Source organism: Balearica regulorum, chromosome 1, assembly GCF_011004875.1.
Source record: "Balearica regulorum gibbericeps isolate bBalReg1 chromosome 1, bBalReg1.pri, whole genome shotgun sequence".
Taxonomy (NCBI): domain Eukaryota; kingdom Metazoa; phylum Chordata; class Aves; order Gruiformes; family Gruidae; genus Balearica; species Balearica regulorum.
This window is the reverse complement of record NC_046184.1, coordinates 59694654-59983011: the sequence shown is the minus strand read 5'-3', so window position 1 is coordinate 59983011 and position 288358 is coordinate 59694654. Positions and strand designations below refer to the sequence as shown.

At 43.4% G+C, this 288358-nt stretch overlaps 5 protein-coding genes and 1 long non-coding RNA gene across 9 annotated transcripts; 3 read left to right on the top strand and 3 right to left on the bottom strand.

Moving 5' to 3' along the window:
* Positions 1 to 11026: 11026 nt before the first annotated feature.
* Positions 11027 to 22598, bottom strand: RTCB (RNA 2',3'-cyclic phosphate and 5'-OH ligase). The gene is made up of 12 exons (XM_075753901.1): positions 22357 to 22598; positions 22157 to 22235; positions 21384 to 21451; positions 19553 to 19652; positions 18152 to 18308; positions 17381 to 17537; positions 15976 to 16135; positions 15481 to 15656; positions 14692 to 14880; positions 13976 to 14086; positions 13164 to 13283; positions 11027 to 12094 (listed from the first exon to the last, which is right to left on the bottom strand). Exons 1-12 carry the CDS (start codon positions 22447 to 22449, stop codon positions 11987 to 11989), a joined length of 1518 nt encoding a protein of 505 aa, XP_075610016.1. The 5' UTR covers positions 22450 to 22598; the 3' UTR covers positions 11027 to 11986.
* Positions 22599 to 23698: 1100 nt separating this feature from the next.
* Positions 23699 to 49462, bottom strand: BPIFC (BPI fold containing family C). Its single transcript, XM_075742882.1, has 16 exons — positions 49322 to 49462; positions 39206 to 39332; positions 38727 to 38838; positions 38472 to 38600; positions 36857 to 37012; positions 36002 to 36065; positions 35145 to 35205; positions 34141 to 34232; positions 32058 to 32231; positions 31329 to 31382; positions 29863 to 30033; positions 29246 to 29313; positions 27889 to 27931; positions 26972 to 27035; positions 26096 to 26172; positions 23699 to 24515 (listed from the first exon to the last, which is right to left on the bottom strand). Exons 2-16 carry the CDS (start codon positions 39309 to 39311, stop codon positions 24474 to 24476), a joined length of 1413 nt encoding a protein of 470 aa, XP_075598997.1. The 5' UTR covers positions 39312 to 39332; positions 49322 to 49462; the 3' UTR covers positions 23699 to 24473.
* Positions 49463 to 73048: 23586 nt separating this feature from the next.
* On the top strand, positions 73049 to 86344 carry FBXO7 (F-box protein 7). Of its 2 annotated transcripts, XM_075753841.1 has the most exons (10): positions 73049 to 73330; positions 74851 to 75151; positions 77110 to 77337; positions 79159 to 79300; positions 80483 to 80566; positions 81676 to 81768; positions 82711 to 82887; positions 83590 to 83627; positions 83975 to 84397; positions 86205 to 86344. In XM_075753841.1, exons 1-9 carry the CDS (start codon positions 73209 to 73211, stop codon positions 84377 to 84379), a joined length of 1590 nt encoding a protein of 529 aa, XP_075609956.1. In that variant the 5' UTR covers positions 73049 to 73208; the 3' UTR covers positions 84380 to 84397; positions 86205 to 86344. The 2 variants fall into 2 exon arrangements, with proteins under 2 accessions (XP_075609956.1, XP_075609946.1); XM_075753831.1 differs by lacking the exon at positions 86205 to 86344 and having other exon boundaries at positions 83975 to 85795.
* SYN3 (synapsin III) lies at positions 84713 to 287967 on the bottom strand. Of its 2 annotated transcripts, XM_075753811.1 has the most exons (15): positions 287721 to 287967; positions 284149 to 284223; positions 266402 to 266899; positions 253450 to 253507; positions 241309 to 241400; positions 227782 to 227938; positions 221102 to 221191; positions 122678 to 122740; positions 112400 to 112542; positions 107451 to 107525; positions 103967 to 104069; positions 98231 to 98365; positions 93458 to 93542; positions 91678 to 91975; positions 84713 to 90200 (listed from the first exon to the last, which is right to left on the bottom strand). In XM_075753811.1, the coding sequence occupies exons 3-15, from the start codon at positions 266716 to 266718 to the stop codon at positions 90068 to 90070; spliced, it is 1749 nt and encodes a 582-aa protein (XP_075609926.1). In that variant the 5' UTR covers positions 266719 to 266899; positions 284149 to 284223; positions 287721 to 287967; the 3' UTR covers positions 84713 to 90067. The 2 variants fall into 2 exon arrangements, with proteins under 2 accessions (XP_075609926.1, XP_075609933.1); XM_075753818.1 differs by lacking the exon at positions 284149 to 284223 and having other exon boundaries at positions 287721 to 287835.
* On the top strand, positions 140923 to 162067 carry LOC142602014 (uncharacterized). Of its 2 annotated transcripts, XR_012835625.1 has the most exons (3): positions 140923 to 141610; positions 142401 to 142532; positions 160781 to 162067. It is a non-coding gene; the product is annotated as an uncharacterized LOC142602014 (long non-coding RNA). The 2 variants fall into 2 exon arrangements; XR_012835624.1 differs by lacking the exon at positions 160781 to 162067 and having other exon boundaries at positions 142401 to 143982.
* TIMP3 (TIMP metallopeptidase inhibitor 3) lies at positions 178911 to 215353 on the top strand. The gene is made up of 5 exons (XM_075753854.1): positions 178911 to 179375; positions 205688 to 205770; positions 212004 to 212115; positions 212798 to 212919; positions 213558 to 215353. The coding sequence occupies exons 1-5, from the start codon at positions 179252 to 179254 to the stop codon at positions 213753 to 213755; spliced, it is 639 nt and encodes a 212-aa protein (XP_075609969.1). The 5' UTR covers positions 178911 to 179251; the 3' UTR covers positions 213756 to 215353.
* Positions 287968 to 288358: the final 391 nt, after the last annotated feature.

Sequence of the window (288358 nt, the reverse complement as noted above, 5' to 3'; positions counted from 1 at the left end):
GGACGGATCAAAGCCGAGCGCCTACAGCCCATCAGCGTAACATGCTGTACAAATGCAAGGCATTTGCCTCTGTTTATGTGTGGTGTGCTCTGTAGCTTTGCATTTTGCAGCACTATGAAAGCTTCAAAAGTTCCATTTATGTTAACAAGCCCATAAAGCATAAGGTTATTAAATGTTGTTTATAGTACCCTGTCTGAGAAGCTCTTTCAGTTACCAGCTGGTTTGATTTTTGCTAAAAGAGAGTTTCATAAGGGCGCCAAGTTGTATCTGCATGTGCTATGGGAGCTTGTGTTGAAAGGGCAAGAAAAACAGCGGTGATGCCATCATCATGCAATGGCTGAATTACTCTGTAGTTGTGATGGTCAGTGTTTTCAGAGATGGATGAAATATGTTGGCTTTGTGACTGAAAAAAAATGTTGCATTTAAATGTTTTAAAATTTATTTTTGGTAAAACTTTTTTAGCATTGGTTATTTTCTGGAAACTTTACTGGAATTTTACTGAGGTCGTTGTCTTAAAGAGCACATTTCATAATTCACATCTTTGGTGAAAAAAGTCACAGTTTAGGTCATTTCATCACCTAGTAATTGCCACAAAAACTAATAAAGTTATTGTGTATGTGGAGTGATGGGCATCAGAAGCTGTGGCTGGGCAGGAGATGGTCATGCAGAGTGAGGATCAGGTGAGAGCAACACAGCCAGCGTGGCATCGTGCAGAACAGGCATTTGCAGAGAGCAGCTGGACAGGAATGGTTGGCAAAAAAGAGTTTCAACTGAGTTAAAGGAGATGCCTACTGGGCATGTTGGGAAAGGATCCCCAGGTTTCATCCATGTGGGCCTACTAGGAAGGTGACACTAAGAGCACATTCACAGTGTCAGGGCTTTTTTTCCCCAAGAAGGAAGTCTAAAGTGAGATCTCTGACCCGACTTTCTGTGGCTGAAACACAGGGTAAGAAGAACACCTCTGAGAAAGTCACTGGTGAGTTTTCTTCACCGTTCTTAATTGCAAGAGATGAAATAAGAGTTGAGTAATCAAGTCCAGCATGCAAGTGTGGGCACAGACATGTGTAGGCCAAATGCCGCAGAGCACCTACTACAGCAGGTGCCAAGGTTTGGGGACTGGGCGCTTGGAGCGTGGGGCAGGGCAGAGGGGCATCTGCTATAAGTGCCCAGTACAATGTGTCACTCCAGCGTGACAATGGCAGCAGCAACCTGTGGCCAGGAATCATACGGATGATGTATTTATTTTATACCTGAAATAAGTTTTACAAATAAGGTAATATTTATTCTGTAAATAATTCTGAAGGCCATTTTCAGTTCGAAAGGATACAGTTGAAAATACTGTAAAAATATATTTGTATTGAACCATGCCTGCAAAATGCAGGCAGCTTTGATTTTATATTTTCCTGAAAGCATTCCCTTCTTTTCAGCTAGCCCTAACTTTTAATCCTGAGAACAAAGTCCACAAGCTCATGCTCAAATATTGACAGTGACGTGATCGCAACAATTAGGAAAGCGACTCGGCAGATCTGAAGGTTTAAGGCATTCACACCATGAGAAGTGTGAATGGAAATCCATTGGACTTAGAATTTATTTGGAGAGGTTTAAGGAAAGGCAGTTAGTAAGGCAAACTAAAATAGCTCAAAAGCTTTGGAGAGTCAGTGAGATCCCTTGAAGATCAGATGCTACTTTTTCTCAGACTCCTTGGGTTAGAGCTCTTTGGAGAATAGGTTTTATAGAGAAATTTCCAGTACCTCTTTGTTTCAGCCAGGTTATATATATATAAATACTACAACAGAGAAGCTCCAAAAAAATGCATATATAAGACAGGCTATTGGACATTCTACCTGGCATATATGGATGTGAGACAACACCTACAAGGTTAAATCATATCCCTCCTTTCCTTCTTTTTTGTTTTTCCTATCCTAGATTCAGTGGGACAAACTCATGAAAGATCTGGCAGCTCCCTCTGAGACCTGAACCCTATCCAAGTGATAATTATACCTGTTTGAAATCCGGGAGCTGAGAAGTAGCCTCCAGCCACTCAACAAAGGCTGCTCCAGTGCTCCGAGGAAGCAGAGCCGACACTTCCCTTCTCCTTGTCTGCCTCCTGCTGAAACGCATTTGCAGAGTTTCCTGAAGCCTCTAAGGCTTTTCCAGAAATCTGGTGGAACCAGACCTGGTATCTCATGAAGTATCATCACATGCAAAGAGAAAGAAACACCCCCACGGGCATAGTTAATGCAGACAAACTTTAATGACTTTTTTTTTCCCCCTCCAGTTGCAAATGTATAATTAATCTCAGTTCAAATTTACATGTTTGATCTGCTTCTTTTAGGCTTCAGATGTCTTTGAAGGAAGGGGAAGACCTTGTGATTTGATCTGGAGTGCCTAGGACACGCTCAGTGTTTATGCGGGCAGATCCCCTGTGCCCAGTGCTGGTCAGATGTGGAGGGCTCCTGGCTTGCAGATGGGTGGGAGGGCAGGGGCTGAGGTGCTTCCCAAGCCGGGCCTCATGACCTCCTTCACTGCAAGCCCCCATTTCTCCAGGGCTGCCATGAGCGGTGAGGGCACCTGCAACCCCATGGTGGAAACCTGCAGACAAGAGGAGCTAATCCTCCCGCAAACAGGCCCTGGGAGTCCTCACTCCTGCAGTGTAAAAGAACAGAAAGACATAGAGATGAAAAACATATCCACTTCAAACAGGGAAATTTCCATTTGAAGTGTCGTCTTCGAGTCAAATCCTCCCCAGCAGCAGCACTTTTTTCCCCTCAGTAGTGTGTATCAATTTCTTCTGACAACAGTTTCATGGCTTCGGGATAAACAAGCCCAACTCCATTGGTATTATATTTTACAACTACAGACAGACCACGGAGATTAAAATTCTTTGGATGAGTCACCAAAGATGGGGCGGGGGGAGACGGGTCTGCTGGCGTTGTGAAAGGCGAGTTGAACACAAAACAAACTGAATCCAGCCTTTCATCCCCGGCAGTGCCATGGAGGCCAGGCCTTCCCCCGTGCTGGGAGGGAGGCGGCCGCAGGCGACAAGGGCAGAGCTAAGGGGACACCATGTGAGGGGCCTTGCCTGCTGCCAAGATGGTGGAGGTCGCTTCTTGCCCTCACACAGTGGCTGACTCGGGGATAGGGAGGCCTCAGGGCTCTTAACTCCTGACGGCGCAATATTCATTTCTCGTTTCCCTGGCAAACAGGAGTAGCTGAAAAATAAAATAATTTCCAGTTGATCCACAAAGGTTTTGCTTTTGTTTTGTTTTCCCACTGGAATCAAAGGCCACGCTTAAATTTTTCTCCCCCCGAAGTGCAGTGTTTTGGTTTGATCTCTGGATTTTTTGAAGTCCTTCACAAAGTAAAGTGAAACAAAACCTCATGCGCTGAGATGCATTGATGAAATGTTTCCCGCTGAAAATGCCAGTCAAACACTGTGCCTTTCGCCATTCCACCCTCCTTTCCCACCTTCCCGACTAAACCCCCTGATGAATTTGACGTGAAGTCTAGATGAGTCAAATATGCTTTATTGGGGGAAAAAAAAAAATCTGCTGGAGGAAAACCACCTCGTGGCATCCCCTCTTGCCCTGAAAAACTACCTTCACTGTGAGGGCATCCAGAGGAAGCTGGTTTGGGCCATTGGTGGAAACCGCTCTGCTTCAGGCTGCCTTGTGCACAGCTTAAATCCCTTTTTTGCAGAGAGAGCTGGAGCCAGCCAGGAGCTGCCACGGGTTTATTTTCTCTTAAAGTGTATGGTTTTTTTATTGCATCAGATTATAGTTTTAAACCTCAGCATCCAACCCAGCCACCACTCCACACTGGATAAGGTAACCCACCTTGCAGGTCAGGGAGATGGGGTGGTTCTGACCTCACACTGGGACATTCAGAAGTCCTCCAAGAGCCTTTGCTGGCTGTCTGCAGAGCTGAAGATGTCTGAAAACTTCATTAACTTGCCTCACACCCAGAACATGTCCAGAGTCTAGATAAAGGAGGACTCAAATCCTCCAGGATTGCGCCAGCCCCTCTTCCTGAATCTCCTGCTCCAAGAGACGCTAATGTCTGCTGAGACAGGCTTGTAGAAGTATAGTGGGAAGATCCCTAGAAGACTTCTCTGCCTCTACAGTTGGCATTAATATTAGGACTAAGTCAGCTATGAGCTCCCATTTTTCCCTCTTGCCTCATGGTTGGTTCTCTGGGGAGCAGCACAGCCTGGATGCTCAGCAGGGCACTTCCTTGAGCGACAGTGACTTTCCCCAGTAGCTTGGTCAGCTCCTGGGCATTGCATGGGGTGTGCTGCTGGTTGCAGAGGACAATTCTGGTCTCCCAGGCTGCCCTCCCGGTACTTCTTGTCCATGTCTCACCCCTCTGCTACCTTCAGCCTGCTCTCATGTTGTCATCTCCTCTTGCAAAGAGAAATTAAGGCTGCACCTAGACAGAGTCACTCAGTGGGGTTTTGTAAGCTGGGAATGAGAGGTTGTGTCTTCATCCTCCTTGTGATGGAGACAGTGGGACTCAAACATTCCCATGAGCAGCCTGACGCTCTCTCAGCTCATCCCTTAGCACATGAAGGCATGCAGGTGGCAAAAGCGAGGTGGCACATGTAGCACTTCATGAACAAGTTGAGGTCCTATATTCTCAAAGCACAGTGGAATTTAGGTACCTCATTGGCAGTGAACTCATGGTGAGGATCTAGCTCAGAGGCTCTGCTTTGTAGCCAGAGGACTACAAAAAACTTTTCTAAAAGTCTTGCAGTGGCTACTTGAAACTGAACAACTTACAAGCTCTTCTGCTTTCAGTTTAGATCGTGGCAAGAATGAACCCATCCCTCCAGCAGTGCCAGAAGCTGCAGAAGAAGACAGACACGCAGGGCTGCCGCACGCCTGCAGGGCTGGCACTGAGCATGGGATAACCAGGCTGGGGTCTGCAGAGAGGTACTGCTATGCTCAGCCGCACTCACAGGTGCTGAAGGAGATGATACCTGAATCAGAGCTCGGTATTTAAATAGGAAAGACCCATAAAAAGTGAGAGTAAAGGAACTGATTTTTTATCCCTGTTTGCAGATAGGACATCAGGACATAGGAAGAGGAAATTACTTGGTTTAGGCTGGACAAGTCCGTGGTGGATCAGAGCACTGAAAGCTGCTCTCCAGAGACATACCTGAATGCCTCAGCCTTACGCTGAACTTTTCTCTCCAGGAACCAGTCTGTGGCGGAGGATTCACTTCTGCCAGAGGAAGTGGGAGAAAAGGAGACAGCAATGGTGCTCTTGGCTGCTATTGACAATCATCAAATAGTTTCAATTCCTGCCCGAGAGACAATGAAACAAATGAATATTTGTCTCACAAACAAGGCTTCATGTTTCTCACTCAAGATAAAACTTCTGCCTCATCCACTGACCATTAATGGAAGAGCTCACAGGGTCTGGCAGGAAGAGCAGCCAGAAGTCTGCGTGTCTCCTGAACCAACAGGATTTTTGGAGGTCTTGCCTGGGTCATCTGCAGCCCTGGAACTGAGGTGGGGAGGGATGGGGGGACTGGGAGGGACAAGCCCTCTCCAGAGCAGCGCGCAGCTCCTGGCGTGCCACGTGCCTGTGCGAGAGGATCTGTCTCCCTCCCTGCTCACCCCTCCCTGCAGGTGCTGCAGCTCCCCTAGCCTCGAGACACCTTCCCTGGGGGCGTTCTGTGCTATGGAGATGCTCACCAGCTTTGCGGGCTCTTAGGGGAGGAGAGCACCCAGCGCTGCCTGCATAGCCCTGCCTGAACCCAAAGGCACTTTCCTGCCCGCACAGCCCCATGTCTTGGGCTTGGCAAAGAGGTTTCCACAGGTGGAGGGGTTTCCCTTCCACCCCAGGGCTCTGTCCCCCCACCACAGAGGGGCTTCGACCCTGCAGACACACACAGGCTTTTATCAGGAAGGAGGCAGACAAAGTCCTTTCTGGGTTAAACTCAAAATACGCAGATACTCAAACTACTCAAAATGGAGAAGAAAATACTCAGAATACTCAAAAAAAAAAAAAAAATTCAAAATGGAGAAGAAAGTGCTCATCACAGTCCTTTCTGTATCTGCCTGGTAAAAAAACCACTCCTATGAGCGGTGAATGGAGAAAATCTCTTCAGCAGCAGCGATAGTATAAATACCCTCCAGGGAAAAAATAATTTACGGTGATCCTTTTTTCTTCCTCATCCAAGAAGTGGTTAAGGATTTGGCAGGGAAACAGTGGAGGAACTGATCAGCCTACCTATGATTTTAAAGCTTGATAACTTGTCTGTGAATGACACAAATTTATAGCCCACCATTAATAAGCGTTAGTCAAAAATAAAACAACCAGCTTGCTTTTTTTAAGATTAAAAGCACAAACAGGTTACAACTCTTAAAAGCCAAAAGCTGGGTAACCAGGTGATTTATTGGCAAGGCATTCCTTCAGTTGGGAAACCCAGCTTTTCCTTCTGCCTGAAACTGCAAAAAGGGTAATTAAAAGTTATTGAATTTTATTATTTTTTGGCAGTACAACCTGGACCCTGCTACCTGAGGACTGAAACAGAAACAGAGAGTGGCGCTGGTCCCCTGAGACCCAACTGCTGTAACCCAAGAGGCTCTGGTTGCTTTGCCACAGGGGATGCTGCTGCCCACAGGGCTCAGGGAGGTTTTGGTGGCTGTTCTGTCTTCCCTCTGCCCTGGGGGGCAAAGAGCAACAATTTGGGGCAGAAGCATGGTTGGGTGCTCGCACTGACATAGAAGAGCTAAGGCCAAGCTTTACGGAATCCCTCATATGGTGCAGGCTAGGCAGGGCTCAGAGATCCAGATCCTCCTTCATTATTCCAAGTACTGTATTTGCTTGCTTTTCATCTCCCACCTTTCCCCCATAAACTTTGTCATAAAACCCTAATGTCTTGTCCTCGAGTGTGTATGTTCCCAACTGTCAGCAGGCTGTTGTTCTCCCTGGATGGCTCTTCCCTATGAGCATGCCCAGGTTTGATAATCTACTGCTTAATTGACTCAGGTAATGAACTGCTGCTGTAAGGCATCAGGGCTTGGACCTTATCGCACACCCCCCCCAGCATCTCATCATCCTCTGTGTTAGCTGCATCCCTCCCTCCCCCTGGGCATGCACAGGAGTCACCTCCCCATCTATTTCTCCTTCCCTTCCCGACACATGGCAGGGGAACAGGTTCCCTGGGTTTGTACTTCACAGGGAAGAGCAGAAAGCCCGACCTACCTGACTTCCCACCCCACCGGCTTGCTGGTGCTGAGAACAGAGAGGGGAAAAGCCCGGGCACCCACTTTGCCTCCCGGACACAAGACACAATTTGCACAGGGGAAAAATGGGTTTGATGCCTCAGTTTCCCCTGGCAGTGAGAGAGAAGAGAAAGGAGGAAAATGCTTCCCCACTTCCAAGCGCCTGCTTGGCAAAACTGAGGCTAAGCGAAAAGCAGAGTGCTGGCTGTAGTTCGGCTAGGGTGGGGGAATGGTGGGGAATAACAATCCAGGCTGCCCCTGGCACCTCTTTTTAGGATCAGGCTCCATCACAAGGCTGACTCAAACACCTCAGTATGTGAGGGCAGCCCAGCCCCTGTGTGTCTTTTGCAAAGCTAGTAAATGTTAGATTAAGTGCTGGCAGATGACTCCATTTCCCTTTCCTGGTCCTAATCTCTGCAATTAAGACTAGTGATTATTTTGTTTTCTGAACTTTATATACAACGTGACCTGAAGCAGTCTCCTGGGTTTTGGGAATGAGGGTGCAGTAAGATGAGGATGTGCTCAGCACCACAAAAGCCAGCAGCAGCAGCAGCTCGGGCTGGAGGTTGCTTGGTTGGTGCCTAAGAAGGCTGAGGTGCACATCTGCCTGGGGAGATTAGAGGCTCTTCTGTGTCCTCTGCTCTCCCACCTCACACACCGCTCAGCACTCCCCCTGCTGCAGGGAATGACCTGCACCCTCCTGTCACATATTGCAGTTAAAAACCAAAAAAACCCACCAGAAACTGCATAATTATTTGTGTTTTGTGGGTGCCAGGAGGTTACCATGTTCCTCTCCCTCCCACAGAGCAGGGGACAAAGCACCTGTGCCAGGTATTGGCCTGGCTGGGGAGGTGCAGAGCTCCCACTTTGCTGCTGCTTGCCTCCCACTGCCACCTCTGCAGGCAGAAAACCAGAAGCGCTGGTGACCAAAACCCCTCACGCAAGGCCAGGGCTCAAGAGAGCAAAGCAAATGCCAGGTACGGGCAGGACTGGCTGCTTAATTGAAGCCTTCCTTCTGCAAGGAAGGGAGCGTGTTGGCACATGCTGTGGGAGGGATATTGCTTTGTCTGATCACTTTGAAGACTGGGGGGTGGAGGGAGAAGAGAAGAGGCCAGTTAAGTGTGTTTATGTTTGAGAGGAACAAAGGAGAGCGGAGGAGAGGCCGGGGGGTGCCTGCGCCAGAGATGTGTCAGAGATCACTTGTTCCTCCTGGGCCAGAACACCAGCCTGGGACCACCAGCGGAGGAGGAAACGGTGTGTGTGCGGAGCTGTGTTTAAAGCTGGGAGAGGAAAGATAGAGCAGAGAAAAACAAAAAACCTCCCAAGAGACTTAGGATGGTGATAAACATGACACAGGTTAGACACGGGGCTCCCAGCTAGCAGGGTGTGCAATACAGCACAAATATACCACAGCAGAAAACGCTGCAAGCGCGTACCTTGCTGGGTCCTGGTTTCCCTTGGGGGAGGCTGAGTTAGGGAAGTTAGGGACCTGGAGTACACAAAGTTTAACCAAGTCAAAGAGGAGGAGGCCATCAGCTGCACTCCAGCTCTGCCATCTGTTATGGCAAATGAAGCATAGGTGCCCCCGTCTGCCACACTGCCGGTAGGAACTGCCTTCCCGGGGCTCTCACAGCCCAGGGGCTGGGTGCTGCCCCTTCTGCCCTGCACTACACCCCAGCAGACAGCACCCCGCAGCTCAGGGGACGCACTTAGAGGACTATCTGAGTCACCTACCAGTAACAAAAAACCAAAGTGTTTTTCTGTTTGCTATTTAGTGCTACGCTAACCGTGATGGGAACAGCACCTGCACAAGCCTGAGCGCACCGCCAACACTCAGTTCCTGGCAAGAGAGGAAGAGCTCGCCGTCGCTGCGCAGCACATCCCTGCACAGTACGTCCCTGCAGCAAGCCCTGCGAGCACAGAGAGAAGGAAGGCGCCACTGAAGTCACCACCAGAGATGGTAGCTTTGACTTCCCAGAAGCAGTAGCTCTGTTTTGGCAGGTCTAATCTGTAAGTTAAACCATCTTGTTCTTAATCAGAGAGTGAGATTAATGCAGTGAGCTATTTCTCACTAAAAAGAAGCTCATATCCAAGGACTGGGTTTATTGCACCGGCTGAAGGCAGACTCAATGCAGACACCCCGTGCAAGCCCCAAGGCCAGCAAACCTTCTGCTGTAGGTCATCATACAGATGACTGAATCGACTACAGTTAGGCAGGAAACAGATGAGTCCCTGCTGTCAGACAGAGATATGCAACAGCTCCAGGGGTGTGGTGCAGACCTGGATCTCCTACCTGTGGTTTCCCACCAAAAAAAAAGAAGAAAAGACCCTAACAATCACTCACCAAAGCTTTTTCAGTCTTTAGGGGAAGGGAGGGAAGTACATCATACATTAATAGATATTTCTGAGTTCTCAGTAACCTTCCATGGAAGCAGAGAGATGGTTCAATAAACACATTGGCTCTTTGGTGTTGCCAAAATGCTTCTGCAGATCCACCTGTATGATTTTAATATTGTATGCCTTCCCTACCTGTCAGTTTTTTAAATTTATTTTTTAAAATGTGGATTAAAAAAAGCTAGTGGACAGCCCTATTTGGAGAAAAGAGACAGACTTGAATTAGAAAAACATCCAGGTTTAAACAAAAACTGGGAGACATACTACATTTTTACTCTTACTTTTTTAGGTGGTTAGGAAACCAGCACTCCATACAGCACAACATATAACCAAAACTAGCCCTAGTTTTGCAACAGGAAACCAAAACTGACAGCACTTCTTGCATTCTTGAATGTTAATACATAAACGCCGATGATCAAAAGAGTTAAGGCATACATGTGAGAGCACCTCCATGGTACACAATTTCTGCTTGTTGTAAAAAACTGAAATTTGTCTCAAAGGCAATGGTAGGTAAAAGTTGAAAGGAGAACTGTGTTTGAGAAATGCTTATTTATTTCTAAAGATGAATGTTTTAAGGGTTCCATTGCATTCCATATCGGAGAGTCTGAAATATTTATAGACAGAAACCTCTGCATAGAACATGCACTTCGGCAGAAGATTTGAGACCAACCATTTGTCTTTCAGTCACTGGAGGCTAATTCACATTTCTAAGTGAAATGATTTTTGTTTGAAATTCAGCAAGTGTGTCTCGGACCTCAGAGATGGATATCTGGAACAATTCCACAGGAGAAAGCAGGGGAAAACAAGAAACTGTCTGTAAAGTCAGAGCCACAAGGACTCACAGCAGTGACTATTACTGCATGTGCTGCTTCTGAACCCGCAGCAAGCACAGTATTTGAACTTTAGAGAAACCAATAAGCACAAAGTGACTAAAACAGTAAAATGCCATTATGCCTCCTGAGATCAACATTTTTCAGCCAAGATCCTAAACTTAAAGAGATGTTTCATCAAAAGGCACTCAAGTCCATCAATCACAATCTGCTCCTTTTACAGGAGTCCCTGGCAGGCTCCACTCCTGCTTTGAAGTTTTATTTTCCTCCAGCTGCCCTCTTGTGTCTCCATACAGGCTTACAGGCAAGCTGTGCGTGAGGTGGACCCAGCAGGCTCTGAGAAAGACAAATCGTAGTTACCATACTCTTGTCATAACCAAGTTGAGAAAACAGCACTGCATTGCCCTTCTCTTGGAGCCTGCAAGAAATTCTGCCAGCTGCACATTTCTTTACAAGATCCATCAACTGAAGTCACAAAATGTGATGGCTTTCAAGCTCATGTATGTACTTGAAAGTGCACAACAGACATTCTAGCCACAGAATAAACATGACACAGACACACTGCAGTGTCCATCTTCCCAGTTTATTTGTGATCCCCAAAATGATCCAGTGGGGATAGTCACCTTCCCCTCCAGTCTTGGTTAATGTAAAAGAAACAGCAGAAGTCACATTGTACTGGGTCTGACCCTGCAGTTGGGCTCCCTTAAATCAGAGCTGCAGGACACAGCGAGCAGTATTATCCAATCCAACTCTGACATGCTCAGGACTTTGCAAAATCTTGGATTAGCACATCTATAAGTTGTTAAGTCACAACTCTTACTGGGCAAACGAAATCTCTCAAAGCAACATACTCAGTCCCACTAGCATTTCCAGAAGATCATGGAAAACCTATGTGTACTGAGCCAAGTACACCAGGTGCTGCGTTAAATGGGAGAGGGTGGGGGAAGAGGGGAGGACTGTGCCTCAAGCTTAGCTAGTTCCTCTCAACCCAAGAGGGAAACCACTCCCAACTCCAGATTTCTTACCCAATTGCCACAAAACATGCAACAATATAGACTATGCATAAAGGTATCTGCAAAGAGAGCAGTCTCTCCCTGCCCGGAAGTGCTATACCCTATCAGAGTACTTCTATATGCAGAAAGAGCTCCAGGCACTCAGGAGTGTGGAGACAGCAGGTCTAGTTCATACGCCATCTTTGCTGACGGAGGTGGTCTTGCAGCACAGCAATTAGTGACAACTCAGGCAAGTCTGAAGTCCTGCCTGTGGAATCATCAGGCAAATTGGGAGAGACTGCATATAAAAACCAAGACTTACTTATTTCTTTGCCCGTTCCTCACAAGAAAAGAACACCGGGGGGGGAAGGGAGGCATTAATTATGCCTAGGCGTGGTTAAAAATAGGGGTATCCTCAACTGTTGTGTTTCCAGAACAGGGATGTGATATCTGAACATCCTACAGAGTCCAAGCGGTGTGGGAAGATGATGGTTCTAGTCAGTTTTGTGTAAGGCTTGGAGACATTGGTGAGTTCCTAGCCTTTTATAACAGCAATAGGTCTCAGTTTAATGGCTTTCTTGCTGATGCCAGCTGCATGGCAGGTGTTAACCACATCTGTCACATTCTTGTAAGACTCTGGTGCCTGGAGGGGGAAGAGAGAAAAAAAAAAAAGACAAAACTATAAACAACCCAAAGTCACAGGAAGTTAGATGTAGGCTTTTGATATCCCCTCTTCTCTTCACAAAAATACAATCGTATGAATCGAGGGAGTAGAAGTAGGTGAACATATTGACAATCTGGCCACCTTACATATCTAAGAAATCCATGAGACGCTCACCTTTCCAAATAAGTTCTCACCATATTTCAGATGAAATACTAGCTATTTTGGTTTGGTTTTCCCTATATTCTCAGATAATCCAGTCCCCCAGCACGTGAGAATGTCAAGCCGCATTATCTGGCAGGAAGTCATTCCAACTTCCTCCTTACAGACAGCCTTTAAGATTTGTCTTCACTGCCACTTAGTGACAGGAATCAGGGTCAAAATCTAGAGCTTCCCCCTCCAGCATTCTGACAAGGAAGCTGCTCTTAAATAGAGATTTTAATGTGATCACTATGTTTGTACAACACCAACACCCATAAGAGTCTACTTCCAAATAATTAACATGCTTCTATGAGTGAGGCTGTGAACAGAAAAAAACATTCTATCATGTTAATGCAGATGAACTGGAAGTCGTAATGCTCAACGTTTTCTAGCCAGAGTTCTCTTCTTCTTGAGCAAATATAGGAACTCATCTTAAAAGAGGTGGATCTCTCATACACTGCTAATAATCTACATGACAGCTGCAGTGTATAGTAAGTTTAAAGCTGGGAGAACATAATTCAAGAAGAGAAACCATAAAAAATAACTACTTCTGTGATGCTTACGCAGACTTCTCAGGGTTGATAGTATTCATCCCTGTTGCCAGGCTGAAGAGGAAAAAAAACATACCACCCAAAACAGTCATCCCCTTTCAGCAGGGTTTTAGGGAAAGGAAAGACTTCACATTAATTACCAAAAAAATTGGATAGCTCTATCAGAAATCACACAAGCTGTATGTTTACAGTACTAGCGGTCACTTAGTACTGCAAAAAAAAATCAAGTCAGGGAGGGTCATTCAGCCAAAGTGCAGGACTCCCTTTTCCCCTCTCAGATAATGAAATATTAAACTCACTTCTTCCATGACCAGTTTGGGAGAAGCAACACGGATGGCAATGCCCATGTCAGCCAGCTTGTCCAATACATCCTGGAAGTCCAAGTTACGTCGAGATTTGGCTCGAGACAGTGCACGACCCTAGACAGCAGTTTTGTTAGTTTTATTTTTTGGTAGCAGTATGGAAAAACAGAATTCTTTCTTATTAAAGAAAAACATTACATTATAAGTAAACACAGAATGGCTGAGAGCAGAGACCACACTAAGCCACAAAACAAGAAATTAATTTAGGTGGGCTCCTGCAAAAATCACACATCTGGTATGATGGTTAGGAAAGTTCCACGTGTATAACATACTAGTCTGCAAGTGTCTTTTTACCCAAACCACTTGTCAGACAGTCTTCAGGAGTCGGAGTTTTGGTAGAAGATATTTATCTTCCTCAGTCATCCTGTCTCACATGATAAATAATGGCAGGAAATAACTTCGAACTCCTGAGGAGTTTTATATGGACAGCCTTAGCACAGTTAATCTTTCTTGTTAGCTCAGAGATATCTGAATTTGGTAAAAGGAGCTCATTCTCACATCTTCATCCTAACACTTGCCCTGTAAAAGCAGCACCCCCTAAATTTTCTGCAGGAGCAGTGAAAACTTTTCAGTAAGGGACAAAGAGGACTTCCAGCCTGCAGTCCTCCTGGGCTGGGACTACTGTGGCAAGGCTACTCTCTACTTGTATGACCAACAGATGAATCACACACTGGATGAGCCCTGAACAACCTTGTTCTCTGGATGACAGTCCCATTCCAATCCCTTCCTGAAATAACTGTTTAACTTACAGCTCCGTGGCAAGTAGTTCCAAAGGTCTCAGTCATGCCTTGCTCTGTGCCAGTAAGAACGTAGCTACAGGTACCCATAGTCCCACCGATCAAAACGGGCTGTCCAGTCAGCTGTGGATGCAAAGTATTAATTCACAAGGAAAAGTCTAAAACACTCATTCTTAATAAAAGTCTGAGAGGAACCATTATCTCCAGAAAAAGAGGTCACGTTCACATTCCTTCAGAGCATCCCTGCTTGCCTGGTGGAATCACAGAACCATAGAATGGGTTGGAAGGGACCTCAAAGATCATCTAGTTCCAACCCCCCTGCCATGGGAAGGGACACCCTCCACTAGATCAGGTTGGCCAAAGCCCCATCCAACCTGGCCTTGAATACTTCCAGGGAGAGGGCATCCACTGGAGAACTAAGTGCACTGAAAGATGCAGACCAGCAGATCAAAAGACTTGTGTCCAACAGACAGACAAGGCAAATCACTGAAGCCTGTCCTAGGTATGAAACACTTGATCTTCCAACCATCATGGGTGTGGAGCAGAAGAGGGAGCTCAGTGTCCCAAAGATGTAACACACAGACAAGCTGAATATTGCCATCCCACTAGGGTTCCAGTGCTCTTACCTCAAAAAAGAAACTCACAGCATTTAGATCTCTGATCACCCTAAAATTGTCTGATTCATCCAGAATTGTCTTCTGATTTCCTTCTCCCACAGCTAAACTTACTTGATAATCGACAGCAATAAGAGGATGATGAGGAGGGAAGGCCCTGGTTGATCCCTTTCTGTGCACCAGCAGAGTCCGCTCCTTTCCGTCCACTACATGTTGCTCCACTTTGGCAATGTTGTGAGACACATCATAGATAACATGCATATCAAGGTCATCTGGGGTTGTGTTGAAGACTTTGGCAAAGGCCTAAAAAGACAGCAAATCAGAATGTTAAATATAAGAAGGTAACGCTGTGTATGTGTGGGAGATTTAAAATCTTTTTAGTAATTAAAAGGAACAAATTTGCTTGAAAGTGTTTCCTACTGGTAAGTCAGTGACGTAAATGCTTGGCATGGCAGGTAAGAAACTTCAGTCAAATTCACGCACAATGGAATTGAATAAAACAGCTCTGGGTGTGACAGAATTGGACTGTCTAGATTGTTTATCTGCCCATTGGCAGCTTTAATGCTGGAATTCAGTCAGACATCAGCTAGGCAAATTCTTGCAACTCTGAAAAGATGGCTTCAGCAGTGTAAAAACAATTTTCCTGTATACACTTCTTCCAGTTCAATGCATTTTCAAAAATATTGCCTAAGTGGCTTCTCCAAGTACAATCCAGTGATGTTGTGAGGTTTTAGATGGATTGCCATGACTGCAGCTTTGCATAAGTCTCTCCAGAAAACAGTTTAAGAAGCACCAAAAAAGAAAGTTATGCTAAATACTGCAGCTACTCTGTGTTCCATATGTCTGGGATAAAGCTGGAGATGCGTACCAAAATATTTGCATCAGAGACAACTCTGCTCCTACCTGTCTTGTTAGAAAAGTCATAGAAGAGCGGTTGACCCACGCATAGTTTCCAGCAGCTGCCATTCCCTTCAAGTAATCCTGTCCCTCTGCGGAGGCAATCCTGGCACAAGCCAGCTGGCGATCATTCACTATGATTTTGTCCCTTTTCATAGCTTTTTCCATAGCCACCAATGCATCTGGGAAATAAAAACAGTAAGGCTAAGTGACTTCTTAATTTTGTTTCACTCTGTGATATTAACATGGGAGTCTATAATTTATATTATGAACTCATCTGTCCAGTGGTCAAACCTATGGCTTCTTCTCAAATGCAAAAGCAAATCTGTGGCAGAACGTTATCAATTGTTTGCAAACAGACAACCCCTGCCAAGGCAACTCAGAACAGACTCAGCAATTGTGCTGCAAGAAATGCTCATTGGTGCTGGAGTTTACTGTCAATAACAAGACCATACTGAGGAGTTTGCTTCACTCCAGGTACCTATGTCAGCCAGATCATACCTGTGGCAACCTGGTGGCCCAGGCCTCTGCTGCCACTGTGGATCATCACGCACACCTGCCCTTTGTGGTCAATGCCCATCTTCCTGGCAGCATATTCGTTGTAAATGTCATCCACAACCTGGATCTCGGCGTAATGATTTCCGGCTCCCAGGGTCCCCAGCTGCCAATCACAACACACTGATCAGACAGTGCTAGTAAACCAGCCTCTGGGAGCACAGGGGAGAGCTATGGGAATATGGGCAACAGAGAGAATTGCTGCAGCACGGTTTTGGTTTTAGAAAAGCTTTTCCAGAGGAAAAAAACCCCACAAAACCATATAAACTGAAAGGAAGTAGAACACAGTAGCATCATCGCTGTCCTCTTTGTTCAGATTTATAATTATTTTTACTGTTGGAACAAGACTGCAATTAAACAAAAGGACGAGGATCTACAGACTCTGCTGCCACTTTTTTCCAACTTACTTTGGCCTAGTTGAAACATGGGAAGAGTACAGACTATTGAGAATTCATCTTCCATTTGTAAAGGCAAAGCAGACATAGAATCATAGAATGGGTTGGGTTGGAAGGGACCTTAAAGATCATCTAGTTCCAACCCCCCTGCCATGGGCAGGGACACCCTCCATTAGACCACGTTGCCCAAAGCCCCATCCAACCTGGCCTTAAACGCTTCCAGGGAAGGGAAAAGATATACAGTCTTATACTTGGTTATAACTCCACAAGGAAGTTACAACATCCTGTTAATAAGTACTTAGAACCTTTCAGTAGACTAAAGCAAGATATTCCATTTCCAAGCCCAAATTGTTTCAATTCCAAAACAGATGATCACTTATTTGCAAGGCAAATGCGAAAATTGAGGACGTAAGATTATTATGAGGTTAAAATGCTATAATCTTGCAGCACCACAATTCATAGAAGTCAGATAAAAGAGAGCTTGACAAATGGTAGCACTAGTATAGCCATCTCACAAGTGTTCCACCCAGAGCAATGAGACACTATGTATAGAAATTAAGTCCAATCCTTGAAAGTTATGAGCTAGTTTATTTACTATGACATCCTTCCTTGCCCTGCTATTAATTTGATAAGCAAACAAGGAGAAAAGCTGCAGAATAACTTGCCTGTCTCTTAAAAACAAAACCACATCTGGATGGGGAAATGCCACCAAACATGAAATCTAGTACCAGGTGTTAATTGATGAAAAACTGATGGCCCCAGGGACCTTGGGTATGCCCAGTATCTTTCCCTCTGTTACAGAAATTATTCAGAAATGGCCCCACCATTTCACCTTTCCCCCTGCCCAGAAATGCTAGGCAGAGTTTCAAGAAAAGACACAAAATTAGAGAACTACCCACTAATTGTTACATTCGAACCCTAGGAGCACTCTCAGCCCTCCCGACACATAACATTACCTGAGGCAGGCCCCTCTTCTTTGCTCTTGAGGAAACCTTGTTGGGGTCAGCCTGCAGCATTCTTCCATATTCCTCACAGTGCTCCTTGTCCTCTGCCCAGGCATAGCCTTCCCGGAGAGACCAGTCCACACCCATCTCTAGTGCCTCTTCCAAATCCCTGCAATTATCGAACACCTACATAAGGTGATTATCCTTGGAAATACTTGTAACTCCACTGGATATGGCCGTGAGCAACCTGATATAACTTTGTTGTTAGACCTACCTTCAGAGTTAGCCCTCCTTCATGCAAGGAGTTCGACGAGATGACCTCAAGAGATCCAATCCAACCTACATTATTCTACGATTTTATGATCAGCCCCCAACTCCCCTAGCAAGGAGTCCAACTTCTTAATACTTCATGAAAATCAAGCTCTACAAATGTATGAACTTTAGATAGGTCAGTACTTTTTCCTCTTTGTTGTGTGGGGAATATCCTATTTTCTCTCTCATCCCTTTCAAAAAAATACCCTTATGTTCATGGAGGTTTTCTATCAGAAGAAATAAGAACCTTTCAAGAACTTTTAGTTATTTCAGGGTTTTAAATGGGGGAAGAAACAGCTGACTTTGTGCATTTATGATTATGCCAGTCCTCCTGGTGAAGCACATATGCAGAAAGAATGGAAAGAGGTTTAGAATTACTTTTTCTCTCTTAAAGTCTCTCAGTGATGAATCTTTCATCCAAATAAACACCAGAGATGTCCCCTCTAGTGATGTCTGCACAAAGTCTCTTACTTGGCACTCATGGGGATGACACCTTTGGAGCCGACACCAACAGGAATGTGGTCAAACATAGCCTGGGCGAGCTGCTCCTTCACAGGCTGCACATCACTTTCATCCAAATTTGTACGTAGTAAGCGGACACCACAGTTAATGTCAAATCCGACACCACCTAGAAGTGTAGAAAAAGCCATGGAGTTAATAAAGAGAGTGCTGAGCTGATGGTGAGCACTTTCTGAATATTCATCTTAAATCAGTGTCCCTGCTGACAGGGAGTACAGACTGAATGCTGTCATCTTACACCTTCTTTCTGACTCAATACTGGGAAAAAAGCAGAACTGCATTAAGTTTCATTTTAATAGATTTACATGAAGTCTCAGATTTCAAGACAGCCAAAAATGCAGTCTTGCAGAGAAAAACTTGAAAATTCTTAAAAAAACCTGCCAAATAAACAGGTTTTCAGTCTTGAACATATGCTCTACAGACATAGCTGTACAATTGCCTAGAGAGCTCTGTGTTTACAAAGTCGCTCCAGCCAAACTGTCCAAAATATACTGTCCACAGAAAGTAGAGAGGATGTTCCTGTTCTTCTGCCTAAGGTCAGAAGAAAAGTGACAGATCTTAGCATGGCTCCCTGATCTAAGATGTACTCAAAAGCAAGTCCCTGAAACCAGGTCCTTTTTGAATCCACACTGGAATAAATAATAACTGGCTATAGCACCTGATAAATACTTATAAGGAATATTAAACTTCAGTGCTCAATGTTTCACTTAACTCTTAATATTTCATAAAAATAAATGCTGCAGGGCAAGGCCTCGTGTGAAAGCCCTTTACTAGTGAAGGTTCTGGTATTAACTAGTGTCAGAGGGGGGATACCAGACCAAGACATCTTGAGTCAATCAGTAACACTGGAACTGCCTACAGAAAACCTGAAACATGAATAACAGGTACAACCACAAAAGCATCTCCACACTTGAGTAAGTAAAGACCCAGGTGTTTATTAAAAAGACAGAAATAATTTAAGGTCACATTTTTAGTAAAGTATAGGAAGAGTCTCAAAAGGTGTTTTCAAACATTGCTCAAAGAAAAGAGTCAATTCTTTATCAGCCTGGCAAAACCCACGTTCAAAGTCTTGTGCTCTCCCTTCAAAACTGAAGGATATCACAAGCCCAAGTCAAAAACACAAGGGCAATTCTCTCTGTACTGTTTAGATGTTTTCAGTGTAACCACCTGCTCCATAAAGAATAATGATTCTGAGTGCAAGATTTAAGCACCTTTTAACTCCCTATAATTCACATATTTTTTGCTTTGGTTCTGCATATAAAGTACTGTAAAGACCTGCCATTTCAAAAAGTGTTTTTATGCCACTACAAACATTTCTCCGGGCAGGTTAAGTCAGTCACAAAGTACCCTTACCTGGTGACACCACTGCTTCAGGATCATTCATATCAAAGGCAGCCATGTTGCCAATGGCAAACCCATAGCCAGAATGGACATCTGGAAGGCCTATTGATCTCTTGAAGAGAAAAAAGGAAATTTTAAAGTTTTATGAAACTCTGTGCTGCACAGAGTCGCCTTGGTTATGCTTTGCCTTGTGGCAGCAGTAGTCACATTTACAAACAAATATACCAAAAAAAGAATGGATGTTCAGATGAAAATGGAGTACACATATCAATTCAGGTAAACTCCTACAGCCACTGGAGTGACAAAGAAAGCACAGAACAGCTGATCTCACTCTGAAGCAAATGCCCAGTGGTTACTCAGCTGAGTAGCCCCCTTGGCTCCATTGACCACATCTCAAGAAAACTTAAGAGGAGCTTAAACAGCTAAATGTAGGAATTGTGATGTCAAACTCAATTCTAATCTAGCTTTTACTTGGACTCAAGTCCTTGCATTCAAAACTTGGGCAGGCAATAGCTTATGAGCAGGGTAAAGCAGAGACATAAGAATGAAGATGAGTTCATCTTTACCAAGTTCCATCTAGGAACATCTGCAATACTTAAATACTGTAAATGTAACAAGGGAAGAGTTCAGTGCTACAGAATGGAATCATAAAACAGCACGAATTTTCTCTTCTTAGCTGTGTCATCAAACACTGACCAAAGACTGCACCCTGTAGGCAGGAAAAAGGCATCTTTTTAGGATGATAACTTGATAGGATAGGAGCTGTCTCATTTTAATTTATAAAATAATATCTTCTATTGAAAATTTTTATATTACTACTATTTAAAGAAAGTAAGCCTGTGCTTTTACACAGCTCCACAAATTCAAGGTATATTTAGTCTGGCAAGTTTATATTAGGACACCACCATAATCTACTTAACCAAAAAAGCAAGCCCCAAACACCCAGAAAACTGTCAGAAATCAGACAGTGTGTGTTAAACTGTTATCACACATTAAAAACAACAGTACTTTTCAGTGGGATTGTGTGCTGCTTCTGCCTCCACCTGCCAACACCAAGAAATCTCTTGGTTTGGGAAAAAAAAAAAAAAGTAGTGAAGATTTGAATAGATAGATGATTATAACATCACTCCTATGAACTACCAGCCAAAATTGCGATTTTAACAGGCTGCTACTATTCTACCTTACTCCCTTTTTGATTGATCACTAAGGCATTTTAACAGCATGACGGGCTGCCTTTTACTGCAGCCAGAAATTCAAAACTCTTGCCAAGTCACCATGACAAACAATTAAAAAAGACAATTCCATTACTTGTTACTTATTAATATATGCAATATTAAACATGAAAAAGATCATTTCCACATTGTACTCAGAGCTTCTTGAAAAGTGATTTAGTCTAGCATTTCCCTCCTGCATCATCATATCTGATGCTTCGCTTCCAAAAATGCAAAGGGCAAGAGAAAGAAGCGTTGAATGCACGGGAAGGCTCACTACCAGCATTAGAGCAGCAACAATAATACAGACAACAATATCGCCTCTGGCTCTCTCCTCACTTCTCCATGCATTCCAGGTCAGCAGAGGCAACTCAATAAACAACAGAGAGACAATATGAGCAGTGGGGGAAAGGTGGCTCAAGCAAACACAAACAGCATAAAACAATGCTAAAAAAGCCTCATGTCAAACGCAGTCAATGAAGTAAGTGGATACTTCCCTTTCTGACAACTTAGTTTTACAGCCTACAACTTTGATCCATACCCCTTCTCACAAGGAAGTTCCCATTATGGATGGCAATAATCACTGGCAAACAGGAAGAGAAAAAGAGCTATTCTTTATAGGAGTTACTCACATGAACAATGCCAGGTAATGCAGCCACATTCCCAATCTGTTTCATAGCAGGCAAAAAGCCACCTGCACCTGAAAAAGAGAAAAAAAAAATTAACCAAGCTGATAATTTACCAGTAATCACAATAAAGCACTTTCTAAAGAGGTTGCTCTAAACACTGGCAACTCGGAAGTCAGTCACCAACAAGTATTCTAATCTGGTATAAAGCGCCTAGCATTATGCACAATCTGCAGTTTCATTAAATGAGGTATTATGCTAAAGTCCTCCTTCTGCTGTGTTAGTACCAATGCAGACCGATCTACGCTAACAACAGAAGAGTGTTGCCACCAGCCCTGCTGTCAGATCTGGATCCAGCCCTGTGGTCCAGCCCCACACTGAACAGACAAGCCTGGGCTACAGCCCCCACCAAAGTAAACTCTGAGAGCAGGCATCCAGGGAATGCTCCGGAGCGCAGAGGGCAGCGGCAAGGCTGTGCCCACCCATCAGATCTGGGCACAGGACATGTTACAGCTGCAGGAGACACCGCTGTGCTGCACACCAGGCCGCAGCGGGTGGCAAGGCGAGAAAACTCGTTTGCTGCCTCTCCAGACCCGCCAGCCGGGACACGCACCGGGCCTGCCCCCACTGTCCCTGCTACACCCAGATCCCTTCAGGGCCCACGGACACCGTGGTGTGTACCCAGGGGCTCAGTGAGGGCTTCGAGATCACGGCAAGGAGCGTGCGAGGACACCCCCGGGTCAGAGGGCCCCCACCCCGCTCCTCCCCACCGCACGCACCTCCGCCGCGGCAGGCGTTGCGCAGCTCCTCAAACATCAGCTTCTCCAGCGGGTCGTTCACGTAGAAAACGCCCTCCACCTGCGGGAAGAGCTGTCAGGGAGGGCGGCCAGCACCGGGCCCCAGGGTGGGCCGTCCCTCAGCCCCCGGGCACCCAAGGGCTCCTGGTTGAGCCCAGCCCCCCTCCCTCCCCCCCACGCACGTGCATGTTCGGCACGAAGCCCTTCTTGATCCGCCAGCAGTTCTTGTCGATCTTGTCCAGGTACTGCAGCTCATCGTTGTAGCTGCGGCTCATGGCGGCGGCGCTCCCGGTCGGCGGCTCCGCCTCAGCGCGGCCACCAACACCCGGCCAACGGCAGGAACAGACGGCGGTCGCCGAGGGTCACGCCGATTCAGCCGCGGCAGGCAGCCGACAGGAGCCGCCGAGGGTCAAACTTCGTCCGCGAAGCGGGGAGCTGGCGACTGCCGGCGCCCCCTGGCGTCCCGCCGCGGGGTGGCCTTTACCCGGGAGAGGCGCTGCGGCAGCCCCTGGCTGCTGGCGGCCTGGCTGCGGCCGACGCGTGAGCGGAGGCTGCTCGCTTCCTTCAGCTCCGAGGCTGCTCAGAGGCCCTCGCTTCCCACTCGGCTTGCTTACGCCCTGTCGCACCCTCACCCCTACGTCAGGCCGCGCAGGCCACGGTGCCATGAGGCCTGGACATGCTCCAGCCTGGCGGAGATGCGGGGTCGCGCTCCCTGGCTGGCCCGCGGTTAAGCCCTGTGCCAGGGCTGTTTCCCACAGCAGTGGAGTGGCTGAGGCAGCCTGGGCGAGACGCCCGGTACCCATGGGGCGAAGGTGTGAAGGGGAGCACAGGCCTGGGCCGTGCTGGGGTGAAGGAACCCAGGTTTGTGCGTGGCCACCTCCTCCCTCACACCACATACAGCTTTTGGGCTGGCTTTGCAGAAGAAACAAGGGGTTTTTCGCATGCCTGTGGCTAACAAAAGCTGTGTGATTGTGTGCCATCCCCATGGGGCAGGGCAGTTTCAGCCTGCAGTGTGTTGAGGTACCACTCCGCTGCAGGTGGATGGGTAGAGTTTGCTCAGCTGCACCAGTCAGGCAAAAGCTGCCTGCGCCCTGTCATCAATTGCGTCACTCAGCACGAGGAAAACAGTTTTCCTCAAAACCAGGCTTTTTGAGGTTCAGTCTGGGCTTGAAAAGGGCTCCTGTTGAGGAGTGAGAAGCATGGGGATGGCTGGGGTCTGGGCATCACACCAGGTGGTTGGGGCTTTGCACGGGGGTGGTTTGGGGCTCACGGAAGCAGAACAGAGCTGGCTGTAGCATCCCAAACTTTGTTTCTCCTCTGTTGGTGCAAGTTTGGGAGGCCTGAATCAGCTTCCCATCCAGGTTAGGCCAAAGAGCAAGCACTTAAGCATTGCAGGGCAGGCATGTCCCTCTGCAGAACTGTTTTCAGATTTGCACGCTTAATAATGTATCGAAAAAGAAAGGAGAGAAAGAAAGAAGGCAAGACAACATACCAAAATGAAGTAAGAAGTAAAAGATCTGTAACTATTTCAATCCAGAGAAACATTGACAAAGATGCTGGAGGATTAGACTTGCAAGACACAACAGAAACATTCAATAGTTAAATATATCTAACCTGGCTAAGCAATGCTAAACAGGGGACATGACAGACGCAAGGATTTGAAGAATCACAGGGATAGAGGGACTATCAAAGGCACTAGCAGTGCCACTTTATCTCTCTTCCTGAACAGCTTCTGCATCTTTGTTAAGATTTATGTTAAGAATTTAGTTACGACACTGCTAAGATTTTAGTTCCTACTGTAATTGGGACAGTTCCCAGTCTGATGTGGTTCTGGAGAGGGCTGACTTCATACTTAATGTGTCATGTTCAGAAGGAAGTTATTTAAGATCATGACACCAGAAACAGATTAGCAGGCATGTCTGCCCTACGACCATTTTGACAATGTACTTTTCCTTCTTTTGAGAGACTGCAGTACCTTTCTGGAAGAGTATAGACAAAACTGTATTTCAAGAGAGGCATTAATCTTAAAACCATTTTTGCATCATTTAAACTCCAGAATAAATAATGCCAAGCATGTGTCACACGTTCTCCTCTGGGTCTGCTTGTTCCCACCATTGTACAGCTTAACCATTCCATCAGCTCGCTTTGCCTCCCTGCATCGCCTCTTGCCCCCGACCAGGATGACATCGCCCTTGTCAGAGCTCAAGTTACACATTTCAGCAGAACTGGACAGTGTTTAACCTTCAGAGTCACATTATTGATTTGAAGTTCATGCTCAACAAGTGGTCCCTCTTGTCCTTTAGTGTTTGTAGTGGACATCAGTAGAAATCAACAGGTATCCCTGTGGGGAGAAGAACAGTTACTGAAGTGCTATGAATTACAAAATGAAGTTTTATTTTTTTGTTTGTTTGGTACTGTTGTATTTTGCTTTTTTTTTTTTAATTTCATCACAATCCTGGTGTTAAAGGTCATAACATCTACTGAAAACAGCTGAGCCTTGGAAGTAACAAGTTTTATTAAACTCTATCCTTTGAACTTTACAAAAGAGCTCCATCTTTCCCTGTGTGCTATCCCTTTGCACCATGCTAGCAACATAAGGGACATCTAAAGATCATATGGCCTACACAGGAAAGTTCATCTGAGCCTCGAGGCAACTAGGCAATCATCACAAGGTGGGATTATTTTTTACCTAATTTGAGCCACTTAAGAATTAGCCATCTAATCTAAACTTAATCCTTAAGGCTTCCCCCATTGTCAGTGCATACAGAGCAAGGAACTTGCAGAGAGCAGCCCATCACAGTCTAATACGCTTCTTTGTGGGAAGACTCGTCTTTCTTCCCAGTGACCATGGTCAACAGACTGGGACTGGAATTGGAGACTGTAAAACTAGCTTTTAAATTGGAATCCCATTCATCTTGATAGGGTATAGCAATTCTCCTGTGTCCTCTCATTCCTATTTACCGAGGAGGAGACTGATAAGAGAAAGTGAGGTGGGGAATGAGCCCCACAGAACCAGTAAAATCCTTCATTCGTAATTAGCCTGTAAGGTTGTTGGCAACTAGTGCCACTGAAAGCAGTCTCCAAGCAATTATATTTTCTAGGAGCTGCAGAGCTGGCACTGCCAGGTATGTGGAATGCAAAGAAAGACTAAAAAACCCTTTGTGTTTCTTTCCTGAGTGGTGCTTTATGCCTTAACCACAAACAAGGATTTGAGACTGTCTCTGCAGAGCTGAAAATCACTGAGAAGTTGGTAAACAAGTGGAGAAATGTAACTGGCTGACCCATTTTCTGGGAGTTTATCTGTCAGCAATGCCCTTGTACTCATTGATTGTCGAGCAACATTCTGTATATTCAAACTAAGGTCTAAGAGCGTGTTGCAAGAGGTGAGAGGTGTGATTTGGAGAAGAGTAACCAGAAGGCAAAGAATATTTTCTGTGAGCTCACTAACTACTTTTGACTAATAGCCTCAGCCATTATCACCAGTTATTAACAAAGTCCAGTCATCCTAGGTGCACAAAATTGTATTCACCCCCCTCTCATATTTCAACTATTCCTGTTAAATTCAGCAGGACTGCATGGATAGCGATAGCTCTAATTTGATTTGACTGGCCAAATTTGAATGATATGTTAAAGGTAAACTTGTTTTCACACACTCAATTGCAACTTGAAAGGCTGAGCAAGCTGTGCATCTGATCATTCTGTGGTTATGTATTTAATGCAGCTTTTCCTCTGAAAGGAAGATAAATTTATTTCTAACAGGATTTTACCATTATTACAGATCTCATTTTAAACCCAGAGCTTTTTACTGCTTAACTAGCTCAAATCCAGCAAGTTTCTTGTACAGACAGAAGGTGAATAAATGCCTAGCCAAAAAAACCCCAAAAGAGCAATAACCTTTTCATGAGAGTGTCAAAATCTCACCTGTACAATTGTAATGTGAGGTCTCATCAAGGTAACATTGGCCAAATTGGGAAGAGGGAATCCTTTTGACAATTTAGCTTAAAAAAAAAAAAAAAAAGACAAACACAATGATTTAGTTATGCATTAGAAAGATAATAAATACCTGCCCTTCACCAACCCTGTTTGTCCAGAGATTTCTAGGTCATTCACAACAATTAGCCTCTTAGCCTTCACAAGCAACCCTGGGAGGTAGATATGATGCCCATTTACCAATGGGGAAAAGAATTACAGGTGCTTTTCTCTTGGCAGTGTTACAGCCAAACCAAGGTATTTCATGTGCAACACATTACATACTCAGTGATTTGTCCCTGGGGGATTGTTAATACAGTGACCTGGGGGATTGTTAATACAGCTCTAGCATCATTAGAACCTGTTCCCATTTGTCCCCATTAATTAAGGTAGGTGAAGCGCATCCCAGTCCAGAGGGTTGGCACAAAGCTGCGTCTCCCTCCAGGGCCTTAAATTTTTATGAGATTTTTGAGAGGCGAAAGCCCTGTGCTGGTCTAATAAAGCAGAATACATTTCACACACAGTGGCCTCAGGCAGGTGTACAGACTAGAGAGACATGCTTCTCACTGATGCGTCAGGGCCACCTTGAATGAGGCAAAGGCAGATGAATTACGAGTTTCCAAGCCCTTTTTGCCCTTTTTTGCAGAACAGCGCCAGTGAGAGGACACACTTACACCCCTACAAATCAATCTCCCCCTACCACTGCTTACTAGCTGGTGGCCATTTTCCACTCAACTTAGTGGGAACTGGAAACTTAAGCAGAAAGTCAGTAGAAGTTCCTAGAATCACCCACTCTGCTGGAAGATTTTAGCTTAGAAACAGCCTTACCATTAGCTGATGGAATGACTTCAGTCTGTAAAATGTAAGACAGGATGTTCTCCAGAAGCGAGATCTGCCACAGACAAGAAAACTGAGTTAGCCATCACTTCCTGATGGTGGTAGAACTGTCATGCCCTAATCCTGGATGGAATTACTGGGCTCATGTTCAACTTTCAGCTCTCATTTGGCACAAAAGAGTCATAAGCTCAGGTGAACTTTGGATATTAAGTCTTTTGGAATGGTGCAAAGGAAGTCAGATGCAAAATGCAAATGGCTTTCATCATGCTTGGACAACATTTTCATTTGAAACAGTCTATTTCCTTTATTTGTGGGATCATTTATCACCAATAGCAAAGCAGGACTGCAACTGTTTTAATCTTTTCTCCTCAGCTGCTCAGAACTGATGGATTGTACTCAGAATTAAATGACTCTCTGTGGAGGCAAGGTTTTCCCCTGTAAGCCTACAACTGCACTATTTCAGGCATCTGAGACTAGTATTTTGGCTCCCATCCCCTGCTGTAATTCTGAGCATCTGTGATGAGCGCCACTGCCCCACATGAGTGCTTCTGCCTCAGTCGTGCGTGTGATCACTTAGGCAGCACGCTGTTCCATCTGCTGCCGCAGTTCAGATTACCACTGTGCGTTTCACCATTGTGATTTGAGAGAGATCTCTGCTTACTGATGAAATATGATTCACCAGTGAGGGAAGCTACAGAATATCTCATTTTCAGACTACTAACTTGCCCCAAAGAATATACTTTTAAGTCCACGCAGAGAGGCGGCTGCCAGAAGACAGGAAAAGAGCCATGCAGGAATGAAACCAAATGATTTAGAAATACAAATAAAATTTAGCCACTTTCTCTTTAGCCTTGATATCACTAATATTTCTGGTTTGCACTTCCTATATGCTCAAACTATCCACTTACCTCGAAAAAGCCAACATTGGAGTGGGCTAGGGAGAACTGGAGCCTGAGGGAAAAAAGTGAAACAAGATGACTCACTAGAAAGGATAAACACACACTATTCAAGTCATATGCAGTCACTGCTGCAGAGCTCCAGGCCTTAAGAAACATCTGTATAGAGACTTTGGAAGCAATGTATTTTACACAATGCATACTGCCTCATAGAGGAAGAGGTGGTTTTCTTAGGGCGTTGCTGAGCATGCATGCAAAAAGAGTATGTTAGAAGGGCTGTAGCTAGCAACGTGAGTGCGCTTCTCCCTCTGTGCTGTATTTTGGAAATCCGACTGATTGACTTTACTAGGGTTAGTATCAAGGACTTGCAGGCTTTCTGATATTTTGCAAGGATTTTGGTACCTCTACATAATGCTTTGATGTGAGCCTTACCTGAGTGGGAAGAAAAATTCTGTTTGTCATACGGTACTGCTGCTGCTGTTGTGTTACTAATGTCTGTTTTCAACTTCAAATACTTACTCAGTACATATTCAAGTATCCAAACATGTCAAAACATGATTTCTGAGCTTCCACAGAACCAGCATCCCAGCTCTCAGCACACTCTAGGTTTTTCTCTCTGAATGTTGCTACAAAAAAATGCTAACAGCACTGTCCTCCTTAAATTCCTAACATCTGTGTGCCCTGACAAACTCTGCATATTCTTAACCCTATGACTGTCTTCCCAAGGGACTTTTGTGAAATCAGGGTCCCAGTTCCCAGCTGTGAGGTCCTGGTATACAGAGCTTCTCTCTATAAAATGTGACATGCTAGATGTCTAAATGCCCAAGCCTCTGGTCTTCAGCTTTCTGACCCTTGCAAGTTGCAGTGCCTTAGCTGGGGAATCTCTGCTAGAAGAATATCAGCATAGGAGTACTGCGGGGGTCCAGATTCTTTAGTGTATCCTGGACCGCTCTGTACTTTCCTAGTGGCACGGGTGGGCTAGAAAGCAGTTGCATCTTGCCAGCTGGAAAGGCGTGAAGGAAGCTCTCCGATGATTCATGGTCATCATAACTGCCCTGCACACTTCATTTATCTAGCTCACGGGGACAGTAGATGTCAGGAGCAAAGAATCCCAATGAGACTGCTGCCCTGCAGCAATCCACAGCTGGTGGGCAGTCCCCTGGGACTGTGGCAGTTGTCACAGAGAAACTTCCTGACTTCTCTAAACTGTACAATGACAGCCACATAGTGAATTAGAGAATCTAATGCAGATGAATTCACCAGGGAAATACACTCATTAAATTATGGTTATCTGATCATGTGCCTAAACTGCTAATGTTGGGATTGCTAACAAACAGCTGGAAATCCTTTCCATCCCAGGTTGAATTACCTGTTCAAACATAGTGAGCCCATCAATTTCTGGTCAAATATATTCAGAGCAATGCTGGTGTTGGCTGCCTGTGGAAGAAAGAATCCATGGGTTACCAGACACAAAAAACCCAGGACCCTTGCTGTGAATTAGTCACAAATACAGAAATACCATCTTCCCAGTTACATCCGAAAGCTGTTTCATACAGATGCAACTTGCTCCCTAACCCATGGCCCATGCAAGGCTGCACACAGTCAATGTCTGCTGATCTGAATGGCACTGACAAGAGCTGAAATGTGGGTAACGAGATTTCACTAATCAAAGACATTTTCAGTTAAATGAACAAGTTGCCAAGAGGCATGACTCAGGTCTGCAGAACTGTCATTCCAGAGAACAAAACTTTGGTTAATCAGAGTCGCTGTATGTTTGGATTTTTGTCCATCTATAGGAAAATGTTCTTCACCATGGAAATGTCCTATAGGTTAAGTGAGGCCACATAGACACCACTTGTGACTAAGTGGAATTTGCATGTTTAAGTACTAGAAATCTGGCACTTTTTTTCTTGTACAGTTTTAACGGAAGGAATGAACAAACATATTTAACCCTGAGTTAAACATCACCTTGTTTGTTGTACTTACTACATTCATTGTGAACAACGACTGGGTGGTTGAGTCTGGTAGAACAGCGAACACCTCCATGGAGCCTTGAATCTCTACTGTGAAGGAATCCTGCTCTAAGCTGATGATAGGTATTTCAGTAGCCATTAGCTTCAACATCACTGGGTAGGGTGTAACTGAGTATTTGGCTACCTGTAAGGTTCCAAGACAAAAAAAAAAAAAGACAGAAAACCACTTGTCTTGTGGAACAGATCAGAATACTGCATTTTCTCATTCTTGAAGCAATCATTGCGAAGTAGTTCCTTAAGATGAGGTTAAGGATAGTTGCTAACATAAGATTCTTTCAAGCAAGCAGGATGTAGAAGTTTTCTGTGATGATAAATTAACTGTCTTGGCCACAACAGCAATGCAGTGGAAAGTTCCTTCCATTCTAGAAATACGATTTCTTCTATACCACTTTGAGAGAAGTTAAATACTCATTTCTGGACATAGGAAAGGAATAGAACATGAATGTGACCTTTAAGTCACACAATGAAGGAGTCGTTCACTTTGAGATTCACTCATCTCATGAGACAGGTTCCTGCTCTGGACTGTCCTCAGAGGAGCCTCACTCTGTCCACTGCCTGAAGAGCGAGTAGGCTCACGAAGTTCATTCCTTAGAACAGAGGGGGTGGAGTATTAGCATCAATGCTCATGGCATTTTACAGAGAAGACCATATGATGACTGCCCTTGGAGCATTCTTAGATTTCTGAGGAAGGAACTTAATGTCATTTGGGAAGCAAACAAGGATGTGAAGTTCTTTGAACTTCGACTCCAATTTCATCCAACCTCAGTATTCATTGCCTAGGGTCTCTTATGCTCATTTTTTGTTTCTCATTCTGTCTGAGAAGGCTGGTGGAAGCCATGCATGCTCATATTCTCTGTCCTGTTTTAGTAATCTTCACCTAAAAGAAATGGAAATCCTGTGCATCTGCCTTGTCTGTTCCATAGATGTAATGTTTCCTGCCCATCTGTTAGCTCACTTTCCTGCACATGGCCACTACAGTCCCTTCCCAGGTCTTTACTGGATTCCTTTCTGCTAGTCAGTCACAGGTTAGCAGTGAAGCAAAGACAATTATGCAGGTTTGGGTAGGAGAAAGGTGTTATTTCTGAGGCCCCTTCAAAGCAGGAGTTGTGACTGGAAGCTTTTTCCTGCTTAGGGCTGGTTTTAGGTGGGAACAGCTGTGGCTTGGGCATAGTGCTCAGAGAAAAGATTGACATGCGAGATTAGGGGCCAAGTTTGGTAACAGTGCAAGTCATTCAATTCATTGTGGGGGTAGCAGGTGATAAGGCCCATCTGCTCTGGTGTTATAAGGCATACATGTGCCCACTTCTCCAGCACAGGAGCCCTGCTGGCACTACAAGCCTTTGGGATGCACCAGTAGTGAGGTGTCTGACACCCACACCGGCTGGTTTCCTAAGAGTTTGTAGAAGTAATGATACTCACCTCAGGGATGATGCTGCCAAATATCTCTGTGCTTATATTAAAATAGCTACAAGTCTGGAGAAAAAAAAATAATAGGAGAAAACAAATGAGTTTACCAGACTTGACCTTCATGGTCAGCTTTTCTTTAAATGCATTATTACTGTCATTTCAATGAATCTTTGATTTTGTACCTCTCAAATATTCTTAAGGGACTGAGTATACTTAAAGCTGATTCCCAATAATATAAGCCAAAATACTTCCTGGGAAAGTGAATGCTTAATATTATTATAGTTTGGGCTGCAATCTATAGGTTTGGGGACTTAAACCTCCTTGGAGACAGGCTAGCCAAGTCTGCCAGCTTCCAAGCCACAGGTACTGTCCTTTCACATATGCTTTGCTTCCATGGTGCCTGTAGTCCTTTCAGTCTGTGAAGACCCTTCAGAAAACAGCCACTGAGGCTGCTGAATTCCCCAGAATAGATCCTTTGTCCATGTCAGAAAAGTCTATGCCTTAGGTTTACAAAACCCTACCTTGCTCAGTGGAACTTGGCACCCCTGGCTGTGGCCTGAGGCATCTATATATAGAGCATAAATAAAAGAGCATAACGATACCCTAGTATTTATGACCTACTGTCCCAGGACTTTGCAGGCCAATTCGCAGCTTTATACGGCTAGATATTAACAGGCAGGTCAAAGCCCCATCTTGGATGACCCGAGCCACTCTGACCCCATTCCTCTGTGTCCTACTCACCTCCTCTGCAATGGTGATGTCAAAGGCCCTTGCGGTGTAGTAAGCAAATGAGGAGGTCTGAAAGAAATACTCAGAGAAGGCAAGGTAGAGCATGGAGTCGCTTTGGTCTGGGATAATGAAGGGAGCTGCCACATAGGGAGGGCCAGTATGGTTTCCAGCTGGATAGACTATCCCCTGAAAGGTATTGGCAGAGATAAAAAAAAAAAAAACAAAACCCAGAGTCAAAAGATGACTGCAGCATGACTGCAGACAATTAATCCCACTTTCCTTTACCTTACTCAGGCTATTCATTTGGTGTATAAATGAGTACATAGCTTTGTAGTACACTCAAAGCCTTGGTGCTTTCAAGCAGGTGGTGAAGACAAGTTCCAGAGATTAGACACCTTCACAGATGGCACCTGAGATCTATCTTTCGAGATGGTCATCACCTACTGAAGACAGTCTACCACCTCAGAAAAAAAAAGCCTCTAAATTAAGGGTCTACATATTGCATGAAGAGTATGACTAAGGGCCCTTATTGAAAAGCCTTACTTTCTCCTTTCTCCATCTCCAGGAATTTAAATCTGAAAACTGCTGCCTAGAGCTATTCAATGGTCTCGATTACAAAATGGATCTCTAAAACTAGAGGTCTTTCTAGGTCAAAACCAGCACCTTATTCTACCCAGAAGCAAGTTGGTAACTTATGCAGACAAAAAAATGCCTATGAGAGAAAAGAAAGTTATGGCAGACAATCCTAAAAACACCTGTGTAGTCTTTTGCCCTACCCATGATATTAGCCAAGACTTGTAGATCTAATACTTCCAAATACATCCAGATTAAGCAAAAAGGTAAAACTGATTTAAAGTGAGGAAGCTACTCAGAGGTTAAGATTTTTGAAATCCCTTTTATTAGTTTCCCCTTTATGTTTCATCTCAAATGTATTCTGTCTGTCTTTATTTTCTCAACTCCTCCCCTCTATCTCTAAATTTCGTGTTGCCTTTTAAGGACTATCAAAACGCTTACAAAGTGCTGAGTCACTTTGCCGATGACCTCCCCATTCAATCCTCATTTGCTGGATTTAACAGTCACTTGCCTTTTTTCCTGCCCTGTTGCATCTTCTGTGGGAGAGTAGCTCTTGTAAACAGCCAAGACATTACCTCTTTAGTCTCCCTCAAGTCCCTGCTTAAAATCTAGTTGCCACAATACCCAGAAGAGCTTGACAGCAGCTGCAGAGCTGGTGTGCTGAGACCAGTGTCTACCATACTGACTGATACTGGCTTATTGTTACTTTGTGTTCCCGCCTTATTTCCTTGTTGTCTCTTTATACTTAATTTGTAAGATCTTTGTGACAAGACTGTCTTGCATTCTCCCTTTGTAGAGCACCTAGCGCAGGGCATCTTAAACTTAATTAAGGATCTTAGATAATATGATGATGATGATGATAACTACCCTCAACCAAATCACCTTACACAGAATGACAATCAAGTCATTTTAGAATTAGGAATTTTAGTTTCAATACATAAGGAGATTTTTTTTCCTTTATTTGAAAGAAACTTTCAGGCCTTCAAACTCAGCAGCACTCCTCAGGCTCCTATGCTTTTTCAAGGGTCATCTGTCTTCCCATACAAGGTGCCCGAGGCTTAATTCTTGCGCCTACAGTCTTGCTCTTTCTTTCCCTCTCTCATCTGAGAGCAGATGCATCTACTTAGTGCAATGTGTGGAAATCTTCCCCTGACTGACTGAACAAAGAAGTCCCAGATATTAATCCACAGCAAGAGAAGGATGAAGTTGAATACCTTCCTCTTTCTCTCCTTTCCCTTTCTCTTTTTAATTCTAACTAGCTTAGTCAACTTTTACTGCTCTCTATTTCCTGTAACCAACTCAACAGCAATTGAAAAAAAAGATGTGGCTTTTAAATAATTCATTTTACAACAGGATTATTAAAAACCTATTACAATAACAAATGCAATAGTGCTTTGAAATGTCTGTCTTCTCAGATACTGAGTCCTAATGTTTAGAAGAGCAATCATGTTCATCTTAGAAAGTGGGTCATACAATAATAAAAACCACAGCAATCTTGGCAAATAGCAATACAGGCAATTACCTTTAAGTCCAGGTCAATGAATGGTTGGAATACTGCTGGCAAGCTGTTTAAGGAGTAGTCTACTTCGGCCAAATCATCAATTGGCATTAGGACTGTAAGGGTGATAGATAAAGCAAAATACCCAATATTACAAAAAGCACAGAAAGAATTTTATGCACACTTAAAACTAAGTCAGTACCTGAAGGAGAATGACACAAGTTGTTCCAAAGGGTAGGGAAAAACACAACCAGGAACCTTCTAACATGCATTCTGACCTAAGGCTTGATGTTTCTACTGGCACCTTCTTTAAAGCACCTTTTTTAGTTTGCCCGATGTTTTCTCATTGAGGAAAGTACATTTGGTCTAACAAAAAAAGGAAATGGCCATACCAGTGCTTCGGGGCATAAGGAGGTGTTGGGATTTCTTGTCAAGCAGTTCTGAGAGCATCCAAAGTGCATCTAACTTGCACATACTTCCCCAGAAAAGGTGGGTGCCTGATCTGCTTAGGCACTTGTGTTTTGCACATGGTATCTCCCAACACTTTAGGTGCCTTAAAGTCTTGCAAATCTAACCCAAAATAGTTAAAATGAAAAGCTTTTTTACAAAGGAGCTATTTAATTTTGCCTTTGGCAAGTCTGAAAAATTGGCAAGACTGAAGTTTCCAGGCAGGCTAGGGGAACAGGCTTCAGCTTGTAAAGTGCTGTGTGTTCAGGAGGACTCAGAGCATGGGAGGGAAGGGAAAAATGCCTTCGCATCAGTGCTGTGTGGTGTTGAAGTGGCATTTCTGGCACCAGGGGTGCACGTTGCCACATTCACAAGTTGAGAATTGTGCCCAAGTCCTTGGCTTCTCAGAAATATCCTTTGCTTGTCCAAGTACCACTCCCTTTATTTAACTGTGGTCAGGTAAGCAAGGGGTCTGATATCTCTCCTGGAGGCTTTGCTGACCAGCTGCTATTAAGGAAACTGCAGAATTTCACTGAACAAGAGAAAGAAAGCAAAAGGAAAAGATATTAATAGTGACTTACCATTCAGTGATTGGAGGTCTTCATCTATCAACTGGATCCCAGATCTGATGTTGGGACATGACTGTATAAAAGCACACTCAAGTTATGGCCTGATTAGCGTGGACCTGTACGTACCTCTTACCTGTGTGCTAGCAAATCTGTCTGCTGATGTGACACACATTGCAGCATTTGTTTGTCAAAACACCTAAACTAGCTTTTCTTCAGCCGTCTGATTCTCCAAGGTTTCTACCTGGTGCAATGTAAGCGTGTCCCATGTCAGAGTTGCCTTTAGGCAACAAAGTGAGAAGTTGCCAAAGGCATCCTGATGGGGGTGACAAAACCACAGCCTTGATAGTGCAAGGATACAGAGATCTCACGATGGTCTCACGGGAGAGATCCCTGTCCTGGGGCACAATCACTGCCAACCACCTCAAGCTCTGTCTCCTCTCAGAGGCCCTGGGCAGGTTGTCATCAGAACTACTTATTTCTTTGATAGGATGAAATGTAAATATGTCATACTATTAGGTGATGTACTACAACTTCTCTATGCATCACCCGATACATCGTTTTGTCTGCTGAGTATAAAAATTACCCCAAACCGAGGATGCCCGTAGGTACATAGGCAGAGACTTATTTTGCATTGGAATGGGAAAACAACTCCGTTTTCCATCCCTACTGCTGTCTTGGTTGAACTTAGCTGTGGACTAGTCAGCATCTTGGCCATGAACGTGGCACTTTATCTGGAAGCATTTCTGGCTGGCAAAATGGTGACTGTGCTGATCAGACCAGAATAGGACTGTATTATTTTCCTAGCTCCTCCTTTGCCAAGTGCATGGCGCTGACTTAAACACCTCCCCTACACAATTTGAAAGGCTTACGTTAGTGACCAAGCTCCTGTGAATGGGTTTCTTCAGATACTTGATAAAGAAGTTATGCAGGAAGCTAGAGGAAAAGAAGAGAGCAATTCATGGGTCAAGTACTATGGTCATTAACAAGAAAACAGGTATCTCCACAGAACATGAATTTAATGGCCTCTGAGCATGATATTCTAGTACACAAGGGAGCTTTCTGAAATGTAACAACTATCAGAAAGCCACCATTTCAAAGGAGATCATTTCACCACTAGGCATCTCAGCAATTAGCTTGGGTAGATTCATCTTTATGAATATTACCACCACCATGTATCTACAAACACATAACAAATAAGTAGTCTCTGCACTAGGAACTTCCAAAACAAGTAAAACCAAGCAAACAAACAAAAACCCAAACCTAAAACCAGGTGACACGAGTTGTATTCAGACAGTGAGAGAAGTACAAGAAAACAATGAAATAACGTTGCAGGGGGTTGTAACCAGAGGCAACAGACAGCAATCAGGGTCTGTTCAGTTTTGATAGCGCTGTGACAAGGCATACTTAAAGCATAGTACAAGCACGTAACTTCTACCCAGAGTTGAAGAGCAGAGCAGTATTTGGAAAGAAGTGGGTGCTGAAGAAGCACAAGGGATTGTTTGATCTGACCAGAACTGCTGTATTAATCCTCTACTCAAGGGACAGTGTGCACAAATACAAGGACAATGGTCAAATTTGGCCATTTTAACACTGGATTAGGGCCCTGATTCTCACTTGTGGTGCCTATAGATGCCAAAATAGGTGCCCTATTTTGTGAAGTTGTCTTTGTCCCATTTGTTGACAGTTATTTTCTCCCAGACTATAAGCAGATCTCTTCCACTTACCCACTTTTTCCATTCAACTTGATGTCTATATCTCCAGAAGTTGTCCGGCAGCTGGTAAGTGATATTGATGTATGACCCATATTATCCAGGGGTATTGAAAAGATTGCAGTAACAAACACCTTTGAAATGTACACTGCGCTTCTTCCGCTGTCTTTGCTGCATAAAGTAAAAATAAATAACTGAAAATACTATTTTTAATGAATGTTCAAGACTCAGTTAATTCTTAAATGGACTCTTTTCTGTTCACTGAAGATGAAGCTGTTTATTTGAATACTTTTTATTGCATTGCTTATAATGAAAATAGATTCTAATATGTCTGCAAAGAATCACGTATTCCACACAGATTTTTAGCTAGGAGTTTTAGAAAATGATGGATTTGGGAAAGTAGATAATTCACTATTGTAAAGTATTTTGTTCCAATTACCAGACCTGCACCCACAGCAGAGGGAACTGGGAAATGCCTGATATAAGATAGGGCAAGAGAGCTGTATTGAGATCTAATCTATTGGTGTCTGAGGAGGGTCCATACAAACCCACATGAGGGCCTGGGGTGCCCCAGAGGGCTCCGTGCCCTCTTCCCCACCGCTCCCAGGGGTTTGGCAGCCCAAATACAAGCTCCAGTATGGTGAAGCTGTGTTATTTTGGATCAGGTTGTTGATAGCTTGGTTGTGAGAAAGAGCTGTGAAAAGCCTTGTTGGTCTCTACCCTTGGTTTATGAGCTGCGTCGGAGCTCAGGTAAAGACCTGTTCGAGCCATGTTGTCGGTACGCCTATGTGCGACCTTGTACTTAGTTAATCTTGATGATGCTTTGCTGGCTTAACTTCCTGGCTTTGCCTCAGACCTGCCTCTTCACTATGGACTTACCTGGCAGTCTGGACTGGTGGCTGGTCCTGGTCACTGCCACCAACCTGCTCTGCTTGTCTGTCTTGAGTACATGCCAGTAAGGACTCTGCCCCTGCTGCCATGCCATCACCCTCAGCTCCCGGGTACCCTCTCCTTGCAAGCAGCCAGCCCTGCTGTCTCTGTCAGCAGAAGCCCAGAAGTGCAGATCAGAGACTGCTGTAATTCAGTCAGTTTAGCAACGTAGGTAATGTGAGTTGTGGGGAAGAGGAGGAGGGATTCCTTTCCTCTGAAACAGCCTGGGACTACGAAGGTGTGGAGGCTGCTCTAAGGATATTGCCATTTGCTTGCCCATTTTCCATCAGCTTTTGAACTTTATCTCTTGAAAGCATAGCACAGGGTTTCTAACGTTGTAGCTGCACTGGGAGGGTTTATTACACTGGACTGTGATTCACCGTACTACCATTTTTCTAAATGTGTCATTAGCTGCCAGGCTGGACAACGACAGCATTCAGCTAGAGCATCAATCCTTCCTTTACTATTCGCAGAGCTGCTTCTCAGCTATGGGCTTTTTATCAGTGCTCCTGGCTGGGGGGCTGGGGGCTGCCACCCATCAGAAGCCCTGCTGAGAAAGACCAGTAACTCCTGGATTACTGCTACTAGCTGTTAAAGAGCACCTTTGCCATGAAGAGGTCACAAGAAAAACTAAGCTTTGCATTTTTATCTTTATATTCTCCACCAAGAAAAGTCCCGGGACACATGAGGCTGTACGTACAATATCCAGGTCCTTATGTTCCAGTTCATATCAACGGTTAGAGAAGCATTTTCAATCACCAGTTTGATCCCAGTCCCAGGTATGAGGGAAATGGAAGCATTGGGGAATTCAACAGCGGTGACATGTATTCTAGAGCACGAGGGAGATAAGGGGGAGAAAAGAAAAGGAAAAGTTTGTATTTCACAAGTCTGGGTGAACACAAAACAAGATTCAAATTTCAGTCAAACACAAATTTCCCCCAGAAAAAATACTTACTTTGACATGTTGTATTTGATATTACCAAGCCCAAATTTCTCATAGCCACTCAAATCAGGGAAATGCTCCTTCTCCATATTCTGCTTCAGGATTTCCAGCCCAACTTCCTTGGCTACAGGAAAACAGTGATCAGTTCAGTTGCCTTTGATACTGCCTGGGAGTTTATAATTATGTGCTTCTGGCTTAGAGTCAGAAAGAAGAGGGTATCTCATTTGACACCCAGCAGTGCTATTTCAGATCGCACTCCTAGTCATGGCAACAGTTGAACTTACTGATTCAATATCTGTAATCAAATTATATGATATACAATGATGTACAATGCTGTCAAGCAGCTTACTCTATCTGCTATATTGTGCTCTTAAACTTTTCTTTATTGCCTGTGATCAGGTAATTTCTTCCTACTGCCTTCACTTCCCTGTGTCTGTCATACCTGGATTTAATGCAGTAACACCACCAGATCCTGAACACATCACACATACCATATTCCAACCCCTTCTGGGTGATCCTCACTTTGAGACCAGGGTTGGCATTGAGTTGTGCACTGAGTAAACTTAAGAGGAGGAGACAACAGCAAATCTTCACCATCTTTGTTGGTTTTTACAGGACCTGTTAATAAATATTTATAATGATTATAATGATGTTAATAATATTTATAATGATAGTAGAAGTTCATGCTATGTCACGTGGTGGCTGTACTTTCTTTCCCTCCCTGGAGTGAGCTGTTCTGACACCAGTTTTCCCTCCAGAATGGATAAAGTGGAATGCCCAGCAACCGTGGAAGAGAGGACCTGTTCTGCACAGACTGTTAGAGAAACAGAGCTCCTTGGGTACGGGAAAAAAGTCAGCCTATTCACTGTCACAGCGAGAGGAGAAAGCTCTTGGGATTCATCCTCCTGGACAAACCCTGTTGAAAGGGAAGTGGCACTGAATGTTTAGGCTGGAATTTTTTTTTCCCTCTAGTTAGTGAAATAAGTAGCTTATTTTTCCCAAAATGTATGGAGCTCTCTATGCCTCCTGGTGATTCAACAGACATCACTGAGTCTTAGCACTTTGGAAAACCCGATCAGCTCATTTCGTTATAGACATAGGTACCCCCACTTTAGGAACCACTTATTAAGACCTTAGCTACAACTTTGAGAAGCCCTTTATGTTCCCTCCCAGCAGTCAACAAAAGAAAATAATTTTGTGCCAGCAGATGAAGTTTTCATATCCCTAGTCTGCATGTTAATAAATACATTAAGTTTTATCCAGAAACTACTTGCAAACTTCATGGTCAAATGGATGTTTATTTTTGCTTTGTTCATTCCCATTAAACCCCTTTTTGCCCATAATCCCCACACATAGGGATTTCAGTGTTCAAAGTATATTACACGAACAAACTAACAAAGACAACATAAGTGCCTTTACTAATAATTTACGTGTTATTGCTAGTCTCTTGTTTCCCTTAACTTGTTTGGCCTCATCATCAATGGACTCTGCTCTTTTATCATCTCCTCTCAGAAAATTTTAAGGGGATATTCATAGCCTGAGACAGTGACGTAATGTCCAGGACAAAAAAAAAAAAAAAAAATCATTTCTCATTCACAGAAGGTTGCCCTTCCCTGATAATACTTGGGTGGGACTGGTTTTATTTAATTAGAGCCATTTAAAAGTTAGGTCTCTCATCTAAGAGAGTCATCTTTACAGTGGAGAGGGATATATCCCACCTATCTTAAACCAAATTGCCCTGTGGGGAGCGCTCATCTTCCTCCTGTAACTACAGAATTCAATGTCTACCTCTGAGATGGGTCAAGGTAGGTAAGTTGAACCTATACCAGTTATATATATATTATGTGCCAGTGGTGACCAATCACTGTATGGTTGTGTACGTATGCCCAGAAAACAAGCAGAAGCCCACAAGAAAGAAAAGGCATGGGTGACTCCGCTGACCGGCTCTGCAGTGGATGATCACTTGGCTCTCCCTGCCTTCTCATGCATGTCACACGACAGTCCTCGGTGGCTCTACAGGATTTACCACAGAGGTAGTGAATGAGTGAAGCAAATTCCCATCCCAGGGGCTTCTGTGACTGGATTTAAATTGAGATGGAGCTATGCTGTGTGAACCACGGGCTGCATGTAGTGTGAATGTCGGAAGCGGTTGCTGCCAGCAAGGTCTCCCAGGGAGAATGGGAGAAGCCACCTTCATGGAGAATTTTAAAAACAAGCTGGATAAAATCAGAGATTCCCCCCCCCCCCCCCCCCCCCCCCGAGCTGGAAACAGTCCTCTGTGGAGTTATCTGTCATCTGAGGTTGACAGTGTGAATGGCAAACAGGTCACATTATAATGGTTTTCCTTATTGCCAGCTACTACACTGCATTATGGACAGCTGAAAATACATGAGAGTGTCTTTTCTACCATTATGTTTATGTAAAAAAATTCTTCAGTTACCACAAGGCTGTTGCAGAGCTGGGATGAAAGCATCTAGAAACAGACACTTGCCCCTCTCCTAATAGCTGAAAAATTGTTTTGATGTTGCTGCATCTTTCAGTAGCTGTTTCATTATCAGAGATAATAATACAACTCAAACCTCTAAAATATTTTCAGTCATGACCACAATTTAAGCAAATTGCAAAATTATGAGATCACATTGACTTAATTTTTTTGTAACAGTCTCAAGTAATCCCACAGAACACCCTTGCCTTTTAAAAAGACTAATATTTTCTTTTTAAACTGACAGAAATCGAGAGGTGAAAGAAACACACTTCACGCGTAGAACAAAAACAAAGTACTGGAAGGAAATGTGTCTTTGACATAGGCATAGTTCGCATAACTTAAAACCTCAAAATTTAGCCAGATTTAGCTACATCTATCTCTTCCCAACAAAGACACTCCACGACAAAGAATAATCTCAACGTGTTTGTTACCATACCTCTCCTCCAAAGGCCGAAGAGAAGACCCTTGCTGTACCAGACCACAGGGCTGAGGATGCTGCAGGGGAAACCCCTTTTAAAGGAAAGAGCCGTGAGCTGGAAGTGAGTCAATTGCTGCCACCTTCAGCGGTATCACGCAGGGAGTGGCCTCTCCAGTAATCGAGTCCCAAACTATTTTGGATGTCACAGGTTAAATCTATCACTGTAATTTCATTTAGAGACTAAGCAGAGGGCAGTGTATGCTGTTGGGTGGGGGTGCTCAGGCACGGGGATGCTGAGCTCGGGGTGGCATGCTGGCTTTGTGGCGTGCCGTTTCGGCACTGACTTTTCAGATGGGCCTGAGAGGAAAACGCAGTGGAGACTCTATTCCACTAGTTCCACAGGACTGATACTCATAGCCAGGTCTGCATTGTGAAAGACAGAAATGAATGTGCCATTGCTAGGAAGAACAGATGGAAAACAACTGTCTAGGACCATATGTTCTAAAATTGCTCAGGATACAGCAAACCTTAAATTATATAGTATTTATATTATAATATAGATATACCATAGTGTATATATGGTGAAGATATATAGTATCAAGTCCTTGCAGTCAATATTTTCTATTTCTTCTGCTTGCTTATCCAGTTAACCAGTACTTTAGCTAACCAGTACTACTTGGCTTGTCAAAGAGGTGATTTAATCAATTAGCTTGCCTGTAAACCAAACAAATTACCTCAGGCATGGCGCACTTTGCTGAACAGTCTGAGTCACTTCATTGTGCAAGTCATGAATAAAAAAGGGTAGAGACATTTGTCAGTCAGTCAACAAATGCTCCTACTTTACACAGATTTAACATTCACCACAGGGAGTCATATGCGTAATAATTTCATTATTTATATCTCTGGCAACTGAGGATGAATACAAATCACCATCAGTTACATAAACCTCTCCTTTAAATTTTTTGCACAAGTTCTGCAGTTCCTTCAAAGCAAAAAGCTCCACTGTTTCCGTCCATACAGATCTCCCAAGATTTACAAACAACTGAATTGTCTGAAAAATATCTCAGCTTATCCTCATCATATCCTTTTACCGTTTTATGGTTCTTCTAATGGAGTACCACCCAGTTTAGATAAAACTTTCATCAGAAGTTAACAAAGACAGACTAAGGCTTCCAGAACAGTTTCATCATTTCTTTCTACAAATATAGCAGTACAAGCCAAATAGCTGCTTGCAGACACATTCAGATAGCACATTCAAATATGCTATAAATAGTTTCTACACCCAAACTTTCCACCTTTCAAGGTGGTACAAAGAGCCTCTAAAAGGAATGATTTATTTCAGTTTTCTCTGTTGAGCCACCAAGCATTTGCTTCAATCTATATGCTAAAGGGGATATAGATTGCGATCCTTTTTACCCAATATACAAGAAAACCAATGAGTTTATCAGTCTGGCAATCAATGGAGACTTGTTGCTGCATCTCTGCAGATCACTTTGGCATTGCTGATTCCAGTTGTTGCCTCTGGCTCAGTGCTCTAGGGGTCCCCTTTCCCCACCTCCCCAATTCTGTGCCTCCCCAGTCCTCCCCTTTCTCCATGTGCTCTAGCCTGCGGCACACTGATGGACACGCACCATTTCCACTGTTCTGTCAATCGGGAAGCAATGCCAGATCAAAAATGGTATACTGACCAGTAGGTAAGTATAGAATGATACAGAGGAACTGTTCATGTATACAGCATCCTTTTTAGTCCTAGGAGAAACAAGTGCTTTGTTTGTGAACAAGAGCCAGAGGATGAGAGCTTAAGGGGCAGTGTTGTGCTAAGCCCTGGCTCTGGTTTGACAAGGCCCATAGCACTGGTCAGTCAGTCCTGGAGCACGTGTCCCATCAGAATAAAGACAGGAGCATCAGGGCTTTAGTTCTCTTTTCCCCCATCTCATAAATTCTCCCCCAAACAGGCAGAAGAAAGTGTCTGAAGTGTTATCAATGCAGGACACCAAACTATTTAAAACTCTCCATTTCTTTTGAGTTCTTCTACCATTCTTTTTCTAGTCACGCTTCACCTACCCCAGAATATAATGAATTGGAAGCCCTGCTGTGATTTACTGCTGTTTGGTTTCAGGATGCTTTTTTTTTTTAGTAAAAAACTGTAACAGCCAGCTAGATAAACTGATTCAGCTAAAAATCAAACACAAGCCACATTTCTGTCCCAAGTTGGAACTGAACTTTCTGTAGTGTGACCTATGTAGACTAGTTTTCCTTTCCATACACTTTTAATATCTCCTGGTTGAATGTCTCCGGTGACACTGACATAAGACAAAAGAAAGCTTTCAGCTCCATTTTACAAATATGATACAGAATTATTTGGAGACTGATAGCCTCGAAGAGCTGCAGCTACTGACAAACAAGGAAGAACTGCTGGATGATATAAAGGCCAAGGGCAGCCCTGGCTGCAGTGAGCATGAGACTGTGGAGGAGCGAGCAAGACAAAGAACAGAATTACAGCCATAGACTTCAGATGAGCAGATTTCAGGGACCTGCCTGGTAGAATCTGTCGGAAATTGCCCTGGAGAGCAGAGGCCCAGAAGAGCTGGCTAATCTTCAAGGGCAGCTGCCTCAGAGCATAAGAACAGTCTATTACAATGTTCAGACAGTTGAGCAACTGTGGCAGAAGGCCAGCATGGATGAACATGGAGCTCCTGAGTGAACTCAAACACAAAAAGGAAGCATACAGAAGATGGAAACTGAGACCAGCTACTTGGAAGGAACACAAAGATATTGCTTGCACATGTAGGAACAAAGTCAGGAAAGCCAAAGTTCAGTTGGAGCTGCAATTAGTTTGGGATGTGAAAGGCAACAGGAAAAGTTTCTGTAAATACATTGATAGCAAAAGGAAAGCTAAGGAGAATGTGGGTTTATTGCTCAGTAGTCCAGGGGACTAGTGACAAGAGACACCAGAAAAGGCAGATTTTTACTAGCAAGACTTGTCCTTTGGCCTCCCAGGTCACTGAGCTCCTAGCAGAGTCTGTGGGAGTGAGGTAGCAGCCACAGCAGAAGACGACAGAGTTCAGGATGGACATACACAAATCCATGGGACCAGACAGGATGCATCTGGAGGTGCTGAAGGTTCTGCCTGGCTGATCTCATTGTGAAGCTGCTGTCTATCACCTTCAAAAAGCCATGGCACTTGAGAGAGGTTCCTCATGACTGGAAAAAGGCAGACATCACACCTGTCTTCAAGAAGGTCAAGGAGGATGATCCAGAGAAGTCAGTCTTGCCTCAGTCCCTGGGAAGGTTATGGAGCAAGATATCTTAGAAGCCATTTCTAAAGCACATGAAGGATAAGCCAGTATGGGTTTTCCAGGGGAAGACCATTCCTGACCAACCTTATTGCTTTCTGTGATGAGCTGACTGGTACTGTGGACAAGGGAAGGGCACTGGATGTTCTATACCTTAATTTCAGCAAGGCCTTTGACAGTCTCCCTTAGTCTCATACCAAGTTAGTGACGTATGGACTGGAGAAGGTATGTGGAAAATTGGCTGGACTTCCAGAATCAAAGAACTGTGATCTGCGAAGTCCAGCTGTTGACCAGTAACTAGTGGAGGTCCCACAGGAATCAGTACTGTGACCAATACTGCTTAATGCCACCTGGATGATGAGACAGGGTGCACTGCTGGCAAGTTTGTGAATGACACTGGGGGGAGCAGTCAACATGCTGGAGGGCAGGGCTTCTATTCAGAGAAACCTGGACAAGCTGGAGAAATGAGCTGACAGGCATCACATAAAGTTAACAAGAGCAAGTGTGAAGTCTTGCATCTGGGAGGGAATAATTCCCTGCAGCAGTATGGACTGGTGGCTGTTTAGAAAGCAGCTCTGCAGAAAAGGATCTGGGAGTCCTAATGGACAACAAATTGAACCTAAGTCTGCAGGTCCAGGTAAGTGATCCTTCCTCTCAATTTGAGGAATTTCGAGTACTGTGTCCAGTTTGGGCTCCCCGGTACAAGAAGGATATTGACATCCTGGATCAAGTCCAGCAGGTGCTACCAAGGGGGCTGGAGAAGATTACCTACAAGCAGAGTCTGAGAAATGAGGCCTGTTCAGCTTGGAGAACAGAGGGCTTGAAAGATCTTCTTGTTATCTACAACTTTTTGATCAGAGAATACAGAGAAAATGGAGCCAGACTCTTCTTGGAATTGTGTGGTGATGGGACAAAAGGCAACAGAACAAGTTGGAACATGCAAAATACTGATTAGATACTAGGAATTTTTTTTTTTACTCTGAAGGTAGTTAAATAGTGCAACAGGTTGCCTGGAGAGGTTGTGGAATCTCCATCCTTGGAGAGGTTCAGGACTTGACTGGACACAGTCCTTAGCAACATGACCTCATTAGTCCTGTTCTGAGACAGAGTCTGGACTAGATGATATGATTCTATAATTCTATAAAAATTCACTGGATTTTATAAATTTGTTCCCACTCTTTGTATCCAATTACAAAGGGACAAACTGTGAAATTCTTACAAAGAATAAGGTCTCACTCCATACATAAAGTTTTGCTAACACTACTGGAGATAAATTGAATAATGCAAGAACTGGTTCCTAAAATTAATAAAATGTGGTGTCTGTAACTAGTGAAAAGAACCAATTACTCCTCATCAGGCTGCAACAAGTTTTCTATAGCATCAATAACAGCTACACCCACTTACTAGAAACAAACAGATTTGTGAAAAGTGATTAAGACGTTTTACTGAAACATTAAAAACAGTGACCAAAAGCCATGCTACTAATGCTATAGCATCTACTCCCTACAAGCCAACAGAAGGATGACATCATTTTTCTCTTATTATTGTTTAAAAGTGAAGGGATATTAGGAGTGACTGTGAAGGTCCTCATCTCCCCCTTCCTCATGTTTGTAGTGAACATCAGTGGAAAGCACCAGATGGCCCTGAGGAAAAAAGAACATGTAAAATTACCTTAAATTTCAGTGGACATATTCAGGGTCAGTACTCTGGGGCTAGATCCCACAGCAAGCCCCACAGCAGGCCAGGAGACAAGGGCTGCTTCTCGCCTCCTGACCATTCATTGACTGTAGGATAGGAATGGGCTCTGATGTAAGTTAACACAACCCTCCAGAAGGCTGGGTAACACCACAGAGACACTCGGGTTGCCTCTGAGCTTTCCTCCTCTAGAGAACAGAGTAGTGAGGACTCACGTGCTCGTTGCTCCTAAGCCCTGCTGGGGATAGCAGAGCTGTCGAGCTGTCCCTGCAGTGGCCCTGTCCTGGCATTCCCCAAAGGGCTAGTGGACCCTTTATAACCTACAAGTGCTCGAATCACTGGGGCGGGGGGTTTAGGGCTCATTTTTTGATCCAGAGTTTGGATTTTATATCCAGTGTATAGTTAGTGCTTTACTATTAGCAACATTTAGAACTACCCCAGACAGGAACACGCACAAATGCACAGGCCTGAAAAAGAAGCAATATTTTTTAACAAGAAATTTGGCTTCTCACCTGATTAATTTTTATTACAGGTCCAGTCAAGGTAGTGTGGGCCAAGTTAAGAAGAGGAAATCCTTTTCCTAGTTTTTCTTAGGAAAGGACAAATATAAATACATTTGTATGTAATAATAAAATGCACTTCAGAAGCATCTTTCAGTAGGAACTCAATTTGGTTTGCAATTTCCCTTTAATCAGCTGTCCTTGTGCCTCTCATGGGAGCTATTACTCATATTTGCTAAAAAGCAAAACACAAACCTCTCCACTGTCTGACACTGGGATCTGACTGCCTTTGCTCCTCTCCAGGTATCTGCCCCACAAGATCTGGTTTCTGCTGTTTCCAACTCTTATTCTCCATGTTCCTTTCATTTTCTTTTCTACCTGATCCTCTAATCCTGTTGGTCCTTCTTATTCTCATGTATCTCTACTTCCCCGGATCAAGCCCCAGCTCAATTCCTATTTGCTTTTCCAAACATTTGACTTTTGCATCCCCTCTGCCTTCATTCTCTTTCCTTTCTCCTCATTAATAGCTCCCATCCTCAGCAGTCTCCTCACCTCTGTTTACCCCACAGGTACCTTCTGTACTCTTCCACCTGCTTCTTTCCACATTCACCTCTTTCTTCATCATCCCTCACTCTCTGCATCTCACTGAGCTGATTTTGTACTTTGTCCTGCCTGCGGCAGCAGGTGAAGCGCTAAGGCAGAGGGAGGTGATAAAGTTAGAGATGCTACCCCGAAACCCCAGGATGCAAGCGTGCTTCTGCGCTTCCCCAGTCTGGGCCACTCTGTGGTCACGGCTTGACTCTGTGTCAGGACAAGACTCAAGCATGTCTCAGCTCTGCTGCATCCAGTGAAAAGGAAACCCAAGCCCAGTGTTTGGAAGGGAGCCCAGACTTGCTCTGTCCCAGCCCCTGATCCGGGTGACTGAGGGACCAGGACTGAAGTCCAGCACAGAGTAGACCTGTCTAGGTGTGGCCAAACAGACAGAAAAACTTCCATAACACAGTCTTTAAAGCTGAGCACTCCCCCTTATGGTTTCAGTCTTGCTTTCCCACCAACTGTGCTCGGCAACTGGCCACAATCCTTACCATTGATTATTGGGATCACTGCAGTTTGCAAAGCATGAGACAGAAAATTCTCCACCAGTGGTATCTGCTGTGGGGGGGGAAAACACATTTGGTGATTATTGCCTGATGCCTATGGGATTGCAGCTTGATGGGGAAGGTGGAGGGTTAGAACTGGAGCCACATGCAAAAAGATCAGAACAGAGCTTGCAGAGAAAAATCTCAGGTAAAAAAAAAATCTTTTTTGTTTTAAGTTGCAGCTGAACAATATAAAATATACATGGCAAGGAGGTGTCCATTTTTCTCGCAATAAATTAAACTGAAGTCTTTTTTTTTTTTTCCCCTGTATGTTAAGTATTTGGGTTGAACCTTAACTTTAGGAATGAAATCTGTTCAACCCCATTTCCGCTGCCAGGACTCAGTTCTCAGAAGTGAACTGCTGTCTGGGTGGCAAGAACTGCCCTGTCCTGGTGCTCTGTCTTATGCCACTGTGATTAGTGTCCTCCTCCCTTCACTTAAAGATGTAGGTTGGGCTGAGCTGCTGCAGAGTCGCACTGACCATTTCTCAGTCTACAGTGAATGATCTAAACAGTGGTGTGGTGTTTCCTTTATTCCCTATTTTTGACTCCCCTTTTTATAATATTCGGTTGAAGTGATTCAAGATAATTCCTGAAACTGAACTTAAGCCTGACTTTGTATTCACTCCAACTGCTATGCCTACTCAATCCAGCTGTGAATTCAGGCTGGCTGTCAGAAACAGCTAGAAGAGGTGCTAGCCCCATGCCTGCCTTTGTGCTGCTGGATATAGAAGTGAGCAGAATCAACTATGACAGCTTGTTTGTCATGCAGACCCAGGCAGACATTTATCTTTTTTTCGATTAATGTTGCATGGTAATAACTCCATAACATTTGGAGCCTCTGATGAGAAAACAAAGAAACAAAGAAACAAACAAAAAACCCACTCCAAGACATATTTCCTCTTACTGGAAAGAAAAAGACAAGCAGAGAATATACTATTTCCAAGAAGAAAGAGCAGTGGCAAATGATATCCCCAAGACAGAGCAAGAATTGTCCAGCAACAACTTCAGATGAATTTCTTTTATCTCTGAAGGGCTCAGCTACCTTTCCTCGGCACTGAAACCATCAACTTACCTCAGAGATGCCAAGAGTGGAGTGCAGCAGGGAGAACTGGAGCCTGAGGAAAAGAGGTAGAAGAAGAGGATTCACTAGAAAGGATGAAGGCACAACTTATGCACACTGCTTAAGATTCATTTGTGGAATTTCAGACTGATTTCATGCCGATTCACACATTTAGTTTTGCCAAAGACTGATTCCCACAACTTTTAATCAAAACTGGCACAATTACAAATAAGTTCTAGAATCACAGTTTCTGGAAGCGAGCCCAGACTTGCTATTACTAATATCCTGCAGTCATGTGCAGTCCTGGGCTGTGACTATGACACTTGTGAAGTAAAATCTTTCTGGAATTGCGATTTCCTGCAGTGGCTGAACTACACATTCCTTAAATGTTCATTATGATTTAAATAAACTCATATCCATTCCTAACCATTACAATTTCCTAACTTTTTCCACTGATGCCTGTAATGCATCCTCAGATCACTGTAAATATAATCTGGGGAAAACCAACATTTTGAAGAACAGAACACATTCCTGTGTCAAAAGCTCTAAGTGAGTGGCACCATTACTTCTTAAACTTATACTGACAGCCTCTGATCACTCTAAGTCCTCTTTTCCTATTAACAAGGTCTAGTGACCAAAACTAAGAAAAGGCTGCTCATTTTAATTTATAAAATTAATAATTATTACATCAATGAAAATGTAAGAAGTTTAAAAATATCATATATTCTGGTATTCTGCCCCAACTCTGAGTATAGAACTAACAAGAAGAAACACTGATATGGGCTACTTGCTTCTACCCACCTGGTGCATTTAGGGAGAAAGGGGCTGTGAACACAGCCCACCTTGAAGTGGGAATGAAATTTGTTGTAAGACAGCTGAGAATATCCGTAACTGTAAGTAACCGCAAAACCAGCAAGATCTAAGCAAAATCTAAAAGGCTGAGCTTTGCTTCAAACTAGTCTCATTTGTTTGATGGCATGGTGGTCTGCTGTGGCAGTATGTGCTACGTGGTCTCACTTTTCCCTTCCCCTCATGTGAAGGTGTACAGATTGCTAGTTACAGCGGTCCAGTGCAGTGTTTGCACTCTGGCAGTTCTGTTTATGATGCTCAGACATGGCATGGCAGCAACATTTAGAGTGTTTTGAATAAACTACTGAACTTCATTATCCAACATCAGCACAGACTGAAACAGATGCTTTTAAGATAACCAATATATTGAACATTGTCATCTGGAAAGGTATTTAACCTACAGAAAGGGGTAGTATTGTGTTGCACAAGAGACATGGTTGTTCCACAATATTATTATATTTCATCTGCAAGATTTTGACCAACCAGTCAAAAGTATCTTAAAGCCCTTGTGAGAAAGAAGGTAATTAATTTTCTTTTTCTCATGGTGAAAAAACCACTGTCAGGCTGACAAAATGAAGTTCTGTTGTGTCCTGATGTTGGGATCATTACTGTTGCTTTCTGAATTTTCCTTGGTTACCTCCTCAGAAGTAATGAGATAATCAACTTCTGTTTGGTTATTGTCAAATTGGCTCTGGTACTGGCTGTCTGCAGGGAAAAAAACAAAACAATCTTCTGTGACTGTATACACAGATGAATATTGTCTTAGATACAGGCACAAATGCAATCACTTTTGTGATTGGAAACACAATGTCTAAACTTTTTATTTGGTCAATACATATAGATAGTGAAATAATTTGTGAATTTGCTGCTTTCTGCCAGCAACTGAGATTGTGTGAGCAAAGTGATAACATTGCCTTGATTGTCTCCTTATCATTAGGATCATTTAAGTCCCTGTGTGACTGACATAATTGGTTCACTTTCAACCTAAGGAAAAGATGTCTTGGGACACACTGAACTATTTTATAACAAACAAGTTAGGAAGACTGGGCATCAGACAATTACATTTTTATATATTACAATCTATCCTTGAATTATCACTCAACCTCCCACATGGAAAAAAGGGCTTTCATAAGCAACTCTCTGCACCTGCCTATTAAATTCTACAGTACGTGGCGCATCCTTCCTCCCTGTGAAGTGCAACAGAACAGTATGCATATTTGTGGCAGATCAGTATAGGCTATTTTATGCTCATATCTATGATTTTCAAAGGATCTAGAAGATTACTGTGTGGTTTCTTCAGCCCTAGCACTGAATGTTATCTTCTAGCTCATGTTACTTACTAGATTCCCTGTAAAGATGTTCTGGGTGGTTGAATTTGGCAGAACAACAAATACTTCTACACAGCCAGTTATCTGTAGGATGCATCTGTCTGCATTTAAACTGACCACAGGTGGTGATGTAACCATCAGCTTCAGCAGCACTGGGCATGCTGTTACGTGACACAGAGCAATCTGTGGAATTTCAAAGAGGAAAAAAAACGTTGAATGAAGAGTTAAGTTTTTCTTAAGCTACAGTTTCTGTGGCTGCATCATAATCAGGTGCTACATACCTTGTTAATTAATCTATATTAAAAATAATTCATTTTAATTACACCAACTGAAATGATGAAATTAGCATTGCATATACTCTGAGTTTCAGAGACAGTAAAACAAACGATGAAGTTTTAGACCCACCGATACTGAACGTATATAGAAAAATAATTTAAAGGTTGTTCCTGAAAAATGTATTTCAAGAGGAGGGGATTAGCACAGCATGTTAAAGAAATGTTGGAAGTGAGGGATTCCAGTAAAAAAAAAAAATAAAGAATGACCCTGACAATATAAAGAATTAGGAAAAGAGGCAGCCTTCCAAAAGAGCCAATCTCTATTCCAAAAACAGAGACACTCCTAGAGCACAAAACTTTAGTTTGCAATGCCACAGGTTCCAAATTTCATAATTTTATAGTAAACGTTGCCATATTAGGGATTTGTAAAGCATGTCATAGTATCTTAATTTCTTGCATCACATTTATAAACTTAGCTACTCATGACTATTACCTCCTATTGTATATAATCTTCAGTAGTCATAAATCAGGTATCTTTGCACAGAGAAGTCAGGCAACCAATAGCAGAGATACCATTATCCTGAACAGGAATAAAAGGAGACTGATCTCACAGATGTCTGCCACTTAGTCTTTATAGTTTCAGAGACTGAGAGCAAATGCAGCACTTAGATGGGTAGAAAATAAATAAAGAGTAGTGTGATACAGTTAGGAAGAGCATAGAGTTATGATGGGGTAGACATGTATGTTTGAATCTTGCACTAATCATAAACCAGCTCAGTTAGTTACCTTGTCTCCTCCAAACTTTTGCAAATGAGCTAATACACAAATAATATCCATAAGAAACATTAGCTACTGCTCTTTCTTAAAAGGTCTGTACAAGTAAAAGTACCCACCTCAGAAACAAAATCTTTGAATAAGGTGGTATTTAGGTTAAAAGCAGTAGCAAGCTGTAAACAAATGAAATAAATGAGATCATTATATCAGCTTGAAAATGAGGTTCTCCTTGGGAGAAAAAAACCATATCCTGTTTACTTTAGTTTTAGATGATCCATGTTTTGATTTAGTATTTCCTTGTCCCACAATGATTCCTAGGGAATCTGCAGTGCTCTGTGGTACAGAAAAGAGAGAGATTTCTCATGGACATATTTCAGGAGCACGTCCAGTGAACAACCATTATTCTTTGAAAGAACAGACGTGGCATCCTGCTTACTCCCTGCCTTTGGGACTTCCTTAGGTGAAATATACTGAATCTATCAGAGGCAGGACTCAAAATCTCAGTTGGCCTTTTGCTGCTGACCACTGTGATGATGTTTGTCAGTGCCATTTGTGACACCAGTTTTTATGAAGAGCCTCTCAGCACTGTCCCAGTTAGCAAAATTTCTTGGAAACTCTGACCACTAATGCCAGTGTGGAAATAGCATTTCTGAGAGAAGTCTCACATGTTCTTCACCCACAGCTGAAAGCTTAGTTTCCTTGTACCTGTTTCTTGCCTCATTTTGTGGCTCTGTTAAACCTGAGTGTTTATTCTAGCTCTCAACACAGCAAATACATTTGTTGTGGGCCTCTATGCAGCAGACTGTGGCTTCAGTACACTTTTACCTGTCTTGCCCTTTCCTTTCCTATGTGGAATCCATGCAGAGAAAACCTTGTTTTGGTTCTTTCTGCCACTCCTTGCACACCAAGGCTGTGATGTTCATCTGTCATTCCTTGCCTGGAGCTGCCAAGAAGTTCAGACTCAGGTCTGAGAGACACTTTAACTATTTTACATGATGATATACAGAATGAATGTCATTAATCCCTCCTACAAGTGCTAGAAGTGTGACCCAAATCCATGTGAAATGGCAAACATAATGTGTTAGTGTCCTTTGCTGACTATCCATACTGCTGATATTTGTAATTCTATTACATGGAAATTATACTCACCTCTTTGGAGATGGTGATGTTAAAGGCCCCTGCTCTGTAGTAAGCCAGTGAAGCAGACTTAACAAAATAACTGGAGACTCCCAGGTATATCATGGAACCACCCTGGTTTGGGAGTGCAAATGGAGCTGGCACAAAGGGAGGGTCTGTGTGATTTCCTACTGGATAGACTGTGCCCTGCAAAGAGTCATTATCAAGCATTTCTAGTTGTAAACATTTGTATCTGTTACAATGCATTAGCAGTGGTTGAAGAGAAAGACTCTTTCCTAATCTGAAGAAAAGCTTGACATTAAAGAAAACCTGAAGTAAGCAAATAAGTTTGTGATATGCCCTGAAAATCAGAATATTCAGGCTCTTTTGGCAAAATACAGGAATCACAGAGAAGAACTGGCCTCCATCCTTTCAAAGTTTGAATTTGAGCATTCAAGTGAGTATTCTGAACTGCAGCTATGAGACACCAAAAAAAAATAATCATCTGGACCACAGTTTTCTTTCTCCTGTGGCAAAGACACATTTATCAATTTAATTCTAAGGGTGACATTTCAAGAAAATCTTCAGGCACACCTCAAAAGCACTGCAGGTTGCTTGGGACAGGGACACAAAGGAGCCTTTTATACCACCTAACTCTTAGCCCTGGTCCAGCTGCCAGTCCTCCAAGACCTAGTTTGGGTGCTGCACAGGTGTGGGACCTTGGTTCAGTTATACTAAGAAAATAATTCTTAAAATGTGAGAAGGCATGCGAGCTCAGGCCATGTAAGACAAGAGCAGTCAGAACAGACAATAAGCAGTGTAATTACTGACACTGTAATGGTTAGTAGCTGAAAGATTCAACAGGAAAAATACTGACATGGAAAGGTATAAAACCCTAAGAAAGAAGTTGAGAGTTGGAAGACGGCAACTCATAACCATCAAGAATCAGCCTGTTCCAAGGAGCACTGAAGACCAGTAATTTCCTTAACTGATAAATAACTGACTTATAAAGACTCATCTGGTATCCCATCGGGTTGTCGGCATGCTAAAGCTTAGCCTGTAAGTTCTAGTTAGCTATAGTAGCTGACAAATTATTGCCTAGTACCTTTAAGCTATGTCTCTCCTGCTTGCAGAGTGTTTTCTGTGGGTGGTAAAAGTTGCTTGAACAAAATAACCAAAAGGAAGAGTTTCAACCACAGCTCTAGCACAACTTTCTTAACTGAAGTCAGGTCTGACAGCCATGGAGATGCTCTGAACTGTGAGGACTGTTGAAGCTGCTGGAAAAGCTCGGCGTTGCTGAGGTATCTCTTGCCAACAAAGGGGAAAAATAGATAAGAAAGGAACTGCTGTGTGCTGCTGAAGGACTGTCTGTGAGAAGTCTTTTTTTTGGGTGTGACCTGTACATATACAAGATGTTGAGTCATCTTGAAACAAATGCTTTGGATTGCAGTCACATCTGTAGCCATCACGGGTTACGTATCACTGGTAAGAGGCGAAGACCAAGCAGCAGTGGAAGAGCTGTGTATCTAAAGAACACTTTTATGCTGTTTATAAAGCACTTCTGAAAGGTTTCAACTCTGAAATAATTTAATTCTAAATGATACCTTTGGTTAATTAACAAATGTAGTTAATTTATTAAATAATCATATCTGGTTTCCAAAATAGCTCTTCACCAAAAATGTCCAAATGACTTAGTGCTTTTCTAATTAAATATTGGAAAGGCTGAGTAAGACTGTAGTGAAAGAAAATGCATCAACACAAAAGAAAATCAGAAAAGTCTTAAAAAGCACAGTGATATTAAAGAAAAATTACCTTCAAATCCAAGTTAATATGTGATTTGAAGACTGCTGGAGAGCTAACTAGGGAATAGTCTATTTGTGCAAAGGCATCAATCTGGCTTAACACTAGAAGAATGACGGACAAAAACAAACCAGCCATTATTACAAAAACACATCAAAAACCATTACTGTTTAGTTAAAGGCAAAAGTATTACAGAAATGATGAATCTGAAGAAGAATAATGGTTGGAAAAGGAAGAAGAAAATTTTAAAAAAACTTGTTATAAGGGAAAAAGTGAGAGTATTCTCTCTGGAAAAGTCACTGATTCCTCCTGGTTTAGGCTTTGTTCTCCTTTTGTTCACAACTGAATACACTCCTCAGAAATCTCTCCCATGCAGTGAAAGGAGTATCCACCACAGAGTTTCCCCTTTTTTGGTATGTGTTTGCGCAAGAGAACTAAACTTTCCTATATGCTTAGTGAAATACTGGTAAATACTACTAAATACTTTGGAAGATGACATTAGCGCATTTTACGCATATCAGTGTTGAAGACAAGGGATATTTGTTCACAACAATAGAGGGCACTTTATCAGACAATATGATTGAAGACCTTTTCTGAAAGGCGTTCGCATGCAACTTCAGTCTGATTGTTATTTTTGATTGGACTGTAAGGTCTGTTCATACTGTATAAAAATCAGATGGGTTTAAAGAGAAATGGTGAATTCACACAGAGATTATGAACTCCTCAATATGACAGCACAGCTTGGAGCACCCTTGAGCCCAAAGTGTTTAGGTATAAACATAAGAAATGTGCTGCATAAGAAAATGTTCTTGATGACCATGATTTTCAGTAATATTTGCCATTTTAGGAAATATTAGTAATAGGCCATTTTAGGAAAAATTAAAAGTCTACTTACTCTGCTTCTGAATAGCAGAGCAGATAATAGGAATTGCCACAATGCAAAATGAAGAGTGGGAACAAACTCTCTGACCTGAGTTATACGACTTAGGTGAATTAAATTAATTTGAATTGGCAAAAACTACAAAAAATCTTAGTCTTGGAAAAAAACAACAAAAAAAGAAAAAAAAGAAAACCTGTGGGATTTATTATAGAAGTGAAAATCTTTTATATATATATTCTTTTCAGATACAAATATCTATTGTCTTCATGTCTCTGCAAGAATGACACGGAAATTGTCACTGGTGTGGAGAGGCACGCTTAGTGTGACGCTGTCTTCAGCAGCATCTTGTTATCTCACTGAACTCAAGTTCAAAACAAGATGTGCTAATCGTATGAGATCTTACAGGGATGTTAGCTAGCTCTTTAGTGGATTTACTTTAACTTAGGTTTTCTTATGTCCACAGTACCAAGAGCATAAAGGATCAGCATAAAAATGTTCATCTCAAAAATCTAAGGAAATAACACAGGTCAGCTACAACAGACTGAAAGATTACAGGTGACCTGCTATGGCCACAGAAGAAATCTGAATATTGTATACAAGATGCATGCAAGAGATTTCTAGTGTGGACTCTGGAATAGGTTAAGGTACAGAACTGTGTCTGTATTTTTCTTCCTTCACTTTTTTTGTACCATGAACACAGGAATGGTTTGACATCTAATAAAAAAGGCTACAATTTGAGCACTGTGAAAATTACTTAACAAAAAGCTGTTATCAAGAACTCACCCGTGTGCTTTCTTAGCTGTGCATCCATCATTTGGATTTTGTGTTTGATATTTAGGCATAGCTATATGAAATGAGAGACAAGTCAGTGATGTAAGAGCTGTATTTCAACTCCTCCCTTCACTAGCTGAAACCATCTTTGCAAACTTACACTTTTATCCAATTTGGTGTGAATGGGCTTCTCAAGATAACCACCTAGAAAGCTGTAGATCCAGCTGGAGGAAAGGAAATGAACACAATGACTTTTTACCATGGATTGATCTTTGAAATATAAAATATGGCAGACTAGGGCGTCAATGTCATTTATATTAATGAAACGTGATAGCGATATTGGTAGACTGTGCAGTTGACTGTTTTTTATTAATTTGTGAGTCTCAGACAAATGCTAGCGGTTCTCAGTCTCATAAGAGCTATTTAGAAGGCAACCTACAAAGTAGTGAATGTTCATGTTAATGTGTTGATAAACAATACTCAGTTAGCCACATTTTGTCTTTGAATAAGACAAAAAAAAATTTTTAGAAAATCAAAAAGAGGAGAACTACAAGCATTGTTTCATATTATCTTTTGAAAGTTTTATTCTGAAATTGTAGGTCAGCTTGTCAAAAGGCATAATCAGTCCAGACAACCTACCTATCTGCAAACCTTCATTTGCAATCTTGTATTCATTAATATGCCCAAATGGCATTTTTTGTCATATGCAGTATGTTTAGTCACCTCATTTGTTGGGACATGCACAAAGAAGTATAGATTAACCGCACTTCACACACTCAGAAAGGAGGCTGGTTTTGAAAATAGACCTTTAAAAATCTGTTTTCATAGCCTTCAATAGTTAGTCGTATCCTGTAACTGGATCCCTAAAAGTAAAAATTTGAAAAGTGGCCCTTACACTATAAACCTTGCTACTTCCCACAGAGTAATTAGAAAATCTACTGTACATACCTAGATCCTTCATTTAACTTGACTTTTACACTGTTAATGCTCAGCTGGCAATTGTGTAGCAACATGGACAAGTGGCCTGTGCTATCCCTTGACACTTTGAAGATAACTGCAATAAACAGTCCTGAGAGGGACACAGTAATTCCTCCTTGGTCTTTGCTGCTCGGAGAAAAAAGAACGAACTCAGTCAAGGAAACATCTGCTTTAAGGGAACAATTTAAGAAACTACGTATAAATCAAGTTTCAAAGGACTTTTTGCTTCAATCATCTAGAATGAAGAATGGTTTTTCTAGGGATTAAAGTAGATTGGGGATATGCATGGTATTCAAAAACAGACTATATGCATGAGTTTCCAGGACGTGAATTTTCCAGTGTTGTGCAGGATTTGACAAGTTCACAAAAATGTGACAGTTTCACAGCAGCACAAGACATTCCAGTCCTTCATGACAGATCACCCTGAAGGCTTCTGGGACTGCAGCAGCAGAACCCAGTTAGCTAATAAATATATAACCCAGTGGTTCTTAACTTTGCCATTGTTCCACTTTCCTCTTTCCTGTAATAATTTTCAATAACCCTTTAAAATGCATACATTCCTCCATTCTTCGTCCTGCCCCAAATCCACTCATTCTGTCTCCTTTCTGTAAAAATCCCTTCTAAGACCATAACAAAAATATCCTTATACTTAAATTCCAGCAAATTTAGGTATTACAACTATGGTTAGGAGTTGTAGAAGTTGTAGGCCAACCAAGCAGGATAGAGAGAGATGAATGGATGTTAGAACAGCCTCATAAAAACCTCATTTACCATAACAGAACTGGCACCAAAAGTAACACTTTTCACACCTTCATCCTGATTATTCAGGTTTTCTTTCCCCAGGCATTACTACAGTGGCTGCACCGTACTATAGAAAACCAAACCAAACCAAACAAACAAAAAAAAAAGAGCCCAGTCCAATACGAAGCTTAAACCACAAGCCTCTCAGCTTTCCTCTTTATTTTTGAGGCTAAGCAAAAATTCTGGGGAAAGAGGTTGTAATCCCAAAAGCCTCAAACTATAGACTACCCTGACCAAACCAGTGAGTAGTACTGCCAGTGACAGAGTCCCTCCTACCACTACTACCATTTTCAATCCCACCTTTCAGAGCATTACTTACATGCATTAAGTGGCTATCTAGAGGAAGCACTGCTCTTCAGACCCTCATTTTCCAGTCCATGAACAAACCCCGTCCCACAAGCTACCAGGAAAAACATTTTTCCAAGGAGGGCTGTGCAGCATTGGGATGGGGTATTTGCAGAGGTTGTGGTATCACAATCCTTGGCTGAACACCACCGCTAGACAGCTGATCTGATTAGTCTGGTGACTGCTCTGTTTTGAGCAGGAGGCTGGACAAAATGACTTCAGGAGATCCTTCCAAACAAGATTTACACATACATCAGTGGCAGGTACCATCACAAAAGGATCTCAGCCCTCCTCTGCTCATTTTGGGCTGCTTGTGAGATGGGGAGAAGCCCAGCTACTTAGGTTCTCTGTTTCTGCTGGCTTCAATCACCTTCACCACAATCTGCTCTGCCAAATCCTGCACACCAGCTCTCTGCCTCCCTTGCTGTCTGTGAAGTCTTTGGAGTTTTATACATCTGGGGTGTCTCCAGATTATGCTCAGGTCCTTATTCTTCAGCAAGAGGGAGAAGTGGCTTTGTGTTTGGGAACAGCTGATTTGCCCTGCTGAACACAATATCCTTTTCCTCACAATACTGGTATGACAGGAGGAATGACAGACAGGTCGAGGGCACAGTGACAGCAGTTTCCAGCCACCAGTACTGAAACTGAATGCAGAACTGCATGGCCGTGCTCCTTTGAAATCAGGACATGCTGTGAAACTTGCAGCCTGGTGATCCATCTGGCTGTACTATCTGGCTTGCAAATAGAGCAACAGCCTACTGCTGTTACCAGCTACTCCATTAACCCAAACTGTAGAGATTAGCACCTTGCACACTTTTCTGATAACCCAGAAGTTTTAGCCCTCCCCCCACCCCAAGAAAATCTAGAGTATAATATTAAAATTCTATAGCAAAAATGCTGAGATAAAAAAGTGGACAAATCAGTATGCAATCATGTCTAATATTAAAGACAATCTCCTGCTGCACAGGCTCATGAAGCCGTCAGTTTTCCATGGCGACCCAAATTCTGGAGTTTCCAAAGTTCTGAATGTTTGGCGTTATGACAGTGTCCTTCCTTTAACAGGAGCGCTTTGGAAGACAATATGCACTGTACCAGCAAATAGATAATTAGCTATAGAGTCAACCTTCCAGTTATACTCTACAAAGAAAGTAACAAATGTGGCCATCATAAACTCTGCGGTTCTGAATATTCATGTAATACCATGTAATATCCAGTCTGGGCAAACTGAGCATGCTAACAGATGTCTGACCTGATATTTCCCAAAGACACAACCTATGGGGTAGAATAATTACCAAAAAAAAAAAAAAAAAAAAAGGCAAAAAGCACTAGTTGGCAGGGGATGTTTTCTTCTTAAGAAGTTTATCCAAATAGTTTGTTGTTAAATGATAAAGCGTATCTGACCTGAAAAATAATAATTACCAACTAGATTTCTGAATTTCTTTTGCAATCCTTCTCCCAGAACTGCGCCTTGCATCTGCATCGCACTGTACAATACTTACAGCAGCCACGTGTTCATTCTCCAGTCTGCACTGATCGTAGCAGAAGCATGTGCCACTGAGAGACTAATGCCAGTGCCAGGAATAAAGGAAGCAGAAGTTTCTGGGAAATCTACAGAATTAATTCTGATCCTACAGAATACAGAGAGGGAGATATTAGACCACATGTTAAAAGAGTAAAAAGGACTTCTGATCACTGAAAACCCTTCTATAAAAGGCAAAGTCTATGCTTCAGTAAAAGAATTTCTCAGAAATGACTGACCCTTGTATATTTTAGGAAAGACAGACACTTGTACCATCACACTTAGTAGCATCCTTGGAAAAAGAATCCTTGATATCTGCCCAAGGGAAAAAGGATGCCTGGCCAAACAAAAAACCTGCCCTTGGGAGAGAAACAAACTCCTTAAAGTGAAATGTGCTTGCTGGGGGAAAATAAGTCTATGTGTTAAACCCAGATGCTACGTCTATAAATAAATCCAGATTGCCTGGATGCTAGCATTTGCTGAAGAACATCAAAGTTTCTCTTTCCTCATGCTGTATCCCCTCCCTTGCCTCGCAAAGGGCTCTGGAGATGATCTATTTTTCTAAACAAATCTTGAAGATTTCCTTGCCAAAACAAATGTTTCTGATACTCAAGGATATTGTCTTGCAAATGGGCATTGTAAAGATATCAGCTGTAATCCTATCATATAGTATACATTCCTCATTGTTTCCTGATATCTGCCAGAGATCTCTGAAACAACTGCCTTTAATCTACTTTCCCTGGGGCAGAAGGCACCAGCTACTTACTTTTAGTTAAGATGACCATAATTTTCCAGTAATATCTTGGGCAGCAGTAAGGCTGCTTTTAGTAATCTTGTTTGCAGTGAGCTAAAATCAGATTATTTACTTCACTAGTTTCAAGAACTATGGTTGGGAGAATGAATTGGGGGTTTGAAGATCATATAATAATTTTGGTTGGAATGGGACCTCATGAGATTTTTCTGGTTCAACACCCTACTGAAAGCCAGACCAACTCAGGGGCCCTGTCCACTTGAGTCTTGAACACCTCCAAGGATGGAGATTTCCCAACCTCTTTGGGCCCTTGTTCTGGTGCTCCCTAGCATTTTTCCTAACTTCTAACTGGAACTTTTCTTGATGTAATTTACATGTGTTGCCCATCACCCTTTCACTGTGTACCTCCAGGAAGAATCTGGCTCCATATTCTCTATAATCACCACCCAGTAGACAGTGGAAGACCTGCAATAAGATACACACACTTCCACCCCCATAATTTCTTCTTCTCCAGCCTGTCCAAACACAGCTCTCAGATGTGCGGTGATTAGGGTCGCAAGGACGGTATAATACAATGAAGCCTGCCAGAAAGCAGGCTATTAGGAAAACAGTAGGTATAGATAAAGGATGCAGGCCCTATCCAGCAAAAAGTACACGAAGTCTCCCAGAATGGTATTTCTTGCTCTGGGTAATTTGTAAAGAAAAGGAAGGAAAATGCTACTGAGCAGCAGAGCTTGGCTTGATAGCAATATCAAAAGACCAGAATTTTGTATTTCTATTTGTAGCCTATTGGAAGATGGGATTGAATGCTGTAGAAAAACCTGCTTTTATATTTATTTTATAAACCAGTGAAGGTGCTCCTGCAGAAGCTTTCTAAAGCTCATCTCTGAGTCTGGTAGAAGGAAGTCCTTATAAAACAAATCAGTGTTTAGGCAGTGGGAGCAGAGTTAGATGAACCATTAAAATTTTACACTGAACAAAAAAATGGGTGCATAATTATTATTATGTGGTAATAATAACCTGTTTCATCTTAAAACTTTGAAATGTATTTCCTTCACTTACCTTGAAATGACATAGTTGACCTTAACAATCGAGAAACTTTCTTGCCCACTCCAGCTTGGGAAGGTCTCTTTCAATACTGCTTGCTTCAAGAGCTCCATCCCAGTCCTCCTGCCTACAAGGGGACAGAGGAAAGCACATGCCTTGCAGATTGGATTCAGGCACCCAAAGGTCCAGATACACTAAAAGCATCACTTTTAACACAGTTCTTGAAACACTGTGACTCTATGATCCTTGCCTAGACCTTCTTCCAACTCCTTATATACCCATTTACAACTTCTATTAGCCTCACATAAAAATGATTTAACCCAAGATCAAGACGAGCTGTTAGGATCATCTCATCCCTGAATTGTATCTTATATTCTTGCCAGGTTTCTGAAACTGTTATACTTCCTTCACTTCACTCACAATGTGGATAGCCTTGGGAAACACTTGGTCATGACCTTTATCTCAGATTGTCTCATACCTGTTGAATGAAAAAGCAGGTTAAGAAGTAGGAAGATGACTTCTATATGTAGTGTTGACTGATGGAAAAAGTGTGATATATGCATCTGAAGTGCTGGTATGTCAAATGCGGAGCTATCTGGATTGTTGTTTGTGTACAAGTTGTTTGAAGTTTAAAGACAATCCTTTTAAATGCTTTCTTCCCGTTTCTTTCAGAGTACATACATTTTGCCACGGTGCCTTATCCATTACAGAATGCTGCAGATCTCTGACTCATTTCCCTACCTTCTCTCCTTGCTTTAAGGAATCTCTGCTTTCTTGAATTCTTCAACGCTACTCGTGCATTGATAATACACACAGACCCTATCATCAACAAACAGAACATCTTTAAATCCCAAATTCCTCGTGTCTTCCTTCTTTTTTGCTCGTCTTTGATGAAGACACTGCTAAAACTTTAATACTCAATGATGTCCTGCTTTCAGATATTTTGAGCATGAGTTTCTTTAGGTTTTGGCCTCACTGTTGCTGAATACAAAATACCTATTTTTTTTCTCCCCCAGACTTCAGTGTATTAAAAAAGCAAAGAATTGAGATCAATGATAACACTGGAATACCTTTATATAAAACGCATCTTTTATGAAGGAGAGGTAAGTTATGATTCCCTGTAAATTCCTGCCTTCAAAGCAAAATACGGGCTCTGAGTGAAATAACTTAGAGCTCTCTTATGACTGTTAGCGAAGGCAGCCAGTGATCCCAGGTGGAATTTCTCTCAAGGTTCTTGCAGCAGGTAAGGAGCATGCAGGCAGGATCTATTGCCTCAGCCTTCAAATCTCGTATTAAGGGAAAAGACATGACAAGCACCACGCTCTTCAAATACGAGAAATACCTTTGGGAGGCGCATTGTTAAAGTCTGTTCTTACTGCTAATGCAGGGGTGTGCAAACTTTGTTCATTCAGCACTTGAAGGCCATGCTGAATGTCACAAAAACTGGGCTCACACTAAGCTGGGCTCACACTGAGAAATACCAGGTTGAATTCTCATTTCTAAAGGCATGAGAGATCCCTAGGGAGTGATTTCTCCTGTGTGTCATAAAAAGGTAAGGAGATCAGTTCTGATTTGGGTGACTGATGTTTGCCCTGCACTTGTCAACTCCTCAAAAGCCTTTAAAACAATGCTTATACAGAGAAATAAGTGGACCTGATCCATGCTTTCATCTCGAAGGCATAAACCCTGAGCTTCTATTTTTCATCTCACAAGACCATTGTTTACCTGTCAGAATGTTCAGTACATAAATGACGATTAATCCTTAGCATGACCCAGCTTTTGTTGAATGTGTGTCTTGTTAACCTTTATTATTATTATTAATTCTGTAAACAATTGAAATTCTACCGCGTGCCCTCCATACGCACAGAGGAAGTCTTAGGTAAGAGACAGTGAAAGTTAGCATAAATAGAAAGAGTGAAGAAAATATATTGTGGAAATTGCTGATATTCTGTTAAGTGGCAGAATTATGGCAGACAGTTACTAGATTTTGTTGAAAGAATGGCACATGCAGATGCCACCCCACACCAAATGGAGGAATGAGGTTAAAGATGTGCAGCTATATGGCTGTTCCAAAATGATAAGCTTTTTTTTCCCAATTATGCTTTATTATCTTCAACTAAATATTGCACTTTCAATCAGGCTTTTCACACTTTAAAAAAAGGAGCAACTTTATGACCATGTCATTCTGGTTCTAAGAAAGTAGATTGATATGAGGAATGTCGTAGAAACATGGTTGGACTGGAGGAGAATGCAATCACCAATGCAAGGATAAATTCGCACCTGGGGTGCACAAAAAGGAAGGAAATGAGTCAGAGAAGAGACAAAGGGTGTTTCTGGTGTGAGATTACGAAATGATTTTATTCTATTTCAATATTTAAGGGCTTGTTTCTACATTGCATCTTTATTAAGGAACTATATTCTGTGCACGGAGTATTTATCATAAATTAACTTCTGGCAATGTTAGACATACCATAGTCCAGCCCCTTCTGAGTAATCCTCACTTTAAGACCAGGATTAGCCTCAAGCCGCAAGGACAGCCAACACAGCAGGAAAGAATACCACGTCTTTAGCATCTTCTCACCTTTGTCACAGGGACCTGTTAACATTTATGATGCAAACATGATCATAAATGATGCATCCCATGAGCTACAAAAAATCTGTATCCATTACTTCCCTCAATGAAACTGGGACAAGAGCGGATAGTTAAGAGAGGTTTAGCCAATGATTTTACTGCACGAAGCAGTCAGTGTGGGAGCAGACACAGATTTCTAATTACTTGGATAGCACTTTCACAGGCATTAGCTGCTGGTGAGACTGAATGGTTCTGCTCCACTATGCGCTTTCCCCACACCCATGTCTTGGCTGGTTTATTTTACCATCTGTCCCACCTCCTGCAGAGTCATCATGACAAAGCAATCCCAGCCAAGGAAGAGCACATCTGTCCTCCTATAGAACAACACCCTTTTTATATACATCCCGCCTAGGAGATACTGGATTTGTGAGTCCAAAGGTTTGTCCTTGGACTTATTAGACCAACTAAATCAGTTGGTCTAATAAAATACAGTAGGTCTCCGTACAAAACTTGCCTCCCTGTTACCCACAAATCTCTGACTTAATGCAAACACTAATACATGAGATTGACCAAATCAGGGTACGTGAGAAGGCAAGGCAAGGGTAAATTCAAAGTGCACGTGAGAATCGGATGGTAATCACCCAGGAATAGGGCAGGGTGTCCTGGCATGAGCCTGCAGCACAGTGTCTTGTGTGCAAAGTGAGACTGTGAGCCACTGTGTGGTGGGACGTAACCACACGACACAGCTTTGCAAAAGCTGTGACAAATTATTTATTTCTGTTACACTATCCTAGTACAAAAGTAAGGTTTCTTTGTTCAAAATTCTTGCATTCATCCTGATTTTCACTACCGATGACAGCCACTGCTCAATTTCCTAGAAATAACAATACCGTTTCTGAAGACAATTTCAAGCCTTCCCAGACGTGCATTACGAAATCATTTATTAGAGGCCTATGGTAACTTTACTCTGGCCTTCCCACTGAGGAGAGTGGCACACCCTTTTCTAACATGTCTGATTTGATAATGCTACCTGACTATGTACAAAACCATGCTAATTAATAAGTAGCAAAAAAGTCTAGCTAGTTTCCAAGATATTCCAGCCTATAACAATCATTCCTGGATTTCTAGTAAGTACCATATTATCTTTAAAAATTCTGACAATTTATTCTATTATCTGCCAGAAAACATACAAATGCATTAAAATAAACAAATGAAAATCCAACAAAAAACCCCTTTGGTAATCTTCTGTATTGGAATTAATATGATCAGGTCAGACTCTAAACAGTTGCAAATCCAAGATCTACCCAGTACCTCATAAAATACTGCTCTTCAGTGGATTTCTGAACTGTAAGATGGGCTATTGCCCTGATATCATTTCTCTGAGGGAATCCTTACAGATACGCCAAGATACTATGCAAGAAAAAGTGGTTTCAGGGAAAAAACATTATGAAAACATAATCCACATATTGTGACAAATTTTGAAAATCTCCTCCTTAATTGGTCTTTCCAGCTCTAGGTCTTATGTGTTTGTTGGGTTTTCTTTGTTTTCTGTATTTTAAGCAACTCAAAATAAAGAATTACTTTAGGGAAGCAATACTATATAATGCAGAACAGACAGTTGCAGTTACAAATCTTAAACTTCTTCCAAAAAGTGTCCTAGCTTTTCCTGCAAACATGCCACTTTCTACCCTGATTACTAGGGTCAATTAAAAATCAATATAAACCCAGAAAGACAGATTTTTCTATGATTAACGTATAGATATTTACTAGATATTTATCTAGCAGGATTGCTGGAAGCATTGATGTAGGTAATGTAGGTCTCATTAAATTTCATTCCCATTGAAGAACAGCAATCTTAGTCACTACTGCGCTTTGTAGTTAGTATGTTCCTGTTTGGCTGCTAAATGTATGCCAGGTGGGAATCTGACAGAACAAACAACTGAACTTCCATGGCAATAAAAGACGGTATCTTTTCAGATTGCTTCTCAAACCAACAAGCTTTACTTTTGCACTCCAAGGCTGATATTTCTTGGTTCCACCAAAGCCCCAAGCCTCTGCCAGACTGATTGTACAAGGTTAGTCAGATGACTGAGACAGACAGAGCTAAGAAGATGGAAATTGTCAGCTGCCTGATAGTCTAAATTAGACCTGCCAATTGCATTGTAGATGACAATGGATGGCAGACAAATTGCTCTGATTTTTATCTTCAGTAACTGAACATGTATGGATCAATTCCTTGATGTAAATCATTCTCTTAATTCTTTTGTCTTCTTAGAGATAGTGTATTCAAGTAAGTTAAACAGACGAAAAAGATTAAAAACTCCTTTGTTTCAGTCTGTGTACCTGTCTCACCCTAATGAAGTACTCTACTTACCAGTCTGTAAATACCACATTTGGTTTCTCCTTTGTGAACAGCCTGCAAAAACTTTAATTAAAACTTGCAATAAAGATTACAGATGAAATCTGCCTAAGAACTAAGAAAGCTTCTGACACACACACACAAAAGCTATCATTGTTTTGTACAGGTTTACCTCAGCCATAGAAACACACTATCTTAAACTGACCAACCTCTGAAATAGAACAGCCTATCTCTGAAAAAGAATTTTGTCCTTGTCTTGCCTTGATCCTGCACAAAACTCTCCAGTTGCAGCCCACAGAAGAACTTCTTTCACTTCCAAAAATTCAGAAAAGAAACCTCAATAATTAACAAACCCAAGACACACAGTTCTCAAACGTAATAGCAAATGTAGTGTCTACCCAACCTGAAGTCCAGAAAGAGCACTTTAGTTTCACAAGTATCTCTGCTGTTAGCACAGAACTGGCATTGGGTTTCTCAGTTTCTCCCTTGCTCCATTGCTTCTTGTGACTCTGCAGCATGCTCAAGAACAGGTAGACTTTCTGCAGCTCGTTCAACAATGTCAAAGCAAAAAGGACTCAATAGCTTCAAGATTTTAACCCTTCCTATGCACTCACATTCCATATAGAAAACCGCCTCTGAGGGAAAATTTATATGGTTGACAGGAGATATATATTAGCAGGAATGCTTAAAGAAACCAGCAAATGATACAGACAGGAGTTTGCTAAATGACACAGAAGCAGGTCATCTCCACCTCTCCACAACCACTGGAAATACCCATGGAAAAAGAAAAACTCCAGTAAGATCCTGCTTATGGTTTCCTCCACTCAGTGTGAAAAGCAATGCTATCCACTTCCCAACTCACAAGGCAGCAGGCGATCTAGCTCAATGAAATCTTCAAACAGAATCCATAGGAGGCAATGGGCACCCCTGCCCCCACAGGTTATATTTGTGAGTAGGTCTGGGACGCCCCCCTCCCCAGTCTTTCAAAGGCTTTTCAAAGGCACTGGGTTACCACAGCTTTCTCTGAGTGTGGCTTGCCTACTGATGCCCTTCATAGAGGCTTTCAAAGCCTTGGAGCAGAGCTGCCAGAGAGCTATTAATCTGTGCCAGGCTGCAAAATAAATAATGTAGCTGCAATGCCTACAAAGACTCCGTTAACAATCGATAACTGTGTTGGGAGGCAGTTGTCTGATGAGCTGATGGAAAACAAGCACTTTCCACTGGTTGGATCCACTGAGTTCACATTGCTGACCTCTGTAACTCCCCTATCCTAGCACCTGAGCCAGGACTACTAAGTTCATTTTTACCAAAGCCCATTTAACATTAAAAAAAAAAAAAAAAAAATCAGTGTGTTTGTTCTAGCTCTGCACTGCATACTGCCCTCACAGCTACGAATTGTAAGGGTGCTCTTAAGCTGGTCCCCAAGAGACAGGGGAAGAGTAAGAAATATTGAGATCTTGAACAGGAATGCAGCAGGCATTATTTGTCTGTGATCTGCCCAGATTCAAACCTGACTCCCTCATTTGTGTAGGCCTGCTCTAAGCTTTCTTCTCTGCTTTTCTTCCAGTTGTTTGGCTCACTCATTCGTCTCTTGTACAACCCCTCAGCTAGTTTCATGGAACTGACAGCAGGATGAGGCACCCTCTCAACCTATGCAGCCTCTACTCTCGTTTCATCTAAATTGCAGTCCTGTAAGCAGTCACCATAGATTCCTACAAGGTGGACGCAGTAATCTCACTAACAAAAACCTGACCCCTTTGGTTCATCAGAAGACAGACAAAATCTTCCTCCATGGGTAGAGCCTCTTTTTACTATCCTGAGAAATGCAATTTTGGTCTGCAAATGTAAAATAAACTGTGTCTTTGATGTGCCACTTCAAAGATTTTTGCTTTGCACACAACTCTCAGCAATTCAATACTGTAAAGAAGTATATAAATCCAAGAAAACGTGGTACTGAAAAGGTCTGAATTAATCTGGCAAACCCCAGAAAACCCACTGAAAAATCCTTTGCTCCATATGACCAAGATTATTATGAGAAACAGAGATGTTAAGAGCCACGTGAGCAAACTTCAGACACTGTTCAAGGGTCATCTATAGACAGCCAACCTGAGATGGTGTAAAGCAGAGCTCCACTAAATGTATTAGCTATAGAGCACTAGCATAAAGGGCTTTAAAATACCTTTTAGGAGTAAAGTTGACCACCATCAAGCTGCAAGAAGTTAGGACGTTCTTTCCACTGGCTTTGACTTGAACCTCCTCCCCCACTGGCACACTTAAAATGGTACTTCAGACTTTCACAGATCTCCTGATGATACTCCAGCCTTCATACCCTTCTCCTTCTCATTCCACTGTCTCTCACACCTTTCACTGTGACCCCAGTCATTCAACATATCAGTATCACAGGGGTTAATATATACACATGTATATTTTTATTTATACATATTATATATACTCTTTGTAGTGGCAAATACAGAAAAAAAACCAAATTGAAAAGGCCCACTGGCTCACAGCTTTATTACTAGACTCAGTTTTCAGGAAGAAAAAAATAATTCCATGAGGTACGTAACTGAACCAGAGACCTTTACTTTTTATAGTTCTCTGCCATGGGAAGTTGACTGCAGGTCAACAGGACTACAACTATATTAAGTTTCAAATTTCTCAAGAGAAACCACTAGGGTTCTCAAGAGGGTTTTACTTCTTTGGTGGAACGGGTTCTATTGCTTGTGTTTTACACTGACCATGTCGGGGAGAAAAAACCCTGAACAAAGTACTTTGAGTTGAGAAACCACATTGTCTTTAACAACCACTCCGAGCTATCAATAAAGAGCTTTCTTTTGTCACCATATTGTATATTATTTTAATGAATTAGACTTAAAAAAAATAAAAAATCACCATTTCTGAAATGGGTGAACTATGCTGAAAGTTAAAATTCTTATGTATACAACCATTTCTCCAAGCTTGGAACAGGCTGCCCAGAGAGGTGGAGATATTCTCTGGAGATATTCAAAACCCGCCTGGACGCGATCCTGTGCAACCTGCTGTAGGTGATCCTGCTTTAGCAGGGGGGTTGGACTAGATGATCTCCAGAGGTCCCTTCCAACCCCTGCCACTCTGTGATTCTGCAAGCACACACGTTTCCTGTACTGTTTTGAAGCAGTGCCCTTCCCAACCTGAGATCAACTTCATACGTGGCCACTGGAAGTCTCCTGACTGCAGACTGAGACAAAATGAAAATGGTGGAGAAAAATATTACTCATCAAATAACAGCCCTTTTGGAAAGATGTGATGTGTGAAGGAAAAATGATGGTGGTTTTGGGTCATCTGAAATTTGCATAAACAAACTTGAAAGCTGTGAAAAATGTTTTGGCCATTCATCGCAATTGTTTCTTAAAAGATTTTCCTGTTTAATACTGCTCTGTGGAAAATGTTTCTAAAACTTACACTGTGCCATGACTCATAAAATTCAAAGGAAAATTTAGCAGAATGCCAGCAGAAATGCTAATTTATAACTGGTGTGGCTGGTTACCTAACGAGTACTACAGCCAGCTCCTGAGAAACTGAACCACCTTACGTCACACAATTACTTTAGCTTGTGCAAGCTGCTGAAATGGTGCTTCTGCTGGAAACATCACAACTGTAGCCATGAACATTTCTCATACTAGGGAAGCCTCTTCCTCTCTTTCTGAAGAGCACAGACTAAGCTGCCCTTACAGACAGGGACAAAACTGAAAGAATAGAGCAGGATGTCCATGGCCAAGGGAAAATGGTCATGATGTTGAGGCAGCAGCAGGACTCGCTTTGGATTCCACCCTCTTCAAGAGAGAGGAAAGCAGAGTTTCTGACAGGTGCGATGCTCTTGATCCCTCCTCAGGTGTTCCTTTCACTCTCATCCCCCACTGCCACAGCAGCCCACCCTTCTGGATTTATCCAGGAAGTGGCCCCATTTGATGACAACATGTCCCATTATCCAGGATGTGGCTCCATTTGATGACAACAGCATAAGCACTTCTCAAACTGGGGCAGTGGCAAAGGGCACAGCAAGCTTCTCACTCGTTTTAATGCTCACGGCTGAGGGCCCAGTATGTAATGCCAAGCTGATTGTCATGAGCATCAGCTCTTTGATTGTTCCATGAGTGGTATTCTTCCATTTCAGTAGTCTCTTTGCCTTTCCTTTTATCACTTTCAGCAATACAAGCCTCTCCTTTCCACTGAGAAATTTATTGACATATTGAATACAGAAGGCGGTTGCCCTTGAGCTTTAGATGTATTTGACAGCAAACTGTAAAGTGAAGTGAAATTTAGCAACCACGTTTGCCTGGCTTGGATGACCATGTTCAGATGGCATTAAAGGAGATTTCACCCATACGAGATTTCACCCATTTCAGTCTCCTTTTTCTGACTTGCCCCGTAAGTACCAGAAGGACACAGACAGGGCCGTTCCTATAGATGTAGGGTCAAGGAACGTGAATAGAGCCATAATAAGCAGTTGTACTTGGTGGCAGCTGTGCAAACTAGGTCTTCCAAGTTCACTTTACCTACAGTTATTTTAGTATTATATTCCTATAAAGGACTCCAATTTTCCTGCACCTCATATTTCTCCTATTATTCTCTGTGTGGAGAAATGCGAGTTAAGTAAATTGTATTGTTAGAAGGAAAAACAAGATAATCTGAGAATAAGCATTGTTCAAAAATTACCTCTGAATTCACTGTTCTCTGAAATGTAATGTAATTCATTAAGCAAGTTAAAACTTGAATTGTGCCTTTTCCATTTTCCCCCCACTGACATTACACTCCTACAAAGTGTGTATTTCTAGATGAAGCCAGGTATACTTTTTGAGAAGATCTAAAGCATGGGAAAGAACCTTTTTTTCCAAGTATGACAGATACAGGGGAACTAAAGACAGTAAAGTGAAGTTTGTGACACTTTGTATTTGGGGGGAGACTATTTGACTGCAGATGTTAAAAATATTACCTCCATGATGACAATTCAGTAGTCTACCTTAAAAAAACACGTTCATTTATAAAACTCAATGCTCTTGAGAGCGGCAAACTCTGTCAGCCGGTCCCCTAGCGCCCGTTTCCCTGAATTTTGCCAACGGAGTTTAACGCCCAGGCAGCAGTAGGCTCTCCTTGGCATTTTTGTTTTTTAGAATAACATCTAAACCGGTAATACACTGAAGAGGAGAGAAGAGAGAAAAGCCGCCCAACCAAACCACTCCGCACAGCAGGTGGCAGCGAGTGCGCTGAAATCACTCCCGCCAGTATCTCATCTAGGCACGGCGGGAATAAGCCACTTCAGGGGACGAGCCGCTGCGGAACAGCAGCACGGCACCACGAATAACGGAGCCGAACGCGACCAACGGCCGCCAGAGCCTCCCGCCAACCGACAACTCCCCGCACGCGGATGGCGCTGGTGCGACTCTTTCCGCGCACGCGCGGGGCTCAGTCCGAACGCCCAATCATCGATCGCGACCGCGCAGGTCACGGCATGGCACGCCGAGGCACCGATCGGGCACGCAGCTAGCGGCGCGCTGTGGAAACGCCTTAGGCCCCGGGGGCGGTGCCGAGCGGGGGCGGTGCCGGGCGGGCTTAGGCGGTGCCGCGCCAACCAAAACAACGACACGCCCCGGCAGCCCTTGCGCCCGCTCCCGGCCGCCACCATCACCATCGCCGCCACCCGGCGGGGCCCGCTTGGGGCGCGAAGCGGGCACAGAGACCCGCCGCCGCCGCCGCCATGAAGCTTCGCGTGCGGGTGCAGAAGCGAACGGCTCCGCTGGAGGTGCAGGGGGCGGAGCCAACGCTGGGGGAGCTGCGCGCGCAGCTGCGCCGGGCCCTGCTGCCCGCCTGGGGGTACAGGTAGCGTGCGGAGCGAACCATTGTGCGTGTGCGGGGGGTGTTGGGGTGGCGGCCGCGCACACGCGGGGCTTGGGCCGGCGGGGCCGTACCACACGGTGCGGGGGGAGGGGTGGGGCGGCCCGGCCTGTCTCCCCAGCCCCCCCGCGGCGGCTCTGGCGCCCCCTGCGGGGCGGGTGGCGGGTGCCGGCGGCCCTCCGCGGCCCTGAGGGGTTGCGGTTCCTCCTCTGGCCGAGCGTGAGGGGCGCCGAGAGGAGGGGGCAGAGCGGCCGGGGCGCTGCCGGCTCCGGGGGAAGGCCCGCGGTGTGAGGGCGAGGCGGTTGGTAGGCCCGTGTGCGGGACACACACACACACACACACCCCCCAGGGCTCCGCCCGGGGGCCGGGCAACACATCACAGGGTGGGAAGGGGGGTGTGTGAAAAGATCGCCGGCCTGGAGGTTTTACGCGGCTCGGGAGGGCACGGTGCCAGGGCTGGTGCAGGGCTTGGTAACGCCCGCTGGTGAGCGCCGTCCCGCGGATCTGCCGCAGCACCGGGGGTAGGGCCGCGGGTCCCTACCGCTTCGGCCGCGGTTTGCTTCCCGGCCCTTGGCTGCAGAAGAGGAAGGTAAAACTTCGGGAAACGCTTTGCTGCGAAATACGGATTGCAGCTCAGTCAGAGCCGACTTAAAGTTGCGTGTGGCCTTTACGTTACAAAAATTGTTGTAGGGTGTCAGTTTTATAGTTCTGCAGGCTTCTTAGAGAAACTCTGCGTTTAAATTTCATAAATCTTTTACCTATAAAGAACTCATGGCAGTCTTTGTAGGAGAGTAAAGTCTGCAAAATCAGTTTAAGAAATTCCTACAAGAAGGGGCTCATTTTCTAATGGTGGCTAACGGGTTTGTATTCACAAACCTTTAATTAGGTACGATGTACTGGTTTTTCACTGGTGAAACACACGTTTGGTAGCACTGCACTGTGCTGCATAGCAGTGTGGGCAGGACACATCTGAAGTTGCCGCTTGTCTTGCCACAGTGGGTGCGTCTTGTAGCTGATACTGCATAGCTGCTTCCGTGCTAACCAGTTACATTTCTATTTGTTGGTGGTTTTTTTTTTTGTAAGCATCTTTACTCATTACGCTTATTTGCAACTGGTGTGCTGCAAGACTATCTTGTTTTTAAATAATCTCAGCCAACAGTTTATTTAAAACTTGTTTTGCTAGGTCTGATGTCTTCTGATTTGGAGGGCACTTGTCTGGTTTCCTTCATAACTGTTTTATGAGCAATTGCTGTAAATGAAGTTACACCTACCAGGCAGCTGCAGCTACTTAAAATGTACTTGGAGATAAACGTGGGGGAAATAATTTCATACCATATTTCTTCCTCACTCTTCCTTTAGTATATAGCTAATTAATAATGGATTAAACCCCAGGGCATAGTACTGTTGTAGTATGCAGTATGCATTTCTAACTATATCTCTGTGTGCAGTTACCCAGGTGCAGCCAACCGTGTTTCCTCTTTTTTTTTTTTTCCTCTGTTTTGCAGTTCTGATACCAAGTTTTCAATAACATTGAACAGAAAAGATGCTCTCACAGAAGATCAGAAGACCTTAGCTTCATATGGGATTGTTTCTGGTGATTTGATATGCTTATTACTAGAAGAAGCAGATGGACAACCCAACCTACCTCCTCCTCCACCTTCTACTCCTCCCCCACTTGAGAATGGTCATGAGCCGTCCACCTTGATCCCCAACAAAAGTCAGGCCCACAGACTGAAAGAAGAAGGGCAGAATGAGCAATCTGACAACCAGAAAGCTCAGCTGGAAGCTCAAAAGAGTGAGGAGAGGGTAAGTACATGAGAATTGCCCTGTGCAACACAAGGTAAAAAAGAAGGTATCTTGTTATGTCAGTTGCTATATTATATCTCTACAGAATATTTGGCTCCTTATACTTGTCTGATATATAGCCAGTTATTTGGATGGAAATTTGTCTCCATTGTATAATTAGCTGTGACATAGAAGCTAGTCAGCGACCCTGAGGTGTTTCAGCTCTGACATTTTTACAGGATTGAATGTTTTTGCTGAAACATGCACTTTCCATAAGTATGTTAGGAGTGTGTTTCTTACCTGCCTCAGTGCTGCCTTCTCGAGGAAACTGATTCTAGGTACTGAACAAATGCAACAGGGACTGCCTGTCGGAAACGCCGCTCACTAGATAAGCGCACGATTCCTTTCTACTGGGTTGTAACACTTCCCTGTGGTTCAGGCGGCCTGCCATAGAGTGAGACCTGTCTGTCTTGTGTATGAAGGCTGTGTTGCTGAGATAGCTCCTGCCTCATGCTTCGTAGGTGTACATCTGAATGACCCCGTATGTTTTGTGCAGCTAATAGGCACATTTTTTCATATTACTCAGTGGTTTATTTCTCTGACAGTACATACAATAGTTACGCAGATAACAGCTCCCACCACCTGCTGGGTCCTGTAGTGAATGGATCCTCCCTAGAGGAGGCTCTGCAGGTACAGCCTAGTGCCATGGCCTATCTTGTTATACGGTCTTGTCTGGTTTAGGCCAAATCTTGAGAAGGTGGGAGGAAATTGTCTTCCAACATCCTTTCAAAGCAAGTAGTTTTTTTGTTTTGGAATGAATTTCAAATACAAAATGTCTCTTAATACAACCTTTGTATGACGTCTTTTAAAATACTGTTTTATGTTTTATGAAAATTAAGATTTAGGATACAAATAATTGTAAGTGATGAAGGAAAATGTAGTTGGACCGTTGTCCCATTGATTCTTGTCAGGAGCAATAGTCCTTACATGGTGCTGTGGGCGTGCAAGCTCCTTACGTGTGTCAGTCAGACCATAGTAAGGTGTGCAGAAGTATATGTTTCATATTTATTTAGTATTTGAAGGCAAGCTGAAAGATTCTCACATCTTCCTCCAAAATTGCGGTGGGAGATGACAGGAAGATTTCTAAGCAACTAAGTGTCATTGTAGAAGAGCTCTAGAAGTCTGAAAATCTATGTTTAACTGGGGCCATGTCAGTTGCTGTTAATGAGAGAAGGGAAGTTCCACGGGTGGAACTCGTACAAACATATGGGTGTCTTGTGCCATTGGGCATGGATGTGGGGGAGGAGTGGCTACAGCTCCTTTAAACTCCCTTTCCCCCCAGCCCCTTTACTGACCCTTCCCTTAGGTGAATCTGCTTATAGTTTTCATTCGCTACTTTTTTTTTTTAATGTGTCTGTGGGTTGTTTTATCAGTTAACATAATAATATGGTGTGATTTTGGTAGAAGAAAGGAAGCCACAAAAAAACCCACAGTGCCTGTCAAGTGTCAGCAGATATATTCCATTGATGAGGGTTTTTTTTTCCAGCTATTTGGGCCTGTTGTGTTTCTAAGCAGACCAAGTTACCATTTTTTGGTTATTTGCCATGCATGTTGGCTATATTTAAATAAATGGTGGTACTACAGTGAGTAAATTATACCTTTGTATGTTGCAGAAATTCTGATGAAAGTTTAGTATATTCTCACTTTGACTTCAAGTAGTATGTATAATCAAATGACCCTTTTAAGAAGGACTTGCATTATAAATATAAAAAATATGGAGGCTATGTGTATAATCCCAGTCTCCAGCTGGGATGCTAGAAAATGGAAATGTAACAAATGTGTAAAACTTGCATGAGAAATCAGTTGAGTAGACTTGGTGCCTGTGAGGACTGGAATAAGCAGACAAGTAATATTGAGATATATATATATAAAAAAAGTGTAATTTTCTGAATGAAGGTGTATTTTACTTTCCCTTGAAGGCAGGATCCAGCCTAGAATTTCCTTCTGAATTAGTCCCAGAAGATGTTGACCTGGAAGAAGGAACAGGTTCCTATCCCTCCGAACCCATGCTGTGCAGTGAAGCTGCTGATGGTGAAATACCACATTCCTTAGAGATGCTCTACCTTTCTGCTGAGTGTACCAGTGCCACTGATGCCTTGATCGTTCTAGTACACCTTCTCATGATGGAGACAGGCTATGTACCTCAGGTAGGCGCACAACCAATCAGGAGATTTCTTGTTCGGTATGATAAAGCTGTGGAATATCATGGGAATGTGTGATATAAGATGCATCTCAGGATCCACTTCTGGGTTTGTACATGTCTGTCAACAGCAGGAGCTGCTGAAGTATCAGCTTCTCTGATTTGCCTGACCAGGAAGCCTTAAGGCTAGAGAATAGAGCAGATTTTAGGTGTGAGAGAAGTGGCCTGTCCCCATGTTTCTTTTAGTCCTCAGCCTCACTAGGACCCAGCTGGTAACCTCCTGTTTCTGCTTTATATTGTTGAGCTTGTGTAGTTGTGCTTAGACTGTAGCACTTCCTCGAAGCGCTACCTTAAGCATCAGTATCACCTCAATGGTATCCTGTTCAAATGGTGGTTAACAAGGCCTAGGTCTGACAAAATGTTGTTTCCAATTCCGTATTCATTTCAGCTGAGTTAATTTAGGCTTTTGCTCCACTAACCTACAGAGGTATCTTAACTTGTAGTCAAGCACCTACAGCGGTACCTCTGTACAATGTATGAATTCGCCTTTTCCCTTTAGATTTTCAGATTTGCATTGTATGTTTACTCATGCATGGCTAAACATGAAAAAAAAAAAAAGATTTGGTCTCAGGGAAGGTGTTTAAATTATCATGTTTTTTACTGCAGTGGGGGATCAGTTTAGGTGTCCGGTTGACCAATACCAGTTTAATAAATTTAAGTTAATTGTGTTTCTGTAGCCTGAAATACTATCTGAAGAATACATTGGCAACTGGGAAGAAAGTTTGTTTATGTCAGTCAGTAGGCTTGGAAGTAGGGAAGATGATTGCTGTGCAGATTTAAGGGGAAAGAGAGAGTCTGCTTGTACTTGGGATTATGTTGTGTCCCCCTCTGGGATTCCATCTGTCTGGTTGAGCCCCAGCTGGCAACTAAGCACACCCACGTGGCAACACCACACAGCTGCCCGCTCATTCCTTCCTCCCCCGCCTGCCCGGTGGGATGGAGAGGAGAATTAGAAGAAAAAAAAAAAACCAACTTGTGGGTTGGGATAAGGACAGTTTCATAGGACAGCAAAGAGAGAGGAAAATAACAACAACAGTGCTAATAAAAGAGTATACAAAGCTGGTGATACGCAATGCAATTTGCTCACCAATCAGAACCTGATACTCAGCCTGTCCCCGAGCCGCAGTCCCTCCTCCCTGGCCAGCTCCGCACTTATATACTGAGCATGACATCATATGGTATGGAATATCCCTTTGGCTGGTTTGGGTCAGGTGTCCTGGCTGTGTCCCCTACCAGCTTCTTGTGAAAATTAACTCTATCCTAGCAAAAAAGCAGGACACCATATTTTCATATTGAATTGAAAAGAAACACTGTTAGTCCACTCAGATTTTTTTTTTTTTAATGGATTTTAAGCTGTGATTCTTCAAGCCCTGTCAGACCTCATAACTTCACAGAAAAGGTGCAATAACATGTTTTTCATGCAGTAAGTTAACGTACATACAGCAGTTGTCAGAATGCTGGAATAAATGACAGAATGAAGTACATGTCTTAAAGAAATAGGTGTGAGTCTGCTCACCGAACAACCTTCCCTGTCAGAAACTGGGACAGGACAGAAAATTACGAAACTTCTCCTTAGATTTGCTGTTAGTCCTGGGGAAAATAGTATATAATGATGCAATTATAGTCTGTGTCGTAACGCACATTGGGACTAAACTAAGATTTGAATTGCAAGCAGCATTCTCGAATTTCCTAACTTTTAATTCTCTTTTTTCACCTCTTAGTCTTGGTACATTGCTAAAGTATGGCAGTGTTATTTCTGTGTTTTTAGGGGACAGAAGCCAAGGCGGTGTCTATGCCAGAGAAATGGAGAGGGAATGGTGTTTATAAGCTACAGTACACACATCCCCTTTGTGAAGAAGGTTGTGCTGGTTTGACTTGTGTGCCTTTGGGAGATCTTGTTGCTATTAATGGTAAGTTAGCCAAGTTTTTATCCTGGATGGGCATTGCTAAATATGGCAGTTGTTTAGCAAGAGAAAACTTAAATGTGCTCTTGTGCACTCTATTTAGAACTGCACCTTGATTATCCAGGTTTCTGAGGTGCAAGAGATGCTGGATATTCTTGGCATTTCCTGTCTCTGTGTTAACTGTTTCCCTCCCTCTAACCATAACAGGTCAGTCCTTAGGGGATTCAGCTGGCCTTTTCATTGCAATGTTGCAAAAATCTGTTTCTTGTCTTATTTGGTAGGAACTTTGGTATACATTGCCACACATTAAAAGAGAGATTTGCTCCAGCTACAATGTTTTTGTCTTGTCTCATGTTCTTTGCAAGACTTAAAAACAACTTCCAGGCTATGTATTCTTTAGTTTTAATGTATAATCTTTCCTGTAGCACACTAACAGTTTAACTGTGTTCTCAAAAATTGTGTTTAGTTTAAGCTATTCAGTCCAGAAAATTTAGGGAAGTCTAATTTTTTTGAAGCAACTTCCATATCACTTGGTGTTTTTTTGGAATTCTTTTGTTTGTCTTTTTGTGTTTGGTTTTTTTTTTCTTCCTTTTTCATACTTTATTTACCATTTGAGCAATTCCACATTTTTGCAGAACCAATATTAAACTGGGACTTGATTCTAATGTCAAAATATCTTTGATTAAAATTTTTATGTTTATTTGTAAAACTTGTAAGTGATTATGCCAATTTGTATAAGCACATACATTTTCTTGGACCAAAAGTTTTAACCAATTCAGGTTAAGTTTAGATTTATGCCAGTGTTATAACTACCATGCAAATAGTGTTCGTATAGATTGTTGAGTCTTTCTCTCGTTAATATTTCTTTAATGACTGGGTTATAATAATGGTTTGCAGTTTACTTCTTTTAGCTGTGTTACATCTCTTTGCATGTGATTGAACTGTTGAAGGCAATGCTTGGTTTCTGTCACCAAGATCTTTGTTTATTCCCTGCTATTTTCAGTTCCATTTCATTTTTCTGAAGTTTTTATTTGTCTAGCTGCTTGCTGTAGTTGGGTATTTTACTTGAGGAAATCTGGTAAGGGAGGAAAGTAAAACTCCTCCGAGGGATAAGGCAGTAATTAAGTTATCTTTGTCATCTCTCAATGTGTTTTAAATTTTGATATTTTTTTTTTCTTATATTTGCAGCAACATTAAAAATCAACAAAGAGATAAAAGGTGTGAAGAGAATACAACTATTGCCAGCATCCTTCATTTGCTTTCAGGAGCCAGGTATGACTGAACTATGATATTCATAGTAGTAAACTGAAAAGTAAGGAAGTCACACAATGAGGAAGGCTATACTTCAGTAGAGGACCAAATAGGTAAAGAATAGCAAAAAAGAATAAAAATGTGGTTACCATTTAGGCAAGTCATAGCTTTGTGGTAAAAGGAATTCAGAGTATAGCCATTTACGCACATTTTGTTGTTGAAACAATTTGAATTTATTGGGTTAACTGTGTAAGGAAAGAACCTTGTAAAGCCTGAGTCATCCTCTGGCACATATGCCTGTTGTTTATGGGATCCTAAGCATATGTGTGAATCTCTGGGGCAGTGATGCTGGATTATACCCCGTTTCTGCCTGGCAGTTCAGGACTTCAGAGGCTGGTGGTACCTACACTCTTGTTGTGGCACTGTAACTGTTACATTCTTTTTTGTCAGAAAACATGTGCTGACCACATAGCTCTCTCCAGAATGCCAAAATTAGAGGGAAAACTAAGATGGGGGAGGGGAGAAGGGCAGATAGATGTGGATCCTTGTGAGCACAGACCTGACTAGCCTTTTGTTCTCTGAAGCATATGAATTGCTTTGTTGGCAGTTGAGGCTGGCCATGTCCTACGCTGTGTCCTGGGTAGCCCCAGCTGCTGATGTATTAGTCTAGTCAAAAGGCTTTAGAAGAGAAACTGAGCACCGAAATGTGTCCGGTATAACTGTAGAGTCTTCTGGCTCCTCTTTATTCAGAGAATGGAATGGAAGAACATTCTTGTCAAAAAAATGAATATTGCAGGCATTTACAACATAGGTGCATGTTACACGTGAGCTTTGAAATCTGACAAAAGAAACTCTGACAGCTTGAGAGTCAGTTTGTTTCTGAAGAACTCTAGTATTTCTCTTAATGGTGCTTTGTAAGGCCAAAGGAAGGCCTAGCCTGACCATGGAACTGGTCTGTAGTTTGTTGATGAATTACTTTTTGCATGACTGTTACACTCTAACTGCTCCCATCAAGATTACAAGCAGATTACAGTTCTGCTTATAAGAAAACCATAATTCTTCCACTCTTTTATATAATTTTTGCATTATAACCTCCTGAAGTTAAGCTTTTTACCTCTCTTCTTTGATAGAAAAGGTTGCAGGTGTTTACAAAGACCTTCAGAAATTATCCCGTCTCTTTAAAGACCAGCTGGTTTACTCTCTTCTGGCTGCTGCCCGACAAGGTGAGAGAAAACATTTACAATTAGAGATGATACTTCGTTTTTTGAGGATGGAAAGAAGGGGGTCTATCTAAAGCCTTGAAGAAAAAGTGTTAGAAACAGCTGTTCAGTGATGGGTATATAAAGAGTAAGCACAAAGTAATCTATACATTCTAAAGAAATTATTATATTAATCTTTGTATCTCAGAAAATATTAATATAATGATAGTTGCCTGGGTTTAATTTTTGATTGTTCTAGTCTCACTTAAGAGACTGGAGTGGGTGTTTTCCACACTTAGCGATGAGAAAATCATACCACAGTAACTTTGTGGCAGTAGTTCTGTAGTTTTAGTCCATTTCTTTGTCAAAGCAGAAAAATTTATATAGCATCATATTTGGAAGTCTAACCCCAGGAATGATCTTCTCAGGGCTTGGCAAGGATGGTAGGAAGTAACCCAAGATGGTGTTTGTGGAGCAGTAGGAAGCCAGGCTTTCTCTGTATAGGTATTGCCATAAAAGGTCTCAGCTTTGTATTCTGAAGACTATTCAATGGAATTCCCTCTAGACTTCAGTGTGTGAAGGTTTTATGTGAGGCATGTGCTCTGTATTTAATGTGTTTGGTTTTTTTTAAATTGGGCAGGTCTTTTTTCTTTACCTATTCCTTTGTTCTGTAGCCTATAGACATAGGTGTGTGGAATGTTTTTTAGGCTTAGTGGTCAACAGTGGTCAGTATAAAGTGCCATTTGCCCTATTTTGTGCACTCTGTAAGTGTACTTGGAGTTGCAAGAGATCTGTTTTATAAGAAGGCACGTCACAGTACTTTCCAAGAAAAGTGGTGTAACTCAGGCATCAAAGGGAAATGATTTAAGGGAAAGATTATAATGTCCTTTCTTTCTTTTAGGGTCTTTAGAGATAGACTAAACTCTGCACCACTTAAGTAATGCTTCTATTTTCTCCACTTTGTAGCTCTGAACTTGCCAGACGTGTTTGGGTTAGTGGTCCTTCCTCTTGAGCTCAAGCTTCGGATTTTCAGACTTCTGGATGTCCGTTCACTCATCTCTCTTTCTGCTGTTTGCCGTGATCTTTACACAGCTTCCAATGACCAGCTTCTGTGGAGGTTTATGTATCTGCGAGATTTCCGAGGTAATGTCGAGACGCATGTTTTTCTAATTACATTCTCATGTGAACAGGGGGATTAATCTGACTGATTTTGATAAGAGGCTCCGCAGGCAATCACTTTCAATTTTTGAACACTGAGTAAATGCAGTCATTTGTGATGCTAACCAGTGCAGTTGGTCAGGTGTAGTTCAGGTGGACGTGCAGTTTTCTGCCAGGAAAACTGATGACAATCTGTGGAGCCATTACTGATGGACCACATAGTTCTTCCCATTGTGTGGTGCAGACTTCCCTTGTTTTCATCTGTTTCCCTGGCTACCTTGGTGTACTAGCTATTGCAGATATTAGGCAGAGGGAAGAGATATTCCTGCTATTAATTTCTCACAAGAGATTGAAGAAATAAGGCGATCAAGGGAAGTGCTGTCAGGAGTCAAAGATGGGGACTGTTAGTGGGATTTCTCTACTTATCCTTATATCCCCACTATACTTATTACAGTAACTTTTGGAGATGATGTTTTATGTAGAATGGGTCTGCAAGTAGATTACCTATTGAATGTCCCTGGAGCTTTATATTTTTAAGATGCATTATCTTTATTAAAAATGTACTGACGAAAAGTGGGTTTTGCATCTCTTGATTGTTCTGCAGTTCTGACAAAACTGTGGACATCTGTGGCATGAATGCTACTTAAAATAGATTGCTGCTCTTACTTTTTTTGCTTCTCTTTGTAGATCCTGTTGCAAGGCCTCGTGACACAGACTGGAAAGAAGTAGGTGGCTTTTTTATGTAATCTCTCTGAGATTATTCTCCACATGCTAATTTGAGAATAAAACATAGACTTTGGGAGGCGGTAACTTCTGAGTTAAACTTTAGTTTAGAAGTGTGGTGGTCTGTGTACACATGTTGAGTTTGGTCAGATTAAGAGAAAACAGCATCAACAAATTACGTGGGTTAGAGGTCTTCCAGGGGTGCCGTGTTTGGTCTTTGGTAGGCAGCGGAGTTGCTGTTCTGGGTTTTGAGGCTGGTGAGGAGTGCTTTTCAGCGAAGTACTGCAGAACTGAATGCAGTTGCTGGAGGTGGAACACAGCTTTAAAATGCCTTTGTTTCTGTTTGCAGCTATACAAGAAAAAGTTGAAACAGAAGAAGGAGGCCCTGCGATGGAGACACATGATGTTTCTGCCCCCTACACCTCATCCAATCCCCTTTCATCCCAACCCATTCTATCCTAATCCCTTTCCTCCCAACCCATTCCCGTCAAACCCAATCTATCCCCCAATGATTATTGGTGGAGAATATGATGAGAGACCAGCACTTCCATATGTTGGAGACCCAATTAACTCACTCATTCCTGGCCCAGGAGAAGCACCGGGCCAGTTTCCTCCATTCAGACCACATTTTGACCCAATTGGTTCCTTGCCTGGAGCAAACCCAATACTTCCAGGACGAGCTGGTCCCAATGACAGGTTTCCACCTAGACCCAGCCGGGGCCGCCCCATGGACATTCGCCGTGCGTTCATTTGATTGCTGCTTTTTCCTTCAGTGAGTTTTCTAGTCCCCGAGCTTGCTTTCTAACTGCAGGAGATTGCAAATCCCAGGCACTAACATCTGCCGTCTCTTCAGATTGTGGCAAGAACGTGTGTGCATGGTAAAAGGGTTGGGTTTAGTTTATGCTCTGGTAGTACTGCACCACCTGACACTAAGGTCTATTTCATGAAGAGCTACAACTTAGGACAGTTTGTTCTGCTTCCCCCGCTTTGCTCTTAATCATCTGTGAAGTGCTACTTAGAGACCAGAAGGATACTGGCCAAATATTTGCTGCATCAGATAAAGAGCACTTTAAATACAAACCATATACTTGTCTGTCTTATTTGAAGATTTTATTGAATTGCCAGGAAAAATGATGTTGTTTAAAATCTACCTGGCTAATAATCTTTATTAACAAAAAAATCTACCATGTTCCACATAGAACAGGGTACTACCACTGTTACGGTAGATGTGCGTTCATGGAAATTTTCAAAGGTGACATTTCCTTTTCCCTTTAATGTTTCATTAGGTAAAAAGCATTTTTGTATTGTTACTTAATACACAAAGAATACAGGGAAGGGATTTTCTTTACAATGGAAATATTAGAACACAATTTTGTTTTACAAACAACTGAGTAAAGTCATGCTACAGTGCAAGTCTGAACAGAAGCAGAGCAATTTTACAAAGAACCAGCAGCAAAACTTTGTCTTTCTCCTTGACTTTAGAAATAAGGAGCTGTAGTACATGGCTGCGTTTACTGTGTGTGAACTAAAACTGGTGCAAAAATAAACATTTCCTCTTGCCTAACTTAAGGAATTAAATAGGTTAACCTGGTTGCAGTGGAAATGGGATCACAGTAGGAGAAGCAGAATGAGTTCTCCCTTTACTGCAGTAAGCTCCATTTAATTCCATTACTTCAGTATCAAAATACATCTTGCCAAGAGGAAATGTGTTGTAGCATGTTATGAGCACCTTTCAAGTCTTGTCTTACTAACTAATGAACAACTCACAAGACCACTGTTAAAGTCTCCTGATGAGATCTGCAGGCTGATGCTGGAGCTCAATTAAAGGAAGACTGGAATGACTAAACTTTGCTAGAACATTTTGTTTCTTACGTATTTTTTTAAGATGGATTGATCTTAGTGTTTCTATAAATGTACATGGTACTGATGACTGTTGTGACAGCTGATACTATTTTCTAAAATCTTTCTGAAATTCCAACAGTGGAAATGGAATGACATTTCCTGTTAAATACAAGCTAGTTAATCAGTAATACTTATGTGCTTTTTCAGGTGATATTTCAGTGATTCATCTTCTTGTTTTGTATAAAATCAGCTGACTTCAGTAGGGTCACGAAGCTTTGCCATTAACTCCAGTGGAAGTAAAATATAATACTTTATTTTGCTGTCAGAAGTTGTATGGCTTCTTTCTTCCCTTTTCTACTTCACAGCAATGGCATACCAGTGCAAATCCTGCCATAATTAAACACCTAAGAGCGTGTCTTTGTAGAGTCTGGGAACATTGGTTTCCCTTCAATACCAAGAGTAGCCTTAATTTTTAACATTCGCCTCCAGTGGTTGAATTGCCTCGTTCCAACAGAATTCTCACTGAAGTGTATAGTCTGGCCTCTTAGAGCTTGCAGTGATTCTTTCGCATCCACTGGCTATGAAAAGGAGAAGGGAAATCTACACTGTGTTGGTCTTGCACCATTTTCACTTGTGATGAGTGCTTCAGAAATGCATACATAATACTCAGATAAGGTTATGCAGCTTTAACTGATAAAATAATTTGCAACTTACTCTTTTCACTTTTTTTTTTAAAGCTATTTCTGGGAACAATGATTTCTATGTGTGTGAGATACGTTAATTTTGTGGTGCCAATGATACTTGCGTTACCCATGCCTTGATGACAGCCCTGTTGCTTGCTCTGCTGATGTGCCCCATGCTGCTCTGGAGTTGGGCCCTCTCTGCCATGAAGACAACCTCCTCATGCTCCTGCCAGCCTGGTTCCACAGGTTGGTTGTCCTGGATTTTGTCATTGGAATGTTTGGTTTTGAAGAAATGAACTCAACCTTTTACATATACACCACTAAGTGACCTGAAGAGATCCCTTCCCTTTCTTCATTGTTCCTTCACAATGTAGTAAAGGTATTGTGAGCCAAAGATAAAGGAACCTGACTTAACTTCAACTGTCAAGTTCCTAAAGAGGAGTTCCCTTTATTCATAAAACAGGATATGAAATATAAAGTGCATGTCTTGGGACAAACAGTGTAAAATTAGAAGACAAAACAGAGGAAATACTTGAAAACTAGCTGTTTGTTTTGTTTACTCACCAGCTCCTAAGTCAGGTATGTGTATCGTCGTTTGCGAACTCGTAGAAGAGACATCACAGAGGATGAAATGCCTGAAGATGGGCATTTCTTATCTGTACCCAGGACTGTGAGGGTTGCTACTAACAGTCACTTGGAAATGAGGAACTGTTGTCCTTGGCTTTTCTACTTACTGTTTTATCTTATTTGTGAAAATTAAATCAACCAGATGAAGTAACTGGGTCATATGCAGGGTGTAAGGTCTTCTGTACCTGCCTGTGATTAGTGAAAGAGAAGGAAATACCGCTGCAGTTACGAGCAGGACTGCTTTTCTTCTGAACCTTAGCTTTATACAAGACTTTGAGTTGCATGTGAACGTAAGTGACATTCCTCTTGAAATACCACACCTTTACAAGAAAGTCAAGATGTTTCTTGGTCTGTATCTAAACAGCAAAATGTAAACCAATTTTCCAGGTGGTGGATGTGAGTGGGTGTCATAGCTGCATCCCAGCTTCTCCTTGGGCTGGATCCAAACGTGCAAATCTGTTCATGTTTCCTGGCTTCCTTGTGAAGAAAGTTAAAGTATGCAGGATGAAAGGGAAGCTTTGACAGGTGCTCGTTTTTCACAGCTGTGTGGGAAAGATCCCAAGGCGTGCTGCGGGGCATGTCTGCCCTGTGACTTAAATGTAACTTCTGTTGACCAACTCTTCTGTTGCCTTCTTACTGCCCCTAACCCCAGCCATTATATACAGCTGTGGGCAAATGAGATCTGAGTCACTGCTGGGTATCAAGTCACCAGTGCTGTTCTGTTACTGTGCTCTGTTGGAAGACAGCCCTGCTGTGTTCAAATGCAGCATCAGCAAATGATCCAACCGTTGTGGTTTCAGTGATGAACTGAGGTCGATTTATGGGGCCATGCCATACTAGTCACTAGTTATTTTTTGTATAGGTTGGGCCAGTAAGACATAAAAAGATTCAGGGGATAGAGCAATTGAGGATTCTGGCAATAAACTTCTGTCTTTGTATCTCTGGTGACCATTTAGTAGGAAAAGGCATAAACCATGCTGAGGGAAGTGTTACAGAAGGAAATCCTCTCCCACCAGTGTTGTGTTACCTGCTCTCCATATAGTGGAGCCTGTTAATCTGCTATTGTTCTTGCCAGTGGGACAGTGATCACTCAAGGCCATTTGTCATTTGTTTATTGCTCCTGGAGACTGCAAAACAGCAGGGTCTGTTTTTTTTTTTTTCCTCAGACAATGACATGTATTTATGATGCTACGTTGTAAACTGCTTAGCAAACCTGGAAGGACAACACAGAACTGAGGGGGGTGGGAGGGAGAAGGTAAATCATCAGGGAGTAGGGTGATTCTATAATACTGGACTTGAGGTATAAATCATTAATCCAGATGAGTCTCTCGAGAGCCTTCCAACCTGGAAAAGCTATGCTGTTACTTGCCTGAAAGTGCACAGGTCACAAAAGCCGTCATATGCGTAAAGGCCTGCTCAGGGGTAGGTCATACAAGATCCAGATGACTGCATTGGATTTAGATGTTCATTACAGGTGCTATGCAGGAGGGAATTGCTTGTTTGGCTTTATTCCCGCCAGTGTATCCTAAGATCCAAGATGGCAAATGCTGCTGTTGCTTTTGATGCTTTGGGGATCTCGTTGTTTAAGTGACAGCAAAGAACTGTGCCATTGGCTCAAATGCTTTTAACTTACTGACCTCTCTGCCTCCCTGGACGTTCCTATGTGTCATCAAGGTCAAGTTGCTGAGGGACGCACAAGCCTAACGTCTGGCTTTGAAGCTGTATGCACGGTTTGTGACTAAAGTACTTGACAAAACTTGAGGAAAAGTCGAGGAGGTGGGATGGGGACTGGTGCCTGCATTAGTTGTGTTAAAATAGAACTAGCACGGTGTAGGGGGTCAGTTCTCAGCTGGTAAAAATAGCCATAGAGACATTGGTTTACCCAGGGTGGGTTTTTTTTCAACTGTGAATATAGCTTGTGTCACTCCTGGTTTTTGCCATGTGCCAGTTCTAGTGAATGTGCTCATAGATGGCTTCATTCTGTGTTGCCAGCTTAGAGGAAAAGCATGCTTGGCAAAGATCCATCTCTTTTTCTTTGGAAGAATAATTGCTGGGGAGTGGTCGGGAAGGACTAATGCTGATCATTCCCTGCTTGGGGCACTCCCATATGTGCCCTCTCACGGCTTGGTGTCTGCACAGACCCCAGCTCATCTTATTTGTAAGGATAGTTTTCCTGTTCTACTGCAGGTTTGTCACGTTGCATTCATTTTTGCACTCACCCTAGTGAAGTCAATGGGGGTTCAAGGAGGGAGACAGGATTTCACTCCATCTCACCATTCAGTCGGTATTATGGAACACTCAGCACACAAGTATGTGCACTTCATCAGCTCTGCTATTAATTAAGCATGTTCCTGGGGGACATACTTAGCCAGATGTGACCAAGTCACCAAAGTGCTTGGAGTTTAGCTTGGTTTTGTCTGGAATTTATGTGAACTCTGAACATGAACTCTGGTGTTTCCAGGGGCAGGGGAAGAAGTTGTTTTTTTGTGTAGAAGGCCCATTTCTCAGGTTATTTTTGAACTAAGGCTACAGGGTTAGAACATGACATTTTTCTCTCAGAACTCAGGAATCACATGTAGGGGACATAAATGCAAAGTATGGAACAGAGATGTTTTATCTGCTATGAGCAGACTGATCTGGAACAAACCAGCAGTCCATCTGGATGACCTGCTCATGTAATCTTTGGTGCTTACTGATGTCTGGTATCATATTTAACTTGAATGTAGTTTTGCTCTGAAAAGTGACTTTTTATAAAGTTGGTATCATGAAGTTCCACAGTTCACTGTGTTTCCATGCGCAAGCATGCTCGCTTTATCAGTCAATGAATACTTACTCTTGACTCTGTCTTTGCACATCTGTTTCTGAAATAAGGTGGTGTTTTTTGTTTTTTTTTTTTTTTTTAGCTCAACCTCAGCAAGGATTCAGTAATTGGAAGTTAGCAATTGTATTGACTATATACAAATAAAAATAAAATCTAGTTTGCACTGTCATAACTGTTGGCTCCACATGGGTTAGCAAGAGTAAAATTTGCTTTACAATTCAGTCATTTGAACAGATGTGATTCTGATTATGCACAAAAAACAATGAAATAGTGCCACTTCTATACAGACACTTTTCAGACTTATTATAATATTTTCTTTGTATTAAAACAATTATAGTTTTCTAAATTCCCTTTACCCAGATGTTAGTTGTAAATTGCTGGGTACCACTGAGTGTATTGCAGGATGACATCAGGTATGCTGATATGAAGAGTGAGGGCTGACAAAAGCACAGATCCAGCTGCAGGGCTGTTAATCGGAAAACAGGCTAGCAAATGACTTCCTCAGGTTACGGATGGTCTCAGCTTTTGCTTCGTCTTCATTGGCATTTCCCCGCTGAGATGATTCAGATATGCTGAAGGTGTTTGTCAGGGACTGCGATTTGCTGAAATGGAAAACAGTGTTCAGACTCAGCAGGAGAAGGTGGTAGTTCAAAGCTGGCTACTGATGCTTTGTGTTCCATCACACAGGCAAATTCAAGGATAAAAGGAGAGGTAAGCAAGGAGAAACTCCACATGCTAAGACATCCAGGAATGAAGGGAGGGGAGATGCTGGGGCACGAGCAGGTGGCTCCAATATCACAGTCCAGACTAGTAAATGTTTATGAAAACATCTGACTAAAGCCATGCAAATGCAACTGTTGTGAGGAACAGTTAGCTAAGTTCACTACTAATACCGAAGAATGGATTCATACTGAGGGTCATCTCATCGGCCACACCATGAATGGTGGTCCTGTCCTTTCAAGTGTGAGAGCATGAGGGGTTGGGCAAGTTGGTAGCCGTGTCCCATGCAATGCGTGCTGTTGCCTGCCCTCCCTGTCATGTCTGCTGTGACTGTCAGCTGCAGTATGCAGGCCTTCGGGTTGGCCACTCTGCTCCTGCTGGGTGTGTATGTGCTAGTGTGATGTTCAGATCAGGACCGTGCTTCTGAAGTAAATCTCCCAGTTTTCCCCACTTACCATGCTTTGTCACTGAGTGGTTTCTCCTGGTCAGCACAAGACCAGAGTACCTGAAATATGTGTAGTGTGGAGACTGCATCCTTAGCACCAATATTTTGATCCTTAAGTCCACTGGTCTTGGTTTGCCTTGCAAATGTAGACATCATCACTGAAAGCCTGCTCCAGAACATCGGTCCTCTGCTGTCTAGAAACTGTCTTCTCATTGCTTAGCCTATATTTTGTTCTGGTCTGTTCATACCAGTTTGCTCTTGTGTCAACTTTTTGTCAACACCAAACATGGTGCTGGCCAGATATGCTCCATGAATGGTGGCAGCAAAGGCTGCTACCAAAGAGCCACACAAATTCAGTGCTGCGCTCTGCTCCAGAAGAGTGCTTAAACTATCTGGAGTCTAATATATATGAGTACCGCCACTTCTCCCCCCCCCCCCCCCCCCCCCCCCTTTTTTTTTTTTTTGCTACCAGTTGCAAAATAATGCCTGATGAAGAACCTTGTGTGGCCCCTGCATTCAGGGAATAGTGAAGGAATGAGGAATGACTCTCGTTAGGCTTTCTGGCCAATAATGCACAGATTACAGCCTGTAAGTATACACCCTGCTGGGAAGGTAGTAGCTGTGTTGATATGACTGGGGTTGAGCACATGATTAACTATGAGCGCGTGAGCAAGAGGAAGAACATGAAGTCTTAGAGATGTCAAGTAGAAGTTGTTCTTCCTGACAGTGGTTCAATGGTGGCCTGTTATGCCCAGGCGTATGTACCTCTGCTGTCGCACACAGTTGCCCAGGCCTTTGTCCCTGGGGACTACTGCCTGACAACAACTGATAGGTTCTTCATACCCTCTCAGGGTACTTTTTTAACAGCCTCATTCTAATATCTACAGCTATTAGCAGTTTAACAGAGCACCTACTTCAGATGCGGGTGTGGGGTGGTTTGCTGCTTGGACGTTTCAGTGGGGCTTGGCTGGCTAGGAGCCCGGCCTTGAGCGGGAGGTCTAGGCTGCTGTGGAGGGAACACGCCTGCCTTGGAGGCCTGGACTGGAGAGGACCCAGTTGCTGATCGGACTTGCTGTGGAGATCCAGGTGACCTTTGCTGCTGAGGTGAAGTGGACTGGGGACTCTGGGGCTGCTGTCCTTGAGGGGAGAGCCGCTGCTGCGGAGGTGCGTTTGTCCGTGGAGGCTGAGATCCCTGGGGCTGGCGTGGTCCACCTGTAGACATAAACATGAGGAAGTGCATGTGGTGGACAACAAGCAAGGAGCCATCTATATGGAAGAATGGGTTTTGCTAGGGGAGGAGACTATTCTCAGAGTAGCTTCATGCAGAAGGATAAGGGAAAACTTCTTCTATTAGCCTAACGCTGGTGTCATGCCCACATCTCTAGAGTTGTGGTCCATTTCTCTACCTCCTTCAGCACTGAAGTCTGCCACTCTCCCCAAAGAGTCACTTCAGTGTGCTGTACTCTTTCATGGAACTAATATTTCTTATCCTTGGCAAGCACTTCCTGTGTTGGGAAGGAAGAGTCACTGGAGAACCAATGCTGCAGGAAATGAAAGCTGAATCTGCTGGTTTGGGCCAGCAGTCCCTTTGTGGGCCCAGCAGTTTGATGTGAGACTGTGCATCCTATTGCTATCTATACATCTGTTCCAGCATTATCAGCAGGTAGCTTCAGCCATATTGGTAGAAGATTCTCAAAACTGAAGAGGATGTGGAAAATAATTGGATGTGACATGAGAAATTGCTGGACATGACAGGTAACAGTGTGAGAAGCTGATGAAAACAGCTGACAGCGTTGTGAGGGCTGGCTGGATCTCACAGGTGATCAAGGGGGGGAGTTATGTGAGAAAAAACTTCACAGAGAATTTAAGAGAAGTACTGGAGACAGATGGGGAAGTGGTATCCTGCAAGACCAGCAATTCCTAGGTCAACCTATCAGTTGTAGCATATAATGCCAAGATTACATTAGATGTCTTTGGTATCAGAAACACCAGATTTTGGATACAGCAAAGCTGTGACCAATAAGAAAAAGGTAATTAGAGGTGGGTGTTAATTTGGTAGGAGATTGGGGTGGAGAAATGAAAGGACAAAGGTGGCAAAAAGGAGGGTCTAATTGGTTATGTGAATTGAGTGGTTGGTGTGGTCTAGGAACCCACAGAGCAGTCCTGTGCTTCATTACCTCAGCATAAATCAAGACAATAAATCAAATCTGTTATTTTGACCAGGCACATAAGTCAAACCTGCTTCTGCTGTCAGGAGGAGGTAGGGGTGTGCTCTTGCTGACAGGGGAACACCTGGATGGATGGATCAAGGATCCTAGCATCACCATGTTGGTGTCTGTTCCAAGCCTGACAGCACCAGCATCTTCCCATCACTTAACGCTTGTGGCCACTACACCTTCGTGCAAACACAAATACACTCTGCACCCAGAACTCTGCTGTAGTGTTAATTCAAGTGGCCTCACTTTGCTGAGCCAAGTCCTACCAGCTGTGTCAACTGGGTCTGTACCAAAGTTTCACCCCACTTTCTGAGCTGCTGTGGAATATGGTAACAGCTGCTTTAACAGCACACTGGATTTGCTGTCTGCTTGTCAGCGAATTGGAACAATGAGTGAAACCTTTATCCTGATAGCTTTCATTTAGAAGTAAAACTGATATGTCTCAGTCCAAACTGTCATGGGGCCACAAGAACTGTACCTTGGGGAGGAGGCCGTGGTTGGGACAGTTGTCCAAGCTGAGGTCCAGTCTGAGATTTCATTGATGCAGGCTGAACTTGTAGAGGCTAGAGGAAAAAAGGCATCCCAGTTAATACAGAGTCCCCAAAGAGAAGCCTTGAGGTAATATAGGAACTGCGGAGTCATGAAGGGTTCCTTAAATATACACACACGCAGCATCTGGCTGGTTAAATCTCATGAGACTAAAATGGAGAGCTGAGTAATAAAGAGCACAGAAGTTGTTTGCTCACAGGGAATAACAATGAAGTTACAACTTAGAATGTTTTTTAGGCAATCAGGAATTACCAAATGTATCAGGCCCGAGGGGATCTCTTAGTCTGATCTCCCATTTTGGACAGTTGCCAGCACCAGATGTTCCAAAGGAAGGAGGGATGAACCATGGAAACATCTATGGAGTAATTGTCTCTTTACCCTAAGGGGTTTCCTCTTGATTGTTTATAGACAAGAGCCAGCTTAAACCCTGAAACTTGAAGCTTACTATCTGCTCCACAAAATCTTTGCAACAGTTCAGATATTTTGGGTTGATATTTACACTCAGACCCTTTGAGTCTTGCTCAGCTCTCAGCCTCACTGCTTTTCCTGTTTCTTAGCTCCATTGCTTTGTTCTGAGTTTTGAGAATAGTTCTCACAACCTGCCCTTGCTAGGCCATTCATTATTTTGCAAACCTTTACTGCCCTCTCTCTCATTCACCTCCTTTCTAAAACCAAGAGACTGAATCCCTTTGGTCCTTCCATGGGAATGTTTCCAGGCCCTTAATTATTTTCATCACCCACTTCTCTTTCCCAGCTTTGTGATTCCTTCTGCAGACGCCAGAGGCAGGTCTGCTTGTGTTATTCCAGATGCAGCAGTATCTGGGTTCTCTGTATACATCACCAGCTCATTTCTCCTGCATCCTAATTTCCTGCTTTTCCCTTGTCAACACAACCATAGGCTGAGCAATGGTTTTCATTAACCTGTATGCAACGATGTCTTTCTCAAGGGGCATGGCTAGTGCCACTTGCAAGGTCTGCAGATTGTTTATGCTCTCCATCTCTCTACCCTCATCTTAGCTTACCTTTCAGTCTTCCATATGGAATTTCATTTGCTGTTGTGGTGACTTAACATATATAGCTCTGTCAGATGTTCTTCACTGCCATCCCTGGTCCTGACTAATACAAATAAGTTGGTGCCATCTGCACTTTCTTCTCTCTCGCTGTTTACTCTTTTTGACAGATATTTTAATAAACAGATTAAGCAATGCAGAACTGTTGCACAAAGGGCTGGTCCAAGGTTAACAAAAGTCTGAGTAAGCCTATTGTACAAAATTGTTTATGAAAGCAGAGGAAGCTGGAGACAGATAGGCTGGTATGTGCTGGTTTATTTACATGGAGAACACAGTGATAAAAGGGTCTTCAAGGCTCCTGAAAGGTCAGGAGAATGAACTCAGTGATTCTGGAAATGGGAAATGTTGGAAATATTGAAAAAAGTTTCAACTGACTAACATATACACGATGAGGTTGCCAGACCATCTTTTACACTTTTTTTTCTGGGACTTGCTAAATGGACAGGGAGGAAAACATGGGAATTTTCCATTCATGGCTTCTAGTCCTACATAGCTTGGGACACTAAACCTTCCCTTTGTGCTGGTGGAAATTTACTGTCCTAATGCTGTGAGACATCCTGATTAGACCAACCAAAGAAAGGAGATCAGATCTCATGTTCACCTTTACGGGCTTTGTCTACAGCCAACCCAAGCCTTCTCAGAGATGAAGGCAAAACAGGATTTTGAGGCTCGGAGATGAAGGGGTGAGGGCCAGCCCAAGGTCTTCTCCTTTTTGAAGGGAAACAGTGATGGGAAGGGATGGAGGCAGGGCAGAGAGATAAGGAGAGAACCACAGCTGTAACCATAAAACCAGGTTTCATGTTGCAGCCATGAAAAAAAGGTTGTCATTAACATCTTAACCTATCCTGGGCTCAACTAACCCAATTATCAACGTGACCAAGCCTAGCATCCTTTACGTATCCCCTCTGCTAACTGTTTGCAAGAATTAAAATTTCTCATATCTATGTCTTTATCTGAGGCCAGCTTCTGCTCCACAATGAAACTTTGCCTTTTAGCTCCTCCCTGTTTGATTTCTTTAATAGTACTTGCCTGTTACCTTGCCTAAGGCTTTTTGACAGTCTAGCTACATTATTTCATTATTTTGACTGATTGCCTGCTATCTACCACTTTATGAAAGAATTCTCAAAGCAATGATGGGAAAAGAATCAAAAGGAAATTAATGGGACATTTTTCTTAAAAAGAAAAAAGTGGTAGATGATCTTAAGCCATGTTTCTGTTGGTTTATTAGTCTTCTGTATTATTCTTTAAATTATTGTCTGAGATAATTCATAAGGTCCATGACTCTTACAACTTTTTAAAAACATATTTTGTATTTGTTGTACACCAATCCTCTAGAGCAAAACTGTTTCTAATGAAATTGCACATTTTTTCTTGGCAGCTTTGTCACTTCCTAAATTCAGTTCATTGGATGTAGCCACCTGGGTCTGGGGGCTTAATCATTTTTTAAAATAACAGTCATCACTGATTTAATCATTATTTTTGCTCTCACTTCTGTCTCTTATCAGGAAAAAATATATCTAGTTTAAAAACTTTCCCACTTTCAGCAATTAAATTTAATAGAGTCACAACATTGTCCCTGTTGTCTTCCTTTTCTCCCTTAACTTTGGCTGATCAATAGAGCCCACCAATTGTTTGGTAGGGTTCCATCTTTTGATGAACTCAAAGAATTTGTTTAATTCTTCCCTCTCTTGTCATACCGTTACTTTTTGATACCACATCTGTCCCTTGGACATCAAACCTAATAGCATATATTAACTTTCTGAATTTGTACCTGGTGTTTCTTAAGGCTAGGTCAAGGTGTTTTTTCCTATTGCACTTGGATTTTGCAGGTCCAGGAAGCAGACATTGACAGAGATAGGGAACTCTCTCTGAATTGCTGTCCCACTGTGCTGTTTGACTTGCTTCTTGATAGCTGTAGTTTCACATTATTATGACTTGTTGCTTCTTCCACCTCGGTCAATGCTGTGCACTTAGTTTCATAACTTCTCAGTTTTTCTTGATCCAGAGACTAGTATAGAGCGCTCCAAAAATATGTATAGATATTCTATTCATACCCATAGAATATTCAAGGATTCATATTTCTATGTATTCAATACTGCTATCCTCCTATTCAGAATTGATATTTTTCTTTGTTCTGTGAAGTTTTCACCTGTAGCTCTAGTTCTGCATCTCACTAGCCTCATGTAATTACTTCTCTCTGCCCATTTGGAACTAGGTGTTACAGCATTATGTTAATTGTAGCTTGTGTGCTTTCTGCAGTGCTTGTTGTACCAAGATCTTTCTCTATAGCAAAACACTTTAGTTAACATGTTTGTGATTTTAATTTTCTTGATTTTGCATACAGATATTTCTAGGTTGTATTCTTGACGAAGACCCTTTTCTTATTTAACTCTTCTATTTGACAACCTATTGCTCCAAGACAATTTATTTTGTTCTTATTTTGGTTCTATTTTAGGTCTGTTGTAATCCAATCATCTACCAGTGTATTACATAGACAACAGATGGATCTGTCCACATTCTCAGTTTCTGTTGGCTTCCCCTTTGGTCTTAGTTTATAAACTCTATATCTTGGTTATTTCATATGGCAGTTGTTGATTTTACTTTGGCCAGAGTAAATCCTATCCCTTCTGTATCGCTTTCCCTGCCTCAAAGTAATTTTAGTGTCTATTACATGTTTACCCCCTCACTGTAGCTAAAACTCGGTTTGGAGTTACCCTGACTACCCTTCATGCTGGGGACTTGGTTTAGCAGGAGCGGGCTGTCCTACGAGAAAGGCAGAAAGCCATAAAGTCTTTTCTCCCATTTTTTTGTCTCAAGTGGAAACTGTTCCAGTGCACTGCAGTCAGTATTATCCTTCAGCCTGTTTACTCTGCTCTCCTTTCTTCTGTACAAATTTGTTGTCCTTAAACCTTTGTGCTTGGCTCCCTGCTAGATCCTGGAAGAGGTGTAGCACATATACCTGGAGACACAGATTATGTTCTGGTGTGTTTAATTTACACAGAACTGCTACTGGGAAACATGGCACTAAGATTAGAAGCATTTGATACTCAAAATGAATGTACATGAGAAGCACTAAGGGCAAAAATGACAGATTCTTATATAAATTCAGCATTAGTCAAGCCTCCTCCTGATGAAGGGGGTAAAGGGCATCTCCAAAGAAGAAAGGCTGCAGTAAGGAATGGAACAACTCTTGGTGGAGATTCCCACTTTCTGTTCTGGGAAACACAGATTTTCATCAGGGATGCAAAAACTGGAATGAAACCTATCCTGAGGGACGGTGTTAGATGGAGATAAAGTCGGGCGTTACAAGAACTTCTAAATATGGCTGTCTTCAATATGAATCTATGAATTTAGCAAGCCAGAATGTCTAGATGCATGGGCTACACTACTGGTGTGACGCCACAGTTATGTGGAAGGAGAGGAAGGGAGAGAGAGGTGGTTCTTAGGGGCACCCACTGCAAAAAGTTTACAAGAGACTTCTCTGGAAGACCAGGAGTCAATCTATCCAATACATTCCCATATGAGACTGTTCAGCTCTCTGAGATGTCTGACTGCCTGACACCCACAGGGAGGAGAGAGAAAACAGAAGTTCAGGAAAACAACTTAGCCATAAGTTCTCTATTTGCTCATACCCAAGGCCTCAGCGGTGACGGCGTAGATCCAGCAGTGATGACAAGCTGAGTCATTTTGGAAACAACTAGATCAGCTATAAGCTGTCTATCCTCTTCCACGTGCTCCCCAATCAGGGGCATTGAGCTGTCCATCACCTGCCACAGGAGGGAAAACCAACAGTTAGTAAGGAGGTTTCCTGGTGGCAGATGCCTGTTTCAACTCACCTTTCACACTAACCTGATTTGTGTCTCCACATCCTTGCCAACACCTCCAGTCACCACTCCCCTCCATGCTGAAATGCGCTTGACTTTCTAGGTGTTGGCTTTCACTTAGGTTTGGGTTTTTTTTGTGGAAATGGCATGTACTTCCCCCCCACTCCCCATCTTCCTTCCCTTCACAACTTGGAAGCCAAGCCAAGCTTTCTGGTTGCTGGAGGCTTTCTAAATCAATTAAACGCAAACTTCCTTCTTCATATGTCCTGAGGAGATGCCTGTGATGGATGAGGTCTTTCTGACATTGTCCCACAGCATTTGGGGGTGACATTGCAGCAGAAAGGGCCACAGGAGAAGGGAAACAACATGTACTGAAGCCTGAGGAGATGAGAGCAACAGGGACTGGAGGAAACCAGGAAACATTTGGAATTAATCAATGCAAAGCACTGCACCCTGAGAGGGGAAACAAACACCACAGTTGTGTAATGAATAGGATGTCACCAAACCAACAGCACCCAATGCAGGAAAGTAAACTTATTCTCTGCTTGTCTTCTTGCTATTGTCATGATATGACTGCTTCCCGAGCAAGTACTACAACTGTACTGCGGAAAGCTGGGAAGCAAGACTGTGGGGAAGAAGAACTGTCAAAGGGTCTTTGAGGTAAGAAATGGTCTGACAACAACAATAATAATGAAAGCACAGCAGACCCTCAGCAGTACAGCAGCCCTAAACATAATTTTCAACAGTTCATCATAAATCAAGTGCTTTGCAAACATCGGCTAAATCCCACAGGAAGAACTGCGCTATGATGAAGTTAAGATTCAGCTGAAGTAAATATAATTGTACCAAAATATCAGGGTTGGAAGAGCTTTTTTTATTTTGCTTTTATTTTTAAACCAAACATTAAAACCCCTGGAAATGCAGAGTTAAAGGTTGCATTGCTCAAGAAAGGCACTGACGCACACTCAGATAACAATCGGAAGCGTGCTCCACCCTGACAAGGCTGCAAGAGTCCACTCTTGGAGTGAAATGGGCAGTTTTGCGCCCTTTTTTTTAAGATTTAAAGTAGGGAAAATCAGTGAGGTGGGATCATCGAGTTTGCATTCTAGTATTTTCTTGTAGAATAACTATTAATTTGGATTAATTTCTATAGGTGTCTCATACAAACACTAGAGAAGCTGCCTAGGAAGTTTTAACTGAGGTTCACCTGTAGAGCAAGTTGGTGTTTATATCCATGGCCTATTTGACCCAGGGGGTGAAAGGAGGTTAGAAAATTAGATGGCAGTGCTCAGATAAATACACAAAGTGGCTTTTCATTCCACTGTCCATTTTGCGGTTTCTCTGTTTAAAATATGATGTGGGGAAAGGAGATGTGTCCTAGCAACGTTGGGGAACGGCCAGTTCCCATCTGTGCGTCGCTGCCCAGGGGTCCTGGGGGCTCTCCAGCAGGTTCCTGCGCGGGTTTCCCTCCCCTTCTCTCCCACCTTAAAAGCATTCCCATTTCATTTGGCAATTCCAGTTCACGCGTGAGAAAAGAGGTCCCAGCTCTCCGCAACGCACGGTGCAAGGGACCTGTCTGACCACTAGATGATGCCATTACCTTGCTAACAGCCTGGCCAGCGACGCCTAGCTCCTCACTCCCTAACCCTCCCGTGAGTAACTGGGATCCAGCTCTGGGCAAAACACCCCAAATCCTTCATTTCCCCACCTTAAGAACGGCTTTTTACTATTTCTGTGGAAGCAGTGGGTGGAGAGGAAGGGGGAGATGCTGTTTGAGAAAACAAAGGCACCAGAGGGAACGAACTCCGCAGTAGGTTCCACCTGAACCAGTGAAGGTGCACCAGGGATGTGGGTATCTGCTGTCCTGCTGTGTAGTGTCTGGCAGGGGAATGTGAGCTGTGGGAGACTGCAAACACGGGAATGAACAGTCACATGCATAAGGGAAGGCCTTTGAAAATGGCAGTGATTTCTGTGGGCAAAACGACATAGCTGATTGCCACCGAACTGAAAAGGAACATGAGATGTCACCCTGTCTGTCCTCTGGGACAGGGGAATTGCTCTGGAACTGGGCAGATATGAATGCTAATGCTGAAATAAATCAAACAGCTGGAAGGAATACGTGAATCACAGACTGATTGCACTCATCTCATCCTGGGGTGATCACAGAACAGCTGGGCAAGACAAGAAGGGTCGGCACATATGGACCCGGCTTTTGTAGCTGGCCAAGGTCAGTGGCTGCTCCTGACGCAGCTGCTGTTGCCTGATAAGGTGTATGAGGGGGGAGTGGAAAGCAGCCGGGCAGAGAAGAGAATCAGGAAAACCCCATCCCGCTCCTCCCCCCGCGCCTATCTGATGCTGAGGCCTGAAGGCTGGACTTGTTATTCCATGCTCTGATGTGGAAGAGCGGGGTGTTAGGTGATTTTTAGGGAAGGAAGGAAGGAAACATGATTAGACATATCAAAGGAAATGATATAGCAGTGCTGAAGGGATGGGCAGGGCTTCTTGCAGGGCAGCAAGGAACATGTCTAGTAACACAGGTTAGCTGTATGGCAGGTAGCGCCTTGCTGATCCAGGCGGAAGAATAAATCCCATGGATCATCCTCCACTTGCTCTGTATTTGTCAGCATAGCAGAGATGTGGAAAAGGGTTAGATTACCAAAAAGAGGGAGAGGGGATTATTAAACCATACACACTGATGAGCTCTTTTGAGAATCTGGCTGTTAACAGTGGTACTGAACTTGTGCTATTTTGAGGCTCTGGCCTATCTGATCAAGTGTTGACTATTTATGCTGAATATTCCCTTAGGGTGAAAAAGTTCTTTAAAGCAGAGGAAAAAGAAATACCAGAATTTACCGTTAAATTCACAGCTGTTTTAATAGAATGAACCTTTGAAGAAATCTAATGATTTCTTCAAAGTTTTCAATATGAGTCATGAAAATGGTGCTTAAGTGTGCTAGTGCTTTGAAAGGCAGAAGTGTACTAGATTCTGCTGTTTGCCATGGGAAAAGAAAAGAAGGTGAAGTTCAAGTAACAGCAGGTACCATGGGTGCAAGATTACTCTTGTGCTGTGCTGATAACTCATCTGTCTCTATCTGATTCTGTTTGCAACAAACCACTGTGATAAACCTTAGTTTATAGAACTGGCCATCACTACTTCTGCGAATCTTTCCTGGACAACTGCTTTGCATTGTGAAAATTAATTACTGCCTGCAATTGTATTGTGCAAATTCCTTATTTGTTCAGCCCATTTAGGCACGCTTTCTTGTAAAATGTCACAGCACACTGTTCCTTCTCACCGAGAAAAATACAACTGTCACACTGTCAAATAACTTTTTTCTCCCACTATCAAAAGAAATAAGCAAAATAAAGGATCAGTTTCAAACCAAGAAAAGTACCCCAGGAAGTAGGCTGGAGGCAATTAATTACTTGTCAGCATCTCCCTCAGATCTGCATAATGTAGAAAAGGTGCCTGTTTAGCTTTGTTCTGCCCTTTGTATTGCACTACTCTACTCCTTTCCCGACAATGTCCATCAGTCTGGCATCTGAATGCCTGCTAAATGTTGGTACATCAGGCCTGCTCAATCAGGTTCTCCGCTGGGATAATTCAGCATAACCCATCTGAGGCTGATGTGTTTCTTCTGATTTGTATCATATTAGATCCACTGCTTTTTACCTTGGGAGAGAGGAGTATTAGTGTGCATTGCTCTCTCTGTGTGCAAGCTGATGACGGCTGTTAGCGTATGGATGTGCTTTTCATCCAGCCAGTCACACACAGGAGCAGATGTGAAAACCCAGAGGTATACCCAGACAGAGGCATATAATCCTTAAGCACAGAATTAGCCATGTGTGCATGTACATAGGCCTATACGCAAAAATAGATGCAGGGATTTGAAATTCACATCTCACATCTGACCATGTATGGACACAGTCCAAATGCCATTACAGTCGTCTTTAGCAAGATTGCTTTCTTGCTCTTCCTTTCTCAGCTACATGTGCATAGAGGTATAAAAGCGTGCGGCAAGGAGACAGCCTGCTCTGGGGGATGCTCCTCTAGGTGCTGATGTATTGCATACAGGAGCAGACCCATCAGCCGTGGCCCCATCACTTCAGGAAAGACGGAGGCTCGCCAGTGTTTCGTTGCTGGCAGTGCGCTTATATCACATGGCCTTTGACAGGTCACTGCTCCCCGGAGAGCAGATACATAATGCAGGAATGCACAGTCGCTGGAGGGCTCATGTGGTTCTCATCAGCATCCCAACCCTCAGCGGGTGGGACTGCTCTCCCACACATAGCTTTCCAGTGTGTCAGCACCCCTGCATGAAGCCATAGGCTGGCTCTGCTCATCTTCCTCAGCCGGCCTGGGGTGGTGGAGTTTACAGCAGGTCAGATGCTGTGCCTCCTTGAGTCACATAGTGACAGAGGCACTTGCTTACTTGCCAGATTTTCTCTCCCCCAGAGTGTTTCTCAAGTTTCCACTTTGATTTTCTGGCCAGCTTTTCCTTCTCTGCCCTGTTAGGATGACCTGAGTGTGCTATCCACCGCACTCCCACGTCTGCCTCCTGACCTGGCAAGGAACATGTCAAACTTTAGGTCTCAGAGCCACAGTCTGTCCAGCTAATGGGGCTCTGAACACACAAGTTTGTAGTCCACACTGCCCATAGTAACTCTGTGGTGCTTTGTCTTGCTGGTCCGTTATTGTAGTGAATGCTGTCCGGGTAAAAGATTTTAGCAAATACACCTGTTTTTTAATTACATTGTTCCTGCTACTTACGGACCTTTTTGCTACCCTCTCATTATTTATTCTGCTGTTTTAAATAAGGTGCAACTAGGATTTTTGTTATTGAGGTTCTCTTTAAAGTGATTGGAGAAAGATAGGTTCATTCAGATAGAAACTGAGATTTTTTTAATGGTCCCAATCACTTGCTGGACCTCTGCATGGGCAATGTGGGGAGGTTAACATGACTAATATGCTAACATCATCTAGCACTGAATTCAGGTCGGGCTGAATATGGGTGCGTTTGTCCATGATGCTGTTGAGCCCTACTAGCATCTAGGAGAGATACACTGGCTTTGCAAGTGCTCTGAGTAGAAAGGATGGTACTGGGGCACTGGCGCAGAGGTATGCCAAACTTTGGATGCTTCCAGCAGCACTTGCAGGCTGTTACGTGCTCAACAAGAAGGCAGCTTTCACGTCTGTCCCTTGCTGGTAAGTTTCCCCACTGTGGGGATTTATCAGCTGGAAAGCTGGGGTGGCCAAGCAGTCTGTGACTCTCCGTTTCCTTTCGCAGTCCACATTGAGAAACGAAGGTATTCCAACCCTGAGACCTTGGTGCATATCTGCCAGTTTAGCTGGGACTCTAAATCAGTTTCTTGCGTGTCAGTGGGCCACAGCTTGCAGGAAACAGGTGGGCACCGGGGAGCAGTGACTGCCGGACCATGCACACAGGGGTAAACGAGCACATTGGCGCACATGAACTCCGAGGGACCGTGTTTGCAGATACACATCCCAAAGGAGACTTGCATTCACGTTCCCCATGCTCTCACCTCAATGATATAGTCTTTTCCATCTTTGCTGTGGACAGCTTTGACAGCGCAGATGTCAAGACCTCCAAACATTTCCGCACAGGCATCCGCCCAGAGTCTGTACCTGCAGAAACCACAGAGGCATGGCCAAGGATTAGCTGCCATTGGGTAGTTCACCAAATACAGCCACCTGTCCCTCTGCCCATAAGAGTGCAAAGAGATTCGGGAACCCTTTTTATCATAAGGCAGACTTCATATGTTCTGCTGGGGCATTGCCTGCCTCTCTTGCACAGGAGATGGAGCAAAACCAGAAGAATCTTGCCTAAAGTTTCCCTTCATTTCAGATTGTTTCAAGCCTGCCCTCAAAGCCACCTTAAAATGTTTCTTTCCTTCCTTGGTATTTACATCAAATCTCCAGTTGGTTGTCCTTTAGCCAAGCTATAAATATTTAGCTCATTTAATCTCCCAGTAGTGTTGGCCCCTTAGCGTTTGTATTGGCTTTGCCTGAAAGCCCTCCATTATGCAGGCAGCTTTCTCCTGATAAGATGTCCTGCACACTGGGGCTGGAATAGGATCGGAAAGTGAGTGCAGAGTTTAGCAGGGAGTAGCCATCCCCTTCCTGATCTGTAACCCTGCGGCTCCTGCTTTTTACAATTTACTCTTTCAATTTCATCCTTTTACAGTCTCCTGCCTCCCTTCTATCCCCTGCGCGTTGCTCCTAGCCAGGCGCCCCTGTCACACGGACCAGGCACTGCTTTGTCAGAGGGAGACCTACAGGCTGTATCCCTTTTCTCTAGCCATCCCAGAATGGGAACGTGAGCTGGTATGAACAGGGGCCAGGCCTGGCGGGCCTCCCCTTAGTTATCCTGGTATCAGATGAGGAGAGAGAATGACAATAGGCATATTATGGGGGGACTGCATCCCCACGCTGTGGAAATAAGGAGGGAATGAGGCGGCCTGGTTTTATTTCCTGTGCAGCTGCGCTGCAGTCCTGACTATTTCAATAAAAAGAATAATCTTAGAACAGCAGATCTGTAAGCAGGACTACGACAAGATGAGGGAAGGGGAGGGAAGGCCACAGTCTCATGAAAACACTGACATTTTGCAGACCCTACAGGGACTGGGAAAAGAGCTGTTCTGGCCAAAGAACAAATTTATGTCCTTGAGGGCATCCAGAGTCCCCATAGCTCGACAATATAGTGATCAACTTGTGTGAACACAATGTCTGTGGGAAGAAGCAAGAATATGGCTTATATGACTATCGGTGTGCTCTCATCCCTAATGAGGAGACCAAGCACATTCACCTCAACCCCCCTGAGGAAGACAGCACCTGAGGAGGAGTCAGTAGCACAAGGACGAGGAGAACTATGGGCCCCGTGAGCCAGGCAGCTGGCAGAGCAAGCCCTCCTCGTGCACTGCTGTGGCCCCACACCCAGGGGCACCATTGTGGGAACCACCGCTCTTCCTGAGGGATATCTCTAGGTGTCTGGGTTCAGCAGCCAGGCTCAGGGAATTGTTGCTCATGCCAGAGACCCTGATAGCTATGTGTCTTCAACATTGCTAGCCTTGAGTGAGCACTGGGAGGCATCACGGCTGCTGGGGTGGAATAGCAGTGCTATGGGACAGAAGAGTGTATTTATGCATATGCATCAGGGGTAGCATTTGCAGAGGATTTACTGCCATTTTGCCTAGTATTACCTGAACCTGCCAATCCTTTGGGCTACTGTTCAATACAGTAGATACTTTCAGCACACTCCTGCCCTGTTGCATGCACTGATGACTCACAGATTTCGACGTGATTTGTTGCATTTATGACTGGATAAGGCTAGAGTGGTGAATTGTTATACTACATCTATAAAATGAACCTTCAATATGCAGCATGCTAGCAGGAATCTGGGTTTTAGTCCTACAACACTGCAATGAGGGAATGTCTACCCTTCATCTCTCTAGCTTCAGCTGTGTTACAACCAACCAGGATGCATAATAATGTCCAGTTCCCACAGTCCTATTAGGGTCTTGCAGAGTCACCTTCAGCATCTGATTTGGGGCTTGGCTTGGCTTCCCTGTTTCACAGAACTAAAGGTGCAGAAAGGACTGTAGATGATCACCTGCACAACTTTCGTACCCCAAAGAGGAGATGTTTCTTTGATCTGGTCTGAAAGAGTACAGAGATTCCCCATGTCCTCCAGGCAATCCATTTCTGTGCTATGCTATCCTTACTGTTAGGAAATATAGGAAATGTTCAAATGAACCTTTTCTGCTACAATTTAAGCCCATTATTTCTTACAGTATTATATTAGTAATATAAAGAGTGACTAATGCCCTATTAGCAGCCTTTTACATATTTGAAGAGCTTGTGCCCTTTAAGTTTTTTTCATCTTTAGGATGAAGCGGTGTTCAGTTTGTGGTTGACTTCTTCCAACTCTGTGACAGCTAATGAAAGAAAGTGAACCTCTGCACTACAGGCATAGATTCATTATGCATGAGTCTACACCTCTACTGGAAAAATATTGGACTGCTAACTGAAAAAGGTGGAAAACTACATAAGCAATTGTTGTATGCTTTTCTCATAGGTTCGTTATGTTTTCTCTGGGTGTTCTCTTTATTGTCCTTTGGCCTCTCTCCAGCTTCTTGCTATTTCTCTTTAAATGTGGTGCCCGGACCTGGACAGAGTCAGAATTAATCATGATCCTGACAAATTGCAGGTATAAACTGAAAAAAAAATAATCTTAGATTTACTAGGGATGAATGCCTACACATAACCTATAGATTCTATAAATCTACAAATAACCTACTTAATAGGATGGAGAACAAGTGACTTGGTAGCAGTTCTGCAGAATAGGGTTTGAGAATTACAGCAAAGCATAAGTTACCATGAGTCAACAATGTCATGCAGTTGCAACATTAGCAAATAACTCAGTGATTTGAATATATGGTAGTACCATCTGCAAATTTTAGTCTGTAAGATGCGTGAGGCAATTCCTTCTCTGTTCAGCAGCAAGAAGACCTTAGCTAAAACAGTGTCCACTTTTGGGAGACCAATGCAAAATAGTGCTTTCAGCACTTCAGCTGACAGATTTTTCCCTGTGTTGAGCAGAAGAAAAACACTTTTCTGTGTCTGCCTCTCATTAGTAATGTACTTAGAATAACTTCTTGTTACTTCTTGTTTTGTGCTGTGACCTTTCTGATTTTATCCCTACATGTTTGTGCTCATGTGCTTGACCTTAGCATGCTGGTCTTGTTTCCTGTGGCTACATTCACTAAAGATCTAATGATTTAGCAATGTTGGTCTCTAGCTGTACTTCCAGTCTGTTCTCCAAAATAGGACAGTTTGCCTTTGTGCCCTTAGTATTTTTTTAAGGAAACACTCGGTCTTTCAAACTCCTTTATCCAGCCTCCTGGGAGACCTCACTTACCAGTTCTCTCAATTAACCAAAGACTGAAATACAATTCCTCCCTTCTAACCCAAGAATAGCTAATACTGTCTTGAAACCCTCTTCCTTACCTCTCTGTCATTGCAATCTGTTCTAGCATCGCAGAACCTGTGTTTGCCTTCCAGTTGCCAGAGATGGACGTCCTCCTAGGAAAACAAACCAAAAAACATAACCCGAACATGAAAATACACTCCTGCCCCATCCTCTCTCATACTGTAGTCCTCATTCTTGACTCAGTGCTTGTACAGGAGAGGATGAGGCGAGGTTCTTCCTCATAGAAACCTTTCCAAATCCTGCCTCAACAACACTCCATACAGGATATGTTGTTCAGACTCAAGAAAAACTGAATGAGGAGTTAGACAGGGAAACCTCCAAGGAATCTTGAGCGCACATCAAGCTCTGTGAGTACTTTCTTTCTTTATACATCAGGCCTAGGAGAGCTGAAATGTCTGTAGAAGATCTCTGGGATAATCACCCTTGTGTTCTGCAATGGGTAGCATCCTCCATCCATGGAAGAGCAACTCTCCAAGCATACATCTCCCTGAGCAGCTTCACAAATGTCACTCTGACATTCTGGGTCTCCCTAATTTTGATTGCAATTGTATTGTGTCATAGAATATATCATTATACTCCCTTTTCAATGACTTTTCATTGACCTGTCTGTGGCTCACTGTTTCTGGACTTGGAGAATTTAGAATTGCAAAATTGTTGGAGTCTTGTTAGCTGCAACTGATGGTTAATTTCCAAAAAAGCTACTGTTGCTAGCAAATCCTTGGTTTCACCATCATTCATCAAAGGGTGAAAATTTTCCTTTTCTTAACCTTAGGCACAAGGCAGACCTTGGATAGCCTGCTGTGACAACACTGTGCAGATAACCCTGGCATAGTGTACAAGCTAGGACAAGTCAGCAAGCTGACAGGATACATACAGGGATCATCTCCATGTTGAAGGAGATTTAGGTAGAGATTTAGGAGGGGAGTATGAGGTGTGATCCAGGACTTCAACATGAGGTCGTGGGAAACCTCCTTGCCAGTTGTCTCACCTTTTCAACATGATGTGGAAAAGAGACTCTGAACTTGCAAAACTATGTGAAGCAGTGGTAATACTGATGTCCTGCTAGGCTGTAAACCTGGATCATTATAGCTGACTACTTAAGGTACCCCTTTACTCTGGTGAGGGACAGCCTGATGTCTTTTTTCCATTTCTCTTGTGAAGTGGTATGTATAGTTGCGTGAAATTTAATGGTCTTTGTATCCCATATTTAAAGGAGTGGGAGGGCAGCCAAAGGAACATGATTACTGTGTTCAATAACTGTATTTCCATATAGTTGACTCTTGTCCCTTGTCCCCTTCACCCAACATCCATCTTCCTGCCCTACTTTCTAAGCAAAAGAATGGATTCCTCCCCAAACTTTGATTGTTATGAACACTTTGATGGCCTGTAAGGTCAATGTTCAGCCCTCAGCCTCTCTTTTTCTTTTGACATGGGATTCTTAGGATTATGTTTTTAAGTTCTGCAATGAGAAGAACCACTCTTATATTAACATTCAGTTCAGAAAATTGCCCTGCAGTGGCAGATGGCATCCAGAATCCCATTAGTACTGATGAGAACTCCCAGAATCTGATTAGTGACAAGATGATTGGATATCAGTGTTTAGAAAATGTACCTGGCATACCAAATGTAAGCAGCTGTGTCATCCCTAAGAAGACCAAATCACAGCTACACAGTTTTACAAGGAAATTTGATGTGGGAAAGTGCCAAAAATAGGAACTCTGCTCTGACCATTGGGCTGATTGGTTTGACTTGTTTATGCCTATCCATCTCCAGCCAATATTAGGCATGATACAAAATATTTCTCTCAGCTGTATCCCTAACTTTCCTGTTAGGGAACTTTCTTGTTTTTAAATGGAAAAGCTTCATTTGAAGCCCTCTGGACCAGTCACCAAATTCCTACACCACAGCCTCTGTTAAGATCACTCCCTTCCAAGCATGTCTGAGCAGTTCAGGTGTCAAGTGTGTCACCAAATTATTCTTCTTTCTCAGGAGAAGTAGACCGAAGACAAAGATCTTTCCCTAAGGATGCCGTGCCTCAAACCACATTTCTCTCAGGGACTCAAAGTCAAAGTGGTTCCAATCATCCTAAACGTCAGAGGGGCACATCAGTTTACAGTCAGTATCTTAAAGGAAAGGACCCCAGAGTTTTAGGGATCAGCAGATCAAGCAGATTTGTGACCAAGACACCTTCAGCATTGCTTAGGATAAGTGGGTAAACTAGCAGATCATGGGCTGTTGGTGTCCTATACTCACCATCTCCCAGCTGGGCCATTCCAGTCTAAAAGTAGCTCTAGTTTACACACAGTTGAAGCTGTAGCTCCTGCAGAGCATATTGAACTGCATTTGAGGTGACAAAATCAGAAGTCACATTCATGAAACTAGTAAGCAGAGGATATTACCCTCTTACTAAGAGCTGGTGGCAAGGAATATTCCACCCCTGAAAGTCAACAACTGCTGGATTCATTCAAATTGAACAACATTTCACAAGTCTTAACTGGAAATGATCCCTCTGCCCCCAGTTGGGGTAAAGGTGGAAGTATAATTCCTGTCCCAATTTCCCCTGCCACATGAGCAGTATTCATGTTTTCTTTTCACCAGTATTACAATGTCAGTCAAATACATTTGGTGGAATTTTAGGCATGTATCACATGCTGCTTATCTGCTCTTTTGAGACTGGCCTAAGGCATGGGCTAAGTAGGTGTTTGTTAGTAGTGTAAATCTGCAGTCACTGCACTGAAGTCAATGGGAAACTGAACTCAAGCCTTGGGTCATGGGCTGGAAGGAAGTGCATTGAACATCTGGGGCGGGGAGGAATGCATGAGTCACCCTGCAGCATCCTCCCTCTGGCAGATGCTTGGTGCAAAGTAAACATATTCTGGAGAATTTCGGCACACAGTCTTTTCTCAGACAGAAGGGGGCTTTTAAAGTCTATATGTGTGGGTGAAGGTATAAAAATACTGGGTAGATTCCATGGGTCACAGATCAAAGCAATTCACTTAGTACGTATGACACTACTGCAGATGCTGTAATTGCCTTTAAGGCTTGAGATTTGCTAGCATGACTAATGATTTTGAGTCTTCTATTTGAGACACCAGTGAGAGCTCTGATATTTTGGGTGCTTTTACCTCTGTCCTTGGACATAGTAGGGACTAATGATACCTTGGAAATAAGTTTCTATTCTGTCTGATGCTGGGACAGAAGGAGCAGCCCTTGATGGGACTGGCTTTACTGCTATCCCAAGCTCACATCCATAAATGGCTCTCTCAATATAAGTCAACCTTCTGGGTTAGCAAATTGCTGGGTGAATTTTTCTGTTTCCTTTCTTTGCTAATAAACTTCATTTCTCATTAAGGTGTTTCCCGTTCATGGCTGTTTTCATGTGAAAATATTTTTCATTTAGCAAACAATTGTTTGCGCAGCTATATTCCCAAGTGGGATTAGCTCTTAGTGTGACCGTTTTCTTTCCTCAGTCATCTGGTATTATTTCTGATCCCTGTCTGGATGACTGTGTAGTGAGTGTGAATAATAAATGGAGAGAGGATATGGTCAGGCTAACTGGACCTTTGTTTCACTTAGAGGCAGGCTGGGAGCAGGCTCTGGAGCCAAGGCTGGGTAGGTTGGCAGGAGTAGGGAATTTTAATTGATATTTTAAACCTTCCTTCCTATGGCCAATTTGAGCCAGACTCCCTGAGACATTAATGTAATATTAGGCAACAGTGCTATTGTTGACCTGATCAGATTTAAAACAAATTTTGTCTCATTGAGTTCACATGAAGTAGCTGAGTGTCCCACAAGTCCATCCCATGAAGAATGTGACTCAGTCATTATCTAGTTTACTTAAATACCTCCGTGCTAGGAATCCAGCCAGGAATTTTAGGCAGCTATAGCTGAAAAATATGTGATCGTGTATATTTGATTATCTTATTTAACTATGTTTCACCAGAACTATGGCCTGGGGGTTTGTAAACATGGGCCCAAACCTCACAGTGTTGTGGGTGTTAGGTAACATGAAATTTATCTGGCGACTTGAAGAATGTACTGCTGGAGCTGTCTACTTGTCCAGAATTTTGTGGCTGGATAAGGAGCTTCTAGAGAAGCTGTGTTATTTGGCTTTTTTTGTCTACTGGCTTGCAGTAAGAAAAAACAGGTGTCTTACAGAGTCATGTGGTTACATTTTTAATTGAGCTTGACGACTACTGAAATTTGGCTGAACGCTTTTTAATATTTTTAAACATACCAGTGTTGAGGGTTGCCTTTATGCCACCCCTCTCACTACCCCACAGGGCAGGGAGGAGCTTTGGGGCACCCACAGAAATGTCTCCCCTTCTCCTCTCCCTCCTTTGTACACTTCAAGGAGCACACATGCAAAATGCCCACGGAAACCCTGCACGCTGGCCAGGCTGAGGCCATTCGTACCTGGTGCCATGTGCTCCTCGTGCCCTTGTGTGAGCGCAGTGCTGTGATCTCCAGCTGGGGAGAGGATGGGGTGTTGCTATGGGTTGAACACCGTAGGACTCCATGAGTTGCAGCTGGCTTTTACTAACATTTTGCCACTCTGCCCCAACCTTTTTTATGGTTTCCCCCAGGTGGGAAGGGCATGGGTTCAGTTCCCACTAGAGGGTACTGGAGGATTTTGCTAAACTGCTGGGAAAGATGAGCCCTTTCACAACAGGATGGACAGGTGATAGCTGATGGCAGAGCACTCTTGTAGTGAGAACTAACTGAAGCTCACATGCAGGTAGAGAGAGATTTACCTTCCAGAAACAATGAGTTGATGGTGAGTTATGGAGAAGATAATCGGTGGATGAGGGATCTGGGTTCAGAGGTTGGAGGACAACAGCAGGGCTATTCTTCAAGGAAATTAAGTCAGCTTCCTACTCCTGCCCAGAGCAGACACCGACTGAATCACATCCACAGTGCTGTCTCCCCCCCCCGACATCTCACTCTGGCATAGCCGTACACTCACATGTAAGCCTTGTAGTTGCTGCCGATTTTCTGGATTCGGATGTCGTATTTGGAGTCAATGAACGGCTCAGTGGTGGCGTAGGTTTTTGCCATGGCCACTATGCTGGCCATGTCCCGGAAGTCGTGCTGGTTCTCAACTTTGACCTTGATTTCCAAATTCCAGTGAAAAAGTGACAAGAACAAAAAGAACAGGAATACTTTGTGAGCAGAAGTCATCTCTGCCTGAATAGCACAATGCCAGTTAAAAACCACACGGAGCTGAGGACAGAGCAGGGATTGTGTGATTTAAAGAGAGAAGTTCCCCAGACCAACCCAGACCAAATCAACCCCTTTTTCCTTCCTCATGCACAAGCCCTGGTAAAGCTGGCATCACGGAGGCAGCTAGACCTTTGCCCAGATGGCTCTTGCTAATGCTCATTGTTCTTATGATGCTTCAGAAAAATATTTGATCTCTTAAGGAGCATTACTTCATTCAAACATTGGAACTATTTCCCATGTTGAGATGGATGAAAACAGTATTTTGGGTGGTCAGGAAATAGAAACCAATGCCAGAAAATCAACAAGAGAGCTGGTTGTCTGCCACCTCAAGGCTTTATTTCCCTGGCATTTCACATTACCCCCTCCGGACTTTCTTGTGAGGAGCGGTGCAGGTCTCCTGGCTGGAAGCAAGCTCTGAAGGAAAAGGATGTTTCTGGGGGAAACTGTGATTCTTGGGGAGATTTGTGTGAGCGTGATGCCATGGGCACATGTATGGGACAGCTGGTTGGGTGTTAGACTTGGGCTGCACTTGGAAATGAGAAGGCAGTGGCTTATGAACTGGAGATTTTCTGAGAAGATGGCTTTTTTTCACAGATTTGTATTCAGTTATGAGAAATGCTCTGTATCTTATGTAAAAAAAAGAAACCGAAACAAACAAAACAGGAAGAAAGAAGGACCAAAACAGTAGAAGCTCTAATGATATGATCAAATCTATAAAAGCTCATTAATTTGGGAGAGGAAAACTGAACAAGCAGGTAGCAAGAACATAGTGGACAACTTCACCTCATTCACAGTATCAACCCCAGCCTTTAGTCTATTGGCAAAAACTTGTTTCGTGCATCAGAGAAACTCGTGCAAATCTTGTTCCTTAGAGCCGGACGGATGCAGGAAGGGTGGATTAATTGGTGGAAAAAAGACCAACACTGTGTGAAAAGAGTGAGCGAGTGACTTTCTTTACGTATTACCTACACTTTGTAGTTTGCTAACACTTTGAGACCACAGTTAGGGATTGCAATCCTGCCTTGCTAAGTGTCTACTTGCTCGTGACAACCAGTTGGTCTCTGCCCCAAAAGAGTTTCCCAGTTGCGTCAGTGTGTGTGTTAAAGGAGGGTGATGCCAGACTATGTGGAGCCGGCTGAAGGAAACGCGTGCAATGGTATTTGGTGATTCTTCGCAAAGAACAAACAAGTGGCTTTACTTATCTGCCTTCAACCATGAGAGGGCAGGAGCCATCTTCACTAGAGAACAGAGGACAAGCTTGTTGCTGACCTGCTTTACTCTGTTTAGATGGTTTTGTGTAAACGCCAGCCATAACATAAGCCAAAGATGCAGCCACATCCTGGTGCAGAAAAGCTCTTGAGAACTGGACAGGTTGTGGGGAAGGTGAAAAGTGCAACTAGTTTGACCTGCGACCATTTCTAGATGCCTGAAAAAGAAGAAAAAGACCTGGTCTTTGCTTGTCCTTTTGCTGAGTGCCAAATACCCTAGTCCCCCTCCCTTCTGCTGTGGTGAGGGTGATGCTTTTCCTATTCAGGAACCACTGAGAAAAGAAGCAGAGGAAGACAACAGTTGTCTGTAGAGTGGGAGGGTAGTGGAAAAAAAAAAAAAAAGAAGTAACAAACACAAAAGGGAATTGTAACGGCAACCATTGCACGTCATCCAGGAGGAACAGCCTTGCTCTGGGCTATGTTTTTCCCCTCTATGTCTGAGCGGGAATGCGTGCGGTGTTGGCTGTTCCTGGCACAGCAGGGCAGGGTGAGGCAGTAGGAAAGCCCCAGAGGCAGCATGGGAGTGTGAGAGGGGAGCACCTCATGGAGGGAGACCCCAGCCTGGGCACGGCTTGCAAAATACCAGAGGGAACAATGCAAGCTGTGTTGGGACCAGTTATTTTTGTTGCACAGATAAGAACGGCACTGGCCTGAATGACATCAAGCAAGAGACTCCCACCCAGATGAGATGATCGCAGGAGGGACTACATGGGCAGGCAACGCACGGTGTTATGACATATTCTCCTGGACCTTTCTGGCAATGGGAAAAGACAAAAGCCATTATATAATGACCTACTTGGAACAAGGACATTTGTGGGATCTGAAACAAAGCGTTGCACTTGTGCAACAGATGTCTTCGGGCCCCAGCTGAAATGTTTGCATTCCCAGCCCAGGAACATTTGTCTCAGAGGCAGAGGAACGGGATGCTGCTTCCCTTTCCAGATTGGAGTTAGACTGTATTGTTATTGCTAGAAAGGAGCTGTATGCTCATATTGTTAAATGGGATTTTTTCCTCAAAAATACAGCATGCTATGGAAAGGAAGGCTCCTCTTCATCACGCTCTCCCTATGGGGAGAGAGTTTTCTCCAATGGGCCTGAGGATTTTTGGCTGGGTAAATAGTTAAAGAGTGGGGGGGCTCACTGAGGGCACAAGGACAGACATGAAAAACAAAGAAGATGACTCCCACAGTGCTACACCCCTGCACAGTCCTCTGGAAACAGTTCTGCCATCTTCCCTGGCCCGTGCCAGAGCCCTTTCCGCAGACTTTTCAGAGAAAGCACCTCACAGCGGTCCCCTTTTAGGAGATCATGGCCTTATTTCCCACCCGGCATCAAAATAATCAAATTTCATCAAAGCTGAAATCTGAGCCATCGTTTGTTAATTGTTAGAGATGGCCAAATTTGACAAAATAACAGCCATGTCCTGGGTTAACGCTGGTTTAGTCCAGTGTACAGTTATTACTTCATAAACAGGAAGCACTCAAGTTAGAGTCAAATTAGATTTATGTTCCTGCCTTATCTATCAAGTCCACCATTTCATTAGCTTTCTACTTTTAAATTTTGTATAATTCATTTCCTCCTGCCTTGTAACCCTTTTACATGTCAATAAAATATCCATTTTCCTAGCAGGAGAAAAAACCCTAGAGATAACCAAAGCCAGGGTGGATGTAGTGTGACGCCAGAGGGCATTATTTAAGAAGTGACTATTAAAAATCATTCTAGAGCAAACAGTTACCAATTTACCTAATGAGGGATAAATCTGTCTTCTAAAATGACAGGTTGGCCAATGCATGAAACTGAGAAAAGAAGTTGGACAGAAATCAACAGGAAGCCACTATTCTCTCTCTCTCTCTCTCTTTCTTCTTTGCACCCTTCTTAGGATAAATGCAATATCCCATTAGCTGCGTAGAGGAGTGCAAACAGTGAGTGCAAACACAGCCCCTGCCCTGGCGGCCTGTTTGTTTAGCTGTGCTGGCTGTTTGAGCAGCAATAGACTCATTCTGGAGACATCAGCTGCTGTTTGCTGTAGCGTTTTAGTGACCTGTTGTGAAGAGTTTGGGCCAGTGTGTTGACAAATGCCTTTTCTGAGTAAGAAAGCTCCCCAGGAGAGTCCCTGCTTCCCTTCTGGATCTCTTCTCTAACTCGGGCACCAGCCATGCCCTAGCACTCTCCCTGTCGCTGCAGTGGAGCAGGAAGTCTGGCTGGACCCCTGGGGATATGCTTACACAGATGTGACTATCTCTTTGCCCATGGTGGCATCTCAGAGGCTGATACTATGTGACCTACAGCTGGTGCCGTTCCCATCCTTGGCCTGCTCAAGAAGCACTGATCTTGCTGCCCTTGGCTGGAGAGTGGTCCAAGGGGACAGATCAGCAACAAACATTTCTGTCCCATGCCTGCTGTGGACCTTCATTTCAGGCCTTCCTGCAAGACAGGATTTTGGAGAGTGGGTCCTGGCATTGTTAAAAACCCACCATGGACATTTCTGGGGCAATATGAGCTGCCCCTGAGATCTGCGTGAGCACAGGTTCCTGCAGTGAGGGACCTGGGCAGAAATTTCTGCTTCCTCTGTCTCATAGTTCCTGAATCTACTGCCTCTTGTACATCCCAGATGTTCCTGAACACCAGGGTCCCAGGGCTACAGCACTCCTCTCTCATCTTTAGCCTAAGCACTACAAGGTATTGCCTCACAGTCCCGTTTTGCTTTCATTAGTTGCATGGCCACATGAAAAAATAGTCAGTCAGCCAAAGTGCCATAATTATAGTAGTCTGGTAGGGCTGCCCTAGCCTCGCCTCTCTAAGTGTCATCCAGAGTTAAATCTGCCTCACAGGGTAAACCCACACCACTTTGGAGATGGCTTGCAGAAGCAGTTTCTGTGTCTAAACTGGGGTCAGAGGCAGGTTCAGTTGGAAGGTAAGTGTCCAAGGATGAGCCAGGGCCAGGCTTGGCAATGTGGTGTTTAACTGAGCCTTGGTAGACTTATGAAAATGTCTGAGTGTTTCCTCCAGAGGAACTGACGTGGCCACACGGAGCTTGTGATTTTTAATCCATCTCAACCTGCACTTCGCCTTTCTGTAGTGACTTTTCCATTTTGAGACAGCAGGTCTTCAGGAGTGGCTCTGTACAGAGGGTTTCCTGAGTCTCTCCTTCCCTCTACCCCAAATTATACTCCCTGTCTCAGAAAATACCCGATCCAACTGACACACATTCAATTTAGGCCTAACTTTGACTTGCTTCAAAACAATAAAGACACGACAGACTCTGCATTTCCTTATTATCCTCACACTGAAGTCCTCCAGGTGTTACGCTGCCTTTAATGCAATAAACTTTATAATCCCTACTAACTTCCTAATGAAGAGCTTCTCTCAGCCCCACGTCTTGGCAGCTTTGGTTCCCAGTGCCCATGGTCAGTCACTGTTTTCTGCATCCAGCAAAAGGTTCCAGACTGATGTGCAAGAAATGGGGATGCTTTTGCTATTTTCAAGATGGGTGGTACCTCCTCGCTCATGAGTCAGTGGGAATGCAGCGATTGGGCTGCTCTGTTGTGAATGTTACATGTCAAGTCATTATTTGTCCTCTGTAAAAGAAAATATTTATTCCTTGACAAACCGAGGCAGCCCTTTCCCCTTCCTTTCCTCTTTAACACACTGGATTTTCAAAGCTCTCACTTTTGGAACATTCTATTTCTAGTCCCGAGAGAGACAAGGTGACGAGCTGTCCTTCCTGATAAAAAGCTTGCAGTATTTTTACATTACAGAGTGGCTCTGTTTAGTTTGTGCTATATTTATACCAGGGAAAAAAAAAGTAGAGAAGTCTTTCCCATCCAGTAAGAGAGAAAATAACTCTGACCACATTATTATGAACAAGTTTTTCTTCTACAATGTAATAAATTCATCTAAGCCAGGATTTGTACTGGGGAGGTGTTTTCATAATTATGGGGCAGGAGGGGACAGGAGGTGACTCTTAAACTGGCCTAATTAGAGAGGTCTAAAAATAAAGTAAGAGTAGCAAAATATATATATATATATTTATTAAATTCATATAATTATAAATAAATCCACACGAACATATATACTGGTTTTCCTCTCTTTGCAGATTTGGCAGTTGTTTCCTTCTCATGATCTGATCAGGAAGAGGTGAAGAGGCTCTTTCAGAGAACTTGCAGTGCTGGGCTCTGTTCCTGGGGCACTTTAGGGTCATGTTAGTATACAAATGGCAGATATTAACACACTCGGAGCTTTACCCTTTTCCATGGGCCCTGGCATTATGAGATCCAGAGTCAGGAAGAAGTATTGTTCCTTTCTCACTGTAGTGCTCACCCTATTCAACAGAGACCCCCTAACCATGTCTGGGGTAGGTAGGCTCAAACTGCACAATACTTAGAAATGCCTTGACCTTTAGGAGCTGCTGTGTGAAAAATAGTTCAGTTCTGTGCAGGGAAGGACATCTCCTCTCAGTGTCCATCCATGGTTTCCCTGGAAGAATACTTGAGTACTGTTGACCCCATGAGCCTGTGCAACTTAAATACAACATGAGAAAGGTCATTCTCTGCCGACTCCATTGTAGATCATTGTCTAAACAATATTTTTACCGATATTGTATTTGTGTTGATACTGTATTGGACTAGCAGCACACAGAGCACTTGTTATGATCTTCCAGTGCCAGCTAGATATAGAGTGACTCCAAATTTTGGAAGGGGGATAATGATGGTCATGGGATGCATGAGGAGCATATGTCCTGTTTTTAGATGAGAAGATTGTCTGGGGCCCCTTTGTCTCTCTGGGTGAAGGCTATTACTGGTGTCTCTGTTCAAGTCAACAGAGAGGCTGTTGTTTCTGGATTTCTCAATGGAAATTTCAAAAGATGCCTTTTATTGCAAATTTGTTTTCTTCTTCTCCACCTGCACCTGACATGCACGCATTACTTGGCAAGAGCATTTCTATCACTAATGGTATACTGCCACCCCTTTTGGTCCTGACCGTTAATACTAATTGTTCCTCTTCCAAGCTAAAGAGAAGTCAGTAGAGCCTGTTTCTTACAAGTCCTAACATGGTTATTTTTCATTTTAGCTTTGAGGATTCTCTGTTTAACTGTCTGATTAAAAAAATGTGGTAAGTGAATTTTGTGAAATTGTTGTGAGAACAAAGGATATGCAAAAATGAAAGTGTGCTGGTTTTGGCTGGGATAGAGTTAATTTTCTTCATAGTAGCTAGTATGGGACAGCTTTGGATTTGTGCTGGAAACAGTGTTGATAATTCAGGGATGTTTTCATGACTGCTGAGCAGTGCTTACACAGAGCCAAGGCCTTTTCTGCTTCTCACCCCACCCCACCAGTGGGATGGCTGGGGGTGCACAAGGAGTTGGGAGGGGACACAGCTGGGACAGCTGACCCCAACTGACCAAAGGGATATTCCATACCATATGGTGTCATGCTCAGCATATAAAGCTGGGGGAAGAAGAAGGAAGGAGATGGACATTCGGAGTGATGGCATTTGTCTTCCCAAGTCACCATTACACGTGATGGAGCCCTGCTTTCCTGGAGATGACTGAACATCTGCCTGCTGATGGGAAGTGATGAATGAATTCCTTGTTTTGCTTTGCTTGTGTGTGTGGCTTTTGCTTTACCTATTAAACTGTCTTTGTCTCAACCCACAGGTTTTCTCATTTTTACTCTTCTGATTCTCTCCCCCACCCTGCGAAAGGGGAGTGAGCGGCTGCATGGTGCTTAGTTGCTGGCTCAGGTTAAACCATGACAGAAAGTCTATTATAATTATGGTTTTTCTAGCCATTATTGCAAAATAATAAACACTCAGCACTTCTTATAGTGCCAAGAGCCTTATGATCATGAATTAGCAATAAGTATCAGGTAATTATTGTAATCCCTTTGGTCTGTAACACAGAGAAACTGAAGAAGAACTATGAAATAACACAAATCTCCCTGCAAGTCAATGGTGGAGCTCTTTGGGGAAGAGGCAATTTCTGTGTCCAGAGTTTTTCTGGCTCCTGGGCACTGCCTCAGTACAAATAAAGAATAACAGTGTCTGGACTTTCCATCTTTGCTCATTCTTCTAAGTCTTGGTGCCTCCCATTACGTGTGATTTTATCATTAATAACAAGAAAAATGTAAGTACTTCCTTGACAATTTCTGCTGGTAATGAGATTGCAATCTGAATGCTCACATCCTTTGAAGCACCCATTACAGGTACAAATACATGGCTCACTATCTTGGTATCATTTGTTGCAGTAAGTGCTGTTTTTAATATTAACACGTGTACTTTGGCTAACAGGTTGGTTATTTTATCCTTTGTTTCTTCAGTCACTGCTTTTATATAAAACATGACCCAATGCAGGTGCTTTATTAACATTTACTTTCTTACACTCATCTAAACCAAAAGCAAACCTCTCTCTTTTCATATTACATATATTTTACAGCTAAAGACCTGCTATTTTCTGCTATCATCTCTACTTCTGAAGACCAATGCAAAGAAATCCTTTAGCTCTCTATAATCTCCTTATCATCACTGATTACTGCTTTTACACTATGATGGTTAAATCCATCATTATGTCTCCTGGACACTTTCCTCTTCTGAATTACTTAACTGGAGGTTTAATTTTTTTTACCTATAGGTGCTACTTTTCTAGTGTACCCTTAGTTCTGCTTCTCTATATTTCTCCTGACATTTTCTGTGGTTTCTTTCTGTCAGCCCCACCTGGAGTCGAATCCTATTACCTTAAAAACAACATAAAACAAATTCCTGTTACTTGTCTTTTAAATCAACTGACTTGTTCTTTATTTTATTTTCACTTTCTCTCTTCTCTTTTTGCTCTACGCAATGAAATGCAGTGGGACTGCAAGAAGACTAATTTAATCAGTCTCAACTTTCCTTCAGGCTGCTTGTGGCTGGAGAAGGGCCCAAACTAAAACCGTAAGGTCAACAACCATTCCTTCCTGTACTGTCCCTATCTACTGAACAGAGCAGTGTTGAAACTCTGAAACCAAATCCACATCCAGACTTTGCTAGTAGTCCTAATTTCACAATGGACTAAAGTAAACTTGGCCTCAGACCAACTCTTTCTTCTAAGATCCTGGCTGTCAGCCTATCTTCATCTGGAACTACTTCCTACATACCCCCTTGTACCACTGCATACAATTGTCCTTGGAGTTTGAATAGAAACCCTCTTCCCCTATAACTTGTGACAGCAAAAATCAACATCATTAAAGAATAAAATGGGAGGGAAAGTGAGAGGTGGAAGATCTGGTGTCTGGAGCAGAAAACAACAGCTCAATATTCTGCTGAGAGTTTTGTCTGGAAAAACTCTTAAGGTTGGGGTACTTTTCTCTGATTCTGCCCTCATTTCTGTAGCCACCGAGAGTCCTTTCTGCACAAGAGTCACAGGAAGTCCTCCCTACATTATAGATGAAATTGCAGAGCAGTCAAAGAGATCCAGGATTGCAAGGTCTCAAGGAACTTGAAACCTTTCCTCAGGGAGAGTTTTCTTCACCTTTGTTTGTCCTGGTTGGATTTTGCTAATGAAAACCTTCCTAGGCACATGTTCAGTGGCTTGCTCCACAAGCAGCTCTGGGCTGTCCGCATGTACTCTAATTCAATGACACCTCTGCCTGTTTAACATACGCAGCACCAATATTTTAACAAACATTTCCTGCTTATTTAAATGTTTGTTCTTTGATGCTGAAAGCCAACTCCACTACTGGCACCTGAGCCCACTTCCTCTCCAGCAGCTACCATCCAGACAGGGGAACATTGCAACCCAAGCTAGAAAGATCAAGAGCTTCCATGTGCAATCCAATAAGCCAGAAAGGACTTCTGTTTCCAGAGCGCAAGCAAACAAGGTGTACCAAGTTTAGGTTTGGCATACCTATATATAATTTTCAGGCAAAGTTTGAGGCTGGGAGAAGGTCTGTCTGCTCTAGGGAAGCACTGTGACAGGGGTATCAGTTACAAAATTCATGTACTACCCATTTGGATTCAGAGATGATGCATCAGAATTTCCTACTTCTGAACAAATCAAGTTTTAGACAGATAGGGGGTGCTTTTTTTAAAAGGTATATGCAAGAAAGAGGAGCCTAAAGCGCAGCAGGAATGTGCTGGTGACGCCTCACTGAAAGGGGAGCCCAGTCACCCCCAAGAAACAGGGACTGCTATTTCACTGGGGGAATAAAGATCCCAGAGAGCCTGGGAAAAACAAACAGGTCCTTCTGGGGAGTGAACTGTTTTTCAGGATTCCTTGGCAGGCAACCAGCCACTCTGCTTTGTAAGGTCTTGTTCTTCCTTGCAAGGAGGAAAAAAATAACTGAAGGGCTGCTGTTTTATTGAATAAGGTCATCATAATGCGCTCAAAAAGACCAGTGCTGCTGCTCCTCATTGTGAGAGCTATAGGGTGTAGCTGCACATTACAGGTGCTTGAATAAACAACATTACCACTTTCAGGAGAGGAGAAAGTATATAAAAGACGAGCCTAATGACTTCAGCCCAGCCAGCTTTTCCCCCATTCTTCACAACCCCCCTTCCCGCATCCCAGACAGCCTCCAGCCCAATACTACTCCCTGTCTCCGAGTGCGTGACAGCGGAAAAAGGCCTTTTCTCGCACAGGAACAGCCAGTGCAACCCAGATAGGCTGTGGGGATGTTTAACCCTTTCGCTGGCTGGCCACATGCCATGTACGATCACAGGAATGCTGTGCCACACATATATCTGTTTCCTGAGCTATACATATTTTTTCTTTTACTTACCTTCCCCATTCCAGCATGTGCATGTCCCAGCTTGACCACAACAGGAAAATTCAGAGTTGTGAGCTGAAATACAAAAGAAGGTGGTCCTCATTAGTATTTCTTTCCAGCCGTTGTATTTGAAATAGTTTACTTTTATTTAGTAGCTATTATCCCCTTCCTGGATGCTGATGGAAGGATAAAAAGGTCAAATAAAGATTGTCCAGGTGGTAGGACAATAAGCAAATAGCTCTTCACTGGGACTCATATGATCAGAAATGAAGCCCAGGCAGAATTCCTCTGATCCGACCCACTTTTGCTGCCTGATAGTAGTAACCTCTAAAACCTTCTGATTTTTTCTCATTGCTTTTCCCACCGTGTATGTATGGATGTGTGTACATTCATATGCATGTTAAAAAAGCTGCACCTGCAAACATCCTGTCAAAACCTGCTGAAAACATCTGAATTGTGAGAAAGAGAAGGGTTGTTTGGTTTTTTCCACACAGACTGCTTTGGCGGATAAAATGAGTGTGAGCAGTCCCTCAGTGGCTCCCATCAGTAGTGCTGGAGGCAAGGAGAGAGGGAACAGGGGCCAGACCTTGGGTACAACTCATGAAGTCCATCTATTCATAAAGCCTCTTCCTCTCTTCTCTAACTTCAGAGATGGGTATAGGGAATAAAAGAGAACAAAGAAGAGTTGTAATCAGCAATAAAAACAGAAAAAAATATGTCATGTCCTCTCCTTGCCTTATGTGTTTTTTACATTGGGCAGGTTCTGCCATCTGAGCCATGCAGGTGCATCTTAGTGCACTTGTGGGATTTTACTTGGAGAACGGCAAGTATCCTCTCTGCCTTCTACTCCTTAGTTTCATGCTCATGCAAGGATTCACTTGGAGTGATCATCTGAGAGCTGGGTGGCTGGACTGGTAGGAAGTGCACATGCCAGGAGAAACCAGGATATATACACCACACCTCCGCTACGTACTGGTTGGTCCATTTCTATGCCTCTGCTTGACATCCCTGTGATCTTCAGCTTGATCTGTGTTCCTGATTCTTGTGATCTAAGTGCTATGCCTTCAAATAACCTGTTATTTGTTATTGCATATTTCATTGTCTTTAATAGGAATACTTTTAAAAGACACTTTTGCTTTACCTAAATGCCTGAAGCAATGAGTTCTATTCACTAAGCAGTTAACCTGGAGATCTGGCAATGGGAGGGAGTTGAATTTTGACAGATAAATGGCTCTTGTATTTATTTAAGTTTGAGAATAGATAAACAAATTGTTCTTGTCCTAATTACCAATTGTCTGTATGGACAGGCAGGTGCTACGCCCTAAAGATAGAATGGTGCTGCAGTCTCCATCTGTGGCAGTTTGCTATAAATAACAAAATTAGTAATGAACACTATATCTTTTGCTATTCAGCTGCTTATGTAAAGAAATGTCACAGAAGAGGGGAACAGTGAGTGCGTCATGTTCTCAAACAACCTGTCTCTTGTGAGGACCTTCTTCAGACAGAAAGCTGAAGGATCCTCTTTGGACCACAGAAGGGCACACAGCTGCAATAAATCTCAGTCCTGGCACAGGCAGGGACCAACACCCACTGTTTCAGAAGAAGAGGCAAGAGCTTGTAATAGGTGGCCATCCTGAAGCCCCATAGTTAAGCATATGTCCAAGCAATTGTGCTCTATTTCCTCTTTGCCTCTCTAATTCATCGTAAGAGCCTGAAACTTAATTTGCTGCTGGCATAAATGAATCAAATGGAGGACTGCACCTGAGGCTTACTGAAGATAGGGCTATGGATGGACCGTGCCAGGCCTTTAATGCTGGAAGATGAAAGGTAACCTAGTAGTTAGGGCACCCACCTGCTCAGGCTCTGGGACACCTGGCTTACTTCCCAGCTCTGTCATCCATGCCCCATGCACACTATTTGAGCCAAAGCCCTTGCAAGCCCTGGCCTCTGTTCCCTGTTTGTGAGCGGAGGCGGCAGCTGTTCCTACCGCACAGGAAAAGCAAGCTGCATGCTGCGAGCTGGCCCGATACCCTGGCAAGGAGGCCAAAGAAGTGTGCGGGATAGATAATGTTGTATCACCAGCTCAAAGCAGCCAGAGGCAGGAAGCGATGTCTCTGCTGCCCTGTTTGTGTACCCTACCTGTGGGTTTTGCTGAGGGAGCCTGGCTCAAGCATGGGGCCCCGGAGTGGGAAGCATCTGTTTTCCTGTGTACATGTGAAGAAAATTTGGGATCCAATAAACAACCCAAGTTTATTGCTAGGCTGGAAGAAACCACCGGCAATGACAACGTTCTGCTCAAACCTCTCCCTTTCTCTTTGCTTCTTGGAAACATGAATTCAGCTTTCTTGGTAAGGCTTGGCCTCATCCTGTGTAGGGGTGACCAGCTAGTGCCAGAGGACACTGGAGTCACAAGCGACTTGGGGTGGCCATAGTGCCTGGGGCTTCGGCTGAAACACAGATCTAGACTCTGAATATGTGGCAGCTCCAAGGAAACACTGGCGCATGGATTGCCTGCTTCTGCCACTGAGAGCCCACCAAATTTCCATGTATGTGAACCTGCCTTATGGAGGAACCAATGAGAGAGAGCAGCCCATATACTTAATCTGCATTTTATAATGGGTTTATCTAGTGACAATGGAGTGCCCTTAGTTTGTGCTGAAGTTAAGTGGAACCAAAAGCTCTCAATAATACGCAGGACTAAAGCAACCAGAGTCCACAACCACCCAATAATGGAGCTAGGAAGCCCTTGCTGAAGCGTTACGAGCGGGCCAAACTTCACCGCAGTCAAGGGAGATATTTCCAGCTTCCTCCAGAGTCTTGCTGGGACCCGAGTCCCATTTCTGTTGTTAATAAGGTGGCCAGCCAGCATACTTGGCAAGCACCCAGATGGATAGGGAAGCCAAGGGAAGGGAGAATGTATTATACACGCCACTATGAGGCAATTCACACACATATGTGGTGAGAAGTTCTGGGGGTGGCCACAGCCGCCACAAGGGCAGACCCCTGAGATGAGTATTTACACATACTTACTCATAGATTTTCTGGGAAAGAAGATGCTTATAATCAAAGGATAGCACCAGAGTTTAATAAGAAAAGCATGTTTTTACTGAAATCATGCAAAGAAATATGTCTGTGTCTTTCTATGTGTTTATGTGTTGTAAGGGCTCTTTTTTCTTGGAAAAATGAGGAAAAACACTTTGATGCTTTAAAATACATGAACTGTTGACAGGGCTGGTATAGATGATGTCTGTGGGTTTTGGGATGGGACTGTAGCACTGCAGCTAGCTCAGTGGTCAGATGCAGGGTATTAGTTCATATGCATAACTCAACCCTTTGAGTTAAAAATCCTATAAATGTACTCCCAGATGTTGTCACGCAAAAGCCTTGAGATGGCAAAGTTTACATACGTGTCTAGAACTTGGTGTATCAAGATACTTGTTTAGGGTCAAGCAGGAGTATGAATCCTGAATTGGGAACTCAGCAAAGCCCTCTTTGGTAGGAGTGAAGGGAGAGTCATAAAGTTTTTTCCAACTTACAACACTGGTGGCCCAAAGTATATCATTTTAGCCCCTCTTTTTAAGGGCTCTGTTCTGTGTGTAGTGTCACTGCAAAGATCACTTTGCAGTTAATCAGTATTTTGGCACTGGTGTGTAAAAGCGAGTGCCGGTATGCATACATTAGCCTTTATTTGAAAACATGTGGCTGTAAACTATGACACTTTCTCCCTTACCCTCTGCCCCTCCTGTCCAACAAATGAGGTTTTCAATATTTCTTGTAAATATATGAATATTTTCTGTATTTACTGCTGGTGGAGCAGTAGAATAGAGTTGGATATAAATTGATCCGAAGGGAGGAATCTTAGATGAAACCTGATCTATCCCATAAATATAATGCTTTCCACTCTTGTTTCACTGAGGCCCTCAAAAGAGATGCTGATCTTAGGTCTGTGATTTTGCGTACTGTCCTGTAGTCCATAAACAAGGCATAATGTCTCTTTTGATTTCCTTCTGCCATATTTAGTTTTGTGCATTAGTTCACATTATCCATCTCATCTCATATGATGCACTTCCAGGTAACAGCATTATTTATTCTTTCTTCTGCAAAGCCTTTCCAGTCAATGATAAAATGAATAGTCCAGGGTGCAATGACTTCATAGATAATATTAGGAAGGATTTGGGGAGATGGGAGATGAAGACATTAAAACTTTGGTCTCTTGGCACCAGTATTGTATTACCATAGTGCCCACTGTTTTCAATCAGGCCAGAAGCCCACATAGCACAAGGTACTGTAATCTTTGCTTCACCCTTCCCCCAAAAGGGATACTTGTGATTTTTTCAAGCTTTTATACTCTAAAACTGACCTTTCTGTTTATTTAGCTGCCTTTACTTGTGTGATGACAAAGTCTGTTCTGGGTGGGTACCTAATGGATTATGGGAATGTTGTTCATGCACTTGAGAGCTAAATGTTGAAAGTAATGTGTGTGGCACTTCCCTGGTGTCAATTAAGTTGGAGGCACAGTGAATATATATGATTTCCTGTAAAAGCAAGCAAGCTGATTTAAACCGACAGGAAAGTAATGATGTCATGACACGATGTCATTGTGTTTATGGAACTATCTTACTGAAAATCTGAGCTGAAGATCTGCATTGATTGTGTGCCAGCCTTGCCAGGAATGGCAAAGTCAGGGCTGTACAGTGAAATACGGAGGAGAAACAGTAGTGCTTCCTATTATTCTTTTACTCATGAGTTGACGTAATCACCAACTGCATGCAGAATGGCTCACTCTGTGGATTAATACTGCAGCCCCATGGAGGTCTGTGGTGGCCAATGGCTATGACAGACAAGTCCTTCCCCTCTGCTGTTTACCAGATCGGAAATAGTGTAAGAAACAACAAGTGATGATGGGAGAACATGTTGAACAGTAAGAGTTGCCAGCATTAACATCTGTGCTCTATTAAAGACACGTCCTATGGATTCCTTTAAAACACACTTGTGTGTATTCATTACTGTATTATAATTATAACACAATGAAGAAAAAATCATTAGCTGGGGAAAGAGCGCCTATGCTTCCAAGCCAACTGAAATAAATCCTGAGGAGGAGTAGGTATCCTCAAGGGTCTCCGGAGGAAGGAGGGGATAGGGGTTATGATAAGAAAAGTGATGAGATACTTCTGACAGGAGGAGTTCAATAACAGCTGGATCAAGACAGCATTGTACAAGGTAGGGCCTGAAACAGTACAGTGGTTGATAGATGGGATGGGAGCTGGAATACAACAGTGCTCCTTCTAGCAAAAGAAGAGACAGCATATAATTTTAAGAGGGGTTAAGTTTTACAGAGCTTTACTGAGCTGAGGTGATGAAATCAGCGCTGTGGACAAGGTGGATGATTTAGTTCACAGTAGTTTTAGCAGTCTGTAAGGAAGGCTTATAAAATCAAATGGGAATAAACTAACACACTTGATGCAAAGCACTGTAAAAGGGCAGAGACCAAAGTTTTAGCAAGCAAGCAAGTTTTGGAGGTGGCATAAAGAAGAGGCAAGAACGAGGCTGCTGAGTACAAGGTTTTGGGGGAGAAAAAACACTCAATAATTTGAAGGGGACCTCACTGCTGCAGGCCTGGATATCTGTGAGAGCAATGGGATGACCAGGAATGCCTGCAAAGCAAAGGGTTAGATTTAAGATGCTTTAGAGGGATGGAATTTTCATTTCATTTAGCACTGGAGCTGAGACCTCCAGCTTCAGGTAGGAATGAACATAGTAAGTAACTAGATGGAGATACAGCATGAATTAATTTGTGCTACTAACTGAAGTCGGCAGTGCCTTAGGGTGTGAAGATCCTTCAGAGTGGTAAAAAAATTATCCTTTGATTCTACCATTGCTTTTTAAAAGCACAACACAAAAAAAAGATTAAAAAAAAAAATAGAAAGAAAACCAGCAACATGACTTAGTCCCCACATCCTTGAGTAAACAAACCACAAACCAATGTTTCAGGGCTCCTAGCACTTGCTGCGGTTAGAACTGGTCACGGAAGCAAGTGGAAAGGGTTAAACACAAAACACAACTTTTTGTCATTAATTCCACCTCTAATGTTACTTAACTTCTCCTTTATTTGAGACAGGATGCTTTTAGGTTCCCAGTGGTCCCCCTCAGCATTTGGAGGATAAGAGTGTGAGCATTTGATATTATCCTCATTCCCTTGGAGCTTGAAGTGTGAGAATTATATGAACATATCCAGACAAGCAGATGCTCAGCAAAAAACTAATATAGTATGTGTGTGTATGCGCATGCGTGTGTTTGTATTCACACATGTATCTATCAGTCCTGGTCAATAAATCCCCATTACCATGTCTTAAAATACAAGCAAGTTTTTTCAAGGTTGTTATGAGTATGTAGAAAAGTTTAATTTCTTAATGCGTGGTGTTCACTTAGCCAGTATTTTGCAGTGTTGCCCTTAGGGAAGCCGCTTTTCTTTCCTTGCTTGCTAGGAGAGTGAATACATTCCCCAAACTCCAGATGTTGAAAAACTGTTTAAATATTATTTGCAAGATGCGGTGGAAGAGAAGACACTCTTGAGTTTCCTCTCCCCCCTGACCTGAATTGGGTACCTTTTGCTGTATTTTTCTCTAATTGGAAAATTCTGTTCCCCATGTAAACACATTGCAGAGGGAGAGATGGTGAACAGTAGTTGTTGACTGGGTGACGAACTCTCTAGGAATTTTCTTCTGATGGGTTACCTTTGGAACAACTGTAGCCCCTAAGCTGTGATAGAAGATACAGGAAGGAGACAGAGGGGAAAAAACGTGTTATGAGGTTGGAGTCTTCAAAGCCATTTCTCTTCCAAGAACACCTAAGGCTCACAAGACGCTGGCTGACAGACTCTTTCTTCACTCGGAAAGCTTGACTGTCCCTTTTTTGGGGCAAACTCTGAATTCTTGCTGATTTCAAAATGAGCAGCATGGGGTTTCTTTGGAGACACCAAAACTCCCCTGAACTTCACAGTGGAAAACAACCTTCAGCAACAGGCAGCGCAGGAATAATTAGGTCTCACCAAAGCTGATCATTCCCCTGTTACTGCTTGTCTCTAACCTCACCCTGCAGTCTGCTGCAGCTGCTTTTCTGTCTCCAAAGGGCAAAGTGAATATGGTTCTCACCCCAGCTTTTACACAAAGTGAAGCCACGTGCCCTGACTGCAAAGCTCAGGAGAATCACACACGACCGCAAGGGCTTGGTCGTGATTTCACAACCTTCTGTAGCACATTTGAGAGTGGTGCAGTTATGTCTGTATAAAATGAGAAGTGGACCCTGGGCTTATTAGTACATCCATCGAGCCTGACACAGAAACGTCTCTGATGTTTTATTGTAAGTCTCATGCTGTTGTAACTGTGCCAGTGACCCCCGTGCAGCATTGGCTGACATTGCCATGTCAGATGCTGGTAGGAAGAGGGCCACAAGCCACCAGTCATGGATGCTGCCTGGTACTGGAACAGGATACCATGGTCCAGTGGAACATTTGAAATATCCTCTGGGCTCCTGAAAGCTGGCAATGGATCACCACCTCCTTCCTTGTCATTCATCAGCACTCAGAGCTATAGAAATAGCAGCACAGAGAACCAGGCAGTCACAGCTGGACTTTTTTGAAAAATCCCTGATTTATTTTTATACTTTTTTAAAAGGACAGCTGGTAATCTTGATTAATGCTCCAGAGCATAAGGGACTTTGGACATAAAGAAGAAAGAGGAACATGGGAAGTGTCAACCTGCAGCTGACATCCTAGGGTACATCTATAATAGTAAACAGAGCAATGCTTTAGCAAGGAAAACATCCCTGAGTTACCTACACTGCTAAATTATTAGACTGATCTCTGGCATATTCTGGCTCAAGCCAAATAGCCTTCTCCCAAGCAATTCCCAAGCACAACATGGAAACCAGCATAAGCCTGCAGCCAAACCCCATAGGACACTGAAGGCCAAGAGAGCTGGGGTTGGACCATGCCAGAGTTGCCAGGCAATGGGCCTGGCACTGTATGGTTTGCTACTGTTAATGTAGCCTCAGTCTGTCTCACAGGGTCAAGCAGGAGAGTAGTTTTTATCTCACATTATGCCCTATTTTTGTATGTCTGTCAGTTGTACAGATGAATGGTCTATTACATGCGGCCATATGTCATACCGCTCCCATATGATAATTTCCATTGACTACCTTTTTCAGATCAAATTCGTAATGGGTGCATTTTTTACCCACAGCCACAGATATTTACACCACATTTCTTTTGGCCACTGACCTGAAAAGTCAGGTATTACCTCACATAAGAAATGTTTATGCTATGGGCCCAGTTTGTCCTATTTTACAGCCAGATCTTATTTTCAGCATTTTGAGCCCTTAGGCTCATGCAGGAATTCAAATACTTCACTAATGTGGCCTCACTGTGAAATACACATCCTCTGCTTTTCATGCTCTAGGACATAAATACTGGGAGTCAGCGTCTCCAAAGCCCTTTTCCATGGACCTACTTCCTCCACAAGCTGCACATGGAATTGAATTCTGGCAGCAGCTCTTCTGAACCCTGAAGCTGTTGTGGCATCTTTTGTAGGCACCTAGAGCATGTGGGGGCCAAGTATGAGCCTTGTTCTTCCTATATCCTCATTCTTGTGCTTCACAGTTTCAAGCTTCTCTCTCCAGATAAAAATCTTCCGTGTTTATCCAGACTAATTTTTGCCTCATGTCAGAGAGACTGAGGACATGAAAGGCAGCCATTGTATCCTATGATTAAATTAGCTTTATGTCTCTTGAGATTTCTTAGGAACTTTCAAATTACATGTTTTTAGTAGAAGCCAAAAACTGCAGGAAGGGCTCTATTTCACCATCTCTCCAAATTCAGCAGTTGCATGGGGAGGAAAATGAGGTCCCAAAGTGCAAACTTTATATTTGCAAAGCTGAAAGTGTCATGTTTCAATGATTCTGTGAATGAGCACTAATTAACTTTTTGTTCTTTTTAATCCAAAGGGGAAATGAAATGCTTCCAAACTATAAAAAGGAAGTTTTTCTGACATTAATTTTATTTATCCATGTTTCATTCTTGAGGATTTTCGAGACTTTGACTTTGGGTTAGGGAAATAATGTGAAACCTTCAAACCTCTCAAGAGCTGAGAAAACCTTTTCCTACCTAGGCTTTAAGGGCAGGAGCCCACAATGGCACCATATGGGTATTTGTCTCCCTCTTGTGGCTTATTCCATGAGATAAGATACGATCCTGCTCCACCTGTTCGCTAAAGCCATTAGAGCTTCCAATGAAGTGGAAGAAATATATTCAGTGGGTGTCCTGTGCGACTATCCTATACGCAAACTCTGCGACCTCAGTGCTCAGTGCTGCCATTGGGAGTCAAAACCAGTAGGGAAGTCAAGCAGGCTCCACACGGGACACGAGCAGAGTTATTTTCAGCTGGGCCTGGCTTCTGTTTACATCTTTCCCAGCTGTAATGAGAAAGGGGCTCCTGAAGTGAACGCATTCAGAGAAAGACAGAAGAAACCACTGTTTGGATCAGCCTTTTTCATCTTGCAACCACCACCTCGGTCAGCAGCATTTTTCCCCTGCTGAGCACACACATTGATGTACCGCAGGCTGCAGCAGCCAGGAATGGAAAGCAGCAGGAAGCAGAGAAATTCCTTTTGGAGTAACATATAGACCCTCTTCTTTAGCTTGGCCAAGCCTGGAGCAGCAAAGGATGCTGTGGTCTCCGTGAGCCCACTCCTTCTGTTTTGTCTAGAGAGAAAGGGTTCGCCCTTTACTGGAAAAAGAGGTGGAGACCTGAGTTGATTTCATCTGTGAGGCAATATCTCCACTTCGCTGGGATAAATGAGACAAATGTGAGTGAGCCGGTCCACGCCCAGTACAGGAAGGTATTTGTTTCTTTCCCAGGCACATTACTGAAGCTGTCATGGGATCCAGGTAGGATTTTGGAATGTGGGCAGAAACCGGGCATGGAGGTAAATGGGCATGTGCCCAAAAGAAGGGCATTGGGCTCACCAGGGGAGCTCATGCCTGGCACTCTGGCTGGAGGCAGTGCCAGGCACAGGGGGGAAGCAAGAGGAACAGAAGCACCATTCGCCTACGCTACCTCATGTCACCAAATGCACTTCTTTTCACTGCTGCACGAGCATTGTTCTCACTCACAGGTGAAGTCTGAAACTAGTCTGGAAAGACGGGTACTTGTTTCCTTATTACAACTCTACCTCTTCTCCTCCCATCAGACTTCATGACATTAAATTATTCTCCAAAACGGGTTGCTGAAGTCTTTTAGAGTGGTCCTGGCTTTATTTCTCATGGAGGTAGTGCCAGCATCTCAGAAATGCAGCAGCTGAACTTCTCTGCTGAGCTTTTGTGCTGCACAAAGAGTTACTATTAAATATATATATATAGACCAAACTTCAGGGGACTGGGAAGTCCTTTGTTTTAAACAGCAAAAAAATAATTGCATTGACAAAGAAAAATTGTTTGCTCTCCCAAAGAAGCTAAATCATACCTCAATGTGTTTAGGACTACTCAAAACTAGTAAGATAAAACTTAGTCTTAAGTGGGAGAAGCCAACTGGGCTTTTCACTTTTTCTTGGTTTTGTTTCTTAAATTCTGATATCAAAGAGAGTTTTATATACACTTATCCTTGTGGGCTTCTCAACTGATGGGTTTTTCACCCATCAGTTGTGGGTGGGTCAATGAAGTAAATGTTCCAAAATTTCCCATGTGGAGGTGGCTCAGCTAATTCCATGCTCAGAGAGTAGCAGGTGTCCAGGCTGTGTGTCTGTGCACTTTTGGACTTCAGTAGCAAGAATCTCTAATACTGGACCTTGAGGACAGAGTACTATTTCATATGTATTTTGTAGACAGTCCTAATTAGCTAAATTAGTTTGTCTGCATCATAAATGTAAAGCAGCGCACACTGGATTTGTCTCTTAATTGTGGCATTGCTGTGGTGATGGGTTACAGACTTTTTTTTAAAACTTTCTCATTAGTACTTAGCTTTAGACATTTGTGAGAAACCACAGCCTCCAAAAGCTCCCACTCCTGTCCTCTTAATTTTGACTCACAAGGTTTTAATGGATGAACAGAAAGCAAAGAAAGCCTTTGGTTCTCATACCATTCAGCAAACCTCCGGCTGGCACTGGCATTGTTTGGGAACCCTTGTGGGGATGAAAGCAAACTCTGTACAGATGTGGCCTCTTCTGAGACCGCTCTTTGAGGCCTGTTGATTCTCAGAACAAAAAGCACGTGAGGAGGGTGACTGGCAGGGGATTTCCATGGAGCGCTCAAGTGAAGTTATTTTAAACTGATCCTGCACCACACAGAGCTAGCGATAGTCCTTGGTGGGAGGGGTTCCCAAAAGCATGAAAGCTGCTGTGACCCTTTGTACACAGTGAATTTTTCCGTAACCTCAGTGGGACCGGAGCTGGCACATCCACTCCACGCTGTGGGACACTGCGTAGAGATCCTCTGGGCCAATAAGCTCATGAAGCACATCATGATGCAGGCTCACCAGTTTGGAGCTGGGAAATGTAGAGCTGGATGAATGTGGCAAAAAAGCCACATGTAGATGGCTTATGCAGGGACAGCTTGGGTGTTTCTGTTCCCAGGCCTTTCTAGGGAGGGAGAGGGGGCTTGGGATACATGGATCTGACTGCTGTGTATTTTTGGACCTTGGTCTCCACCCGTGAGAAGTTAATGGGGTGAAGCCATCTGCTTGGGTATCTCTGTGCCTGCTGTGAAGACACTCTCACGGAGCACTTATGACAAATCCTGTCCTTTCTTCCTCAACCTTCACATAGGAAGTTTATGATGCGTGATATGCAAACCCTGCCCCATGAAAGGATTAACCAGCTCTCTAAAACTGGGAGTGGTAAATGGGGTCCCTCCTGAAACAAATCCCATTATGAGTACGACCGCTGATTAAATTGAGGCTTTGGATGGTAAAACTGTAAACGGGGCAGGAAATTTGATTACATCCATCAATCCAGCTGTCTGACTTCATGTGGCTAATGCTATCCTGAGCTCATCACTATGGCAGCATGGCATCTCACATGTACAGACTGAAGTCCTGGCCGCACTGAAGGCAATGGGAGTTAGCTCATTCATTTCGATGAGGCTATGGTTTCTTTTGCAATGTCTGTAAAGAATGTTTATCTCAAATTCCTCTCCCACCCTAAGGTATTTTCACTGTTTTATTACTTGATGATGCAACTTTTAAGCAATCCTGTGAGGATGGCCTTTCGTGCCCAAAGTTGAGGCTGACCGAGAGTAGGAGGGCAGCCGAGAGGCTGTGGTCAGTCACCCAGCTTATGATATAGGGTCCCAGGATGACGTGGACCAAAGCTGCCGTGAGGCATCCCTGTGGCAGGGAGAAGCAAGCTCTTCCAGGAACTTGGAGCAGTGCTGGGAAAGCTCAGAGAGAGAGGAAGCAGCTGACCCCTTCTTCCCTCTTGTCTCTTCCCACATCTGCAAGGTCTCAGCTGAGACCATCAAGGAAAGGTTGTGACTCTTCCCTCTAGGGTGGCACATCTCCATACCACACCAGCACTGGCCTGGGACCATGGGCCTCATTTCCCCCAAAGTTTCCTGGTTGCCAAGGTAACGCTAGGAGACACAAATCATTTCTATATGTGATTTCATTCTTTTATGCCATAAGCTAATTGCTTCCTTGTACCACAATATGTTCCAGCTGCTGGTCTTTATCTCTTTCTGGGTTTCTTCCATCACTTTGGTGCATGGGTAATTTAGAAATGGTTCCCACATTTCCTCTTTCACTTCAAAAAGAACAAGAAAACAAAAACACTCACAGGCAAAAATCTGCTTGCTCCTAACTGTATTTCTCCATGTGAGAGACTTCAAGATCAAATTCACTAAAATATTACCTATCAAAAGGGTTACTCTGCATATGTTGATACAGACCAGAGCTTCTTCCTTGGTGATGGTGCACACATAGAAGCCCAGACAGAACCGGGACAAGCAGTATGCAACAAACCCAGCTTTAATCTTTAATGTGGTGAGACTACTTGTCCAAGCTTACAAAGACTGCCCTGGCTTGGGAGCAAGGGAGAATGAGGAACCTTTAGTTTGTGTGTAAAATTTGATGTGATCCTTCTAGAGTGTCCCCACCAATAGATGACAATAATTATATTGAATTCACTAAGATCCACTGGGCTGTTTCGAGAGGTGGTTAGGTGGTACACGGGACTAGATAGACAGCTAGAGATCAGATTTTCAGTTACAAGCAATCTGTGCGAGAGGTGAATTAAACTGGTCCTTCTTCTCCAAGCACAGCCTCAAAACATTTCCCAGCACCCAAGAGCAAGTTTACAATTAATATGCTTTCAAGATATAAAGTAGCATATCAGTTTTAATTATTTTCAACTGCAAATAATGTTATGAAATAAAGAGAAGAGGTATAAGGAGTTGCCCAGAGAGGTGGGTGAACTTGGCAGTGAAATTCAAAGCTGACCTTTTCAAGAGCTGTATTAATCACTGGCTAAGCTAACATCTGACTTGTAACTTCAACAGAAGACAGGCTGCTGAGTTTATGGAAAGAGTGAGGGAGAATTTTTCAGTAAATCGAGAGGAAGAAATGAAAATGGAAACAGCTGGATGGGATAGGTGTGAACTGCAAGTGAGCTGGCTAAATGAGGTGAAGCAGAGGCTATTTGCTTTAATTCAGCATGAATGTTATGGGAGGCAGATGCCCATGGACACCCTGATTCTTGGTTCCTACCGCTCCCGTTTCCTGACTGCTCTCCTTTGCTTACAGCTTATTGATGGGAACCAGAAAAGTGAAGAATTAAATACCCAGGTGCAAACTGAACCAGCTCTGAACTTCAGTGACCTCTATTTCAGGCTCATTACTCTGATCTGTCTTGGGAGTGTCAGCTAGTGGCCAGAACTTTTCTCTCAAGGGACAGCCAGCAAGAGAGGTCTACTGCATGACCATGTTATTCATGAGCAGGGTAAATTGCATTGTACAGCTTACAATGCTGTTGGGCAAATGGATCCAGCAATGAGCAGGGCAGATTTAAACTGTTAATGAAATTTTTATAATGAATGGGGTTTATACTGGCTCCAGATGACATTAAGAAAGCTTAGTGCTGCTGCTATCCTCACCAATTCCTCTCTGTGAACACGATCAGACAAGCCAGCAGAGAATGGGTACTTCGGTCCTTTGGGTCATGCTTAGGACATGGACCTTGCTGCCAGGTTGGCTATGGGAAGCGTGTCATTTAGTGGAAGTCCATTTGGGGTATGAGGCCCAAAACTGGTACGTGCATTGGCAGCAGTGCAAGGCTGGGACTCATCCTCCTCTGTGACATGACAGCCCAGGCCCAGCTAGCGAGGCAAGGGATTTGCACCCTGAGCCTGCATAGTGAACCTCAGTTACATTTGTAAAGGGTGGTACAATGTATGTCAAGTGAATAAAGGAGTTTTAAGCTGATAGAAGTGTGCCTACACTGGGGCTTTGTGCAGGTAGAAAAATTGTGGGGCTGACCTGGCTTGTAAAGTGTAAACTGCTCTGGGGCAGACACAGGCAGCAGGAAGGGAGGAAGCCCCACAGATACCTTGGCCTGTTATAATGAAGGGCTTATACTGACTGTAGATGACATTGAAAAACACTATCTGAGTGCTGTCAGGAAATAAAGTAACAGCATAATCCCATTAGGCATTAGCTCCTGCTCACCCTCTTTACGGCAAATACAGCTTGAGTTCCCAGGTTTGGAGAAATAAGGGCTCAGATCTCAGGTTCAATAGAGCTGATCGGTTTGAGAAAATGATTCGGCTAAAGCTAGCACTGACTGAAACCAGAGGGCACCTCCTCTGATAACTGCTACTCTAGTGCTGCCAGCTTAGGGCTGAGGTCTTTGATGTGCTCAGCACTGTACAAAACCATAAGGCAAACATCCAGGCAAAACACCACTGGTGAATAAACAGGAAAGCAGACATGCGCGGGCGTAGTGGGAAGATGGTCAGCACAAATGAGTATACATCAAGTTGTGATAGAAAATCATCACTCCTCCTAAGTAGTTACCAGGCTAATCAGGGCTAGATCCTGCTAGTCTGGTGGAGCCTATTCTGAGACTGATTATTTGACAGAAATGTGAGAAACTATCAGAGCAAAGCAGGTCCTTCTGCCATTCACGCGACACCGAGTTTTCCCAGGCGTGCCGGCCAACTGTGCTCAAGCCAGAGTTTCTGTCTTACCTAACCTGCAGGCTTGGACCTGATCTGTATTAAAACTCCCAGTGAGATTTCACAAACCCCTTAGCTTAGATGAAGGTTAAGGATGCAATGAAAGAACTAAGCTCTTCTTGAAGAGGAGTTCTTGACTTCCACAATAAAAGGCCAGGGTTCTGAAACCTGAGATCAGCGTATTTCCACTGATGAAAACTCAGTTTTGAGCATGACCTGACAGAGCTCTGAGTTATTGCCTGTCTGGGCATGGTGGAAAGTACATTTGTTTGCAAATCCATGCATTGGGAAGGACTTGCAGAGGTGCTTTTTTCTTGGAGACAAGATGACCTATTATCAATATATACAATTATAAATGAAACTTAGGGTATACTACGCTGAATGCTGTGCAAAAGAAACTGTGCTTCAAGCACTTAAAGTAAAAATAGACCAGATGAAGGAGAATTATCTTTATTTTGGGAATGAAGAATTGAAACACTGGGCGATCAAGTGACCTGCCGTGAATCAAACAGGCAATCAGTGGCAGAGCCAAGAATAAAATCCAGATCCCACTGAAGCAACCTAACCAGGAACATCCTTCCCATTGAATAGTTTAATTAACATAAATTAAGCAGCAAGTTGACTCAACATGTTTTTAATTTTACATGTGTACTTCAGAGAGCACAATAATTGCATTTTATAATCTAAAAATAAACAAACACATATGTCTGTCAGAAAAACAACAGACACACAGGAAAAATAGTTCAGCCCTTTATTATATTTGGTGTGAAGTTCTTTGTTAGGACTAAAATTGTGATGTGAAGTGAAGGAAGAAGGCAAAGAACTCTCTCCTTCTGTGCTAGTTTATTAGAATTAAAAATAACCCTTCTTTTAGGAGTGTGCTGTCTGAGCATCAGGGCTCTGTGTAAACAGAGGAGCCAAATGATGGATTCTTTAAGCACAGATCCTGTCAAATCTGCCACATCCTCAGTCAGCTCAGTGATGTTCAGCGGGCAAGAAGCAGAGCTGAGAATTAGCTAGCACCTAATATGTGCATTTGAAAGGGTCCAAAGATGGAAGGAGTCTGGAAAGCACCTGAGCCCTCCCATGCACTGAAAGGGAAGATGAGAGCATAAGGCATAAGAGATACAATAGCAAATCCCAGTCAAGGGGAAGATGTCTTTTAAGCTCAACAACAAATCTGTCTAGTCTTTGAAGTTGGCTACACCAGGCTTCATTCCCAGACAGCAGGGTGAGCATTCCTCTCTAAAATTAAGCTCCTGGCAATTGTTCCCCCCAGGAATAAGCATGTACTGAGTGTAGGAAAGCTACACATGAGTGACAATAGGATTTAAAGAGCAAGAGAGAGAGAGGAACTTATTTAGACCTCATGGGAACATTCACGGAGCCTTTTCTACATGCAAAACACTTGCATTGAATTAAGTTAAATCCATATAAGCCAGATGGAAACTGATCAATGGGGATGGTGTTCACAAGCAAACAAGAGATTATTTGGCAGGGGCTGCATACCAGCCGAGGGCCATGTAGCCCTGGTCAGCACAGATTCATGGGGAAGGTCAAAAGGCAACAAACAGCTCTTGTGGTAACCACTCTTGCAATACGTGATGCAAGCACAGCCGCATGTCTGCACACTGCACTCCTCCCAGATCACAGTAACTTCACCACCCCTGACAACAGACTACTGAGCCTGAGGCAACTGCCTCTGCTGATAAGAATATATCAGCTGGAGTTTGGTGCTGTGCTGGAAGGCTTATGTATCTGCTGGTCAGCCTAGAGCACGTGCTGAACAACTGCAAGTCTGCCTGGTGCATGTTTTGTATGTAGATCAGCCTTTACTGTCTTGGGGTCTCTTCTGCAACTCTTTTCCCACAGTTAAAGTGAAATGAAAATATGGCAGACCCCTAGCTTTTGTCTACAGAGTTGAAAAGGCACAATGCTCTCTTCCTGTGACATTGCTACCAGTACAACACAAACCCTGCTTTGATTTTCACTGGGGTGATTTTATGCACTTTTTTGTCTGTGACGAATGTCAGGAAAACGTCAGTAATATTTGATGCACCCAGTGTTATGTCTAAGATTGCACTTTGAGGCAGAAACTTGGCACACTGGAACCTGGTGGCTGCATCCTTCCAGTGGCTGCTGCTGAGGAACTGCTCATGTTCCACTCTGCTTTTCTTGTATGATCAAAGCTTGAAGACCTTATAAAATGAAGGCTGGTGCACCATTTTAACATTTTCATTGTGCCTATAGGGTTCCACGTTAGTATCTTCCATTGGGGAGTAGGTGCCATTCAGAAGGAGGGGAACAGTGGCTTTCAGAAAGGCTGTGCCACGCACACAGCATGCCAGGAGACATCCCACTACTGTGCCCAGGTTTATGTTACTGGCTGTTGAAGAGTTAGGAATGAGAGACTGAATAAAGCTGGCCTCTGTCACACTCATTCAGTGAGATACTTCTCACCTAACATTAGACGCCTATGAATCTCATTTTTACATCTGCAGCAGCCAGTCTGGACAAACTTTATAATCAGTGGAGAGAAATCGGGTGTTTCAGAGCCTGATTTGTCCAAACTGTTTGAGACACGTACCTCAGGCTGAGTATAGCTTCTCCCCAATCATGTCTGTATTTCTCCCCACTGATGACAAAGGCATTGCTGGTCACCAGGTCAAATACACATCTAGAGGATACACGTCTGCATTTGGTTAGGTGAATCCTAGCCCCTGAATGAAATTTATTTTGAGCAACACCCTGGTGCCCATAGGTAAAATAGCTAAGAAAATGCTCTGTCTGGAAGAGTGGAGTCACGGAAAGCCTCACCTTACAGGAGCTGGTGCTCTCTAGGAGTAGGGAGGGTAATTGGAGAAAGTTTAATCAGGGCTTTGTTGTCTATCAGCAGATACTGGGGGCCAAGGATAAGGAGGAGCTTGGTTTGCTCAAAGGTGCTGGGGAGTGGTCTGCAGTGATTGTGCATGGGTGTGTGGTACCTCGTGTCCTTCTGGCCTCCACTGCTAGTATGTGCCCCCCAGTGATTGTGGGAAATTATGCTAAGTGACTCTTCAGCTGAATGCTTCTATGACAGTTGGAGGTGGCTTTATTTTTTACAATAGCTGGTGCTGAAGTACTGGATGCTTCTAATAGTTTTGAATTAAGCCTGACATCTGAGGCTCACCAGGACACTGTATCACAGGAATTTGAAGAATACTGGCTTCCACATAAGAATGAAACATGTGAACCATATGTCATTAAACAGTACAATAACCAGGCAAAAATGCAGCAGAGTTTGTGGTTGTCAGGGGGTTGAAGAGCCAAGCCCCTTGATTTTGAGGAGCTGAGTCTCTAGGAAGAGAACAAACATGGCTGGAACCTGAGGCAAAGCAGTCAAAATCTACTGGAAGAGCAAGAGTTGTATTTTGGAAATGCAGTTAAAATTTGCCAACCAAAGGAAGTTATCTAATTCAGACTAAAACCTACATAAGAAAGAGAGTGTTATCATGCCACAGAGGATGCAGGCTGTTACAAGAAAGGAGACTGGCAGCAGAGTGGTACATTGAGCATGGAGCTGGTGTCCTCACAAAGCAGGATCTACAAACAACACGAGTCAGGACAATGGCTGGTATTTGGAAAAACCTTCAAGAACCACAGTAATTTCTATCACTTTCCAAGAGCTTCCCCAGCATGGACAAAGAGGACAATAGCACCACGTCCTTAGATGACTCTTCATGCGACCGGTGAGTAGTGCTGCAGAGGATTAAAGCATTATCATCTTGAAAGCAAATGAAATGCCTGTGCCTTGAACATGGATGTTGGTGCAAGCTGAAGTGTTGCCAGGAATGGGCATGTTAGCATGGAAAGCAAAACCATAGGCAATTGACCATAAATAGGTGAAGCTCAGGACTTTACTGTGGTGAGCTAATTCCTATTAGAGTTGTGACTAAACTCACGGGCAATTAGAAAATTGGAAGAAGTGCAATTTATAATCACACCAAGGGAAAAAAATTATCCATGACTAAAAACATGCCACTCCCTTCATCTCATTAAAGAGGTAACTCACCAAAGAGGCAGAAGATCAAAACAATTGAAAAAGAGTTTGAGGATATCTTCCAAGGGAAAGGGAACCTGTTAAGGCTTGTCACATGTACTGAAAGCACAGGCCAGTCAAGTGAAAACTCCCATGGCATGGGAACAGTTGGTCAGCTGACGCAGTCTGGCAGAAATTTATTTATGTCAGAGAAATTAAGTATTTATTTCACAGACAGCCTTACTACACAGTTGTAAAAGTGATCATAGCCATTTTTGCTAGATCTAGTCACCTGGCATAGCTAATGGCTAATACAGCACAGCAGTTTAGTGGATCTGAATTTAAGCAGTCTGTGGTGAAGTATTAGACATTTTAGTGCTAGTCCAAATTTATACTCAGTACAATAGGTTGGTAGAAAGCAGTATCAAAATAAGAAACTACCCACTGGAAAAGAAAAAGGAGGTTAACTGTGACCTACATTTAGCATTGTTAAATTACAGGATTGGACAGAAGATGAGTGGTTTGTCAGCTACAAAGATTTCCTTCAGCAAAAATCTGAAGAAGTAAGAATGCCTGCAGTGTTAGAAACTGATGACACCAAAGCCTGGCGCATCTACAAAGAAACAGATGAGGTAAACCAAACCTTTAAGAACTGAGGTCCTGGAACCATCCACTCCTACATGAAAGCAAAGCAAATGATCTGCACACACACACATTAAAAAAAAAAAGAAAAAAAAAGAACAGTTGCAAGCAGTAGTGAGATCTGAAATGGTAACCTTGAATTCATGATGTTGTCGTACAAATGAGTATTTGATCCCTAAAAACATATATGACCTCCAATTTTTAGAAGGGATAGAGAGATGAAGATCACAAGATCACTTATTTTGCTAAGGAAGGTCTCAAGCTGACTGAGACAGCTGCATCCTAGATTATAGCACAGTAAGAATGAACAAACTCAGAGGTGCTCATCAGTAACTGTGCTGGTGGTTTTCCACCGATGGGGATTTTGGGAAGGTCCATGCAACTCTACAGGGTGCCTCAGAAACTGACTGAATATTAGTCACTATGCTGCATACATGTATCTGGCATTCTATATTATGTTTTTGCTGGCACAGACGCACATGTAGAACCGTACTTTTAAGAGGCTTTACAAAAGCAAGTGGCAGCAGCAACTGCCTTGATCACATGTCCACGTTATGCATCGATGGATAGATCAGGCCTCAGTGAAGCGCACCTCCTTCAGATGCGATCGCTCTAAATGATTTCTGAACAACACAGGAGCAGCTCATTCAGGAATACTGTTTACTGCCATTTAGTGAGAAAGTACTGCATCAGCTGGCATTCAGGATAAGCATCTCTTGCAGTCAGAATAATTTTGCAATTACCCAGAAACTGATTGTGCTTTCATCACAATACTGATTTGCCAAAAGATCACATATCAGCCCAGTATAACTTGGGAAAAACAAACCAGAAAGTACTTGAAATGCAAAGTTTCTGCAATTCACAATGGCTTATCTTTTCATGAAAAAATGTCACCAAGACAGCATTTTATAGTGGAAATGTCAAATGAAAGCAGGAGCATTTTAAATAGTAGGAGAAGATTTCATTTCCCTTAAATGCAGATTTTTTTCCTCACGAAAATACATTAAAACAGTCTATTGGTATTTTTATGCAAAGCAGTACTATTGGGACATTCCAAATCACACAAGACTTTTAATTTTGTAATGGTCTACCTGCTGTCTTCTGCTAGGATTGCAGTCTCTTGTATTATCATAATACCACCAAATCAACAGTGCAGATCTAAGAGAAGAACCCGTGAATATTCCAGGAATTTCAATGCAGCTAGTTACAAGCTTTAATATTTGTAAAGTTAATTAGGCCTCAGAGGTACTTATGCATCTAATGACCATTGCTGCGGTCTGGGCCTTAATACTTTTGGGGCAGAGAGACAAAGCATTGCAATTATGTTGAAAATAGCTGAAACATCCTTTATTTTATCCCAGCATAGCTTCTACCTTCCAAACCCCTTCCCCCAAAAAACTCTATAAACCTCAAAATGCCAAGAGCAAAAAATAAATCAAAGTGAAAAAAAAAGGGATCTCCTTAAAATAAAACATAAAATCAAATTTCCTTCTGGACTCCCCATAGGGTTCTCCCCTCCCAACAAGGGAATAGTGACATTGGTTCAAGGTGTCATCCCCTTTCTGAGTCATTCAGCTGCACAGAAAGGAAGGGAAAGGGAAAGCATTTAGAATGGGTCTCCAGGGCTTTAGCCCACTGAATTCTTCTTCAGCATACAATCTCTGGAAGAAGTGGAGGAACCCCTTGAGCAGGAAGTGATTCAGAAACATGGTCTGTTTGCAGTGACTCACAACACATCAATAGCAGAATTGTCCAGAGACCTATAGAATGTCAGGACTCTTTTCATACCATTGTGCAACCACAAGTACCAAGAAACATGTGTTTCCTATCACTCAGCCCAGCTTTATGCTAGGCTAATATATATTAGTCTGTCTAAGGGCATGTTTGAAAACACTCCTGGGCTTGCATATATGTAGAAAGTTTAATGCTTAGGCATATTATTGTTATTATTATTTAGATTGCAAGTGTTTCTGTTGCAGACTATATGGATGCAATTACAATTTGTTCTTTTCGTCCAGCAGACTGCACTACATAAATACGTATACTTTGAACGGTACATACGTTTAGCAATATAGTCTATGAGCAGGTTCCATGCAGACACGCTCAGGTCTCTGCAGCAGATCACCATGGTCTGTAACAGTGCAGCATTGTCAGAGGACTGGTGATACTCAGGCTGGCTAAAACTTATTACAAGATGATGTTTTACCTTTTGAAAAATTTGCCTTCCCGTGACCACTCAGGCTGGAATGTTCCACACTGAGCACCTCCCTTAAGATGAATATATGGAGAATTTCAGGCAAACAGGGGGCTGAATACCCTTACCCATATACATTCACACACACAAGCAAAGGGGGAGTTGTTGGTTCGCCCATAGCGAAAAATATTCGTGACTACTTCTTTGGGAAACTGACAACTCCAGCTATGAAAAAAGCCAAAGAAGTGTAGCAGTCCTTGGACTTCTTCATCCTTATGAAAATTTGGACAAATTTGGTCAAGTTTCAAACGTCTGGTACCTGCAGTTAGCACCTACAGTCTTGCCAAAGATCTAACCCAAGTCTATCAAAGCACGTCGCTGAAGTGCAGAGGCTCATCGAGATCTTTCCCTGCAATTGCAAGTCTCAGGTGCTATAGTTACTGAACTGAAACAAGGGAGTCTGTGGGTGTGAAAACGTGAACAAAAAAATGTAGGGAAGCAAATTACTTTGCGTGAACTGATATGTAGCAATTATTTCTGTTCATTCTTACTCTGCATAAATGGGGGAGGGAGGGTAATTCACGGCAATCTAACCTTCAATAAAAGGCAAATAAATTACCTTATATGTACAGCATGGTATGAGTTGTCACGCAGACAGCTAACTTGTTTATGGTCATTAAAAACTGATGGGATGTGCTACTGCATGGTGATGGTTTTGCATGTCTGTCCCTTTCTGTGTGCATACCACATCCTTTCTGTGTGCATACCACCTTCCCTGTGCTGGGCCTGTGTCAGGGTTATAGCACCGCACGTGAAAACCATGGTTCAAATATAGAAAATCCAAGAACCAGTCCTGGGGAGAAGGACTGGATTTGGACAAGGAGCAATGGAAAGTCAGGTGATGACACTGGGATTGAACTGCTATGGAAGAGAGAAACTAGAAGTAAATGTCTGGCTGGGTAAGAATAAGGATGGGAACCAAGAGCAGAATATATGGAGACCAGTGGGACAAAAACTCTGTGAGGAGAGACCAGATGTGATCTGATGTGCAGCACTGAGGAAGGCAAGGAGTGGCTGGGCAAGTAGCTATGGACCAAGGAAGAGCAGGGTGTGGGCAAGTATCTTATGGAAGGCAGATACTGCACAGGGATCAAAGTGCAAACAGAGAACTGGGATTGGCTGGAGAGTCTGAAATAAAGGGGTACACTGTGAATTAACCAGGTGTCAGGGGAGGAAGTCTGAGAAAGGAAGTAAGCAGGAAGGCAGAGTATTGGCAGGGAGGGGAGAGAGCATGGACAGAAAGCCAGGGATAAAGGCACTGGATGGGTCAGCCAAGGCCAGTGGCACTGCTGGCAAACACTAAGACTCAGTGGGCAACACGTTTAGGACAGGGAAGAATAGGACAGATATTAAAACCAACCACATGAGGAGAATGGGACTTTCCTGAGGAGCCAAGATAGGACAGACTCAGGATGAGATAGATAAACTGGAGGGAATGGAGAAGGAAAGCCTGTCTCCACTGTGACATTTTCCCTTCAGAGCCTAGAGTGGATTTTAAATGTCCTGAGTGTTACAGTTTTTTCTTAATAGAAAATATTTGCAAAGACGCCTGTACAGCCACAGGTGATGAATGTGAACATGTGCCTGCTCTTCATGAAATGCAGGTCAAAGTGCCAACCTTGGTGAGTCATGCCAGTGCCAATATACAGCTCCCAGAGGGAATTTTATTTTTTTTCCAATTTGCTTTGTGGTAAGCCTAGGAATCTCTATGCCCATATATCATGTGAAAAGAACCTTATTAAGGTCGAAAAGTTAAGCACTCAAACTTTAGGAAATGCAACCTTCATTTTCCTTCCTTGTACACAAGCATTATGAATCAGTCTTTAATTACATGACTGTGAGTTATTTTTTCCACAGGTCCCCTTCAGAAGGGTCCACCAGGTGGACCTGCTCTGAGGCTAAATCCAGACTTAAGGAGGAGGTTGTTTGCAGGACCCCTGCTTCATTTCTTCCAAAAGTCAGAAAATGCATAAATTATGAGTCAGGGAGTAGCAGAAAAAGAAAGGGCACTTTGATGATTAAGGCAGCTGAAAGGCATCTTAGTGAATTGGATTCTGTCCCTAACTGTGCCAAAAAGTCCATATGAAATCCTGAGAAAAATCCTTTAAATCACACTTCTCTGTAGGAATTAATGTTGTGTCCCTCAATTTTTGGCCGCCTTAGTTTGAAACACTGGAAACTGACTTGAAAATTTTTCAATCCTGCTGCAATTAACTCCTGAGAATGACATCTTGGACTCCTATTTACGTATAAAAAAAGAAGAAAGACTTAAAAATTGGCATAGAAAAGAGCAACTGGAATTATTTAAGAGCTGAAGAACATGTCTATCAGTGAGTTGCTTACCAAACGTTTTGACATGTGACTTGAATACAGGTTACAAATATGTTCCTCAGGAGTAAATAGCAGCTGTAAAAAGAATCTTTAATCCAGTGCAGAAAAGTAAAGTAAGAACCTGTATCTGTGAGCTGAAGCTAGGCAGATTCAGGTGAGGAATTTGGCATAAAGCTTTAACAGCGAGAGTAATTAATCACCCCTCAAAAATCAACCCAAGCAAATCATCAGCTCTTTATCTCTTGAGGTCTTCAAATCGAGACTATCTGCCTTCCTGGACTACTTGCTTTATACTTTGGATAATCCTGAATTATTGGACTAATTACAGGGATAACTGAGTGAAATGTATATATAGATCTGTAAAATACAGGAAGTCAGACTCTGTGACCTAACAGCCCTTATCTTTACTAATCCAAGTGCCAGGCAGTCATGGTTGCAGCTGAAGTCAGTGGAAACTTCTCTACGATTATATAAAATGCTAACTAGTGCTACACAGACAGAAAAAACAAGGTCTAAGGTATCTCACTTAAGACACTCAAATTAAATACATACTTCTGAACTTTGAATCTCTTACTAGCTCAATTTTACATCTATAAAATGGGGCTGATAATCTCCCCTTAGCTGGAAGAGATGTTTTGAAAGTGCACTGATTATCTATTGTGAAACTTCAGTGATGAGAACTACTGAAATGCCCATGGGTAAAAGAATAAATCTCATCTCAGGAGAGCATTTGAATAGTGTGAGAATAGTGGACAAAAAAATATGAGAAGGTAACAGCTCATTCAATCAGAACCTAGTATTAAATGATGCAGAAAACTTGTGGGGAAAAAACAACCAACTAGTATGTGATCCAGTAATCAAGGACTGCCATGTAGATGTGTAAGTGTAAGGGAAGCAAATAAAGTTGCACGATCAACCCGGATTCTGGCATTTCCAAAGAAAACTAGAGCTTTCAGCCTTATTGTGTTCCTCAGTTTATGAGGAACATAGGATACACATAAGAAAATGTAATATAGTGAAATATATAACTGCAGCATGATATACATTCAGGTGTATCTCCTTTGAGCCTACACTATGGAGAAACCTATCTCAGTTACACAAACCAGCAACTTGTTCCTGAGGATTTGAAAGTCCAACATGGGTCACAAAGAAAGACTGGAAAATGGTGGAGAGTGAAGCCGATGGGAACTCTATGACTGGATTTAGAGAGGAAAAATCCCAGTGAGGGATAAGAGGGAGGTATGATTAGAAGAGCAGATCATGTTGAAGGACAAATGTTAATTACCATGTGGATAAGGAGTAAACACCTGGAAGGCAGTATGTAAATATACAATGATCCCAGACTACATGGAGCCTCCGGTTTTGTCAGAGCCCTGATCTCATTAATGGCCCTAATGACCCTGATGAGCCTCACCTGTGGCCCACACCCATGGGCCCAGGAGCTCTATTTAAGCTCAGCCCCTGGGGATTCACTCCTTGCTTCAGTTCTGCTGGAGGAGTGTTGCTGTCCTGTGTAGCTACAGCCATGCACCTGCCTGGCTCTGGAGCCTATTGAGCTGGACCTCAACCTATGGATTGGCTTCCTGGCTTGATTTTTGTTGCTATGGACTTGCCTGATGATCACTGGACCTGACCTACTGACTGACTTCCAGGCTTGACCTCAGACCTGTCTCACTGCCATTAGACTGCATTTTGACCTGAACTTCTGGTTGGGCCTGGCCATCACCACTAGGTCTGTCCTCCTCACCTCTCTGACACTGTGGGATTGAGACCTGGTTGGCAAGGCCCCCCCTTGGCTCCTGGCTCACCTCCTTTTAAGGATCAGTCCTGCTCTTGCTGCTCCCTGACAGAGTTATCCTGCTGTTTGGATGTTGGGTGCTCTGGAGGGAGTGGTTGCCTTGCCAGCTGGAGCCAGAAAGCAACATAGCAAGTCTGAGAGGGAGGGAGAGCTCTGCAGCCAAAAATAACTAATTTAATTTTTTAGCCATAACAAAAGTTTGGTGACTGGTAGCTGTGTGTATGTATGACTAAGTGTGTGCACCCAGAGCTCTAGTCAGGCTGTAAGATGACATCAGCTCAAGGAGTATGCCAGCAGCCTCTCAGTCATCTCTTTCCTCTTGCTTGCCAAGAGCTGTTGATGCTTCCCAAAATGTGTGGTAAAAGCTTCATGCATGTTTACATTCAAGGCAGGATGAAGGCCTGCCCTTGACCAGACTGCTGTAGTGTACCTCAGAGCCTGAGTCAAAACAATGCTGCTTTGACAGAGGCTGATTTCTGATGGCTGATCACTACCTGGGTGAGGCTGTTCCCCATCTTGGTCCTCTATATCTGTTTATCTTCTCTGATATTCTGATATCTGAAGAATCAGACTTAAAATCAAGTGGGGAATGAAAATGGCCAGCCTAGGAATGAAGGGAGTAAGATCTCATGCTTGAAGCCAGCCTTGGTGAGTGGTTTCTGAAAGCTGGTACAAGCACAGAAGCTGTGTATCAGCTTTGTGAAAAGCAGAAGTGTCCTCTGCCTGTTTGCCAACAAGTGGCATGTAATGTAACTGCTGTCATTATCTTCCATGATGGAGATTAACAGGATGGAGTTTATTTTGTTTTATATATATTCTAAGTAGTAAAAATGGCTAGCTTTTAGCTACTGAAGCAGACTTTCATTTGTGAGCTGAATAACTGAGGTTAGAAGGGGAAAATGACCCATGTGCTGAGGAGAGGGGGGGGGTCTGGCAGGAGCAGTGTCCCCTCTCACCATCTTGGGAAGCAACTGAAAGGGACTAATTGGTAGGTTTGAGTCTGTTCAGCTGGCGCATGAAGTTTTATCATGAGTAGTTAAGTTAAAAAACAGTTCTAATATAAAGAGTGGGGGATATTATAGGTTTTAATTGTGTGATAAGCTGGGTAAATCAGTGGTACCTAAACATGTACAGGAAGAGTTAGAACACTCTCATCTTGGGCAATAGCTGGTATTCTCAGGTAGTGAAAAATCCAGTCTAAAAGATGGGTTAGAATATGTTGTCTAAAAAACCTTTATTTGGTCAGAATGGATACATATGTATGTATCTAAGCTGTGCACGTTCTTGTTAAAACACAGGTGTTACTGAAGAATAGAGGTGGGTCTCAAAGTCAATGCAGGTGGACAGCTGCAGTAACCTGTAGGGATGGCTAATGGGCTGACTGGTAGAAGTGGCTTGGACATGCTGTGTGGCCTGCTGAACCCAGGTCAGGCCTTGTTACCTGGCTATGACAGTCTCAGGCACAGTCCAGGAGGAACTGCAAGCAGGTGTCTCTAAAGCAGCACTAGCAGTTGCTTCACCAAAAACTGAGAGGGCTTGAAATGATGGTTGTGTTATAGGAAAGGGCTAATTGATTAACCTAGCCCTTACACTACATTATTCTTACAATACATTATTCTGTTTATTTTTACTATCTTCCTTTTCTTCAGCAATGTGCTGTTTTGGTAAGTCATTAGATTCACCATATGGCAGCAGGGAGGCTGAGCTCTCAGATGAGCCCATCAGTTCTTGTTTTCCCATTTTTGAGGTGGGAGATTCAGCTGGTGTTTGTTAGAGCCTTAGAAATTGAGCTGTACCATTTTGCTGCCAGCCCAGAATCATGAAGGAAGATTATACAGCCTTAGCTTCTCCTCCAACCAATTCTTTGCTCTGAGGATCTGCTTCATTTCTGAATATAACTAAACAAGGGGGAGAATGGTACTTTCAAGGAATATTTACCTTCTTAATGGCTTCCAGAGATTTCAGGGGTAAAAAGTCCTCATCAGTTCCTAAGATGCAGAAGAGTGGCCAGCTGACAGGATCTCACAGATTTTGGTAAATTTTGGAAAACTGCAGAGGCCCTATTATTCCTAAGCTTTTTTTCAGAGTTCAGCATGCTCTGCCAAAGGCTCCATAAGCCTTCCTCACCCCCCTACAGCAATTCTTAGGAAACTCATTGAGTCCATCACCTCCTACCATTAATTTTGAAAAACTTCCCTAGGGGCTTGTTCCTTTGTCCCTTGGGATTTGTGGTTTATAACTACACAGGCAGAACTATGTGAAAAGCAGATTGCTGAATTTGGTGGCAGTACTGCATTCAGAGTTGAATATAATGAATAGCTGTAATTTGCTGGGCACAATGACCAGTGTTACGACAAGTGCACAGCACAATATTGTTCTCAGTGTTGCAGGCAGAGCTAACACATATGCAGCAATTTTCTACTCAGTCATTATTATCTTTAGAGGCCAAAGCTCCACCGAGTTCTCTGGTCCTGCTGTCCTTTTGTACTGTTCAAGACCCTTCCAGCTCGTGCTGTTTCCGAGAACAGACACTGTCCTGCTAACTCCAACCCAAGGCTTAACCCAGTTAAGAATGAAAGGTGCCTGGCTTGCACAAAGGTTGTTTTCAATGAGGGGAAACAGTGAGTTCACCTGACTGCATTGCTGGACTTAGTGGACAGTGTCTTTTCTTGCTTAGTGTGAAAACTTATATGCCCTATATCATGGATTTTCCTGATTATTGAATTTCTGATAGGAATCCAGAAGCCTTTTCTGTCAATCTTTTTCTCTGGGTCTTTGTACACACTTCTGTAGATATCCACCACCTTTGATTCCAGGCACACACGTGAGTCTGGCATTATTTATGAATTATATCCCCTTTGTGTATTTACATTGTCTTTTACTTTTTTGAGACAGCTTTTAACATGTCTGTAAGGATGTAGAACTCTACTGGTAGAAGAAAAAATAAGCTTTTAGTTCTAATACCATGAGATCCATGTATTTCCAGTCTAGGGTTCAAAGACCCAAGTGAATAAAATGTTACCTGCTTATACTTGATTTTCTTTCTTTCAATCTAGACCTACTGGTGCCAAGAGAGTTCTTTTGAAATTAGGCGGTAAGATAGATATAATTATGTCCAGGTTTGTTTTGTGTGTTTGTGACATTTTAATCAACCTCTGAAAATTTCAGGCTAGAAAGCAACCTAATCAGCAGAAGGCTCAATTTTAAAACTATGTTCTATGTTGAAAGTTGGAGGTATCAGTCCTGGAAGACATCAGAGAAGCATTTGAATGTTGCAATTTGTAAAGAATATTTTAAAATGTCAAACATAAAATTCCTGTTTTGCATTTGGTGGTCAGAAAAAACCCAAATACTTGGGGTTTTTGCTACAGTGCAGGTGATAGAAATACCAATGGAGACCTGTACCATCAGTTAAAGTGGGTTTGCATGGAAAGGTAATAAAGATGTCTGTACTGGTTTCAGTGGTAAAGTAGCAGCAGGCATTTAACAGAATTCATTATAAACAATTACTTTTGAATGTAGTCTCTATGTTTGCTAACCATTCACCTATTCAGGCTGGTTTCTTCAAATATGTTGTTAGCTGGCTAAAGTGAACACATCCAGCCTGGGGGCTGTTTTAGATATTTGCAGCTCAAAGCACAATCTGTTACATCATACATGTTATTCTGTACGTTCCTGGATGTCAAACTACAGAAATACTTCAGAACTAAAACAGATCAGACAGCCAAAAAATCAAAGAAAGGAAAAAATTTATAGGCAAGGAACTGAGGATGAGAGATTAAGCAGCCTGCCAATGCTTACAAAGGAAAATCTATGCTAGACTAGGAATTGGACCCAGACATCCTGACTGTCAGTCCAGCATTAACCACAAGACTGTCCCTCTTGTGATTCACAAATATTATTACAAATTAACTAGTGTTTCTGAGTTCTCTGATTCATTAGTCATAACAGTGGAGTAAAACTATTGCATTCTTTGTAAAAATGCAACACTTTGGGTTTTTCCTGGGTACCAGTCAACCTTTTCAGATAAAGGAACATTGACTGAAACGTGGGCTGTGATCTGGCCAGATTCAGAGACAGTTGGCTGTTTGTCATCGTTCTGTGCACATAGCCAGGATTCTCACAGGATGCTACTCTGATAAAGAGACTAGACTGGTAAAATGAGGACATAGCATTAGCATTTGAGCTGTCAGAGCAAAGGAATGATTCCTGTATTCCTGTCACCTCAGTAAGTGCATTTTGTCTCATAGGTATGGTATATACATCTGGGACATAGGCATGAGCTTCCAGAGATGCTTTAGATGACAAAATATTGAAGCCAATTGGCCTTTTGCTTCAGGATTTCTGAGGCAACTTTTCTTCATTGTGTCTGGATACCTCTGAAAATGACTTTATAGCTTCTCAGGACCAAGAAGAAAATCTAAAAGATATCTCTGACCATCAAGAAGGGGTCTGAGCTTGCTCTCAAGACTTGGCTTAAGTGTAAGCTTTTAAAATGCCATGATACTGCCTGGGGAGGTTCCCTCTGACTAAAGACCAATTAGAGAAAAAAGGTTGATTGTGCAGCTGATCCCAATATTACTCCCAATGAGCACACATCTGAAACTCAAATTCTACCTAAGCATGATCAATGGCCAACCTATAGCCAGCAAAATAAATGGGAACCATGGTGCTGGGCATGAGGAATTCTAACTATAATGCTGCTCACTGTATTTTAGAGGAAAAATGGCTGTCAGGTATGCAATGATGCAAGTCTATTCTAGGACATGTGTCTATATGGTCAGTGAACTTTGAGGAAATCCCCTTGTTAAATCTACTAACTAGTGAGTGAAGAATCACAGAATAATAGATACTGTGATTGAAACAGCTGTAGAAGTCATCTAGTCCACCCATTATTCACTGAAGTACTACTGCCAGCACATCATTAAATCAGCCCTAACTTTGAACAGCCAAGTCCTGAAAACTGCCTAAACTGGATCATCTATGTCTTCTGTGGGTTATCTGTTCCAATGCTGTGCTACCCTTACAGGAAATTTTTTTCTTAATGTCCAGCTCAAGCTCCCAGGCCATAATTTGTGGCTGCTGTTCCATGTTGTATCATGGGATGCTACTGACAATGTGGATCTGTTATGTTTGTAATTACCCTTCAGGTAGTTATAGGCTATTAGATTAACCTTCCCTTCACCTGCCTAAACAAGTCAAGATTTTTCAACATACCCTTGCCTGGGCTCCAGGCCTCTGACCACTGTGGTAGTCTTCTGATGGACATTCTCCAGTTTCTTCACATCCCTCTTCAATGGAGAGGCTCCAGACTGGACAGTATGTCATATGCAGCCTCACCAGTGTCAGGCAGCAGGGAAAACAACTTTCTTGGATCTGCCAGCCATGCTGCTCCTAGTGTAGTGCTGAACACAGCTGCCTTATGGTGACAACACACTATTGGCTTATTCAGTCTGACATCCACTGTAACCTCCTGACACCTTTCAGCAGTGCTGTTACTCAGCCAGTTGGCTCCCAGCATGTAGGGATGCAGGGAGTCATTCCATGTCAGGTATAGAACTTTGCATTTCTCTCTACTGGACTTCATAAGGCTTCTGCTGGCACAATCCTTAGGTGTTTGAGGTCACTCTCAGATGTCATTTGTTGTGTCAGCTGTCATAATTTTGCATCTTCCACAGATGTGCTGAGGGTGCACTTCTGTGTTATCCAGGTTGTTGTTGAAGATTGAAGTATTTGGACTGCAGAATTAACCTCTGGAGTACATCATTTGTTACCGGCCATGAGCAGATGCCTTTGATCGTTGTTACCCTTTCAGTCTTGGGGTCCAGCTGGTTTTCAACCCAGTCTGAAGTCCTTTGTTACGACCTTGGTACTGAAGAGCCCAGAAGATAGCAGAGCTTTACCATAACTAGACATTTCTAAAGCAGCACAGGGGGAGCTATTTCCTAAATTCATTCATACTGATTCATCAAAAAGACTGTATATGACAGTATGGGGGTGATAAAGGAAAGACAGGTTCAAACAGGAATCAGGCATTCCTGGAAGGCAAGGTGGCTCTGCTGTACCAGAAGCTCCAAAACTGTTACTTTTCCCTTCCTGTTCTGACTTTGCTTCTTTCCTTACCTACAGACCCTGAAATTTAGGTTGATTGTGCAGGTTAAGGAGAAGGACTAAGGCCTGGGATAGAAAAACAGTGAAGCTGGTACTGGTAGCTGGTGTCTACAGACCCAAACAAACTGTAGTGGCAAAGACTGCTTTCTCCTTATGTTGTTGAAACCTGTTAACTCAAAACATCCTCTTCTAGGAAAAAAATTCTTGGCATTCTGTCATAATATTTAATTACAACAGCCTTCTCCCCCCATCCCAGATAGATTGGAAGAGTTTCAAAAGGTGAACAAATTAAATCGATCCATCTTTAATTTTGCTTTGGCTGCAAGTCCTTCTTCCTGGTGTGAAAAGATGGGACCAAACCAAGAACACTCCCTGTCCAAATGTACATGGCTCTGCATTCAGATATTTCATATACAAACTCTATCCCTGTAGTCCATGTCTGCTAGCAGGAGGTCAGAGATGAAAACCACCTTACACATCCAGGTCAGAGCATTTATAAGGGGGCCTTTTATTCATTCATCTCTTCCTCACCACTCCTCTTTAGGGTTCAATTTCTTTTTGGTTCCTGTTAGGTTAAGGGGAATTATACATCCATATGCTAACAAGAGAGTGGATTCCTTCCTCTGTAGACAGTAAGGAAAACTAGAGGAAGCATCAATTTGTAATATAAGATGACCAAGGAAATCCTTAGCAATTATTATATCACAACTGTGTAATTATGAGGGTACAGTTTCCTCTCTACGCCTGAGAAACTGCAGGGTTGAGCTACATCCCATACATGTGCGGTATGACTGAAGAGTGTCAGAAGTAAGTTCTAACAGAGAAGTTCCTCTGGTTGCTAAGCTGGCTGGGTGACATACTTGTACCATCACTGGATACTGAGCATCCTTGTTTGAGCACAAAGTTGGTATTATTGCTGATGCTCAGACTTATTGGTTATTTCTCTCTGCCATCTGTGATAGGATTTAATCTCAAGTAATCTGAGGTGGAAATGAAACATGATGCAAAGCAACTTGAAAGGCTTTTTACTTCAGACAGGCTTATTTAGTTTCCCCTGTATGGCATAGTTTGCTGAATAACAAATCAGAAACCTACTGGTAAAGCAATAGCTCTTTTCAGAGAGGGAAAAGAAACCTCTCTTACAACACCCCAGTGCTGTAGTGTGTTAATACTGCAGGTGTTACTGATCACGGGAATGCATTTCCTAGAGCCAGGCAAAAGAGAGAACAACTATGCAAGGGTGCCTCTTATACAATGTACTTACACTACCTTCTGCTAATTAACCCTGGACTATATGTATTTTTTATTATATCAAAGCTCTGATCTGAAAAAAACCCATGTGCTCTTCTGGTCCTAAATCCAGTCCTGCTGTACCTGTGGATTTCATTTTTAACCTTAAGCACTTGACTGCACAGACCCCTGAGGTGGTGCTGCCCTGCTGGAGGCCATCTTGTGTGGCCTACGCAGATCTTCACAAGAGATGCATATGCAGCTCACAGCACTAATACCCACTAGTCTCTCTTCATATATTAACCCCCTGTGCTACATACATCCAGCAGCTCTCTGGAAGGATTATCCTGGGTCTGAGGGCCTTTTTCCCCCATATTCCATCAGTCGTCTTCACAACTTTCCTCCTTTGCACAGGCCATGTGGATGTTTTCCCTGGATGAGCTAGCAAGTGTTGCCACTGTCAGACTAGTGATAGCGAAGGCTGGTTCCTCAGTTAGCATTTATCTCTGTTTATTCAGCTGCCTTGTGTTGGATATATACCTCCATATACCCTTGTGATGACCTGCTGTAGTGAAGGAAGCTGCTCTGCCCTATCTGCCCTCCCATCTCCCCAGACCTTGCTTTTGTTCCTCTCTGAGGGCCAATTCAAAGGCACAAAATAACCCCCAACAAAGAACTGAAGGAGCTGGACTCCAGAGGCAGTTTGTAGCAGCCCGGTATCATCTCTCTCCTCCAATATGAGCCCCTCCAGGGAGATAGGTATGAACATAGCTTTGTCACTGGGTTCCACCACCCACCTCCCATGGTGGGGACTTCCTCTGGCCTTGGGGGTGAAGGGGGAGAAATTTCCCTTCAGCTCAGTAAACTGCTGCAATGAAGTGACTTTGAGTCTTCCATCTTTTGGTTACTTATTCTCTTGGCATTTTAGTGAGAGCCAAAGAGTCTGTTTTCCATTTGCTGTACTTTTGCTGGAGACTGTAATTGCTCTTTGAACCTACGGGAGCAGGAAACCCATTAAAGGCCCAAGAGGACAGGGATTCAGTGCCAGCCAGCACATTCCTCTGCTCCTTTCATCCTGCAAGAGGAGAGTGCTTCTGGCTTCTCCAGAAGGGATATTACTACATTTTGTTCAAATTTAAGGCTGATTTCAAGAGTAATTCTACCACTCACCTTATAGTTATCATTATTCCTGCTATTTGCATTATTATCTTTATGGCTATTATTATCACTAACACAGAAATATCTACAGAGAGGTCATTACAGAAAACCCAAGTATCAAGCTTGTCTTTCAGTATCTTGCAGACCGTAAGGACAGATATAATAACAAGAAAATCTAGGCGAAGGGCATATCATAGCAAACAGTGTGGAAAACTATTGTCACGGCTTTTAAGGAGCTTCTGGAAAGAGAATGAGAAGGCTGCATATTGTATGGGCAATAAGAGCTAGCTATTTCAGGTAGAAAAAGTATGAAAAATCTCCCATGTATGATAATACATCTTTAATGATGCAGCTGCCACCCAATAGGAATTTTTTTCACAAGAAGTGCCACGGCTCAGAATAAGTGGGATTGGTGTGTTGCTGGATTAGCCTGGATATGCACCCTCTCTGCTAACTGCAGATAATCTTCCAGAAAGGGGGTTGCTCTCACTTTGCCTCAATACAGTGTGCTCCACAATGACTTTCTGCTGCATGAGACCCTTAGCTAGTTGGCCGCAGATGGTTCTGTCCCATGGATTCTGGAGCTGGAGAGGGAGAAGCAATGCGGCACAAAGAGAAAAGTGTAAGCCTCAGAAGGTACTTCTAAGAAAACAAAGGTAGACCAGGGTAGTACTGGGAGCAGGAAGGCACAGATATTCTGAGCCTAAAAAATTGAGAATGAGGAGCTTGGATCTGATGCAATGAAAGAAGGAAGCCAGAAAAGATGATTTTGAGGATGACCCAGCTGGAGTTTGAGTCTGTTATTTTAGTGAACTTCACAACAGCTAGTCTTTCTCTGCCAGGTTTTGGGCCCTCCGATAGTTGGCTCTGTGCCACTCTAGTTACACGAATCTTCACTAAAGCTGATATAATGAGCTGGTTAAGAGTTATTTCAGTGCATGGGAATATAAGCAAAGTGGATGGCACTGCTGTCCCATCCTCTGCTGAAACGGTCTCAGGTAAGGAAACAGGAGACACAAGGATATTCCATGTATTATGCAGCTGTGAGAATGGCCTTGAGACTTCTCTAGCTTAGGTTCTGGATACCACGTCCTACAAGAGGGAGCCAGATAGACCTGTATAGAGGTCAGTAATGGCATCTCCTTGACCATCCTAGTGATGACAATACTCGAAGAGGAACTGTCACCTCTTTTATGTATTTCTGCTTGCAATAGAAAAAAAAAAAGGATTTTTCTAGGCAGTGATATGGAGCAAAGCCTGTCACACATGCTCTGCATGTCCAACAGAGTCACTGGTTCACATATTTGCAGTACTTATGGGTTAGGAAGGAGCCCTGTGCTGAACATCACAGCCACTATCTCACTCCCAATAGAAAACAGAACTTTGCATGGGCACACTTTTTTGTGAGTAACCAACAACTAGTTCAACTATGCAGTTAACCACAACAATCAGCTTCTGAGAGTGGAGAGCCTTTGCTGGCAATCGTTCCATATCCCTTTATCTCCAAATAATCTAGGATAAAAAGGAAGGAGAAAGCATTTGTTCCAATCTTTGGCCTTGCCCAGATAGCTATCTCCTCCCTTACTCATTCTTCTTGTACTCCAGGTCACTTTAAATGAGGACACATATCGCACACAAAAAGCCTGCATAAAAACTTTACAATGGTTATGGAGTCAAGCACTCAAAAAGTTAGGAAATCTGGGATTAAAGTTACCCAGGCAACATTTGTGCAGATGGGTTATGATGCTGATTTCATTTCAAAGCGCACAGACTATTGTTTCTCCAGTTGCTCCCTTGCTCCCTGGGCAGGAGGGAACTGCTCTGAGGGCTACTCATGGCTCTGAACGCCTTGCAACAGTTTTCTGCAGCACCGCCAGCCTCATGCATTGTGGAAAGTAGATGGCGGTGGTCACCGAAGTAGGCAGGGGTCTGCAGAAAGACCAAGAGTCATCATGGGACTGAAGCAATGGACTGCTGCCCTGTGTCCCTGACACTGCCACACAGCTCCAGTGTGATGCTAGGCAAGTTACTTCGTGCCAGATGTCCCCTGGATGATCATGACACGGCTATCCCTTGCTTTCTGGATGCCAGACATATACCCTCCAGTCCCAGAGTATTGTCTGAGGCCCAGAAGGGTTATTTTTAATATGAACTGGTGCCCTGATCCTATTTGCAGAACAGGCCTACAAACAGCTCTGTGTGTGTGTGTGTGTGTGTGTTGGGGGGGATTGATTCGCTGTAGGGCAAGGGTGGGAAGGCATGGGCTCTGGTGACAGGGGTGCAAGCTATTGAAGCTGGCATTGCAGCCAGTGCCCCTGAATGGCTGAACCACAGCCGACTTGCAAAAGAGACTGAATGCTTGCAACTGCATCTGGGTTTTGTGCTTTGAATATAAAGTGCTACAGCATGCTAGAAACTGTTAAAATCCAAGTCCTTGCCATTCTATATCAGGTACACAAAATCTTTTGACTCTGTTTTCAGCAGGCAGCCTCTTGTCTACAAAATACATAATATCCACTGTAGTACTGTGAAAACAAATTTGTTGATGTTTCTGAAGCAGTTAGATATGATATCTTGCTGAATGCCATGAACTCAAAAGGGGGTTTAATCACTGTGCTCGCAGAGCATGGTTTAAATCCTGTGCACTAGAGAAGATCTAGGTCCATCCACTGAGCAGAAGGATAAAGTGAAGTATGACATATTAATTTTTAATTGCAGAAATGAGGCAGGAATCCTGCAAAAGAAATTATCTATGTTGCAGGGCTCAGAGAAGGGAAATTAAAACTTCAGTGGCAACCCTTGTAAGGGCACTTCCTACAGGCATTCCTGGCTTTGCAATCATAATAGTATTTTAGTGTAGTTTTTGTGTTCGAACATTTACAGTCATTCTCTTTTGCAGTCTAGCAGTCCCTGCTGCCCTAAAACTTTCTTGACAGATAACATTTTATTGTTTTAACTAATAGTCAGCCACAAACTCAATTAAACCAGAGCAAATCTTGTATTATAGAAAGCTTGTTTTGGAATAAGTGGTTTATTTGATTTCACTACTTTGATTTGTTGTATAGGAAAAAAAATATGAAATATGTGAACATGTCTCATCAACTTTATATTCTACAGACCCTTCTGGATGGGCTTACTAGCACATCCCTGAAGAGACAGCAGGTATGTGTGGGAGCTGGAATATGTTTGAGACGGTGGCTGATGACCGATTGTCAGACTTTTTTCAGAAGCTAAGTACAGTAACCCTTCTGATGTGGCAGCCTTTTAGCACAGGAACTTTAAAAATATTTTTTTAATTGGAAAGTAAAAAGAATGTAATATTTTAACACTTTTTTGTTTTCTGTGCCTTCTCTTAGGTTTCTGCTTCTTGTTTACAACTTGGAAGAAAAGGAACCAGATTCTTTCACCCCGTGAAAGGTTTAACACAGGTTAAAGCAGCAGCTTAGGATTTTTCTTTGGTAATAACCAGCAAACAAAGCTAAATCCTTTTGCAAAATAACAAATTTAATCAGACAGGCAGCTTTGCACCAGCTTCCGCCAATCTACTGCCCAGTGCAGAGGCACAGGAACCTAGGGGGCCACAGTTGGTCTCCAGGGAGACTGGCAGGGCTCCAGCCCCAGTCTGCCCAGCAGATAAAGGTTCCAGCCTGTTGGGAACATGCAGCAAAGTGTGTGACTGTCCCATTGGTACTCAACGTTGGGAAACTATTACAGGAATGCGTAGTTCAACAAGCCTCTACACACAAGCCTCTGTTTTTTTTGCTTTAGATTAGATTTCATGTTATGAATTCTCAGGGCTTCCCCTGTTTTGCTGGGCAGAGGAATCCTGATTTAACCCAACAAATGATGAAAGGGGCCCATAATATGGCACACAGGCAGGCCTTGTCACCTGAGGCACCCACAAGCTGCCTGGCAGTACATTAAGGAGGAGTTTTATACAGCAGGGAACTGTCACCCTTGGCACAGCTACCCATGCAGAAAGCAGGCGGGAGCTCATGTAGTTCCATCCATGCTCTAAGTTCAAGCTATCTGAGCTGGGTGCAAACAGCAGTGTAGATGTAGCAGCTCAGAGCTCACTGCAGGCTGCAAAACCTGCCCAGTTCCCTGGGGGAGTATGCTTGCTAATAGCTTTACTGGGAACTCCATGGCTACGGTTATCAGCACACGCACGAGATATAGATAGTTTAAAGCTAGTATGAGCTTGTCTGCGTGACCCGCTGACTGGCCTCCGATTACAGTGTCACTGTATGCTCAGCCTCTACACCCCCTCCTGCACTGGCTCCTTTGATGGACAACTAAATACACATAACACATTTTTGAAAGGAAGGATCAACCCCCCTCTTCCACTCAGAGGCTAATGGAGAAAAGCCTTGTTCAAATACAAGTGCACGAAAGGCTTCAAAGTAATTCTCTTGAAAATGGCTGGGAATAATTTCTTGCTTTGCCTCAGAGCTTTTTCTTACTCTTTTTTTATGTAAATACTTGCAACAATGGTTAATTGTCAGAAAAATGTAAGCTATTTCTTAGTGGGATTCTTGTCTGCCCATTTGTACATTCCAAACTTCTGTCTTTATAGCTGAGGTCTTGACTAAATTATGTAGCTCAACGTTCAGCTAGGTACTACCTCTCCAGGACTAGCCTGTTGGGACTGAGAAGTATTCTTGTTAAAAGCCAAAATAAAATAATATATTCCAAATGACTTATTCTTGGCTCTGGCAACTAATTGTGTATATATGCCCTAAGTTACATTAATGTGGAAGTAATAGATCACAGAGAGCTTGTACTGTTGCATACGTTACTTATATATTAAGCCTATGGCCAAGACATCATCGCCCTTGTTCTGGGCTCCAGCGATGGCGTAGCCAAAAAGAGTAACTGAGAACACAATGCATTGTTCCTTTCAGCTGCTAAGGCCACATTGACTCTGTGAGTCATGCTCAGCATGCAGGGATGATACATCCAGTCATCAGTGTTACTAATTCCCTGGTTTGAGAAGGGAATATTGCCTACTCTAAGAAAACAGGGAAGGGGTGGAAAAGCATTGGAACTGGTCACAAAGTCATTAGCATCTCTTAGCCTTTCTGAGTTCATTCGTCCGTGGCACAGATATAACAGGATCTTAAATTGTTATAAATAGAGAATTGTCTTGAGGCTTATATAGGACAACTATTATTTTTTGTTCAATCCTGATGAGATGGTCAGGCTGACCGCAAGACACAAAGAACAACTTGGACACCGTCTTTTCCTTTACGTTTTGTTGGCCTGCCAGCAAGGAGGCCCAGAGAGCTAGAAGGGCAGGACTGCTCTGCTGGTCTTAGTTGGAGAGAAAAGGAGCTGAAAAAGCCTACAGGCAGGCCTAATACCTATACATTCCGATTTTTATATGCTACCACATGTAGGAGGATTTGTGTAAGAAAACAATGATAATGTCATCATAAAAATGAGGATAATATGAATTTCAGTAAGTGTGAAAAGCTGGGACTAGCTGTGCCCATAGTAGGTGAGCACCCTTAGCTTCATGTAATCATTTGCAATCTTGGGAGGTAAAAATACAGCAAACTAGAGGGCCAGGAAAGTTTGTTTAAGAAGTTGTCTTTGAGGAACAAAAAGCCAGGACCCACTGAGGACTAGAAGTGGCTAGCAGGAACTGCAGGCAATGGGGGATGCTTAGCTGGAGCCACTAAGAGGAGCTGCTAACAGAGTTAGAATGGCGACAAGAAGCAGCAAGCCAGAGGCACTGGTCAGGGGTTCCCACCCGGGCTCAGCTCCGCCTCTGAAGAAGCCTTTGCTACCCAGCAGGTGAGTGGCACTAGCCCAAAACTGTCAGCTGTCAGTAGAGCTTTGCTAGAGCAGGCGGAAGCAATGGACTGCTGTAGCAGTTGCATCAGCAAGCAATGAGAGACGACCTTGGCAAGTATTGCTGGGGGAGTTGGTGGATGCCTGTTACTTTGTTTATGTTCCTTTGTCCTTTTCTTCTTTATCTCCAAAACAGTGCTGTTCTGGTAAGCCATTTATGATTTGTGAGCAAGGAAGTAGGGCTCTCTGAACACTCAGTTAATTTTATTTTCTCAGGTCGGGAGTGAGAACACAAAATTCTGTTTATTAGTGACTCTTAGAAATTGAACTTTGCCCTTGAAGTTGTCAATCAGTCTGGCAGAAAGGGTACATTTATTGCTTCCTTCATTTTTTATCTTTCCCCTCTCTCATATACTTGAGGCAGAAGTGAGGAACGCAGCTTGCGTTTCAGTTCTTTGCAACCTTGGTGAGTCTCTAGGGAAAGTTTGCAGGAGGAGCCATTGTAAGCTTGGTTTCACTTTATATATCGGAAAAAGATAGATAAAGGGCCTGAACACTTGACAACCTAGCAGTTTTTTACACCTCTGTCAAGCAGAGCCTGAATTCTTGACTGTCTGAGACATGCTCACCATGTGTGGTTGCAGTATGTGAAGGTGTGTAGGAACCAGATAGAAAATAATTCGAGTGGTAGCACAAGTCCAAACGCAACAGCCAGGACTTCAAGACAGGTCAAACGTGCCCAGGCATTTACCCATCCTGGGTAAATATCCAACAAGTGAAGCACATGGCATCCCTGATGCACTACACTTCAGTATGTGTGCTAGCTAGAGGAATGCTAGGTAGGTGTGCCCCCACACTGTCATGTCTCTGGAGGATGGTGTCAAGGTGTTCTGAATTTCACCTGGGAGGACTAGGAGAGGAAAGAAATGGCTTTGGTTATGTCCCCATTGTAAGCAGGGCCAGAGGTACGCTGTGATCATGCTATCAGCACTGCCCAGAGCCATCGCTAAGGCTTTTTACAGCCACCCCACAGCCATCTGTGAAACAGCTTCTGTTCTGATGGCCATGCTGGAGACTGCACTTTCAGAGCAGCATAAACAGCATAAGCAGTATGAAAATGTTTGTTACATTTGCAGCCTTTGGAGACTAAGACTGCTTTTAACTCTTATGATGGTGTGAACAGCCTAGAATGACCTCTAACATACCAGACTGCTCTTGAGCCTGGGAGACTCTTACAGTGGTAGCCAGAACTGGCAGAAGCCAACTGAATCTGGGTCTGGGAGGAGGGAATACAGCTACAGACTGGCCTTAGGCTGCTCATACAGCCCTGCTGGAGTCAGCTGCAGGGAAAGGATTTCTTGGGGAGATAAATCCAGATCTTGCAATACTCGTTCACTAGCACAGGACTGAGAAGAGGCTGTTGCTAACCTAAGAACAGCAGTCCTCCTGCGGCTAACTCTCTGTGAAAGACGCTTTTGTCTATTCTGCCATCACCTCCCATCATATTTGTACATGGAACCTAGGGAACTTAGTGCTGTCCGCTCCCATGGAAGCTGGCCCCGTGTGCTGCTTGAGAAGCTCCATTCTGTCTGCAAAGAATTCCCTTGCCAGGGCAAGGATCCTCCCTGGTATAAAAAATTGCCAGAGCTGCCCTGTTTGCACAGTAAATGGTGTGTTGGCACCATGGAAAGGACAAGCCAGATAAGACTCCAAGAGTTTCAGATTCCTTGCAGAGACTGGGCCAATGACATGAGTAAGAGAAGGCCACAGGGCGTTTTGAGCTATGGCGGTACTGGTGCTCCAGCCAAGGCTGACCAGGTTCCAGGGTAAGCAGATGGCAACCCATTCCCTGATGCTACCCTGCCCTGCCTGCCCTGGCCAAGGGCTGGATGCAGAGCTGCATCCAGACCACTCTTTCGCTCTTGTTTTATTCACATGGACTTGCATCTATTGCCACGCTATTTCATTCACATGGACTTGGTCTATTCCCATGCTCCCCTATGCCTGCTGGAGAAAAGTGCTTCCTAAACTCTAGCCCAAACCACCTTCACCATTGCATGCCCTTTCACCTTGGTGCTCTTCTTGAATCCCCTTAGATGAGATTATAAGGTGTCTCACTTACTGCACCTTCGACTTTCTGATTTCCCCTCTTCAGAATGGTGTGTTCTGCTTATTTCCCACAACAGGGAAGGCTCCATGTGTAAGATGCTGCAGAGAGCCTTTGCCCCCACCCAAAGTCTTGTTTTTCAGAGTGACGCACTCCCTGCTCTGCTATTACTTAATAAAAAGTGAAGTCACTGCTTTCCTCCCCTTCAAACTGCTCCACCCTCAATCAGGAGGTCTGCTTCTCCACCCTTTGGCAAAACAGCTGTTTGGGGGTGGAGGTGAGTTTAGGGGTGGTGGTGACCAGCCTCTCATCTGGGAAAAAAAAAAAAAAAAAAGAAAAAAAAGTGCCCAGTCCTGTCAAAGGGCTGCTCTATAGATGGGAACAGCCCTGACAGCCTTCCCCCCTTCAGTGCTTGCGTGTATTTCATGTGTGCACAAGTGAGTAAGATCACTCATGTCAGCCTGTGAGTGTAGTTGAGGATGCAAGGAGGAGTGTGAGCCCAGCACACCACTTGGCTGTTCTTTATCTGCCTTTCTCCTCACCCCGGAGGGAAGATTTCACTGAAACACCCACCCTCCTGCTTTGGCAGGTAGGAAGAGGCAGAGAAGTCGGTGAGTATAGGTGGCATGATGTGGAGCTAGGGTCTCTGCTCTGCTCAGACTTTGCTGACAAGCGGTGGGAAGGAAGACAGCCCCTAGGAGCTGGCTGAAGCTACATCGATTTTGCCAGTGTGAGTGCAAGTAGCCCAGAAGCTGCCCTAAACATACAGCAGCAGCTGATAGTCCCTTAGGGACCACCTGCCAGCTAAATGTGCCTGGAACACAGTGTGGTGCAGCCACTCTTCCTTCCCACCCTTTGCCATGCCCTTCCCAGCATGTTGGTGGCTATGCTGGCTGGCTGCTCGCTGGAGACTTTAGTGCTTCAGAGGCACCACAGGCAGGGAAGGAAAGCCTGGATTACATTCTCCATTCTTGGAGGGCAAAGTGTTGGCAATTGGGGCCACCACACCGTGGGGAAGGCTTTTGGGGAATGCATTCACTCCACGAGGTGTTATGGCCTTCCAGAACCTCTGCGTTTAAAAGGGGAAATCTGCAAATATTCAGAAAAAAAATTGTATCATGCAAGGAAGCACAAAAAACGTGCAGGAAACTTGTCACAGTTGGGGAGCCAAACTTTTCAACTGATTCATGCAGAGGGTGACACCTGGTAGGTACCACTCCTCTAAAAAGGACAAACAGATGGTGGGGGACAGAGCACAAACCCACGAGGTCTGGCAAGCGAAGGGGCAGCTGGTAGGTCCTGTGGTCAGGCTAGCTGGCTGTCGTGGGTTTGAAGGACCTTCACCTGCCTTACAGCAAATGTAGTTTTTTTCCAGCTTTGTTAGGACTGGATGAGGGGCCAGCTACCTTTCTGCTGTCTCCTGCTTCAGCCACTCCACACTGTTCCACTGCGCCATGGCAGTTTGTACACGAGTCCTTGTTTTCCTTCCTTCTCAGCCATTTCCTGGCTGAAGCAGCCATTAGCTGTGCTGTGCTAACTCAGATGCTTTACAATTATTCACTTCAAAATAATAAACTCAAAAAGAAAGCGGTAAACAGAGAAACTAATTTTTTGTTTATATGGAGGTAGCACCCCACTCAAATATTACCATCCCTGTCGTGCCACGTGCTACACAAAAATGGAACAACAAGATGAGTCTGTCTCCCAGAGGGACAATCATTTTCATATTAGATGAGACAGAGTGCAAAGAAGTAATGAGCTAATACTAGTTAATGCAAATAGTCTAGGACTTCAGCTTTGCCATTGTTACAGATCTCACATTCCTGGGTCAGAGAAACCATTTTTTTTGGGAAGGTTCAGTGGAAATGGTTTTGGGACTGTACCAAGGTCCTCCCAGGATTCCAGTTTTCTTAGTCGCAGCCTCAAAGGAATTTACAGCTGGCTCCGGCAGAGCTGGAAGTCCCCACAGGAAGGACTTTGTTGATACTCAGTCTTTGCAGGACAGTGAGCTTCTCTGTGAAGGGCAACACATATATCTGGCCATGTCCACGGCCCCACACCCACTACTCCCTCCAAAGCTAACAGAGTTTCAAGGAGTCATATGCCTGTGTCCATCTGCCCAAGGATTATTAGGAAAACCTGTAGGTGGGGTGTGGGGTGGGTGGGTGAGGTTCCCCCATCCGTTCCTTCAGTTTGGACAGGACTTATCTCTGTCCAAAAGAGAAACAAGTTGCCAACACTGCCCTTAAAAATGAAGGGGATCTTCAGCAATGAGCTGAGCTCCCAGGAATCTGTGGGAAGCCAGAGACAACATGAGATGGCCCCTGTGCCCCCACAAGTGCTCTGCTCACTGCTGGGCTTCTCCCTACTGCAATTGGCCTGTCTGTGCCTCTGCTAACAGTGATGCAGGCTGCACTGTCCTGCCCGGATCTCTTGTAGAGTGGAGAATAGCTCCTTGTGCAGCATAGCCTCACCTGGGAAATACCTGCAGGGCGCAAAGATGGGCAGTTCATTAGGACTGTTTTATACGCAGACTGACTGCTTCCTGTCAGCCAGAGCAGAGTGCTACAGGCAGTCTTGTCCAAGATAATCCCAGTCAGTCTTTTATTTCCGGTCCAACACAAAACCAGGGCTGTCTGCCCAATAAGTAACATAAATCTGGCCTCTGTCAGCTCAAGGAATAGTGCTCTCCTGTCCTTGAGGGACATAATAACTACCCTTTTCTCCTCCTAAACAGCTTCCCAGGATTCCTCACCTGACTCAAAGCCTTCTTAAATCTATCAACTGAAAATAAGGTTATTGATCTGATTACCAAGCCCTGGACTTAGTTTTCATACAGAGCAGAGCCAGCATCTCTTTCAGATCCCTTACCAGTCCATATGCCTTTTTGCTGTCCCCAGTCTCACATATACATTATTTGGAGCATACACTTTGGACTTGTAGAGCATCCTTTAGAGATTTGGGGGGGGGGGAGATCAGGAGAGGGAATCCACAAGAAGTTTAGGGGAAGAAAAAGTGCCACCTGTTGCTTGTGTTTCTGGGAAAATTTGGTTGAAAGAGGAGGAGTCATCCTAAACCTTTTACCTTCCTTTTGTACCCTGTGGTGCCTCTGGACATCAGATTCATGATGGATTGTATAGCAAATTTTGTGGAAGATAAAGCATTGACATCAAATCATCACAGGTGTGTAAAGCAGGTAAGACTCAGACTTCCATCTACAGTATGAATGCCACATGCTGCAAGCTCCTCCACCTCTGGCATCACAGCTTTATTGCCACTGTGTTCATTTTGAACCCTCTCTAACATGTACTCTATGCCCTTTGGCAGGGACTTGCTCTGCCTGTTGTATGTCAGTACAGTGTTTGGGACAATGTGGTTTTGGTTTTCCTACAGAAGAGCATTGCCAATAAATAATGAAAGCATGCAGTCAGTCTGCACAGGCAAGGCAGTGTCCATGGGATGATAACATCTTTAGCGGTTACCATAAAATTTTCAAGAATAAGTCATTCCCCTCATATACTTTAAAAAAAAACCCCACAAGCTTGGTATGCTAAGAACTTCTAATATGAATATATCATCTCCCTTATTTGGAAAAAAGCAAATCGTGCTTCCAGTTTCCTGATCCCACTTCATTTTTTATATTTGACCTGCAGATTAGAGGTTTTCACGTCATCTGTCAGCCCACAGAGAATATCCCAAGGTTCAGTGTGTGTGAGAGATAGGAAAGGGACATTAGGAAGAGGCCAACCACAAATAGCTAAAATTAGCTCTGAGAACTGGAGTGCTGAGGTCTCTGAGGAACACTAGTCAAAGAAAGAAAATGGTTGTTTGCTAAACTCCCACTTATTCTACTGCCTCTGAGGACTCCTGGCTCACATCCCTGCCCAGACATCCTACATGGCTATTTAAGAGGATTTCCCCCACCCCTTCCCCCTCCACTGGCCATCATTTTCCTCTTTTGTAACTGCAGTACAGAGTGATACAGGATTCCTGCTCCAGCAGCAAGATGCTGACTGGAAACAGGAAACAGAGGGGCTATGCGGAGCTCAGCCTCTGTGATAACATGAATGTCACACCCACGTGCAGACAGGGATGCTTCTCACATATGGCAATGATCAGCAGCTCCCCCTTTCTCTCCCCTTCCCTCTTCCCCAGAAGGGCTTACAAAGCCCTAGAGGGGCCATATATCGAGTTAGAAGCAGTATTCAGAAAGCACGGCTGTGTGAGGCCTCAGTTATCATGGAACATGATTTCTTGCATAATTCTTTTAGATTCTCTGAGGCCAGTAAATTCGAGACTGTAAATCTTCATGTGACCAGAGCATATGGCCTTAGAATAAGACATGGAGTGAATTACAGAGAGACAGCCTATCTTCTGCAGAATCTGATTAAGGGAATCCTTTGAGAACTATCCCTTACGTGCAGCCATAGGCATGGCTTTAAAAGTTGCCTTCCCTCCTCCTTCCAGAAATGCCTGATGGAATAAGGGTTTTTTTTTGCAGCACCAGCCTCTCCTCTTTTCTCCTTCCTACTCTCAAAAGCCTTTTCTCAAACTAAAACTGAATGGCTATGTTTGCTTGTCCTTTGGATTACAGTTTCAGGGGGAAGAAAATAAAATTGTTTAATCGAACTGATACTTGCAAAAACACCTTAGGCGAGTTGGAGGCATTGTCTAAGTTAAGGAGCTAGGTTCTGTTGCCACAAGGATGAGAAGGAAATGCTCTCACATTCACTGGGAATAAGTTTTTGCTTCCTCCAGCCAGCTCTCTGTGGTGCTATTTGCTTACAGTCATGCACAGCTAATGCTATACTAGCCCCTCTAGGCTAAGTTGCCATTATGTATGATGTTCAGAGGTGAAAGTTTATTCCGGATGGGGAAACCAATTTCAAATGAAGTAAAAAAATTTCCTTCCTAGTCTGCTCCTTCTCCTTCCATGAGGCAGGCTGTGGTCTTTTTGATGATCCTGCTTCTTTGGTACAATAAATTCCTTGAAACAAAAGTGACTTTATATGAGTATCAGTAGGAGAAGGTTTTCTCCAGCAATAGATTGTTTAATCTGAACAGTGGGAGAGAGAATTGCAATGCTTTTGGAAGGTATACCCATGGGATAAGGGAAACCAGACTAGTGCCTTCTATTCTAGCAGCACTAAGGATTTGCCTGCATTGACCAGACCTCACATCCTTTCTCCTCTCCTCCCCTCCCCTCCCCTCCCCTCCCCTCCCCTCCCCTCCCCTCCCCTTCCCTCCATTTGAAAACCTTCTTTCTGGTAGTACCAGTGGGGTGCAAGTACATTTCCCCACACAATGTGCCTCCCCTTCGGAAGAGCATGTGAACTACCGTGTTGCTCTTGCTACAAATGGACTTAAAATCAAAAGGAGTTGAGCTCTGTCAGTATGGGATGCTGTTTCTTTAAGCTTCTGCTAATAAAGCATGTGATCATAATCCTAGCCCTACAGTCCCCAATAAAGATACTTTCATTCAGTGAAAAGGAAAAAAAGAGGAAGTTTGCCGTGTTCCTCTTTCTTGGCTTCACCTCCAGCCATGCTGTATCTGGTTACAGATTAACTCTTGCTGCAGAATACCTGTTATCACCCGCAATGAAATGGAAACCAAGGCTACTTTTCTAAATGAACAGAAAAGTTCTGTAATTACACTGTGATATTTTTGCATACTTCTGTGTCCCCCACTGAAACACTCCTCGGAAGCACACAGAAATTCACAACTACGGGATAGCTCAGGGCCTTCAGATTAAAGGGGAACAGGGGCCGTAGATTGCTCCCTGTGTCTTCAGTGGAGAAAGAATACTATTTTCCCACATCTGTGCTAAATCAAACACTGATCATTTCACTCCTGACGTTAATACACTAGGTGTGGAACTCACACTGCCGACCTGAAAAGGTCCAGTGATGAATGTATTGCTCTTCGCTCAAGAAGAGCAAGACAATAAACAAATGACTGAGTCCTCTGTCCAGGTTGCAGATTTACCATCTCCCCATCTTTTCTCCACACTGTACACCAAGATTTATGGAGAAAAATTCCAAAAGATTGAGGAAGCAGAAGTGCTGCCTTTTGTTCCAAAGAAAGAGATCTGTCCTTGAAATCTCACATCAGAAATCCCCCAGCTTCTACTGTCTGGGACCTTGAGTCTGTGTGGGAAGGCCCTGCCGCAAGTGAGCAGTCAGCTGCTGTTTAGAATGCAGCATTGATTTGGGAACACAGGAACAAAAGCATTGAAAGAGTCAATTTGGATTTAAAAAAATCCTGTGCCAAGGCAATGATCTCTGTTGGGCTCTCCGCTGCTTCTCACTTTTGATACCCATGTGCTGACACGCAGGGCAGGAATCAGAGTTTGCTCTCTGCTGAGATACTATCCTCTTCATTAGAGACTGTTCTTGTAACTAACACCTTAACTTGCAGTTTCAGGTGAGAAACTAGGAACAGCTGGACTATGGGGATGAAGTGACTGACTTATTCTTGGAGGAAGTTTTTGCAGGTTGTGCAGGGAGAGGCAAGAGACATTAACTTTTCCTGCAGCTGCACCTGTTCTGCAGGTAAAGAGAAGACCCTTTCTTTAGACCTGACAGCCTGACACTGTCTCCAGGCTTATTAATGTAACAAAAAGAGGAATGCCAGGCCCCTGGTGCTGCTCCTTCTGCTTTTCACAAGTTTGGTGATTTCAGAGGATTCCAACATGCTTTAAAACCAGTGGCACATCCTAGGGACTGGCTGGCCTACTGCCTATGGTGGGACTGCAGCTCTGCTAGCCTCAGGATGGTCTGAGAGATACAGGTTTATTATCTCCTGCCTGGGATCTTTGTCTACCTCCCTACACTCACACAGCATCATGGAGACCAGCATATCTGGACAGTGCCCTTTGATGTGCAGGAGAAGGGGAGAAAGATTATGCCAGGAGATGAGGGAGCAGGCTCACTGTATGTCCTCAGAAGGCTTGTGAGAGGCAGAGAGGTAAGGGGAGAGGATCTGGTTGCTCAATGTGACAAAAAGATCATAACCTCAGGCCAGTCAGCTCTGCTCCCGAGAGAGGCTGTATTCAGCTCTGTGGCAGTTCATCCCTGTGAGAAGCCAGGCCAGCTCTTGAGGGAAGACCAGAGATGCAGTGGCCAGCCACTTTCAGTGACAAAAATGGAAAATAGGAAAATGAAATTCTGGACCGTGCCAGAGGGACTGAAAAGCAGCAAGATCCTCCCTTGCCAGTGCTGAGCAGAGTAAACCTCATGACAGGGAGAGCAACCTGCTGCGAGCAGAGAGACTTGCCAGTCTGCCAGGCTCTCTGCTAAACATCTGGGAGCTGTTTGGACCCCCAAAAATACTGGCCAGCACTGCAGTGGCCAGTACTCAAACGCAAACCCTCTCTCACAGAGAGAGACATTTCCTGTACAGTACCCAGGAGGAGACACTACAAGTAACTGATTACAGTGAGAGATGGAGAACGTGTAAGTGCTGTTTGAATTTGGGCAGGAAATTAAGGCTACAGTGAAAGAAAGCAATGAGATCTCTGATGACCACGCCAACCTTTAGGCTGGTGACAAAAAGGAAGGCTTGCCCTATAGCTGCTCATGGAGCTGATGCAGGGAGCAGATACTACTGCTTCTGTGTGTCTACCTCTTCTTCCTCAAACTCCCCTCCAAGGCCTCTACAGAGATATTGTCTTCTTCAAGTTATGCTCATAGAAACGTCAAACCTCGATTGCAGCTCATGAACTCTGCTGGCCACAGTGCCACAGAGCTGCCTTAAAGCTCTCTTAAAAATGTGAGGCATTCCAGTCATTTTAATTACTGTGCATTGCATAAGCCAGAAACCAGTTCATACAAAGGAACAACAGAAAAGTGATTTTCAATTGCTCTCACTCTCTTCTCTGCTTAGTGCCAACCTCCAAAGCTCTGGGAACACCAGCTCTTATTACCATTTGAACCACTTCATCTATTTGAAATCTCTTTGTTCAGTCACTTAAAGCTATTGATTCAGTTTAGAAGGGTTTAAAAAAGAAAAAACAAAAGTTCAATTTGGAAATGGCTACAGCAGCATGAAAGCAAAGCAAGAGAAATGGAAAAACTTATTATAAACAAAAATGAGGGAAAATTAATTGCTTGGAATGAGGCACAGGCAGCTACAGCCAAGCAAATTGTGTCGTGTCCTAGCCCCCGGACTCTGTCAGACCATCTAATCATAGCCTCCTGGCTTGAACCCTGCATGGTACTGAGCCCTTTGGCCCTGATCCAGAAATGCACTTAAGCTTATATTTAACTTTGTGCATGTAAATGGTCCTGTTGACTTCAGTAGAGCATCTTGTGTGCTTAAAGTTGAACATGTGCCTTAGTGTTTTGCTGGATTGGGGCCAAAGAGCGCAGTCACGTGCAGGAAACATTTTCAGCTTGATAAGGCTGTTAAAAGATATTTCCTGGTTGGCCTTCTGCAGCTGATGCCACATCACAGCCTGATTGGAGGATCCCCCCACTACCAAGAGGGTGATTTCATATTCCACAATCCTTTATAACGTGATACTCCTGGTGATACATGGTGCCTATGGTCTGCTCCCAGGCTGGGCGCTCTGTGTAAGCACAACCTCTAAAGGATCCTTGAAGATTATACATAGTATAGAATTGTTAGAGCTGTTGAAGGTTTAATGGTGTACCTCTAATTAAAAGTTTGGGAATGGGATCGAGTGTTACCTATGTCTGGCTCACAGACAGGAAGGTGACATAATTCCTTTACAACCTCAGAGAAAGATCAAATGAATTTTTTTTTATATGTATTTATAGAATCAAAGACATTTTTGAAGAAAGAGCCTTCTTATTTTAAGTAGCATATGAAGTTCACTGATACAATGGAGGAATTAATAGAGGAGGTTTTTTTAAGCTGTTTCACATGCATAAATCCTAGCAAATACGAACATTTTAAACAAAACAGTAATTCTCAAAGGACAGCATCAGAAAAAACAAACATTCTGAAAAAGAAACAGATAATCAGGAAATATGAGAATCTTTTGCTAATGCAGTTCATGACCACACTGTACTGCCCTACGAGATGGTGTGAGTATGCTGCAAAAAAGGACATCAGATGGCTCCAAAAAGCACCTACCCTTTCCTACCTGCTGCATCAAAGCAGAAAAACAATGATATCTCCTAGAGGGCGTGATGCTGAGCTGGTGTAAAAGATATGAGGATTGTCAACTTCAAGAACAGTTTTTAGGACAAGAGGAGGCTTTTGAGCAACTTGGCAGCTGGACAATTTAGAATGTTAATGGCAGGACTCCACAGTCATGAATCAAGTCAAGTTACTGCGGAAAAGTTAAAATGGAAAAATGCCCATAGGTCAGAAGCTTTTAAAATTAATATATTGTTCAGGGAGGTGGCAGGACTGTTTGGACTACGGGCCCAAGTCTCATGACTTCATTCATGCCATGCTCAGTTTAAGCCAGCTGAGGTCTGGTGATAAGCTGCAGTGGTTTCAGCCACTACATGTGTCAGGGTTTTTTTCTTCTCTGGTGGTGGTGTAGTGGGGACTATTTCTTTCTCTCTCTCCCTCCTTTCCTTTCTTCTTGTGTTTCTTCCCCTCCTAACCCCTCCGCTTTTTTTTTTTTTTTTTTTTTTTCCTTTGGCCAGCAGTTCCTGTAGTTTGGTGAAGCTCTTCTGTACAACTTACATTCAGGTGCTTTTGTCAGTTCAGAAGCAGTTTTCTGCCAATGCCTGGCATCCTTCAAAATGAAATGTGATCAGAAGGGAAGTGAATATGCCCTTAGTTCATTTACAGCAACACCTTATGCCTCTTGAAGGAATATCTGAAAGTGCTTTTATCTCAGTCTTTGCAGCTAGCTCCGGCATGGTCCTTTCCAGCCACAAGCAGGACTTGTGGAAGGAAAATTATATTGTTAATACACTCCTGATGTAAACTGCAGTGAGTATCTATGGAAGGAGAAGGTAGTTCTCTCTCCTGAATTTTAACCAAGACACCCAGCTTAACATCTTTCCTTTTCTAAAGAGTTAGATATTAGATAATGCAAGGAACCTAGCTTTATCCGCAATAAATGCATCCATCTCTTGCAGTGCAGTGCCCCCTAGCACTGTCTCTACACATTCATGCACGATGGAGGGAAGAAGGCCACTTTGCTCAGTCAACAACACCTGCAGGACATGGCTTTCCCTGGGAATTTTCACACCAACTGTTGACCCAGCCCAGTCATGCTTAGCTTGTGGGATCCGACAAGATCACAGCGTGAAGTGGTGTGGCTGCCCAGTAAAGCAGAGAGATCCTTAATTGTGTTCAACAGTGTGTTCTTGGTGGAGGACTAGAATAACATAGATTTCTTTATTTGGTGACATTATCCAAACTTGAACTCCAGTTTTCTCATATGAAGATCAAGGTCTTTATTTTCTCCTTCTTTGTCTGCTAGATTTTTTATGGCCATATAAGGCTTAAAGTTTTATCTAGGCAGAGGAGCTGAATGCTAGTTTTTATTTTATTTTTTCCTTTTGCAGTTTCACCCACGCAGGCAGGGCATACAGCGGGTATTCAGATAGAGTTCTCTTTTCTGTTCTTTCATTGACTTTCTGTGTTACTTTGACCTCATTATAAAAATCTTGTCATATATAAATAAATACTCAGAACCCTGCTTAGCTCTTCCAGAGTGCACTTTACTAGTAGGTCGCAAAGGAGAGAGGCTAATATCAAATATCAATAGATATTATCAGAGGATAATATACAATATCTCTATTTACAGATGATAACAAGAATGTACAGGCAGGTTAAATGATTTAACCAAGGCCTCCCAGCAGGCCACTGGTCAGACTGAGCTTTCTAGACTATTATTTACCTGTGATTTACAAAATTAAAATTTTGTGATTTACAAAAATAAAGCACTCTGATTTCTGTGTATGAAATGTACCCTTTAAGTGGCAAATATTGTTATTACTGTACAGTATCCAGTCCTGGTTGAAAAACCTGTATCCGTACTACTATAGAGAAGTTCATCTATTTGAAAAACAAAATAAAATCTAGGTTTCAAAAAAGCAGGTGAATCAGCTAAGCCCTAACTGACTGAACACAGGCACTACTACTCCAGGCAATGCTAATACATGCATTAAAAAAAATTCTGGATCACCTCTCAAATAGTGGTATAGAAGACAGTGGTAAGGCTTGCCACACAGCCAGTCTGCACACCATCCCTTCCTCCCTGCAGATTACTTCTCTGGGTTATATCTGAAAAGTGAACTGGTTCCTGTAATCAGCACACACTCCATGTTACATTAACGAGCTTGGTCAGTCTCACTGTAAATGAGCTACTTCCATGCCTTGGAGGGCCCTGTGTAACTTCAGCAACTTCCAGCCCCCTTCCTTTCCCTTTTCAGAAATTGCGAAGATGACAGAAGGGTTTGGTTTTCAGTCTCCTCTGAATGTGTCCTGCATCTGTGTATTATAGTCACTCAACATTCACACAGTACCCATCATCTTTAAAGCTTATTACAAAGTATTCATCTTGTTAGTCCTCAGAACATGCAGGAAAGGTGTTATTATAGAAATGAAGAAACATACTCATAGGAGTTACTTGGCCAGAGAGCGAAGGGAGGTGATGCTGGAGCTGTGATTATAATCTAGTTGTGTGTGGGCCAAACTCTCTCTTATTTACACCAGTGTCAGGTTATGGAATAACTCCACTTCTCTCATATACTGATCTGAGATGTTGATAGACCAGGTGTATCATGATCCTGGTGATATCAAACTTTTTACAGCAACAAAGAAAAAAATCGAAAGTGCTAGACACACCTCATTTTTCTTCCATGTTACTCTGCTGAGGACAGTGGAGTTGTTCCTTGTTGACACCCAGTGAGACTGAAACAACAGCCCAATCTGGTAGATTCAACTTCAGCTGTAGTACCTTGAGCAGACAGTCCAAGTACCTAGAGTTTTTTGCACAGGGCTTCCCACATTGCAATTTGGAGCCAAACGATTCAGACACTGACATGTCTAAATCTAATGTCCTATTTAATACCCTGCCTCCTACGTACTTACGTAACCCGTTAGCACCTCAACACCATCTGATTTTTTCAGTGTGTTCACTAATACACATTCCTGAGAGGCTCCCCCCACTATTATCCCCATTACACAGATTGGGATTTGAAGCACACTGAGGCGAAGCTGTCACACAGGTTGTCTGTGTCACAGCAAGGGTAGGAACCCGTGTTTCCCACTGTTAGCATTGTAACCTTGATCTCTACTAGTAACACCCATCCTGAAGCTTTTGTGTGCTGATGCTCCAAATAAAAGCCTGTTTCCACAATACTGGAGGTTTTAATTTTATATGGACGGTATGATTAAAGAAAAGGTGTAGGCAGGCTGTGCTTCACCCAGATGGAGCAGAATTGTAAATCTAAAGACTTAGCTGACTATTTAGAAATTTAGGACAGCTGGTCCCTGGCCTTTAATACCAGCATAATTTATAACTAGACATCCTTAAGTCTTGTAAACCCCGTGGAAAGTACTCTGACATTATATACACTGGTTTGATACTGTGATTAATCACCCCTCAGTCCTTTGCAGGATAATAAGGCTGTCTGTATCTTGCAGCTGGCAATCTCCTTCCTTACAGTCCCAGCTCTTCTATAACATTTACATTTCTACAGCTGATAGAAATTTACGATTCCAAAAGGGGATAAGGGAAAACAAAACAAACAGGACTTTTCCATAAATTCCACTAAAGCTGCTTTGCTAAAATATACTTTGAGATTAAATGTTAGGAGTGCCTCGGTAGATACGACACTGTTTTTTCCAGCTTGGTTTTAGCAGTTTATGACCCCAGTTTTAGCAGTTTGTGACCCCTCAGTGACCAAAAGCCCTGAGAAGGGGAAATGATGGGTGGTGGTGGTGTAGTGACAGGAGAAGGAGCATTTGGGCAGGATTAAAAACTGCAGGATGAAAACCTGGTTTACAGTTCAACTAGGTCTTGGTACTTCTTTTCTTCCATCCTCCTTTCACTGTCTATGGAAAGAGGAAAAGAAGCAACACACTGCACTCCCCTTGCATTTTCTGATCACTTTCTGAAAGCCCCTTTAAAAAAACTATTTCACCTCCACCAGTTTAAAATCAGCTTGCAGCCAGCTGATTTCTTGAGGGAAACAGCCCAAGCTTTTCAAGCGAACAACAAATCCCGCGTATTTTCCAGGTGCCTCTTCGCACCCTGAGGCGCGGAGCGGAGCGGGGCGGCTGAAGGCAGGCTGATCCTGACTGGGGTGACGGGGGACTCCTCGGGGCCAGAGCCCTCCGGGCACTGACGGCCTCGGGACGGATACTCGCCGATACCTCGGAGGTACAACTACTTTATAAGAGTTTCAACTGCCCTCCGGCAGCACCATCAGCGAGGAGGGACGTAGGCTGCGGACGCGGACTTCTCCTCAGAGCGGTCCGCTACCTGCCCCACCGACCGCGGGGCACCCAACCGCCGCCCGCGCGCAGCGCTCCCCGCACTATTCCGTATAAGGCGCTGAAGCCGCGGCCCCGTCCCGCCCCATCCCGCCCCGTCCCGCTGGCCTCTCCCGCCGATGAGGTAATGCGGGGCTCCCATTGGTCGGGGGCGGCGGCGCCCCCGGAGCCCGAGAGGGCGCGATCGAGGCTATAACTCCGCGCACCGGCCCGCTGCAGCACAGCGCAGCTTTGCACCGCTCGGTATCGCACCGCACCCCTTAGCCGCTGGGAGCCGCGGATCTGCCGTGCCCTCAGGCTTGCACCGTCCCGCCGAGCGAAGGCTGCGCTGCCGACACTAGCGAGAGAGACAGAGAGAGGCAGTGTGAGCAGGCAGGCAGGCAGGCAGTCGCGGCGCACGGGCTGTTAGGAAGCGAGAATAAAGTCAGGCAAACAGAACAGCGGCTGTCCTCCTGCTCCGCAGAAGTGAGGAGGCACCTCGGAAGCAACATGACGGCGTGGCTGAGCTTCCTCGTCGTGTTTCTCAGCAGCTGGAGCCTGCGGGACTTGGTGGTGGAGGCTTGCACTTGCGTCCCCATCCACCCGCAGGACGCTTTCTGCAACTCCGACATCGGTAAGTGCCGCGGGCGCAGGCAGCGCCTCCTCGCCCCTCAGCCGCCCGGGGCGAAGCGGCCCCGCCGGCGCTGGGAGCACTCCCTCGGCGGGAGTCGAGGCCCCTTGCGCAGGGAGGCGGCACCTGCCCTGCTGGTGCGAAGCCCGCCTGTCTAGAAACTTCTGCGGGACCTTGAGGGGCACGGGCAGCAGTTGGGCTGTCACCACAAGTAAGCCTTCGTCCTACGAATGAAAACCGGTGAAAACAGAGGTGGGGTGGGTTAAACCGGTGAGGGATGACCTGACCTTTCAAGACAGCTATGGCTCAGTAGCTGTTGTGTACACCTGGGTTAGTAAGAGGAGAGGTGCGTGGTGGTGGGACCCCCGCCCAGCCCTCATGAGGAATGGCGGGGAGCGAGGTGTGCAGTGGCAGCAGGCTCTGTCCCACAGCAGTGGTGGCAGCTTCTCCAAGGTACACTTTCAAGAAATCAGTAATTGTAGAAGTGGGTTGTTCCCCACAGCAAGACAAAAACACAATTGGAGGCCTGGGCAGCCAAAATTTCCTCCACAACCTGGTGACAAATAATAGGAGGCAGGATTAGGATGAGTTCTCTCAAGCCAGGAAACTGCCCGTGGTGGTTGGTGTTGAAGGTGCGGCTAACATAGCCTTGTGGTGCTGCGCCGGTAACTTCAGGAGGGGCTGGAGAAGCAGGGAACAAGTCTGTCCACACTTTCTGCATGCTATGCTGTGATCTTTGCAGCTGTGGGAGTTGTGCAAATGTGCATACTTTTTTTGAAAGTTGAAACACTTACTGGATCCTTCCTGATGTTCTCCGCTATGGGTTTTAGCATCCCTAAGGATCTTCACTAACTTTAGATGGGGGACAAGGGGAGCAACCAAAATCTCTCAGAGGAAGAGGTAATGGAGACTCTGGATTCAAATTCTTTGGTTTGTTTGTAGCCAAGGGTGGTTAACCAAATACGGTTGCTGCTTGGTAAGTGTCCTGTGGTAAAGTACATGAAATCACTTGGTGGTGTCCTTTGAGTTAATACTGGACACATGCCTGCATAACAGTAAATATAGGCTGTCACTTCAGCAGTTGTGAGTGGACTGCATGAATGAAGTTTTCTTGCACCTCTGTGGATTGTCTTAGTAGCACAGTGTAAAAGAGGTTGGTGGACTTTACCCTGCTGGTACCTACACAGTACTGACTCCAAGTGGAGTCTGCAAAGAAATCCACCTGGCAACTGCTATGGAAGTCAAATAGAAAACCGTTCTCACTGCAGCAGAACACCCATTGCTATGAACCCTGCCAGTGGCTCTTTCAAGTTAGCCAAGATTACTGGCAAAAAAATCCCTCTCTTGCCTTTAACTCTTCTACAGAAACTGCAGTTATGCCTGGTTATTCATGTCTAGTTTATGTAGTGTATCTGTTCTTGAATGCCAAAAAAAACATCGCATGTTAAAAGTGCTGGGAAGGTTACAGTTTGCTTCAATGATGATAGCCTGGAAAATATTTCTAAAATAATGTTATACTGGGGAATTCTTCCAGGAAACTGCAGTATTCAAAGTTCTGTTGCCATTTTCATAGTTGGATTGACAAGCATGCCACCTAAGTGGCAACTGCCAGGGAGATTGTCCTTTCTGTGAAAGTGAGACTGGGAAACCATTTTTTCACAGCTAAAGCTGATGACAGCATGTGGTCTTCATTAGCTGCATTTTGGGAAAAGGTCTACTTTCTTGCTCTGATTAGGTCATGTTATATTAGATTCGGGGTAGTTTTCAGTTTAATTTAACTTCTTAAATGGTGGTAAATAAATTTTTGTTATTAATACACACTAACAGTATATTTTTGCTAGATGCATAAGTGACTAGGAGAGTGGTAAACTATGAAGTTTTATATAACAATGCTCTTAAACTTTCGGGCACAAAGTTTTTCTGTTTTCTACTCTGATTTCTGGTCAACTTCAAAGTAATCTTATTCATCTCTCCTTTCTCTGTTCTGGACTCTTCATTATATCTCATGCCTTGGCTTTGCGCTGAGATGTAGTAGTTCAAAAAATTGATGTCACTGGGGCTGTCATGCCTTCAGACATCACAGCAATGCAAAGGACGAGAAGCAGAAAGGGAAAGAGCAATTTGTTCTAGTAGATGACTTAAATGCAAGTTTGGTTAAGACCACAGTTCTGTGTGATGAGTTGAAGCAAAAGTAAATCCTTACATTGCTAGAACTGTCTGGAAAACATGATGTTTCTGTAGGCCGATTTTAGAAAATGCTGTCATGTTCATGTGCTGAAAGGGCAAATAGCACACTAAAGCTTTCTGGCTCTGGAGGAGTTAATCATCTCCATGGAAACTGATGGCAGTGTCCTAGTGCAGTGTTTAGACAGACTAAACTACATGCTGGGTTATAAAACACATTGTGGGGAAGAAAGGGACTTGGCAGCAAGTTTTTATCGCTCTTGAAACTCCTGACAAAATACCAGCTCAAAAGGGAGGAGTCAATGCAGTAAGGGCTGGAGCAAAAGAGCTTTTTAAAATAGCTCCTAAAACAATACAAGAAATTAACTAGCTAGGTGGCAGCCTAGGAGAGGCTTTTCATCTTCAGAAGCACTGAATGTTGAAGCAGGAGAAAACTTATAGTATAGGAGTGTAATGCAAACTCTTATAGTTGATCTTTCATGCCTCGCCAGTGAAGTCCTACTCTCAAGTTTATTCTCTTTTCCTTTAATCTGATCTCACTAGACATTTAATTTTTGATCTTCCTGTGGCTCAGTTCTGATACCGCCTCCCAACTCTGCAGTCATTAGGTTTTAATCTTTACAGAAACAGATGCTCAAATAAACCCATTGGAAAGGGCAGGATTTCAATATCCTTTGAAAGTGAAGGTTGTGGTCTTCTAAAGGAAGCTTGGACTTCATACACAACCATAATTTTTTATCTTTATTAAAAAAGGAGGGGAAAAAAAAAAAAAGACTGCCAGACTGGTCACAAGGGGTCTTTTCATTCAGCCTGAGTGTTCCAGCATGATGAATGGAGCAAAAGTGAAGAGGTGTGTCTCGTCTTGCCTTCCAAGGTCAATCAATAATAAAATTGCTGTTTTAACTCTTGGCTTTCTTTCTTTAACTGGATTGATAAGTGCCAGAACAGGCAGTACGATAATTAGACAAACAGCAAGACAAACAGCAACTGCTATGACTTGCAGTCTGAACTTTGCTTCCTCCACTCCCGCCCCCTGCCTATGACCCCTTCCAGATGTGAATATTTTTCTTTTGTTTGAATTAAGAGACCTTTTGAAAGAACAGACACCAGGCATGCTTTGTTCTATTGTGACAAAGCTGTGACATTTCCAGCTGGACATAGCTGACATGAAAAGGGGCTTGTTTGTCCTTTTTTGCAGGAGCAGCAGGAACTTTTGAGCTTGGCTGCTGAATGTTGCATTCACAGGTTTGGAAAAACACCTCCTGCCTGGCCCCCTCTGCCCCATGTCCCCTTCAGGAAAAAAAAAAAAAAAAAGGAAGAAAAATATGTGAAATTGCAGGCTGGATTTTGACAAACCAGTCTGCAAGCGATAAAGAAAGTACTTTGTCCACTCCACACCTATCTCACTTTCATCTCATGCATATACTTCAGAAAAAAGCTATGGCACCACTAGCTGTCTCTTACCTAAGTTCAAAGAAGCTGAAAATAACGTTCCTTTCTGTAGTTTGTGTTGGAGGAAGAAATAGCTGTTTTAGCAAGGATGCTGGTGGGTAGTGCCCCTTTCTGTTCTAAATAACCTCACTCTTGGGGAGTTGGAATTAGCAAGCTTTGGGGAGGTGAAGGTAAGCTCTTAGAGTCCTTCCATGCTAAGGAAGCCATTCATTCCTTCATCCTGCCATACCCGTAGCACTGAGTTTACAACACCTGCAGTGGCTAGTGTCCTTTTGACCTGAGAATGTGGTATGAGAAGAGCAAGAAACATCAGAGAAGGAGGAAGCTCATGAATTTGTTGGCCCAAAGTCTAAGCACCTAATTGAAAACCTGCCGTTTTTCTTTCACTGGTTTTCTTGAATTGATCATTCCACCTTCTCGCTAATAAGCTTAAAGAGAGATGCAGAACAACTTGATCATGCATGAGATTTTGAACATGCATTCTTTGCCTTGACATAGGCTCTGTAGTGAGGTCACATCTGCTGTCTTATCCTTTAAGGCAGATGAGTAAGGTCTGCCAAATTAATTTAAAAGTTAAAATAAATGAGCTCCAATTATTATACCAATTTTTTGAGTTGAGATGAATTTAAAACAAGTTTTTGGGTTATGTGTCATGATAATGGTTGCAAAAGTGTTGCATCCCCTTTGGCATCAGACTTCTGTTGAGGAAGTAATGATGTGGTTTCATTTTTAGACTGGACTTCCCTTCAAAGCATTTTAGAAGCAGGAGTGCTGAGAAGCATCCCCTAAAGCTTTAAAAAAAAAAAAAAAGGTATTGTGAATTCCATGTTACGTGGGAAGAAATTGAGGGATTTAAGTTTTATGGAATTCCAATGTCCATGGTAAAAACCGTGGTGAAAGAGGGTGTTCCTTGTGCCTGGTCATGTCTTCTGACAGGAAGATCAGAAAGATGGCCATTCTAAACTAAATTGTCCTATTTAATAGAATTGTAAATAGAAGTTGCTTATTTGTTCTTTTTGTTGGTTATTTGCAATTAAAGTCCATAGCAGAGTAGAGAGATCACCTTGTGGGATCTGGAGTTTGTCACTTCTCCAAATGTATGTATTTAAAAAAATGTGGTGGAAATTACTGTTTGGAAGATGTATTGCAGAATATTATATAAGGCTCCTTTGGTATCTTCTTATGATTGCAGGAAGTAACTCCAGCAAGACCTCTGAGCCAGATGTTCTAACCTTGAGCCTTAGAGCTCCCTGCTTTATATAGACATTTCTTTCATTCTTATTTTCACTGATTTCCCACCTGTTCTTGCTTTGTCAGTGGACTTTGCATTTTCCAAGACACTAAATACAGTTAGTCCAGCCCTTTCAGAGTCTCTTAGATATGGCAACTGGATTGGCATCTGATGAAATGGATCTTTGCATTTATGCATAATCCCACTGACAGTCATGGTGGGTGGGATCAAGAATCTTTTGTAGGACCACTCAGTGAGTCACCTTGGTCTTAATTGGATGTTAAAGCTATTAAGATGAAAACTTAGTTTTTTGATGTAACAATGTTGTCTGAGGTTGTATTTCTCCTCACAGTTCCAATACCATGTGGTGCTCTTACGTAGCACAACCAAGCGTGCATCACTGAAGAAAGGAGCCGGTTTGGTCTGGGCAGGAGGTCTTGTCTTTAAATGAAACTTCCACCGGATGCTCTTTGCAAGTTCATAAGAGCTAGTAAACCTGAGAGGACAGCTTGGTTTGAGTTAGCAGGCAAGGCCAGGCACGCTGTGCTTGCTGGCTTTGAACCAGACTAAGCTGAGGGACTAATTTCAGTCTTAATGATGTCTGCAGTGATGTGGTTGAGTTTCCTTTTAATGATGAGATATTTTTTTTCTGATTCAAGATGGAGATGCTTTTGCTCTAATGCACTTCTTATTGCTCTAGACTTTCAGGGTATGATTCTGTGTTTCACATGTTATAAATTGGAAACAACTTAAATGATACTGGTGAAACGATAGTAGAGTAAAAGATGAGAGGAAAATTGGACCTTCAAGCACCAGTTAGTTAAGCAAATGTAGAGTTCATTAAAGGCCTACTGTAGCTTGTCTAAACCTCTGAAGAACATGTGACACTTGAAATTTTACTGGTAGAACTTTATTGAACTGTTACTGCTCTTTAAGTTGATCAGAGCAGCTGACTACATTTAGAACTGTTGCTGCAAGACTAGCTTAAGTTTTTCTCAGTTTTGTGGCACTGAACATTTGTTGCAAACAGCAGAGCTGAAGGTCAGCCTCTTTGGTAACCTTCTGTGTCTAAGTACTTGGGGCATGGAGGAGGTAGGCACACTGCTGAGGCTTTATTAAAACCCAGAGCTCTTCCTCTAGAGCAGATAATGTCAAAAAGCATGCCAAAATTATCAGTGCTCTGCCCACCAGTGACTCTGCTACCAATGTTATTTGCCTATAGTGGGCTAGGTCCTTATTTAAAACTGGGATTAAACTGGATTTGCTTTGGAATAGCTTGAGAAAAGAAAGTTAACCAGTGAATTTCGAATTCCTGCTATTTGAAAGTATTAGGCTGGTACTGGGCCTGAGGTAAATTAGACCAAGGTGGGTTAAATGGATTTACACCCTCTTATACTAGATCTAAAATCTATCCCAGTTATCGATATAGAAAGGAAATACTGAATCAGCCTCATAATTTGTGTAAAGCAGGTGCAGTGCCACTGGTCTCAGCAGTATTTCACCACCTTGTATCAGAGTTGGATTTGACTTGATGATTTCAAGTTTCTAAGAGGAATGTTACAAACACTAGAGAGCTTAAAACTATTGTTTTAAAAAAAGTTAATCTTCTACCATAATGTGAAGTAGTTCCCTCGGGTGACCAGAGTGATGATTTAGTACATTAACTGACAGTGTCTAATAACCTAAAAATGCAAGTAGTTTTACACAACCCTGATTATTTTATTTATTCAACGTTGCTGCCAGCTAGAAAAGATTCTGGGAGTCTTTTGGAAACAAGATAGAAATCTCTTGAGTTGCGTGCTGGTAAAATAAATGTTGACTATGAATAGTCCAAATTCCTGCTAGTGTTTATATAAGACCTTTCCAAAGGGCAATTTCAGCCCTTAGAAACAGTATACAGACAATAAAACTCAAGTTAAATAGCAGAGACACGCATATGCAAAAAATAACATCAAACCTCATCAAATATCAGCTATGGTTTGCTTGAGATGTAGAATCTCATTTTTATTTTAGGAAGAAAGGACATGATTTGGGGTGTCCCTCCTGGGACTGAAATGTGCTAGGAACCAGCAGAGAGCAGTGCTTGGGGAGAATGTCGGGGCGGCCATCGTCAACTCGGAGATAAGGTCTTGGGTTGTGCTAGATGGGAACTAGTGGTCTGTGTCAGTGGGCTCAGCTCTGAAAACTTCTTTGTTACAGGTGGGGGAAGAGGATGAACACAGCAATAGGCTCAATGGGAAACTTGTAGTGGGAGAAGGTATTCAGGAGCTGTAGGAGTGTCAAAGACTAGGCTCAGAGTATAAGGAGGAGAGAAGGATTACTGGGCAAGGGAGAAATGCTGTATGGAAGCATTGATATAGAAATAGATATAGGCTGGTCAAGCTGAAAAGAATCATTAGCTGTGACACATGATAGGCCGCCTCATCTGAAACTATGTGGGGCATGCCCAAGGTGGATCTAATCCATCCAGGAGAGTGAATGGGTACTGTGGCTTCAGGGAACGCATAAGTAGGAGAACCCACATAAAATAATCCCATGCTGTACGATTGATCTCTAACAACCTGCAGGTTGTTCTCACTGGCAATCAAGGCTTAGGCTTTGAAAAAACCTGGCTGGGTGGACTGGCCCTGGACAGAGCACACACACTTAGAGTATCTGGACTGTGGCAAAGCTGTTGCCTTCTTCCCTTCAGATGAATGCAAAGTTCCTTCCTTCCTTAAAGAAGTGCAAATTGCAGGGCTTGGGGTCCTTTTATTTTTGCCAGATGAGTTATAAGGAAAATACAGTTTAGCTGGAAAATGATGCAGATTGCACAGCAGGAGAAGCAAATGAATTAAGCCAGACGTAACATGTTGTCTAAACGTACTTTTGATGTACATGAAGTAGTAACCTGACCCATTGCAGTCTGGAGAGAAAAGGAGAGCATGCAAATGGCGGCGCTATCATTGTTCAACACATACTTGTTATTGATTCTGGACAAAAATACACATTCTAATCAAAAATCCACAATATTCCTTACTTACCCATCTGTTGTTAAAATGTCAGAGCATTGTAATCCTGCTGGTTCTTAAGGGCTTAGAACTAGTTTATTGGGGAGGTAAAGAAAGGTATGTGAAAGCACCCAAGGATGAAGGAGAGATTCCATAGATTTTTCCCTTCTTAATTCTTGTCTTTGACATGAAAAGGCCCAGGTTTCTGCTGGCCTGCATGATCATGGGTACTTGAGCAAATCAAATATAAATTACACCAAATTTGCACTTGCAGAGATAATAATGGCTACACCAGGTGCAACAGCATGAAGGTAAGATATTATTACTTCTTGCTCCCTGGTGGTTCATTAAAAAAAAAAAAAAAATCCCACAACAGCACATAGGAAACAGGAGTACTTCTATTCCACAGGGCCATGTTCAAAATGACCCAAGTTCCTGCTGGCCTAGGCTGAAGGTTGTGAATTTTAACTCCCTTACGCTGTATTGTAATTGCAGTATGGGGAAATCAACATCTGTTTCCTTTTCTCCATATTTCTGTCAGTATTGGATGTTACTGCCGTGCAGCCTGCAGGGAGGCCTGCTGGCATTGTGTTAGTCTGTTAATTTTATATAGAAGAGCACTGGAACATTTGTTCGGACAAGAAGTTCAATCTCTCATGCTAACTGAATATATGAACAAGTAAAGATCTTGTTCCTCTGACATTTAATCAGCCCTCTCAAATTTCTTGGATCGGCTGTAAATAGGAAGCTCTCCCCCTAGTGAGCAGGTTTTGGTGTTTGGTCTCCAAACAGTTAAAATAAAAGGGAGAAAATGTGCTTGCTTGTACCAAGACAGGAAAACCACAGGATGGAAAACTTCCACTTGACTTTGAAAGACAGGAAATGGCTGGCATTGGAAAGGCAGCAGGTAGAGGAAGAGAGAGCAGAGGATATCTGTAGAAAACCATCTATTCCCCAGACACTTCTCCTTCAGCTCCACGCTCTTTTGAGGGAAGGAGTTCCAGGCTGGCCCCACTGTTCCAGGCCCTTTATACACTTTCCAAACACCCACCCCAGTTTCCTACTTCCTCCCTCTTCTGACACTGCTATAAATATCCCGCCTGCCTTTCATAGGTCTAGAGAAATGCACATTGCAGATGAAAGGGAATTGAGGTGACAGTATGAAACAGCCTTTAGGCCAGCTCTTGTGAAGTGTGTGATTGCTGGGTCCTCTGCTTTAAATTTCCCTGGGAAAATGGAGTCCTTTAAGAGTGAAAGTCTCCCTGCTTATTATACTCACCTCCGGACTAGGATACATGGGCCTGTTTCTAAGTAAACAATTTCCTCCGATAAATAATATACTACATATGGCACAGAGCTAAAAGCTGAAAAATTTCTGGTATTTGGGAGAAGGGAGGATGGGGAAAAGAGGTTTAAGAAGGAACAGGAGACACTAGTCGAGGGACCCCACTGCATGGAAAAGTATAACATTTGCAATAATGAATACCTTAAATACATTGGTGAAGAGGATCAGTCCAAGAGGAAGTAAAACAGCAAAGTGACCCCTGGGGCACTTAAGTATCCATCATGTACAGTACTTCAATAGCTACAAAATACAGGGCCTTCCCTTAGCATCCCGCAGGGCAAAAATCACAAACCCAGAGAAGCGTGGGAAGACAAGAGCAGCAGTTCCCGTGCAGGAGCCTCAGTACTGGAAAGGATTGTGCTGGGGGTAAGGGCAGGATGAGTTCTTAAGCCCTTTGTTTTACTTCTCTAAATATGAAGAGCAGCACCTGTCCCTTTTTTCCTTTTTTTTTCCCAAGGGGGTGGGGGATTAAGGATTTAGTTGGTTATTTCCTTAGAGGATCAAGATAAAAAGGAGGCTTCAATAAGTCTGTTTCCATCTTCTCTACAGACAGTATATTTTCAATAGAATTAAGCAGCTGTCCTGCTTTTCCCCCACTGTGTAACAGTTTGCAGCTTTACAGAGAAGCACAGAAATAGAGGATTCTACAATATCAGAGAGAACTCCTAGCTGGCACTTCAAGGGACCCCAATTTATCACAGGAAGGTTTTAATGGAATATTACCCATTCAGAGAGAAGCTCGACTAGACCTGGTGGCAAATAGCCAGTGACCCTTATCAGTATGTTGCCTTTAACACCTTTACTTTGGAACAAGCACCCTGCAGCAGAACCTGCGGTAGTGAGTAATATGCATCATCCAGCTAGGCTGGAGTTCTGATGCTGATAAAATATACCTCCCAGAAGCCTGATGTGGGGTAGTCTGACTTTATCATAGCCCCGTTCTGTGGCTGTCATCCTAATTCCTTGTAATTAGAGATTGATTTGAACCCTGCAGTTTAAAGTTCCTTTCAAAACTCTTTAAAAGCATTTGTTGTTTTAACTCTGGAGTCTATTTTTGTTATCAGTATGAATGTCTAATCTACCTCCCATCTGCATTCTAAATTGCAGCTATCTCTTGAGTTTCCCAGTGTATTCTGGTTTGCTCTTTTTCTGTTTGACTGGGAGGCCAACAGGATGGGGATCATGTATTTACCCATATTTTGTTCTGAGGATTCTTCTGATGCCAAATAATTATGAGACTAGAAAGCTAGGACTAATAAATCCTTGTATTACAGCACCCTGCATCCCTCTGTCTTGCATGATTTAGCAGGAGCCTGCTGGAGTAGCACTGCCAGCTTGATCCCAAGGAGACTCGTTCTTTCCAAGAGACTGACACTTTTGAAAAAACAGCAACTAAAGTAGGAAGCAAGTCCTTAGTGGCCTTAATTCCAATGCCTTGTTTAAATTCATTGAAGAAATAGTGTAGATGATTGAAAGAAGCAGACAGCACCTGTGTATTTGGCTGGATGGGAAACAAAGCTTTCACTAGTACCGGAAAGTTTTCAAGCCAATAGGTTCCTTCCTGTCAGTGCAAGATCTCATGCTAGTTTCTGAACACCCTTCTCATACCAGTTTCCTCCAGTACTAATGGCTGTTGGAAGAGGTAAAGGAAAGCACTGGGTCTTTCTTTCCCTCCTGTCTCAGAAACTGTTTTCTTGTTTGTCTTCTATGCAGTATGGCAGCTTGGGCCATTGACGTAAACTTTGTGCTGTTCAAAAGTTCCCCTCTTCTGAATTTGACAACATTCCCTACACACATCCTGACTAGGCTGCGTTTCTGACAGAAGGACAAGAGAGCAAGCAGAATAGGATCTTGGGGTGATAGTTGTCTTGGCACACCTAGGGGCTTACATTTTTGTGGAGGCCCTATATTTGTTCATCAAGCCATCATAAAGTTAGCACGTGGCAGGGTTCCTTCCAGCATGTATTCCTCAATATATATGTGGACCAACAAGGAAAAATTGACCAAAGTTGTTACTGAAATATTTATTGTAGTGGTGCTTTGAGGCAGCACCACCAGGTTACACTGTAGAAAAGTATGGAAAAGGCAGTTTTTGTTCCAAAAAATTCCTGGAGTCCTGAATGGGAGGGAAAGAATTCAGAGGAGTTTTCTAAGAGGAGTTGCTTAGCCCACTTGTATTTCATCAGAGAAGGAAGTCCATCAGAGCTCACAGCAGCCATCTTAACTTGGGCAATTAGTACCAAAATGCTGATGCATGTTGTTTTCCCACTGAATTTTGGACTATATCTCTTTATTCTATGTTTTTCCTCATGAGAAATCTCTGCTAGAGTTGCTGCAACAGCTGTATTGTCATAAGCATACTGAAATTCAGTACTGTGGACAACCAGTGTACACTGGAATTAACAGAGCTATAATGGTTAAAATAAAATAATAATAAAAAATCTTGTTTCTGTATTCCCAGAGTAATTTCCTTTGGAAAAGACCAAGTACTGAATGGAACTATACACTCATGAGCTAGCTACATGTTTGCCTGCCAATTTAATAGCAAGAGCAAGCAGGATCCGTGTTCCTTTCACCCAGAAAAAGAAAACTGCATTTTGGTGAGATTTCACTATAATGGTAGTGGTTTCAGCCCAATTTTAGAATGGTTTTAGGATGTATTGGCAGCAAAGCTATAGCTGACAGGACCAGGCAATGCCAGTCTGCTTTCTGCAGATGCAGTAATGCTTCAACTATTCAAGGTTGCATTCCTTTCCTGCCCTGTTCGTAAGGTGGTAGGGGAATCCTTACTTGTCTTGGTGCATTTTCACTAAAAACCCTCACCAGAAAATGTTACTGCAAACTGGCAATGAGAATGTAATCTGTGGCTGTTTTGCATAGTTGGATGATTTGTTGTTTTTCTTTTTAAGCCAACTTGTGACTCTCTGAGGTTAGCACTGCTCCAAACCTTATTAATAGCAGTCCTTGTCATTTTAGACATTTTGTCTTTTTCATTGTTATTCTTACATGCTCATTTCTGGATTTGCAAATATGCACTTGCACTTCCTCAGCTTCCTTGCTTGTGGAAGGAAGCAGTGGAAGGACACAGCGTGCACCAATAGCCTGGTTTTGTTAACTGGGGTTCTATTTATCCCACAGTATACTAGAAACGGACATGAAACTATACATTGGTAAGCCACACCTCTGATTTTTCTCAGGGGGAAAAAAGCCATGTAACTATTCTTAGTTGGTGTATTAAGTGTGAAATTAAGCAGTTCCAAGGGGATGAACAACTGCTATTCAGAGGGAGTGCCTTTGTGCTTCTGTCTTCTCCTCAGAGCTACAACAGTTCAGTGTTCTTGACTCAAAGTGTTTCCCTCAGGGTAGTGGAAAATCAGAGCCGAGCAAGGCTGCTAAAAATCCAGGCTTAGACGTGTGCCTCGTGTGCGTGTGTGTACATCTTGCAGTTCAGTGATGACCCTGATGACTTCTTGAACTTTTAATGACAATGCAGCTTTCTGTTCATGGTGCTAATTAACCCAAAAGCTGATTCCTCCCTCCCCCTCGTTATCCATTCTCTGAATGAGATGTGAAAACAAGACGACGACTTTTCCCGTGCCCTTAGGGTTGTCTGAGCCTGGCAGCAGTGACCCTGCTTGAGCAGAACTGAAAGGGCTGCTGCGCAATGGCCCGTACTCCTTTTTAATGGGTTATTAAAATTCCACCTTCTCCCCCTCCCTCCAGTCCTGTTACAGTTTGGAGTGAAGGCACTTAGGGGAAAACAGCTGCAGGAATAACTTTCCCTATTTTCTTTCGCAGAGACAGCTGTTCAGTCCGTAAGTCTAGGGATTCCACCACTACTTATTTAGGGCCTGATCCCGCTCCAGTTAAAATCAGTGGAAAGATTCCCACTGGGTTGAACAGGCAGTTGAAGGAAGCAGCTTCAGGAAGCAGCCTGCAATCAAACAATACTGCTTCAAAATGTTGGAAATGGCTAGAAAGGAAAAAGAGAGTAGGAAGGCATTTGTCACAGAGTTGACTTGTTGACTTGCCTGCAGTCTCAAAGTACAAGCACTCAGCAGGCCAACGTTTTACTTGAGGAACAGGTTAAATTAGTGTGTTTGTGGTATCCTAAGTTGCTTTTTTAAGATAGCTCTAGTATGTCTATGTTCATTTACAGTCTGCAGTGTTGACAGACTTTTATTGGCACAGTGAATTAAAGGACTGATCTCTGATGTTGAATGCTTATTTTGGTTTAGATACTCTTTGAGATCATAGGGGATAATGGCTTACTTTCTGAAATTATGCCAGTTCTCAGCACCTGCAACTCTCATTGGTATGAATTTACTTGCTGCTTCTGAAAAATGAGGGGAAAAATGGAATTTACTCTTGCTTCTGTTGTTAGAGCTTCTTGTTGTCACCTCTGATTTATACAGTGAAAGAGGAGTCTAGAAACTTGCTGGAGAGGGTCAGAATTTCTGTTCCATAGAGAATTTTGAGATGGTGGAAATTTATTCCATCTGAAATGTGAGGGGAAAATGAAAAAATCAGAGTCTTCAGCATGGAATTTTCTGCAAAAAGTGATTGTGATGCATCTGGATCTAGTGTTTTGAAGGGCTAGTTCAAAAAGTCCATTTTGAACGAAGGTGTCATTTCACATCAACATTTAAACTTCAAGTGCAGTTGAAGAGAAACGCTGATTCAGGATGCAAATAGGTCTCAGTTTTTCTGAGAAGAAAAATAAAAAACAATTTTGCTGAAGTTGATGCTTTCCTTAGAAATTTGTGACGTAAGTAAAACCACGTTTCCTGACAGGAAAAAACATTTCCAGAAACATTTCTACCAGTCCTATCCCTGATGGTTTAACAGCAACAGCCTCCCCTTCTGGAAGTGCTGATTTTGATCAGGTTACATGCTACCTCTCAAGCTGGGAGAGATTCCAGTTCATTAGTCCTCTGGGGTTTATAGTTAGCTTTTTCTGAATGCTGAGAATTCTCTTTAAAACACAAATCTACATACCCTTTGCTTGCTCCAGGCCTTGGCAATGGGCAGTTCTCCTTGGGTTTGCTGCATTAACGAACAAACAAGTTTATGGCTGTGCTGCTGCCAGTGGACTGAGACGAGGTATTTCCCCTTGTGTTTCTGCTAGTTCCCTCCCTGTCAATGTTTAAACATGCTTACACCTGTGTTCCAGGTGCGGGCTGAACTGGAACCCCAAAAAGTTGGCTCTTGGGAGGGTGGTTCATTACTTCGCCAAAACAGTCCTGTTACAGCAATGTCTCAGGAGACCTAGACAGGCAGGAAACACTCAGGCTCTGTGTATACCCTGGAAATGATTACCCTTATCTGTAAACATTCAGCAGTGCAGTGTCCAGAGAACTTCTGCATCCCAAACAGTTAATGGGCCTCAGAGCATTCAAACATAGCAATCGCTGTGCCAGGGCGGCTGTGAAATGACTATCCAACCATATCTTGTGACCTTTTGGATTTTTTTTTTTCTAAAAAGTTACATGGACACCTAAGAGGTGATATCAGAATGCAGGCTTACCTCCCCCAAATTGGAATTTTATGAAGGTTTTTTGTAAGAATACTTTATGAAGCTCTCAAACTCCAGTAGCACAGATGACCTGACTGGTACGTTCATTTTAAGTAAATCTCCATCAGATTCATATGGTCAGATTTGAGAATTTCCATATAAAAAATGCTAATTAGCACTACTGACTAGGAATAAACCAATATGGGTTAGTCTTGGATTTGTATAAATACCTATTGTGCAAAAAAATAAAATAAAATGAACAATTGGTGGTAGACAGGCACTGTTAACCGTTCAGTGTGTTTTCTGTCTAGATAAGAGTCATATCTCATGAATATTTCATTGGGAGCACCAGGATGCATATGAGCGTCAACGTAATGACACACAACTTCTGGAAATCTATTCTGATTATGGCCTATTGGGCTGTGCATGAACATGAAATTTTGATTAAAAGTTTGTATGAAGGAGGTTTGAGTAATAAAAACCTGAGATGATTATACTGTTTCTCTCTCCCCTGCAGTTTCTATGGAATATCTTTGACCAGTCTGTCAGTAGGACAGTCAGGGAGTTTCTGAGAAAACTGTTTGAAGAACAGAGGTACCTGGCCAGTGTCTGCCTACCCTTTCTGCTGTCAGTGCTCTGTGTCATTGCACAAGGAAAATCATGTGTCTTCAGAGCCAGAGGATGTAGTGTGCAGCATTTGTGTTAGTCATGCAAAGAGTTGTTGCTTATAGATGTTCTTAGACTTCCAGGTCTTCTCAATACCTCTTTTATGAGATGTCCCATATCACTCTCATTTTGTTTTTATTTTACTCCCACAACAAATCAACACTGAGTTCTTCTGGCCTTTGATATCCCTTTGAAGGTCGAAAATGAAGGATCATGTTTTGGAACACAGTTATGACAGGGCACTACATGGAATCCTGGAAAGTACTGGTTAGGTGGGCAAATTGGTCAGTGTGAGGTTTGCCCTGATATTGTCCTGACCTTGACCTATAGTCTTACTGGGAATTGCAGTATATGAAGCTGATTCAGGACTCAGGGAGGTTTTCCATTTCCTTTAATGAACACTGAATCAGGATCCAAGTGCTACACGTAAGTCTTTACGTGGAGCTCAGACTCCAGGGTAAAATTCTTCATGTAGCTAAGCTCAGCTACATAGTATTAATGACTGTGGTTACATGATAGACATTAATAAAATGGGCAATAGTAAATTCCTTAAGCACTATGATAAACCAGAAGTGTGTCATGGACACGTCCAGTGTTATGTGAACAGTCTGCAGAGCCTGTCAGCTTCTGAACAATTTATAATGGCTCAAGAATGGTGGCCAAAGGTACTGGCTTCTCAGAGGAGAAATGGTTTGAATGCAGGTTTAACTCCAGGGTCCAGCAGGCCTAATACTAGGTCCTGTCAGGTCCACTGCAAATAGGGACAGTAGAGCAGCACATATAGTCCTGACCTGGTTAAATATGTATACCTCTTTGGCGTGGACAGCTGCTTAGCCTATCAGTTTTATGCAAGTTTTCTAATGCAGGAAAGAATTTGCAGGCCCACCCAGTACCCTTGAAATCTATACGTGTTCCCAAACAGTTCTTACTCTCTAGCTCCTACGTGCAAAACTGAGTGTAAACCATGTGATCAGTGGAGTGCAGCCTCCTCGCAGAATGCTGGCACCCATCCCAGCTGGGCGAGGTGCTGAAGCAAGGAAAGTCCTCTGAAGTAAGTTGCTGAAGCAGGGAGTGTCTAGGCCTGTGGCTTTTGATACTCCCTGTTTTGAAAGGTTTACATGGGCTGTCAGAGCTGCCCTGTTTCTAATGCTCAGAAGAAAACTGCTTTCAGATGTTCTCTTTAGCAGGACTTTCCTTTCTTCTCCTCCTGTTGGACCATTTGGATGTGAGCTCCCAGTGTGTTCATGGATTGCACGACGGGTTAAGGAAGACTAATAAATAGGCAGATTTGTCTCAAGAATTTTCTGTTGCCTCCTTGAAAAATATAGTGATAAATTTATTACACTTGTTAACTCCAGATATCCCACAGAGGAAATCTAGCACTGAGGAGCAAAGATATGCCAGTTCTATGTATCTAGCTTTGCAGATGTCTCACTATTACATGAAATGACAAGAAGCATCTACCAGCTTCGGCCCTCGACATTCACTATATGGTTGAGTGCTGGATCAGAGCATCTTTCCCTGCTTCCTCTTGTGATGTATGTGAGCAGTCTCTTGGCTGCTTGGTGAAGATAGTGGTTTTGTTCTGAGAATCAGATACCAAGCTGCAACAGAACAGCTTGCAGAAGGAATGACCATATCCCAACAGAGCAACTTATCTACAGCTTTGCAGGCTAAGGCTTTTCTTTCTCAGCAGAACTGAAACTTCCTGGGAAATGTGCAGTCAAAAAGAAAAAATGGAACAAAAGGGTGCATCTGCACTGCCTCTTCAGCCTCAGATCTACTCACTGTGTACCCATTTTGATATACAGGTAAAAGCAACATCATTTGAATACTTGCAGCAACAGACATTGCATTTGAGGACTGTATATTACCCTTGCTTAGGATCAATAGTACTTTATTCTTTAAGCAGTGCCCATGACCTAAAGGGAGTAAAAGTCTGCCCCATGTGAACCAGAATGGGATTTCTGTGATTGTAGTAGATTCTTTAAAATACCACTTCATCCATTTTAGTCACTAGCACTTGTTCTTATAGTTTATCATCATGATCTGTGGAAATGGAAGATAGTCTCATTTGCAACCATATCACTAAATCACAGGCAAAGGACATGTTTTCTTCTTGCAGAGGCTGCTCCCCTACCTGTAGTTCTTTAGGCAATCATCTCTCATCATATGCTCCAATTTGCTTTCCATGTTACTGCTCACTTGATGGGTTGGGAAACAATCAATGCCAGATGCACATTCCTTTCAGGCAGTAAATGCTTCTGCAGCAGTAAGCCATGTGCACCATCTCCTTGTTTCATTAAAATCACATATGGTTTCCATTTGGCCCTAATTGGTCTCACTTCAGCTCTGCCATATTCTCTGAGTGGAACGCTTAGACCTGTGGCTCCTTCGAACAATTCCAAAGAGCTATGAGAAACCAGAGCCTTGTCTGTCTCAGCCTGGCTTCCCCTCGTTCTGTATTACTGTGTCTAGAAGTACTTGATCTGGAAGCGAGGACTGAGTTAAATCTTATTGCACAAGTGTTATGCAGACCAAAAGAAAATGGAAAAGGTGTTTTGAGCTGAGTATTGCCTGGCCAGCTTTGAGTCATATGCTTGTTATTTTTATCCAGTGTTGTAAGCTGGCTTTGGAAGTGCTTTTGTGTGTTGGTTTGACAACCATCTTTCCAACACTGCTAACCTTGGCTGAAAGCAGTTCTTTCTTTAGCAGTTGTCAGTGGCACAGAACAAGGCAAAATGCATTCTGCTGAAAACACCCCTTGGAGAGAGGTGCAAGGTGCCTCTCTACTGCACTCTGTTCATGAGGCACACCCTTCTCCTCCCTCCACTTGCATCACTTTTCCTTCCTTTACTCTGATACTTGTCTGCTGTCTTTTGCCTCTACCCTGAATGCAGCTTTCAGTAACTAGTTAAAAAATATTTAGGTGGAAAGTTAAAAAAAGCCTGTCAAAAAGGAGACAGAGAAATGGCTAGTTGGCAGGAATGACATTGGTTTCTCTTTTTATTTTACCAGAGGTTTCTCAAAGCTGTAGGCACGCTCATTATGTAGTCTGCAGTGTCTCTGCTTACATCTGTAGCAAACCTAGAATGTTTTGTTGATGCAAGCTGTGAGACTAACTTAGGGATGCCTGTAACTCCTGTGACTCAACTCACTCATGCCTGTTCTAGCTAATCTCTTGGGCCTACCTGGCTTCCCTGAGTTCAGTAGGTGTAATAACTAGTAACAACAGACTTCTTTTCTTTTTTCTTCCTTTAGCTTCTCTGTGTTTATCACAAGGTATTTCCTGAAGTTAGTTTCCCTTGGCGCAAAAGACACCATCTACACCTGGATCTAAAAGATTCTACTTGTAAATGGATATAAATACATTTTAGATCCCTCCTTTCTTCCTCCTCCTTTCAGTCTTTCCTCCATCCTCTCAGCAGGCTATCTGTGTATGATGGGAAAGCAAGGGAGCTAACATGAGGAGTTAGATGCAGGGGCAGTGCTGGGCAGCTTGAAGGGTCTTCAACCAAATTGCATATAGGAACCTGAATGAAATGTCTAGAAGAGAATTTACAGTTTCTTATCTAACAGAGACCTCTCCTTTCTTTCCAATTCTAATGTATTCCAAAGGGAGCTTGGACTTTCAGAGAGTCAGATGCACCATATGGGGAGGGAGAAAAATACCTGCTTCTGCTGCCATCAGAAAAATTGTATCCACTTAATAAGCTACAGGTGAAATGCTGAGCACAAACCAAGTTCTGATTGTTTTATGCAACTTTGCATCTTTAATTTGTGGTCCTGCTGGGAGGATTAACTTTCTCCCAAGTAAAACCCTTCTAAAAGCAGTTTATGCTTTTTGAAGTGATGGGTGTCTGATGCAATCATAGTCTTGTATGAAAGAGTTGTATCACTCCTTATTTTGCAGTGTTGGAAATCAAGCAGTACAGTGTATTGTGCAAATAGACTCTCAGTGGCAAGGAAATCTGCAGGGGTGGGAAACCTGGTTAATATTTAGCAAGTCCAATTGTGATCAGTTGTTTTAGACAGAGCTTGGGCCTGGGTGAAGCCATTCAATTGCCACATTTTTGGGTGGCCTTCAAACAGCTTTGCTATGCCAAAGACAGGGAAAGTTTTTTTGATCTGTAAAACAAAGGTCAAAAGTAAATGTCATAGTTCTGGTTAGAAAATGGGAAGGAAAGATATCTGGATGTCTTGCCTTCCAGTTTTTATTTAGACTTTTATTGTTTGTCAAAATGTTCCAACAAGCTTGCTGAAGTAAACAGAAGTCCTTTCCAGTGTGATATTGATGTGGCAATTGTCTGACTGGTAGAGGTGATTGGTGTCAAGAAGGTGGTGCTCTTTCTCAGTCATTATTCTTCAGAGCACTTTGAAAAGGCAAGAGGTCAAGATTTGGACTGCCAATAATGGGAGCTAGTTTGTTGGTGAGGGGGATGAGAGGAAGGCAGCCAGCAGTGAACCTCTTACTTCACTACCTTTTTTTTGCTTTCTAGATGAGGTTCTCTGGTGATGCTGTGTAGCAGCACAGCTGGATTTGGCTCCTTCCAAGGCAAAGCAAAAGAGGTTTGCTTTGCTTTTGTGGCTTTGGCTGGAGGTCAAAATGGAACGAGGCAAGAGGAAGCTCCCCTATTGTATTTTTTCAGCCTTCTCGTGCTTTGCAAGAAGCCTTCAAATTCAATACTCTTAATTTGTAAAAGAATTCTATTTTGGTTATGTAGGAGGACGCAACTTTCAGTACAGACAGATCATCAAACAGACTGGAGACTTGTATCTGGTTTTTTCCCTCTTCATGAATCCCCTGCTGTCATCAGCATTTCCCTCTCAGTTCTGCTTTGCCGGGGAAGTGGAGGAATGGGTGAGAGGCTTCTTTCTTGTCCCCATTCCAAAGCAGGCCTCACCCACTTGCTACTCACACAAGCCTACAGCCACCAGGCAACTTAATAGAGCGTCCTAAGAGGCTGCGTGTAGCTGGGTCAAACTTCCAGCCCAAAGGACCCAATCCACTTGTAGTTACGGCCCTCTGTTTTTAGGGAGGCCAAGAGTGTTTGTAATAATTGCTAACAGATCAGCCAGGAGAGTGGGAAAAGGAGTGCAGCTCATGAGAGAGAGTGAGCAAGACAGACACAGCAATTCTGTCTTTTTAGCAGCACCATTAGCACCAATGCTAGAAAATCTGTCTGTAAAAGCAGCCCACCTTGACCAGGTGGGAGACACCCCCATGAATGCCAGAATAAACTAATACCTCAGTAGCGTGCTAGGTATGCTCAGGAGTCTTAAACATACCAGCTGCCTTAGCCCTGTGTGATGTGAACCCTCCAGCATGTACCAGCAGAGTATGGAGTTTTTATGAGACAGGCTGAATGAGAGAGCTGCTAGTAAAGTTGGTAAAAAGTTCTCAGTAAGTGGCTCTTGGAAGTGAGCCCTTGTAGAGTCTTTGGATGAATAAAATGGCAGCCATCCTCCTTGGTATGTCCTGTGTGTGGTGCTAAGGCAGCACTTCCAAGTGCACCATTCTGTTGGGGGTTGGTTTTGCTGTCCTGTTCCTGATGTAGTCAGTGGCCTCAGGATAGAAGGAGCCTTTCTTAAGCCTCCTGGTCACGTTGTTGCTCCACATATATTTTATTTTGCCACTATTTGGATGTCAAAGAATGGACTGGGAAAAGAACTTGTCCCCTGTGTCTCCATTAGTAAACAACATGAATCCTCCATATCCTTCACTTACTTAAATGCAGTGAGCATGCATGTCAGCCAAACCTCTCACTTAAAAATACTCATTTTGCACACCAATAAAATAAATCCTTGAAACAATAATGAGAAGCATAGCACTTGTTACTCTCCCGAGTGATCGCAAGGGAAATGGGTTTGGAGCAAATCCTGGTCTCTAAAGGGTGTGTCCACTTAAAATGCTGTTCATGGATGACAACCAGCCCATTCACATGAAAGCATCTGGTTCTCATGGTGCAGCTGGGCATACAACTGGGATTCCTAACTGGTGTTAGCTTATGCATGTACCACTGCCCTCAGCGTAAGGGTAGATTTGTGATAGTGTCACCATCTAGTGGCTGGCCCCCGTGGAGGACACAGGCTTCATTGAACTAAGGCAGTTGATGCCTTTGCTTTTCAGTTGGGAAAAAGAGCTGCTACACATGTAGTAGCTAATGTGTGCCTGGATGAAATGACTTGGTAATTACAAGTCTTTTTACCATGTTATTTTCTCAGTTTGGCAATTGTTTCTCTTAATCTCACATGTCCACTTCCCTCACATAGGTCGTTGTCTGTTTGTCTACTCCTTGCCTCATGAAAAGAATGCTCTCTGCTATCTCAGCTGTAAAGCCACTGTCCTCTTTTACTTCATATCTTACCTTTAGGCCTGTTCTTCCTATGAATCCTTGAGAAGATGGCCACAGAGTAAGAGATAAAGTTAAAAAGTTAGATATGTGTGCATTTGGGCGAATAAAAGCCCGTATAGGACTTTTTTCTTCTATGCTCATTCTGATTTGTTTGCCTTTGTAAGACCTCATCTAGTGACATTTGGAAAAAGATGTGATTTTTGTGTGCATTTGTGTGTAGACGTGCACATGCAGACAGTTTGTACTACATTAGAGATGCCAGTGAAATAGAAACCATTAGCTGCTTGCACTATACTAGTCCTGTGGCAAATCTGAGCCATCTGGTTTCCTAAGCGCTAAGCTAGTTTACATAAAAAAAAAAAAAAAAGGCAAGGGAAAAGAGATAAATACATTAACCATTTGTGATACATTGTTAGATGTATTTCTTGAATCCTCAAACACAGCAGGTTGTTACTTCCTTAACAATATTTTTTTAGAATATCAACTAAATATCTGTTTTTTTTTCTCTCTGTTCACTCCCTCATTTTTTTAATCATGTCAAATATTGAGAAGCAGCTCATGTTTTCTCCTCTGAATCATGGTAAGGCTGCCATGCTTATCTTATCAAGATTTATATCCTCATCTAATTTAACTTTTCATAAATAATTACAAATCACTCATGAGACCTTGCCAACTGCTGCAGTCCCACCAAGTGACCTGACCTGAAACCCCAAAGTACTGAGAAACATTCGTCTTGGAGTATTTTCATAGGCAGTACTTCAAAGGAATTGTGGTTTAAAAATATGCAGCTATTCTGGTGACCACTTGTGTGGGATAAAGTTTCCCATCAGTAATAGCAGGCCTGTAATAGAGCTTCAGGGAGAAGGAAGGAGTTCAGGGGAGCAGTCACAGCACCTTTTGCTTCATTCTACTCAAGCAGTAGGAGTCCACAGAAGTAAACAGTTAACTTTGTTAACAAAACACAGACTGAATTTGCAGCAGAAATACTGTAAGTTTCTGATACTTTGCAGAGGCTGAAAAATTCCTCTAGCAAGCATGCATGGCCCCGCTCACTTAGGAACAATGTTCTTTATCTTGTGACCAAGTGTGAAGGTGGTTGACCAGTATAACTGGTGAGACACAGCTTGAAGGAGCAAAGACAGGGAAACATGGCTGCAGATCTGCAGCTTGGAGCTCTGTTCCGGGCAGATTTACAACTGGCTGTCATGGGCAGAGGCTTAGGGTGATGAAGCTGGACATGCAAGAACAACCTCTGAGCAGTCCTGTCCATCCAGCATTTCTCTCCAGTTATCCCGATGCATCTAATCCTCAGGGGGTGGGAATTTAGCCTCACAAAATACAGGGGGTGACTTAAATTAGAGTATCCTTGGCTAACAGCTTGACTTTTCCTTTAATAACGGAAAAATGAAGCAGGGTGGATTCTTTGTTAATTCCTAGGTTTTTGGTAAAGGAAGGAACTTACCTAGGAAAGTTACCATTTGGGTGATAAAGGCAACTTCTCTGAGGTACGGAGGGCTTGACTCATTTAAAAAAGCTTGAAGTGATGGCCCGCACTAAGGTTTTTAATGGTTTTTACTAGGTGAATTTGCTAGGATGGTTGTTCTTCTCTAACTTTATGGGGGGACAATAATCTGAAAATACAGGGATTTCTTAGTCCAGTCACAGATCCTTCCACCTGCTTGCAAGGGTTGCATTAGTTGAAATTGGGATCCTGTTATGTGCTAGTGTAGATGCGCATTTTGACTCTTTGGTCCTGTGGTGAAGTTGTTGATTAGTCCGTAAATCAGAGTTGGTTTCTTTCTGAAGTGGCTGTGCTACTCCAACTAGAAGTTAAAGGGCTGCCAAGCTAGCACAGGAAGATAATGGTGTTTTAGGTATTTTGTCAGCAATTGGGAATGTGCCTGTCATCTTTTATGCTGTGTTCTGGTTTGGAAACCCTAGAATTTTGCAATATTGCCTTTTAGTATAGTTCTTATCATTGTCAATAAGGTATCAGATTTCATTGTTGATTCCAGATGTGTTGGGCAAACACCAGGTTTTTCAATTTCAGTATATCGGATGTGCAATAGATTAAGATAAGACTTTTGACATCCTTTGCTGTAGACTCCAGCATTAGTGAAGTGCCTTGGAATTCACAAAGCTTAAAGAAATTGTGTTCTTTCTCGTTGACCCTTAGGCAGTCTGGATTTTGTAGCTGCTGTGGTGGTGGTGGTTGGGGGCAACAAATGGGAAAACCTAGTTCTTTAAAGATAGTTGCAGTCCTCAAGGACATGCTTCAGTGTAGCTAATAAATTTTCAAGAGGGGAGCAAATCGAAGTCTGAACAACTTGTTAAGTAGTACAATCAATAAAACTGTACTGGCTTGTACTGCCATTGGATAATAGAAGTTTGAAAAAAAATTTAAGAATGAAGTTTGACACTCAGTGAATGAAGGTTTTGTTGGTCCTTTGAGTCAAAGCCAGCAGGACTGTCTTACCTAGTTTAAAATTTATTTGACAAGTCTGGCTGAAGCATAGGATATAAGTCAGAACAAAGTGAGTTTGTCTTCATTTCACACCATCCTCATGGAACAAGTTCTAGGAACTGGTGTGTATAACCAGACCTGTCTCTTCCTTTAAATCTATTCTTCAGATTATTCTGAAAGCTGGGACAAGTTTTTTGCCTCATTAATTTAGTCTAGGTAGTGAACAAAAATTTAGCCTCCTCTTTTTCTCATTTCTTCCACTGGGCTTCTACAGCTGTTTGAAACCTGAATCAGTTAAGAAGCAACAAGGTGCCTGTTTAATGTCCTATATACTTAGCAAAATGGATCCCGGAACTTTGTTGCTGCTTTTAGATATTTCTGTAATGCAAGTAATAACTCGTTGTGTTTTCCTGCTTGCAAAGGAGTACCTCCACCTCTTTGTCTCCCTTCCATGCCTTCCTGCTTTTTAATGAATTGTTTTCTGTGATGTATTAATATGATACATTCAGCAAAACACAGATGAAATGCTGCAAAAGATTGCTGTGAAAGCACTACCTCTGTCCTGTGCAGGGAGTTACGATCAGGACCTTCATAGATTCAGAGGAAATGATGCATGTGGTCTGTTTTAGTTGCTGGAATTCAGTAGTCTGGAACCCTTGGGCCAAATATTCAGCAAAGGTGCATTGTTTGCAGTGGTGTACTGGTATAAGCTTTATGCAAAAGCATCTGATATCTCCTCTTCCACAAAAAAAAGGGTTTATATACAACTATTACATTGGTAATTGTGTTATAAGTACGTTGCATTCTTTGGATTATTCTACTGGAATAATTTTCATAGCCTTTGCGATGAGAAGCTTAATGAATAAATTTTAGGTAAGATTTTTCACAATTATGTTGTAGTTTTGATGTTTCTCTTGATTGATAAAACTTGGTTTGGGTTTTTTTTTTTTGTCCTGTTGTTTGTATGAGTGGTGTTTGAGGTACAGGGTTTTCTAGCAGTGATCCTTACTCTTCCCAGGATTGGTATCCAATCTAATTTTCTGCAGCCCTTGTAAAAATTAAGCCACTTATGGTGCTTGCATAATGTGATTGTTCTAGGAGAGTAGACTTGAGCTGAATAACGCCTTGCCATGTCGCTAAGCTTTGCTCCTCTACTGAGATGAGTAGGTGATTGCAGAACTTTTTCAAAGAGGATCGATGGAACAGGAGGTTTTTTTGGAATGCCCCAAAAATGCATGAGCAGGAGAACTCTTCATTAAGCACTGACTGTAAACTACTCACTAAATCCATCCTTATCTATGATGGCTTGGGCTTGGTTGGCATTGCTGTGGTGCATCTGTGGTACGATGAAGATACCTGCGTCAGACTGGATGCTGCGTGCATGCACACACACACACTGCCTCTTAGTATCCATGAAGCAAAGAAGTGCAGTGTATTTAAGGTCTGATGGGTCAGCTTTAGTTTGTCTTCCAGGTGGCTTCTGTCTGGCCTGGCAGCTTTCTCTGTGGGCTTGATGGTTGCTGACCAATCCGGTTTTGCACAGTAGCCATTTGTTCTAGGGAGCTGTTTGTTGTAAGTTTTGTGGTATCTGAAAGGTGGCAGCTGTAGTGAAGTCCCCAGATATGGGATATTTCAGTGTGCTGTACTGTATTGTTATGGTTATTGGGAAACAGAGCACTGGGCACCCAAAGAACAATTTAAAAGTAGTATCTTTTAGATAGCAGAACATCATTCTGTATTGAGAGTTAAGACATCAATTACAAACTCCATACCAGTGGCTGGGTGCAAACATTTTAACCTGTCTCGATCCCAGCTGTAGTCTGCTTTACAGATTTCAGTGAGATTTCAGCATAAATAATGCTTGTTCTTACTCTTCACACAGAACTGGATTTCCTCTAAATAAATACTTGCTTTGTCATCCCATTCTACATACCTTCATTCTGTGTCAGATTTAGAATAAATTGAGAGGAAGGTTGGCCTGCAGTTTTATTTGATTTTACAGAATAATTTATCTAACAGGTTTTGTTTGTTTTTTTTTTTAAATGGAGAGTCTAGCCTAACTGTTGCATAAAGTTGTTTATAATTTGTTGTATTTTTCCTCTCTTACTACAGTGATCCGAGCTAAAGTTGTGGGAAAGAAGCTCATGAAAGATGGACCATTTGGAACGATGCGATACACAGTCAAGCAGATGAAGGTATGTTTGCAGACATTTCATATAGGCTTGTAGATATGATAATGATTCGAATTAACATGTAATAACAGAGTTTGCATACTTAAAATAATAGCACTCAACTTTTTGTATTGGTCAGCGAGAATTGAAGGTAACTAGCAATTGGTAGAAACTTGCCTGGAGAGGAAAAGGAGCAGAAGAGGTCGTTCCTGACATAAAATGCTGAATTCCTGAATTCTTCCTTTATTTTTAAAATTTCTGGTAGTAAAAGATGCCAGATGGGCTTCTCTAGATACCGGAGTCCTGTTTGTGTTCAACATACACAGTGTTAGACTGTGGAAACACAAGATTTTCCATGCAGCCCTTCCATTAAATTCAAGATGTGGTGCTGGTAGGGGGACAGTGGTCTTTCATCTCTTTCCTTGCATTCTTTGTGACCACCAGTTGGAATGGTGGCATTTTTTTCCGTGTGCAGAACAAATGAAACTTGTATAGTGAAGTCTTTATATAAAGCTAAACCAAACACCATAGCTTTCAAATATCATCAGAAAAGCTGTGAAGTATTGACTCCGAGATTAAAAGAGGCAGATCTCCTGCACCAGTTGCTTGGTTTCTCTAGTTCCTTTCTTCAGAGCTCTAATTCTTTGCTGCACAAACTGCACTCAACCTGCTGCTTTGGACTTACTTTTTTTCTTAAACTGACCCCTTGTTATGTAATACTAAAAATCAGCCATAGATTGTTTTTCTTGGCTATGCCATTCCAGTCATGAGACTGGTTTATGTCTTTAAAAAAAAAAGAAAGGGAATGGAAAAGCTTGGCAGGGACTGCAGAAATCTGAAACCTATTAGACAAAGTAAAGGTTCAGAAAAAAACAGTAACTTGCCTGCCTCGTAACAGTAACTCTCTTTATAAGGCAGTTTATAGCTAAGCACGCAAGCTGGGAGGAGGAGATGCAAAGCCTGTTTCATAAGCTGTCGCAAAACCGCACACGTAGCCAAATCTGGTCCTGGCGTGGCTCTTCCACTAGAGTGGAATGCTTGCACTTTGAATTACAGGGCATGAGGTGTGCTGGGTTTACTAATTTCCTTAATCTTAAAAATTTCTTTTTAAGATTCAAAAGAAAATATGTAATTGTTGATTAACTTGTATTTGTAAAAAAAGACAACTGGCTACGTTGGCAACAGTGAGACAACGCTGTCACTCTTTTTTTGATCGTTGTCTCTGGCCTCATCAGAGTTGCAGCACTGTGTGCTGTTATTGTCCAGTTTTGTCACTCTCCAGCTCAGCAAGTGTACCCCACTTCACAGAACTACTCAACATCCACATGCTGCAGTGGCTTCATCAACTTTCATTTTTCTGATTTCATGCTGGTCTGTCCAGGACCCCTACTTTCCCTCCTACTCAGTTCCAAGAGTTTGGTGCTTCCTGCTTAACATATGACAATGAACAGGGTCCAGTGGTGATCTAGAATAACAGAAGTCCGCAAAATGAATGACTAGCCTTTACCAACCATAATGCTAGCCTCTCCTAACTAATGATGCAGCCTGCCCCATTGTCAGCCAGCAAGCTGCAGTGTCAGAGATCTCTGGAATAGCATTAAGCATTCCTCCTCTGACCTAGGAGCCTGCAGCAGTGTTCCTGCTACAAATAGAAAAGGCTTCTGTGTGTCTGCTGGCATGGGGAGGCACATAAGCCCAGGCAAGGTGAGCATGTTGAGTGGATCAGCGGACACTATTCATTGACACCATCGGGTCAGTCTTTAAATAAGATGCCTGAGCCTGTCATGGCTGTTTTCATTGGGTTATTCTGCAGCACAGGGCCAAGATGTTTACAGTAGATACTGCAGTAATCTGCAATGTCCTCATGCCAAGACCACAAGAGAACAATTGCCTTTTTGCAGGAGCAGATCCACAGTGTTTTGTTAGGAAGCTACATATCGAACAAAAGCAAGAGTGATTTTAAAGGGGAAATCGTGTGTTGGTCGAACTGCCTCTATGCCTGCTACATAGATGGTGGGCTGGTGAGATGTTGCATTGCACATTTAACTGTGACATTTGGCAGGAAGGAACCTGAAGCAGTCAAAGTGCTCAGTAGAACCAGAATGTCTGGAGGACATAGTTCTTGATCAACCAACCAGCTGTCTTTGAAACTCTTCTGTCTTCTGCTGAGCTTAGAGACTTCAGTATAAAGAGAGATTCAGCTCCATACAGTGGGGAAGCTCAGAATGACACAGCAAATCTCTCCCTTGCTCACCCCAATGAAAGCTGACTGTCCTCCCGCTGAAAAGAAAACTAAGCAGGCCTATGGCTCTGCACAGCTGCATGGGAACAACTCTGAAGATAAAACTAACATGTCAGTGTTTTTTTGGCCACCTATAAGCCCGTCTGCACCTGCAGATGAAAAATAAACAAGCCATTTAGTCTATCAGTGTGTACTGAATTGCCTGTGAAAAGAATTGAGAGCCTTAAAAGGCAACAAACAATCTTTGTATTTCTTTCATGGGTTCCTTGGGTTTGCTGTGGCTGATACTTGCTCTCACTAACACCCCTGAACTCGTTGCTGAATTTCACAACTAAACCAGCTTGGGGCCTGGACTGGAGCACAAGGTCAGCCCACAGGCACAGAACAGTGCCAGGCTTTCTAGCATTCAGGTTTGTTGTCCGAAAAGGCCTTGTGCTTTTTCAAGCAACCTCTGCCTCCCTGCCCCCTGTCCCACTTTCTCAAATAATTTAAGAATATTTCAAGATCAGCACAGGACTGATCTAACTTCTGCATGTTCTGTGATGCTGCAGTGCATTCTGAGAATGGCCCAAACCCATTTCAGGAAACTGCAAAGGAAATGAGGAGATAAGATATTTCTACTCCATGTGCACAAACAGTCCTGGTTGACCATGGCAGCACTCTGCACAGGCTGCCAGCAGCAAGGAAGCTTTCCTTGCTTTGTTACTAATCTGTAACATGAGTCTAATGGGTGAAATGTGATAGTCCCAAGAAGAAAGAAGTGGTGTGGGATTAATTTAGTTTCGTTTTAGACAGACTAAAATGAGGTGTTGAGTCTTTCCTGCTCTCTTGATTGTCAATGGAGAGAGGCAGGAACCACCAAAGTGTAATTCAGCCCACTGGTTGTGGACAGCTATTTTAGGATGGGCTGAGCCGTTCTGGAGGTGCCTGTCCTTTGCATTTGATGAGAGAGGATGCCTAATTCATATGAAGTGCCTAAATTTTAGGTAACTGAAGATTAGGCAAGATGAATTCAAGCCTTGGTATCTAGTGTGACCTCACATGGGAGGAGTAGAAGGAAGGACATCATATCACAGGGTGAAGCTAATCATGCAGCAGGAACCACCACAGGACTTGCATGTGCATTTCTGAGGCATTATGGGGGCTGCTAAGGGGAATGCTGACACAGCTGGAAATAGAGCAGCACTAGCAGACACCACCATGTGATGCTTGCTAATACTTTGTTCCCTGTCATTATGTTTCCAAAAATACACATTTGTGGCGACAGGAGGACTCCAAGGGTAGCATTTAGGAGAGAGGCTAGCTTTATGGTTGGTTTTCTTCTGACTGGTCTAATAGCACTTCCAGGATATTTTGTGTGTCTAAAAATAATGCTTAAGGTATTGTTTTATTTGTTTTGAAAGAGGACATCTGTAGAAGATTCCCCCTTGCCAAATTTTCTTTTTCTTCCTCTGAGAACCAAGGTCATGGAGAATTTTCTTTAGTCATCAGAGGATGAGGCAGGCCCTGTCTGCCCTCACCACTGGGTCAATTAACGTGACAATTACTAGCATCGATGAGGGTCACTGAGGGGTGAGCTGAAGTGCTTTTTGAGAGGCTGAGCGTGCTTCCTTCAGCAACTCTGACAGTAGTGTCCCTGATGGTAATGTGAACAGGAAATTAGGTCCAGGAGTTGAAAACCAAACCCTGGTTCAGCATCACTGGTTACTTCATAGGCTGTCATGTTGAGCTTGATGGTGCAGAAGATGCAAGGACTGACGGCTGTGAGGGTCCTGTAGGAAGGGCCTGAGCACCTTCTCAGAGGAATGATTAGTCTAGCTTGTAGTCCTTTCTGCAAGGGGGAGAATGGGCTCAAAGTGTGCCCGTGCACGTGTAGACATTATAGCACAGGTATTTAATTAGCCCAACACTACTTGGAGCTTAGCACTCTGAGTGACAGATCACTCGTACTGCACATGCACAGCATACAGCTCTCTGTAGCATAGATAACGCTACAGAGAGACTGGGCAGCCCCAGCTGTTATCTTAGCTAGTCTTATCTGCTTAGATACTGTTATCATAGTTTCTTGCTGTGACACCCACTAGAATGGGGTCTGAACACATGATCTTTATTCTGTGTGCCTTTCCTCACAGTAGCCTTGGGAAGGAAGGCAGAGCTGTTCTACAGATGAGGAAAAAAAGAGTACTGAGGGCTAAATAACTCATCCAAGGACAGAAAGGATGCTTGTGCCAGAACCTAGATCTCCAGCTATCTTGAGCATAATTGGAAAATCTGAGTAGATCATCCCATACCAAGAAAATTGCAGGGATAAAGTAGAGATAAGGCAAGGTTCAGTTTTTCCACATTCTTTGAAAGACTTTGGTCACTTATGGACACAATGGTGTATTCCAAACATGATCTGTGAGCTTTTGTTGATACAGTATGATTAATTTTTAAAAAATGCTTTCCTTGCGTATTTGCTGGGTGTAGAAAGAAGGCTGGAAAATGCAAACCCTTTAGCATGTCTTTTACTGTACACAGTAGTGCTGTTACTGAGTTGTGATACTGTTATAAGATTATGCTGATTGGGGTAATTAGGGAGAAAAAAAACCTGGCAGACATTCTGTGGATGCTCAGAAGATAGTTTGACCTCTCAGCATAGCAGAATTAGTATTATTTTTTAATATTTTTATATGCAGTATCTAGGCCTAGCATAAAATCCATTAAATCAACATTCTTTCAGAAGGAAAAAGGTTTGTTGTTTTTAAAGGAGGTGGGAGAATAGTGAAATACTCTGGGATAATAGGGGACTTCAAGAAATAGAATACAGCCTGGAGGAGAATACCACAGCTTAGGTGACACAGCAGCAAGGTTCTGTAGCTTTGGGATTGTTAGGGATTTTTTTTTTCTTCTTTTGCCTCGCTTTAATATTTACAGTTAAACTGAACGTGAATCTGCTCTCTATCAATAAAGTTTAAAGAGAAGAGGATAGGCTGGGAAATGCTATGAAACTGTGGCTCTTTCTGACTTACTGTTTAACTTTTAAACATTGGCCATTCTTACAGTTGGTGGGGAAAAAAGAGAGGCTGAACGCTTTGAAAAGATAACCAAATTTTAAAGATGGAATTTTCAGGAAAATAATTTTCAGTGTTTTAACAATAGGCTATGTTTCATTGGTGTACACATGCAGTGGTTGTTTCATTATGCTACTAACAGGTGGGAATGAGTTTCCCTAAACTGCAGCAGTAAGGTGAGGTCAGATAGGGACACATGCTAATTTCTGACTGAATCCAACTGCCAGTATATCTGTGGGTTCATATTTCAATTAAACTGAACTGTAAGAAAGATTATGAAAAAGGAGAAGCAGCATAGAGGAATTATGTATACATGATACTTTCTTTATGGCGCCCATCAGTACTGGGCTAATTTTAGGAGATGGGCTAGAATTCTATTTCTGACCTCATTTACGTAGAGAAACATTAAATCCTTGCTGAGGTCAGCAGGAGTTGCGTATGCTAGGCATTTGAGAAGGAGGTGTCTGGCTTGATGACTTAGATCAAGCACCAAAGGTTTGAAATTCTTACAGCAGCAACACTGGAAAATAGGGTCATTGTTTAGAAGAAAAATCCCTTAGTTAAGAAGAAATTGTTTAAATGAAGGAGAAAGATTCCAAACTTGAACTAATTTAATTTCTCCCTAATTACGAACTATATAAGGGAAAAAATTGTTCAGGATGTTGGCAGAGCTTGCAGTGTTGGCACTCTGCTCACTCAGTACCACTGGAACTAATGTGAGTGGGGAAAAGTGGTCCCTGTGCTGAATTGCAATGGCTTGTTAGCAGGTGGGGTTTGTGCTTTACCAGCAGATCTGGTGGGGAGACTTCCATCAGAGTTCAGCTAGTGCCATTAGTCCTTTACCCTTGTAAACGCGAAAAGTTGAATGCTTGCCACTACAGTCTAGGAACATAGATTGTAAAGAAGGTAAGTGAAAAGTTGTCATCTTCAGATGACTTAAAGCATTTTTATTCTTTCTCTAGATGTACAGGGGCTTCCAGATAATGCCACACGTTCAGTACATCTACACAGAAGCCTCTGAGAGTCTTTGTGGAGTCAAGCTGGAGGTCAACAAATACCAATATCTGATTACAGGTAAAGGACAATGTACTTCATAATCAAAACCTCTTCCGTTCTATACATACACCTGCTAAGGAGGATATGGGCAGCTGTGTAGACAGCTCTGTACGCAGCTTCCCAAGTGTTACAATGGCCAACAGTACTTTGGTGTCCTTTAATGCTGAGAGTCATTTCACTCTCTAGATTTCCCTCTTTTTCCTAAAGTATCTCTTATACCCAGCCATGTTGTGACAAATATGCTGTATGACAATCCACAGCTGTCAGTTCATACCTGAACTCGCATGTCTGTGACATGGAACTGGTTACTACTTGGCTGCGCCAGAAATGGAAGACCCCTTTTGAAACGAGCTGGAGAAATGGAGGCTGCTGAGATGGGGGGATGGAAGGAGATAGAGATGTGGCAGTTGTCAAGTCTTGTTTCTAGTGAAGGTGTCAATTCACTTTGCTCTGTTGTTGAGAGGAGCTTGACAGTATTGCCTGCATGCTGTTGCTGGTGCTTACAGCTGGCACAACACTCCTAACTTACAGAAGTGGTGTAATCTTGCTGGCCAGAGATTCCTGAACCAGTTAATAAAAAGAAAGCAGTTGCTGAGCAGTGACTGAAGCCAAACATATTGAGAGCATTAGCAATCTCAGGAAACAAGAAAAGTGCTTGAGCTGAGAAGTGCTAACTTGTGACCATGTCTCTGTTTTCAAGGCCGCGTGTATGAAGGGAAGGTTTACACTGGCCTGTGCAACTGGTATGAGAAGTGGGACCGGCTGACTCTCTCCCAGCGTAAAGGACTGAATCATCGTTATCATCTGGGCTGTGGATGCAAGGTATGTGCATCTCTAATTAGGTGGCGTTAAGACATTCAAACCCTAGAATTCTGTTTCCCCTGGCTGGTAATACCAATGGTGCTGGTGAACAGCCAGGAAGAGGAATGGAGGACAACAGTTTTTACAGGGAAAAAGTAAAGCTCAGCTTTAATGTAGAGACCAGAGAAGAGACAATCAGATACAAATGCAGAGTCTATGTCTTTTTAATGCCCTGTTGGAATTAACTGGGGTTGGGGAAGACTTTCAGAATCCGTGCAGAATCATTTACAGGTGAATGAAATCAGGTATCAGAGGCTTGGTAAGATATGTTCAGCATTTTTCCTGTGTAAACATTTTGAGTGCTTAAAACTTCACAGACTGGTGCTGGCACTAAGATTTTTGCTCATGGCCTCAGGCCTGCAAAAACATAGACACAAGCTCAACTTTTCTGCACCTGAAGAGCCCTTTTGACTCTGGAATTACCTGTGTATGTGAAGCTAAGCACATGCTTATGTGCTTACTGAACTGAGGCTGAATTTTGGATTAGTAAGCAAGGTTTGAAGGAGTGAAATTTTGAATCCCTTGTCTCTGGTAAAAAGACGTTTGACATAATGTTGTTTTTCCACGTAGCCTTACCTGATTGCTTTTTACAATTGCAGATTAGGCCCTGCTACTATTTGCCCTGCTTTGCCACCTCCAAGAATGAGTGTATTTGGACAGACATGCTCTCCAACTTCGGCCACTCAGGATACCAAGCGAAGCACTATGCCTGCATCCAGAGGGTGGAAGGTTACTGCAGCTGGTACAGAGGATGGGCGCCTCCAGATAAAACGATAATCAATGCCACAGATCCCTGAGCACGCTATCCCTTCCTTATCTCCCCTCTCCCTTACTTGTGGCTGATCTTCCTTTGGACACTAACTCTTACCAGATCATGATGATGACAATGAAATTAGTGCCTGTTTTCATGCAAATTTTAGCACTTCGAACACTTAAAAAAGAAAAGAAAAAAAAAAGGAAAGAAAAGAAAAAAAGTCTGTGCTACCTTACTGAATTTGTAATCACCTTTTCCATTTTTTGATACCACTCATTTTGATCAGATGACATTTGGGAGCTTACTTTTGCACACCAGAGGGAAAAATGGGAGGGGAAAAAAAAAAAGAAAAGAAAAAAGATGGAGCTCTTGCTCTCTTACACCTATCATTAGCTGTAGCAATATAATCTCTATTTTTTTAGGAAAACAAAAATCTAAAAACTATGCCAATTAGGCACTGTATTCTAAGCGATGGCTTCCTGTCACCCTTCCTCATGCACTAAGTGCTGAAAATACATAGACATGGTTTCATTAATCAGATTGGCAAATGAAACAAACTGAAAAGAAACCCAACCTAAACTCTGGAAAAAATGACGTCCAAAAGAAATCCTCTTCTGTGGGAGAGATTGGCAGTGTGATTGACTCCAGCAGTGGGAGAATTCACCTGGTGCGTCTGACCACATCATCTGGTAAAAGCATTGTTGACTGATTGTCCTAGCTAATTCAGTCACAGTGTGAATGCAACAGGACATCTGAAGTTCTGGCTTTCCCCAGAACAAAAGAGAGAGTATTTTGTATTTTTGTTGTTGTTTAAAAAACAAAAAAAGCCCTATCCCATATGTTCAGGGAGGTAAATCCACCTACAGCAGAGCAGATGAAGTGCTGTGCCATCCTGTTTTGAGCAGCATTGGCCCCTGAAGTATTTGCAGCTTAGCTTCAACAGCAAAACCAGCTTGTGAACACCTTAAACCAAACATGCAAAAATACCACCTCTAAATCAATCACATGGAAGAGGGAAAGGGGAGACTTGCTAGAGCTCTTACTATAAAAAAAAATCTATTGCCAAAATAGTGTTTTGCTGAACTAAGATGTATATACACATAATGACATAAGCTATTTTTGACAGGACGTGGAATTTTTTTGGTGTTACAAACAAAAGAATGGTTTGATTGTGTTTTAAAGACAGAAATATTGACATTCCGAGTCAGTGAGTTGTTTTTAAGATATTGACGCTCCAGTGTATCTGCAATAGTGGCTACAGTCATTGTTTCCTCTGTACCTCCTTGCACCACGGTTCCTCCCCTGCAGCTACACTAGCTGCATTTGGTTATATAGTGAAAGGAAGTGTGTGTGGGGGCTAGGCAAGGAAAAGTGGTCCTCTAATAAGTGCTGGCTGGGATCATAAAATTTCAGCTGCCCAGAGGATTCCTTCTGTGTCAAGAGCTGTGTTTCCCTCTAGGCACTGTTAAGCATAGCTCTGTGCATGTGCTCATACCATGTCCTGCAGTGATGTGGGAGGAGGAGCCTTACTGTCTTGTGCTTTGCTGTTGACTGGAGAAGTTTTTTTCGTTCTATTTTGTTTTTTATTAAGAAAACTATAATATAATTTTTCTTATCAAATAAAAGTATTTTAAGTTTTAATGATGGTGAAGAAGGGGTGCTGACAAAATGGGTGACTGAGTTTTGGATGGGGAGGGCTTGGGCAGGGAGAAGATTATGCTTAACTTCATTTTTGTATTATTATGATTATTTATCTTAAGTTTCCATATATCTTCAGTTCATTCCACTTAGAAAGCAGAGCTGCCACCAGCAGGAAAAAGTATTGCAGTGACTCCAGCCCGGGGCAATACAGCATGTTACAGTCGGTGACCTCAATTACTGGACAGTTGTTTGGGACCTCTTTGCCAAACGGAGAGGGTGTCTGAGATGGGCCCTGATGAGTTTTTACGTTCCTTGTGTGCTGCCAGAGCTCTGCCAGACGTACATCCCCTGAAATGTCCCGTTTACTAGATGAATTGTTGCAGCAAAAAGCATGTAGCTTCATTTTTAACATGAACTTTAAAAGGCATTTTTGAAGACTTGATGTAAGAGGTGCCTAGGTCTGCTGTGTATTTTTTTTTTCAGCTGCTCTGAGTGGCAACACAGCACAAACCACATTGAAAGTCTGTTGGATTTTCCTGTGATTCAGGCTTGGAACACTTCAGAAGTCCTCTTCCCTGTGACTACTCCTAAATTACGGGTTGGAGATGAGAGGGAGAGTAGGGTGCTTCACAGCACCCATCGTAGGATCAGGTGGTGGGTCAGAATGCTGCCCCTTTTGGCAGAGTACGGGGTTGGGCTTTGGGCACAGTGGAGCAATCTCTTAGAGCTGTGCACAGCTGACAAAAAACTCTGAAGGTCACTGAGGGCAGAGTGGAGCCCGCCTCACCACCCTCACCGTTCGCATCGCGTGGCGTCGGCATTGCTGAAGATGGCTCTCCTCATGCTCAAGGCGACTTTGCAAAGCTTACGTCTCTTTGGGCTGCAGCCACTTTTCATGGCTTTGGAAGGCTAAATGAAAACGCCCCTCGATACAGTGAAGTGTTGATTTGAATTTTCATTAAACTGCAGCTCTGCATATTTTACCTGTCACTGATTCATTTAGCTAGCTGAGACATCACAGTATTGCACTCAAATTATTGTGAAAATATTTGCATTCTAATGCTATGAGGACTTATGTCCCTAAGTAGGATATAATGTAGCTATGTGCTTTGTAAACAACAAACCAGCAGATGCATTACCAGAAAATGAAGCATATTCCCATTTTATATTGCAGATAGTGAAATATTTCTGAGATGCAGACAGCTAGACTGGCAGGGGTGAGGGTTTGGTAGCAGATCTTTCCCCTTGCTGAGTAAAGAAACAGTTGTTAAGGCTTTTAAAAACATGGAGCCAAAAGGAGGGGGAAGAATCCAGTAAAAATACATTTCTTTTGGGAGGCTTCTTAATTTGGTTTCTGTGCATGCTATCAGGGACATGTATTTCTTGGGCTAAGCTTTAGCTTGTGCTTGCATTAAGAACCTGACTGAAGGCTCCCTTGAAGTGGGAGGGAGCCATTAAATGGATTGAACAGTCCGTGGAAAGACTCCATGGACTCAAATACTTCTTCCTTTCTGTCTGCTCCCCTTTCTTCTGTCTTGCTAAGTCACTTCTGCCTGCCAATGGATAAAACTCTTACAAAACTCATTACAGCAGGCCATGCAAGATGTAGGAACACCAGGCATGGAGATGGGAGGAGGCAGATGTGAAATTCCCCCCAAAATGTTAAGTGATGGAGCATACAACGGCTTGCAGCAGCACAGATATCTTCCTGTCACCTCTGACATGCTCCTCACTTTGCCCCACAACCTAAGGTTAAAGAAAAACTCAATGGCACAGCTCGTGTGGGCACAACCTTTGGGCATGTACAGGGTGAGGGCTCCCCCCCCATGCTTTAGATATACCAACATTATTAAAAGTACTTTTTAAAATGCAGAGCTCATTTCTAGGCTGTTGCTGCTCACTTTCTTATTTATAGATATTTTTCCTTATTTGCTTGAGAGTGTTTGCCCCTTTAGAATTGCAAAAAATATGAAAAATGTATTGAAGGTTTGGGAAAGATTGGATTCGATTTTCCTAAATGGAGGGAGTAGAGAGCAGGAGGAGATCTGTGCATGGAGTACCTTGAATAAAGTCCTCTTGCGGGAGGCTTTCCCCCTCCACTGTGTGGGAGAAAACTGCCATTTTAGGTCTAAATTTCCCATGTTTTGAAGAGTTACATGGCCCTTTAGGTAGGACTATTCTAAAACCTAAATATATCACTGTATCCCATTCATACTTGGCTGGAGTTAAATGCTCCCTCACGGTGATGGGAAACACTGTTGTTTTTTACAGTAAAGACTATTTGAAGTTAAGGCCTCCATGGGAACAAGCTTCCATTCTTTCAGATGTCTCTGAAAGTATATCTGACTTACCGTGTATTTTGTAGCTTAGAAGGGCAGAACAAAATTTAGAGAACTGCAAAATTTTTTTGTCTTTTTTTCAAATAAGTGGCTTTTGGGGCTACCAGTCTTGAGAAAAATCTTAAAAATCCACTAAATATTTGCTGCTGCTTTGCCTGTACTGGCTTCTCCTTCTCTCTGACACCGTCCTTCCTTCTTAGAGCCACTCTGCTGTTCCTGATAGTCACGGAAACTTGGGGAGGGAACCAAACCCATGTGAAAAATCTTGTCCAGAAGGAATGTATTTGTTGCTAAATTTTCTAGCACTGTTTACAGTTTTCCTCCATGTTATTTATAAATTTTATATTCAGTGAATGTATATTGTCTTTTAAGGTAATGTTGCATAATGTTCACTTTTTATAGTGTCCTTTTATTCTAAACAGTAAAGTGGTTTTATTTCTATCACAGACATTCTGTCTCTGCTTCACTTGTATTAGTTTCTGTCCACTTCAAATGTACGCAAATGGCTTTCCAAGTGGATTTATTCATTTCCTTCCCTTTCTTGATACCGTTTTATTGGGCCCAAAGCAGATATTCCACCTCTGGCAATTCTTGCGCTTTGGCAAAGATCCCTCCAGGAGTCCCTCCCTCTTTTTAAGAGGTTGGTTTATCTGAGAATGGTTATTGGGGTCATAAGCCCAGGAAAGGTGAAAAAATCCCTTTTGAAGTGAATGTCTCCCACTTGTTAACTGGCCATAGGGGGTCACTACAGAGCAAGGCAGTCATTGTGGCTGTCACCAGTAGGCCCTCAGAAGTCCTAACAGATGCCAGATTGCTCTTGTTTCCAGTAAACTGATCACTGGGGGGAGGGTTGAAACGTACATGGCCCTGGCAAAGGGAAGAGAGATTAATCTTTTGGATCTTTTCTGCTGTGAATTGTCAGAGCCTTGTGTCGTCTCTTCAGGTTTGCTGTTTTAAAGTTGGTTAAAAATGCCCTGTTGTCATGAGAAGGAGGCTTCAGAAGAAGCATTTTCAACTAAATTAAAATGCTCACAAAAATGGCCCTACTGTTAGAAATTGCCTTTATCTCACTTTTACTTTAGGAAAATCTCTGTCCTCTACAGACATCCTCTATGGATGAAAGGATGAAACAGATTTTTAAATCTGTCCTACATTTAATCCAAAGGTTTAGAAAGTAAGCTTTGGAAAGTTTTGGACATAGAAGGATGAGGATCTCTAATGTGAGAACTTCATTGCTTAAAGTATATCACATTGCAAAGAGGTGAAACCATAACACCAGTTATAAACACTTCCAGGGGGTCAGCCATCAAAGGACCACAGTGTGTTTTACGAGTGCTAACTGGTACAGCTTGAAAATGCCTCTAGGAAAGGGAAGAAAAAGAGCGGTTAAAGGGGGATCATTATATTCCTATCTGACACATGGAGAAGCTGATGCACAGTGGGCAACTTTCACAGGTACTTGGTGAAGTGGTGACTGCAGCTTGGTTGGCGTGGTGTAAGCACTTGCCCTCTAAGCCCCTCTCAGCCCAGCATGCTGTGAAGATGCACCCAGAAAAGATCTTGAGAAGTTCTGTAGATTCATTCCATGAGGCAGACCCCCCACCTGGAAAGGGCTGGCCTGAATTTGCCCAAGTGGATTGTTGCTTGTGTAAATGTTTGGAAAGTGACTGATTTAAACCAGGCTACTCAAGCTTGCATGTCAACAATAGTGTTTGTGTTCGGATGAGATTATCTGCTGTTTAAAAAGGTTCCTGTATTCTTTTGGAAGTAAGCAATAGCATGTCTAAGTAGGTGATCAGTTATAAAGCTGACAAATATGTGAAATTAAGATCAGTGGTCTGATAAACTATGCTGGTAACAGATGTATTTACATGCTGAGGAATTGAGAATCAGATTTCCAGACAAGAAAATAATGCTAAAAGTGCTAGCTAACGTATTTGCAATGAAAACCTTAACCAAGTCTTCCAAATATACCATTCCTGAAGTGATGGTCAGTTAAAGTCACGACTGTCCTGAAGCATTGCATGTGTCACAAAACCCTTTTTATAAATCAGCAGGAATTACATGCAACAGGATTTATCAACTAATTTGTCTTAAAAGTCTGCAACAAACTATCACATTGTGTTTAAAGACCATCCATTTCTTTATGTCTTAAATGATAATACAACTCTTACCACTGCATTACTTGAGTGCCTCACAGCACTCATGACGGTACTTACCTTCATGACGTGCCTGTGAAGCATGGAAGTGCTGTTGTCCACACAGCACAGCGTATTGGAACAGAGGGATGAAGGACCAGTATTTTGAGGTATTCAGGTACCTAGCAAGCACCAGTGGGATTTTTCACAAGAATCTAAATGAGAATTCCTTTTGAATTTTGAAGCTCCCACTAGGCGCCTGTATCCCCCATTGCGTACCTACACCCTATTATGCATTGTGGTTGGCCCACAGTGTTGCAACAAATGTGTGAGAAAAGAGGGGTTTGAATGGTTTTGAGCCCTAGTTTGACATCTCAGCAACTCTAATCTTCAGGCTGCCAATGCTGCTTGAGTTCACAATCAAGCATGGGAAATAAGCTTAGCCAACCAGTGGCTCACAGGGGGGGTCATGGTTCACACAGGGTCTCATCAAATCCTCAGCCAGGTAAGAAGAGCCACTAATTCATGGATGTAAGTTGGGAACAAAAATTCATGAAGGACTACTCATCCTTTTAACCCAGGGAAAACAAGAGACATGAACAGTTTTAAACAAAGCCACTGTCTTTGCCATGTTCTCCAGGACTAATGGCACCTACGCAGACCTCTCTGGGAGGTGCCCTAAGCGTTTGGTACAGTGTCCAGTAGCCACACAGGGCACTGAGTGTTTAGTTGTTGACAGGAAGACTTGACCCCAGGGCCACTGTACAAAGGAAACATTGCAAGCTGGAACAAACTCTTTTTCAAGAACTCCAATTTGCTTTGAGTACCTAGTTGGGCTGATAAATGTTTCATGGATGGCAACCCCGTGACAGAGCGAGCAAACTGTGAAACAAGCATCTCTTATGGCTTGTGTCCCAAATCATCAGCGTATTTTCAACAATTCCAGGAGGGGGAAAAAATCCACTTTATCTAAATAAAGTGATTCCTTACTCTAAGGGATGAGTTTTTGTTGATCAGATTTTACAATGGATTTTTGTTTTGATGTTGAGCCTGTTGTAATCTTTCACTTTTTCAGGGTCCATATGTGACCTGGGGGAGGGCTGGGTAAGAAGGGAAAGAGGTTCCCAAGCACTGTTTTATTCCATATTGCTTTTAGCTAGCAATTCTCTGGAAGTAAAACTGAGAGTCTTCCCACCATTCCTCGTGCCCAACTCACATTTGTTGCTTCTCCCCCCTCCACCCTATAGTCAGAAGACAGCAAGGGTACTCACCATCTGCTTATGGCTTGGGAAGAATGTTTGCTCCACGAGGGGGAACTTCTCAGGACCCAACGAATTGAAGATTTTAATGAGCTGAGAGAACTTGGGGTGAGGGAGGGAACAGAAAAACAGACACAGTGGATGTCAGTGGCTTATTGTATAGTAGGTAAGTGCTTGCAAAATGTTCTGATAGTGGTGAAGGAGGTGCGAGAAACATGTTATTATGCCTTTCCCACCTCGCTTTCTTGACCTGAGAGCAAGAAAATACGAAGTTACTGTATTTACCCAGGGCCAGGCCAGTCTGTGTACACAAACCTTGGACTATGAGAGCAGAGAAGGGTTTCAAGAGCCAGAAGGGGATCAGTTTGGGTTCAGTTCGAGATCTGCTACGAGCAAACTTTACTTTCCAAATGTGGCTGGGGAGAGGGTGGGCCCCTTCTTGGTAGAGGAAAGGGCTCAGAGGAGTAACCAGGCAGGAAATCAGTGCCACCACTCCTGAGCAGAGGCAAAATAAATCAAAGATCTCCTTTGGATCTCTGCCCCACAGCCAAATCAAAGCAAGGCACATTTACCCGTTGTGCTGAAGAGGAGGAGAATTGCTAAGGGACAGAGATGACTCGAGGGAATTGCCCCCCATGCATGGCAGGAGAAAGGGGAGATCATCTGCTGCCCCTGTTGCATCTACCAGTGAGGTCTGAGGGAAGCACCAGTCTGTGAGGATAGTATCTGGAGAAAGCAGTATGTAAACATCAATGGGGAAAGCAACAGTGCTGGTATTTCGTGTAGAAGGCAAACATTTGCCATCGTCCCAGCCTGTCAGCATGAACTTCACCATTATCACCACGATCACCACTATTACAAACTGCTTATCATTCAGGGTTGTGCCCAGCCAAACACAAAGCTCTCCATGGTAGGACTCAGTTCTGATTTCTGTTCGAATTCCTGCTCCGCTTCAGCCATCTGTGAAGCGAGCAGGCTGTTCTGTGCATTGTCTGTAGCCTCCCTGTTCAATCTATCATTGATCAGCTGGAAAAAAGCCCCAAAACTATAAGAGAGAAACTTAATAACCATGACAGAAACTGTTGCCGAAGCAGGCTATACCAAAGAGAATAAGAGGTGATATATGTATGTACCAGAAACCTTCTGGATCTCAGCAGTAACTCAGATTCTTTACAATCACACCTCTAACCATTCTGCTTTCTCTCTGAAGAGGTACAGCCCCGTTACCACGCCAAATGCTGAGCTGGCAGTGCTGTTGGTGAAGTGGTTAGACTGGCAGCCTTGCAGAAGGGGGAGTAAAGCTGAATAAGGTAGCTTGATTATTTTCATGGACACCAAGAGAATAAAGTGATTGGGGATTGCTCCACAGATAAGAATCTTGTTTCCTGCTGAGCTGGTAGATGTGACTGTATTCCCCATTGATGTCCTATTTGCAAAGTAATTTAGAAACTGAATGTAGTTTCCAAGCCCCCTCGAATTTGATAAAATCAAGTGAAAATAATAAAGGCCTCCAGTCTGGGCCAGGTCTCACGGTAAGGCCTTTACAAAAGTTCTTTCAAGTTCCCCATCAAAGCTGCTAGGGATGCATTCATCTAGAAGGAGATCTTTGTGTCACCTGTGAGGTAACACACAGATTAAGGGAAGGAGATAGACCTCTAGGGAACAAGGGAAGGGAAAGAAAGCCCTCTTTCCTCCCAATAGCATCAGCTCCCTAATCTTACGTGTTCTGAGCACGTCTGAGCAACAGCTGAAGCCAGTAAATGTGCCAAATCACAACCCCGAGGTTACACTGCAGACGAAGAGAGCGCTACTGAGAATATTCTCTGCTGAGTAGCTACGTGAGGGCTCCTGTACTGGTTACTGGGCTAGTCTAAGCAAAAGCATGTCTGTATAAACTGAAATTTCACTTGCTGGTGGAGAAGAAATACCTCTTTGGGAGTTAAAGCCTGGTAGGGGTGTAAAAATATGCAGCCAGTGTGTCAAAAAAAATCAGGCTGCAAGGTGTGTGCCAGTCCCAGGCCACATGCTGAAGGGGCAGCCGCCAGCAGATTTGCAGGCAAATGCAAAGAATCCTTTTGCTAATCTTGTAGGTCAGAATGTGACATTTAAGCAAACCCAGAAAAGATAAAAGGACAGCATATCCCATCACTAACACCATCACCCCCTCACATGCATCAGCAGATAAGAGAAAAACTCCTCGTGTAGAATAATTATCACTGGCGAGGAGAGTATTGATGTTGGGGAAGGAGGATGGCTTTCTTAACTACCTGCACTAGCCCTGCGCATCCTAGAGAAGAAACATAAAGCCCTGTTTTGACTAGCAAAGTGAGCAAACGGGGCTTAAAAGTTGAACAGAATGAGACAGAGACAGGGAGAGGAGGAAAAACACCCTGACTGAGAGCAGCACAGGTCCTCGCTGCACGTGCACACAGTCCTGGTGAAACATGGACGCCGTGACGTTGAGGTGACATACGTTTATCCTAGGAAAACAGCTCAAACAAAATAACTGGAACAACTGTGCAGCTGACAGACAGCATCCTGACTTGTTCTTTGGTCTTCCTTTTGAAGCGTACAGCTCTTGGCTGTTGCTGAAATAAATATTTCAGGTGGACAGGTGAGAGACTCAGCCATCTGGGGGCGTCCTCAATGGGCCAAGCCTGCAAAAAGGTCTGACTTTGGTATTGACCCTCATGGGACAATTCCCTCCTTTTTTCCTTTTTTTTTGGCAATTGTTAGGGACAGGATATTGGCAAAGAGACACCCATGATATACGGTGCAGCAGCCTCTTAGATACCTGTAGCAGAGCTCAAGTAGCACCTCCCAGTGCATTTCAGATGGGTAAGGATGTTATTGTCAGCAGCTCAGCTAGATATAACTGCCCCTTCCACATTTTGGTATCGGTTCGTACTTTCTGTGGTTCCACTGGTTTTAGTGAGATTGCATCCAGACCAGAGAGACATGGGTCAAGGCAATGATGTGGCACAGTCTGGGTTTTAAGTGAGATGCCTTGCCTGGCTGGTTGGCCATCAGAGCTACTTGCAGGGAGTCTTTACAGAGAAATAAAAAGATCCATTCAAAGGATCTCAAGGCCTTTTGCATATTTTTAAAGTGCCTAGGTCATCAGGGAGCCTATATCCCTTGACAGTCAATAACAGTTTGGCTGGGAGTCTCTTGGACTCTGAGGATGACTGTCTTCGACACTTCGTATTTCCTGCAGTCTTACAGATGCAAAAGTTGCCTTTACAGTTACGGACATTACTGCTTGTAATATGAGTGCTACTCTTAGCATTCTTCCCACGGTATTTTTGTATTGTAACTTTAAAAACACAAAAATTAGTGTTCGAAGCATGTTAGTGGTTGAAGCATTGTGTTTAGGCTGCTTGTAGCATTATTCCTCAATAATTCTGGGATCATCTTAAAACTTAGGTTTCTTACATGTTTCTCTGTGTGTGAGATCCCCCAAATACGTCTGTTTCTCTTTCCAAAATGCTTATTTCAAACTGTGCCTTTGTTTAATGCAAATTTTAACCTTTGAAGAAATTTGTGTATTGCAGTACTGGAAACCTGGCAAATGTCATTAAAAAATGGGGCTGCATGTTTGAGTAAACTTGAGCCCAAACTCAGCTGATTGTAATTAGAGTTGCTGAGAAAAAACATTGTTGCAAATAGCCAAGGAAAAACAATCTCACTTCCATCTCCCTCCACAAAATCATAAACATTTCTACGAAATGGAACCATTTTTGGAAAAAAATAAAAAGAGAGAGTGAAAAGCACATTTCCCAGGGGTATTTAATTTTATTTCTTCATCTATCTATCTGAACTGTTTTCTAAGTCCAAAAAGTTTCCAGTATTATTTGTCAAGCAGATCCCTTCTTTCAAGATGCCTGTTTTGCAATCAGAGCGGAACATGCACAGAAGTGGTCTGTCCCTATCTCTTATTTCCCAGCTATCACAAAATTGTAATTTTCTGATTCCGCTGCCAGTGAAGCTTTCTGCCCTCAAATGCCCCAGTGCAATCTCTACCTGAGCTTCAACCTGATAAAATTTCAGTGGTGCCAAATACCAGTTCAGATCCCATCTGAGCTCTTAGATTCCTTAGGGCATCACAAATCTTTGGTTTGGGAGGTGAGGGGGGGGGGGGGGGCAGTAGGGAAAGGAGGCATTTTGCAAACCTGTTGTAAGTGTTTACAAGTGGTTTCCTTGACTCCTCTGGGAAGGTTGTCTGAGCCAGCTGTCTTCCCTGTGAGGAAAGCAGGGCACAACTGGATCCAGAACAGCTAGAGCCAAGTTACTGGCAGAGCCAATTTCTCCCACAGTGCCTTGCCAGCCCTACTTTTTTTTTCTTTTTTTTTTTTTTCCCAATGTGCTGAGTTTGTTTGTTTTCTTTTAAAGTCCTAAAAATAGGCCTGTCACATCTTGAGGCCCCTGCATGCCATCAGAAATATAATTACAAGGCATGAGCTGAAAAATGTCAACTAAACCTTGACTGAGTCAACCCCAAAATCAGATGGAATAGACCACATGACTGGGTTCCTTAGCAAAAGCCAGTGTAAATGCAGAGGCTTTTTGTCTGGTCACTGGTGTCAACATGCTCGTGTGTGTAGGAAGCAATGCAAAGGTGTTGTGCTGAGCCTGGTATTTGACCCTTGTCTTCCTCCCCTTTCTGATCCCAGCAACCTTTGTCATTCAAATGGAGACTGAGGCCAAATGTGGCATCATCCACCTATACAGTGATGGAAAAGTGAGCTTTTTCTCACTACTCTCATTACTGCACTGCAACACTTTTGGAAAAGACAGGACCCTGCTTTTGGTCTCAAAAAATACCCCAAATGTCGTAAAAGAGGTGAAAACTGAGAAGACCATTACTACTACACTGGTAGATGTTTTTGGTAAGAAATGAGTTCAATCCAACACTGCATATTCATGGAAATAAAAGTCTGAATCATTACAGACCTCAGCTGGATTTGAACTAGCCATCAACACACTGAAGATGAATAGGATATTTATTCCAAGGAAAAAACAAAAAGACTTAATTAGATAATGAGGAAGATTGTTATCACTTGTTATAAACCTTTGGTCTCACCCCAAGCTATATTTGTGCAATGAGTAAGAGGAATTCCTAAAAACTACCTAAAAGTGTTCCATGGGGAGCATACTGGAAAGTCCCATCTCCTTGTCACATCCATACAGTGTGTAGTTTCCTGATTCAGACCTAGAAAAATGCAGGCAAATTTCCATTCTGGGAGCATCAGTGATCAGAGAGGGCACTTTGGGATGACACTGCTTGGAAAACCCAGCTGTGGACTCCAAAATGGTATCAGCATCTGACTTCTTCCTGAAGGTGCTGCGATGGCCAGCCTTGCTCCTGTGGCTCGTGATGGCCAGCCTTACTCCTCTGGCTCTCCTGCTCCTGCAGTTTCTGCTGACTTAGAGCTGGTCATAAAACAGGTCTGGGTATTTATTACAAACTTTGATTTGGGGCTGAGACAAACCAATGATAATATTTTTTTAAGGCAGGTGTTCAGCCATCCCCAGGAAAGCAGGTCTTCATCATGTGTAACGGTTACTTGGGAAGACAAACGCCATCACTCCAAACGCTGCCCTCCCCCTCGCCCTTCCTTCTTCTTCCCAAAGCCCCTTATATGCTGAGCATGACATCACATGGTATGGAATATCCCTTTGGTCAGTTGGGGTCAGCTGTCCCAGCTGTGTCACCTCCCAACTCCTTGTGCACCCCCCAGCCTACTCGCTGGTGGGGTGGTGTGAGAAGCAGAAAAGGCCTTGGCTCTGTGTAAGCACTGCTCAGCAGTAATGAAAACGTCTCTATATTATCAACACTGTTTTCAGCACAAATCTAAAACAGCCCCCCACTAGCTACTACGAAGAAAATTAACTCTCTCTCAGTTGAAACCAGGACACAGGCTTGATGAACCAAGATTTTACGATAATCTTGTATTTCTTTCTGAAACTGCTGAAAAACTCTATATGCTTTCCTCTTTCCTTCTGCCTTTTTTCAAAGTCTTTGTCATTCTACATTTCCTTTTTTCCTAGACCTAGTTGTTGAAGAAATCATCTCTCTACTTTTCTTCCCTTTCTTTTCAGCTAATTTCCTCACAACAAAGCACCACCCAGAAAAAGTAGGAAGAGAAGACAAGAGAAGACAAGTGCAGGTTGCACTTCTGCAAGGAATGGATAATATTAGTCTTAGCCCAGGGCACCTGGTTACCACAAGTGTACATCTAATAAAAGATGCTAGAAATACTGTAGTTCAGATATCCTATAAAACAGTGAATGTTAAGGTAGTTTTACTGTGTTTTGGTCAAGACAGAGATGTGCTGCTATTGATCTGCTCTTATTAATCTATTGCTGTTCGTCTACTCTGCCTTACAAGAAATCTGGGTGTAACTGTACTGTTGGCTGTTTGTGAGACATTGGAGTCTGGGACAGGTGAAATGTCCTACTCAGGGTAAGGAAATAACACCTTGATATTACCAGAGGTTGATAAAGAAGCACTGCTGATGTTTTTTTCCCCAAGAATTCCCAGCTGTATTCCTACAGTTGTTTAGATGGTGGCTTTAACCTGAAGACACAAATTCCTATGAAACAGACTGGAAGCTGAGTGTGGTGCTTTATTGGTACCACATATCTGCTTTGCAGTGTTGGCATGCAGTTAGAGCTGGATCATCACTTACCACCCAGGGCTTGCTGCAGAAGTTGTAGATGGAGTAGAGGGAGTTGACTGTGTGGATGCCACCGTACTGGAGGCCGATGATGAGGCCACGGAAGTCTTCTCCCAGCGCCATGCTGTAGGCATGCTGCCGGATCAGGACAAAGTCAGGCTTGAAGGACCTGGAAGAGACGAGGAGATTGATGTTTTGCTTTTAAACACTCAGCAACACTTCTAACCTCCCCCTGTTTCTTCTCTATCCTTCTCCTTTTCATTAATGCATATCGCTCTTCTTTGTGCCTGTCGTCATGGGTTGCTTGCGTTAGAAGGTAACAAACCAAACAAAAAAGTCTAGTCATTAAAAAAGGGAAAATCCAACATAGCTGGAAGTGTGAGAGTGTAGAAGCAGGCCAAAGAGATTTGCTGCAGTTTCCATGTCACTCAGGCATGCACAGGAACAAGCCATAAGTGGAGCCAAGGGTCATAAATTCACTGGTGGGGGGATTCTCTCTTCTTTCTAAAAGCTTGGCCATATTTGGCAAGCTCGTTGCAATGTGCAACACAGATGAGGGAGCAAGTTTGTTTCCTGACGATTGAACTCCATATTGAAGCAATGCCCAGCGGGTGGGAAGATCATGACGGATTTCAAAAAAGCTATCGTACACATCCACACGTTGACATACTTTCCCCCTTTAATCAGTATACTACATGCGCAGCACATCCCAGGCTCTTACGGCTATGAGTCAACAAGTAAAAGGCAGGCATGGTAATGTAATTAATCAAAAGAGCAGAGCCCCTCATCCAGTGCTTGTGACTCATGGTGTGGACTTCCAGAATATTATTTAGCAAGACTGGAGCTGGGACTCCTATGGTTCAACAGCAGCAGCAGCTCTCAGCAAATGCACAGAAAAGTGGGGCCCTTTCTAGGTAAGCCAACAGGCAACGGATTATCTTTCAAACAGCCAGATCTCATTCCTTGCTGACACTGTGTCTTTGGAGCCATTCAGAAATCTCTGGAAACAGCAGCTGGAAAGAAACTGCTCCCAAAATGGAGCTCAGCAGTTCATTCTTGAAGCCATGGAAGGGGCTTTTCCACTGAAACAGGGGATTATTCTATACTTTAACAGAGGTTGCATCAAGGACATTGGAGAAATTTCCATGCTGTATTAAAGATTTTCAGAGAAATGAGCTCTGTAACCAGGTCCCATTACCTCACTACCCTCGAACATTTTCCTTGCTAAGAGACTATAATTTCTATCCTTTGCATGTATGAGCTGGAAATACTTTGGGTTTATAGCCCCTATTTATATTTCCATCATTCTGGCAGGGAAATCCGAGATGGTGACTCTGGGCCAGATTGCGGCAACAAACACTGTATACAAAACCCAGTGCAGCTTTGTTGTTTGAAAGCTGCTCATTTTGTTTGTTGGCCTTGGGCTTTTGTTATCGCCTGAGACATGGTGAGGAGCATGCTCTGCTTTTGTGATGCAAGAGGCCAAGCTTTGGAAATGTTGTGATTCCCTCCCATGGAGTATTTTTAAACCCAGGCATGTTCCCTAATGTACTTGGCACTAGAGGTGGTGCTTTCCTCCAGCAGTGAGATGCATAATGAGCATTGGGAGGGCTGCGCTATCACTGTGCAGCTGATTTATGGACCTCCCTGGTGTCAATGGGGGTGAGGCAAGCGGTGACCCCCTGTTGCGAAACAGCAAGTGAATACAAATCTGAGGAAACTTCAGCTGCTCCATTCTGCTGCACTTGCCGTGTAGAAAGTACCCCAGAGGGACAGGTCCTCAGGAAGGACTAATCAGCTTCCTAGGACCAGGACTCAATGTCTGTGCTGAGTTACTAAACAGTTGTGGTGCCTGGAGGGGCAGGAGCTTCAGGTGTATCCCTCTTTCATTCGGCTTTCCAAGCACATGAAGAAGAAAATGGTCCCTGTTACAGCTCAAGTCTTTCCCCAGGCTTCACTTAGGGAGCAGCACTTACTGGAGCTGCACGGTAGCGGTTCAGATCATTGCTCCAGTCTCCCCAGAGGAAGTGGCAGTATTTGCCCTTGAACATCTGCCCCAGCACCCCGGGGTGGGGACACGGTGCTGCGGCGGGCGGAAAGCATGCAAATGAGTGTGGCCAGCCCAGGGAGGGAGGACACACAGCTGCTGGGAAACTGCCTTCAGTGGCTTTACTTCTGCCAGCCAAGTTTAGGAAAAAAGCTCGTGTCTTTTCAGATCCTGGCAAAGGAAGAGTTTTTTCAACTTAGAAGATGGACATAGGAATACAGCCTATTCTCAGACTCCACATTGTGTGGGAAGGCAGGGCGCTCTCTCATGCAGCAGATGAGGAGTGAATCTCTAAAGCGAAGGTGGACACTGAATCCCTGTTTTGAGCTGCGGGACAATGAGGATGTTCCCATGGATACTGAGAACAAGGCAGAGGAGTGCAGGGCCTGGGACTAGCTGCGAATAAACATCAACTGGAGAGCCCCGGAGTCTGCGAGGCATCTGTAATGGAGAAACAGAGACCAGTGGCAAAATGTGAGGTGATGGGCTAGGAAGGACAGCAGGCAGTAAAAGGGAAATGAATAGTCATGGTAGGAGTGATGGCGTGAAAACTGAGTATCTGGGGGTACCAGTGATCTGGGGAGAAGGGAGCTTAATTGCTTCACGTGAGGATTCTTGTTTTTTTGATAGAAGATTACTTTTGCAAGCTATCACTCATTCTCAGAGTGTAAAGCTTAAGCTAACAGAGCAAGCCTTGGATTTGGAATAGCTAGTAGCATAACTGTTTTCTTTGCTAGCTCAACCCAACCCAATAACATCTCCCATGACGGAAAGCTGAAGCCCTTGGCAGACAGACAGGTTAAGCACAAGCCCCACATTTGAAACACCATTGCCAAAACCTTTGGGTGAGCCAAACTCAGTAGCACCTACTGTGTTGAGGTCCTAAGCACCGGAGTCCGGCAGGAGTAGGAGAGCTATGGCAGGAGCATGTACTTTTCCTCTCCACTAGATCTGTCCAGCCAGAGTTTAGATGACCACGACAGGTCTTGAATAAAACTGTAGCTAGACCCCTGCTAGAGACAGGTCAGGGGAATGGGTTTGGTCACAGAAAGAATACAGGAGAGCCCATTTAAACATCTAATGGACAGGGAGATGGGATAGGTAAATGGAACTAAAAGTAAAGTACAGATTTAAAACAGACACTAACAAGCTGTGCACTGCATGTTGGTGTGGTGACCTTTCTGTGCTGCATGGCAGACACCGGCCTGAAGTTGTGAATCTTCCTTAGCATGATAGCCAGATGGATGAAACTTCCGGGAGAAAGCTGGAGCCCATCTTTGGCCACAACCATTTTACAGAAGCCCTTTCTCTGACCCTAAGAGCTCAGTTCTCATTTAGAGTTTGGCTCCTAGCACTGCCTGGCAAAATAAAGGCCACTAAATTGCATGTAACATATTCCCAGAGTGGCATAGAGATACAAGAATCCTTTGTTTAAAAAGAAAAATAAATCCAGGAGACTGGAAAATTTTCATTTTCAGATTGAATTAGCTGGTGAGATTTCATTTTCCTCTGGAATGGAAAGATGCTTTACTTTCAGCTCGTGTCACCACAGGCAATGGCCTCTGCCACACACGACACAAGCCTTTCAGTGTTCTTAGTGGTGCACGACTGAACCGGCCACCCCCAGAGGGAAGCAGCCCCCCACAGGTCCCTATGGCTTTTCTCACTTTGCACTAGTTGCCTCCTTGTACCAGATGCTAGCCAAGGCACATGGCAGCTGCTCAGCCTACCTCTCCTCCAGCAATTGAGATCAACCAGCGATTACCAGAGTTAATCACCCCCGGGTGATGATGAGTGTCTGGCTAGGAAGCTGCTAGTGCTGCCAGTCCTGAGCCTGAACTCTGATACTGCGGTGCAGGATGCTTATTTGCATTTAACTAATTCTTTTCCAACTTGTTCCAATGCATTTTAGGAGTGTCTTTCTTTCTTAGTGGTAAAATTATACTTTAGAGACAAACCTAAGTATAAAGCCTGGATCCAAAATACCTGATAGGAAGAGATCTGTCTGCAGAATATAATTTCTTAGGTTGGACCCATCTACCCTTACATCTGTGACAGCATTAGCTGTCTTGGAAATACTTTTGTCTGAAGTGAGGGAACATAAAACAATTTAAGAGATTTCTGATGTTAGTTAAACATCTCAGGAGCAGCAGCAGCTACTGAAGATGCACATCCTCACTTCAGGTTCTGTCTACCCTCCATTATTCAAGGAGGCTTTATTCAGTTTTCTGACACTTCCCAGTGATCAACACATTTTGACTAAAAGTTCTCTTCCAAAGCCTTTCCTATCTGCTTGGCATGACATGGAGAGGAAGAGAAGTGCATAATTAAGCAATATGATACAACAAGCTTTGCGTTACTGGCAATTAATGGAGCCTTCAGGCAAGTTACTGAGGCACAGGTCCAAGCCATAAGTGACTGCATTTACCTGAGAAGTGCAATAATCCCTCCAACTATGCAGTGCCTCAGGTGTCTGACAGCTAATAGAAAATGTCATTTACAAATTGGAAAAAGTTCTTTTCGTGCCTTACATGGGTGTTAGTAGTATTGTTATTACATTACTGAAAAGTAGTATGAAATCTATGACATTTTCACCTATCACGATGTTAGATTTAATGTTATGTTGGATGTCATAGTAAAATGGGAAATGTGTTAAGAAAAAATCTTATTTCAGTCAAAACCTCGTGTCATGTTTTCCACAGAAAGAAGTAAACCCTGCTGAAGTTATTCAAATGAAGAATGAATGTGATTACTTATATGAATAAGGTAACACACAGCTGGTTTTAGAGAAACAAGAAAACAACATAGAATAAAGAATGACCTCTTTGCTAGGCTGGAGGAGAGGAGCAGGGGGTCTTTTGGGACACTGTAATATGACAGTGGCTGGGGAAAAACCATGGGGTATGGGAGACTTCAGTGTAGCAAAAGCAGCGTGAACCAGGAATCATGGTTGCGGTAGGACCTGCACCACTATATGCAGATGAGGACACCCTGGAAGATGCTCTGATTTGCTTCTCAGCCATGAACAAATGGTCAACGAGCCATAAAATCCCATGTCACACACTCTCGGAACTGTACTGTGGCAGTCTTCCAAGCTGTGTGGTGCACGCTGGAGGGAAGGGATGCCATCCAGAGGGACCTTGACAGGCTTGAGAGGTGGGCCTGTGTGAACCTCATGAAGTTCAACAAGGCCAAGTGCAAGGTCCTACACATGGGTTGGGAGAATGCCAAGCACAACTACAGGCTGGGCAGAGAATGGATTGAGAGCAGCAAAGAAGGACTTCGGGGTGTTGGTGGATGAGAAGCTCAACATGACCTGGCAATGTGCGCTTGCAGCCAGAAAGCCAACTGTGTTCTGGGCTGCATCAAAAGAGGTGTGACCAGCAGGTCGAGGGGGGTGATTCTCCCCCTCTACTCTGCTCTCATGAGACCCCACCTGGAGTACTGCATCCAGTTCTGGGGTCCCCAGTACAAGAAAGACATGGACCTGTTGGAGTGAGTCCAGAGGAGGGCCATGAAGATGATCGGAGGGCTGGAGCACCTCTCCTATGAAGACAGGCTGAGAGAGTTGAGGTTATTCAGCCTGGAGAAGAGAAGGCTCTGGGGACACCTAATTGCGGCCTTCCAGTACCTGAAGGGGCCTACAAGAAAGCCAGAGAGGGACTTTTTAGAAGGTTATGTAGTGATAGGAAAAGGCGTAATGGCCTTAAGCTGAAAGAGGGTGGATTTAGATTAGATATTAGGAAGAAATTCTTCACTGTGAGGGTGGTGAGGCACTGGAACAGGTTGCCCAGAGAGGTTGTGGATGCCCCCTCCCTGGAAGTGTTCAAGGCCAGGTTGGATGGGGCTTTGGGCAACGTGGTCTAGTGGAGGGTGTCCCTGCCCACAGCAGGGGGGTTGGAACTAGATGATCTTTAAGGTCCCTTCCAACCGAAACCATTCTATGGTTCCATGATTCTATGATTTTACTTGTAAACTGATCAACCTTGACAAGGAAAAGCATGTAGACCTGGATGATGCCTCAAAGTAGTAACAACCACACCTGCCAACAGCAGCATGCCTTCAAAATGCTTGTGACCCAAAGCTTTTACAGAAGATGATCCAAATAGTTTCCAACATCACAGAATAAAGTCATAGAATAATTTAGGTCAGAGAGGATCTTTGGAAATCATCTGGCCCAACACCCTGCTCATTGCAGGGCTAATTTTAAAGTGACATTAGGTTGATCAGGGTCTTGTCCAGCCAAAGTTTTAATATTCCCAAGGATGAAGATCCTCTAGCCTCTCTGGGCACTTGTTCCAGTATTTGACCACCCTCACTGTGGATTTTTTAAAAAAAAAATATATCTAATTAGAATTTCACCTGCTGCAACTTCTGTCTGTTTTTTTCTTTTCCTTTCACTGCACACCTTCAACAGGAGTCTGGCTTCATTTTCTCTACATCCTCCTCTTAGCTGCCTGATGGCTGTAGGTGGATCCCCCTCAACCTCCTCTTACAGATTGAACGAAGCCATCTCTCACTGTCTCCTTGGACGTCTTTAGTTCTGTTCAATGAGCTTGGTGGCCTTTCACTCAACTCCTTCCAGTTTGTCAATGCCTTTTTTGTACTGGGGAGCTCACAGCTGGACACAGTACTCCAGATGTGAATAGTGTCTCGTTAGCTACACATTTGCTAATATTGCCCAGTGAGCCACAGGGCTTCTTCTCTGCAAGGGCACACAGGACCTCCAGGTCCTTTTGAGCAGAGCTGTTTTCCCTCCAGCTGCCCCCCAGCAGTACTGGTGTTATTCCTCCCTCACTGCAAGACTTTGCAATTGTCCTTATTGAACTCTATGAGGTTCCTGTTGGCCCATTTCCCCAGTTGTTGAGGTCTCTCTGAATGGCAGCTCTGCCCTCTGGCATATCTATAGCTCCTCACCCTTCAACTTGTTGCCACCCATGAGCTTGTTGAGGTTGCACTCTGTCTCATTATCGGGTTGTTCACAAAGGTTCACCTTGACCAGTATAGTGCAGGTGCAGCAGGGCTTGGCCCTTCACTTCTCCATTTGCCATTTCCTGGAAGAAGCCTTACTAAAAACCCTCATGGAAAGGAGATGAATTAAGGCAGGATTGGGGGAAAGCTGATCAGACTGAAACAATCTACAACAGTCTTTAATCATTCTTGCATTCAGTCCAGGATTAACTAATTAATGAGTGCTCTAGGCCCTGGCAGCACATTTCTTATTGGAAAGAATTACTGTAAATGCAAAAAGGGCCAGGGAGTTAGTTTAGTCTCTGAGATGCTCCCCACCCTGGTCTGCTCAGAGTGACTTTTTCTTTCTGGCAGCTGCCTGCACACCAAATGTTTTCCCAATAACTGTCAGCATCCTGCCTGCACGTCGGCTGGGCGCCAGCTGCTGGGGAGGTGAAGGGGGACATTATTCATCTGGGAGATCAGTAAACCCCAAAGAGAGAAGCAGGCCTCCAAACAGCTGTTTAGCAGCAGTAGCTGAGGTGGAAGCAACTGAGAATAAATACGTAAATAAACACACCCCAAATTCTCTTCTCATTTTTAGCTCCTGAGAGCGACAGGCAGGTGAGGAGGGGGGGATATTAGTGAAATTTGATGGTAAATCATCCCCCATGTGGGAATCATTTCTCGGTTTATAAATGTTTACTGGAGGTGTTAAATTGCTTTGTGTGTAACTGCGGCTTGCCAGGATCTACCCTGTTTGACACCTTGTCCCAGCCCATTATCTCTGCAGGGTGTTTAGGTAAGGGAAGTGGTCATTTGGCATGCTGGTGTTTTGCCTAAAGTGCACTTTCAAAGGCTCACATGCTGTTACACACACTCCTCCCTTACATTTACAGATTGCCACGCCATCGATAGAGAAATATTGCCCAATTGTTGCTCAGTGTTAAATATATAGCACATATTGTACTCTACGATGTGGTACATTCTGTGAATCTTGGGAGAACTAGGCGCTCAACATATTTTTCCATCTGGCTTCTAGGAACCTAAACTCTCCCAATCAGTTTCTCCTGTTTTTTTCTCCCGTCTGCCTCTTTGCAGAAATTTTCAGAATTTTTGTTTGGAAGCAACAAAAAAAATAGAAAAAGATATTTTTAAAAAGGCACCAAATTAGATCCAGAGTTAAATTAAAAAAGACAGGGACTAGGCAGAGCCTAGAGTTCTGCTTTGACACAAGTTTCCTGGAAGACGAGAAGCTGGAAAGTGACCTACTGCCTACCAATATGTCCTACATCAATGTCCAAGGACAGTAACTATTCCCATAACCTCCCTGTAGAACTGCAAGAAATCACCAACTCTTGTGAATGAATAGTCCTCAAGAGACAAGAAAATATACATCTCCTAGCAATATGCAGCTACTGTGTGGTGAGAAAACAAAACCCACATGCCTCTTTCAGGGAGCAGCTTGTGGGGTGGCTGAACCTACTGAGATGGGAAAAGGTGCAGTGGGAAGGGGACAGTATCCTTACTGGGCTTTAAAAAGTCTTGCATCCTGGAGCAGGCAGACCTTTTTTAGCCAGAATACATGTCTCCTGGGGTCTGAAAGCTCTGAATGGCGGGAAAACACCTGCTGCTGGGGTGGCCAGTTTCTTCCCCATTCCCCCCATGCAAAGGGATTTGCTTCCTTAAGCTGTGATTGTACTGCAGCTTGCAGCGCAAAAATACATTTTGGGAAAAAAACACTTTCAGGTCCTGATCTGTTTGGGATGGTGATTCAACAGGCTGCTGTCCTGTTATCAGACCACAGAGCATGGTTTAAGTACTGAATCAGCTGGGTCCAATGGGAAAATCAGTGTCAATTAAAGGAATGAATGGGCTTGTATGGAGGAAGCAAAGCATTCACTGACCCCACCACAGCTGTGAGTGACAAGGGCATATATCATTCAGGGTGAGATATGCACCCTCTTATACAGACCAGCCAAATTCAGGCAAGGCCTGTAGGACTAAACACCACTCCACAGCAGAGATCCTTCCCCACAGCAAGGCTTTGTCCATGGCTCTCAGCTCCTCTTTGCTTTGCTGTCAGTGTTGTCACATCTCCCCACTTGCCAGGGCCATTGCTCTATGCAGGGTCCTCCCCATTTCAGACCCTGGGCATCTCCTGGTCCATCAGCTGTTGTCTGTGTTGAGGTATTACACACTATAAGTGGTATGGCCACCACTGTGGTAGGTCCCATGCAGACATACAAAAATGTGCTTTCTCCCCTGGATGATCAGCCCCAATGGCAAAAGAGCCAGCTCCACAGGGAGACAGGAGATGAGAGCAGTCTGGTGCATGATTAATTTATATCCTTAAAAGTCTGAAATGCTCCCAAAGACATTAGTATTCTCCATGTAAGAAAGCTGTCCAGATTTTCAACATATCCCTGCCTTATTCCCACATCTACTGGAATTAATAGCTGAAGGTTTGTAAAGCCCAAAAGGCAAACACAGGACTGCATTTAATCTAATACAGAGGCTGAGATCATAGTTTGGGAGTTTAAGTGTTGTCAGAAGCAGAGACAGCCCAAATTCTCATTTATACTAAGACACTTTTATAATATCCTGAAAGCATAAATGCATCTCAGAATGAGAGCGGTGCCAGCACCAACAGCCTCTTTGCAGCATGGAAACATTGGTATGAAGGACCCTTCAGAGAAATGAAGACAAGTGAAAATGAAAATCCCATTCTTTACATCTAACCCCAGTAGAGGTGACACAGCCCAAGAGCTTTCTAAGGTAAATTAGACTCCAGACAGTTCACTCTGTGTGTGTGTGTGTGGTGGGGCATGTGTGTAGACCTGTGCAAAAGGATGTTGTGGATGCTCTGGAAGGAGGATGAAGGATCCACCCAAGTGTTTTAAAAGCAAGCATAAGTCCACGCTTGTTTTTTCACACTGCTTAGTAGTCCAGCTGTCGCACCCAGAAATAACTCCATTTCTCTATTGAAGAGGTTGCTAAGTTGGTGAGAGATCCCTTGGGATGAATAAGTGCCACCACAAATAAGTGCTGGTGTAACACGGACCAGTGTGTGGGAGATTCCCCTGTGCCAGCCCTGGCTGAGCCCAACGCTGCTCCTGGTGCCCAGCTCATCCCCCTGCACTGCCCTCGGCCGGGGCACGTGTTACAAAGCACCAAAATAGGAAAGCACTTCCTAGAGACTGCATGAGATACTCCACAGCCAGCTCTTTTTCTTCAAACTCTGAAGAAAATGTGCTGAATAGGCTGACGGAGCCATCGCATATCATGATGGAACCAGCACGGAAAAAACACATGCAGTTTTTTAGATTTGTTAGATGACAGTCTCTCTCTCTAGTAGCACATTTCACTGAGACTTATCAAATCCCTCACCCCACCCTACAGATGTGCAGAACTTAGTAGCTAAAAAAGAGGAGGTGGAGACCCAGAATTTTGTTACTTTAAAATTAAACTCTTGGAGCCACACTTGTTTTAAAAATCAGGCAAGCAAAGTAATGCCTGGCCTCGGTCCTGTTGTTTGCTACCTGACTTGTAGCTCAGGATACACATGGAGATCCATATACTTCCAGTTGCTGCTCTCTTTAATTGACAGTAATGCTTCTAAAGCTCCCTTTTTTAAAAAAAATTGCCTGAGGCGGATGGTAAGTGTAGGGCTTCAAGGACTGTTATACCTTCTTATTAGGGGATTTATCTTCCAGGTAAAAGAAACACAATTATTTCCTGGTGCAGTTCAAATCAGTTGGCACAAGATCTAAAAGAATGCCTAACTCCAAGGTGTCAGAAAGGATCAAGGGATCAACAAAGACACAACTTTGATTCAAACGTGCAATAGGAAGTCCCCAGTTTAAAGAAAGAACTAGGAGACCTGCTGCAAAATGACATAATTTAATAGGCTAATAGATTGTTAGATAGTTTATCAATTAACATAATTTCAAACTGGAGAGAATAGCTCAGTGGTTTCCTTATTATTGTTGTTGTTGTTATAAATGTTTATTATTTAATTTATTTAAAATCCACTGATCTGTAATATACACTGTCTTTCGACTAAACTGCCACACTCTGTTGCCTTTGCTTTGAAGAGGAGTGTGAAGAAGGCAGGGCATCTGGGAAGGGGGAATCCCAAATGTGCCTGTTAGCAGGATGCTGTCGTATTTCCTTCCTATAACTTGTCAGTGGGATTTCGAAGGACTCTGGGTATTCAAAAACCATGATGAGTCTTATATCTCATCATCTAGAAACATTCTGACTTTGACTGAATATCTCACTTAATAATTAATAGAGGCCTAAAAAGTGATGGAAAAAAGATGTATATGACCACGTCATATCGTTGGTGTTGGCGCACGCATGTGAGTGGAGGGTGTCTCGTGTGGCATCTCCCTGTGGCTGGGCACCCTGGTCTGTGGCCAGGGAGGACAGGGCTGCGGGCAGGACGGGGGACATGGGAGGGAGTGGGAAGCAAGCTGCACCCATGTGGATGGGCTGAGGGGCCTCCACACAGCTCAGTAGCAGTATGCTCTATAATTCTTCTTCTAAAGTGAAGAAGAGTTATTATCTCTGTAACTTGTAAAGTGTTGGTAGGAGTGGCTGTGGAAGCTAACCAGCCTGAGCTCTTAAACTTGCTGAGCTGGGCAGGAGAGGAGCACAGCAGCACAGGCTGTAAACAAATGCCTAGGGCTTGTAAGGACTATAAAAACCCATGGACAATACCTGCCATATAAACTGTGTATCCAGACAAGTATGTATTTGCAAAATCCACGTTCCACCACACAAATGCATGTGTTCTTAAACATGCATAGAAGAAAACAAAAAAACCTGAACTAATGCCATTCATAAAAATATGCATTTTTATATATAAATAGCCACACAAAAAGGCTAGTTGTGGTACTGCAAGCAGAAACATGAACACCATGCCCCAGACCCTCTTGTGAAATAAATTTTGTCTTCAGTTTCAGTTTAATAGCTCAAGATCTTTCTGCCAGACATATGAACGGCTTTGGGAGGTAAGGCATGGGAAGGAAAATGAAGATGTGATCAACCTAGGAAATGGTTCTTGGGAAACCTTCCAGCATTGTGAGCAAGTGAACACAGGAGCACATTAGCACGGCGCACTGTCTGATGCATGTTCCAGTGGCTGGTTCACGGGACACACGCTTTGTTTCACTGAGAAACAGACATTTGTGGGATGAGAGAAAGCAAATGGATATAACAGATTCAACCTTTAAAGTTTTTAGCAGAGACTCATGAAATTGTACCAAAGAACAAATGGATACTTGTGGACATACCAAGAGCCGTCAAGACCTGAAATGGATTGATGGACCACAGTCATAGCTAATTGACAGTGACAAGTGTTGCTTTGCACTCTCTGGACTGGAAATGACGTCTTGAGAAATTAAACTGAGGCCAGCACTCTCAGAATCATCATTTTTCAGTTGTTCCAGTAATCCCTTTCAAAAATATTGCTGCATGCTCTATTATGTGTCTGAACTAGAAGCAAACAGACAAAAGCATTGATTAAATGTGTGAACAATATTAAACTCACAGACACTGAGTGCACTGAAAAGTGCAAAGGAATCGTACAAAAAGAAGTAGGGAGGCTAGAAAAATGGATTGGGAGCTGCAATGAGATTTCAACATGAACAAAGAAAAGCTATTGTATCAAAGATGAAATGTAGAGTTGGAAGTTGTAAGGACAGAAACTCGTAAAGATGTAGGCTTGAGAATAAAAGGGTGAAAGGTAATATCAGGGCTATGTAAACAGAGGCATTTTACCATCATACACAGATGTGACAAATTACACTGCTCTTTATATAGCACCAGTAAGAATGCATCTAATGTTAACTCCAAATCACAAGCACTTTGGTGTCAGAAAGAAGGGGAGTGATGCTTTTGGAAAGTGAATTGGGAGTGTGATTGGGGAAGCATTGCTCAGGAAAAGAGTCTGCTTGCAGTGACTGCAATTACAAAGTAACACTAGCAGGGATAGAAATCCCCATCAAACGGAGATATGGTATTACCTCTGAGATATATCACAGGGCAAGGCCAGAGTATTGGGAAGCTCTGGCAAAAAAAAGTGGTATTTCAGGGGCCAATCAGGCTGCAAGGATCACTATAATGGAAAGGCCTTGTCCACTGGGATCAGGAACTAATACAGGTAGGCTAATAAATGTAAACCACTGTTTACAATGAAGGTTAGTTGGCACAGAAGGACAGAAAAATCAAGGGAAAGGAAGATCCATTGTTCCTTTTACTGAGAGGCGTGAGGCTAAAAAGAACCTGAAAAGGAGACACTTGTGGTTGCATGAAGGGTCTGGGCTGGAAACAATGACCATATGGCATAATGTGCAGCTGAGATCTGATACAAAACCACCAGAGTCAAGTCAGTCTTTCCACTGCTTCCAGGAAACCTTGAAGTCATCAGGACTGCGTTGCCCTAGTTTATATACCGGTCAGTCCTTGAGGTCATTCTGCTTGCCCTAACATTGCTCTAGAAAGCCCGATTTTCAAGAAGAGCCGGTGCTCCTCACCTTACCACCTTGGTGCCATTCCTCATGACCTGCATGTCCACCATGCAGCCGCCCGTGACGTAAGCAGCCAGGTTCAGCTCGGCGAACTCAGCCTGGAGCGGAGCAAAAGGACAGAGAGTTACTCGAGGACAGCAGAGACACAAACACATGGACACAGACACAGAATTGTCTTCAGCTGGAATGTGCATTTCCTTCTTTTTCTTTTTCCCCCTTTTTTTTTTTTTCTGTGAGGCAATGGGAGATCCAATTACAGCTGATTTGCCCTGGAGAGACTGCAGAAGTATTTACGGCTCCCACACTTGGGGTGTACAAGTACACAGGATTAGGCTTATTGCAGTAATAAGTACTAAAGGAATTAAGACTGAGAAAGCTGAAAAACACATACAGGAAAGAATAATAATAATAAAAAAGTAATAGAAAGAGGTAAGATCGTTTGAATTCATATTCCAAGTTTCCACTTGGAAACATAAATTTAGAATTATGTCCGAGTCAGCTGTTGTGCCACTGGCCAGCTATAAACCTAATACAAAAGATTTAAACCTACCTAAATAGCTAAAAAGCCTCATTATGCTGCAGGAAGGTGATAAGCAGAGAAACTCACCTGATGCTGTTTACTTATTAAGGTTTTAACTGTTAAAGGGTTACAAAGCTAGGTAGGCTATTAACAGTAGGGCTCAATTATTAACAACACTTCATCTTTTAAAAAAGAGGTGCGACTTACAAGGCTGGAAAGGTTGGCGAGGAACATTTAAGGTATAGGGAGCAAAAGGCAATGTTGATGGGGGTGATTACGACTGCAGTGGGTGTCAGTGAAGGTTAAGACACAAATCAGAGCAATTAACTGAGCAAGAGACGTGATAATCCTCCTGCCTGGCCGCTGGCTCTGCTGCCCCTCAGGCAGGAGTGCCATCAAGTCCTGGTGGTCTCAGGCCACTCTCAGTAGGAGGAGGATGGCAGGATTAGCTGATCAGTGCTCTACTTGGGCTCCAAATCATAACTCTGTCCTTTATGAGCAAATGAGTAGACCCCAGACTAGAATAGCCTATTATAGTGCCATGCCAGTCCTCCCTTTCCAGCAGGATGCAAACATACCTGTACAGATTCAGAATCCTATATTAAATTAGTGCCTGTGTATATAAATAATCAGGTTTCAGTTTTTGGGACAGAAATTTTAGTCTTCTCCCTTTGAACATCTTTTTTCCCCCCTTCCTGTTAACGCATTTCTTTCAGACTTAGTATGGTGGAGACTGAGAAGCAGTAAAATCACCTTCTAATCAGTGGCTACCTAATATCAGAGCACTCAGATGGTGTTGCTAATGCTTGTGAATTTATTTATATTCTTGTAGTATTTAATGTTCTTCTGATACTTCTACTAGCTGGAACCAAAAGATAGTGCCAGGAACAACTTTTATACAGAAAAAAAAAAAAAAAAGCAAGCAAAAAAGCATGTTTTGTCCCCATGAACGCATGGAAAAAACTTGTCAATGGAGAACTAGTGCACCTGTAAAGGCTCAGAGGCCAGACAACAAATGAAAAAATCACTTCCAACTTTCTTTTTTTAAAATACACATAATTTTAAAGCGATGACTGTGGACTGGTGACCCGATGATGTAATTAGATTTCATGTTTGCGGCCCTGTGTAAACTTTTCAAAGCAACACCCTTACATGATCTTACATCATTGTAACTCCCAATTACAATGAAAGGAGGAGGACAATTTCTGTTGCCGAGAAACAAATCCTACTTCAAATACACACATAGGGAATGGCAGTGGTTCAGGTGACTGCCTGGGGCTTTTCTTATGAGATTGCACAGTGGTGCCTTGGCCACAGCCATGCTTCTTCAGTGATTGTATTGGATCAGAGATAAGAAACTACGTACCTCTAAAAGGCACCTACATTTTATACATTTAAAAGCTCAATAGATGTAGGGAGAGGGGTATCCACCTTGAACAAATTCAGCAAGAGGAGATGCTCTGGGTACTGTCAGAGAGCTCCCCAGCACATCAAGGCAAGTAGGACACAGCATACCTCCTTGTTAGCTTACATGGTGAGGCCATAGACTTGGGAGATGAAAGGATGGTTTTCCCACCTCTGTGCCTGCGTGTGCCTCAGAGATGTCCCACGCTGAAAGCAGAGTGTTACTGAGCTGGACCTTCAGCTTCTGCAGCTGAGAGATGCATCATCTCATGTGAGATCCAGAGCAAGAGAGGGAAATTTTAGGTCTGTATTTTCATATTTTTTATGCTTTTCTTCCATAATTTTTTCCTGTAATGGTTTTGTACTAAAGAGCTTAACACTTTGTTTTGCTGGGGGTGAAAATGGGCAATCTTCATGTGATCGCTGGCACTTACGATCTAAGTCAGTCTGACAGGCGTTGGTCCCAGGCAGTGAGACCGAACAAAGCTGTGTTCGGACACCTGACGTCCTAGCAAGCCTGGGAATCCCCCGAGCTGGTAAGTACTTCATCCCAAACTGCCAGGACCAATTTCAGGCCTGCTAATGTCAAGAGCCAGAAGAAAGGGAGAAATCCCCTTTGGCAACCATTGTGCAGGGCACCATGGCAAGGAGGGAGGAGCGGAGAGAGGGTCTGCAGGACTCAGCTACTTCTCCCCAAAACATCCAGATATGCAATTACAGCTGAGGGACAATCCTAATCTTTTCCTGGCATTCATTCCTGCTTTAACGGACTAAGTCAAGGACCGCTGCTGCTGCTTTCATGTAGCTGCTTTGTCCCATCTGACAGGCTGCTGCTAGCTGGCGTTTGGAGGAAGGCTGAAAACTTCAGTCAGCAGAAATTGTTTCCTGTTGATTTTCCAGTGCTCCCTGTATTTTTAACTTTGTGGGTTTTGTAGCTTGATGACTTCCCTTGGCTGGGATTTCAAGTCTGAGATCATCTCCAGCCTGAGTTTACCTTGCAGACAAAGAGGTCTTTGAAAGCAGCCCATGCAGATAGAGTGACAGGTAACTATGCATAAAACAGGAGAGCCCAGCTCCCCGTGGCCTTGCAGAGTCATTTGCATTAGGACTCATCAAATAGAAGGCAACATTACATTAGCCTGATGGTGTTTTATACTCGCTTTACAATGGTGCCAGTGGCTGCAAAAACATTTAGGCCAAGAGTGAACCGTGTATGACAAACGTGACACAATCTGTCTTGAAGAATAACGTAATACAGACTGTGGGAGTAGAAATATTTTGTACCTCTGTGAGGCCCAGATTTGGGAGGATGCCCACAGATATTTTGAGGATAGTTCTGTTAAAAATGAACATTTCAGGTATTCAGACTCAGAAATCTCTTCAGATCATATGGACTAAATGTTAAGCTACTCTCAGCTTCTCCCATCAGTGTTCTCTAGGTGCTGGAGAACTTTTTGGTGAGCTACTTTAGAGTGTCTGTTTGCTGATAATAAAACAAGGAGGATTTTGTCATTTTAAATCATGCGATAGTAGAAATGCCTGGCTTGGTAGCCATACCTTTTAGTGCTTCATGGGAGTCACATGTTCAAGGTGGATTTTAAGCATTTTTCATAGAATAACAGAAAGTTGGGTTGGAAGGACTTCAAGACGTCACATAGTCTGTCTCTCTTTCCTAAGGCAGGACCAGCTCTACCTCTGCCATCGTGTGCAGATACTACATAACCTTCTTGTATCTTTCATAGATGAGGAACCTCCTCAGGCAATCTGTACCTTAACAACCTCGGAAAGTTTTCCCAATGTCCAACCTAAATCTCTCACCTTACTTTTTAAGACTGTAATATTTTGTCCATTACTTCCTCCTGCAGAATGTGAAGACTTACTGCTTGAAGACTTACTCTTCCTTCTTCCTTTTTTCCCCTAGGCAAAACCAACCCCATTCTTGTAAGATTTTCTCATAGGTGATGTTTTTCAGCACAGTGATCAATATGTCGTTGCTGTCACTGGGATCCTCTCTGACAGGTCCACAACTTTTTTGAGTTGTAATAGCCCAAACTCACCATGATCCTGACCATTGTTGAGTAATACAAAAGGCCTTACATATAATACTGCTGTCCATATGTTCCAGTATGGATTTGTCATATATGCAGCAACGTGACTATTTTTTAACTCATATTCTGGCTGAGATCTGCTGTAATCCTTGCATTGCTTTGTCCAGGCTACCAACTTGTCTTCAGTTCCCCATCTTGTGCATCTGCCATTGATGATTGATGCATAAGGGGGAGATTTGTCAAAGTCTATGAAAACCTGATGGGAGGTAGTAAAGAAGATGGAGCCATACTCTTCTGAGTGGTGCCCAGGGAAAGAACAAGGGGCAACAGGCACAAAATTAAATATACTAAATTAAATTAAACACAAGAAAACACCCTTTTTATTGTAATGAGTGTCAAACACTGGAACAGGTTGCCAGAGTGGCTGTGGAGTCTCCATCCCTGGAGATAATAAAACCTTTATTGTCCATGGTCTTGGGCAGCCTGCTGTAGCTGAACTTGCTCAGAGCAGGATATTGGATTATGAGATATCCAGATGTGCCTTCCAGCCTCAACTGTTGTGATAAGTTTAGTATCTGACAGTTGTCCTTATTAAACTCCTCCCTGGATGTTAAGGTGGAATCCAAGGAAAGCATCTCAGTTTGCTCCTTGAGAAGATGCTGCGGGTCAGTTCATCTTCATTGTGGCACAGGAATGCAGGAATAGGGACGCAGACAGGTTTTGGGATTTGTATTTTGGGAGCATGATGGCTGATTTTTTTTTTTTTTTTTTAAAGCAAGCAGGCTTGGTGTGTCCATACAGTGACAAGCACATTGGGTTTTTTTGAGCTACGGAACTTTCTAAGCCCTCATCTGTACATAACCTAATTAAAAGCTACTCAGGCTGGTTGTTGGTTAAAAGAGAGAGGCAAAGTTATATTAGTCTTTTGTGTGAATGTTTGCATACATACCCCCCATTTGCATATATACCGCACATACACATAAATAGCAGAGAGGGGGTTTTAGCACTGCCAGGGAACCTTTGCACTTTCCTCAGCTGTAACACATATGCTGGCATTTTGGGGGGTTATTCCATCACATAAATCACAGCACCAAGCTACCACTACAGTATGCAGCTTTCCATAAGCAATGCAGAGTACTCACATCAGGATCCTAAGCGCTAGTTTGGTAGTTACTCTGACCAGCCCCTCTCATCCACATGGGCATGGGGGAAGGCGTTTTGATTCGTGGCACTGGAGCCACAGGTGGCTTACAGGGCACTCGGTCTCTCACATGGCCAGAGCTCCCCAATCTCCAAGGCTCCTTTGGCTCTCCCCTACCCACTGATTGTGCCCTGACCAAGGCTCTCCACTCTCCTAGTCTTAACTCCTGAAACTCCTCACTAATTATCACTACATGTCTGTTTTTCTCCCCCCTGCCCCATGACACAAAATGCAGTCAGAATAACAGGCTGGTCCATGTCATGGCTTAGGCACTTGGGATGAGGAATTACCACTGTCTAATCAAATCACATACATTCCTCAGTGGATTTTATGCTTTAATTTTTGGTGGATCTTCCAATATGCACAAGGAAAGACAGACTTTGGCAGACACCAGGCTGCATTCCTGTAACAGCACATTTCAATACAACCATTACATTAGAGGGGAAGTAAGCAATCCCTAAACCCTGCATAGGCAGAAGGGTGAACAGATCATATGGATGTGAACAGGGGGAGGGCTGGGGCTGTGCGTGCTTGGTGTGCACATGCATGCAGAATTAGAGATTACACACTCTGATTCCCCATGTCTCTTTCCTGAGACATTTTCCCTTGGGGAGGCACCCTGCTCCCCACCTTCCCCCAGTACTGGGATTGCTCTCTGGGAGAAAAGTATGGAGAGAGTCCAGCTGGGAGGGGGATGCTGCTGTGCAGCTCCAAGGGGAGCTTCCACAACTGCTCTTCACAAGCACTGAAGCTAGGATGCATGCTCCTAGCCTACAGACAGCGCTGATGGTGAAGGTCCACATGCCTTGACCTGTGTGAGTGCCTTTTGGTGCATCAGCTCTTACAGCATTTGAAATTGTCTCTTAAACTTTTTTTTTCAGAAGTTGTGTGACTGCCTGAAAATTGGAGCTTTAGCAAAAGCACATTTCCAAACCTTTTGATCCCAGGAAACAGCTCAAAAACATGAACTCTCTAAGCCTCCAACAGCCAATGGAAAACAACAAAAAAAAATAATTGAAGATACTATTTATCTAAGAAATTCATGATTTTTGAGTCATTCTTGCTGTTTCTTCTGTTCCCTTTATTCATGGTTTCTGAATGCTTGTATGTGGCAAAGCTATGAGAACTGCTGTTGCTGTTCTTGAACTGCTTTCTGGCTTTCAGTTGGGAAAAAATAAAACCAAAACCAACCCTAAGCATAAAATGAGTAAAAATTATACAGTTATTTGATGAGAGGCTAATTTTACTCTCATCACACATGGGCCTATCAGACTCTACCTTTTGAAAGGACCACTTTACACTGCACATGAAAATATCTCTTTAGGACGGGAAGTACAATGGAGCTGGAATTCATGATTTGTATTACAATTATCTTCTGTGAGTGCCAAGTACAACTTTTTTCCTGACAATGCTGCCAATGGAGTCATAATCTATACCACAAGACTTTTCCAGAAGCATGTACATAGGAGTTCACTGAATAGTCATTCCCTGAAAATAAACCAGGCAGCGGGAACAAGTGAATGAGCTGTACGAGAAGAATGCATGTCAGACAGACAGACGGACCCACCTTGTCACAGCAGGAAATGGTGGGAAGGAGATGGGTGGACAAACAACAGGAATAAAAATTTAGATGAACCTTTTGGCCTCATCAATCCTCCTTCACCCTTTTCACCCCCCTCCACCATCAAATAGCTAGTGCCAGGAAAGATGTCTCTGAATATATTAAAATGCTTTTAGGAAATATCTGAAGAACAGGTACCCCAAAGGTGGCAGACTGTCTAAGAAGTGCTGCTTGCTCTTGAGTGCTAGGTCTGTGCTCTCCTTTCTCCCTCCTGTGCTCTCATCAATCTCATCAGAAAAGCCCACCAAGACCATAGGGTCTAACCCCTTGCTACTGCAGGCACCATGTCACGAAACCTTTTCTTAAACCAGTGTATTTATTAAAAGCAACTGTGTCTCCTTTAGCCTCTGTTTTGGCAAGATAAACAAACTCAACAAACTTTCAGCCCCCTCTCATAAGTCAGGTCTCCATGGTCATCCCAGTGACCCCGCTCCGCACATCTCTCGCTTTGTGGTGAGTGTCCCACTCATCCAGCCATTGCCCACAGTGTCACAGTCTGGCTGATGGGTCTGTGGTTGTCCGGGTCTCCTCAGCCCCAGCTCTCCATCCCTCTTCTGCTTGTACCTGGTTGTGTTGGCGATGTACAACCACGTGGCATCCCCCTTGTGCATGGGACATGCCTCACGCCCGTGGAGACCCCCCTACTTGGGGTATGTTATGATCCATACGGGAAACCCCAGAGTCATACGACATCCTCGGAGCATGCAAGGCTTGTTTTTCTCTGGGACAGGGCAGAGAGGGTGGGGAAGAAGGTGATGAATTCCAACCAGTTGCCTCTAGTCATGGAAAATGTTTGACTGAGCATAAGGTCTATGGTACAATTCCTCTTCTTCCTGAATATACTGTGTTTCCTAATGCCTCCTGTCCTCTGGCCAGTGAGGGAGGATTGAGAATATAAAAGCAAAACTAATTTAAGGAGAGACTAAAAGCAGTGTTGTCAACTCTTGTGGCACTTTAACTTTCTTCTTTAAGTTTAGCTTAGCCTTACAGACATTTTATTTGATCAAACTTATATACTTTTCATTTCTAAAAGAATTTCTCTAGCTTTTGTATTTCTAGAGAAAAGAACTGGAATTGTATACACTGTAGTTCTCAAAGCTAGAAATCACAAGGCAAGTAAAAGCAACAACACAGATCAAAATCTAAATGAACTTTATTTTTAGCATAAACTAGAGATAGTATTTTTAGACTCATCTTCTTAAAGCTTAGGGGCTTACCCACACTGAATAAAACTTAAACCATGAGGTTTTAATGAGAATAGGTCAAATAATACAGATTTTTACTTTTTGATCAGTGTTTCATTCAGTCTTACAAATGACTATCATTGCTACAGAAGGACTTGTAGTGGAAAAATATCCAAATATGTAATCCAAACTGCCTCTAAAGAAAAAGAGTCCCTGATTCAGGAGAGGACTTGCACTTGCTTCCCACCCGCTGCCGCAGCCCTCACTCAGCCCTGCGCCTCTTCCCTTACAGACAGCAGGGAGAAGGCAATGGTGTTGCACGCCTGGGTTTCAGTCAAGGGAGGGCAATAATACACCCTGCAGCCTCTAAGGCACAAGAATGTTTTGGGTTTCATGCCGAAGATTAGAAAAGCCACAAGGGTGGGAACAAAGTCAGGACTCATAGTCATTTTAATCAATGACAGGACACAGCAGATGTTGGAGAGGGTATACCCACCGCAGTGTCCCTGACAACTCTCTCTCCTGTTCACTGGCACCAGGCGGTGCCACAATGTCTCTTGTCTCTGGCTGGTGGTAATGGGCTCACTGAAGAACAAGGGCTTGTGGGTGGTATTGAGGTCATGCAATTCACTTCTGTGCTAAAGAACCAGAAAGAAAACCTTCTTTGAGAGTCCATACAACCTATTTGCATACAAGCTGAGACTTACAGAAGCAGGTTCCTGAGCAGCAGGATGGCATTTAACAGCCTCTTCCCTGCAGATTATTCAGTGTCTAATACGAACTGAATTCACCTTTTGTAGAAACTTAGTATCTTGAAACTTCTGCCTGTTTCTCCAATTCAGCTGAAATCAGCCAGTATCTTCCACAGTGCTGGGTGTGTGTGGGACAGACGGAACGAGACAGCATGATCACATACGTCTTGCATTCCTCGGATGACAGCCAAGGGGGAGAGGCAGCTCAGAGAGCTGGTAGGGGTGTATAACCAGATTAGATAACTGACTTCCCGCTGCTGAGAGGGAGAGACAGCACTGCTTTCAGCACTCCTGATCCATTATAAATAAGTGATGTCATGGCTTTAAAAAAAAATCACCTACTATCCTGCTCTGCTTCCCCCAAAGATTGCTGAAATGGCTTGTTAAGAAAGAATTAAGATGTAATAAAGATGGAGAAGAAAGAGGAAGAGAAAAGCAACAATGCTAACTCTTCCTTCGGTTTAAACCAACTACAGAGCATCCTGGAAGAATGGCAAAAAAATTAGCACTGTCAGAAAAAATAGAGCAGTTGCTTTTTCCCAATGTGGTTTTTCAAGAGTATTTAACATTTGGATATTTCCTTTCACTGCTTTCTGCCATTCAAATATTTTTGTTATTTAGCTTTTCAGATCAAAAGTGTTTTTTCCTATAAAATATAAAAAAATTTCCTAAGGCAAACTGTTTTTCTGGCTGACGCAATAATCTGTGGTTATCTGAAGAAGGATTAAATGGAAAACTGAAAAAGTAAATGAACTTACAGAGCAGACCAAGTGACCCAAGACTCAAACCTTGATCTGATGCAGAGTTTATTGAGAAATGAACAGCCAGGGTAGGGCTTGTGCACCATGGCACAGTCTGTGTGCTGTTCACAGGGCAGTTATAGTAGTGAAGACTGGAGAGCTGGGAACTCAAAGAGCAACATGTGGACCAGGCTGGTAAACACAGTTCTTTCCTGTTTGTTTGGGGGTTTTTTGGTTGTTTTTGTTTGTTTGTTCATTTTTTTTCTCTTTTTTTTTTTTACCCCTGTAATAAAATTGTGGAAGAACATTCATTTTTCAGGTCAAGAGGGTCTTCATTCAGCCGCAGGGGACCTGTTCCACAACAGTTAGGCTCCTGGATTATGCTTGAGGAAGATGAAGAAGTGAGAAAGGCTCCAGATAATCAGGGAAGGAGAAATGAATGAAAAGTAAATATCAAGAAATACTGAGCAAGGATGGATGGGCAAAAAAAGAAAGGAACAAAAAGCCAGAGTTTGAAGAAAGAAGTGCCCCTCGTTTGGCCTCAGTGATATGCACAGGGGCCTGAGGTCAGATTCGAGGATTGCACTTGACAATGCAGCTTCTGTGTTTCCCTTGATAGACAGTGGATCCAGATGGGGAAAGTGGTCATCCCTTCTGCTTTTGAGGTCTGGGGGAGTCAAGAGCATTTCCCTGCCCACTACATGGAGGCTCGGTTGCCTGATCAGAGGGGCAGGGAGGGGGCGAGGGGAAGCAGCCAGGGCCCTTGTTCATTGTTCCTCAACTCTCCTACCCACTGTGCGCTTCATTCCCTTGGGCAATGTTGCAGTCACTATGCTGAGTATTTAAAAAAGGCCGCAAGGGGCCTGGCAATGGTCCTCTCCAGCAGACTAATGCCGCCCTTTCCATCTTTGCTTGGAGCAATTTGGTGCCTCTTCTCAAACATGGGCATTCAGCCTGCAGGAAGGGTTTCAAGAGACAGACTGGGAAAGTCCCCCTGAAAGAGTCCTTGGGGAAATGTGATAAGCTACCTAGTGACGATGATAAGGGTCATTACTGGGTATAACCCATCAGGGATCAAGAGTACACTTCTGCCCTTCTCCACTCACGAACCATTTGAAGATAGTTCCTTTATAAGGACCTCAAGTGCAATAACATTTGAGAAGGACTATGAGGGGAAAGGCAGAGGCTGGAGGCTTAGGAAAGAATTAACAGGTCATTTTGAAGAATATCAGGTCTAGCTTTGAAGCTGACCCTGCTTTGAGTGGTGGAGCAGGTTGGATCAGAGGTTTGAAGAGCAAATCTGAATTATTATTTCATTTCATGCTTCTATGTGAGAAGTGTGATTTTTTTTTTTCCTATTCTCTTTTAGGACATTTAGTGGGGCAACCAGCAAAATAAAGACTTGGATAAGGGATTGCAAGTGAGAATTGTTCTTGCTAATACCACCCAGTACCGACAGGTGTGATACCAATAAAAAGAGAAAAATGAAGTGTTCGTAGTATCACAGTTGCAAGAAAATGACTTGCTAACTTTTCTGTCCCAGACATAGCCTTTGATCAGAACGTGTGTGCACATGTATAGTCCTAGGCAACTGGACAGCACTCCTTTCAAAAGAGAAGGAGCACATTATCAAGGGCAATGGGTCCTGAGAAAGTCTTCAAAACCATTGCATTAATACTTCTATACAGACACGCACATGTGTGCGCACGCACACACACACACAATGCAGAATCAACAGCTTTATATAGACAGAAATTATCAGGTCATTCAAACAACATTCACCAGCCAGCTTGCTTTATCCATCCAAGCAGTTTTATAGTCCTAAGGAGTATAAAACAAGCATACAATTCCTTCATGATCACCAGCTCATCTCTACATGTGTCTCTTCTTATGCCTGCTTTCAAGTTAGGTGCCTTCAGATGATTATTAATAATGATTTCTACTTTGACATCAGCATCCAAAGTCTCAGTCAATGCTGAGACTTCATTTTGACAGACACTGCACCAAAACAGAGAGGAGGGGACAGATCCCAACATAAACAGTTTTCAACTGAAATGAATGGCTAGTGGCAAGGGTAACAGAGAAACAGAGAATTTGTCCAATGCCCTGCAGAGCACATCAGAAAACAGACCATGCACCTCCTTACTGTTCCTATGGACTTTCAACAGTTAAAAAGATTTTGCCATAAGTATTTATTTTGCACACTTAAACCAAAGGGTTTAGGCTTAAATCAGGGTAAGTCAGAAGACTTGTATAGTTCGCATGTGGAACATAACATCAACATGTACTGTGGCATACTGGCTTTGCACATTTTCAGGCATATATACAGAGCTGTGAGTCTTCCAATGGAAGAAATTATAATCCCATCACCATTACAGAAAATTTCATTTTAAGGTGTATTAGGTTTGCGTGGCAAGGTTTTGGTAGTGGCAGGGCTACAGTGGTGGCTTCTGTGAGAAGCTGCTAGAAGCTTCCCCCATGTCCGACAGAGCTAATGCCATCCGGCTCCAAGATGGACCCGCTACTGGCCAGGGCCGAGCCCATCAGTGACAATGGACATGTCTTAGAACTCATTAGCTCCTTTCTTCAAGAGAAGAAATATCCACAGATTATCTGTCATTAACATCTCAGCCCTGTTTGCACACATTTCTTAGAGCCAAATTCAGTTGTCACTGACCTGTTCCACTCGGATATCAAATTCTCCATTCACCTTCTTCCCCTGGAAATACTTGGCCCTGCAGAAGAAATGAGAGACAAACATCGGTAAAGAAGATTTTTTTTTATTTCATTACATACTGTTTTGCTTCTGCGTTTCCCTTTTTGCTGAAGAATTTCTATCCAGGTCACAGCATGTTTTCCTAATTCCTATCTTCTTTCAGCTTTCTGTTCTTCAGGAGAAACCTGCCAAGCTAGATGAAAACCACATTGAATAGTTCCTCCAAGGCTTGTGACTTTTCCCTTTTATTTTCAAACTGAAAACCAAATGCTTTCCTAATCTTTTCCAGAGCAACAAGTCTAATCGATGATTCCTTGCTATAGCTCATTTAATAATCTTTATTCTGTAAAAGATGGAGAGCAGCATGTGGCATGGCATCGGAAACTTCTGATGTTGAGCAAGGATCTTTATCATCACAGCTGAAGTAGTCGTGAAGCCTATTCTCTTGCTCTCCCACTACAGAGCTGCTTTTTGATTCTGTTTGTCTTTCTGCTGCTGATTTAGAGAAACAGTATCTGCATCTACAGTGTCACTAATGAAGGATCTCCTCTGAACTGAGAAACTGTGTTTGCTTTGGAGTTGGAACAGTGTCATGGGAAGGACATACACCTTCCACCCCTCTGCTCCTAGCTGCCTATGCTAAGCAGACAACAAAGCACTTTCAGAAGGATTGGTTGTTCATGAGAGGGGAAAGCTGGCAGTAGTGTTGGAGAAGAAAACATAGGGAAAGGGCAGGCAGTTTTAGCTTTTTTATTCATATTTATGTATAATGCCCCTTATATTGATTAGTCAGCAGGGAAAATGCCAATATAATTTTCCCTGTGAATCTTTCTCCCCAATTCTTTACCCTTGCCAAACAAGCCTGATGGAAGAAAATATTAATTTATTTTCTCAGACCTCCCCCCTAAAACTTCAGGAAGGCCTTGTAGGTTCCAAAAAGCTCTTCTATTTGGAAAGCATTGAAAACACAGTTAAGCCCTGCAAGAGCTGTTTCCAGAGACAAAGTAACTCTCTGCATTCTGTTTCCAATTGGCAAAGACAGGACAGAATAAAGAAGTAAAGGAAAATGAGGGGAAGCCGGCTTTGCTCCCTATTTTATAGTATTAGCAAAAAAAGAAGCTGGCTCACATTTTTACTATGTGTCTATTTGTTCCAATAAAAAAGGAGAGACAGTAGGAAGGCAATTTTCCCCATGGCTGAAACACACCAGTTTTCAGCTGAATGCTCCCCTCCCCCAGCATTGTGAAGTGTAAATAAAAAAGTTGTTCTGTTTTGTCGTCCTGGCTCAAAAACAAGTCAAAAGTTTTCATTTTATTAGAAAAAGACAGTAAAAATGTCAAAAGTTTTCAGCTTTGCTCTAACAAGGCTATCTGAAGGCTGTATAACGCCTCCCTTCCCAGACAGCCCATCCATCAGCATGGTGCTACTAAGACCTCTGCATAGATATTGGTGAAGCACAGCGTAGCAGCCAGGTGTGACCAAGACCAAGTGGCTCGAACAACCCCTGTCCAGTATAAAAAGCAGGACTCTGGTAATTTTCCTCTCTTTTTTGAATTTATGAGTGTTGCATGTAAAAAAGCAACTCAGCAGACAAGAGGAGACATCACTCCTCTAACAATAAACAGGAACGCTAAATGCACTTAATAATTCCATTGTATTTCTAGAGGCATGGCTCTAGAGGGTCTGGCAACATTCCTCACTCCTAAACATTGGAAATATTGCTGGAATCAGTGACTTCTCAAAAACTGCAATGAGCTTTAAGTGGGCCCACAGGAACTGCTCTGAAATTTGAGGCTCACTATTCACTGGTACAAGCTTGTTTTTATTCCCAGCACGCTCATAATGTATACTCCTTACCCACATTTATGAAACACACTTCCTCCCTCTATGGCCTCTCTGCTTTGCTGACCAGCTGGTTGCAAACTCCTTGGTGCTGCTTTGCTTCAGCTTGTAATGAAGTGTGATTACCCACGGTCTTCAGCCCAGTGCAGATGGAGCAAAGAGGCTTCCACTGCCTAGTCCAGGAAATTAGCCTTCACATGGTTAAAAAATCCTCCCTCTCGTCTCTACAGTACTGGCTCTGCTCATGGATAGTCACACAGAGCACACATCCAGTGCGAGGAGCCATTGGAGTAGAGCAAGGGACCTTGACTTAGACACTGTATGGCCTCTCCTTCTTATCCCTCTTTCTACACAGTTATTGTCTCATCCTGTGTCTCAGATAACTTTCTTTTAACAGCACAATATATCACTTTCTTTCAAGGACAGCCCCCCAGGAGGGTTAACCTGCTCTGAGTGTCTCTGAAGACTACAGGTGCTAAGCAATTTGCAGCCAAATATTTTGGTCAGTCCACATTTTGACACATCCCAGGGTAAGAATGAAACACTTCTTACTGAAACATCATTGAAATGGATGGAGTGGTGTTTTCAATGTGCACCTGGGGTTTTGGAGCCCCTGGGCAGTAGAGGCTATAATGTTGAAATGAAAAATAGCCTCATCCTGGAGCTCTTGAAATTTCAAGCAAACTGGAATCATCGCTGATGTTGTGGAAACATCATGATGCTTCTCTTGCAAGAGGGAGGGTCTTTTGGTCAGTATTGTGCAATGTATGAAATGTCTTCTGGTCCCTACAGTGGATGTGGGATGGAGGAAAGGAAGACCATGCTGCTCTGGTGGAGATGCAGAAGAAAGAAAGATGGATGTTTCTGGCAGGTGAGACTGTGCAAGGCATCTGTGGATGCTCTCTGCTCCAAAACCACCTGAGCAAGGCTCTTCTAGATTTCTGCCTAGGAAATTACATGCTTCAGGGTTATCTAGACAGCCTGTAGTGCAGCAGGGGTGCAGCACCCAGACCAGTCACAAACCTTTCTGGGGAGCCTCAGAAGTGTCCCTCCAGCACAGCCAACTGCCAGTGATCAGAGGAGTGGCTCATTGCCCTGGGGAGGGAGGCTGTCTGGCATCCCCCAGCTTGGGACACTGGGCAAGGCACTGGCCACACAAACCCACCCCCCCTCTCCTGGGCAGCTTGCAACACTGACCGCCGCTTGGCTGACCATCCCTTTATTTTAAAGCATGTCAGATGTGCAACCTGCCGGAACACAGCGTTATGATTTGGCTAGGCAGGGTGCAGATGGGTTGGTGCGGTTGCTGTGATTGCAGTAAATTAGCATGTAAACATGTTTTGACTGAAAAAAACTGCAGGGCCATGCTGAAGAGCAGTTCCTAGGTGGGATTTACAGTGCTAGGCAATGCATTTAAATGTGGCTGCACCAGCTGGGAGGGATGAAGCACCATAATAAACAGCCGAAGGTTTGGCCTGGCTTCCAGGGAGAAAGCTTGCTGTAAACCCCACTCACTTTGTGATGAAGAAGCCGCATGCTCTGGAAAAGGACATATTTTCTGGGTGCAAGGGCATCAGGCAAACATAACTTCTGCTTTCTGCCTCAGCTCTGACATGATTACAGGCCACAAGAAACCTGATGCCTCTTCTTATGAAGTAATTTGGAAAGAATCAAAGCTTATTTTCCAGACCTGCCATGAAACAGTCCCAGTCTGCCTCAGCGACCATGGCTGGAGAAAGCATATACACAATTTTCTGTGTATCCTTAATAGCAGCAGGGAAAAATAAATGATCAATTCACCTCCAATTACCTTCGTAAGAGCTAATTTGCAGAAAGTCAATGTATAACATCAATGGCTTTAGGTGTTTGCAAAGCATCTGTCTGAGCAAGGGATGCCAGCACTGATCCAAGACTGTGAATACACCTGCAAGACACTCAAATATCAGAGTTTATCCCTCTGGTGTCACCAACAGCTGGGACAGCTTGTACTGCACCTATACGTAGGGTGCCCGAATCAACGTGCTCCTGTGCACCTCCATGCTAATGCCTGTAGTCTGTACACGCAAATATTCAGTCCTCATGGGGTGCAAAGTCCCTCATCAAAGACTCGCGTGTCACGAGGCCCAGGGGGGTAGAGCTGGGCCAGTGGGCTTCTTTTTTTCTCTCAGTGCAAAGAAGCATATCCAAGCTGCTTCTGAGGACTACTTCAGTGGTTTCCTCTGGATCTGTGGGAAACAGAGACATCAGGGGTGCAGCAGGGAACTGCACAACTTCTGCCAGGCTGGAAAAAGTTTTGCACAGGTGAGGAACAGGAAAAGATGCCCAGGTATCAAGCATCACCTAGAGAAAGTGCCCAAGGAGCTCCTCCTCAGGTTCAGTGCCACTAGACAGCAGCTCATGTAAGAAAAGGTGCAGAACACTGGCCTCGGCACTGGGAAGGGAATAGCCAGGAGGAACAAGAGATTTGAAGTGATTGTGATGGCCTGGAGGAGTGCAGTGCTTCAAAGTTCAAAGCTGTTCCTGCAGGTCCATTAGCTGGGTGAAGCAGAGGTTATGACACGTTACGCAGCTTTGAAGACAGGCTGGTATTTTGTATCAAATTCATTGGACTTCTTCAGGGTATCCTGTAAAATGGCTCCTGTATGAAGCAATTTTCTAGGCTAGGAAGAGATCAAAGAAATATAGCTCAAATCTTCCTGTGGGAGACCTCAGTGGAGCTGTCGTAGCAAATGTCATTGCAATTGCTGGTATTATGTCTTGGAGTAAGTGGGAAGCCACCCTTCAGATGAACAAAGAAGCCTAAGCCCAAATCCCCTGTGATGTGAATGAACCCAGGCACTTTTTTGGGGCACCAGTGTTCCACAGAGGCCTTGACTACAAACTCAGGAGCAGGCTTGTACCTCCACCCCAGATATGGGCTCAGTATCATTGAGAGCCTGCCAAAGAGGGGCACCAGGATATTGTAACGGCAAAGTCCTCCAAATCCTCTGATTGAGGTTGTGCCTCTGGAATGAGACACAACAGGCAAAGAAAGCCAAGCCACACTTTGGATGGAGACCACTTCTTATCCGGAGCGGGAAGCAGCCTTTCCCACCCTGCGAAAGGGCCAGAGCAAAACATGGTAAGGAGAGGGGAAATGTACAGGACTCCTGGGGAGAGGTGGGCAAGGGAGTGGGTGGAAGAAAGAGGGAGAGAAATGCTGAAGAAGAGACCTGGGTAAATAAACCAAAAGGGATCCACGGGTAAATTCTGGAGTTATCTGATTTATTTCCCTGGAATCACATTACACATATTTCTCTCAAGCCCCTTGGGAAAATAAGGCATGTAATTTCTTTCTGTATCAGCCTGGAAAAAGGCAAGGCTGAAGCCCCCTGGATTGGGTGTGGGGGGACCTCGGGGAGCGAGGGGAGGGGGTCAGCCACTGTATGAAATCCCCATGTCAAAGGGCCTGGGGGCCCAAGTGATGCACAAGGCACTCACTGTATGTCCACATTGTCTCCTTCATAAAAGGGGCTGGGACTGGGAAAAAGGAGGCAGTTTCCAGGATACTGGCCAGCAGCCGCTGGAATGCCCTGACCCTCCCCCCCCCCAGCCCCTACATGCTATAAAGACAGTGGGGAGGGGAGGGGGGAGGAGAGATGCATTTGTGCCCTTTTTTCTTCAGGGGTGAAAACAAGGAAGGTTTTCCTTTCAGGGGCCATCCCTCAACCCCTTCACCATTTCTCCTCAGTTTAGCAATTCCCAGCTGCAAATAGTAAGTACTTTTGAGATGGTCAAGTCCTGACTGTTCAGGGCATAGGGAATAGGAAAATCACAAATGCCGATGTCTGCAACTTATTGGAGCTTTTGCCCACATTTGCTTTGGCCCAGAGACCTTTAGGGTGGACTGGTTGGTAGTTAGTATTTATCCTGTAAGAGTACCTTGGGTCAGGGGTGGGAGGTGTCGGGATGCTAAAGGTGGTGGATAAGCATGATGGTTGTGAGCTTCAACACCTCAGAAAACAAGGTCTGAACTGCAAGTTAAACGGACCAGAGGCAAGTGCAGAATGAAGGAAAGGGTACCTGCACTGTACAGACAGACAGGGAGGGACCAAGAGGTAAATCTGAGTCTTGGGTTGAGTCAAAAGGTAACCCTGAATACGTTGATACTTCACCAGGAGATCCACATGAGTTCCAGCTCCAGCCCTGGGGTGCAGTACTGCAGCCCCATGCCTCCCCAGGGTGAGAGCATCTTGCTCTTGGTGCTGTCACCACCTGGCTTGGTGAAGCCACCAAATCGAGAGCCAGCTCAGCTGCGCTGCAGGTAGGTCCTCAGCATCCAAAGTTGGGCTGTGGGAACAGATCGCCTTTGTTGCCTTCTGGGAAGAACCACAAGACCCAGCCTGCTCTGCTTACCGTAAAACAACCCCTGAGGCATTATTAGTTATGGGATCACACCAAGGAAAGAAATGCCTCTGCTGAAGAGGTTTGTACCAGGCTGTGATGGTGGTATGGGTTTGGTCTTTTTTTTGTTTTGGATAAAGGAAGTCCTTGTGGTGAGGTCCTTGATGAGGCCTGAGGTCCCACCCTACAGGGCTGAAAGGATTTTCTTGGCTCGAACGCGCACACAGAAAGGGAAGCTTTAGGGCAGGAAGGGAGAAGGGTTTTTTAAATCTTCTTTTGTGAGTCCTCCCTTTCTCTCAGGGAACCGAAGGCCTGTTTTCCGGGGAGACCTGGGTTGGCAAGCCACCAGCACTTCAACGATCGCAGACACAACCATTCAGGCCGCTCTTTCTATTCAAGGAACTACGGAGTCCCACACAATACCGGCCTCCCAGCATCTTCCTGTACCACCTCCTGCTTGTGAGACGGGGGTAATCAAAGCCACCCCCCCACCCCCCCCACCAAGAGAAGAAGCTCTAGTTAGTGCAGCGCTATTGCTTTTGGGCACGGCTTTTTGTGCTTCTCTGAGCTGTCAGGATAGGAAGGACACTTTGCTGTAGGTCTGGTCCCCCACCCAGGCTACATTGTGGTCACATCCCTCCTGGCCACAAAGAACTGGGGGGGGGGGGGGGGCTGGGGGTGGAGGGGGGGGGGGGCTGCTTTAAGTACAACATGAGGCAGCAATTTTATTTAGCATATTATCAAAATTGCTGGAACATTTCCACGTTGCTAAATCTAGATGGTATGGCCTGGAGCTGTTTGTGAGGGGTATCATTTTGTTGAGGATTGTGCAATATTTTATTCCAGCCCAGTTCTGCCCTCCCTGAACTTGCAGAGCAGGGGAACCGGGCTAACTCGAACCAACGCTGGGGCAGGGCTGCTGGCTTTCAAGCAGAAAAAATCTGGCTCACAAACCTTCAGAAATACATCTGACGGATTTTTTTAATTTTTTTTTTTTTTTTTAAATATGTACGGGACTAGGCAGGACATTCTGAGGTTAAATTCTATGCATTTATAGGAACTCTGGTAAAGCAATTAAGGTCCCAGATTTGACTTGCATTAGCATATTTATAACCTGGTGGGGAATGTTTTCCATATTCCTTGTGTCTATTTTTGTAATGATACTAATCCTTTCATTTCTGTATCACCTTTCATTTAGGAGGACTAGATCCCAAGTTGCTTTACACACACAGGGCAAAAATACAGGCAGACATGATGGTGATATACCTAAAACAGATTGGAAAGTGATGTGATAAATGCAATTTATTGAATATCTTTGACAGCCTTACCTCCTTTTCACCCCTCTGCCTGTATGCTAGGAAATACAGAAACTCTTCACGCTCCTTCCAAGAGTGTGTGTGTGTGTGCATGTGCGCACACACACGTACATTTAACACAAACTTGCCTCCTCTTTCCCTAAAGTGGAATTTTTGCCCTCAAGTCACACTTGGCATGAATTATAGGAAAAGAAATATTCAGTCCTGGGTAGATATGGCTAAATGATGAAAATATAAGGATTTTAGCCAGATTTGTGAAAACATAAATTTTACTTGTAAGTTTTTTCAAATTATAGCCACATAGTTGCACAGAACTTGTGAAACAGTTATTATACAGGTTACCCCAGTATAATAAAAGCTAATTCATAATAATTTATTGTCAGTTACCACCATGTTGGATGATTTTGGGCTTCTTATCAGGAAAAATAGACAAAACTTTGCAATTTAACCTGCAAATTCCTGAGGTCTAGCTTGAAGCATCAATTCTGAAGAATAATAATAAAGATAAAGGGTAATGAAGTCCAAAGCCAAAAGCTAGTCCAAAACTTCCCATTATATTTAATTGAGTTAGTTAGGTACAGAAATATTCCTCTGAATAGGAGCCTTAGTATATCATCTTCAGCCTACTGAAAGCATGAAACGACTCATGACACTCATTGAATATTTTTGAAAAGGAATTCCTTGCAAAAAAATTAGCACTTAGAAGGTCCTAAGTTACTAAAATTCAGTATTAGACTATTATTATTCAACTAATTATATTTTTTGACAAATGACATATTTAAGGCTCAATATCGTCATGTACTATCAGAAGTAAAAATAGTTTTGTTTTAATAAAGAAAGGGTTGATAATTTCCTCTGAAGGGTATAAAAAAGTAATCCTGTCAGGTCAGTCCATAATTAGACCTGAATCATGACATTATTATTATTATACAAAGAACCATTTCAGATGTATTAAGAGGATTTCATTCAGTATTAATCACAGTTTTTCTCTTCCTTCATCTTTAAATTTTTGGAGACAGTATGTTCAGGCAGATTTGGTTGTAAAGTAAATGGGAAAACAAAAACGCAATTTTGTGTCTCCTAAAATATCCCATGTAGCTTTTTTTCTCTGTGAAACATGGCACAATCTTCGCGTGTAGAACTGCTATACATAGGGAACATGCATTTTGTTCAAGACAGCATGTAACACTGTTAGCACTTGAAATGGCCTGAAATTTGGGCAAAACACACCACTGGCTTTGAAAAGTGACATGATATATTTCACAAATGCAATCAAAATATCTAACAAATACAAAAAGAACAACTTTGTTACGCTGTCTGGTCCAAAAAGCAATGTTTTTAGCATATGTTGTTAATAGGAGCCTTAGCTGTGCTTGATCACTTCCCAAATAATCTGTTTAAACACGAAGCATTAGGCTAGAAAGCTGAGCACTTTCACAGAGGGTGGGGGTTAACAATTCACAATACTAAATCCTGTTTGATCTGCTGAGAAATTCAATCCAGCAAGAGCATGATTTTACTTAATAGCGCGTCGGGCGATGAACTTGCCAGAGGTGGGATTTTTTTCCTCCTGGCTGAGGTCGGGCTGCCGGAGCTGGCCTTTCTGCCATTACATGGAGTCCTGCCATCCCCCTTCTTCATGGTCTCGCTCCCTTTTGCTGTGTGTTTGCACGTGCGTGCATGTGCGTGTATTCACATCGGAGCTCCTTTTTTCTGGCAGCTGCTGTAGGTGAGTTGTGGATGCGTTTTTGGAAGCCTCCCAAGGCACAGATACTCCCACCCCACAAGAAGGTGCCTCATTCTCCAGGTGGAGGCTACCTGGCTGAGATATGTATCATTAATGACTGAAAAGAAGCAGAGTTTTCCCCCAGTGTGCCAATGCATGGATACATCTGCTGCTGTGGGTGCCTCTGAGGGCTCCCTGTCAAAGCCAAGAGCACAAAGGAGCCATACAGATAGTGTTTTCCTCTTGTGCGCATCCTGCATGTGGCAGATTCACTGTGTGCTTCCTTGCAATGCACTAGAGATGGGTCTTGTAGAAGGATGGAAAATTTGTCCAAACGTTGCCACTTTAACAGAAAGCTGGGTGAGTTCTCTTGCTTTTAATAGAACGTACCTTTCTTTTACTGCTGCTAATGCAGAAAGCAGCTGATCTTATTCTGTGGGTCTCACATTATTTTTATGGTGCTTTGTCTTTGGAATAAACCAGAGTATATTACATGTCAAGAGCGGGAAGGATTTTATGGAGGAAGACAGGCCATGGATTCCCATGGATGGTCTTTACTTCCTCCAGACCTCTGTGCCATCAGAGACATAGTAGCTCCTTAAAAATAGAAAGGATTGCCATTTGTCACTTTAAAGTGCATTCAACACTTGCCTGTTTGGGTTGTTAGAGCATTTCGTCATGCACTTGTGCAACACCTCCTCCTAATCCACAATTGCAGCTCTTTGCCTCTGCTGTAATACAAACAGTGATGATGAATTAATGTCTGGCTTGGCAATATTGCTACAGTCTCCAATTATGAGAAAGTGTTTTCATTTAGAGAAGAGAAATCAAATGGCAGATTCCACTGTCTCTCACCCTTCCTGCCTGTGAACAAGCTAGTCCTTGTTGTAAACCCCATGTAACTTGCTGTGGGGGAGGAGGCATTGTGGAAGCCCCCCTGCCCTTAAAATAAAGGTAGTGATTCAGTAGTTATTTCTTGGGGATCTTTTCTAGAAGAGTTAACTATTTCAAAAGGAGAAGGAAAGGGTTTCTCGAAAACCAAATAAAAGGTTTCACAAGTAGCAAGAACCCGAGCAGGGTGAAATGCATTGCAAACATGATGCTTCTTCCAAACCCAAAATCACCAGCACAGAAGTAACAATAGGTTGTCGTTCACCCTCCAAAGTCTGGGACTGTTTCCGTACGTGATGCAGAGTGGACAGCCAGAATCCCTGGATAACCAGCTTCTTCACCTGTGCTCTCACAAAGCAAACACTGCTGCCTCGAGCTGGTCAGCTTGAGCTCACATAACACCCTGGCTGAGACCAAGAAGGTGACTGGCTTTGCTGAGAAGTACCTTACCTAGAATAAACATCCATGGAGCCATGGAGCCACCGCTCTCCAGTGCTGTTCTCAAGAGCTCACTGGGTTTCCTGGAGACAATGAAAATCAACTGCCAAGTAGCACTCATGGCCTGCTGGAGTGGTTGCGTTGGTACACTCTATCAGAAAGGACCACATGCTACCTTTAGGCTGAGGAAGTTTCTAGGCATGTGTTTCTGTCCATGCTATAAACAGCCATGGAAACTGAGGCAGGCAAGGGTTAGTAATGTTGTTTCCTTGGTTTTCATGTCATACATACATCAGGATACGGTCATAAATGCATACACTAATTTTGTTCAATGCCCTCACAACCTTAAAGAGAGTGAAAGCAGGGAGCCTTTGCAAGCAGCATCATTTGATATTTGCAAGCCTGTGGATAGAGGCAGAGAGCTGGGAGAAATGAAAGGGGTCCCCCATCATGTGTAGAAACTGCTAAGCTACAGGCAGCAGAGGGACAGCCCAGACAGCAGGATGTGCAGAGTGCTTACACACGAGTGGAGAATGAAGACAGCATGGGTAGCACCTCCTCTTTATGTCTCCCAGCTGCTGCTCCTTGGGCAAGTTCAGCTCACAGACCATGAAGTCTGCATGACAGAACAGCAGCTGGGAGATATAAAGACAGGGATTTGAATTCAGTGTGTATTTTAAAACATGAAAACTCTGCAACAGAGTTCGACCCCTCCTCGTACTTTCCCCTGCCCAGACTACCTTCAGCACTATTAATCTCAAGGAAAAACTAGGTTGGCCTTTGAGCTAGGGCTTTCCTCTCTGATTACAGTGTTTGGACTAAGCAGTGCTGGCTAATCCCCAGATGCTAGAGCTGTGCATTAGAGGCACTCCCATTCCCGGCTGGAGGATGCTATGTTAAGGGACTGCCACCTGGCAGTATCTTCAAGGAACTGCAAAAACGCTAAGCTGAGATGGAGGTTGGTGAGCATCAAGCCTGCTGGTACACTTGCAGGTGCATCCAGGAAGGAGAGATCAGGGTTGAGCCAGACTGGTGTTATCGACTGAACTATCTGGCATTAAGAGGTTGCTACTGTGATAAAAGACACTAGCCTGGTGAAACATTTGATATGATGACCAACTTATCAGGGACCTTCCAACTCAGTTAAAAAGTTGTTTTTCCTTTGAAAAAAATCCCACTGTTTTCCCTCTCTTACTTCAAGTTGGCTGAAGAAGCTTGACCTAGTTGCACTCATTCATTGCCCCTTTTTAGCTAAGAGCTAAGCTCTTGCTTTGTGAAGATACACCCAGGGAGGCAGGTCTTACCCTGTCCCCACTCTCCTGGGAAAGCAAAGATCAAAGGTGACAACTTTACTGAAGAGTGGCATGGGATGAAAAGAACAATAAAGTAATCTCTCTTGGCCAAGACCTGGTAACTCAACTTCTTCCATTTTGAAGTCTTCAATACGGTCCCCTTGCCTGTACTAGCCTTTCCTTTTTTTCTGTGCTGTGACAAGCTGTCAGAGCAAAAAATGAACATCTCCTCAACACGTGCTCTGGATTTTCCCCCAAATAGGTCTCTTGGCCAGATTGCCTAAAGCTTTCTAAACCAGCTGACTTTGAAAGGAAGCACACAGGAAGCAGTAATTTCTCTAATATTTTTGAAAACTTCAGTTTTCCTCTCCTTTGGAAAGTGTCCTCTGCTCCCCAATATCACAGGAAACAAACTTCCAAATTTTTGTTTGTAAACAAGACAAATTTGAGGCTTAGCTGAGCCTGAGACCCTTTTGCCAATAGCCACTATGCTTAGCAGGTGAAGGGTCCTTGGCCAGCGAATGAACTCCAGTCATTACTACTGGTAGTAGTAGGCTTTTAGTAATTTATGTACAAATTTTCATACAGGGAAAAGCTCAAGAGAGATTGAGAGCTGGAGAGATTGAGTCCCTTTTCACTTTTAGAGCCAACACAAACAGTAGGCTAGGGTCCTGAACCACATCACTAACACACCTTCAGCTATGACCTCTTAGGACCATTGCTAGATGTGACAGCTCAGCCAAGCCTGCTGAGCCAAGAATGTCCTATGTGCACTCATATATTGAGACTATCAAGGAGTTTGCCAATGGGTGCCAAATGAGCATTTTTTCCAAGCAAGACATGAGAAAAGCCTACTCTGCCATTTACGCAGGTCACCGGAAAGACAAGAACTTAGGGTCAGAGCTGATGACCTAGGTGTGAAAGTGTCTGTGTACCCCCCTGCAGATGCCCTGTGCCTCCCAGATCCCTGCTGTCCTCCAGACTTTGTGGAGCTGAAGGTATCAGGGAGGACTATGACGACTTACCAGTCTGTGTGTGCATCATCGATCACCAGGAGGATCTTGGGTTTCTGGGCCACAGGTGGTGTGGGGCTGGCTGAGTGGTCAATTAGTCCTGCAGCCGCTTGCGTGGTTTGCTTCATCGCACTGGAGATGGAGCTGAAGATGCTGGTGCCAGCAGAGGAAGATTGCGAGGGCTGTGGTGGCTGCAGATGCTTTCTCTCCATGGCGGGAGAAACTGGGGAGCTCGTGGAGTTGTCAGGGCGCTGCAAATCCATCATGTAGCCATTGGGCAAATTTGCCACGAAACTACTGTCTGAGAGACGCCGCCGGAGGAAATTCATTGTTGAAGCGTGTGGAAACCTTCTCAGCAAGAGCAAGGCTGAACAACAGTGTCACCAGTCCCAGGGAATGTTTCTGCGTGCGTGGGGGGCACCTCCCTGCAGCCCAGGCAGGCAGACTTTCCCCCTTGAGATCCTGCTGGAGAAATATGCCTTTGTTTTTCAGTTATATTTTCGTTCTCTCCTGTGGGAAGAGAATCAAAGACATATATGTGAGAGACATACTGTGAATGTGAGATAAGAAAAACACTTTTGGCCATTTAAATGAGCACTATGCAGTATGCTACACTGGTACAGCCAAACCGATAGGAGACAGTACTATGGGCTTTCTCCCACCCCAAACATTTTCCAGTTGGGGCAAACTAGCTTATGTTAGCTTAGGGGCTAACAATTCTATAACTGTTCACCGTGGGAAAAGAAGAATTATTGTGATCATAAATGCGAATTTTTTAAAGAGACACAGCTTATTTCTGATATTTTGTGTGTGAGAAATAACACACATAATACGCTTGTTACAGAAAAACCAGCAAATGATCCAACAGGATAAAAAGTTGTGTCATCTTTGGCAGGCTTGTAAGGAAGGCTCTGCATTTATGGAACAAACGTCCTAAATTGAAATAGCATGTAGAAAATAAATAGTGGAAAAATCCTCATACATATCTTGATCAAGGTCAGTGGCAGCTTCAAAATTCTTGTTTCTGTTCCTGCTGCTCTCTGCACTCAAAATTAGACTTTGAGCCAGGTGCATGCTGGTGATTGCTAGACTACCTGATTTTACAAGTTCACTTGTAGGATTTTTGCAGGTACTCAAAACTGGAAGTTTGGCTGTCTAATCTTCACATGCTTTTTTTTGTTGTTTTTGTTCTTGTTCTTGTTGTTTTTTAAGAAGAAAGGTCTCTTACTCTGCTCATCTTTTCCAGTGAGAAAGTGAACACTGTGAAATGTAACTATCTATCTGGCTCTTTTCCCTTGACCATAGTATGATGACTTTGTTTTTACTCAGAACACTAAGTTTTTCAGCAGTTAAATAATCTCAGAGTTAGCACAGTTATTTTTTATTTTGAATTTTGCACTTGTAGGCACAGCCCAGAAATGAGATTTCCACAGTAACTCCCCAAGACCTCTTCTCTGCTGAGACAGCCTTTGAGTCCTGACCAGAGGCTGGTTGGTGAGATTTTCATGGGGCAGGGGGGGAATTAGATAAAAACATATTGCTGGCAAAACATAAATGTTTTTCAAGACAGACATATCTGCAGCAACAAAAGTGAGAGCTACCCTGTATATCAAGTGATCCAAGTCACACTGATTCCTGGTATCATCGTTAAATCATGCCACAGTCCCTTTCATGTCTTTTGAATGAGCCCCCTACAAATGCTGGGGCTCCTTGCCTTGACCCGCCTGGTTTGGCCTCCCTCAGTGCTCATGCTCTTGTCCCAGTTTCTGATTGCCTCCCAATGGCAGGAAATTGTCTTTTCCCAATTGTCTTTTCCCAGTTGATCCAAGAGAGCTCAGTGTCTGTGAATCTCACTCCTGGAGCTGTGGCTGAGACCTCATGGAGCAACCAAACAGCTTTCTTAAAAGAAGTTGCCATTTATTTTCACCTAAAGGGATTTAAAAAGCTTTAGAGGCAAAGGATTCAGACCTGTTTATGTCTGCACCTCCCTTAGCCCCCAGACCCTTAGGGAGGCTCAGATGAGCCTGGCTGGAGTAAGCAAGCTATAAAGAGCCCCTTGGCATATGTCTCCCAAATCTCATCATCTGTCACCACCCTGACCCCATGGGCACAGGATCCATCAGGACCAGAGGGCTCCCTGCTGAAGCTGCCGACATCGGCTTATTAGAGCAATTTTTCTTTTGATTTCTCAGCCCTGGCAGTACAAGTGCTCTGACTTTGCCGGAGCCTGGAGGTAGTCTTTTCCCAAGGAATAGCTCAGGAAATCTTTAATGACTTCCTGCCACATTTACAGTCGATAACGTATCTTGAGGCATTGTGCTGACTTCCCGCCTGGTCCTGGCGCGCCCAGTGACTTCACAACATCAGCAAATGCATGCAATGGTGAGCGGTTCGGCAACACAGTCTATTTATACAGGAATTGTTCCAAAAAGCAGGTAACATACAGTATCCATGAATTATGAACTAGCTACTCACCTCATACACACACCCACACAGCACTTGGCCTTCTCATGTCCTACTGCTGCGACTGCGAGTGCCAGCACAGAGCCATCCACTGCCACCCGTCTGGGATGACCAGAGCGGTAGAGCCTACAAAGACTTTGGGGGATTTGTATACTACAAGCTGGGTGAAAATGTGCTGCGTTGTCCTGTACTCAGGTGCCTGTGTTTTCTACCTTGCATAAGACAAATAAGAAATATCCCCTCACTTTAATCACAGTCCACTCAAGAGTAGGTCTGGTCCTAATTAAGAGGAGCATCCCAGAGACCTGTCTACTGTCAGAAGGGCTCCAAATTACTATCCCGTTTCTGTGTACAGCAATTAGGCATGCTCTCTTGGAGGATCTTGGCATTAACTGGCAAGAGATGGGGAGGAGGGGCTCTTTTAGCCTGCAGAAAAAAAGACTTTAATGATGAGAGGGGATCTCATCAACGCTTATAAATATCTAAAGGGCGGGTGTCAAGAGGAAGGGGCCAGACTCTCTTCAGCGGTGCCCAGTGACAGGACAAGGGGCAAAGTGGAACACAGGAAGTTCCATCTGAACATGAGGAAAAACTTCTTCACTGTGAGGGTGACCGAGCACTGGAAGAGGCTGCCCAGAGAGGTTGTGGAGTCTCCTTCTCTGGAGATATTCAAAACCCGCCTGGACACGATCCTGTGCAACCTGCTCTGGGTGATCCTGCTTTAGCAGGGAGGTAGGACTAGATGATCTCCAGAGGTCCCTTCCAACCCCTGCCACTCTGTGATTCTGTGATTTCATACCGAACTCAGGAGAAGCGGTCTTAGCGTGAGACCCCTGCCCCTCGCATGCTTTGCACAGCATTGCAGAGAGCTGCTGGTTCCTGCTGTGGCAGCTCTCGGCCACGGGAGGGAACCTGGTCGCAGCCGTACGGGCTGGACAAGGCTCTTTTAGCCAGAATCCTTGGCACAGGGTCCAGCAGGACTTGCACGCTTTTGAAAGTGTTTCTCCCCCAGTGCCTGGCACTTGCATGGCTGCTTCCTCCTCTGCGAACTTTTCACTCTCCAAAAGAACATAGGCTCCTTGCAAAGCATCAGCAGGTGAAAAGTGATGGGCAAATTTCTGCTTTGCTCTGTACTGTGAAAGAAGGGCATGGAGGCACGTGGCATAGGTTGTGCCGGGGCTGGGAAGGACCAGTGTACCCCGTGATGGCATGCAGGTCTCCTCCGCAACAAGGCTTCCCAGATTGTGCCCTTCAGCGTACTGTTTACAATAAAGAATTTATCATACTTATTGCAAGGCTATGACCACTCACCTCCTGGACACCTTTAAGCAGCAATATTTACAGTGACCCATTATTTTTGCCACCAGGGGTTTGGTAGTGGAAGATGTTGCCCAGGTGACACTGTGAGCTGGTAAAACTCTCCTGTCCAGAGAGTTTGGGAGGCCACACTGAGGCTGGCCCTTCCCTCTGCTGACTGGCACTGCCTCTGCTTGCTGCGAAGACTGCTCCGCATGCCGTTGGCTTGGTAAGGAAGGAGAGAAAACCTAAGCAGCTGATGTCACCGGGAAATCTCCCTCCAGCAAGGCACATGGAGGCTAAATTTAAACAGGATGACACTGCTGCAGTAGAGAGTAACGCCTGGCTCCACTTTGGGATGGGGGATGGCAAACCCACCAGGAACTTTGACTTTGGGTCTGTCAAAGCGATGGCACAGACTTTCTCCCCTCATTACATACATTTTTCTAATGATCTGGGTAATGTAATTAAAATAGACTTTTTCTTTTTTAAAAAAATGAAGTTATTGGTGGCTTTGCTGTACTGATTGATCAATTGCCATTAGTGCCGCCACAGAGGAGATCTCCTCTGCAATGGTAGCAGTGTAAACTGCCAGCAGATTCCTTTGCTTACTGGAAAACCTCATGGTCTGCTTCTGCATCGTGCACACTTGGTGTTATTTAACTTTCAGCAGTAGGCGTTTTCATACAGACACAGGCTGAGTAGGTTAGAACCTCATTTTCCTACTGCTTGAAACTCCCCATGGACATCCTGAGGGCTCAGTGCATCAGGCCAAATCTGGATCCGTGCAGGTCTCATGGCATGCAGCTCTCACGCAGCGCAGCATCCAGCCGGTGTACGCACAGATCCTACCCGAGCAGGCAAGCGGGGCTGTAACTTCAACAAAGCCAGAAGCCAACACATCATTCAGAAACAATACAAACCAGATCTGGTAAGTGGTATTTTGTCACTCCAGAGCCACAGGTAAGAAAGTTGCTCACTCTACACCATCAAGTTGTACCTTGCCTCTGTGTACACCAGTGTTTTCCTATGGCTCACATGGAGACATGCCACCTACCTAATGCTACACCAGGCATGAACCTGCCCATAGGAAGGCCTGTAGCCCCCTGCACAGCTGAAATACAGCCCATGGGCTTCTTCCAGGTGAGGCAGCAGCTCCTGTTGAGTTTCTCAAGCTGCAATACAGCAGCTGCATCCCACCATGCAGGAGCAATTTGCTCCTGTGTGAAACAGCTGCTCCCGAAAGCTAGCTGGGAAAACAGTGGGCATCTGGGCCACGGAGCTGCAGGTCGGGGATTTGGGCTGTATTTCAGGATGGGGAAATAATAAACAAGGAATAGGAGAATGAGTGAGTCTGAGGAAAGAGAGCAGGCAGGAGAGAGGGGGAGAGGAGGAGAAGGCATAAGCAGAAAGGGAGGAAGTAAGCGGGAATTGGCTTAACCAAAAGACAACGCAGGAACACGCAGAAATCCCAACAATGAGAGCGCAGCCAGGGAATCAAAAGGAAACGATGTGAACAACTAAATGAAGCAAGAGGAAGGTCAATTAGAACTGACCTTGAGAACAACAGCAAAGAGGCTGGTACTGTCAGCCCCTTACTAACACGCAGTTAAACTTCCTGGCTGATATTTTCGGAAGAGCAAGGGTGGGTAAGCAATCCACTCCCTCAGCACGTTGACAGCAGCCAGGCACCTACCTGCTTTTTCTCAAGGATATACTCCACAGAGATGCAAGCTATCTCAGAAAACCTGTTGACACACATTAGAAAACAAGAACAAAATGTTCACTTAAACCTCTTGTCGGGTTACTTTCTAACGTGTGGTAGCATCCAGAAGGAACCAAACTCAATTGGCTGATATCTGTTAACTGTGCTTAGATTTCCCCTGAGCTTGTAATCTATGCTGTGAGGTAGTGAACTGACACAACCACGCCAGCCTGCGTCTGATTCCTGCTCTTGAAAGCCAGAACAATGCTGGGGGTGGCCAGATGGAAAACCAACATGGAGAAATTATCCTCCCATCTCACCATAAGGGACTGCACACTTATTTCTGCCCCACGGTGGATGGAAAGATGAGGGGATGCAGCAGCCAGGGACCTGGCAGCAGCCACTCACTGATACCCCAATATCCATTTTGTGGATAGCTTTCAGCATACGTTCAAGTTTTAAGACATTCCCATGAGTTCCTTTCTGCCTTCAGGCATATTGACACAATGTGGGAGTGGACTTCTGTGGAGGGACAGCCTTACTAGGGAGCTCCAAATCCAGCTGGACGGCTTTCTAAATATATTTTCTAAAAGTAGGAAGCAAGAGATTATTTATTATTATCAAGCTTTCAGTGTTTCATTCTCAATGGCTTCAACATTCCCAAGCTCAAGATAGCTTGGCATAGCTTGGGCAGAATTGAAAGCAGAATAAAACAATTAGTTCTGAAATTAATTAGAACTTTTGTTGGGTTTTTACCTCACTTGCCACAGTTTTGGACTCAAGAGGCTCATGCATTCAAACATTTCTTGGCATTTTTCAGCTGAAATTCCATGAATCAGGAAATTAAAACAATAGGGGTTAGAAAAAGAAAAGGAAAAGGATACCCCACCAAACCCCCCAGACTTTGTAAACCTGAAGCATATACAAAACCTGTAAGGGTTGGAAAGACTGTATGCCATCCCAAAGAACAGAGGAAAGCAGAGTTTCCACGCCCATGTTCAGTTTGCAGAGAGTTTTCCCAAGCATCAGCAATGCAATACAGCTCTAATGTAGATACTGGCAGAAATTTTCCAAAGCATGTAAAGCTACAGCAGAAATTCCAGCTAAAATCAGAGGGGTTTGTGCATGCCAGTGCCAGAGACAGTTCTGGAAATTGTGTATCTGCTATGACTGACACCAGCAGAGCCATGCTATCTCTTTGAAGTGGTTGCAAGACATCAGGACCCCACAGCTTGAGGGGGTGGCAGGACAGGGGAGCAAAGACACCTTCCACAGCAGCAGTGATTTCCTTTGGAAATGTGCTTTTTAAGGATTTTTGCAAGAAGGCAGTGTCTTGTGCATCCAATTTCTCTGTTTAGAGGGATCCTCAGAGATGCCAGGAGGTCTCTGTCAGAAATGGATCACTTTACAATGTTCAACATGCTTCATTAAGCCACTGACACATATAAAGGTGCAACAACTCTTGTCTTATTGCTGCATTCTTGTAGACCTTAAAAAAAAAAAAATCCTCTCTACTTTCTTGGGTGGCTATTGAAATGGCTTCACAAATCTTTTATACTTTTTTCAGTTTGCAAAGCTGATGGTGCTTTCTGTAGACCAGTTTCACCATAGCAAGTTTGCCTTATCTGGTCCTACAGATAATGGATGTGCTCATACCAAACTGAATGCAAATGGGACCATTTCCCAAGAGCTACACCCAGCACAGTAAATGAGTTAGTCTTTTTCCTCTTTTGCCTGATATTTCATAATGACAGGCAAGAAGAAGGAAAAAAAAAGACTCTAAAATGACAAAATGTCATTGTAAGATCATCAGGCTTTCAAGTAGATTGCAAAGGAAGATGACTAAAGCCATGAACAATAGTGAAAAATTTTCCAGTGCAAAATAAATCTGAATATTATGATAATACTCTATAGCTTTAATACCCCCAAGAACAAATTATGATGTGCCACTTCTTGGAAACAATACATTATTTCCTCATTTTATTCTCACTGTGGAAATCCTGTTGGCACCTAATGGCCACAGTGTTGTCTCAGTGGTAATATCCCCTTGTCAATGAGCTAAGGGAGGTCTTTTGTGGTCTCTGTTCAATATCAATATTTGCTTATCAGCAAAGCCAGACCCAGCTCAACTGTAGCAGGCTGTTATGGGGCAAAGAAATCCTGTGCTAATCCTTGTATGCTATAGAGCTGTCTCCATCTGAAAGTCAGTTGAGTAGGCACACTGTCATCTCCATTTCATATTTCCCTAGAGTATTGTGGTCATTCCCACCCTGAGCAATAACAACACTAATGCTTCCATTAAGGCTAATACTTACACACATGCCAAAGTGGCTTCTCACAATTATATTAAAGAAAAGCAGGAGACAGCAGTACAAACCAGAGAATTTTGTAGAAATAAATGCTCTGCGTTCATAAGTGGATGAAATTGTAAGAAGGAAGCAAGCAGGGCTCTGAAACCCTTGTCTTTTTCCTTCCCAGTCTTGGATCTGACGCAGTTCATGTTGTGTGTTTGTGAGACATGCTCTAAGTTTCCTGCAGTAACCGTACAAGTCCTGATTTCATGGCGATAAGAATGAAAGCGGCACCAGACATGCCATTAATAGAGTAGGGATTTCCTTCAGCTGAGAGATGCTTTACTTTGAAGAGTGCTGATCTGAATAAAATCAAGAAGCTGGATGTATTTAATACGTAGGGCCTGCCAATATGCATTAGGGCTCATCCAGATAAAAGATGCCTAAGGGACTGACAACTCACAGGTTCTCAGAGGAAACTGTAGCAGGCTGCCCAGTGTTAATGGGGCTCCTGTCTTGATTATGACCACATACTCTTCCTCATTCCTATGCCATTTTTCTTTTTACTGTATTTCAGTTCTGCCACAATAAACTGGTTATTCAAAATGCAGGTAAACACAATATTTTGTTACTATAAAGCTAACTACGGGGTAAAAAAAGTGCTATGGGTCATGAAAGGGAAGAAACAATTCACTAAGAGGCCATAATATACACCAAATAAATAATTATTAATTAACTGATGATGATAAGAAGGATTTTCTGTTTGGACCATGAATTGTATTGCTTTTCATATGTTTATAAGACACAAATGGATTGCATATTTCCAAATAACATCTTCAAACACAATTCTGCATTTCTTGCATCAATGCTTCTAAGTCATTTTAAAATGCCACAAAAATTCAATTTCTTTTCCAAATCTTTTATGCTTTTGGGGGTTAAAAAGTCTTCCTTCAAACATCTGAAGTCTTCTCAACCATCTGTATTACTAGTATATTCTAAGTTTTGCTGCCATTTGCATCCATCCCTTTTCTCCCCTCCTCCACCATTCCAGATACCGTTGTATCCCAGTTTCCCAGATTTTCTCCCACATGGCAGAGAACCCCTTATAATACTTGAGATTTACCTGACCTGATGATGTCAACAAGAGATACCTGGATAAATAAAGCTTGTGATTTGCCTTTGTGCGACAAGATGCTCATTTGCTTTCTAACCATACGTGCCCATCCCATGTAGCAGCACTTAATAGAAAGAGAAGAACAAGCTGAGAATTTGAGCATACTTATTAATTTATTCTGATAATGGAAGAGAAAGACAATGTTTTACTGTGCTCTGGGGAAGATTTCTAACAAACACAACCATAAGATAGCTTGATGTCAAATTCTTTCATGTGATATAAAAGTGGTAGGAGATTGGCTAGCTAGACTGTTCCCCTCAAAGAGGCAAAGAAAAGGGGGTTGAAGACCTTCATCTGGAGCACTGTAGGGTTTCAGCTGGCTATGTCTGTCTCAAGATCTGTGATGAACAACCCAAACTGTGCCGAGTATTTGTGGGAGATGCTTTTCTTTTTTGCATCATTACTGTTGATCACATGGAGACACATGGAAAGCTGCATAGATTTGTGTAATACATCCCTTCTGCTTGCACCATGTACCCACCCACCCACTTCTCACCCCAGTAAGGGTGACAAACTCCAAGACCTGGACTGAGCACCCCAGTCTTGGCACCGTCATGAGTGCCAGCTTCCCAGCTGCGATCTCGCAAATGTCCACGAGATCCTGCTCTAGCATGGTTGCAGGTTGGAGCTGCAAGACAAATATATTCATGGTGACGGCAGGAGCCTGTGCAGGACAGTCAGGGGGCAGGTGCTTCGCTTCCTTAATGAAGCATCTGGCCAGGTTTCAAATGCCATGTAAGAATTTAAGTTGGCTCCATAGGGATACTGTGTTGACAAAGAGTTGTATCACCAGAGGTGCACTGCTATAAATAGAAAGTATGTTTTAAAAGCCTAATAATAAATTATTATTTCATTAATTGTGCTTTATCAAGTTGTCTTCTCTCCTGGTTCCTGTTTGCTTGCCTATCCAGTCTTTGCATTCATAATGGACAGTGTAGGAGCCCTCCATAGTTGGCTCCAAATACCAGAAACTATGTCTAGGCAAAAAGCATCAGAAAATACAATACATGAGTGTGGGAACTGGAATAGATTCTGGACCCAGACAAACTCCTGAGAGAGCAGGCTAGTGTGCTGGGCCCAGACATGGAAATAAAGCACAACATCATTTTAACAGGCTTCTGCCATTAGCTTGGTGAAAGATCACTCAATGTCAGTGCCTTGGTTTCTTCATTTAAGAAGACAAGCTTTATTTTGTAGAGTGCAGAGATATTGTAAGGCTCAACTCACATGCCTCAAACTGCACCACTGAACCAAGCATGAACAGCTTCAAGACCTCTGGTTCTCCGGCTGACTAACAGTTGAATAACAAAGATTTTAAGGGTTACAAAATTGGCCACCCTTATTTAAGAACCCAACCACAAAGCCTTTCAAGGGCTGGTGAATACATAGCCACCATGAGTGTGTGTGTGGGGAAGCTTTCTTGGAGGAAAAAATGTGCCACTTCTTAGAACCATTCTGTGACTGGCAATGTAAAGGGTTGATCCGCACAGCTATTTTAGTTTCTCCTTCTCCTGTACACACAGAACTTCTTTCCCAAGCCTGGAAAGGAGAGAAGGAAGGGGAAGAGGGAACGGAGAGCATGTGGTGACTCTGCAGCCGGGCAGCCCGAGCAGGGGGTAGCGGAGGGACTGGAGCCGCATGCGTTGGTGTGAGCTCTTGCTGGGTACACACACAAATACGGTGTGGCTGACTGGTTACAGAGAGCACGAGCATTGTAGCAGGCAGAACAGAAATGGGGACATCCTACAATTCTCAGACAGAGGTCATCTCAGAGCCACACTGGGGCCTCCCTTTCTGCATTTGTGTCCTGACTAGCAGGACAGATAGGCAGTCCCTGTTTATGTATAATTAATTATAGGATGATATAGCTAACGATAGAAGCAGTATTGCTAAGTATTCCTATTCTTCTGTGGGACAATCTGTATTTGATCAGAGCTAAGTGGTGCAGTCCCATGTGACTGAAGCTTATTGTGGATATGTATTTATGGAAAAAAAGATGTGTCCAAGCGTAGACTGTAAGGTCAGCTGAAGAGTCCAAAACAAACTCAAGAGAGCTCTGAGTAATAGCTAGAGAGCTGCCTCGCTCAGCTGGGTTTATTTCCATCTTTTGCCCAGACCCCGTGCCTGAGCCCCAAGGTTCCTAAAGCCCAGTGAGTTTAAAACTTTGTGTGTTGAAATTGGCCACCTTCTAACAACTCCATGGCTTTTGTCATCCCTATGCAGTCACACAAGTGGTTAAAAAAAGCCCCAAACAAATCCTGGTGCACAACTTCTTAGCTTCAAGATTTCAGAGGCTGGCATGGATGGCAAGGTGTTAACTAGAGCAGGCTGAGGAAGGATGTTTATTCCCTGCAGCTTTGCACAGAGCTACGCGCTCATGGAGCTGGCCTCCCCCTGTTAAGATGATGAGCCAAATTCTGCCTGCACTTACACTTGCATGTGCAATGTTTTCCATAGGCTTGAGCTGAAGTACAGAGCTGATTTTCCTGCATGTTGCTGTATGGCAGTCAGCGCATTAAAACACACAAAACATTATTCTCTATTTCAAGACTGCACACAAAAGGAAACCAATCTTATGGTTTCTGTGGATAGAAAGAGCTTTCTCTGTTTTTTTTCTTACGACTTTTTACTTTGAGCAAGTCACTTAACTGCTTTGTGCCTCAGCATGCCTGATTGTATAACATTTCTGTTAAATAAAGCATGGAAAGGCTAAATTGGGTCAAGTTTGAGAGAGACTGAGATGTGTGGTGATATAAATACAGATTGCAGAGGTCTTCTGTAATATACAAAGTAAGTATGGCAGATGTTTAAAATTAAATCTACCTGAAAACTGTATTACTTATTAACATGGAAGAATATACAGGGTTTTCACCTCAAATGAGAGCTGCTAAGGTCACCGGAGCCCAATTTCAGAGCTGATCACTGGAAAAACTGTTGTGGATACCCAGATGATGTTAACTGTGTGAGAGAGTAGCGCATGGGTGACCTTTTATAAATAAGCCAGGTTAGATGCAAGGATCTCTGTCCCTTTTCCTACCTACTCCAATGCAAACACAGTATCCAAACATGATCCAATGAGTGATAGGGTTATGAAAATCTAGTATCATCACCCAACTCTAGAAGTAGTGGATCACCTTCACATGTTGGTGATAGACCCTGCACATTCACATGTATTTTCCCAAGAGCTGCAGGAAGAACCCTGGTTAAATCACTTCCTATGGAAATCCACATGCAAAATCAAGGCAAGAGAGGGTCATATTGTGAGCACTAATAATAACGTACACTGCATGATAACAAATACATGAAAGTCCTTCACTATTATCAGCTTAATCACTTGCTCTCTTCTTGCTTCTGCTCCCCATCATTAGTATCTCATTCCTGAAAGAGGATAATTGCTTTGGATCTCTTCAATTACTACTAAAGCACTGCAGAGCACTTGTAAAAAATCAAATAGATTTGAAGACTAGGATCATTGAGCTTGGCCTCCCACATAGCGCAGCTTGTGTAGTTTCTCCCAACAACTCTTGCCGTGAGTTTATAATTTCTGATTGAAAAACCAACTCCAAGGCTAGTTTGTAAATACTCACTAGTGTGGTCCAAATCAGCACTATATCTAAGCCATGGCCACTTCAGCAAGAGCAAAGCAGCAACTGCCTGAAAGCCTGAGTGAAGAAAATCGGATTTTTTCCAGCTGTGATGATCCCCCAAGTTCAGCAGGGACTGTGTGATGATATGATGGCCCAAAGCAAAGGCACTTGCTTAAGCACCCCAGAAGAGCTCAGATGTTCAGTGGTAAAGCAGCAGCTGTCTGCTGGGCAGCTAGATCTTGAGCAGAAGCTGCTGCCATTGCATCATCTGCAGGGCTAGTCAGTGCCTGGCAGCAATCTCTACCTGAGCTGATTTTTCAGTTTGTGCTACCCTGAAAGTTGAATAAGAAACATCACCAAGTGATGCAGGAGATGGCAGCTGGCGTGTCAGCCTTGGCCTTACCCTCGCCCTCCCTCTGTGCGTCACTGAGCCTCATGGCAGAGCCCATCCCCTGGGGTTGCTGCCAGCTACGGACCACCAAGCTTTCTTTGCTAGCAAGCAGCAGCAAGGCTGCAGACTTCAATCAAACTGTTGGTCTTTGCTGGCATGTCTGTGCAATCACAGCACCTGCCTGATGCTCCTTAATATGAATGAAGCAACAGCAGGAACCTTCTGGCTGGAGAAATTGTGGTGGAAAACCGAGTTTGTAACTGAGTATTCCCACCTTGGAAGTGTAATAACTGCTCTGTGTTAGCAAAGAAGCATGAGTTTTGCCAAGAGGAAGAACAGAACATCGTGTTAGTGAAAATGGACACTCTGGCTGTATTTTGTGTTTCAGAAGTGCTCTTTAGAGGCTCACAAAGATTTATTGCTGATGGTTATTCCACCTCCCTCCCCAGCTGCTAGCCATAATCATACCATGAAACAGGCATGTGCTATGCTCTCTTTAAAAAATCAAGAGTTTTTCTTACCTGCCCATAGCCCTTGATGCTCTACCACAAAACATAAAAACATGCACTTACTTAGGAGGTTAGACAACTAAAGAGTCTTCACCACATACTCTGGTCTGGGAAAATATACTGGTCTTACAGCATGGTGTGAAGGTAACCAGCTATTGCTTGTGTTAGTCCAAGGTGTGGGAGGTTCTGGAAGAAGTTGCACTTGTAGATGCCTCACTAAGAATTAAACCCTGTTGGTGTCCTCTCTGTTTTCAAGCCAGAGGACAGCTACCTCAGAACTACCTCAGGGTCCTCAGCAAATCACGACCATCTAACAACCAGATGGAGAGAAAGGCAGACTGACAGAGGCAGAGCTGAAGGTGTAGGTTCTTCCGAACAGAAGCACTAAGGTCTTTTCAGCCGTGGCTGTATGGGAGGAATTACAGCACAGGGAGACATACGGAGCTGGGCTAAGAATGGTGGGGTTGAAAATTTTTATATTTGTAAGAGTGGGTTGAAAACCAGACTGCTCATTTCAAAGAAATTTTTCCATTTCAAAATATTTTTTTCTCCAAAACAGCACAACAAATATTCCAAAATTTCTTTTAACATGTACATGTTAAAAAAAATGTTGTATCAAATATCCCATTCATTCATAGGCTTTCTTTTCCAAACAAATTTTTGAAGATGGCATTTCCAGAGCCTGTCTCACAGCTGATGAGCTGTGGTCTTTCAGTGATGCTGCACTGAAATGTTGCTGGCTGACTAATTCTCACAGTGGGGTTGAAGGAGCATTATGAGGTTTGGATATCACAAGTTAACAGCATGTTACTGTTATTATTTATTCCAGGCAAGCAAAGCTGGCCACAAAACTTTTCCGTTAATGTGGATGAAATGCCACAGCAATGCAGAAGCTCATGTCTTAATAATAATAGTTTTCTTCCGATTATTGCATTACTTTCATTGGAACATTTACCAAACTCCAATATTTTGTGCAAGTTAGCAGAACAGAGCGTACAGAAAAACCTCGCAACGCTGCTTATTTAACTTGCAACTATCGCAGAAAGCAGAAAGTCAATTCAAGCAAAATTCTCATCAACTTCAATAAGATTCTCACTGAATAGAAAAAAGTTTGGGGTTTGGATCTGATGATACGTCTTTTTTTCTGACCACAGCAGAAGGCAGATGATCTTGCAGGGCTAGCACGGCTTTTGCGCGAGATGCCAGCTAGTGACTTCAGAAGATCTGCGACTGCCCTGAGCAACCAAAGGCACCGTCCTACTCTTTCTGTGGGTCACTCCTAGGGAGGGGACAACAGTTACGCTGTCTGACCGCAGGGCTCAGCAAAAGAGGTGGCACTTGCTCTCAAGACAGAGGCATGACATGTAAAGCCAGAGGCCCGTGACCTGTGACCAAGAGTCAGAGACATCAAAGAATCTTCCTGGGAAAAGCCTCCCTGCACGTTAATAGGGATTGTCAGCTCTAGCTCTTGACAGGCGCCCTCCTTTCCTATGCCTTGTGTTTCTTAGGAGCTGGCGTGTTGAATGGCCTCAAGAAACTCTCATACATCAAACTGCCCCTGTGGGGAACCGCGGGGGAAGCCCTGACTGAAAGGCCCTGTTGAATTATTAAGGTTGCCCACAGTAATCCAACTTCATGTTAATTCCTGACAGCCTCTTTCAGTTTTATTATAAAACTGCACCCCCCCACACCTCGCCTACTCCTCTCTCTCCTGTTAAAAGGAACTTCACGAGGCTGCTTAAGTAAGAAAGCCTGCCCGCAAGATTAACTAAATACACACAGGCCTATTTTAGATAGATGCATCAAGCTAAATATGGCAGCCTTCAGCTGCTGGAAGGAGTGCAGCGTTTCATCCAAACCCTCTTGCCAAAGCGTATTAATGCTTAGGGAAATACAGGCACTGAGACTCATCTTTAAGCAGCAAAACCGAAAACTTTGGGCTAAAAAAAGGAATAAATGCTTCCTAATTTGCCAGATTGTTTGGTTTTGTCAAGCCCACTTCAGAAAACAGCCAGGTGCTGAGTGTGTTTCCCTGCCTACGTGTTGTGTCCGCAGTCCCTGGCAGCTGCCTGTGACAGGCACAGTGCAGTGACTCAGGGACAGAAGCATCCAGTCCATCACCTCTGGGACCATCTGATCATTCTTTATTCCAAATTTCCATTTTTCTGTCCACTGCACTACAGCGGTGGCTATAAACAACTGTGCTGTGCTGATAAGTTGAATGAGAAAACTCCTGATTTTCTTGACTTCTTTCTCTGAGGAGGATCTATATTTTCTAGCATCTTCCTCTGGAGTTTATCAGGTTGTTCTGCAGAGTCAAGCAGAAGTGTTTCTGCAGCCAAGAAGGTCTTTGACATGTTCCTGGGCTGCAATGTACTATGGGGCTGTTCGGCCTCACTCTAAACCCAGCAAGTTACAGATTAAAGTGGGGTAGGAAGATGACAGCGTAACGGATATGTTCATTGTGCTGTACAAAAGAAGACAATCACACAGAGCCAAGATACCCTATATTAAAAATAATAAACTTCATCTAAAAAAGGGGTGTTACTACATATTAAACAACAGATTTTAAAGGACTGAATCATCTTGGAGCTGAATGTTCTGCTGCTATTGGTTTTGCTTTTCCAATAGTTCTATCTAAATATGCTTGTGTTTGCTTATGAAGTTAATTTAGTGCTGGTGAAAGTCTACCAGTCCTTCTAGATTAAAAATATTTTACATTGGCTACATAAGAGGTATGGTGTAAGCATTTCTAGCTGTTTTTTTCCACCAGGCTTGGAAGTCCTGAGTCCCAGTGGAGTGGGACTTTCTCCATTCACTTGGATGGGAATGATGCATCAGTTAGTTAACCTCTTATTCTGCTCCAAATAATGTGAATGACTTTAGCTATCGCTTTTACCAAAAAAGTGGCTTATTAGTATCCTTTCTTAAACAGTCGTGTGGTTTTAAAGGGCTAGAACCAGCAAGTTAAAAAAATATTTCATTCTGTGTTTGTGCCATTGTCAACTAAATGTAAAATTAAATTGTAAATTAAAATGTAGGGCTAGAGGTAGCAAACTTTTTACATTTGAGGGAGCTGAACAAACAGCCATTTGAAACCATGAAGACCTGGCTGAAGACACTGATTGCCATCTTTTCAAAGGAGTTGTTATGTGTGTGTTTGCTCCCGTGTCTGAGAAGAAATAAGGAATCCAATGCTTTTCCATGCTTCCCAGTTGAAGTATACAGGGAACCTGGCTCTGGTTCATGCTGAGAGCAGGAAATAAATCAGCCAAAACCCACAATATTTGGCAAAAATGAAATTTCTTTCTTAAAAAAAAAGGCACAACCCTCTCCTGCACTTTGTGTAGCTTTTCACCTGTCTTGCAGTCCTTCTGTTTTCCTCACTTTAACATGAACTCTTTTTCCGCCCCATAGGAATGTAACGCTGCTGCTGTCCTTCGGGCTGGAGTATTGTACAACACAGCAGCTCTCTGTCTTGTTCATATCCCACTCTGTTTACAGCAAAATTCAATGTGCCTTTATAAATGACTGCAGTTACTCTCTCAGAAGTGATTTGAAGGCAATACTCCCGGTTTCAGGAAGCCTGGAAAAGGGGTCTTTCCTACCGCATCCAATCTACTTTGTTTCCCCCCATGACAGCCCACCACAAGCCGCCCTAGGAAGCAGACAATCTTTTCTTCCCCCCCGTGTCACTCGGTGGCAATGCAGAATTCAGCCCTTTGCAACAGAGCACTGTCACCAGGACAAAAGATCATTTCCACCCCGAAGACCACATCACAGACTCTCCCACTTGTCCAAGGCCATCTCATTATTTTTTTCCCCTTTGTGAGCAGTGTCTAAATTACAAGCACGTGCCCTGGGACAACTTTCCTGTGGCCAGTGTAGTCTGCTAATGGCAGCAAAGTCATACTGCACCTTTGCTTTAGTGTTTGATCTGCCCAGACACAGTAGGATTATTTCTCATTAAACAGACAATAGATTGTCTGGAACCTGACAGCCATTAATAGACATCGTTAGTTCTGCATAATCACTTAATTTTCCTTGATAACCATATTATAAATACATATGAGTCTAGAGTACTAAACCGGTAACAGATCTGCTGCAATTGTTAATCAGATCTCTGCTGTTTGTCTGCATTCAAGAAAAATTCCTTGACATTTTCTAATCTCTAGATGAGGTAGGAGAATACCACAGCAAACCACAAAGGATGGGAAGAAGTGAAAAATTATCCAGAATGGAGAGAGAGCATGGCTTCCCCACTGCCTAAACAGAAAGGAAACCATTTTATCCCACAGATAACAAGCATATCTAGAAATTGGAAGGTTTCCATTTGGTCTTACCGAATCTGTTTGAAAACTTATGATCCAGGGCTTTGAACACCTCTGGGGATGCAAGCCAGCTGAAAAGATGGAGGCCTGCGGGCAGAACAGAAACACTGGAGTGAGCAAGGGGGAGGCATACAGGAGGCAGGGCAGTGATGTGGTTTGAAAGAAAATGCTCTTACAACAGCTCCGAAAATGCCCTGGGTGTTTTCTTTGACATTTCGAGTTAGTAGTTGCACCTACCAATGGATTATCAGATCAAGTCGCTGCACCTTTATCAACTATTAATTGTATCTGGGCCAGGGCAGCTCTTTGTTATGCCCATCTGGGAATTCTGTGCTTATTTGCTTAGCTATTAAAGTGGCAGGAAAGGGATTTTTAGCCTTAAAACTTCAAAAAAGAATAAAACATCTTAGAGTGTTTACTGCAAAACCTGACATTCTGGAGAATTTCCAGATGGATTCAAAAGTGGTCCTACACTCCTATAGACAGAGCAGCATCCTCTGAGAAGAGAATGCCACAATACAATACACCAGTCACTGTGCAGTAAGAATCAAACTCGCTTTTTCCCCTTTTCCTTTTTTCTAAAGGATGGTAACTGGTTTTGGTTTTTATCTTGCTGGAAAGTGCAACATAAATGGCATACATACAAGGAATTTTTGCAATGTGGAATGAGATTTGCAAAGTGGAAGAAGCCCGAGTTAAATGTTAAAATTAAAGCAACAATCCTTATTATGGAGGAGTTGTTGAAGTTAATTCTAGGGTAGAATTTGCAATACTACAAATCCCATAAGAGCAATTGCTCATACATCACATGCCCCTCCTCCTCTGCCCTGCTCCCCCCCCCAAAAAAAAAAAAAAAAAAAAGAAGAGGAAGAATGGAGAGCCAGAGAAAAATGGTACCCTTTCTGCCCTTTCTGGGAGAGGAAGGATGATGCAGAGGACACTGTGGCTAGTTTGTTGTAATTAGCGTTAACATCAATAAGGAGCACAAGCTTTGCATCCCATCACACCCCGCATTACTAGAGTACATAACCTCCTAACCTCCACCCAGGAAAATGATATCATTGCATGAATTAATCATCTGGGCAATTAATGGCAAAAACGACCTTAGGTTTCCAGCACAGTCTCTGGCACCAGTGAATTGGCAATGACGTCAGCTTCCCTGGGAATACGCTGGCGTTTTGCCCGTTCCTGAGCCTCGCTGTTGACTCTGAGGGCAGAAGCAAACAATGTAGTCACCCAACCGGCAATAAACGCTGCAAGTGAATACCAGGCTACCGCCACTGCAGCGTCAGAGGGACGCTTCTCCTGCCAAACCCCCCGTGTGCCTCTCCCGAGGAAGATGCGTCTTCCAAAACAGGCAAGTGCAAACGGCTTCCTCTGATGCACAAAGAGATGGACTCTCCAGGTGCACAGAGTATCTGCCTCCTTTTTAGTAAGGAAAGGCCCCCGCTCTGCACCTGGAAGCTATGCAGCCTTTTGGAGTAGGTGAATAAGCAAGTTATTTAGTTGTTCCTCTTTTGCTGGGGCAGAGGTAAGGGGAGAGAAGTTTATTATACTGGAGAGTTTATTCTCAGATGGCAAGGCTCGTTTTGCTTCATTTCTTACCTCACTCTGTTGCTCTGAGTGCTTTGAAAGTTGGAGTCAAACTCAGCTATGACCAAGCTTTTGCTAACTTAGAGGAGCCAAAGGACAGGAAAGAGGAATGAGAAACCAAGAGACAAAAAAAACCCACTAGCTTATGGTATATGCCCTGTCTTAGACTTGTTTTTCAGTCCACTATTCCAGGTGAGAAGAGGAGAGCATGGCTCCATCCTGCGAGAAGCTGCTGCACGTTCCCTTTGGGTTTTCTGTCATCAAATACAAATATCCTCTGTAAGGTGGAGCCTTTTGGTAGCTGTGCCAGGTGATTGCTCCTTTGGTCTCACCTGGGACACGTGCACAAGGTGTGAGGCAGAGGGGGTCAGACTCAGCCTGCCACCCCCGGCAGTACACCCCAGAGACTTCAGGAGAGCTCATGGGCAGAGAGTAGATGTGAGCAGGGGGGTGCTCTCTGATGGGAAGATCAGTCATGGTTATATTTTCCCATCTTCAGGCTGTGTGAGAAAACCACAGAAAAGGAAGGAGACTGGATAGGGGAAAGTTAACCCCTGATGTAAGAGAGTTGGTGTCAGGGAGGAAGGAGAACTTGTTTGGGCAAACAGGTTTGGTTAATCCAAGACAAGCCATTTTGTTGCTTCTCCCTGTGGGGCTTTCTGCCTTACTGCTCTTTTCAGAGGGAGCCTCCAGCTGTTGCTTTCTGAGCAGGCAGAAAAAGCATACCTCCCTCAGCACTCATCATAAGAGTTAGTTTCCAACTGAGATGCGATATCCACAGGTGAGCAACATCTTTTCTCTTAACAATACCTTCCTCTGCATCCTGGCTTAAAAAGAATGAGGTGCTGAAAACATATGAGAAGCAGCTAAATCTGTTAATGCCTTACAGCAAGCTACCATCCCCACTCTGGTTAGAGACTGGGCTAAGGTTACCCAGCTTGGGACAGCCTTGTCTTAAAGGCTTGCAAAGATGTTAAGCTGCCGAAGTGTGATTATAGCATCATCACTGCAAACAACATTCCCTGCTTACATAGCTTAATGCCACTTGTCACATTTGTAATCCAGCTTCCCCCACTGCCCTGTCTGTTTAGCAGTCACTTGTTACCAGAGCAAAAGCAGTGAAACAAAAGGAAGGGCAGAGGCTAATTTGCTTGATGTGCTCCTGCTCTTCCAGATAATGTTAATTCGTAGGCTCTAACCTGATGCTCAGAGATGCTCACCCTTTCTTCACGTGATTAAAAGGGGGATAGAAAATCTGTGGAAGCATCTCGATAAGTTATCACTTTAGCAGCAGGCAAACAGGATGGTTTGATCATCAGTTCTTCTAACCAGTCAGATAACCTGTCCTGATTCCCTCCCCTCCCCTTGCTCTCCAGGTGTAGCTGGCTCAGCAGATAGGATAATCCACTTTCCTACTCACTTGCACTCTCCATGTTAGAGAATCTGATTACACAGATTGCTTGCAATTTATCTCCACCTGCCATGACTAATGCTCCAGTCTGACCTCCTCTTTCCCATTTTCACATCTCACTGCAGATCCGATACATACACAGACAGATGCACACACACTTGCTCTTTTTTGTTTGCAAACAAACAGCTCACTAAGAGCCTCGGCATTTCCATTTTCAATCAAACCAGAAAGCACTACTGTTTTCCCCACACTGCCCATGAAGTAATTTCTCCCTTTTGACTCATCTCGTTACATTTATAATGCACAGGCTTCATACATTGTTTCTCTATCCACATAAACCACAGACATCTCTGTACAGACACGCACAATGAACATGCAATGTTATAAACCCCTGCAGCACATATAAAGACAAAGGCACATGCTACACGCACTGAGCAAGTGCCACCACACACATTCCTGTTCCCTCCAAACCCTGCAGGAAAACATCGCCTGCAGAGTGCTTTCCTATAAACAAAACCACTCTTGCAGCACAGGGCCAGTACATGATTCCGGCAAATCCTGTTCCCACTCGCTCCCTTACCTTTCTGTAGTCTGCTAATCCGGGGGCCCTGGACCGATTCGCTTTCCCTCCTGCACACAAACTGCCAGTCCCTCCTGCTTCACATTCACGGCACACTAGCAGGATTCACCGTCATACCATTCTGCTGGATCCTTATCGCCCTATTGGCCAAAGCCAGACAGTAAATTCAATTAGGCTCCTCCTTATAACTATATTATCACAGGAACAGGATGAATAATTTAGTAAAACAACAAGGGTGTGCAGGCTCCGGTGTCACAGACTTCACCCCCACTGGCAGGCTTTTATCAAAGAGAGGTGGGTAAAGAAACCAGAATCTGTCACTCTCCTGGAAAGGAGACCTTAGATCACCCACTTGTATTTCCCATTCTGTTCCTCCTGTCCTCCTCCCACTAAAGCCATGGCATTCGCTTTTTATTGTTGTACATCCATCCCCAGCCCACAACACAGCATTTCCCTGGTGAATGGCCATTACCATCTCAGTGGATGCAGAGATTTCTGCCCAGGCAAAGCGATACTGCAGCACATCCAACACTTTGCCTCTTTCCTGAATGCAAGATGTGAGAATAAAACTGTTCTGTGGAAGGGAGTGACAAGACAAGCAGATCACAAAGAAATGGGAGAGTCTGCCTTGTATCATG

What these genes read in the sequence shown, in the direction of transcription:
- RTCB (XM_075753901.1), bottom strand. Translation starts at nt 22,449, where the DNA reads ATGAGCCGCAGCTACAACGATGAGCTGCAGTACCTGGACAAGATCGAC. An exon ending in GCTTCGTGCCGAACATGCAC is followed by an intron (nt 22,236 to 22,356) that starts GTGCGTGGGGGG and finishes CTCTTCCCGCAG; the next exon opens with GTGGAGGGCGTTTTCTACGT. An exon ending in TTATTGCTGTCGATTATCAA is followed by an intron (nt 14,087 to 14,691) that starts GTAAGTTTAGCT and finishes TTGCATCCACAG; the next exon opens with CTGACTGGACAGCCCGTTTT.
- BPIFC (XM_075742882.1), bottom strand. Translation starts at nt 39,311, where the DNA reads ATGGTGAAGATTTGCTGTTGTCTCCTCCTCTTAAGTTTACTCAGTGCA. An exon ending in AACATAAGGACCTGGATATT is followed by an intron (nt 37,013 to 38,471) that starts GTACGTACAGCC and finishes TACTTTATGCAG; the next exon opens with CAAAGACAGCGGAAGAAGCG. An exon ending in ACATCACCATTGCAGAGGAG is followed by an intron (nt 31,383 to 32,057) that starts GTGAGTAGGACA and finishes TTTTTTCTCCAG; the next exon opens with ACTTGTAGCTATTTTAATAT.
- FBXO7 (XM_075753841.1), top strand. Translation starts at nt 73,209, where the DNA reads ATGAAGCTTCGCGTGCGGGTGCAGAAGCGAACGGCTCCGCTGGAGGTG. An exon ending in CATTTGCTTTCAGGAGCCAG is followed by an intron (nt 80,567 to 81,675) that starts GTATGACTGAAC and finishes CTTCTTTGATAG; the next exon opens with AAAAGGTTGCAGGTGTTTAC. An exon ending in GTGACACAGACTGGAAAGAA is followed by an intron (nt 83,628 to 83,974) that starts GTAGGTGGCTTT and finishes TTCTGTTTGCAG; the next exon opens with CTATACAAGAAAAAGTTGAA.
- TIMP3 (XM_075753854.1), top strand. Translation starts at nt 179,252, where the DNA reads ATGACGGCGTGGCTGAGCTTCCTCGTCGTGTTTCTCAGCAGCTGGAGC. An exon ending in ATACCAATATCTGATTACAG is followed by an intron (nt 212,116 to 212,797) that starts GTAAAGGACAAT and finishes TCTGTTTTCAAG; the next exon opens with GCCGCGTGTATGAAGGGAAG. An exon ending in ATCTGGGCTGTGGATGCAAG is followed by an intron (nt 212,920 to 213,557) that starts GTATGTGCATCT and finishes TTACAATTGCAG; the next exon opens with ATTAGGCCCTGCTACTATTT.
- SYN3 (XM_075753811.1), bottom strand. Translation starts at nt 266,718, where the DNA reads ATGAATTTCCTCCGGCGGCGTCTCTCAGACAGTAGTTTCGTGGCAAAT. An exon ending in AATGGCACCAAGGTGGTAAG is followed by an intron (nt 227,939 to 241,308) that starts GTGAGGAGCACC and finishes CGTCTCTTCCAG; the next exon opens with GTCCTTCAAGCCTGACTTTG. An exon ending in TCCCAAGCCATAAGCAGATG is followed by an intron (nt 122,741 to 221,101) that starts GTGAGTACCCTT and finishes TTTGTATTTCAG; the next exon opens with CTCACAACTCTGAATTTTCC.